The 288,358-nt window shown below is 34.0% G+C and overlaps 12 protein-coding genes and 1 pseudogene across 18 annotated transcripts; 10 read left to right on the forward strand and 3 right to left on the reverse strand.

Annotated features, from left to right (window-relative positions):
* Positions 1 to 1,661: 1,661 nt before the first annotated feature.
* Positions 1,662 to 29,860, forward strand: LOC132548770 (trinucleotide repeat-containing gene 6C protein-like). 5 transcript variants are annotated; one of them, XM_060212660.1, is made up of 17 exons: positions 1,662 to 1,774; positions 15,465 to 15,530; positions 15,758 to 15,817; positions 16,178 to 16,216; positions 16,464 to 16,538; positions 17,026 to 17,068; positions 17,625 to 17,708; positions 18,187 to 18,292; positions 18,532 to 18,657; positions 18,801 to 21,196; positions 21,453 to 21,725; positions 22,379 to 22,531; positions 22,983 to 23,072; positions 23,393 to 23,450; positions 24,620 to 26,290; positions 26,552 to 26,616; positions 27,092 to 29,860. In XM_060212660.1, the coding sequence occupies exons 8-17, from the start codon at positions 18,283 to 18,285 to the stop codon at positions 27,611 to 27,613; spliced, it is 5,364 nt and encodes a 1,787-aa protein (XP_060068643.1). In that variant the 5' UTR covers positions 1,662 to 1,774; positions 15,465 to 15,530; positions 15,758 to 15,817; positions 16,178 to 16,216; positions 16,464 to 16,538; positions 17,026 to 17,068; positions 17,625 to 17,708; positions 18,187 to 18,282; the 3' UTR covers positions 27,614 to 29,860. The 5 variants fall into 5 exon arrangements, with proteins under 5 accessions (XP_060068643.1, XP_060068642.1, XP_060068644.1 ...); XM_060212659.1 differs by lacking the exon at positions 1,662 to 1,774 and adding an exon at positions 13,724 to 13,957; XM_060212661.1 differs by lacking the exon at positions 1,662 to 1,774 and adding an exon at positions 13,724 to 13,957 and having other exon boundaries at positions 21,453 to 21,557.
* Positions 29,861 to 30,795: 935 nt separating this feature from the next.
* LOC132548761 (enoyl-CoA delta isomerase 1, mitochondrial-like) lies at positions 30,796 to 36,722 on the forward strand. Its single transcript, XM_060212645.1, has 8 exons — positions 30,796 to 30,824; positions 31,240 to 31,362; positions 32,178 to 32,302; positions 32,541 to 32,687; positions 32,980 to 33,075; positions 34,624 to 34,643; positions 34,948 to 35,126; positions 35,643 to 36,722. The coding sequence occupies exons 1-8, from the start codon at positions 30,803 to 30,805 to the stop codon at positions 35,816 to 35,818; spliced, it is 888 nt and encodes a 295-aa protein (XP_060068628.1). The 5' UTR covers positions 30,796 to 30,802; the 3' UTR covers positions 35,819 to 36,722.
* A 4,446-nt stretch (positions 36,723 to 41,168) lies between these two features.
* Positions 41,169 to 42,705, forward strand: LOC132548782 (oxidized purine nucleoside triphosphate hydrolase-like). Its single transcript, XM_060212677.1, has 3 exons — positions 41,169 to 41,320; positions 41,705 to 41,850; positions 42,430 to 42,705. Exons 1-3 carry the CDS (start codon positions 41,169 to 41,171, stop codon positions 42,618 to 42,620), a joined length of 489 nt encoding a protein of 162 aa, XP_060068660.1. The 3' UTR covers positions 42,621 to 42,705.
* A 133-nt stretch (positions 42,706 to 42,838) lies between these two features.
* LOC132548741 (TNF receptor-associated factor 3-like) lies at positions 42,839 to 53,435 on the reverse strand (annotated as a pseudogene).
* A 7,511-nt stretch (positions 53,436 to 60,946) lies between these two features.
* On the forward strand, positions 60,947 to 82,465 carry LOC132548742 (DNA repair and recombination protein RAD54B-like). The gene is made up of 27 exons (XM_060212624.1): positions 60,947 to 60,997; positions 61,617 to 61,764; positions 62,280 to 62,371; positions 63,191 to 63,321; positions 63,618 to 63,682; positions 64,453 to 64,474; positions 64,830 to 64,884; positions 65,804 to 65,891; positions 66,253 to 66,343; positions 66,684 to 66,763; positions 67,134 to 67,223; positions 67,915 to 68,069; positions 69,128 to 69,175; positions 69,527 to 69,608; positions 70,039 to 70,119; positions 71,497 to 71,646; positions 73,450 to 73,561; positions 73,890 to 74,069; positions 74,636 to 74,844; positions 75,873 to 76,040; positions 76,676 to 76,802; positions 78,192 to 78,298; positions 78,576 to 78,641; positions 80,100 to 80,216; positions 80,547 to 80,705; positions 81,743 to 81,820; positions 82,325 to 82,465. Exons 2-27 carry the CDS (start codon positions 61,666 to 61,668, stop codon positions 82,388 to 82,390), a joined length of 2,718 nt encoding a protein of 905 aa, XP_060068607.1. The 5' UTR covers positions 60,947 to 60,997; positions 61,617 to 61,665; the 3' UTR covers positions 82,391 to 82,465.
* A 6,796-nt stretch (positions 82,466 to 89,261) lies between these two features.
* On the reverse strand, positions 89,262 to 93,965 carry LOC132548743 (fucolectin-1-like). Its single transcript, XM_060212625.1, has 6 exons — positions 93,939 to 93,965; positions 92,506 to 92,604; positions 92,195 to 92,282; positions 91,866 to 92,003; positions 90,728 to 90,970; positions 89,262 to 89,467 (listed from the first exon to the last, which is right to left on the reverse strand). Exons 1-6 carry the CDS (start codon positions 93,963 to 93,965, stop codon positions 89,262 to 89,264), a joined length of 801 nt encoding a protein of 266 aa, XP_060068608.1.
* Positions 93,966 to 97,715: 3,750 nt separating this feature from the next.
* LOC132548767 (uncharacterized) lies at positions 97,716 to 105,986 on the forward strand. The gene is made up of 3 exons (XM_060212655.1): positions 97,716 to 97,741; positions 100,737 to 101,055; positions 101,926 to 105,986. Exons 2-3 carry the CDS (start codon positions 100,828 to 100,830, stop codon positions 102,934 to 102,936), a joined length of 1,239 nt encoding a protein of 412 aa, XP_060068638.1. The 5' UTR covers positions 97,716 to 97,741; positions 100,737 to 100,827; the 3' UTR covers positions 102,937 to 105,986.
* A 1,763-nt stretch (positions 105,987 to 107,749) lies between these two features.
* Positions 107,750 to 110,305, reverse strand: LOC132548763 (protein FAM241B-like). 2 transcript variants are annotated; one of them, XM_060212648.1, is made up of 3 exons: positions 110,253 to 110,305; positions 109,919 to 110,038; positions 107,750 to 109,437 (listed from the first exon to the last, which is right to left on the reverse strand). In XM_060212648.1, exons 2-3 carry the CDS (start codon positions 110,018 to 110,020, stop codon positions 109,123 to 109,125), a joined length of 417 nt encoding a protein of 138 aa, XP_060068631.1. In that variant the 5' UTR covers positions 110,021 to 110,038; positions 110,253 to 110,305; the 3' UTR covers positions 107,750 to 109,122. The 2 variants fall into 2 exon arrangements, with proteins under 2 accessions (XP_060068631.1, XP_060068632.1); XM_060212649.1 differs by having other exon boundaries at positions 110,183 to 110,266.
* A 30-nt stretch (positions 110,306 to 110,335) lies between these two features.
* On the forward strand, positions 110,336 to 130,862 carry LOC132548788 (annexin A7-like). 2 transcript variants are annotated; one of them, XM_060212682.1, is made up of 16 exons: positions 110,336 to 110,401; positions 112,641 to 112,800; positions 113,270 to 113,299; positions 113,922 to 114,180; positions 115,097 to 115,210; positions 122,048 to 122,143; positions 123,024 to 123,157; positions 124,422 to 124,575; positions 124,907 to 125,001; positions 125,985 to 126,098; positions 127,000 to 127,090; positions 127,377 to 127,456; positions 128,035 to 128,247; positions 128,364 to 128,439; positions 129,227 to 129,339; positions 129,799 to 130,862. In XM_060212682.1, the coding sequence occupies exons 2-16, from the start codon at positions 112,645 to 112,647 to the stop codon at positions 129,919 to 129,921; spliced, it is 1,848 nt and encodes a 615-aa protein (XP_060068665.1). In that variant the 5' UTR covers positions 110,336 to 110,401; positions 112,641 to 112,644; the 3' UTR covers positions 129,922 to 130,862. The 2 variants fall into 2 exon arrangements, with proteins under 2 accessions (XP_060068665.1, XP_060068666.1); XM_060212683.1 differs by lacking the exon at positions 122,048 to 122,143.
* An 11,737-nt stretch (positions 130,863 to 142,599) lies between these two features.
* LOC132548744 (melatonin receptor type 1B-A-like) lies at positions 142,600 to 150,369 on the forward strand. The gene is made up of 3 exons (XM_060212626.1): positions 142,600 to 142,665; positions 147,094 to 147,412; positions 148,227 to 150,369. The coding sequence occupies exons 1-3, from the start codon at positions 142,600 to 142,602 to the stop codon at positions 149,003 to 149,005; spliced, it is 1,164 nt and encodes a 387-aa protein (XP_060068609.1). The 3' UTR covers positions 149,006 to 150,369.
* Positions 150,370 to 176,590: 26,221 nt separating this feature from the next.
* LOC132548785 (uncharacterized) lies at positions 176,591 to 179,261 on the forward strand. The gene is made up of 4 exons (XM_060212679.1): positions 176,591 to 176,951; positions 177,271 to 177,909; positions 178,473 to 178,796; positions 179,182 to 179,261. The coding sequence occupies exons 1-4, from the start codon at positions 176,591 to 176,593 to the stop codon at positions 179,259 to 179,261; spliced, it is 1,404 nt and encodes a 467-aa protein (XP_060068662.1).
* A 6,307-nt stretch (positions 179,262 to 185,568) lies between these two features.
* LOC132548769 (glutamyl aminopeptidase-like) lies at positions 185,569 to 207,334 on the forward strand. The gene is made up of 19 exons (XM_060212657.1): positions 185,569 to 186,597; positions 190,343 to 190,484; positions 190,954 to 191,091; positions 192,458 to 192,578; positions 192,942 to 193,096; positions 194,210 to 194,323; positions 194,786 to 194,920; positions 196,095 to 196,160; positions 197,333 to 197,398; positions 198,970 to 199,145; positions 200,923 to 201,005; positions 202,191 to 202,336; positions 202,718 to 202,921; positions 203,528 to 203,601; positions 204,065 to 204,169; positions 204,358 to 204,528; positions 205,107 to 205,247; positions 205,796 to 205,877; positions 206,643 to 207,334. Exons 1-19 carry the CDS (start codon positions 185,948 to 185,950, stop codon positions 206,790 to 206,792), a joined length of 2,919 nt encoding a protein of 972 aa, XP_060068640.1. The 5' UTR covers positions 185,569 to 185,947; the 3' UTR covers positions 206,793 to 207,334.
* Positions 207,335 to 223,933: 16,599 nt separating this feature from the next.
* Positions 223,934 to 229,692, forward strand: LOC132548745 (diencephalon/mesencephalon homeobox protein 1-like). The gene is made up of 6 exons (XM_060212627.1): positions 223,934 to 223,939; positions 226,453 to 226,639; positions 227,546 to 227,724; positions 228,231 to 228,426; positions 228,632 to 228,736; positions 229,340 to 229,692. The coding sequence occupies exons 1-6, from the start codon at positions 223,934 to 223,936 to the stop codon at positions 229,690 to 229,692; spliced, it is 1,026 nt and encodes a 341-aa protein (XP_060068610.1).
* Positions 229,693 to 288,358: the final 58,666 nt, after the last annotated feature.

Raw genomic sequence — 288,358 nt, forward strand, 5'->3', positions numbered from 1 at the left:
TCGCGCAAAACGCAAAACATTATTTTTCTATGGCTCAACTGTCCACGCCTTGATGACTTTTGTTTGAGAACACGTGAACGAAGATGATAACAACTGTTGTCATAGCAACCGAAAGTATGATCGACCCTAGATATTAATCATAATAGCGCAATGCAACGAAGAATGTGCGGTGTCTATTCCTCTCACTGGAGCACTCAATGGTTTTGCTGAGCAAGCTGAAAAAATAAGAAAAATGTTGTGAGGAAAGAGAGAATAAACATCCGACATTTGGTTGCCTCTTACGATCAGAAAATGGGGATAACGTGTAAAATTCGGAATTTCACATTGATGAAGACATTACAATGCAGTAGATGTTGAACATTCGTTTTTGTTTCCCCAATGTTGCTTACGGCAAGGTCATATACATACGACATCCATAAAGTAAACCCACATCGGGTATGTGTCCTAGCAAAATTTTATTTCAAATTCCATCCAGTCAGAGTTCTAGAATGTTAAACGATATATCAAGGGAAACAACACACGTGGAACACGTTTGATAGGTAGGACAGAAAATGTTGCACGATACGGCAATCCTATTTTGATTTCGGCTTTTTTCCCCACGAAGACGCAGGCGAAACTCACGTAACCAGTTTAAGATGTTTACACCATTATCCCTATCAGTTTATCTCTTAATTCCACGAAGTCGATTCGTATATCGGGCGGTCCAAAGTATTTGGTATGCACAGTGCGTAGTTTTGTTTGCATATACAAATAAGACGGCGATTATCCACTTCAGAGGCAACGTTGTTTGTTATTCTAGCTATTGAAGAAAATACACACATTTTTGACACAGAAATCTTCATCAATACAAATTCACGTACGTTTGTTTTAATTTGGTGTAAGCCAGATTGGTATGCTAAATATTAGTACTAGTCTAACATGGGAAAGTAAAAAAGGAGAGCTGTAAAAGAAAAAATAAAGAAATGAATGAATTAAGCTATTTTTTATCATACACTGTTAATTCTATTTTGTTTTATGATAACTAGGCCTCATAGGCTTAAACATGGCACAGTATTCCGCGGTAGCGGTAGTACGTGTAGTTTACAGTATGGTAAAATAACTCCCATTTACACCCACCAAGGATATAATTGTAGAGGAAAGCTCCATCTAAAACTCGCATGTCAATATTGTTCCAAGCATTTGAAACCCAATCTGGCTTTATATATAAAAAGGGGACGTACCAGATTTGTGGTCATAAATCACATAGGGCGACTGCAGCGGCCAAAGTATAAAAATGATATTTTATTGGAAATATTTTAAGATATTTTGGTCTTTCTTCTTTGCTTTCTTTATCTTGATTATCATCACCATCACCTTCCTACATTTCCATTTAGTGGAGTTTTCATTATGATTATTATTAAAAAATAGCCAATGCAAGAATGTTAAATAGATGGGTGACAGAAACCAACAAATTTCATATACACATGACACGTATACTTTAATTTTTGATGTCGGTGGTTCTTAACTCTTTGTGGTCTTTTGTGTGGTATAAGGGAGATAATCAATACAAAGAAATGCTATTTACCTCAATCCTACATACACCACGCCTGAAGGGTCGTGTGTTAATATGGTAAGGTAGCCATATTTTTACCAAGAGACTGCAGAGACCGAAGACGTCTGCAGTGTGACCACCTGTTTTATGGCAAGTTGGCGTGACGCAGTAAACCTGTATTGGTTCAACAATCATGTAGATCATCAACTGGAGCCACTCTGAAGCGACGCTATAGAAATATAGGTAAGATTGCGAGGTGTTTTCCTTTGTAGACACAAAAAATTCTGTTATGTTGACGGTGCAACGAGTGCAGCTGTTCCCAGCCGTGAGCCGGGGACCCGATTACATAGCGTGAATGCACTCGGGTGGTTGTTGATACGCATAAATGAAGCCTGTAGATTAAGTGAAGACGAGACACTGGACCATGTTATGCATGGCATCGATGTTGACACATGATTTCCATGTCGGGACTTCATAATCAGACCTGAATTACCGCCAAGTTTCCAGTAAACAATATATTTTTCTGTTGCGATAAAAAAAAAAAAGGTGGGGCCCAAAAGAGGGAAATTGTACTTTCCTATTGTATGACTTTAAATGCATTATCATTGCTAAGGTTTGCATTGCCTGCTTTCAGTAGAAGGTATTGTTTGCAGTTTTAAAAAACCAACACGTTACATTTGATCAAATCATGGTGTTTAAATTGTGTTCTTTTTCTCTTTTCATGCATTAGATATTTAAAAGGACCTCATTATGTTACAGATCCCCCTACTAACTAACATGCCGCCCAAAGTGGAACTGCTTTTGATTATAGATTTTAAATTCTGAAGACATTTACCAATTTTTCAGATATTGTGTGCCAAATTTTTGAGTAATTTCTTTTGATTCACACAAATTATGAAAAGAAAATCTTAATCTTAGTAAGTCAGATGTTGTTGCCAATGATAAGTCATTATGAATTGTCTGATCAATTCAAAGGGCAATAGTGCGTTGTAGAAGAACCACCCCAGAAGTTATAAATGTTTGTTAAAGAAATGACCATCTGAAATTATAATGTAAATGAAATGAATAAAGGAAGAGCATCAAGTTGTTGCATTTGATTTTTGTCTTTTTTTTTTTATTAATGTTTGATCTAACAGTGATGCCTGCAGATAACTACAGTTGTAACTATGTGGCGATGATCAGAATACATCTACCACATAATTTTTTGCTGTATTCAACAATGACAAAAACAGCTGTAACTCTAATCCTACTTTTTTTGTATTTGAATATTACAAAAGAATTATTGATGTTTAGATAAATGATTGTGTCTGTTATAAGTTTTTACAAACATTCATAAAATTGCTGTTATATTGTTGAAGTTTTGAACTGTATATCTATTAGGAGCAAATATTTTGGCTTATGTCATCAAACTTAATTTGTTTTACATCAACATTGAGTAAGTCACAGTTTCACATACACACTGTCGAAGTCTCAGTGCAGGATGTATTATCTACAGAGGAAGAAATGGTGTTTTGATGAGGTGGACTTATTCCATTGCTTCCTTACATAATCTGTATAGTAAGGTTCTTCAATTTTAGATATTATGTTCAATCATATATGTTTCAATATATTGGATATCAGAAGCTACAAAGACCAAGGCTAACATATCTTTGTGAACCATAGGGATGGGTACAGTAACCTGTGACCGTAACATTCAGTGTTATAGGCACAAGGCATGAGAAATCTCCCTAACACATATGGTAATCATTCAGTTATGCTTTAGTCTGTGGCATTTACAGTGCAGCTATGTAGGAGTTTTGACACATCAATCAACTGAAAATTCCTTGGATCCAATATGTATATAATTGATGTGGTCAAGAAAAGGTTCACATTATTTTGCATAAAAATTCACTACAAATATTTTGTTTTTAAACCATGTTCCTAAATACTGTGGAAATCACCTTCGTTGTCATCACAGAACAACAAACTACCAATATCCAGCAAGCAATTAATTTATTAGAGATCAACCGATTGCAAGGAGCAAGAGTGAAAGAATGTAGTTTATGCAAAGGAATATGAAAGCTCCAGTATCTCATATAGACCTTAAAACAGCTTGAGAATTGAATAGTTGATAAACCATGAAGCGATGTTATGAAGATGATTATTTATTCACATCAAGTATTCATCTTCTGAAGTAGACTATAATAAACATCAAACCGAATGCCTGATAGACTGTGAAGCGACAGTGAAAAAATCATGAAATTTTCAGCTCTCTGTGAAAAGGTTATAAGATCAATGAAAGATCAATGCTAGAATGGTAAGTTTTGCTGGGTCTTACTGATACACACTGACATGGTTGGGTTGGTTGTTTATGCCTGTAATCCACATAATCAATTTATACAATGGATCTTTGGTCAGGTAGTTACATAAGATAAAGTAGTATCCTCATCAGTCATGCTCTGCTGATAAAGAATATACTTCAATCAGTCAAGATTTATTTTAGTTTTATTTCCTTTTTAAGGACAGAACTATATGATTAAAATTGAAAGAGATAAAACTGTCCTGGGAAAAAAGAAATAAACTTGATTTAATTGGATCAGCACGATGTTAACATGAGTGTCACATATACATTGTCTACTATTTTGTTTAAGTTTGTGATTACTGGAAAAATTTCAAACAGATTATTGATGTAGTAAGGTGAACATTAGGATATGGTTTAAGTACAGCAGGATACACTGGTGCATTGTGTATTCAATTGCACCAGAGATTTGTCTCTAATTACACTTGGGTCAATAAGTAATTATGATAATGCAGGAAAACATATTGTTTTTCTGGGAAGTTGTCACCTGTTGGAAATTGGAAATATTGTTTCTAGATTTTGTATGATCACATTGAGAAAAAAAAAGGTCTAAGTATTCTGGCCATGTTTATGATTTCAGTTCATTTTGCCTCGATACAGACACAAACGTAAAGTGGAGGCAAAGGGAAAACCCTATGTAATTACTCGATGTAAAGTTTAAATAATATGTTGTTTTGATATGTAATTGATGGATAGAACAATTTGATACAATAAAACAAGTCTGAGCTGTGTTAGGAGAAATACACTGTTATTGACCAACAAGGAACTGCACCACCATTTACACCGTCTGAAATCTTAAAGGTGATTTATGGCATCATAGATCAATGTTTCACTATGTAAGATATCAATAGCTTTGAAAATAGACTGATGTTTACATACTGTGGGTCTATAATCATACATGGTATATATACAATATTGTGTTTAAATAGACACATTGATATGCCACAAGACTTGGTAGACTGATCGAAGGGACATTTGATAATGCATATCACAGACTATCTTTGAATTGATACCTTGTATAACTGTAGACTCTAGACAGGTACTTAAGAGAGTCAAATGCTCCGAAGAGTAGTGGCCAATGAAGGCAGAATTCAACCTATTTTCTGTGACCAGAGATGAAGATTGGATTAATTAAACAAATTTTGTAATTTTGGGATCCATTTCTCCAAAAAACTGCCAATGCACAAAATTATTCTTGAGTGGTATGGATTAACGACAACAGTAACTGTGCTCTTTAAAGTTTACATTCTAGATTGGGTTATTAATTATTGGAAGCAGATAATTACATATACAGTGTATGTGAATCTGATCATCTCTCATGGATCAAAATTTTAAAAAAGCTGTGCTCCAGAACAAGATCGCTACAATGGTCAGGTCAAGGTTAAAGAGTAATGAAATAGTTTTCTTAAACTTCTTCATCAACTGAAGGTGATAACAAATGATGAATGCTGGAATTGTGTCTGGGATTTACTCCATGCTTATCGATCCAAATTTTGAAAAAGGCATTAAGGGTTCTATGTCATTGTTTAAACCACAATGCCTAGCTACCTGGTGCTGCACAGGTGCAGAAGAAGATAAACATAGCTTATTGTACAGATACTAATGGTAGAATTTAAAGACATCAGCTTTTATGCACTTCATCCAGCATTAAAAATTTAATAGGCAGATTGTGAACATTTAGACCAGAGATTACTGTTTAAGTGTTTCCCAGGCTCTCTGGAGGGCAAGTAATTTAAGTGAAAAGGGGCTCTGTGTAGCATTCAGAATTATCATCAAAGGGGTCCCTCAAACATATATGACAAGGGCACACAACTAGGCCTTAGCACATTAATGATTATTTGTAGACTCAATTGTTGAGATGGTTTTGCATAATTTTGTTACTTGCAGGATTAAAGACTGCTCTATCAGTCAAGAAGCCTGGTGGGGTTCCCAACCCTGTTACAGTGACTGCCCTCGTTTATTGCAAGTCAAGCAGTAACTTAGTTTGCAGGTCAGCCTGTTATCATCCTGCATATCCAGCATTGAGCAATATTGGAAAGAATGCATACACTCATGTATATTGTTGTGACACATGGATGGCATCATGCGGGCGTCAAAAATCTTGTATACATATTGTGTCACAAATGCTTCAGCTAGACTATGCTAGGAAGGTGCTATCTGGGCATTTTTTTTATTGAACTGATACCAAAGCACAATGGTATTAAATATGTATACTAGTCAGTGAGCTGAGTGTAGAGATCAAGGGAAGTACTTCTAGTCTTGTTTTCATATACTTCCAATATCTACCTATGTAGGACAACTTGGTGACACTGGGCTGTGTATTATGATGTTAAGATTCAATTACCAATTAAATTTGCAATTCTTGTTGTAATGTAGGTTATCAATTCTCATATAAAATCTGCAGATATTGAATGTAATTTTCCATCATGGAAATGACATTATTTATTTGTAAAATGGTGAAGGGAGACTAAAACTAATAAGTAAAATTTGAATGCAAGTCTGCTGCTGTTATAGTAAGCTATGAAATAGCTAGCATTTGATGTGATATCCTATCATTAATGCAATCCTTCTTTTTCATATTTTGCATATGCAGCCTTTGTTCTTGGGGATAACATTGTGGAATTGTAACTCTTGATGTGATATTTTTATTGTTTTGTGATCTTGAAGTTTAAAAGCAAATTGTAATGTGTGGGTAATGTCAGAGGTGGATACCAAATCTTATTGGTTCTTGTAAATATTTTGACTAATAGCTGTATAAAATGTGGTGGTTTCCTTCATAAGTCTTCTTTACCACTACAAGTAAATTTTGCAATGCACAGACCATGCAATATTTACTTGTGTCTACACAAATTTGACATGTGACCCAAAGCAAGATCACTTCTCAAAATTTAAAGTGGCATTCTTTCTAAAATGTGAAAAGTTAGAAAATATACCAGTTTATCCACTAAGCTAGTTTGTGAAGCTGATGTCTCCAAACTTTTTAGAAAGTCTAGTTTTCAACAATGAATTGGAAAATGTTCCATGTAGTTGGTACATTAATTAATTTGAATGTAAGTGAATGATATTTCATTGTATTAATTACTAATGGACTATAGTCAGAGCTCTGATGTATTTTCTGTGACTGTATATTGATGGGCTTTGTTGTTAATACCCTTACACCCTATGCTTTTATCTCCTGTTTGCCATGATTGATTGTCACCAGAGCCAGACTTAGCACTCAGGAGCCCAACAGAGGACCTTGGTTGTTGAAAGCTTAAGGCTAATGTTTAGTAGCACAGTGGGGACTGAATAACATATTTATACTGCATAACATGAAATATGTTGATCTTCTTTAATACCTTGATGTTGTTTTATATGGGGGAAAACAAGGCTGAAAGCAATATTGAAACAATGCGTGTTTTTGATAAGTATATATATCTGCTTTTAGTTATGAAGGTCCCTTCAAGGGATTTAAAAATAACTCCAATGCTAAAAACAAAATACCCCAAAAAGCCTGATTTTATTCCTCTGATCATATGAAGCTTTGATGTTTATTGACAATGTGTTTATGAAAATCTTCTGCATTATTGAAAAGTTTAACTTATTGGTGGGAAAATATACCTTCATATTAGTACAACAATGGAAGAAATAAAGATGTATGGCTAAGACACCACACTTTTCATTAACCTATAGCTATGCAGACCAGCCACACTATTCATTTCAAATGCAAGTAAATTATATAATTTCTCAAGTTTCAATTGCTTATTTCTGTGATTAATTAGATCTTATAAAGTTTACATTATATTTGTAAATGCAAGTGTTTTGTATGAATCTCTGCAATATTTTATGATCAGGGAAAGTATACTCTTTACTCATTTTAATTAAAATAACTCTGCATATGCCTGACGCTGTGTCCTGTAAAAATCTAAATTTAACTTTTCTGGAATGGTAACTTTTGAAAACGTATAAATATACAAATATTCCTATACGATGCTGACTAAGTTAATTTATATGTTTACCTGTAATAGTCTATTTCTGCTGATATGTACATATATACATCATACACATCTTGTTTACTATTAAAAGTGTTAACTATCATATACACTTGTTACTGAAGTTTAGGTAAGTACTGATTGTAAGAGTTCCTGACCACATACTTGTGAGGTAAATGTACTCATTCAGTTATTATAGACCGATGTATGGAGCATGTTTTGTTTTTCTACAAGTAGCCTACATAAATTTGGAAAATGTTGTGATATCTTTTAAGATACGTAGTGCTGCCTATTACTTTCAAATGAAGGTACAAAAATTCAAAATCAGAGAAATTTAAGATTTGTTTCCTCGATTCTCAAGCAGTCTGCGTTGTTTTATAATCATTATATTGGGACAATAACACACTTTCACTTAGGAGACAGATGCATGTAATATCTTGGACAACTATAAGTATCATATATAATTTTTATCATGTTTCTGAGGTAACTAAGGTAGACAGGATTATTTGAAATCCTTTGTTTCATGATTTTGAAAAAAGGGTTCAGGGGTTGGGGGTGGTATTGGTAATGAATATATGTATGCATACAAATATTATATCATGAAATCTGATTTGACAATATTAAAAGTTGAGGATTATACACATATGTACCCTCGCACACATATAACTATGTATTGTGACTGACTATAGAGGACCTGTTTTATAACTTGGTCAGTCTTATCCAGGTACAAAGCTTATGTATTAACATAGATAACACGGGTAGAGAAGAAGATAGGGCAGTATTGGGCTTGTGATAAATTGATTTTGTTTTACACATCGTTCAAGTTTTGATAGTTTGTTGATGGCAGAATTCATTTCTGAACAAGATCCAGGTAATAACTGTCTTCAAAATTCCGAAACATTCAAACAGAAACCTCTGAACTTAAACATGGGGAGAAAATGTTCTTTAAACATATTACTATACACACTCTTATTTTCATTAATCTTGGTGATTGTAGCACACACACTCTAAGCATTGTTTGGGAAACATTTTTATTTAGATATGAAACGTTGTAAACAATTACGGTTTGAAATAAAAATGTTAAGTATTAGCAGTATTACTTACTGACTGCAGTATATTGTGGCAGAGATTAAAAACAAGGGAATAAATAAGCAATTTTTTTAACTGAAGATGAATCTAATTATCTTCTTGTCCAAATGCAAAGTTGGGTTGTACGTTAAGTATAGAGGCAGGTAAGCTAGTTAGGTTAGAAACGGTACTTGTTTCTAATTAGTTTCAGTTATTATTGAAGAGAGTGCAGAATAATCTATTTAGCCACACTGTCTAGAAATGATATTACTGTTTAAGTATGGGTCGGGAAATACTTGAAATGTATCGTATGAAGAAATAATCTGCACGAAATCTAACATTGGTTGAAGAATAAGTATTGATAATATTTTCAAATATTTTGTAAGAAAGGGAAAAAATCATATCTTGTTTCAGACTATACATTAGAAAATAAGTCAGTGGTAAGCTCAATAAACTAAAACAGGGCCAAACTGTAAAATCTGGATGAAAAGTATCTGATATGCCAAGAGAGATCATTAAATGTGATAGAATAGGAGTATACACAATATCTAACAAAACATTTGTATTGGAATTTGTACAATGGTTTGGACTCTTCTGATCTGTGCCAGTTATAAACTTCTTATAACAAAACTCCCAATTTCTCCACATTAACTTTTCACTTGTTCCAGCTATAGATGTTATTACTTATTAACTCACCAAGGCTATGATGTAGTCACAATTAATTCACCATGGCTATGATGTAGTCACAATTTTTGCCTGGATAAGCAGTTCTCTCTTTTGCAAAATAACAATATCCTATGAAAGTTGCTGCACCTAATATGTTGTACCATAAAAAGTTTACATAGTATAATAATTAAAATTCATAAGGACTTTGAATGGAAATATGGCATATATAGTAGATAAAATTAATATTTGATAGTACATATATTTTGATAAATTTTCATGCAGAGAGCCAATTAAACTTTTTTGAAGTATCAGGTTCAGATGCTACAGCATGACGTCATTTATCCAATATGTTTGCATTGTGAAATATTCACAGGGGTTGTGCTATAAATACTTAATGCTAGTATTTTTAAATGCTTTTATAGCTGTAAGTTTTGTAGACAGTACATGCTTGAATAGCTATGCAAGTTCAACTCATAGTCTAGTACCGGTACACCTACTTTGCATACATATTATATATATATATATAACTATGAAGTAAATAGTCCTAATACATTGTGTATGCTTAACTATCAGAACTGGTTTAGGTCTAGTTATGTGTTATGCAAGGTCTTTTCTATGTTGTGTAAGCTTTACAAATAAAATCTATAATAGATAAAGTCTCTCTCATCTCTATCAATTGTAAGCTTTACAGACCAATTTGCCATGGTCAGTGAAGTGACAGTCAAATTGTTGGTGTTAGCACGGCTCTATTATTGATCAGTACATTTGAATTGTGTTTCACACAACCATGTATAAACACTGGTACCATCAGAATTGTGACACGTTAGCACCACAGCAGGTGATCACACCTTGACAAATTTTATAGCAGAAATAAAGAAAATCAGAATTGAGTTGTTAGTTTGAGGAATACAGTGCAAAATTATGCATGGCATACAAGATATGACACTGATGTTCAGCTGGTAAAGCATTTTGTCCCTCAGAAGTCCTTGTCTTTGATTTACCACTGATAATGGCAATGCTCAGGTGTTTTTTTTCTTAAATATCTGCCTGGCTAAATGTGTTTGTTTGTTTGCTGGTTCATGACATCATCAAAGTGTAACTGGTAAAGCTGTCTTCCTGTGTTCACATTCCACTTCCTTCCTCCTCAGACCTTGCTGGGTGGAGAACTAGTAATAACTATTTATGTCACAGCACAAAGGGACGCGCACCAACCCACGCATTTTCAGTTAATGTCGCTGAAGTCTTTTTTTATACATCTATCATGAATATTAAAGAAATCCTAGTCCAGTCATACTAAGCACTACATGAACTGGAGATACCTATGTACAATCTAAATATGAAAATTAGGCCCTTACACATTCACTGTATCTCTCGTAGTATTCTACAGTACATTATACAATACACTGCATTAACCAAGTTTTGGTCATATTTTCTTCTAGGTGATCAGTAATACTTACCCTTCATACATGCAGTTGAAGATTAACTTTCTACATTGCAGAATACAACCATAGTTTGTAAACACTCTCTATTGTCAACATGTTAATTAGTATTCACTTTAATAGAATTTTTAAGGAGAAAACTGTGGACTTAACTTGAAGCAGAAAAATGTTGATTTTACCATGATAACTAAGTAACCAGAAAATAAGTTGGGTATATACATTAAGTAGTTCCAAGAGTACTCCTTCAATGTAAAGGAAGAGATTTTAACCTTATTTGATATGAAGGATTCTTAGATCGTGTGAACATATCCATGTATAAAGGTGAAATATTAAACCCCAGGGTAACGGGTGGGTACCCATATAGCAACAAATAAGATTTGATATAAACTTCCTGTTCAGTTTCATGGGTCTCTTCTATTATGTTTTGTACAGACTGAGGAGTGGTATATCTGTGGGGTACTCAGTTTACTATATGGTATTAGATGGTATATACATTCAGAGGTAAACAACCATACAGTATATGTACCTGTGGTAGTTATGTATTAGGTAAGTGGCTAAAATAGCTGTGTGGTTTTAGTTTGTGAATATACTCCATAGCCGTCTCACCATGTCTGGCCATATGCCAGCCGTCTGGCTATGCTTCATTCAGGGCAACTTGTAACCACAATATGTACATTACAGCATATAACATAGTCCACAGTTAAGTAATATGTACAGTCTATTCTCATATCGTAAGTTTGTATTAGTAGTTCAAACTAGTGACCCATGCCAAATGTAAAAAGCATGGAATGTGTGATGGATGCCAAATCGCAGGTGTGATAATGTGTATAATGTTGCAGTATTTAGAAATACAGTACAACTGTTAACCCTTACGTACTTTGATTATACTGCAGTGTCTCTGTGATGTGCTTTATATTTGTCTGCATCTTTCCGCAATGATTCATTGGCTGGTAAATATTTTGTGTTAGTGACCATCAACATTGAGGTACATTTGTACTATTTGGTTTATAGTTTTTTTTGTCCACAATGGTTTTTGATAGGTCATATAATTGATGAAGTATCCACCGAGGACAGGACCACATATATATACGTATATTATAGCTGCCTCTTTCAATCACACATTGGGAATGCAGGATGCAGCTGCTCTTTTTCCTCTCTGAATTAGTAATTTACAACTCGTACAGTAGTACTGGTATTCAACTTGCCTTAGTCAGTTGCTATAAAAGATTTATTCATTCTTCACATATCTTATCCAAATGTGTGTAAAAAGGTTGCTGTCTTTTCAGTTATATCGGTTGTTGATACAGAAGAAGTAGTAGTATGACAGTGTATATGATCTAACATGTCAAGTCTGTGAGCTGTGAAACACATCCTCTTTCGTTTTCTGGTAAACCAATGACTTAATTCAGTTACTGCCAGCTTCAAAATGTCAGTAAATGCTATTTCTTCCAAGACCACAGCTTATGCTTGATGACCTTAATTTCTTAATGTTTTCTCAACTCCTGGATCATGAAACTAACTTATCTGTCCAGTGATGCAAGTCAACTGTCAGAATGAAATAAAACATCACCTTGGTATTTAATAATAAAGCAGGTCTTAAATAAGTACCTCTGATTAAATTCCTGGCAGTGGGAAGATATTTGCCGTCAACTCATCATCCAACCATATCCATGTTACAATCTGTTATTTGTACTGAAAGTATTTTTATAATAATGAAGTGATGACTTGGCCACCTTTTGGTAGATAACACTTCTTCATGAGTGTTTAGTAACATTTATTCCCCTACCTGGGCTTATTGAATCTATTTCAACTGGTTCAAGTATTTTTATAATAATGAAGTGATGACTTGGCCACCTTTTGGTAGATAACACTTCTTCATGAGTGTTTAGTAACATTTATTCCCCTACCTGGGCTTATTGAATCTATTTCAACTGGTTCACTTAACTTAAATTCAGAAGAATTGTGGAAAGTTATACCTACAGATTTGCGCTATGCCAGTTTATATTATTATTTTACAAAACAAAATGGAATTTGAACATTTCAACAAATATTATTACCTTAATCAGGTATAATTCAAAAATATGACTTTATTCAGAAATTAAATCAAATACTAAATAACAAAATCATCAAAATAAATAATTTTCAATAATTATACAAAAATTAAGGTACCAATATAAAAATAATAATATTGACAGCAATTTGTGCAGATCTCTTGTGTAAATTTTTTCCCCCTTTCCTTTTGGTAATAGCGATTTGCATTTTTTAACACATAAATTGACAACATTGTCGGTTCACAATCCAATTCAGTAATCGGGCCACAGAAGGTTCATTTTTAAGGCTTTTAAAAGAAGACTGAAAAATCTAACGCTTACGAGAAAAAAAATCGATATCATGAATATTTACAGACGTCTCTTGTTCTTTTAAAATAGCCGTTGTCGTCTCTACATGCTGCGGTAGGCCATCAGAAAATAAATTTAAAGCAAGTCATTTCTTAGTTTGCATTTCGTTCATGATTAATAATAAAACAAATGATAACAGTATCCATCGCGGAACCTGTCTACTGACTACGCCACAAACCCACTGCGAAGAAAAATATTGGTAAAGTGCGTCGAGCACTTGCTCTGTCTGCATTGCTTAGTTTTCAACATATACAAATCATGTGACCACGCGCCTGCGCATTAAACGTGTGTTAACCAACCAGCTCTGTAATGAGCCTGCTGCCTAACTCGGCCTGTGAACAGGCCTTTTAGAACTGAAAACGACGAAAAGTTTATTATCTTGGCAACAAATATGCCTCATCTCCGGTGCTATGTACATACTCAATTTCGTGTCCATTAGGCCGTATATTCCGTAAGCGGTTACTGTGATATGTGCAATCTTTCTCGGGTTCAAACCATCGCCCAGGGAAGTCGCCATTGAAATTTTCATTCCGAACACATTCAAGGTAGGTTTGCGATGTTTGACGATATTGCTAGTTCTTTTAAGACCGACTATGATATCTTTTAATTGCAATATTATATCATTTCGGTGTATATTATGTTTGAAAATGAGCAGACTGAATATTCAATCATATTTGGACATGGGGAGAGCTTTTCAGCTGGTGAAATCGGTCAAGGTTCAATCGCGTAGCTTCGGTGTTTATTGGCGTGTCATCACAGTCTTCTATTTCGGCGTGTTTCGTGCAATCCAAGCTTCAATATTATATGCACCTATGTAACATATAGGTTTCGTGACAATGCATACTCTCATTGCAAGTATGTTTTATTTGTTTTCCAACAAAACAAGTAGACAAATACTAATATTTTGGCAGCCATTTTGCCTGAACGGAGCAATGGCTGCCGGCAACATTAAAAATTCAAGATGGTGGCTATATCATCAGTCTGGGCGAGAAATTATCATGTGTTTCGATCACCGCCAACACGTTCAATTTGTTTTATCAACAAATTTAATTAATTAATTTCTTTGCTATATTGTACTACAATTAAAATGTTTTGATAAGACATTTAATGATAAAGGCCCCTTTTCATTATGAGCTGTGACCGTCTGCATTCTTCGGCTTGTTAGAAGGGCCGTTTATGAATAAGATGCAACACACGAATTTAACACAGCCGAGTGTGCATCCTGGTTTTTAAATATATTAATATAAGCCTAGATATTCTCCATAAAAGCTCTGTTATAAAAGTAAGACACGGAAAATGTGTTCTGGATATTCTGTTAGCTGATACATGCACCTAAAATTCACATCTTAGCCAGTAAACCATAAACGATAGTTTTCTATCTGAGGGTTATGAAGTAAAAGTAACAACTTTGGTGATGTGAAATATTCAATACTAGAACAAAGATTCAGCATATTGACAAACTTCTGCTATCCATATTCGGAAAATGTCCTGGAATTTCTGTTATAGACCTTGTTTGCTGATTCGTGTACATTAAATTCACATCTGAGCCAGTAAATCGTAAACGATAGTTTTAAGTCTGAGGGTAATGAAGTAAAAGTTTTGAGATGTGAGCTAAAGCTTAGCCACCTTCTGAGCAAATGCAGAACCGTGAAGTTTTCAAACCAAACAACTGATGCCACATGCTGTTAAATGCTTTCAAAGCAATGTTTGCAGAAATAATGGCCCTTACTGTTCATAATAAAGCCATCTTAAAACCAGATGTAGTAATTGCAACATATAGGTAGTTAACTTTTTATATAGTGTTAGTAGCAATGTCAAACATCTTTCCATCCAATAATTTCTTATATTGAAAATTGCAATTTTCTGTCGTCCCTTTAGTAAGCATTGCTAAAACAAAGGTGATAAAGTATGAATTTTGTGTGTCAATTTATAAATGTTTGCAACTAAGTAGGCAACAGTCAAATTATTTGTACCATGATTTGTCTTGCAATCTTGGATATGATCGACGTGCACAAATTTTTTATACTTGAAATGTTTCTTTTGTTTTTTCAGCTGTCATCCAAAGATCTTAACATTCATCTTGCCTTAATCTTTCATCTTGACTACCTGTACTCTAAGGTAAATTAATTGACCATTCAAATTGAATCAAATATATGGATTGGTATCACGAACTAATGAAAATGAGTAGATCAATGTATAATAATATCCTTAGGTGAAGACATCTTTTCATAATGTACAACAGAATGGTGAATATGCTAATTTTTTGCAATGCAAGAACAACTGATAACCACTGCTTTTATTTAAAGAGAATGTTTGTATAAATACTTCTGTTTTTTCTCTTGCAGAGTGAAACCTGATTGCCAAATTGTGTAAGATATTATCACTGCCTATTACCATAATCTCAGGTAATTGTTCAGGATTTCAAACCATTTTTATTCTTAATTGATTAATAAAAAATCATTTTATGAAATTGAATTTTTTTCCTGCATCAGTAGAGATAGCTTATGTTATAAACAAAAAACTACAATGAAATCTGTTATCACTAATAGTCTATTGAGACATTTTCCACTCTTGCAAGTCTTGCTACCCATGTCCATTTACACAAAATTTTGCTCTATATGTTGCCAAGATAAAAATGCAGTTGTTTGCATCAAGAATAAGTCAAGGTTTGCAAATGAAGAAATTGTGTTTTGTTTAAATCCAGAAACAAATTAATTTAGTGACATTCTCAATTCTCTTCATCATGAAACTCATTTTGCTTTCAGATTCATATCAAAACCAGAAGCTCGTACTATATATATGAGGTAAGTCTAGATGATGGTCTGTTCTTCAAAAATGAAATCTATGTTAATAAGACACTTTAAATGTGCAAGGGGATGTTTTTCAACAATTGGTTCTTAGATTTTCAATTTTAGATATGGTAGAAATTTTGTATCCTATGTAATTTGGGTAAAATCTACTCTAGAAATTGAGTTTAGGTATTCTATCGGCATTGAATTGTCAAGGGATTTTTTTTGTGTTTATCTATTAAATATTTGATTTCTTTTCCAGATTAGTTGCTGCCTGTGGTTGTGTAACATATCTGTTAAATATTTATTACTCGTTCAGCATTTTTATATCAAATAGGTGAGTCTTCATTATATTTCAGATGTGAAAATTCTAGACATAAATAAATATTGCATAAATTTCATTTTCAGATTATGCTTCACTGATATATTGATGCAAGAATATTTTCTGGTATCATTGGTTGGAACGACCAGAGGAAATAAATGGCTGTTGTAGTTCAATGCTTTCAGCATGGTTTATGTAAACCTTCATTTTTGGGGGAGATATGGTAGTTCTCAGTGGAACTTGCTGGGAAAAAATCCAAATATGATAGAGGTGCTTACTGGGTTGAAAATATTTCCAGTTTAGATAACTTTCTTCACAGCAATATATTATTCAATGCTTTTGGCATGGTTTATGTAAACTTCCAATTTGGGGGGAATATTGTAGACATGATAGTTCTGAATGTAACTTGCTTAAAAAAACAAACATGAAGAGGTGCTTACTGCATTGAAAATATTTCCAGTTTAATTAACATTCTTCACAGCAGTTTGTGCTTGTTTTACAGGATATTTTATGGACAAACTAACCTGCTGGGTTCAATGAGAAAGGTAGGTCATTTAACTTGTTTGGAGGGGAATGATATTGAAGTGATATTATATAGAATACTTTAAAAAACTTTCCTTAATTCACTATGATTGAAAAGAACTTGCCCTTGTATGAAAGTTCAAAAATTTCTCATCCATTCTTTCAAGGTTGCCATCCCAATGAAATTAGGGTATGTTGTAGTATTTTCTTAATGTATTAGGAAGTTTTTGGAGCATATCTTTTCTGATTTCACTTGCATTGTCAAAATACTTACTCTGTAGGTCCATTATAGTAATGCACTGTCACAAATCAAAATATTAAAACTGATAGTGATGACCTTTAATCTCACTTTTAATAGTATATGTTTCTTGAGTAGATTGTGTCCAATTTCATGCAATTGTGCAACAAAATGAGAGCACCACAAACCACTCAAACCGCGACCTTAAAACGGGATCATGAAAGTCAATCACAAGCCAAATTGGTTCAGCTGAGTCTGATCATTAACTATGATTTTTGATTTCTTAAAGTTATGGTCAACTAGAGTTTATTATTAATGTTGAGGATGTGATTTCATTGTAGATCAAGGAAACCACATTGGAGAACAAGTGTAGATCCAATAGGACACAGATCCTTCAAAAGTTGGATTTATTTCCATTGATAAAGGTAGGTCTTTTTTTCTCATTAACAAACAATTGATTTGTGAAAGAGCCTTATTATCTCACTTCAGGAAGAATTGATCACTTGGGAAGAAAATTTTAAGGAGTAATCTTAAATTTATGGAATTGGGCCATGTTATGAAATAAGTCCAGTTAAAAATTGGGTATATTTGATCCCACAGGATCCCCTAAAAAAGTGCTGCAACATCTCCATTGGTGTCAATGTTTTTTTAAATAATTTCAGCATTATTGTGCTGAGTGGGGATGGCAAAACATGGATCTACACAATATGTAGACAGTATACAAAATGCCACAAATATATATTGTAATTACTTATATTAGCTTACAGGGCACAACACAGTCTGAACTTAACTCTTTGAATAGCCCTCCCCCAGAAGATTTTAGGCTTTGCATCAAGCAATAATATTTATCACATTTAGTGGTACTGATTGGTGACAGAGCTGATTGTAATTGTTCAATTTCAGTTCCTCAGAACCGGCAGAAGTGCTGAAGCTAGAGGTAGTCTTTGCCTCTGATCAACGAATTGATTGATATCAGAAAAGTGCCAAATTCTCGGGGAGATGCAAGAAGGTAGAACAACTGATATTTTACTGATTCATCTTGTAATAATAACTTCATAATTGATATTGAATGTGTAGTATGATTGTTCTTTTCCTGTTGTTTGATAAGTATTTTCTGATATTGACAGCAATGTCCTGTAATAAGTTGAAACTTTGTGAACAAAATTAGTCCTGGTGTGTAAATGTGATGAGTCATGGTTCAATTGTACTAGATTCTGGAATTATAACTTAAGGTATTTCCAATTTCAGTGAGTAAACCTCATGGGGCTCAGTGGAATGCTGGAGGAAGTTGGGGAACGGGATCAAATGCAGATGACGGAGGCTGGAGCCAGGGTCCTCCAGCTTCAGGTAGTGGCTGGACTGGGACAGTTGCTGGTAGGTGAATTTGTCATTAAATTCCAGATGTTGCATAAGTGTAGATCGAGTTTCTTTAAATCTTGGCAATTAATATATAGCAGTTTACTTGTGATTACATTAGAAGATGAGATGTTTCAATTTGTTTCCTGAATTTATTGAAGGTACAGCTGCTGCAAATGGAACTGTACATGATACTTCAAATTGGGGAAATGCTCCGGATTTAGGTTCAGTCACGGATTGGCAGCAACCTCCCAAACCAAATATAATTGTAGACAGAAACGACAAGGAGGCCTGGCCATCTATTGGAGGTGATAATTCTGAGAGTACTTCTGAAAATGGTGATGACAATGCCTCTGTGAAATCGGGATCTGTGATATCTGTTTCGAGTAATCAAGGCCAGACACATGACAAAACTTCAGGTCAAAGTGCCATTCATAGTCAAAGTGCCTCCAGTTTATGGAGCACACCCAACTTCAATGGAATGGATTCCAGCACCTGGAGTGGTGGAATAGGTATACCCAATTCCTCAGCTGCCAACATCAGCTCTGTGAGCTGCAACAGTTCCATGAGCTGGACAAGCCCACTCTCCACAAGTCTTTCTTCGAATAACCAAGGATTTAATGTGCAAAGCACAAGTAGTAGTGACTTCTCAAACCAAATGAATCTGAAAAGTGTCCCTAGCTCCACTGCTGCATCCCGTACAACTGCAAGTGGATGGGGTGTTGGTGGTGCCGCCCCTGGGTCCCTCCCCCAGGCAGTTAGTCAAAATCAAGGAGGGAATAGGCCACAAAATACAGTGCAAATACAGCAATCATCAACACCTCGTACCATAGTTGGTGGTGGTAATGGTGGTAATGGCAACTTTATGCAAGGACAGATGGGCAGTGGTGCTCTTCAACCGAATGGACCTCAGACATCTGCCTCTGCTACTGTGTCTCAACCAGGGCAAAAAAACAATTCTGTTATGTCGGTGCAGCAGCAACCACAGCAGCAGGGTAGTTCTAATAATAGTGCATTTCAAAGTATTCATGGCATGTCTGCATCATCAGTATTTTCATCGAAGTCTCAAGCAGAATTGGCATGGGGTTCCATTGGATCTGGACCCCAGTCTCAAGGAAGTGCTAATAATGCTGGTGGCGATGCAGCTAATGCAGGCAAGGGCAGTGGCAATAATGGACAACTCAAGTCAAGCGAATCTGCTGCTGGTGGATGGGGAGCCCCACCTGCTGAAGGAGATGCCAAACTTCCAGATAGCTGGTCTGGAAATCCAAGCTCCAGTGGTGACTGGGGAAATTCCGTACCCTCCAGTGGTAGTCAGTGGGACTCAACTCCTACTACCAAACAAGGGCCTCCGCAACAATGGCCTGGAGCAACTCAAGGTGCGGGGCAAAATCCAGATCCACCCAGATCTCAGCCTACCTCTTGGGCCGAGGCAGCTGGGAAAGGCCTTACTACCAATCCCTCCAATGCTTCATCAAATCCAAGTGCTTCTAATGAAAATGTAACGGTGCAGACACAGCCATCTCAAGATAATAATCCTCTTGACATTGAGTTTCAACGTGCAATAGATAGCCATGATGGATGGGGTCAGCGTCCTGTTCGCCAAGATACAGCATGGGACATGAGTCAAGCACCCAAGACTCAAAGGAAACCTCCTCCCACTGCAACTGAAAAGAACCCTAACAGCAATATGTGGAACAACAACAGTGGAACGGCAATATGGGAAGCCAGCAAAGATAACGCACCTGCCTGGAATGGCCCTCCTGGTGGTGGTCCACCTGCTGGAGGGCCTCCTGGCGGTGGGCCTCCTGGCAGTGGCCCTCCTGGTGGTGCTCCCCCTGGTGCTATTCCTCGCCCGAATCCTCAAACTGCGCAATGGGATGCAAGTAGATCTGATCCAAAATCTTGGACAGGCCCACCGAAACCTAGGGACCCCAGTAACTGGGGAGGACCTTCAAAGCCAGAGAAACCTGTAGGAGGGCAGTGGGGAGGCCCTGGTAGTAATGAAGCTAGTCAGCAAGCATCTGGTCAGTGGGGCAACAAAGTCGAAGTTGGATCATGGGGAAATGCTGGTGAGCCCCCTGGAACAATATCAACCTGGGGTGAGACCACTAAAGGAAGGAGAGAAGTGGATGATGGCACTTCGCTGTGGAACAGTTCTGCCGGACACATGCAAAAGCCCCCTAGCAACTGGAATGCTCCTCCAAATCAACAAAATACTCCAAACACACCAAACTCTCAAAATAATCCAAACATGATGCCCATGCCTAGTATGCCATCAGGAATGCCTACAGGTATGCCAGGTGGGATGCCTGGGGCAATGCCCGGTGGAATGCCAGGAGGTATGCCGGGAAGTATGCCAGGTGGTATGCCATCAGGTATGCCTACAGGAATGCCAGGAGGAATGCCAGCAGGAATGCAAGGTCGTCCTGATGAATGGAACCGCGGAAGCAAACCACCACCTCCACAGCCTGGGCAAGCTTCTGGCTGGGGAGACCCACCACCAAATATGAAGGCAGATGAAAGTGGACGCTGGGTAGGGAACCAACAGCAGCAGGTGAGCCGAATTGTTCATTTAAGTGTCCAACTATTAGGCTTTAGTCAAAGGAAGGAAAAGCTGTGCAATGGTATTGTATTAAAAACCTATCTCTATATAAATCTTCTTACCAGACTAATAATATATTTGGATTTATAGCTGATGATCAATTTTCATCAGCACTTTGTACTTGTATCAGAATGATTTACATATCTTGTTACTTGAGCCCTATATATACAGCAGATAGCAGGCATTTCAATTGGCTTGTCTTCTGCAGGCTCGAGCTGGTGGTTGGGGCGAAACAAGTCAGTGGAACCCCAAGCAATCAACCTCGTCCTCATCCTCCAGCTGGGGAGAAGAATGGAACCCCAATGAACGAAAGGTAAGAATTGGCAATCCCAAACCATCCTCCACCTCCCTCTCCAGCTGGGTGGGGCCGGACGGGGCTGACATGTATTGGAACAACCCACCTGACCCATCCGGCTCTAGTTCAAAATCCTTCAACTGGGGCGAGAAAGACATGATCTGGAACCAGTCTGATAATAGGAAGGTAAGTAATTAGTTTGTGGGCAGGGTTAAAAACGAAGTTGAGGCTAGGCCAGCCTGCAGCTCACCTCACCCCATTCCCGAGCCCAGCACCTCTAACTTGCACAGCTTGATTAATGCCATCTACCTAATTTATATTAACATCAGTTAAGTTGTTTATTGTTTCATTAATGTTTTGTTTCACAGTTAAAACTTTTCCCTTTATTGGAACTGGGCATCATCTAGGAATGCTGTTTTTGGATTGAAAATTGTGTTGTAATTTTCTGCAGTTTTAATACTGAATATTTTTTTTTTTTTTTCAAATTAAAGAGAGAAAAAATTACTGAGATGAGTGGGAATATTGTTTCTTTTTTAACTGAATAACTCCGATATTTTCATTGATAATGGTCCACCCTTTCATCTCAATCTCAAAAATATTTGTAAGTGAGGGATTTTTATTGCCTAAGTCTAAAGTCTGTGGAGCAATTACTTGGAAATACAGGTAAGGCAAGTGCTATTGAATTGCAAATATCATATCATGTATTGTTGATTGATCTCCTGTCCAGTGGATGCCATGAGGGAAGATGAGCTGACACTTTGTCATTGAACGGTGAATTCTTCATATGGCTTTACAGTTTTTAAACTGTATTTGATGAAGATTTTTCTTTATTTCCACAGGATGATATGATGTGGAACGAGGATGGTTCTAGCAATTTTGATGATGCCGATATGGGGACCTGGAATGACACTACTCAGGAAAACAACTCTTCTTGGAGTAGTGCTTCAGGTTGGAAGTTTGGGAGGAGGAATCTTGTAAAGGTAATAAACTCAGTAAGGACAATTTTATTACATTTTTACCCCAAAACACCTTTCTACATTCTTCCATCACCAGCATCAGAATATTTAATGGTGACAGGTCTGTTGTAATCTCAAAATATTGAGACATCAAGGATACAAAAAGAAAGATAAGTCTTCATTAGACATCTCGATAGTATTTGTTATTTTGTCACATGTTTTGACTGGTAAATTGTTGAGTTAATGAGGAATTATGAATCATTGTGCTTGGAAAGCACTTCTGAAAAATTGAAATATAAATGTTCTGAAAATAGAAGTAAACTAATCTGTGATTGATGTGATCATGATGTATCTTAATTTTGGCTATTGCTTTAATTGAAATGAAATATCTGTCTTGAAACAATGTGTTCCTCTTTCTGAGGGATTGTCCTATTATGGGAATAAATTATCCACCGATATACATTTTTACAATTGTTTACCACTTCAGGGTGGTGCTACGAGCCGATTCCCAGGAGGTGGGAACCAGCCGCAGATGCGCAGCAGATTGCTGCAACAGTTAATGGAAATGGGTTTTCAGGTAAACATGATTAAACATCGTAAAGTTTAGAAAAGACATGTAAATGTAATTGTACCTTTGGTAAAACAGTAATATTAAATGTAAATTGCTGATTTTTGCTTCACACATGCTGAAATTAATAAAATGAATATGATTGTCATATGGTATTTATTTGCTGATTTAATAAGTTAGACATGGAAATTCATATTTTTAAGAACATTGAAATATTGATAGTTAACAACTCTCTTTTTCTGTATTAAAGTTATAGGTAAACAAAAAACTGGCTGAAGCGGAATGTACATGCAATTGATAATATTCTTATTTAAACATTATACTTGCAGAAGGATGAAGCCCAACATGCATTGATCAACAACAACATGAGTTTGAATCATGCACTTGGTAATTTAAAGTTTCTTTAATTTTAAGCTAACCATCACCAGATGATGGGCTATTCAAGTCGTCCTATGTCTGTGGTTTGTCGTCTGTCTGTTCGTCAAGAACTTTTGTTAATCGCTCTTTCTCAAGAAGTAATATATGGATCTTCCTCAAATTGCAAATATAGGTTCCCCTTGGTTGCTAGTTGTGCTCCTTTGATTTTGGTTCTGATCAGAAAAACAAAAAGGCTGACGGGCAGCCATCTTGGATTTTACCAGGTAAAGATTGATATCCCTATTCCTTAAGTGCTGAAAAATTTCATACGTATGCCTCTTGGTCTCTAGTTGTGCACATGTAATTTTGGAGCTGATCCAGATAAACATAATGGCTTCCAGGTTGATTTAGCAGATAAAGATTATTATTGCTACATCTGCAAATGTATGGTAAATGTCTTATCATTAAGAGCAAAAACAGAAAAGAAGGGAAAAGATCGAACTTTCAGGGAGCAAATAAAGATCTAACAATGGTGGGCTCCAAGATACCTCTTGGATCTCTTGTTGTTAAAGTTAGTTGTGTTTAAATGTTGTTTAATGTGGAGAACTGTTAAATAAGTGGATCTTGTATGTCAGGTGTTTTTTTTAATTAATGATATAGATATTCAAATTGGCTCTGTAAGTGGTAGTCCTAATAAACTTTACTGTTGGAAACACTAGTCTCCGACCATCATTTCTTGAAAGGTGAAGAGTGCACCCAGACCTAAACTTCATCTAAGAATTGTATTTTCACCAAGAAATAGTTGGTTTCTTTCAGCGTCAGTTTTATAAACTACTGAAAGTTGTCAGTGTCAGAAAAAATATATTTTGCTTCAAGACTTCAATCCAAATACTTGGTCTTCTAGATTTAGCTACTTCCTTAACATTTAGATTTTAGATACCTCATATGAGTTAATACTTCAAGGATCCAAGGTTGAGGTCACTGTTACTATTTATAGAAAATCACAATTAATGACATCACCTTCAGTGACTCACTTTAAACGTATTTGATTAAACTGATACAAAGGACACACTTAAGGAAGTGTAAAATTTATTGAATAATGGTGCAAACTTGTAGGTAATTTAGATGTACATATCTTAATTGCTTTCTTTTTTCCAATTTCTTTATATATTTATGATTTATTCATTTTTTCATTGTAGCTGATCTCTACAAACAAAAAGGTGCTAATGTTGTGAAAAGAGACGATATGGATGTTTTCCATCCAGATGGTGCAAAGCCCAAACTGCCTGGGATGGACATAGGTGCAACAGATCATAATGACATATCAGATACTCAGTCGGAAAGCAATCCATTTGTGCCTAATATTAATTCCATGCAAAATACTCCTTTTCCAAATGCTCAATCTCAAATACCAAATCAGTTCATTGCCAATTCTATGAAGGGACCTAGTCTGACACAATCTAGTCAAAATATGAATCCCAGTATTATAATGCCACAGCAACAAAGACACATTCAAGAAAAGTTCAAAGTCCAGCAGCAAACAATGAGTGCTCCCCCTCCAATGCCCCCTCCAACTCAGGGTATGGTAGCACGTGGGTCCATTCCCCCTCCAAATCAAGCTGCTGTCCAACAACAGATGGCACAACAACAAATCCTCCAGCAGCTACACTTGGCTGTGAAGGCTGGACTCATCAGTCCCCAGCTGCTGAATCAACAGCTGCCACCCCCATTGCTGATCATGCTGCAGCAGCTGTTGCAACATCAACAAAGTCTACAGTCACATATCACCATGCAACAGCTTTTACAGCAGAACAAGATGGGCCAGAATCTAAACCCTATGGTACAACGACAACAACTAGACTCGATCAACACAAAAATCAATGCCATCAAACAGCAAATTCTCCATTTGCAACGCCAAATTTCAGAGGCACAAAAAATGCTTATGAAGCCTTCTCAACAGCAACAGACCCCAACTGCTTTGCCTCAGAATACGCCTGCTGGTACTCTTTCACAACAGGAAGCTGATCCTATTAATACGCTGCCAACTGATCTTAATAACCTTGCCATTTCTACAAGTCAGCCACAGCCGCAATCCAAACTTAGTCAGTGGAGACGTTCTACATCTGAAAAAGATGGTAATCCTGTTAGCTCCTCTGAAAATGTCCCTTCAACATCTACTATTACTTCTACTCAACCCACCGAAAATGGTGCTCTCAACAAAGCTGTGGGCTCGAAGCCCAATATACATCAATCTCAATCCACCCCAAACCTTCGTTACGGAGACCTAGGACTTGCCAACCTTGGAGGAGATCCCACGTGGTCAAATATGCCAACTGTCTCATCCTCCTCTGAGAATTGGCCAAGTGCCATAGGTCCTTCTACCAGTTCCATCACCACTAGTAGTCAGATGCCTACTGGTAAGGATTCCGCTGCATTAGAAACTGGGAAGGACTTTCCAAAAACAACCTCTGCTAGCTCAACGTTGAACCTCAATGACTCCATTCCAGAGTTTGTACCAGGGAAGCCATGGCAGGGCATTTCTAAAAGCGTTGAAGATGATCCACATATCACACCTGGAAGCTATTCCCGCTCCTACAGTCTCAGTACTCCTAAAGAGGATGACCTGTCCTCTCTCACTAAAACCAGTCCAAGCACATCTGAGTCTCCTTCATGGTCTACAAAAAATCCACAGCAGATTGGTAGATCCTGGAGTGGTGTAGATAATGTCATTCCAACCTCTTTCTCAAATGAGGTCTGGGGCGTTCCTCTGCCAAAGAATGCCTCTCGCCCTCCTCCAGGACTGATCCAACAGAACAAATCAGGAGGAAACTGGAGTGGAGTCAACCGCCAGCATTCCTGGGCCGGTTCAGGTGAATATCAAGCATTCTATTTTTAAAAAGTAAGCTGTATAGCATACTCTGAATTAAAACCAAACAAATAGTTCATGCTCTGTAGTGGTAATTTAATGTGACTCAGTCTTGACAAAGAATGTTCTTGGCTTTGCATGCAAGATAAAACAGTTCTTCTTAACAGTAAAATAGCATTTAAAAAGATGCATCACTTTTTATGTGATTTTGATGTTAGCAAGGTTCAATTTTTCAATGGCAATTTGTGTTGATTCTGTTTTACAGGAAGTACTGGCAATTGGATGGGAGTGCCTTCCAATTGCTTGCTTTTGCGGAACTTGACTCCACAGGTAATAGTTTAAGAGATCATGGAAATAGTTTCAAGTAACACATTGGAATACCTTTGTATGACAATTGAGGGAAATTATATTGATGCTTTTCTCTACTGACTGAAATGAAGTGATAGTGGGAAAGATTGTTTGGTACCGTATTACAGTACTGATTTTAATGAGGAACAGCAGATGTTGAATTTCAAGAAATCATGACAAATATCTTGCCTGTTATGTAAAACTCTTGCATCTTAAACACCATAATGTTTCATCTTAAAGAGGTAGCCACTGAATCACTGAATTATTGCTCATTTTGTGAAAAATTGTAATAATTGATATTTGAGGATCATTGAATTGTAAACTTTTTTTTTAAAGTGTAGAGGGTATTTAGAAATTGTTGTCTTTTTAGTTGAAACCTGACTTGAGTGCCATGTTAATTTCTGGTATTAAAGATCATGAAAATTATTTTAATGGTTCTTTTATTTCTTTTTTGTAGATTGATGGATCAACACTGCGCACTCTTTGCTTACAGCATGGACCTTTGATCTGGTTTTATTTAATTCTGAATCAAGGACAAGCACTTGTACGATACAACACAAAGGAGGAAGCAATCAAAGCTCAAAAGTCCCTTAACACTTGCGTTCTTTCTAACACAACCATAGTAGCGGAATTTGTATCGGAAGCAGAAGCAGCACGATTTGCTGAGAATGCCATGTCAACTTCTCAACCTAGTCAGTGGTCTCAACAACAGCAACAGCAACAACAACCGTCACAGCAGTACAGGTCTACTGTTGGAGGAGGGGGAATGGGCAGGTCTGTTTCTACCAGTGGTGTGGGGGATCTTGGCTCCTGGAACACCACACCATCAGTAGTCCCAATGGCTCCAGGGATCCATAACAGTAATAGTATGTGGGGGGCAGGGGCTGGGTCAGGGTCAGGACAGGGTAGTGGGGGGTTATGGGGTATGGAAGACCACAGTGCTAGTTTGCTTGGTAATATGTTAGGGGAGTCCATGTAAACTGTTTTTGTTTTCTTTTATATTATTAAATGTGGTTTCCCTCCCATGTCGTGTGTGATCTCCAATTCATGCGGGTTAGTCAGAGGTGGGAGCAGTATTCCAATAGTGTTATTATTATTGATTCATTATTATTAATATTATTGTAGTTGTTAGATAAGCATCAAATGTGTTCTCGAGTTGTTGGGTTCTATGGTGAGACTGCCAGACACCAGAGTTGATGCAAATACTTTGGTGCTTGCTGCTTCAAAGAAGTAAAGCCCATTTTTATTTTTTCATACTTCTGATGAAGTATTTTTAAGTCTTTCAGAATTCCCTTGTTCTTGTCAGGTAGTCTGGATAGTTTCTCACCAAAATCTGGCAACTCTTCTGATGAAGGTTAAGTCATCTGCACAAAATAACCTCAGATTTCATGTTTGTAAGAGTCTTTTATTTATGTCCGTCACTCATGACTTCTTTAATTGCCATTTTGTAATGCAAAGATATGAATGCAACCAGATGTATGTAAAATGTACTGTATTTAAACAAAGAAAAAAAAGCAAAAAAAAATATAAAATATCTATCAAATGGGTATGTGTGAATTTATTTTTATGATGTTTGGATTGATGAACCTGTTGTTGTATTGCAGGTTATTTTACTGTGATATTGAAAATGAATATATATCAATCAGTTTAATTTATGTTATAATACTATGTAGTTGTAGAAAATGTTGATGAATGTTCAGCCGAGTGTGTGTGTCGACACACGGTGATTATTATTGACTATATATGATATGAATATTCCATGTAATGTGATTGTACAGTCCACTGCCAAGTCTGTCTGAAGGTGGACTGGCGTTCTCTTTTTGTCTTCTAAACTGAATTGTTGAAATGTCATTCCTTAATTAATAATCTATATTGGCCAAACATTTCATTATTATGATAATGATACAATAATGATGACAATTTGTTGCTATATAATTTATATGTAGCCATATTTTTGTTCATGTCTTTGAAGGTTTTTTTGGGTTGTGTGACTGTGCTTGCTCAAGAGCGTGTGCTGTTTTTTCCCCCCATAATATCTATATTCAATCATTCTATTGTGCGACAGAATGTTGTGATTTTGCAAACAAGTACAGGGTGTCCTGTAATTTGTTCCCTCTTAGTGCTACTACAGGTGATACTGTGTAAACCAGAGTTTATATACATTTCTCACCCACCAAATTTTTAGCCCACTCTTTATCAAGAAAAATACTGATACACAAATGTTACTGATCATGTTTTGTAAGTTATATGATGAATCCATGAAAAGTGTTCGTTTTATATTATATGTTCACAAATAGTGTATGACTGTTTTTGTTTAATTCGTAAAATGTGTCTTATTTCAAGTGAATTGTTTTGAATGTCTCGCTTGCTTACTGAAACAATCAGAAGACCAACTACTGCTGTATTGTCTGAACACAGCCGCCCAAACATCCTGACTTCCATGTTTTGTATAATTATGAATAGCATAATGGTGAACACGATGAGCGCATTTTGTTGGTAGATTGTATGTTGTTCTCTTTTTTAATATATAGATACCTACCTATGGCATTGTATCAAAATGATCTGGTTCTATGCCCCATGTTTGGGTGATGGGATTCATGCTAATGTAGTAGTGCCAGTCTTTAGAATTCTCAAATTGCAGAGTCAGCAGCATTTTATTTTTTGTACATTGTGATAAATTGAAGTAGTTGACCTCAGATGGACTAATAAGATTATAATGGCAAAAGTTTCTGTTCATAGCGTATTGTGATTCCATTATGGTGATGTCAAAGCCTGTTATGACCCCCAAAATAGTAATGTACCAGGCCTGACTCGCCGAGTGATGCTATAATTACGTTTAAGTATGTTATTAACCATTGGAGACAATGATATTGGTAACTCTACCATTATGTATGTACCTGTTAATTCCATTTGTATTTAAGGTAAAGAGAGGAAAGTTATATATATTAAAAAAAATCATAAAAAAATATAAAGATGTATGTATGTAAAGTACTTACAAGAACTCTGCTTTTATATGACCAAATGTTTGACATAGATGATGGTATTAAGTGGATAAGGAGAAGCCTGGAGAACTAGATTGCCAAAGCTCTGGTTGATATCCTAGGATAGATTGATCGGCAGGCAGCTTTTTTATCCTCAAAGTGATAGAAAAATTACATTTTGACATGACATGTATATTGTGCTCGTAGCATGCTTTGAAATGTATTAATAAAACTTTACCATGTGATTGAGTTGTAAGAGTGATATGTTCTTCAGTGTGTTGAAAATGTAGACAAGTTTCGCAACAAGATGTAGTACACTTCACATGCTGAAGTGATTCTACAACGATCTTGTTTAAAGCTGAAGACTAACTGAAATTATTCCAAGTGCTTTCAGTTTTGTGGCCCAAATAAAGAGGTTACAAAAATTAAGGTGAAAAAAATGGACCTTGGTGTTTAATGACAATTTTAGGAAATTCAGTATGCAAGTCCCAGAGAAGACTACCATATTCATGTATACAATATAATAACCTTACAGAGGTTTGTGAATTACAGATAATGAAATGACTGACAATGATACTGGCATCTGATTTAGCCTGTCTTCAGGTATGTCCTAAAGTTGACATACAGTGGTGGGGTTTTAACCTGTGACCTTTGGCATAATCACTGGCTTACCAATGACGAGAATTTATGAACAATCAGTCTTGATGGAAGTATGCCATACCTTCGACGACTTGTAATGAAATTTTTATATCAAATCGTAAAGTACATAATAAACAAATGTCTGTAAAACAGGTCACGATCGCAGGAATAGGACATTCTACACGTGAAATAAAGCTGAATTAGCAGGAATCATATATAAGTAGTTTTTCGCCATTTTGAAATGAGGTACTGATATTAATTGCAGACCCCTAAAACTAAACGAAAGTACGGGTGACATGATGACAGTCCTTTATGTGACCTTGTTTTATGAAGCAGCGAGTTACAGTACTAGTACAGTGAAGAAGACTGAAAGGCCTACTTCATTTTCGTATTAAGTAAAAGTTAATGATATACAGCTACAGAAAAAAATATATGAACAAACAAATAAGAATTTGATTCATTGTGTTAAATTGTCTATCATAACGCAATATATCGACACATGGAAATAACACGGTTGCTTCCCTTTGCCGGTACAATTCGGGGAAAACATGGCGACTTTGTGGACGAGCGGTAGGTATAAAGACATAACATGAAGCTTAATGACAACATCAAAATTATTTAAAAGTGGTTAATATACTACACGTGCCATAAATAAACTATGAATATGTAAATGCACGTCTTAAATTCATTATAAGTGTCATGTAAGATGATAACGAAAATCGTAAACAAAATTGTTTTGAATTTGCTTTGCTGAGGTCAAAGTCCAATGCTATGCCAGAGTTAAAGATGTACAACCCTTGACAATTTACAAATCTTTTTTGTTTTATTTGATGCCGGTGATTAATCGAAGTGGTTGGACAGGCAAGAGTTTGCTCGAGATTCTCATACTGATTGATGCAGTAGGCTTACTAGTCCTTCCTTGCTTCCCAGTGTATGTTAACATAACTAATACACGATGTGTGTTTCTTTCGTTTGCTGTATACAGGAATGCAGGTATGCAGAGCCTTACCGCGACTCTGCGCTATACCCACCATACAGAGGGGGAGAACAGTCCGGCTCATGTCTACAGAGACAGATGCTCTACAGATAGATGTTGACAGCAAAACAGGTAAGAAAAATTAAAGTTAGTATTCATTAGAAATATTGAGTGATTATATGACCATTTTGAATACACACCCCTTATCAGCCTGAGGGTCCTGATGTCAGTCAGAGGGCCAAAGCTTGAGGACAGATATCAGGATTCGAGGCTTGATTAGGAATGTGATATCAAAAATTGTGATTTAATAGCCATTTATCATACTTTTTTTTTTTAGAATTAACAAACCATACAAAGACAATTTTTGAGATAAAGCATTTAATCAACAGCAATAAGACACTATTTACTGATATTTATAGATAGCCATGCTAAGCTGTTTATGCTCGCAGACAAAAGCTGCAGGTGTATCACTAATAAGGAAAACCAGTACAGAAAAGGCACCATTTGAGTTGGATTGAATTTTTTTTCAGAACTAAAATAAAATTCTTTCAGACCAGAAATATTTATGTTTAAATGAGACAATGATAAGCGAAAGTGGCAGAATATAAAAAATTGAGATGGGGTGTGATATCACTTCAAGGGATGTGGTATCACCCAAGCTGATGTCAATCTGTGGAAATTTCAGACTTATCACACATACAAAAATGGTGTTATCAGGAGTAAACTTATGAGAAAAACATATATCGAAATTTGCTTTGTCATTTAAAAGTAGCCATGTTGTCAAAATTGTGATGAGAGACCTAAAATACATTGTTTTCCAGCAATAAGCCAATGCCAGGTAATAAGCCTGCCCATATCTATTATTATTATTGTAGTTTGAATGACATTTTGTACATCACATGTGTACTGTTATTTCATATCAGCCTCTTTTAAACTTTTTTTTTCAGGGGTGGCTACTATGAAAATGTGCCGTCCACCTGTCAATAGTCTCAATCTAGAGTATCTCACAAGTATGAATATAGCACTTGAGAAACTGGAGAATGAAAAGTGTAAAGGACTCATTTTGACTTCAGTATGTAATAGAAGTTCATTGCAGATAATTTCATCCCTTAGAATTTAAAAATTAACTTTTATATGTAAATTTGTATTCTGGAACTAAGACAATATGTTATAAGAATAATTTCCTGGATTGTAATTTATTGACTGTTTACAATATTGAAATTTGTTATTCAGAAGATTTGTAAATCTAATATCCAGGAATCACTTTTGTGATTTCCATTAACCTTAATTTATCTCATTTACTTTTATAGGCTGTACCTAAGATTTTCTGTGCTGGATTGGACATTCTTGAAATGTATCAACCCGATGTGGAAAGATTGCAAGTGTTTTGGAGATCATTACAAGATGTTTGGCTTAGATTGTATGGCTCCAAAATGGCAACCATAGCAGCTATTAATGTGAGTGAAGCATTTCTGCATCTTGTTGGTTTAGCGACATAATCTAACTCGAATTTTTCATTGGTAGCCAGGGATTGCTTCCTAGAACACAGCGTAGTGATCTGCATGACTATTCAGGTTTTCTTAATATTCTCCTGTAACCTTTTTTATTTCACAAAGTAGAATCCAGTACATGTTGTCATCAGGGCCTAGTAGTATGACTTGACAGCATCAGACGACAAAACATTTTCCCAAAATCCTTTTTAAATACAAGATAATTCAAGTTATCTGAATTATTTATGTTTTTCTGCAGGGTCACAGTCCTGCAGGAGGCTGCCTACTCGCCACATGTTGTGATTACCGGATAATGGCTCCTAACTACACCATTGGACTCAATGAAACTCAGCTGGTAAGTCCTTCTGTAACCCTAGTAAGATATTAGCCGCAATATACCACTCGGCTATGGAGAACTTCTCTTTAGCTCGGTTAGTTGAGCGCCAGACTAGTAAGCAAGGGGTCCCAAGTTTTATTCCTAGCGGAGGCATTGAAATAGATAATGACCTGTGTTACACTACTATTTCCTAATTATCCCCTGTGAAACGTGTTTGCAGGGGATATTAATTTGGGCACTTTGCGTGCATCCATTTTCCAGACTATAACTTCAAAACAGTTCAACTCGCCTTCCCAAAACTTGTTGTATATATTAAGTTAGTTGCGCCTTTCGCTATTTACAACATTTTATTTTTTATATATTTTTTTGTGTTACCATGGAAAAGCACAAAATTTGTGTTAACATTCCTTTCCAGGCTACAACTGTAAAACTATTCCACTCAACTTCACAAAACTTTCTGTATATATTAAGTTAATGCCCTAGTTGTGCCTTTTGCTATTGACGACATGTCATTTTTTGTCAATTTTTTTCTGTTACCTTGGAAACACAGGGTTCTCGATCTGCCATATTTCGGCCCCATTCCCAATGCAAAATAGTATCTTTTTTTCCCAATTCAAAGTAAGACACCATTATTTTTCCCAATTCTAAGGGCCCTGGGCCCGGGCCCCAGTCCCAAAATGGGGTGTGAGAGCCCTGAAACATACTAAAAAAATACAAAATAAATATTAATTTTCCTTTCCGGGCTACAACTTCGAAACCATTCCGCTCCACTCCACAAAATTTTGTGTATAAATTAGTTTAGTGCCCTAGTTAAATTTTTTTTTATGTTACCATGTAAACAGGTAACCCTCATCACAAATTTCAGTTTTTCTGGACCAATGCTTTAAAATCGTTCAAGATAATTACTCAAAACTTTTATTGAGCTAGTCTTATCTTTTGTTATGGAGAAGCTGTCCATTGAAGTACTTTTTCTGTTACCATGGAAACAGATAAGCCAAATCAAAAAGTTCATTTTTCAGACAAGTTCTCTCTAACTGTTAAAGGTACTCAAAACTTAGTACAGACTTGAGCTAGTTCTCTAGTAGAAATTCTCAATTTTAATACTTTGTATGGCCGCGGGGGATAATGTCAGGTTTTGTGTTATCTTGTCTTAAATTTAAGTCAAACTTTTTATCATTTTACATTATTTCATGATCTCATTCTTTTTCTAAGGTCTAGAAATCACAATACTTACTTCTTCTGTATTCCTGCTGTCATTTTAAATACAAAGCAAGGACAGGGACACATGCAATTCTTCTACAAATTTGCTGAATTATATGGACATGTTTTGCTTGTGAACTCTGGTATCTCAAGGCTTTTCATGCAAATATCTTTCCAGCCCAAGGACTTGAGGTTTTTTCAGAGGTACCAACTCTAGACTTAATGAATAATTTGGTAAGAAGTGATTCCCACGAACTGACTATGGATAGGAATGATGTAAAGATCTTGTAATTGTAGGGACTTCTTATCAGTATATGGTGTATCGTAATAAGTTATACTTTATTTTGTTTGGTTTTTTTTTTTCAGGGTATTGTCGCCCCATTTTGGTGAGTTTTCATCATATACCTTCAAAACAGTGCATTATGTGTTTCCATGGTGCTAGGTCAAAAGAGAGACAACAAATAAAAAGCAACACATACAAGTTATTTGACCCACCAGAATGTAACACCCTAAATTCCTGGAATACATGTTCAGAAGTTTCTAAGCAATACATTATGTTCAATGTCACACAAAATTAATTCTACTGTAGAATCTCACCATAGCATGGATGAATAACATTGATTTTTTGTCTTGTCATGAACGTGATAAAAATATCTGAAAAATGTTGCTGATTAACATTATTTATTATAGGTTCAAGGATACAATGTATGGGGTCATAGGTAACAGGGAAACGGAGTATGCCCTCACATTAGGTGTCATGTACAGCACGGAGGAAGCCCTTGGCATCAAACTTATTGACAAGGTTGTACCACAGGATGAGGTTTACACCGCAGCTCAGGAGAAAATGAAGCAGTATCTGAAAATTCCAGGTCAGCATATCATTTGAAGATATTTCATATTTACTTGTATTATCCTAGCAGTGGTTATGTTTTATAAAGTTGATAAATCTAATATGCATTGATAAATAGAGGCTCTTACAGGAGTGTCAATGTAAGACAGAGTTAATTAAACAAATTCAATAATTAGATCCATTACAACCCTTTAGGCAAATGATATATCAAATAATCTAACGAGATTGATAAATTCCACATGATATTAGCACAAGTTGAAGATCGGAGAAAGAAGTGAAAACTCTCAAATAATTTAACTTACTTGATGCAGAAGGTATATTTTTCACTATAGAGACAATCATTTGACGCCATCAAGTCGTGACTTGTTAACAGCATCATAATATTGTCATTACACCTGTGTTTTATATTTCTGACATAGTCATGTGACAAGATACAACAAGCCAGTTATGTGATAAATAATGGATTAACCATGTTTCCAACTAATTAATAAGTATATTTACCCTGATAAAACTGTAAAAAAAATTTAATTTTCAGAGGTAGCCCGTCAGCTCAGCAAGGACATGATGCGGAGAGAGACAGTTGAAAAGCTAAGACTTAAACGTGAAGAAGACGTTGCTAACTTTAAGAACTTTGCAATCAGAGATTCAGTGCAGAAGTCTTTGGGAATGTACTTAGAAATGCTCAAAAAGAAAAGTCAACAGAAAAAGTAGAAAATACAGATACACGTCAAAAGGACATTCTGTATCAGATTGTCATAAATGTGTATGTAATATTGTCATAAATGTGTATGTAATATAACATATATCCAGGTTGTTACGCCCATGATTAATGGGTTAAAAAGACTTAAAAGTTGGTTTGCTGCAGGTAAAATCTTTCCATTTTCTTTATTGGTCAAGTTGTGTTAAGTGTGGAGTTGGTCTCTTCGTTGGTCAGACATTGCTGACTAACTTTAGAAAACATGTGAACAAACCAGTGGGCATGTTTGTTATTTATTGGTTGTAGAATCTATGGTAACCATACTTCTTATAGAATGTACAACATTATTTGACATTGAGTTAGTTTTATGTTGTTATGTGGTTTTGCCTCTCAAGCTGAAGCTGCCAGGAGGTATACAGGGATTAAAAGAATAACTGTTCTTTGAGTAAAGAAAAAGTGACATTGAATTCAACAAATGTCACATCATGTCACTTAGTTTCGGGGCTAGTGACCAGGCCACTGTATCCAGTTTTGAGATCCATGGTGTGATTTCCTTTCTTATATTTTGCATCAGTTTATTTCAAACCAGTTTTGTCAGTAACAATGACGAGACCCAGGAATGATATCACTGATGTTTGTCATTTAACGTTAAACATATCTACGCGTGTAGTTCATTTTAACATCATTTCATAACTTTTTATCCTTACTGGCCAAATTGCACTGGATTGATATGAACCATTACATTATTTCTTGGGGGAAAAAAAACAGACTATTGATTTTGTATAAGAAAACTATATAATAAGTCGATGGTGTCATTTAATAAGTCTTATATAATACAAGCATTTATGTAGAGTGGATGTGATACACAATGTATATGAAATAAGTTATTGATGAATAAAATCATATTTTGTACATAGACTAAGGCAAATTACTTTTGTGTTGATATAGCAAATAAGAATACATATACACTTTCATATATTACTTTCCATATGCCAATTATGCAGAATGAGCTTAGGGACTGCAACAAACGTTGGTTGTGATGAAAGTGTTTTTGTATATTCAGGTTGATTTTGTTGTACAATTTTTTTTTAATTAAATGTTATGTCCAAAAAAAATATGCATCGTATGTAACATGAATGTTCAAAATTTTTATATATTTAAAAGTACTGTTTGTTGTATGATTAGAAGAAACCACATACACAGGAGATTTTTTCTGAATTGGGTTATACAGGCGACGAAGGACCCTAATATAATTTAAGGTTACATATAAAACTCCTGAATGGATATATTGCCTTGATATAACTTTCATTTCAGGAGACTTATGATAAGATATCAAGGCAAGTGCTGACTACCATTTAGAATATGAAAAGGAGCATTATTTAATTCAAACCATTTTTTTTTACTTAATAACACCTTAATGAGTAGCTGTAAGGATGCTTTCAAAAACTGAATAGGAAGCCATCTCAAATTAAATATCAGCTAGGTCAAAACTTTGATTACCAGAAACCATTAACTGGACCACTTTCATGTCTATAAAACAAATTTCATCTATATCAGAAATTTTTTCTACTTTTGTGATTTTTGGATCAAAAGTAAAAGTGTACATTAAAAATCGGGGATGTTTTATCCACTTACTGCTTCAGAAGTAGTTAATAGCTGAAATTTTTTATGAAAATGAGTCTGGCGACCAGATACAAAAGTAATTCAAATAAAATATCACTGGAATCATATTTGGCTTAACGGTTCCTCGGATAAAGCCCAGCATTGTTTGCAAAAAGAAATAACCTTGACCTAGATTAAAGATCACAGGGATCATATTTTGTTGACACCTTTAAAACATCTGATGATTGAGAAAACTGTCCAGAATCTTTTTATTTCGCTAGTATGAAGCCCAAAACAGTAATCAAAAAAAAATTATGATGTTTCGAAGTTTAAGGTACTACCAAAAAATCTTTGATACATCGATACTTTGAATCAGCCGTGGTGGCTATTTTGACATTTTCATGTCCATGGCTTCAGATGATGACACGATATTTCTACCTGAACAAACACATCAAAAATTTTTTTATAAAAATTTAGAAATGTTAAAACAACTTCTTATTAACAAAATAGCTTAGAATAATTCTGTTTGGCTTAAAGGTTTCTGGTATGAAGCTTGAAAAAAATTTCCTAAAAAAAGACCTTACTGAACAAAGTTTGCATAAAAAATGACCTCAATCCATAATCAAGGTCATGGGGTTGAAATATGCTGAAACCTTTTAACAGTTTCTGATTAACCAAAAGGCCTAGGTTCTTTATATTTGGTTGGTAGATTTCTGGGATAAAACCAAACATCATTTTCCAAAGAATTTAATTACCAAGCTGGTATTTGGCTTTTGAAAAAGCATTGGAGACAAGATGACCTATGCAGGCCTATTTGGGATCTTGTTTTACAGTAAATGATTTGTACATGTAATAAGACATTAATAAAAGCACCTCGTAATATTAAATTTATTGCATACAATCTACACGCCACTAATGGAGCAAGTATAATGAGTATATAGAGTGTAGTCATAGCTCATAACACAAACATAGTGAAGAAAAGATCGACTTCACTATAAATCTAACTAATAATAAATAAAAGTAAGGTTTAATGGAAATGATAAACTGGATATCTTTGACGCATTATTTTCGGACACTCCAAGATTAATTTCACGCTAGCTATGCTATGTCGATGAACTACCACCAAACAAATATATAAATGAATTGAAATGTGTTCATACTATTAGATTTATTCAAAGAAAACTGACCGGTGAAACAATAGTATTTTCTTTAAAAATGATAAAATAAAAATACATCCATGTTTCAAAAATGGTGGATATCTGTGTTTATGTGTGCGCCTTTTCTAAGGTTTCTAATGCAAGCATTTATTGTTTGACCCTTTTTCTCACATGAGTTATACTTCTTGGTAAACTTCTTTTTATGTCATTTGACCCAAAGGGTCATGATGACCTATCACCATCGTGCTTCGTCCATCACCGTCCGCCATGCGTAAACTTTTGGCATTTTATACTTCTTCTCAAGTTCCACCCCTGAGATTCAGCTCAAAGTTGCATGAAATGATCCTGAGATGGTCCTGTGTTGTTATTTTTCTGGTATGTCTGAAATCCAAGATGGCCACCATCTTGAAAAATATACTTTTAACTTCTAAAATTCCATTGGTGCCAATGAGCTAAAAACTGGTAGGAATGTTAAGGAAAGGTAGCCAACAAAGTGTTATTTTTCAACCTTGTCAAAACTTTGATAGGGAGATTTAGATCCAACTTTACTGTCAAAAAATAGACAATACTTGTTACAGTTCCCTACAGCTCACCAAAACTACCATCTGCATAATGGAAAACAGCTTTTTAGTAAGATTTCATTGAAAGCAGTAAAAATAACCCTTCTCCCTGCTGAAAGTTTTTGTTGACAGATGACCATCAAGACCTGTGGGCCTCTTGTTTATAACTATTTAAATCAAGTTGACTTTTCATCTCTCAGTCTCCAAGATAAAATCATGTTTTGCAATATTTTTCTGTATGATCTGTGCATGTTTGGACTTTCATAGCCCAAACAATTGTGAGAAGTCATTGCCTTTTAGCCAGGGTCAACAGATGACAACAAACATGGGAATATCCATTGATGGATTGGTCATCTCATCATTTCTGGGAGGATGTTTGATATGTAGTAATGTGTAATAAGAAAAATGCACAAATTTGCCTTAGATTAAAATAATAATAACAGACTTTATTTCAGGAGGATTTATGAACCTGTTAAGTCATGGCTAATCTTTTACAGGGTGTTCTTCATAGTTAAACATGTTATATGTAAAAATGCATGATTGTTCACAACATAATTATAGGATTATTATACATTTATCACAGATACATGATTAAAAATATCACAGAACGCACAAAAGTTCATAAAATTAGGTTTATCATTAAAAGACAACTTTTTTTTTCTGTTTTACATACATACTAATAGAGTAAAGTTTAAAAATTGACATAGTTACAGGCTAATACAGCATAGAGTGTAACATTACTGGTAGTATTTTTACTAAAGACCTGCCTTGTAATGAACATTTTCAGCCAAAGTAAAATCACTGGAGAGATATTATGGTGCCATACCATTTTATACATTTTTTGAATTGGCATCTATTTCCAAATTTGATTTTTCTCAAATTAATCTGGCAGCACACTTCTGAGCTTTTGACAGTTTGTCCTGAGAAGCTTTTGTACTTCCAGACGGGACTGTATTATTGTAAAATTTCAAGTGGTATTCAATTGGTAAAAAATTGGCGAATATTTTATGGTGAATGGTTTGAATCACATTTTTTATTCTTTCTGGAAGTGTGATATGTTACAGCAACCAAATTATCCGAGTACAAGGTCATAAAGGTTAATAGTTCATATACGGCTCGACGAAATGGCCGTTCCGAAATACATAACGGTCCGGAACCGCTGTCGAGACGATACCAGTGTGAACGTTAAAAAGTGTTTGTGTATTTATCCTAATTTAGACTTTTTATCATGAAAATCTTAAGTATCAAAACTGGGTACATATAAACATGTACTAGTACTGTATGAGAGCTGAAACTCCGCCGATAACAGAGATGTGGTGTGAGAATGGGGTTATACAAATGACCATTGTATAGGACAAAAAAACTAAATAAATTATTAACAAACTAAACCATTGAGTCTGGTGTAAAGGATCGAAGCACAAAAACATGAATTCCATAAAGTACTTATCTATGGACTGTGGGTAGGGAATTCGTCGGATGTTGTGCTAGAATTTAATTCAATTAAACTTTGGCGATTCAGGGGGAACTACTCTCATGAAGTTGCCGCTCTTTTGTCAGTGAAAACCACAAAGGTAGGTAAAACGTGGTCTTTGTTATTGTTAAATACTTCGACGATTTGGTAACGTTTTGGATAATAAAGCCAGTTTTACTCCACGCCATGTTTTACTCAAAGTTGAGTAAATATCAGAAGGAGTTTTTTATTGTTTGAACGCAAAAGTCATGAAAACGTGCTCAGTGGCCTGTAAGTCCAGTTATAGACGGAAATATCTATCTCTAAAATGATAATTTAATGCCAATGTTCACATACGTAATACTGTTATTCATATTAACATTTTCATCGGTCCGGAAAAGCCCGACTGAACTACTTCTGGTGATACCGGGTGGTACCAGACTGCTCTTGTTTACGTTTATAAACATTTGACAGGTCAAGCTAACAATGCTTATGAAGATGGTGTATTTTTTGTGTACTGCACAACGTTGCTACACACCGAGGCCACGTACATTTTCAATACTTTGTGGATTATTTTCAGATTTCCAAAAGAAAAATGACCTCAAATAAGTTGCTGACGCTGGTACTGCTCCGACAAGCACCGAGGATCCTCCTTGGAATGAAGAAGAGAGGATTTGGTGTTGGGCGATGGAATGGATTTGGCGGGAAAGTGGAGCCAGGGGAAACTATCGAAGCTGCCGCTAGAAGGTGAATATCAATGAGGGAGAAGAGGCTTACATTATATGTATGTAATCTATTAAATTAAAAAGATCAGTCTGCGTTGTTATGTAATTGTTTATGGTGCCTGTTGCAGCTTACATCGGTGTACATCTAGCTGTACATAATCGTGTTATAGTCGACTGTTACCGTATTTGTTGTTTACAGCTGAAAATGAAGTGTTTGTTTTCCTTTAGCTTAAGTGTTATTTACGAATGAAGTGGGGAGGAATAGAGACAGCTTCCTTACTTATATTACTAAATATTTATCTATCTTCCCGACTGATGAAGTGGCAGGATTGTGAAAATGGTAGAAACTATTGACTTTTCGTACAGAACTGCTGGGGAAACTTGGTGTTTTAACATTCTATTTCAGGGAACTACTTGAAGAATCGTGTATAGTCTGCGATGATTTGAAGGAAGTAGGACTTCTGAAGTTTGAATTTCTAGGTGAACCACAGATTTTAGAAGTACATGTGTTTACTTCTAATAATTTTAAAGGGGAACCAAAAGAAACAGAAGGTGAGAAAGAAATTCTTGATGTATTTTGGAAAAGATTTTGACAGTCTAAATTTTGTATTCTGTTGATTGAGATCGCCGGGTTGTCTCTCGGTCCTCCGATTATATTGCTCGAGTATAGTTGTAACGGTTCTGCACATTAAAATGATCCGATAAACGGAATTTATTTAATTGAACGAATTTTGGGGGTGGTGACATTCTCTTTACTTGCTTGGCAGATTTTGAAATTGTTTAAAAATTCTCGGACACCATTTATGAGAATTCAAAAGGACAAAAGAGCTGCATGATGCAGATTTGGCATAAAGTGTTGTTAATTTATATCGAATGATATTTTATTATCTTTGTACAGTACTGTGCTGGTAATGATTCCACGTCTCGTTACGAATATATACGAGCGATGAAAATTACCTGTATTTTTAAATGCTCTTGTTGTTTACTTCTTAAGTAAATGTCTTTAGAGAAGATCGATAAATTAAATTTGATCATGCGAGGCGTGAAAATCGTCATGTTTTCTCATATCCATGTTTTCATTCATTACATCCCCCCATCTTGTACTGTATTAAGACATATTTATTTTGACAGAGATGCGTCCGCAATGGTTTGAAGAAAAGTCCCTCCCATTTGATCAGATGTGGCCGGATGATGTGCTTTGGTTTCCGTTGTTGTTAAGTGGTAAAAGGTTCTCTGGATATTTCGTGTTTGAAGGACTTGACAAAATTATAAAATACGACCTCGAAGAAACGAAAAACATCAAAGACAGTGTTATAAGCTGATAGAATAGTCATTTGTCATGCTTAAAATATGTCAATAAATTGAACAATATACAATGTCTCCACATCATCCTCAAAATTCACTATCTCTGCAGGTCATTAGTGATCATAACCCATGGAATTTTGAGGATATCTCATCGTACGTTCTTCATTTATTTAAAGGATATCATGGATCTTAGTTAAGGTTTTGTTTTGTTAGCCAACTCTCATCCGATGGTGAGCTATTGAAATCGCCCTACGTCCGTTGTCCGTGATCCGTACGGCTGTCGGTCAGTCCGACCTTCGTCACTCTGTAAAAGAAAATTGTTATCGTTATTTCTTGAGATGTAATAAGTGAATCTCACTCAAATTTCAAAGATGTAGCTTTCTTTGGTCCCGACTTGTGCCCGTTTGATTCTGAAACCGATTAGAAAAACTGAACAACTGAAAGGCGGCCATCTTGTATTTTGACTCCGAAAGTTTTTAATCGCTATTTTTTTTTTAAACAACTGTTTAGGTCCTTCTCAAATCTCATTTGTAGGTTCCTCTAGGTGCTTAGTTGTGTCCGTTTGATTTTGGGACTAATTGGAAAAACAAAATGGCCGTCAGATCGCCATTTTGGATTTTGACTTTGAAAGATTGTTATCGCTATTTCTTGAGAATTTCGACATAGATCTTTCTCAAATTTTATGTGCAAGTTCCTCCTTTTTCCTAGTTTAGTCCGTTTGGTTTTGGAACTGGTCGAAAAAACTAAATGGCCGACAGGGGACCATTTTGTATTTGGCAGTTAAAGATTACTATCGCTATTTCTGCAAAGAAATTTTAAAATTTCTTATCATTAAGAGCAAAAACACAGAAGACAAGAGAAAAGAAGGAGAAAGATCCAACCTTCAAAGAACAAATAAAGATCTAACAATGGTGGGCGCCAAGATCCCTCTGGGTTCTCTTATTTACATCCTCTTCATTTCATGTTGAACTTTGATAGAGCTGATTTATCGAGTTTAACAGGTATGCTAGAAATGACTGTTTATTTGTCATCATGGTCATGTATACAATTGTTATGAATGTTGTTGTTAGTACTGAAATTTAATTTTGATGTGACTGTTTTTTAAACTGAATCACATGATGAATTTAGTTGGTTTGTCATATTCAGTGAAATTTGTCCTGTTTTTAGACATGAAGTTATCATTCATGGCTATTTCCGTGTGTGCGACTGGGTCATTCGTTATTAATTCCACGCTAGGTAGTCACGGAATACTTTTTTTTAAAACATTTTTATTTTGTTTTTGTAAATGGAGATGTTTTACCATATTGACTGGGTCCAGAATTGAAGTGATGATTTATACAATGTTGTTCTGTTTTGTTATCTAATGCGCATTTATATTGCACTGATGTTTAAAATGAATTTCGGGGACATGATATAGGGTTGTAGTCCTGTGCTTTCCTCCTGACTTCATATTACATCACGTGCAAGCGATACACACATAAATGACATATTTTTTAATACTAGAAACAAAAGTAAATCATAATTATTTTGAAAATGCATTTCTGTTTGTTTGTTTTTTTCATTTTCTTCGGATTGGTAATGTTAATAGAATAGAAGTTATTATTATACAACCTGTATAAGATTAAAGTGTGACACAGTCACCTACATCAGACAAATGACCAGGTCGGAGCATTAACGTACATTGTGTACGAGATGGTACGGAATCGACTAACTTTTTCGGCTGTCCAATCATCCCATGTACACTAAGTTCGAAAATTGTGTGACGAGATGGTAAACAGATAATAGACCAAAAAAGACACCAGATGGTAAAAATGTACTGTGGTCAATTCAGTTAGAAACTGAAATGAGGAGTATTTTTTGCCTTAATTGCTAAATATTCCAACTACTGCTACTACCAATACTGTTACTATTACTACTACTACTACCACCACTACCAATACTGCTACTAACACTCCTACTATTACGAACACTACTACTACTATTATTACTGCGGTTATATCCTATATGTCTTTATAATCATATAGCTGTTAAGGTCCATGGGCCTCTTGTTTGATAGTCCATGAGATTAAATGCTAAAAAAAATTGTCTTCCTCTACTCATAAAAAAAGACTTTGGGTCATGATATTTGACCAGAAGCAATGTTGTATTGAAGGATTATCAAGTTTGCTCAGATGAATGACCTTGACCAAGGTCACAGGGGTCTGATTATAGATTCTTCCAAATTGTAAAATGCATTGCACTAGTATATGGTGTGGGTAACATTTTTGGTTACACTACAACATGTTAGTTGCGGGTGTTGCTAGTTGTGTTATCCAAATAAAGAGGGGCTAGATAACTGTAAAGTTAACTTTCACATCTCTCCTTTATATTTAGCATTATATAAAAGAGTGAACAGTGGGACAGGGCCAAGTAGGGAAAATTCTTTAAAATCCTACTCCGGAATGATTGCACGGAATATGCTTAATTTTGGTTTGAAGCATTCTTGGTTGAAGGTGATCAATTTAGTATAAACGGTTTGCCACGACCCAATGGGGTGAGATAGAGGCGGTGTCTAATAGGGAAAATAGAGAAAATACTACAGAAAAAAATTGAGAATATCAACATGTCAGTCCTGCTTCTATTATAGGAAAGAATGAATTTTGCCTAAATCTGGCTGCTACTGACGGAGGGTTGGGAGCCAATGGGAAAGTAGATATGCTGTTTTCAGCTTGGATATTAAGATTTTCCGATTTTCCATTAGTTTGGATGAAGCAATCTCAGCCAAGCAAAGGCAGATGAGCAATACAGACCCTCCTTTTTTCCATGAAATTTTCATGTTTTGGATTTAACTTTTTTTATTTTCTCATTGTATACGACATATAAACAATAATTCAGCATTTTTAAGTGACTGCTGCCGTTAAGCTTGACAATGATTCATTACACTTGTCTACTACTAGTCTTTAGTCCATAATTTGATCTTTTTCATTCTGAGCATTGTCGGATAGCATTAAGAAGATTGCAATCTATGTTTGATTTGAAAGCCTTTTATACTGGGACCAACATAGGGTCAACTTGTACACATACCGCTGCAAACTTATCTTGGCAAGGTTAGGGAAATTACCTGTTAACGGGTTTAAAACATTCTTCAATATGCATTATATGTATTAATGATATTAGAAATGTTAAATATAAGATTCACCAAGCGTAAGTAAGCTTCTTGTAATTCTTTTCCACATTTTAAGATTAAAATGAAAACAAATCTGTCGTAGATTGACAATGAATCACTGCACATATTATATACACCTTCATTTACGATGCTTAGTCAAAGTAATCGTATTGCAATTAATTTATAATTGTATTATATATATATACATAATGGGCTTTAACCTCTTGAAACACAAAAGAAGAGATTAATACTACTAGTTCAAACGTACAGACGAGGCCAAGGTCGTCATTATGACCTCCTTTCCTATCCCGAATAATGATTATAATTGTAAATGGTGACCGAAAACCGATGTCATTGGAAACACTTGGTTTGGTTCAGATTTCGGTGATAACCCGTAAGATATCGACTTCCTTTATATAGATATACATACAGGATTTGAAGTGTCACTTTTTTGATACGCTGTAAATGTAAAATGTATTTTACGGAGTGTCAATAATCCGAAACTAATTTTTTTTTGCCTTTGATACGCTACTAGAAGCGATATATATAATAATATGAATTTATATTGAATTAATGAACATATGGTATTATAGGAAACATTACACAAGCGCTAGACTTAATGTATCACGCACAGACATAGATTCTATCAATGAAAAGTACTTCCAGCACTGCATTGTCCAAGCACTAAACTGGTTTGACGGTCTCCTCTTTATCGTTCCGAAGGATGCAAAAAACCAATCAAACTATTTTCATGACTTGTAAAAATGCGCTATTTGTTTAACGTACAGATAAATCATTTACACAGGACAGAGACACCAGTTAAGAAGCTAACAATTAATTGCACCTAGCATATTTTGCAGGAATGGTCTAAAACACGTTGTTAATGTAATGCAACATATTCCCTTTCCTTACCATGTTCATTGAAAAAAACACACGAAATTTTTTTTATATATATATTTGTACACATATATCATATTTGTGAAGAAATTTTGAATGTAAACAGTCAACAATGTGCTAATGGACACCAACGGGGATTCCGTGTAAGGAGTTCCCAACTGATAACCCATTCTTTATACTAAGTTTCTTTCACAGCTGGATTATGAATTATAAATCTGCACCTTATAGTCTGGCTTCATCGAATGGTCCTTTTTTTATCCCATTATTTTCTACTATTATTTTGAAAGGTGTCTTTCGTACTGTCTTCTCCCACTTTCTGCTTGGAAATTGTCTTTTTTTTTTATTAAAGATGACAAAAGATTCCTTTTGATATTTAAATCATTTATTTGAAGTAAACGTGAACAAATATATTTCAATGTAGGTGAATTCTATGTTATACATTAGAGATGAGTGTTGGTTATATTTTGATACATCAGATACTTGTATACTAAATACATGTATACATCTCTGGTTACAAATGTATTTATCTATAAATCTTAGCACTAACCGTCTCATTTATGTCTCTTTTCAAAATTATATTATTACATAACGGTCCTTGTTCGAATGTGTCGCCCCATTTGTAAAACAAAACATGTATCCACATGTACTTGGAAGACATCGAACAACTAAAACCACTACATACAGAAAGAAATATATAAGAATGTCGATGACTTTGTTAGAAAACTGTTAGGGGAAGGTGTTTTATAAGTATCTTATTATGCAGCTTGCCTTGGGAAAAGACAAATGATTTTATTTTTATATCAAAGTTACTGCAGTATACCTATTTCGAGCCAATTGGTATTCGTACCTGATAACTTACAAATGCCTATTTCGAGCTTCTAGGTATTATATATTATTAAATGTTAATCCATTAAATATTGTTCTATTTAAAAGTCTGATTTTAATTGATTACTGTACATGCACACATTCAAACCGAAGTTGGATTGTACAAGTGTGGTCATTTGTGACACATTCCAATATCAACACTCGTGCTACACAAATTAATCTGACATCTTAAGTCTGTACACGTTAACGAAATTATTCTTTCAGCTAATGGTAATCCTGTTCAATGAATGCTTTAACGAACGTGATATGCTTACTGCTGCAAGGATAAGGTTTTCGAAATGTACATTGGTTGTTTTAACACCTCATTTACGAGTAAGCAATAACAAATGATAATGATAATCATTAGGAAAAGTAAGATGTCTAACTACCATTTCGGAAAGCTGAGTGTAGGATAAGTGTTTGTTGCAGGAAGACAATCAAGTCTTTAGGTAGTTGTGAAACACAAGGATATATATTATCGTCTGCAAAGATGGATTCGATATTGTAGCTATTCCAGGTCAATTCGCGATGTTTCTTTATCGGAATAAAATCTGGACGCTGACAGTAGATTCTGTCCTGCTTCATTAGCACTTCGTTAGCACTTGTCGCCAAGACATTACACGTGTTGTGTGATACAGCGGTGGGATTTGTCACGATTGATGATGTCCGAACATACATCCAGGCTGATAGTCAACTCGTCCGCAAGCAAAGCATGTCTGAAAGAAATGGAACATTTGAATTCCAGAATGAACCTTAAGTTTGAATAACACATTTTGCGACAATTCTACAGTTCAGTTCTACGATCTTTCCGTTGAATTTTAAGAATTGTGAAAAATAGAAATCTGAAAGTTTTCCTTTCGGAAACAGCCAAAGATAGAGTAAATGTAGTTGTTCATACTGGGTGTAATCTGATGGCCTGATTAAAAAGAACATTTTCTGCTTAGTAGATTCTATACAGAAATTTATGAAATAATCTGACAGTTTCTTTAAATCTTATTCTTAATCTGAAAATTTATTCGAAAATCAAATCATTTAAATTAAGAAATAGACTTACCCCCTATTATAAACCGGAATTGGAAGGTTAAAAGTAACATGAAACAGAGAAACAATAATTTCATTACATGACATTCGAAATGATGTATGTATAATTGCAGCTTTGTAAACTTAAACTTCAGTAAATACTTGATAATTAGGTTCTATTTAAAGCATTGTTTTGTTGGAGCTTTTGATTTCAAGCATTGGTGATTTACACTGACAAGTTTTTGAAGTTTAATCAACGTTTCGCATTGAAAAGAACATGTTGAGACACTTACCCCCTGTTTGGTCAGCGCAGCAAGAACGATGAAAAGGTAAAAAAGATGACATTTAAATCATGTTCGTATCTGAATGACACGAATTACTCCGAAGGGTAAAAGTATGTTTATCTTTGAAATTGCCGTAGTAATTACACGTGTGCTATAATACAAAATAAATTGAAATTTCAGCATCATTACTTTGAGAACACTTTTAAACAGAAATGTAATTGACATGAAACTCTATTATTTTTCAACCAAATCCGATTTATCTGTTTACTGTACTTACAAACACCTATCCATAGGTATGCAGTCGGTGATATAAGTGGCATGACATCCAAGGTCAACAAAAGGCAAGAGAAAAAAAGCGAAAAATTATGTACTATAACATTTAAAATGACCATTTAAAATTTCCAAAACAAAATTATTGTGTGAAGTAAAAAGGGGGAAAAGTTTAGATTACTTTAATGAAATACATTTTGTACAAATATATTCCGTGACAAAATGAAGCGAGATATATTGTTAAACAATGTACTTAACATAATTAACAGAATATAAGAGCAATTGTGTGCAATTATAAAAACAGCGTTATTGATGTTATAATGCATATCTTTACACTTCAGTGTATTCACGTAGAAATTGGAAAATTCCCCTTTACTGACAAACTAATTAAACTAATTAAACGAATTGTATATGCCAACCACAAATTATCATACACAAAAGTTTTTTTTATGACAAATAGAAGAAAAAATCCATACAGCATTGAATTAAAGAATCCAAAAATTATAATAACAACGTGTAGTTTGCATCAAATAAACTTAAATCATTGTGCATTTCTATAACTGTAATTTGCTATTTTAAAGACGTGTTTTCATTACATAGTGTCAGTAGTAGTCATAATAGGAAACAAGAAAGCCAGCATAACATAATAATTCGAACTCAACACGTGTGTCCAGTCAAAAGCTATGTAAAAGATGACTAAACGTAAAAAAAAACCCAAAGCACGAGGCGATAGTGATTTTCTTCAAGTTATCCAAAGTATGATTTGAATTATGGATCGACAAGGCGTATGAGAAACATCGTCGAAGGGTTCGACAAATAGTGTTCTCCCATCTTTACGTCCATGGATCCAGGTGATTTAGCAATATTTTAATAGCAAAAATGTTATAGACTAGTGTTCAAAACCCGAGGAAACCTGTAGGGAAAAAGGCTCGTACAATGTGGACTTTAAGGTATAGATATACTGTTTACAGTGTTAACACTACGACTATTGTGCCTATGAATATCGTATCTTGGATGAGCGGAAATCCAGAAGTTTATACTTACATCCATCTGCAAAGGGAACAAAAACAAAAATAAGTTGATTTTGAAAAAGCAACATAAATTTACAAATGATGTTAATGCAATAAAATGTAAGACAAAAATACAGAGGAACATTATCTTTTAATTATTGATTATCTTATTAGTTTGCACTTTCATCGTCACTAATGTAGAAAGTTATATAGTCAATTTGTTAAAATTTCAAAAAGTAATGGAATGTGTAGGACTTTTGTTTCAAATACTTTAATACTTACGATCTGTCGAAATCGGGTGCAGAATGGAAAAGAAAAAAATGAACAGTAATAATAAAAACGTACACACATATATATATGTTCAGATGTCAAATTATGAGAAACAGAAACTTATTCACAAATTACGCAGATAATTAATCATTAAGGAGTATTATTTTCCCAAAGAAATGAATGTTCAAACTCGAAAACGATGAAATTATGGCAAAAGATAAATGAATGGAAGTTGACATGACTATCTGGTACCATTCTTTAAATTCAAGGTTAATATAGCCAGAGCTTCCGAAAGTGTAAGCGTCTTTTGTATCAAAATTATCCGCCATGTAAAAGTGTTATAAAATCCAATGTTAAAAATTTAATCATTCCAACACACTATGAGTCAACATTAAAAGCTGAAATACCTGCTAAAGATGAAGCATACCATACATAGTTAAAAAGGCATTGTTTGATAAACACAATCAATGGGATTAATTGCACATTTCGATACTATAAAGATAGAATACGGACAACTAAACTCCGACCTATAGTACATTGGTATTACTTGGTTATACCTTTGCGTTAGGTATTCAGTATTTTCGACTAGAGTTTGTGATGTTTACCTGTATCGAAGTTTACATTACCTACATGAATCGGCGTTCGCCGAGAAATAAATGGCTTTAGGCAAAGTAAAGTACATGTAGTGACGATAATTTGACAATAATGCGTTGTAAATACTAACCCACTTCTCCAATGCGGCCCTATCAGATAGCACACTTCCCTTGATAATTCTTATTACAAATATTTAAGCCTTGCAAATATTTACACTTGAGACGTGATATAATCAATTTCCATTCTGACATTTAACCTGTATAGGCACTTGAGCGACCAGAAACAGGTAGTTTGTTGTGGACCATAGACTGATCTAACGTTATGCCCGGAGTAAAGTCTGTAAACAACGTTGTATTTGATTGAAGATATCGTTTCATGTCAGAAAGAAGTGAGCAGTAATTTATATCTATAATAATTGTGGGTGCATTTGCTAAATGCTGAATTGCACATTACAGTTTATATAATTTATCTGTCACTAAATCTTTACGTTAGTACAAAATTTATGTATCAGTTGCTTTCATAAGCTTTAGGTGAGGTACTTATGTTCAAAGGCGGATACTACCTTAGTCCCGTTAAAGAAAATTTATTTGACAACTGAAATTAAAAAAGTAAACTTTCGTTTCCTGAATAGGAGTTATATATTACAAGTCTTAAAACATCCAGATTAAGCGGCTTAATACTCTTTACATTACACTTACATATGTACATGGTCCACAACTGTCGTATACATTATTGGTAGTAAAAACGACGACTTATCAGTCTCAATCCTCACGATATTTGATAGAAGTAGTGATATTATGTAAATATTTTTTGTAAATGTATGCACTAGGAATCACAGATGTTTTGTTCTGTATTTTAATATATGGTTAAAATATTTTGTATCGACTTGGCACTCTGATGTGTATTTCAGACACTTGTTCAGAACTCTTGTCATGCTTGCTATATTGTATGACTGAACAGGAAAGTTTTAGCTTGATCCTATATGGAAATGAAAGGTTTAGTTATTGAATTGGAATATGAAAATGAAATTGAAAATAAATACACACGTACTTAATCACCTGTACACATTCAATACGGCTCATTTACCACAAAATAGAACAAGAATAATATTGAAATGTGTACCAATAACAATATACAATGGATGCTTTCTATTTCTTTTCAGATGTCTTCTTTAAGCTAATAGAACATTTTCAATATTCTCTTATATATTTCTTTCAGTGATAAATGGAAATAAATATACCGGGACAACTATCGGAATATATATGTTTGAACAAACTTACCGGCTATGTTGACGAAATGAAAGGCATTATCAGGAAGCAGGGAGATATGAAAAAAAAATAAAATAAATTGTATATTATTTGTTACACTTTTTTCACTAGTTTAGATACGTAGCAAGTCTGTTAAAGGTTTTAAAAATTAAAATTATTTTTAGATACTTTCCCAACATATTTGTTATGGCTTCATTTCTTTATAAAAATGTGATCAAATCGTTTAAGTTTAAACAATGAAGGCGCCCAGAACAGCTATCTATATTGCCCCATGTAAGGTACAGCGCTGTAAAGGCATTAATTCAATTTTAGCTAAAATTTCAAATATTTGAAACTACTTAAAACTTACCCCTGCATGCCATCGACATGCCTTTTCGTTGTTTGTCATTGCGTTGTATAGTTTTTTACACCTGAGGCACGAGAACACCGCGTGGCCAGTCCGTGATGGATGAGGAGGAGGACTTGAACCGTCGTCGCTCTGAGCTTGGTTGTTCCCAACCTCGGTCAAAAAAACATCACGTGTCTTGTTATTGGATAGACTTTCTAGGGACCCATGAAATTTATTTTTTCCATTCTTAAGAAATCTTGTATGTTCTAGGACTGTTTTCCTGTCTTCAACTTCACGGCGAATGTTCAACTTTGTTAGATGTGATCGATGTCTTTTCACGTCGTTGGCATGGTTACGCTGTTCCCTTATCACCTGCTGTTTGAGTTTCTTTTCGAGGCACTTTACTCTACTTTGATGAGTAAATAGGTTTAGATATACCATCACCAAACCGCACGCTTCACACTCTACTTCACGGAAATCACATTCTTCAACGTGTTTCATGATATCGCATCGCCTTATCTTTTTCTTACATCCTTTCGAAATGTTTGGACAGGTCATGGCCGTGTTTGGACAATCGTCTCCCATATGGTCAGGTAGGCTAGAAAGAGGGAACGTTTTCCCACAATTATTGTGGCAACGGATTTGCAAATTTAAGAGTTCCAATCTGAAGTCCATGGACGGTTGTGACGTTTGTTTGGTCAAAGGGTCACTACACACTGGGCATCGCTTTGCCATGTCACTCCGAAGTCTTTTCTTCACACAAGAACTACAGAAGATGTGACCACACGTATTTTCAACTGGGTCCAGGAAAACTTTATGGCATAATTTACAAACATATTTTTCGTCTACAGCATCAACGAACTGGCGAGGGTCTAGCCCCATGTTGAAGTATATCAATCTGAAAAGCAATATTAAAAAGACTGTTAGTAATGTGGAAACACTTATGGAAAGATCTTCTGTTGATCTCCTTCCACAAAATATATAAAAATATTTGTAGTTGTAAGCAGACTATGACAATATCTTTCTACGAACATCATAAATGGGTGACAGAAAAATGAGGAAAATATAGTGTCACAGAAAATATAAACATGTGTTTCTTTTTCTAGATATGGACATAGTATCATATGGTTTATCAAAGCCTGCTTGTTTCAAATCGTATATACATCGTGTGTGTAATTTGTGGTATTTGAAATGTACATTTCTTTCTCTTGGTAATATCACTGAAATTGACAGATACCTACGCATTTTAATGCTTTTTATGCAAGATTAAAGTCGTTTACCTTGATCATACTCAGAGTTTTGATAGGGTAACAAAATAAAGCCTGCATGCAACTAAATCTTAACACTCATTACAAGAATCCCGATATTGATGTCAACCATTTCTAAGATGTTTTAGTAACTTAATTTAATATTCTCCCTTGGATACAATGTCTTCATTACTTTTCCCCAACTGTATCATACTAACCAGTACTGAAATGTGTTATTTTCTTGTCTATTGTACATTTTCTGTCGATAAAACACGTCAAAGGATTGGCAAAAAGATACACACATGCATAGCACATTTCAATACACGCAGTGCCGACAAATAAATTTTCAAATAGCAGTGACCAACACTGAAATGCCAGTCAACGTGACACAGAGTCCAAAAATGTTTTGAAATGTTTTACATCGACAATCGTTTTTATGCTGTGCATAGGACACTCTATTTTGCGACTAACTTTGCCACCAGGAGCTTAGAAACGCATATTTTTCGTGGTTGTAGTGAGTTGATATTCGTAATGATGACAAAAATAACAACAAAATACCAACTTGACAACAGAATCTGAATTTAAAGTCAAATTCAATAAAACATGAACAAATGAAAAGTTTATGTAAAAACCCCCGGAGTAGAACGAAGACCAAATGTGTCGGAATGGTAAGCGTAGTCTACTACCATGACGATACGCACCATGTAAGTCTTAGTCAGTCCAAGAAAGCAATGTCACGTCTCCAAATTTTAACAATGTCAACAACAATGAAACCGCCTGGTATACTTACAAGCATACAATGTTATGAAATATAATTACAAAGGTTACAATGACATCTTCTTATCGATCTTAGCCGTTATCCTATACCTGTCTGTTTCTCTATGTAACCAATATCGGGTCATAATACTTCGTGAGTTGATTGTAAGTAAATGAAGTAAAAGTAATGACATAGATACAATGTATATACAATGGCAAGACTCGGATTTCACACACAAAGCCACGCGAACAAAAGACAACCCGTGTCTATTGTACCTAAATCGTCGCCGTAACTTATATGTATAATTCAGCAAATTTTACAAACACAATAGTTTACGTTGTTATATACAGAATATGAACTATTTGGTATGTTCGTTGTGGTTATGAAAGGATAATGACAAATGCAATTTAATTAGCTGTAAAATTAGGTATGTAAGATATAAAATCATAATGCACCTTTCATTGTGTGAAATATTACTGCTCAATTGTACGTTGAAATTTCAGTGTGGCAACTTGATTTCGAGTAATTAAATAAAAAAAGAGTCTTTTTGACAGTTCCAGAACCTTGGCACAAATCTTCTGGTCTATATTAATGTTTTATGTATATACTATGTTATATGTGGGCCAAATACTTTTGTTACTTACCGTTTCGTTTTAATATATCTTGCACGCGCTCCATCAATACTTTTATCCATACAATGTATTGATGAATATACTATGAAACTGTGTTGTTAGCTACATAAAGGTTATTCCGCAGTGACTCTTATTTATGATCTAAGTCGATTTAGTGAGAAGACACGAAGGGAAAATTCGATGAAAATCTGGATCAGATTGTAAGAAGATATTGATGGATTTTATCGGCAATGTCTATATCAGCGTAAAAGTATTGAATGACAATATTTACCTCAATAATGGTACAGTTTGTGTCCGTGTACATTGCGGTATCTCGACCTAATTGGACGTGATATCATATCCCTTGGTTTGTAAAGGAAACGGCTCGCCGTGTTGATGGATGTTCAGCCTTCAGTGATTGATTTTTCATGGGGTTTAAATCTGTTGATAACCTATATCGTACACGGATTGTCTCGTAGGTGTTCGTTTACGTATGTGATAGGATTTTAGTTGTCGAAAGACGGTTTTATGTATATGTATAAGGTTAAAGTACCATTATTTGTTATCTAACTTCAAGATACACAACATAGGTTTTTAGCAACGTTTGTGTTCACAAACTATATCTACAGTGACATAACATTGATATTCTAATGGTTATTAAATAATTTACAGACACAACGTAAAACAATCACATGGAGGATAAAAGAAATCGAATGAAACAAATAAACATCAATAGGAACCAAGGTGATACCAAAACAGCAGGATGGTAGATGAACACTGAATCAATGCCTACTACAATAGATAGTGCCCTATACATGAACGGTATTACAACGAGATACCTAGTACAAGGGTATGGTGAATGAAATTGAGAACTTCCTGAACGAAATCATAAAATATGTTTATAAATACGTCTTTGGTTGAAAGAAGCACACTACAAAGGAAGTATGAAATAGTTATTATGAAATTTTCGATTTTTTTTTTTGTGGAAGTACTTTATATACATGTACGTGTAGTTGAAACAGTTTCAACCTCCCTCATTATGAAATATTACAGAAAATGATTTGTTCTTGTTTTAGTTAGTAAATAGTTTATATACCTCAAATCCTGTTATGAAAATTTTTATTTTTTATCCATGTATATCAATAGTGTTCTACTTTTAATTATATGAGATAGACATTCTTTATGTCCTTCTATTGGAGAAAATAAAGAATGTCCGTCTGTCTGACTGACTGACTGTCCGTTCTTCTTTTATCCATAATTGGAATATTTTACATTAATTTGATATCAACACAAAATCGCTAATGAACTAGTTACAGTGAAAAATTCAACAATAAGGAAAGAAGTCGGTAAACTCCGATTATTATTGACTCTCTGTATACATTGACATATTATCATAGAAATTCAATAAATATTGGCAACACGTTTGATCTGGCATTGTTAAAATTTACTCATAGGAGATAACTTATATCAAAAGTATTAAAAGCTTGTAAGTTACCTTTCACAGCAATGATTGTTCAAGCCGGTAAATCCTTGATCGAACACACCTTGTCGTGTAACTATAAATACTGATCTCACCTGCCAAACGACACCGGTAAATATAAGGTAGATAGTCACCTTTCACAGTTAAATCACAGGTAAATCATAGGTAGGGAACGAACCGTCCTAAATCCTTTATGTATATATAACATTTACGGAAGAAATCTGGAAAAGATATCACACAATGTCAACAGCTTTCAATGTAAGATATGTGGTATGGCTGTCAGAACTATCAACGGGACGAAATAACGGTGGTTTGTCACTTGCGTGCTAACCATACAGGCTTTAAATCTCACTGTTCGATCTGGCGTTCGACCATACCAGCTTTGTATTACTGAATGTTTTATATGATTGTAGAGAGGGAATGTACGTGAACAAGTACAAACTGATGTTATACATATTAAAATCCTTGGGTATTAGCGTCGGTGAATGGGTGTACAGTTAAATCGTCCGTGTCGGCTTTAACATAGAAGTATTTCATACAAACGGCATGTATAAAACAGAAGAAATTCTAGATGTGTTGTCTTTGTGTTCAACATTCCACATACTTTTTTTTTACCTTTTTTGTGAATGTTAACGCGGAAGTTGATAAAGGTCAGACGTCGTTACATTAGGTGTCAGTACTATATTTGTAAGGGGTATAACGTTTTCATAATAAATAATTTGAAGATTGTGCTCACAGGTGTCTCTCAAAGACATAATTATAGTGTCATCACACCGTAATGACCTGACTTATCAATGGTACTAGAATGGCACACTACCGGTTGGGTAGTTACCTGGTCTTTCATTAGTTGTCCCTCATTTGCGCTGCACTCAACACCACACAAACACTGAGGGGAAAACCTAATGTATTGTCATGAGAAATGTTCAGGAAGAAGAGATGACATGCACAGTAGAAGACAAGTACGATGCTGATAATATATTACCAGCAGGATAGACTAAATGTGCGATTGAAATAGCGACTAGCATCAATAAAATTATAGGGTTTTTTTTATATATAAAATCATGTGTTCCATTGCAGCATTTGGAATTCTAATTGCTTCGACACTTGTATATATGTTTCTTTCCTCTATACGTACTTGTTTTATAGTCTGGATCTTGAGTGATCGTCAAAGCAATTATGTGTGTTCTGTCTCCTGACCGAGACAACCCAAGTTCTTTAGAATTCACTGCCTTGAATGGGTGGATGCCTGTTGTATTTCAGTGAGATAGCACTATAGGATGATTTTCTGGTTACACTATTGAAAGCATTTTCATAATTATTTGTTGCCAAAATTTCAAACAGGAAACCCAACACTCCAAACTGAACGAAACCACTGATAGATATTATAGGTAGTCGTGTTTCTAGTATCACAACTTTTACACAAGAACTCAGCTGTCAGCCATTTCTGAAGACAATTTTAGAACAAGTTATTCTCCGTGTTTACACTTTCAATTTTCACAACCAATTTCCTTCACATGCGGTAGGGTTGCTTACTTGACATAAATCATTTTCGCTTTCTCTGTGACACTTAAATTGGAAATTCTAAGGTTTCTTTCATTCTTTTAATCATTTCAATACAATAAAGTGTTTCTCTCTGCCATGGTACGGGCATATATTGTTCCACCCACGGTTCTCTTGTTTAATGTAATTTTTATGGTTTTTTTTCCACAAATGTATACGTTGTGTGTGTGTGTGTGTGTTTGTGAGGGTGTGTGTGTGTATGTGTGTGTGTGTGTGAGTGTGTGTTTGTGTGTGTGCGAGGGTGCGTGCATGTGTGTGTGTGGGGGGGAATAATTATCTAGTATTATCCTTTTTTTCTATATGAATTACATTGGAATCACATACGGGTATCATGTCAGTTTTCCTACAATTTTATAAAAAAAATCAATTGTGTTATCAGTGTTAACATTTCTATTACGCTGTCAGTTTCAACGAAACTGAGTACGCACTTGATAAATATTGTAGTTTATTATAGCCACGCTAACTGGGTGATGAGACGGCCTTGAGGCCAACTGAGTGCAAAGCTATAGGACTGCCTGCATATTGACCTCGTCTCGAGACAAACTCCATCCAATATTACTTTTCTTAAAAACTTGTCTGGGGCAATATCGCAATCATTTCACACATATCTTCAATAAATGTATTCAAATGTGAAGTACACTCATTTACTGTAAATCAGTAGATCTCCGGCGATGTCGGGTTGAATGATTGATTTGTAGATTGTTTCCAATGTCGATCTACTTGCATTGCCAACAGGTAGGTTCACCGAGTCCAAACCGAGGTGTAAATATTACATAAACGGGGGCGTTTCGTTACATTCATTACTGATCTCGTAATAGAACGTGTTTCGCCAAATAGGAAAACTACTTTACCTGGGGTTACAACTTAACTCAATCTGAATCGAACAAAACAGCCGAAACACAATATTTATATATTTATATGAATAACAGGAAATTAAAGCGTTATGGCTGACGGAAACTCTAACAAAATAAAACAGCAACAACAGTTCTGTTTAACAAATTAATAACAAATCCATGTGTCTTAGAGCTGCAACGACCTAAAAAAAATGACCTCAAAATTTTTAAAATTTGACTGTCTTTACCATGTCTTTTTTTATACGAAAATTGTAATGCGGCTTCAGAAATTACCAAAGTTTATCTTAGAGTGTAAAGATATTTTTGAAAAACACAAAACGGTTACAGATTAAGTATAACTTGGAGTTAGTGTCATTATTTTAGATTCTGTTTTTGTGCTATCAGCGTGGAAATATATAAAAGTAATATGACTAAATTATGATATAACCCTACTATGATATTTTCTAGGAGATATTGTCCGCTGACACATCAAAGCGCCAGCAAATGGCAACATTAGTTTTCTCATCCCAGAGGGCACAATTAATTGTATTCAAGACATCTACCTGATGGGGTCGGAAACGTATCACACATTGTGGGTATGATTAAGAATTTAACATGAATATTCAATGTAGCATAAACATTCAGAAGCGAAGGATTTACAACAGCTGAATATTTCCCACTCGTTGATGCATTATTTATGCGAATTAAACACGAATGGGTGATATTTTTAGTGTAGGGTTGGGGCGGTTGGGGCGATATTGTGCTTCGTTATGATTTCCATGGCACCTACACAGGGGAAATATGTTCGGAGTCTAGGAGAGTGTTTAAATAAACTTCGTCGTCCGTCATTTTACCGCAAACAATTAACACTTTTTGGCTTCCAAAAATCCTCTTTACAGCAGAAACCGAGTGATACAAGAAATGTGAATTATATTTTATTTATCCCAGTGGCATGAGAGGTTGGGCAAAACTGAGTCAGACTGAAAAAATCTTCTCAAGATCCAGATACAATATAATCAAATACCAAGGTTATCCCCGATTCTCCAAAACATATCCTTGTCCCAGTTAATTTGACAAAGGATTTCAAAATCGATAAAATTATACACATAATCATTTATGACTGAAGTCCATGAACCCCAAAATTGCATAAATTGGAGAGTCACACAGTAAAATCCTGGAATATTCTATCTAGATCCAGGGTCTTTATTAATGTCAGTGCCGGAAGGGAAGATGTTTTACCCTAATTGTGAATCCATTGCCTTGCAGGCCGACCCCCTGTCTCACATTTCGGCCTTGGTAAGACAGGTTAAGTTGACAAGGCTATAATTTATTGAAAAAAGAGAGTAGTGGCTGTTTAATCTCAATTAGAAGTAATTAAAATTTGTTAGAATTGGTGGTATGTACACATTGACACTGGCTGAACTCCATGGGCAGATGCATGAGTCCAAGTGGAATAAAATGCCTGAAAATTCCAAAATCTCCTTCGCAAGATCAAGATTTGGTAGAACCAAATTTTATTCTATATTTGGATCGAATGATTTATAATTTGCTTTGACAAAATTATATAAAAAAAATCATAACCTCACGGTCTCACATTTCTCCTTAGGAGTGGGTAAAGTTTAGTGATGAAAATAACAAATGCCTGAAGAACTCGCGCGCGGCCGTTATCTTTTTCCCCTTTAACGTCTTTTAACCGAGAGGCCCACCTAGCGGGACAAGGAAAGACAACTATGGTTGGAAATGGATCACCTTCTGCATACAAAATGGCGGCAAATGTGAAACACGACAGACACGCAGATCGCAAATGACACTATAAGTTTAAAATGTCAACTGTTTAATGCAAATTATTTTTTTCTTGGAAGATATGTAGAAGTAGGAATAACTTCAAGGCTTTAGGACGGCGCATTTTCCCATTTAATTTTGTCAAGTGTCCGAAATATGGGTAGCCACTCCAAGGTATCTATTTTCGGTCATCTATTTTCACTGTATATTCTTGATTGGTGACATCTAATTTGAGGATGCATACACTCCACAACATGTCACCTCTTAACGACGATGGCACACACGCATGTACTGGCCGAGACAAACACTAAAGTAGTCTGATATTTAGCAGGGACATCTCTATATTTAGCTACAGTGGTCCTGACTATGTTACGATAAAATTATGTGCGTTGTATGGCCAGGTAGGAGAAAGCACGAAATCAATGTAAGCACTAATGTTTAAATAGCCTATAGCCTACCCCATGTATATCATTTATAACTCGGTCACTGCAGTTAATACAGTTGAGCTTTTAAGAGCTGTCTTCCCTGCATCACATTTTAAATCCTTCTCTCTATCAACATAGTTTTACTATATTGTCACATCAGAAAGAAAATTAACTAAAAACTCCTCTATACATATTCATGTACAAATAATACATATAACATATAGTCGTCAATCAGATTATTTTGAAGAAGAGAACTGATGATGACTTTAGATTCTGAACGTGTAGATATGTTTGAATATTGTGTTCATTTACTACAGTGTTTTACAAAGCAATAAGTATTTTGCAATTTGCAGTGTTTTTCTTTCCAGTTGTAAAACTGCTCATTTGGTTTGGGCTAAGCCACTGAGGCATTGCAGTATGAGGAGATCTGGGGCTCCGAGTCAAGGAGGTGTGGCCAAACGTCCAAGGTTTTCAGCTCCGTTCAAGACCCCAGTCCAGGACAGTCATCATCAGCAGGTAAGTAGAAGTTCTCATCAGTACTTAAAATTTGCATCCTTCTTATGGTCAGTCCTGAATTAATAATCTGTAGAATCTGAAAATCAGATATGATATTCTTGACTGACAGCGGGTAAAATTTAAAAAGTATTACGATAAAGCAATAGCTTCTTCTGAAATCAACTTTCTATTTACATGGTATATGTAGCATATTTGGTAGCTTAATTAAATCACCAGTGTTGGCATGAGGAATTGAACCATTTTAAAAGCTGAGAACTATATGCAGACTAATCATCTGCGGAAAAGCTGTAACAGCAGATGTTAAGTTTGTTGAATTAATAGACATGCTGACAATAAAATACTGTATTTCCTAATTACTGGTTACTTTCATATAGCATTTTGTGCTATGTTATGTAGAGGTACCATGTACATTAGAAAGATAATTGTTCCAGTCTTTACAGACAGCTAAGACTAACTTATTAACAGAATATGTGTGGCATTCAACTTTAAAGATCATATATATTGTCTTTTCACAGGCTACATCAGTTTCCCAAATAAAACAAGACATAACCACCAAAGTCGTTCAACCAGAAACAGATGTGAAAAATGTGGTAACGCATTCAGAAGTGTTAGTATTTTGTTTGCTATTGTGGAACCTGTTTTAGAATTATATTACATTCAGATAAACAATATACTTATGTAGCAGTTAGATTTACCCTGCTACTGGCAGTGCCGTTGAATACGCCTGCCACATATATATTTTCTGTATTCAACAGAGACAAAAAGAAAGCTGTATTTTAGCATGTGTGTTAATTTGACAGAATTACTCTCTGAATTTACTTAAATATCACTCTTAGAATTATAAATAGTTGTTGAAATAAGTGATTTTATATGTTGTAATGAACAAGTTGATTTATGAAAATTCATAAAATGGCTGATATATTAGATGAAGTTTGGAACTACCGGGTATGTTTCCGTGAGAAGCAATTATGTTGACGTATGGTATCAGCCAAAATTCAGCATAACGTCAATGTCAGGTAAACACAGATTGAATACCAAAACTGTTTAAGTTTCAATAGTCTGATTATCAATCAAAGTTGAAGGATAAATAGAATACATGGTCAGTGTCTTAAAATATAAGCTCTGGCTCACCAGAGGCTCGCCACTTTTGTCTTTCTTCACCTCGCCAAAATACAACTTGTATTTTAAGACATTGACAATGTATTCTCTATAAATGTTTCAGGCTGTTTAATCTGACCCTTTGTTACATAACGTCATGGAGACTTAATTTTATGTAAAACTCATGTACATATATGACATGTTTTGTTAAGATAATTGATGAAAGTTGAATTAAATATTGACCCCAGATTCATATCTTAGCTGTAGTATTCACATCAATTATAAGTATTCAAAAGTCTCATTTTACTTGTTTCTTGCCTTGTAACAGAACACAGCAGACAGAACCACAACAAGAAGTCAACAAAGTCTCTAAACATCATTTTAAATTACCATTACATGTGCGTTCATCAGCGGTGGACAATCGCCTTCCACAGGAAACTAACAAAAATGGAGCACAAGGTAATGGTATGCGAGAAATTTCTTTAAGAAAAGTTGTAAAACAATTTCCTTTTGACTGACAAGTTGAAATGCAGTAGTTTGACAAGTATCTGTCTGTTTGTCCAATGTGTGAAGTATGTACAGAATCATACATGTTAAATCACAGTTCGAGATCTCCATAACAGTTGAATGCATGATAAAAAGTGTCAGTTGAATCCTGTTATTTGTCTTAATTAGGAAATAAAGAGACTGATAAATTTTCATGGCTACCATGATACCATGATTTACCTATCTACATAATGTTTACATGATTTCAGAGACAGCTACTGAAGGACAGACCAGATACCTGAATGTCATGTGGTGTAAGAGATCAAACAAGAAGGTATGCTTGTCGTTTGTCGAAGATGTTGTATGCTCTACCAAGTATTTGATTATTTATGACCTTGCATAGAATATATGGGTGCCCCGCAGTAAAAGGGTTGTTTGTCTGTTGTTTAGCTAAGGCATAATAGTTCAAGTTCTGTGTAGGCAATTGCACTCAAACTTTTACTCAGTGCATTTGTTGGAGTGATTTTTTGGTCTTGAAGTCAAAAGTTACTATAGATAGCATATTGTTATTTTGTTGCTTTTCATGTTCATGTTCAGAGGTCAAATGCTAAAGTCACCATTTCTATAAATATAGAAAGGAATATACAGGAAAAAATATTTGTCATAAATATGACAGCAAATTAAATTTGGAGTGGACCAACTACAGGTCAGGATCATTTGGTCAAAGGTCAAGGTCAAACTTGACATATTTTATAGCAATATTTAGGTTAAAGGTTGAGATTGAATTTGAAATATTTTACAAGCGAGTATTTTGATATGACAAAATGAAGCATTATTAGTTGAAATATGAGAAATTGCCAGACTAGAGGTCAAAGTCAACAGGTTAAAGGTGAAGGTCAAATTTTAAAATTTCCATGGATATATCACTATAAAATTTTTGTGTCTATAAAGCAGTAAACAAACATTTATGATCAGTGTAATACTTAGGTTTAGATTCTGACACCATGCAGGACCTTCCTGATGTGTGTGAATTCTCAGCTATTTACTCCAAAACATATTTTGTATATTGAATTATTGATCTTCTATAAATTATTTTTTTAACAGCACAAAAAATGGGAAGGAGATGGTGAGTGTTTTAAAGATTTGTTTGGACACAGGTTTCAATATCTGATTGTATGTATGACTTTAAACACTGACTGAATATTGATAACGTATTTCAAATTAACTCTAAAATGCAGATGTGAAAGCATAGTTACCTTGAAAAAAAGTAATTTAAATAGTTTTGATAATTATCTCTGACAAACTTAGGGACAGCTTTTTACATATTAGCACAAGCTATATGCTAGCCATAAATCTTAACATTTGAAAAAATTAGAATATCTTTTCTTTAGAATGGATCTATGAAGTACAAAGCTGTCCTGATGTGTTTTATCTATATTGGTTTATATATGGTTTTACTATTGTGGTTGTCTGTTTTTCAGCAATACTTATAACAAAGGGAAGATCAGTGACACTGCTTGATATGGATGGAAAAGAGTAAGACTGTTTTAAAGTTTTAATATTGACCATGTTTTATTTCTGTCAAAGACTATTTGATAAATATTTAACAGTAATACAACAGATCTATCATTTGTTCCCCGAAAACTTGTGTATTATGTTTATACACTACATTGTTTCTGTTGAAGAAGTTTTGCTACCAGTATCATAGAGTACCTTGGAAAACCAATGTAGTCGAGCAAGGTTAAGGGTCTCACCTACCCCATCACAGGGTTTCCCACTGGGTACTCTGGCTTCCTCCAACAGTGAGACCCATCACACACTTTAATATGGGCCAACAAGCATGATTAGTAGATAAGTTGGAAAACTTTTTTCACAATTGTTCTAAGATAAATAATGGTTAATATTTATTTATTAAGAGCTATTCCTGTGAAATATCTTCTTGACCCCATGACTCCAAAAAAGATCATGTCAATCTGTGGTTCTGTTTCAAGCCAATTACTTCTAAGCAAAATTAAATTTGACACATGACACCCCACCAGAAAAACACATGAGTCCAGGGGTTGTAAAGCTGTTTCAATGGAATAGCCATTACCAAATCTAAAGTCGTCGGTGTTTTACTGGAATATAGCCTTAATAATGTGTAATGTTTATAGCCTGCTTCATTTCAATAATTAAGAGTAGAAAATCATCTCAAATAGTTGTTACTAATGAATTAGTGAAAGCAATACATGTTTCAACTTCTTCTTAGTCATCAGCAATCTTAAAGGTGTTTGTGACAATAGGATATTTATTGATAATTTAAATTTCGTCTGTTCAGTCTTTGATGATTGAGTCAATTATTGTACAAAATATATATAAAAATATATATATTAAAGAAAGATTTACATCTGGTCACATTTGAAATTAATTCTCATTTTGTTTTCTTAAATATTACCATATGTAATTCATTTTCAAGAATTGGTAAATCTTCCGGCTACAAATCTACAGAGTTAGAAACACTGAAGGATGATGAAACCTTAGTTGTTGGCGGTAAAGAAATCCAGGTACTGAATTTATTCTAATGCCTTTAATATACATGTTTTTATTTAAATTATATTAACAAATTAGTGGCTTGATGATGTTGTTGAAAGAATTTCAACTTGAACATACGTTTTGAATATAGAAATTGATTGCTGATCAATCATATTTTCTCATTTTTTGTGTCCAATATATTGTAATCCTCATAGTATTTGATGCCAGACTTTGACATGATCAACAAAGAATTATTTGTTTATAAAATATTTTTTCTCATCTGTGCTTCTTTGAAAAAAATGTTTGAATGAAACTTGATAGTAAATGATTTATGAAATTTAGAGAAAGCAAATCATGGATTGGTAGTACAATAAGTTGTCTCCCTTCTCACAGGTGATGTCTGTGATGACGCAACAACAGTTTAAGTCAGGGAAATGCTTCTCTGCTTCATCACTAACACAATCAGCTCCCAGTCCTTCATTGTGTAAGTCATTAGAGTCAGGTATTGCAACCACTTCCTATCAAAAATTATTTGCCCTATTCAATTTTCTTTTCAATGATAACAAACCTAAATAGATACAGAAAAAAAGATGTATATTTTATTTAAATGATAATGAATGATTGAGGCATGCAGTGTTTTTATTTACATTATTCTTTTTGAGTACAAAACAACAATTCGTTTCACTGAAAATGTGGATAGTTGTTACACATACAATGTATATGCATGTGTTATCACCTCTGTTACTATTTATTATCAATATTTTTTTACGAATTAGAATATACAGTAGGTAATTTCAGAACTTTCCTTTTGTTTCTGTTTACAGTACAAAGTGGGACCATCAATAAAGCATTTGTTAGCCCACAGACACAGGGCCACTCTACACAGACTGCTGTCAAACCTACGGTAAACCTTTGTCTGAAGACATTTCCCTCATTTGATAACCAGTATACAAAACTGAAATGTAGATATTAATTAATTAGTTCTGAATGACTTCATGCACAACAAAACAAACACATACTTCCAATTTTGTTACCCTTTTTTGTAATTACATGTACAGCCAATCTTGAAACAAGAAAATATCCTTATTGTAATTTTACGTTCCTGGTCCTGATAATGATAACATAGCAGGCAGAAACATGTAGACAAGTAAACAGAACAAACACCCTTATAGAGCTCAGATTAAATTGTTTCTTTATCATAATTTTATGTTTTTATTCTAAAGGTCAATAAATAGAATCAGGAATACTGAGATTGGGATATGTTTGTGTTTTAGGCCTCCACCACACAGTACCAAGTACAGCCTAGACACAGCATAGATCAGCCTGGTGCTCTGGTGATGCCAAGACCAGGCAAACAACACCAGGTAATCATTTGTCATAAGTAACACTGGAGATGTTTTGTTTGTGTTATTTCTGTTTTTAGAGAGAGTATTACCTATAAAAGTAATCAAAGCTTATTTTTGCTGTTTTAGATTAAAAATCCTTAGTTTTTAAAATTTTTATGCCCCCTCTCACATGATGCATTGAAGCCTGTTCCCCAGTCCATCCACATATCATGCATGTTGGTGTGTCTAAAATATGAAATTGATTTTTCTCTGGAACTGTGCATTATTAATCTTGAAACTTGGCAGATGTGCTTTCTGCTGTATTACTTGTAGGTCACTGTGACCTATATTTTTGACTTGGTTTGGATAAACTTCACTTTAGTAAGCTATAGCAGTAGGGTTTAACTGAGCTTTCTTCTCTGTTTTTCTGAATCTGTTCATTACACTCACCAACCCAATTGTCTAGTAGTACTTCCTGCTATAAATGTGTTTTCAGTATCGATATTTCTTTGGTTACCATGGGAACAGATAGTCTTATCATGTTCTGGTAGGATTTAGCATTCAGGTCTGGCTTAGACTTTAATTTTTGCCACAGTGCTTGTATGATATGGTGGTATGGTGCTAACAATGACTTGATCTCTGATCATGGTGGAATATTTTGACAAATGTTTATGATGTAATTTAACATGGATTTTGTTTTGATTGAAATCATCCACTGCCATTTTTTCAGTGGTTTACAAACAAGAACTCCCTGCCCATTGTTGATGTGGTTGTCGACCCACACATAGCGTCCCATCTTCGTCCACACCAGAGAGAGGGAGTGATCTTCCTTTACGAGTGCATCATGGGATTCAGAGATTTTGGCGGCCAAGGGGCCATTCTTGCGTAAGTACTAATGTAAGAAAATAAGTTTTAATCAATTTTGTTATGTTACAATGGACTCAGAAACTTCAAGTATATTGGAACATTTCTTGCAGGTTGGTTATGTATTTAGAGTAGTTTTTTTTTTATCACAATCAGTTTAAAAATTAGGCATGGCATTTTGATGACTTCACTGTCACCTTCAGACAAATGACTACTTTTATGTGACCACCATCTTTCCACCTTAGCATACTTTAGATAATACTAAGCCAGAAAGTCCTGTCATTTTATTATCATCTTGTACAATGAATACCTCACTGCAAATACCTTCACACTGGTTATTTGTGTGATGAAGATGACTGTGAAAAAATTGAAATTCCGCATATATATTTTTCTGATTGGTTGTGATACATATGTACAAGAACATTTATTCATAAGAAAAACTGGATTACAAAAGTTTGTTATATGTAATGTTCATTTCTCAGTTATATTCATGTAAAGAGGAATAAAAAAAAAACCAAACAAACCTGAACAACATTGCTGGCAATTAATATCATGAACAATGTTCAGCACATGTTTTATTTAGATCTGTTCTTGATTGCATTCACCTGATAAAGGATATTCTTCAAATTGTTGTTCACCCATTAGGACAAACACATGTTTGGATACAGCAGTCGTTCACCTTACTTGTATTAAGACTGGTACAATCAACAGTGTGATTGATATGCAAGATTTATCATTATTGACAGACAAGCTGTGTAACATGTGTAAAGAATGTTGCTAGAGAAAATCAAAAGTTGAAAGTTTGTTTAACATGTTTTTATACATAAAATGCTGTTCTTTGTTAGAATATGCATCTTTCTTGAAAATGCCAAGAGTACCAGTCATGAATATGTTCATTAAATTTAGCTGGGTCCCTGAAAAAGGCAGTTTCTGAATATTCATTATCACTTTAGCCCAATGAAAAGCCCATCATCTTGTAATAAGCCCACCTCCTGATTTTGAGTTAGAATTGGTATGTTGGCCCATGGACTTATTGCAGATGGATCTATAATATTAATCACCTTAATTTGTCCTTTCAGAGATGACATGGGCCTCGGGAAAACTCTGCAGTGTATTGCTCTAATATGGTTTGTAAGATTTGTAAGATAGACTAAACACTTTTGATATTTGAATTAAAGGAATAAACATCAATTTGACAGAAATAATGAATGTTTACCTATTTTTTGTTTGACAAGCAATCATGTATAGCATTGAAATATGAAATATTGCATTTTGATAATGTTTTGATTGTGTAATATGATGATTACAGGACTAAGCTAAACTAAACACATTTTGCTATTAAATAATAAACACCAATTTGACAGAAACAATTTTTCGTTCGACAAGCAATCATGTATAGCTTATAAATATGAAATATTGCATTTTGATGATAACATTTTGATTAATTGTGTAAGATGATAATTGTATATTTTTTACAGGACTCTCCTCAAGCAGGGACCATATGGTGGCCGACCCGTAATGAAGAAGGCTCTCATCATTACCCCAGGCAGTTTAGTCAAGGTAATGTATAGTAATGCTAACCAAACAAAAAATTCTACACATCTATTTCTGAATGTTCTGTTAGGGTTGATTACAACCCCCACATAGAGCAATCCAATGCATCACACAACCACTAATAGACTTAAAGATTTTATTCATCGCTGCCATAGCTTTCTGACATGCATTTTTACTTTATAGCGTAGTCATCAGTCATGGTTGAAGGGTCAGAGGTCACACTTGATCCAATCGGGGGGAAAAGAAAACCTTTTCAGTAGACAAAATGTAGTACCAATTGTGTTTCAAAATTCATATTAGACCTTGTGACTGGATAGCATATCTAGAAGTATTGACATAGTTTTACACCATTCCAGACTGAAAAGATGAATTCAATTGAACCATGTCACAGAGTATAATATATTATAAATTGGATGTTGTGAAATTTGAGTTGCAGAACTGGCAGAAGGAAATAAAGAAATGGTTAGGCAATGAACGCTTGTCAGTGTATGCTGTCAGTACAGATCAACGTGTTGAGGTACAATATCCAATGTATAATCATTAAAAAAAGTTCAAGAAAAACTTTTGATATCATCACATATCTACTCTACGTGTATCTTGAGGTCACCAGAGTGAAGCTCAGTGACCTTTTCTGATCTCATGATCTGTCTGTGTCTATCATTGGTCATTGGTCGTCATCTGTTAACATTTTCACATTTTTACTTTCTTTTTGAAAACCTTAAAAATGATTTCAATAAATTTTGCAGAAAGTTTTCACAGCCAATGACAAACTAAAATTGTAAATTGCATGATTCAAGTTTCCAGAGGTCAGGAGGGCAGGACCAAAAGGAGAAAAACTTATTTATGTTTAAAAATCTTTCTTCTTCAGACTAAGATACTGTAGGAGACATCCCATGGTTGGAAAGGTCTCGAGGTGCTTTGTCAAAATCGTAAATTTCTTAACCCCTTGGGTTCCGTTTTCCTTCAGGTAGAGAGTAAATTTTGCTATAGTTTATACATTGTTGTAGGAAATTAACAAATTGGGTATAATTTTTATTTTTTTAATTTTTCAGTGAGAAATGAACATTCTTTGATAACAATTTGATATTATGCAGCTCCCAACCCCATAGGGCCTGAAGGGACAGGGCTCAAAATGAGAAATATTTTTTCTTGATTAGAATTATTCTCATCACATAGCAGATCCCAAATCCTGGGGTTTGAACGATGGAGTTCAAAAGGAGAAAATTCCTATATTTGAACAGAAAAATCTTCCCTTGACTAGAGATATTGTACAATCCAAAACTCCATGGATGGAAAGTGTTCCCAAGTTTTTTGTCAAAATTGTAAATTTATACCCAATAGGCTCCCCTTTTTATTTTAGAGAGGGAGTAAATTTTACCATTATTTATATAGAAAAACAGCTTTTTGGGTGAAGTTTTAATTAGTTAAAGTAAGAAATTATTTAGTCCTGTTTAGAATTGTTAATAACAGATAACAATTTGGTAGTATGAAATAAAAAAGAAAAAAAATAGTTGTGGATTTTCAACCCTAGGTCCTGAAATGTAAGACTCATTTGCTTTTAAATTCAAATACATTTTATTTCAGAAATCTTCCTCTGCAGAGATCCATTAAGAAAAATGTAACTTTCAGAAAGGATAGTATAAATTTGATTATGGTTTCTATCTAAGAAAAAATGCTTTTGGGTATACATATATTACAATAATTCTTAACTACATTAAGGAAACAAATTTATCAGAAACTTTGCTATGCATTGACAGTATATATACATGCAATTATAATTTTTCTCTGTTAAGGTTATAATCCCAATGTTAGGTGATGATAACAACTGTGATTATAGCAGGTGACTGTTAAGGCCTATGAGTATTTAATATACTATGAAACTTTCTTACAACAGGATTTCATGAATACTGCTATATATCCTGTCCTCATCATATCATATGAAATGTTTGTGCGAGCGTATGAGATGATCCAGAAACTCCGGTTTGATCTCATCATCTGTGATGAAGGACACAGACTGAAAAACACAGCAATCAAAACAACATCTGTGAGTTCTTTATTTGTCAATTTTTACAGAAAATCTCATAATGGGTCTCAACATTTACCCTGTTTGTCTGTAACCCTTTTTTAACATTTGTGATAGGCCATCTTTCTGTGATATTTTGTATCCAACAATTTTACCAATGTCTGAAAGGTTAATTTTATATGTCCTTCAGAACAAAAATGCAGTGAAATGCTGTAGCAAGCTTTGTGAAATTTATTCATATGAGCCCAGAACACTATTTCCAAAATTTTAAGGAGACACATTACTAAGTCATTTACCAGGTAGTGGTTTCTCAAAATTTGGGCAAGTCTCACACAAAAAGCATGAGTCAAGGACTCACATATCTGAGTCTCATAAATCACTTGATATCATAAACATTTGTAATTTTGAGGGATTTACATTTTTTCTTATGTTTTTCCCCATAAAAATTAGATACTGTAAACATACTTACTTTAGCAAGTACCTACGTAATCTTATTTTAGCATTTTTCATGATGAAAGTAATGCACTAAAACATGGCTACTTCTGCCTTTAATGCCTTAATTCATTCTTGTACTAATGCGCCAGAAGGACTGGAGATAGTTCTAAAATTGCATTATGCTGAGTACATCTACAGTGCCTTGAAAGTAGAATTGATAGAATAGATAATCGTTTGCCTCATGACTTTATTGAAAAAAAAATACCTTTGAAGATTTTAACCATCATATAACAGTTTATAAAACCTGCCATAATGCACACCTCAAGTAAGGGGACACCCTCCTATAACGGACAGATTGTCAAGGTCCCAATTTACATTACCATATAACACTAGTATTGTCCATTTCAAATAAGCGGACACCTCTCTTATCTGGACAACAGGCACCCGTGTGGGCCCCAACATACATAATTTCTTTAAAAAAGACCTTGATTTGAAGTCAGTTATTGTATAATCAATAAATTTACACTAGCAGTTGCCTGTCCCTACTTCTATTGAGAACAGCACTGATATTATCACCGTGACACGTGTTAGAGACTTGTTAGAGCAACAAGCTCTTCAGGTTTAAACCGAGTCATTACGGACTCGAGGCTGCTGATCAGATGGTTGTAAAACCTGTGGACAAACTTATATCACGACATGAGTCCTGCATTGTGTGTAAGGAAGCATGGAAGCAACAACATGACAGTTTTCATACTTAACAGTTGCTGGACATTTGTAATTAACTTTTGTAGCTCTTTTTAATAAGTGTTTTAATGGCATTTACGCAGAATTATAAATCAGTATTTTATGTTAGAGGGCCAAGAGACTTTTTCAGATCTTTTGATAAATTATTTTTATGAATTTGAAATATTTCATCATAAAAACATGTAATTCATATGTTCTTTATCATTTATGAAATAGATATTTTGATAATTTATCAAGTGTTTAAGTCATGTGCATTGTAAGCATGTTTATTCAATGATTGGAGTGATTTTACACAGGGCATATGAAAGTTTTGACAGTTGGTAATTGTCCTTAATTCAGTGAACTCCTCTATATAACAGATAGTTTATCTGGTCAGGTCTGGTAACTGTCTGCTGAACACAGGTTTTACTGTATATTAAATATTTATTTTACAAATGATTTCTTGGGGAAAAAAGATGTAAGTGTACCAAAAGTTGTTTTTTTTCCCATTTTTTTCCAAGAATGATGCAATAAAGGACTTGATGAAAAGTAAAAATATTTATTAAATTTCATGAAACTTTGAGTGTGCTTTTGTTAACTGCCTGAAACAATGACTAAGAACAAGAGTGTATTGCCAGGTCTAAATTTTGACCCTTTGGTTTACAGCTGATCATGTCACTACCCACCAGAAAGAGAGTGGTACTGACAGGAACACCAATACAGAATGATCTTCAAGAGTTTTACTCCATCGTAGAGTTCTGTAATCCAGGAATACTAGGTATGGACATAAGCATTGCAAAATGACTTACAGAATCTGCACATACGAGAAATTTGTACCTAAGGGATCTAAATCTTGAATATTGAATTTCATAACTTTTTATAATCAAAGAGAATAGTTTTGAATTGTACAGAAAGTGACTTAAGGTTTTGCATTTCATAATGTTTTGTACCATAATGCACTGTGACTTGAATATGTATTATTAAATAAAATCATTGCAATCTATGCTAAATTGCTTACCTTTTGTATCAGTTAAGTTATTAGAATATGTCAATCATTGTATATGTATTGGGATTTTCATTAAATATGAAATTTCTTTACATCTCAGGATCAAGCTCTGCTTTCAAGAATATTTATGAGAATCCGATTGTAGCCTCACGTCAACCTGGAGCAAGTCAGGAGGTACTAGACATTGGGGAGGAACGTGCCTCAGAACTGTCTCGTCTCATCAAACTTTTCCTGCTACGGCGCACACAGGAAATCAATAACAAATATCTACCGCCAAAAAGTAAGTCTTGTCTATCACAATCAACAAGGCTATCCTTACCTGACACTGTCAATGGTTTTGTTAATATCTGTTAATATTGTTTATTGTCATCAGGTAAGCAATGTTTATATAAATAGAGCTTGATGATGAAGCTTGTCATACAATTATCATTCTGTAAATATGAGTTTGTACTTAATTAGTACTGGAAGGTACTGTACCAGGTCGTTTGAGACAGCAAAGGGGCCAAGTGATAGCACATTTGGTTAGAACGTTGGCCTACATAACCCTTGGCAATTTGTGTTTATCAACAACAGGCTTTTAGCTAAGGTGAATGACTTTATACTTGATGGCAACTGTTATGTTGCAAAATGTTTGTTTGGTCACAGGGTCTGCAAACAACCACTGAAGAATAAAATAACATTACCTACACATGTATATGAATATCTTTAATCCTTTGATTTGTTAGTGTGTTTTAACAGGCTTTTAGTGGAATGAGATACATCGAATGTTGTGCCAAAATGTTTGTTTGATATTTGGTGGAAAACATTTTTAGATAGATACATCACAAATTATGATTTTGTTATCAGGTGAAGTGGTGGTTTTCTGTAGCCCATCAGACCTACAGATGCAGCTGTATCGAGTTCTGTTGAGTTGCCGGCTAATTAGGGCATGTCTGACTGGACAGATGGAGGGAGCGCCACACTTGATTTGTATAGGAGCCTTAAAACAGCTTTGTAATCACCCATTACTCCTCCACAGCAAAGCCAAGAATGCACATCAAAACAGCCTAGATGAGGTTGGTACCTGGTCCTTTGAGACATCTCTCAATTACTAAGTATTTCTTAGAAGTTGTTCTATTGAAATGCATCATTGAAGAAAAATCAATTGTCAAAGCAAATTATATATATCTCTGGTTAATCCTCCCGGTTTAAACTCTTTTTTAAATAGTGAAATTTCCAAAATTAAGCAAATTATATATATATTTGCAAACTCTTTTTTAAATACTGAAATTTCCAAAATCTAAGCAAATTATATATATGTCTTTTAGTTGTATTTCTTTTGTGTTTCCAAAATATATATATATCTGGTATATCTCTGATAATGTGAAATTTAATGGATATTTTTTTAAATAGTGAAATTTCCAAAATCTAAGCAAATTATATATATCTTGTAAATGGTTATCATCAGCTTTTTTTATGTAACAAATTATATATATCTTGTAGTTTAAACTCTTTTTTAAATAGTGAAATTTCCAAAATCTAAGCAAATTATATATCCCTCTCTACCCAGAAGAAATTTCCAAAATCTAAGCAAATTATATATAGAGGAGGATCCTTTGGAAGATCTTTTTTAAATAGAAATTTCCAAAATCTGCAAATTATATATATGCTGGCAGGGCTTTAAACTCTCCAAAAGCAAATTATATATAGAAAGTGGTTCTCTTTTTTAAATAGTGAAATTTCCAAAATCTAAGCAAATTATATATATCTCTGGTTAATCCTCCCGGTTTAAACTCTTTTTTAAATAGTGAAATTTCCAAAATCTAAGCAAATTATATATATCTCTGGTTAATCCTCCCGGTTTAAACTCTTTTTTAAATAGTGAAATTTCCAAAATTATAGAATTTACAGATATTTGCAAACTTTGCAATACTGTACTACATTGTCTTTTAGTTGTATTTCTTTTGTGTTAGTCCAATATATTTATCTGGTATATCTCTGATAATGGTTAATGGATATTTGTTGTAGAAATTTTTGTATAAGAAATTATTTGATTTGTAAATGGTTATCATCAGCTTATGTAACAATAAATTTGTATTTTAAGGAATCGTCAGTGTACGAAGGATTATTCCCTCTCTACCCAGAAGGATTGCTAGAGGAGGAGCATTTGGAGAGATTCTCTGGGAAGCTGCAAGTGCTGGCAGGGCTCTTAGCAGACCTCCATAAGCAGTGTCCAACAGAGAAGGTGGTTCTTGTGTCCAACCATACAAAGGTATTTGCCCAAGTTTTCAAAGAGTCATTTCCCCTCAGCTATGAGACACCAGCACTTCCCAATTTAATTCTAGTTGAATTCTGTCAGTACAGGGAAAAATCTCTATTTCCTTTAACATGTTGAGTTTGGTCAATAGTATAAGGCCCTGTTAGGTTCAGAAATTCAGATTATCTAAAAGAGTGATTAGAATAAAGAGGATAAAAACTGCTAACCGCATGATGTTGATTTAGCTTAGACTGTAGGTATTGATTTGAAAACTGGATTGTCTATATCCATAGTTGTTGCTAAATAGGGTTCTAGGATCAAGGTCAAAGTCACTTTTAGAAATGTGTGGTCAGCATCCTAGCAGCATCATACTTTAAGGAATTTGGGAAAAAATAACTTTACACACTTATGAATATGTTATTTTGGACAAGTTGGAGTTTTGGGGTAAAGGTCAAGGTCATCATTACTGTTTTTAGGAATTATTTGTCTTCATTCTAGCAATGTTATCCCTTCAGCACTTCTGATCAAACTTCACACACTTACCCATTTTCTGCCAACTTTATTGCACATTATTTATTTCGGAAAATGATGGAATTTGTTTCACTTGCCAAACCATGTTGTAATACTGTAATATGCTTGCTTCCTGGCAGACTTTAGACGTGCTGCAGAAGTTTTGCGACCAGAAAAGGTATGGCTTTCTTAGACTTGATGGCCAGACACCTACAAACCGACGTCAGGAACTTGTCACAAAGTTTAACAACAAATTTTCTAAAGAATGTAAGATTAGCAAATCTCCTGAATCATTGATGGTAAAATATTGTTTGAGAATTTATGGTCTTTTTACTTTTAAACAGGTATAATCTTGAAAATATCAACTATTCAAAATACTACCTGTTACATATGTGCGGTTAAATTATTTTGTAAGTAATATCAAGGAAACCGAATGTATTCTGTGAAGTCTGTACCCATTGAAGTTAATACTCAGTGAACTGACTCTGAAAATGTACAATACTAGTGTAGGTGTGAGCTGGGGTCAAAATACCAGAATGGTGAAATGAAACCCCCTCGACCCCCATCTCCATGGTAAAGTAAAGCCACTTTATATTTTGTATTCAATTGATGTTTCTGCACTTAATTTCTTATCACTTTGACTAATTAAGTTCTTCCAAACATAATAAAACTGAAAAATAACAATGGTTGGGGAAATTTAGGGTTGGCTGGGCCATTTCACTATTTTTACTTATTTACTTATTTTACTAATACTAATAATGGCCATGTCACTTCATCTGAAGTGAACCCATCCCCCCACCCCCTGCCCCAGACATATTTTTTTTTTATTATTTATGAGTTTATATGATTGAATCAGGGTGAATTGCAAAAACTTGCTGAAAAAAAGTTAATTAGTAAGAAAATAGCTTAATGCTTCACTTTACCATGGCCATGGTGAAGTGAACCCCCCCACCCCCCCACCTCCCACATGCCCCACCCAAAATTTCCCCATCATGTTTTTTGCTTTATTATGTGAGGAACATAATGAAGTAAACCGATGAAAAATTAAGTGAAGAAACAGCAATTGAAAACAAAATATATAGTTACTTCACTTTACCATGGGGAGGAGGTACATGTGTCACCAATGAACTGCGGTTCACTCTAACATGGGCTTCACTTTATCATACTACAGAGGTACATTCATAATAGAGTAGAGCCACCATAATTCATTTCCACTTTTTCAGTTGCCCACAGCTATCAAATTAAGATTGAGGGTCCAAATTTCATGAAATTTTCTTAACTTAGGCATGTCCTGGCCTTAGTTTCATGAACCTTCCTTAACTTAAGGAATTTTCCTTAACTAAAAATTTTCCACAGGAAAGCATTACATAAGTTCAGGTAATTTCCGTAAATTAGAATTTTGTCCTTAACTAAAGTAATGCTTTTCTATGTGAGTGATGATTCACAAAACTGGGACCTGTTAAAAAATTTGAACAGCTCCCTTGAATTAGGTAAGCCTTAAAGAATTTCTCAGAAGTTAAGAATGTTATCTCACTGTCTCATAATTCAGCTAGTTTTTGTAGGAACAAAAGTGGTTGGAATGTTGAAGCTGAACTAGAAATAACATTGAGGATACAATGAACGTAAGATTCTGATACTGATCATAATATTCAACAGTTGTATTCCTGTTGAGTTCCAAGGCTGGAGGTGTGGGTCTGAACCTGATAGGAGCCTCCAGATTGGTGCTGTATGATATTGACTGGAACCCTGCCAATGATCTACAGGTTTGTATCCTTCAGTATTTGTTGCTTGATTTTGTTATATGACCATTACTTCTCAATGTAAATGAGATTCTTTCATTCAGTCCACAAAAGTGTGTAACTTATAATTAAGGTAAGAAACATATGACTTGATATTCAAATAACTAAGGATGTTTCATATGTATTTTGCTCTGTTAATGCATTTGTTAACTCTTCATTCAGTTACAAAATATATGTTTTTCTGACTCATATATTCTCCTTGATATTAAAAATGCTGTACAAAGTTATTGTGTTTTTGCAGGCTATGGCACGAGTGTGGCGTGATGGACAGACAAAACAGGTTTATATCTACAGATTACTAACCACTGTAAGTCTCTACACAGCAATGAGCATAGCACCAACAATTCTCCAAATAAGAACATATTTTGGTATACATTTTTTTATGTAATGTACCCAGTGTGATTTTCATGAAAAGTATATATATTGTCAATGTACATGTTGGTTCATGGTGATCAAAAAACAACTGCCACTTACAGCATGCCAGTTTCTAGTCCATAGCTGTTGGTAGCTTTCGAAAGGGTGTTAATTTTAAGATACAGTTGAAACTTGCCTTGAAATCGCTCAAGTTGATATTCCGTTTGAGTCAAAATGATTTTCAAGTCCTGATTTCTTCCTTCTTTGTAATTTTAGTTTGGATGATTTAGAGTTTCATAGAGTAGAAATGATTTTTCAGTCCCTTTAATTATAAAACGAGGAGAATAGTCATTCGTTGCCTGGAAATTAATTTTTGTTAATACATCATTGGCACATCTTCTAAAGAAATCAGTCGATACGTACACAGTCAAAAGTCAGCTGTGCGTAACGATATTGATTTACCAGTTTAATTATCCAGTTAAATGTTGGCTTCTTAACTAGTGTCGCCTTCCTGTAGCAGTGACTTACCTGTACATTAAACATTTATACAAGACATAAAAACAGTTCACTTGGTTGCCAGCATCTTTAGGAACATTAAAAAAATCAAAACAAAACCAATCCAAGTAAACCAGTATGTACTTTTTGACAAAATCTAACAATTTCGAGAGAAACAAATTTTTGTGCTTGTGAACTAGACTATGATCAGGGACTTTGATTTGGTGCTTGGAAAATGCAGTGCTGAAAGTATTTCTCATTGATAGAGTCATTATTTTATAATGAATTGTGAAGTTTTCTATAAATGGAAAAAGCTTGCCAGTGTCGCCTTTTTCATATGTTTATTCATTCATAATAAATTCATATTAATATGATCTGCTTCATACATCTTTTCTAGTAGCATGTAAAAAGTAAATTTTATTTTTATTTTATTGACATTCCATAAAATATGTTATCTTTATTACGTGTGCAGGATGGAATGAAGTGAGTACAAATGTACACATAATTGATTGATATTGTTATTACATGATTTGGTATTTGAATTAATAAACAGTATGATGAGAAAATGTTTATATTTATTTACTGCCATTTCAAATAATGAAGCAAATTACACTGTAAGTGCCATGCAGTGCCATGCTATCACATTTTGTTCAACCGTAATCAATGTCTAGAAATTGATAATTTTAACCTTATTTGGACACTTTGAGTTGAAAGTTGGATAAGTTTAAATACTTTCCATGGTCCCCTGAGAAGTTTTGACTAGATTTGAAGAAATACTTGAGTTGAAAGTTGGATAAGTTTAAATACTTTCCATGGTCCCCTGAGAAGTTTTGACTGTAGATTTGAAGAAATACTTTTTTCAAGAGAAGTACACATTAATTCCTAGTTGATTCCAATCAATTTGAATACATGTCAGGGCTCCATTGAGGAAAAGATCTACCAGCGACAGATCACCAAGCAGGGCCTCAGTGGAGCAGTCATGGAATCTAAGGCAGGAAAAAATGATGTGCAATTCTCTAGGGAGGACCTTAAGGTAAAACATCTCTGGTAGAAACTGTAACACTGAAGACAGGATGTTAAAAAATGGGATTCTTAAAAGTTTGATTTATTGTTCTGTTCTTGTTTATTTTTTGCTCACTTGTAATTGGATATATTCTTAAGTGACGTTAAAAAGTTAATGGGTTCTGTCATGAAATGTATATCTTTTAGTCCTTAGAATATCGGTATAAATTTGCAATACCAAGTACTCATAATGCATGAACTGAGATGATTGTGATAGTTTGCAGAAAGTTTGAAAATTATTCAGTTAATGATATTAAAGTGTAAAGTATTATCTCACATTTATATAATGCTTCCTGTGTAGGATTTATTTTCTCTGAATGTCAATACGCTGTGTGACACGCATGAACTTCTATGCTGTGACTGTCAGGGAGGCATAGACACAGTAGGGGGTTCGTCATCCTCAGGTACAGCTCTCTCGAGTGTCAGACCTTGTCAGTTAGGGTCTGGCAGCAACCAAAAGGTAAGAGATACCCTAAAGAATGCCATGTAGTTGGTTTTCCTCAAGTAAAGCTCCCTCTAGTATCAGACCTTGTCAGTTAGGATCTGGCAGCAACAAAAATGAAAGGAATACTCTATAGATTAATCAATGAAGTTGTTTTTCAGTGAAAATTATTTTAACAAATTTTGAACAATTTTTGTAAAATATTATTTGAAACTATCATAAACATTAATAGAAATTGATGAATCATATTTAAAATTTTTAAGTGTTTTTGTCTACCTGGTATATGAATTGGCAAAAATACATTATGTTAATTACAGCTATTCACCATTTCACAATTATTTATCAATAGAAAGCACTGCGTTGTTTATTCAGTTGGAAACTTTTAGAATATAAATATATGAAGTCATCTAACAGTTCAATAAAATTATTGGCATAGACATGCTTTGATTATTGAAAGTTCCTGGTTTGGTAGGCATACAAACCAGTATAAACTAAAGTCGGATATTACCATTGATATGTTGTAATGTTTTAAAGCGTAATTGCTGATAATTTAAGGAATTCTGTTCTCTTTTATATCATAACTTCAGTGTATCTTAAATATTGTACTGTGCTTATCCTACATTCAGACTACATATTTAACACATCACAATCTTAACTATGGGAAGGAGTTGATGATAGAAGCATGATAAAATAGGCGCAGTTATCAATCAACAGTTTATTTTCACTTGTCTTTTTGCAACTTTATTGCAATGTAAATTTCAAGTATTTCCAGAAATTTGATGTGTCCCATAAAAACTCTGTGAGTACAAGACTAGGGACTCGCATGTACATTAATATCGCTGATTGGTTGGCATTTTTAATGTAAACAGAAAAAATAAATGTAGTCTTTTGTTGCCAGATAAATACAGCCGATATTTCGAAAAGTAAAGTGAACAATCAATTTCTTAAAATTCATCATTTGCACAGTTTTAATCACTTGAAATACAACTGTGTCCCTATTTATATGAATACAGATAATTGTATTCGCAATTATTTGGCTTAACGTTTTACATCAGGCTGCTAAGCGGAACCTTGGAATGGAGGAGTTGATGGACTGGAAACATGTACGAGGGAACAGTGGCCAAACCAATCCTGTGAGTATGTAGTGACCTGGTATGTGTCTGAAAATTCATTGTATGGAAGGGAAACAATGAAGTAGTTGCTTTTTTATTTAAAGATATTTTGTTATTTAAACTGACTTTGGGTTTTAATGAAAGATATTAAGGAAAATGTTCTTTTAAGATAGAATATTTAAGTAATAAGAATTAAAAATTTGACAGTAATCTTATGTCAAATTAAGAGAACATTTCAATTACTAGAAATTTAAAGTTTTTGATTGAAATATAATATATATTATAAATATAATCCAAATGACCGCTGACAGCTAACACAGTGAATACTTCCTTATCTTGTAGTGGAGCAAATTTTGTGAAGAGTATTAGGGTAATAACATAATGAAGGTTTTTTACTTCCACACAGAACTATAAGGTATTCAACATAATTCAAATATATACGACTAACACATTTTTGTTGTGAAATATAACAGTCTGTTGCTGATTAATTTTGTCTAAATGAAAAAAAAATCTTCTTTTTTCCAGGAATGGTTCCTAGATGGCGTTACAGGGGATGTTTCTTTCATATTTTGGCATGAGACCAAGTCATAATGCCGTTTCTGTTGATATGTGGACCATTACCCGAGTCTTTCAGTGTCTACAAATATATATTTAATACATTCTTCAATGTGGTACAATGTAATATTGTTGATCATTTTGTCAATAAACACATGTACAAAGAGAAAAGGTCTTGTATTGACTTTATATAAGGGTTATATCGTCATTAACCAAAGGGATATAGGGATGATGCATCGCTGATTTCATGTATTACATGTAGCTGGGTGAAGTTGTTATGCAATGTGACCAATGTACATACAATCTGCACGTGCTGTGAGTGATATTTGAGTAACAAGTGAGTGAGAGTGAGCAAATGACACATGCATGCACATTTTTTTGTCATTCAGTTGTTCCATTTTACATATTGTCGTCATGATGTTAATACATGTTTATGGTCAGTCTTGTGCTAAACAATACATCTGTACTGCTGATTCCTGTCAGATTGTCTGTGTATTTGATAAATGTATGGAAGAACTTGTATGCAAACCCATTGGCTACAAAATGGCACCCACGTAGGGACAATACACGCATATGATTGTAAGACAGGAATGTGGGATTATACAACACCAGATTAGACCCTGTGTCCATGACCTTTTCCACATTTACGCCTTTTGGTACATGTGGTAACTAGAGGTTATGCCATGCACACTGTGCATAAACCAAGTGCTGGTAGGGGATTCCCCAGGAATATGTATGGGAACACACATGTATGCTCTTCAGCTTGGTCTGGCAGAAAATTGCTTTGTAACAGTTTCCGGCTACCTCGCTGATACACCATAGGCCTTTCAGTCCGTGTGGACTTCGTGTTATGTCAAATAACCATTCGTGATAGCAGTATTAGGTAACCCAAGACAAAGACTCCAGCAATCTCCATTTGTCTGGAGTAGTGTGTTATAAAGTATTTACATTTGCGACTTTTCCTCAATAACTAAAATGCCCCAGGGTCATGGTATTAGGCCAGTAGCATGCTGCGATGAATGACCTTAACTTATTTCCAAGGTTACAGGGTCAAATATGGTAAAATCTTTAAATGACTTTTTCTCAATAACAAGATGACCCAGGGCCATGATATTGGGTCAGTAGCATGCTGAGATGAAGTTTTTTTAATTAAATGATGACCTATTTCCAAGGTCACGGGTCAAATATGTTAAAATACCATTTGTATTTATTCCAGTAAAAAGTACACAGGTGTCCTTGCCATGTGTGTGTAAGTGGCTTTGTAGGATAGTGTTTATTCTGTGTATGGCATGGTGTGCCATCTTCACCTGGCTGCTTGACCTTCAGTGTTATATTTTCTTATATTTGATGTGTTACTGTTACTTGTGTGGTCTGACTTGTAGATCAAATAAACATCGAATTGAGTGTATTACAGAAGTTTTCTATTTCGGATCCACTATCTATATTGGTAAGGAAGCATGTTTTGTTTACAAGCAGAAAAGGTTTCTCTTTGAGGAGAATTTACATGTTATACACAATTTGTTATTGATGTTGAATTTCATTGTAAAGCACTGTTTGATAATTTTACCAAATTTGATGGCAACACATGGCCAACTTGTGTTACATATTTGACCTAGAACCTGTGTTTTAACATCCAAACTTTGTCCTTTTCTTTCAATGACCCAAAATCCACAGGAAGAATGTTCTTAGTTTATTCACCAACAGGTAGACTTCTATGTCAATTTTGTCATAAAAATTCTGTCAAGGTCACTGATCTAGCTGGAGATTTCTCTATATTCTATCCAGTTATGAAATGAGTTTAAAGGTCATACCACATCTGAGATCTTGGTTGAACAAGATCAGTGTTTGATAAACACATTCAGATTTTCAGTTTTCATCTCTTATATTAGGGATGTCATTTCCAGGGTTTGCACTTTGTCACTGAATTTTTTGAAGGGACCTCTTAACCTATAAGAGAACAGGCCCAAGAAAAGATAGGTTCCTAGGTTGAAGCCAGAAAACGTTTGCTAAAAGAAATGACCTTGACACTTATTCAAGATCACAGGGGTCCAATGTGTGAAAACATACTACTTCATGTGACTAACCAAATGGCGCAGAAGCATGGTGTTTGGCTGATAGGTTTCCAGGATGAAGCCTGAAGCGAAAACAGATGACCTTGACTCTTATTAAAGGTCACAGGGGTCAAATTTGTTAAATCATATCAACAATTTCTGACTAACCAAAACTTGCAGAAGCCTGATATTTGGCTGAAGTGTTCCTAGGATGAAGCCCGACAAAGTTTGTGAAAAGAAATGACCTTGATCCTCAATCAAGGTCACATGGATCAATCTTTCTTGAAGGCCCAAGAAGCATGATATTTTGAGGAAATGTGTTTCTAGGTCAAAGCCCAACAAATTTCGGAAAAAACATTTACTTAAACTACAGGCCTACCTCAACTGTCACGATTTAGAAATGAGTCTTTGAAGCTCTTTGTTTTGAAATTGGTAAAACTCGATTGGACTTTTAATGCCAAAGGTGTATATGTAAATGTATTTGTGATATTATCACCGATTCTATTTTTGATGAACATTGAATACCAGTTGAGCGATGCAGGCCCGTTGTGCCTCTTGTTCTCATTAGGAATAGAGATACCCAGGTAGAGATTTTTAAAAAAGCCTTGATACATTGTTCGGAGATATTTCGACGCAAGACACGATTGCGCAATATGTCTTCAACTGCAGTCAGAAGCCGAGCAAATTGGTAACATTGTTTGGTTGCCGACTTGAATTCCCTTACTCTTGGCTATCGTGAATGATTCACTGGATCATTCAGATAAAAATCAATCAACTGCTGCCTCACAGCTCGGCACAGTGCTATCGTTTGTGATAGTGATTTGCAGGAAGCAGACTGGAGTTCAGAAAAATGCCTTTGATGAAAAGCATAATAATCTTGAGGAGCAACTCTAGTCAAAAGTCAATAACCAAGTTAGAACAGATGTTGAACAAACTGAAGTCCTCCAGCGGTCATGGTGATAGGTAAGGTCAGGGCCGTGGTTACACCAAGGGTAGAGGCTGAAGGAATTCAGGTCAAATGTCGGGTTCAGATTAATCTAGAACGAGTACCGGCTTCTCGGTTGGCCAAACAATGGCCGATGGTTCCAACCTGGAAGAAAGTCGAAAACTGCCTGAGTGGCTAAATGTAGTTATTGACACCGACTCTCTAAACTGAGGAGCAATTGCTACGTGTTCCTCAAGTGCTTGGGAACAGGAAATAAGCATTCTCCTGAAGTCCTTATTCCGCAAATATCATCTTAATGAGGGAAAACGATGGCTCTTTTATGTTTTGCGTTGGCTGTCGAATGCTCAACTCGAGAACTTGCAAAGATGCACACATGCTTCCACAGTTTGATGATACTGTGGACACCTTAATTAGGTCAAGGTTTCAATAAACTAGAATCATGTTCTGGTTACTGGCAGATAGAGATTTTAGAGTCGGACTGAGAGAACACTGTGCTTTCGGTTGGAAACCTAGGTTTCTATGAAACAAACCGCATTGGTTTTGGTCTGACCTGTCTTCCACTGACTTTTCAACATCTTATGGAGAAATGTATGGGTGATATGTATCTTAGGGAATGCTTGAATTTCTCGATGACATCCTCATACTTTGCAAAACTTTTGATTAGCACATCGCTAGGCTTGACACCGTGTTTGCGAGACTGGTTCAACTCAATATGAAGCTCAAACCTTCTAAATCTCGAGTTAATCTTCTTATTATACGGTATAATATATACATATAACTAGAACTTAAAATTGTATGTGGAAAAAGAATTGAGATCGACTGACTGATAAATGAACGTGTGGATAGTCCAGGGTGATAACTACTCCCTTACGATCTCCAATAGAGGGAACGATATATCAATGTATAAATTCAATTTGTCTTCGCTTTCTTCACATCGGAAATGTCTACCTCTTCAGTCACATAATGATTGTTAATATCTGAAAGCATTTCGCAGCATCTTTACTGATGATTATTGGATGCATTGAAACATGTTTTTGATCGTTTTACAATCATATTATTACAATCCTAGTATTGATCAGGTCATAAAAGGTAGCGTTAATAAGACTCAAATGTGTTTAAAAGAATCAAGAAAATTTATTTTGAATAGCTGAAAACCTTACCACATACAAGTATTATCAATTTTTAAAAAATCCTTGTAAGGATTATACAAAGTACTTTAAACAGTCCATTAAAACATCGATAAAAATAAGACTGCATCATTCAAATGTTGAGATATTCTAACCTGAATTGAAACAAAAAACGGTCTAAGTCAATGTAAACAGCAATGGAAGTGAAGAGTACTATTCCAATAATTTGATTTATTTGGTTTTTTTTTTAATATTGGACGGTTGTAAAAGAAAAGAAAATATGTGTTACTTGATCCATGACGTGGCACAAATCGCAGTTGTTGTAATTTTCTGATACACTTCATTAGCAGTGCGTTCCTATCTGCAATACTTACCTCACAAATAATACATTAAAGCAACTCTAATGAGTTGGATTTCTAGAATTATAAATAATTAATAACAACGAACATGAATTATTGAGACAGCAAACTATTAGAAGGAGATTTGTCAAATGTTTTATCTCCGTCACACTAGTGTGGTTGTAGTTACAAATCAATCGTGTAAGCGAGGAATTTAGTATTTAAAACATCACAATAGATGCAAATTATTCCACTATTACAATCCGGCTTACTCAGGTTCACCAATGTTGTTTTATAAACGCTTTGGTCTTGTCTGTTGTTACCGTATAACCGAGAACCTGATGAGGGTAAAGATATTGGATAAAGTATTACTTTCATTTATATAAGGACTGTAGGTTAAAAAGGACGCTTTCCCCGTAGTTTTGTAGCTGTTTTAGCCCATCGTCATCAGATGCGTTGTCCGATCGTCTGTAACCAATATTACCACAATTTCTTGAGAAGTGCTAGATTGATCTTTCTGAAATTTTACTTGTGGGTTCCCCATTGTCCCTAGTTGTGCCCTTTGTAGTTTGGGTCGGATAAAAAAACAATATGGCCAACAGATGATATTACTATACCTTGAAGAGTGTTTTATGGATTTTTAAAAAAATAAAATTTCACGTGCAGGTTCCTCTTTGTCCCTAATTGTGACCGTTTGATTTTGGGACTGATCAGAAAAACAAATTGGCCGACAGTGGGCCATTTTGAATTTTACCTAGTAAAGTGTGTTATTGCTATTTCTTGAGAATGACTACGGATCTTTCTCAAATTCAGTTCTTTGTTATGCCCGTTTCGATTTTTGGACCGAAAAACAAAATGGCCGATAGGTGACTATCTTGAATTTGGCAGTTGAATATTATCGGTATTTCTGTAAAAGAATGTTAAAACTTTGTTCTATCAAGAGCAAAACAAGAGGAAAGAAGGGAAAATATCCCAACTTATAAAGAACAAATAAAGATCAAACAATCATGGGCGCCAATATCCCTTTCGTTTTTTTTAAAAATATCTAAATCAAGGGTGAAGAATTTTATTTTCTATTTCTGAAAAAAGACTATTCTAGTTCATTTCCAAGCATCAAAACAGAAGGAAACATATTGTTAACATGTCGCATATGTAGGCTCCTTATCAATTTCAGATCAGAAGAGGAGAGTCTTCCATAAGTAAAATACCGACAGATCATGTTCTTCATTGATTACATGTAGGTACATTTATGTATTCATGAAACACATCATGCTTAGGAAATACATGATGCCATATGAACATATTGATAACAATATGCCGGACGAGAAAACGAACGTGACGTATTCAAAAAATATGATAGAAAGCGGGAAATCAAAACGGACTTGGATTTGTTGGTTAACCCTGTAGGTAAACACAGGCTAATAATGAGAGCCCCAAAAACAGAGAAAGACGGTCCATACAAGATTGTAACCAGTTCTGGTTCCTGTGCTCTGTATCACATAGGAAAATGCACTTGATACGACTTCAGAAACATGTAAATCAGAAAGTAGTGCACCAAGTTATAATCTGCATCAAAATACATTATGTGCCAAATAAAAATGTAAGTCTGTGGACTGTCATGCTACAAGCTGTACAGTGAAACAACATATCGAGCTAAACGATAAATACAACAATAAATTTCCTGTTAAAGTTCTACTTTTAATTAACTTAAACTTGACGAGGGACATTGTCTGGTGATGAACATTTCGGAGTCTCAGGTGACTTATCATACTTCTCCGGAAACATGTTTGTTGGCATACTCAAGATTTATCGGATTACATCAAAATAATGTTGGCAATTATTCCAACTGATAAATAAATACATTTCCAAATTTATTTTAGATTTTTTTTTATCTGACGGTGATCACTGTTGATAAATATTTTTGTGTGAAACCAGGAAGTTCTTGTTCAGTAAAAAAGTGCTATTATTATCATTATAGGAATTTACTCCACTATTAAAGTCATATTGCACATACGTTCTCTGTGGTAATATACAGTCATTGACTCCACATATGATTAATACAGGGAGAAAAGTGATAATGAACGTGGCCTAAGACTGAAGTATATATCATTTTTCAGTAATATGATAGTAATGTTTGCAAGGAAGAAAATCTCATTTTGCCACAGCAGTTTGTCGTCCATATATTCCATACTTTTTGCGCCGAGCGATTTTATTTTAGTTTGATTGGACAGAATAAAATGTCTACGCCACAGATATTCCTTGAGGCTCAGTTTAGATCTGCACGAACAGACTTTTGGCTGGTTCTCGAATTTGTTGTATAAACAGGAAACGGCCATTTCGGTGCAGATGAAAAATCACAAGTACTTTGCCCACCAGACAAGAACAATGAGTAATGTAATTAATTATGTTTTGCTGAAACGTTACATAGATATGGGAACATCTAGTTCATCGGAAACCGTACACCTCGATTTCACAGGGATTCAGAATCTCGCGATCTCGCGCGACTCTCACAAACCGGCCATTCACTGGTGTCTCACAGAAGAATGTTTTCATCTGATTCTTGAAGGCCGGTCCTGGATAATACATACACAAAATTCGTGGTCCAGTGGCTGTTTCTGCCACAGTGATGTTCAGGCGTGTGTTACGCTCATCTAAAAATGACAATGAAAGAAAGTTATTACGTAAATAGAACCAGTGTGACAATGTTTAAAAGTGTTAACGATTTCATCTGAAACTATTTTCATTTTATACTTTTTACATTCCGGGATTCATTTCATTATTCTTTCCAAGTCTTTACGTCTAGCAAAGATAGACAAAGACGGAAAGAAGACGGAAAGGGGTATCCGGTATCATGAAACTATCTAGGATATTCCGCACAAGTCAGGATTTAATGGGATGTTTTAGAAGAAAACTATACAAAATCACCTACTTATGTTCTTTGGAAATTGTACTTCTCAATTTACCATTGAAACAAACTTATGTTGTTTAACTCTTGATACATCTAACTAGATCATTCTATAAACGCTCGCGCGACCCTGATTGCGCCATATGTAATGTTATAATCCGAAAATATTGAAATATTTGTGTACATTATAAAATCAAGAGAAAACAAGCCTAATGAAGTAATAAAATTGTAACCCCAGCAAAAATTCCGGATTTCCCGAGGCGCTTTATTTAGACGGTTTAGCTGGGAGTATTCCCATCAATTGTCCAAACTTACCACAGGAGAGATATTTTGATGCTAACAATAGTTTTAAAGCCATTATAATGAATTATTAAATATTATTTGATATGTAGGCATCCGTCTTGTCTGCCGACTTGTTTCCAGGCGTAGTTTCGGTCACACCTCAGCATTCTGGACGACCCGTGAAATACATTTACACATGTAACCTTATCCTACATGTTCTAAAGGTGCCCATATCACCATTTTCAACCAAGTTCCATCGATTTTGAATTTCAATTATATCTGTTTGTACGTCTGATATTTGTGCAATTCTAGGCACTCAACATAATGAAGTAAGAGGGTACGTATTCAGAATACCCTCGATTCTCCATTGTATACGCTCACTATCGCTCTCTGCATCGCTGGAATATTTCATGACAGTAATTATCATTTGATGTACATCAAACGAATCTCGAGGTGCCATAATGTTATGTTGTATGGACTTTGAATTTGGGTACCGCTCCTTTGTAATCTTCAAATGGGCGTGCCAGTCTGTGATTGGTCAATTTAAAAAAAGATATTATCCTGAAACCGCTTTAGACCAATCAAATGACTCCACTTGTGCATTCAGTTTTGTCATGAAATGTTCCAGGGATGCAAAGAGCAACAGTAAGCGTAACTTGGCGCTGAGTATTGTTGATGTCAAAACAGAACATACGAAGAAAATGTAAGATGAAATTCCACCTACCACAACATCTTTCCCTGCTTAAGAAAGAGACAGACGACACAAGATATTGTGATCCTAGATCGACTTGCCAGAAGGGGGAAAAATCACCCACACCAGTATGAGCGCATGACCTGAATGTTGGATCGTTTTGGTTGGGATATCGAACACCATCTACTGCACGTTCCGGACCAAATTTACTCGGGTCTCGCCAGTGATAAGATGACTGAACTGACATTTTCCTGGCAGCTAAGTTTCCGATTGCACCTGTGTTTATAAAGCAAATATTACATTAACAACCCAAACACATACGTTTTGTATTGGTTTTATCAGTAGGTGTTTGTCAGAAACCGGAACCTGATAGAAAAAGTGATTAATACGAGATTACATAATTTGTTAAACATTCGCAGGAAAATAGATAAATTTTACTCTCACTTTATTCGAGCATGAATCATGATGAACTGGTGTAAATGATAATAGTAGTATTAGTCTCAGTCGTAATAAATTCAACTTGATGTCATGAAAACAATTTCACCATTCCACCCATCTTAACTGGACATGCAGGTATAACGGAACTTCAATGTTCATATATACATGTATATAATCATCGGTATCGATCTTATTTTCAACTAATTCATTCTTTAATCATGTTTTAAATAATTGTTCGTTATTTACTCTATGAGACTGTTTAAAGTCTAATCGATTATATCCTTGATTTTACTGTTACGACATATGGCAGCAAAGCAATATGAAACGCCTACTGCATTCAAACTTTAGTTCAAAATGATGGTTTCACGTGATTACATTTTAGGACTGTTCATGATTATCCGTGTTTTACGAAACAAAATTATCTTTATCAAATTGCGCTGATTGTCGGAATTTTTTTAAAAGTAATGATTTTATCATTTGCTTGTTAATAAAACTTTTCAAAAGTCTCGTAGATATAAACTTTATTTATTTGATTTGACAACAATTGCGAAACAAGCTATCAGCTTATTTTAATCACTATTTTAGGCCCGACTGAACCGCGCAGGGGGCCTTCCTGTGGGAGGAAACCGGAGTACCGAGGAAAAACCACGTGGTCGGGCATGCGACCCTTTTCACGTCCGTTCCGGGAATCGAACTGTTTCACACGGACTATTTATTTAACCAAAATACATACTTCTGATACTCTGAGTGGCACCGATGAAGCAGAAGACGCTTACTCTTGAGGAACGTCTGGCCCTTATCTTTGGCCCAGTTTCATCTTTTTTAGTTTGAATTACGATATTGTTAATGGGTATATATGTTACTCTGAAGGCTGAAGACAAACCATGAAATTCAAAATTCAAGGAATCATGTATCATTGTACCTTTTGGAATCCAACCTAAGGCTTAAACCTTTAAAAAGAACGTACCCAAGAAACTGTGAGATATCTTATACACCCTAAATTTTTTGTTCATTCATTACATTGTCGCGTGTGGAAAGTATAAGGTATATAAGCACTCAAACCTGCTTGCTCGTAGTAACTCATTCCGGCGACATTTGTTACCGCTATCAAATCATGAATCTTTCCGGGATATCCGTAACAGGTAACATTCTTGAAGAAGACGGAGTCACAATTGAAATCCTCCAGACACGCAAACAAGCACTGGCGGACTAGGATGTCAGTTTTCGCCCACAAAATCCCTGTTACAGGCAGTCGGTTACCGTATCTTTCGTCGATAAGAAAATATGCGCTTTTGATATCTGAAGTTATATAAACCAGGGGATTTTATAAAACAACCACAGAATATACATATCATGTTGAACTTGTGCATTACCTCACTGACCCCATCCTCCATCCATGGTACTCCATTTTTATCCCGCAACAAGGCTCCTCTCGCGCTTCCGTCAAGGCAAACAAGAATGATCAGTTTAGGCTGAAATAATAAATTACGTTAAAAAACAGCCCAGCTCATATCCATAAATCCACAACTCAGTTCTTGTAATTTTGTACGAGTGAAAACGTCATAAATTGATACATTCCATCTGAGACGAACGCCATCCATCAGTTATCACCAGATTGAAAATTAATCGACCTGCTTACCCTCCCCTATCGACCTTCTTACCTCCCCTATCGACCAGCTTACCCTCCCCTATCGACCTTCTTACCTCCCCTATCGACCTTCTTACCTCCCCTATCGACCAGCTTACCCTCCCCTATCGACCTTCTTACCTCCCCTATCGACCAGCTTATCCTCCTCTATCGACCTTCTTACCTCCCTTTATCGACCAGCTTACCCTCTCCTATCAACCTTCTTACCTCCAATATCGACCAGCTTACCCTCCCCTATCGACCTTCTTACCTCCCCTATCGACCAGCTTATCCTCCCCTATCGTTCTTCTTACCTCCCCTATCTACCAGCTTATCCTCCCCTATCGACCTTCTGACCTCCCCTATCGACCTTCTTACCTCCCCTATCGACCAGCTTACCCTCCCCTATCGACCTTCTTGCCTCTCCATCGACCTTCTGACCTCCCCTATCGACCTTATTACCTCCCCTATCGACCTTTTTACCTCCCCTATCGACCAGCGTACCCTCCCCTATCGACCTTCCTACCTCCCCTATCGACCTCCTTACCTCCCCTATCAACCTTCTCACCGTCCCCAACGACCTGCTTACCCTCCCATATCAATCTATCAGATCGATCAATAAGGAAGGGTAGCTCTCTGCAAAATCTGCTACATCATATTCTTTATACATTACGCAAATGCCACTACTCCGCACGTATTGCTTATTGAAAAAAATGATACCGGCACATTATAAAGACCCTTGGACTTTCGGTTATTGTGAAGAAGTTGCTTAAATTTTTCAACAAATTTTGACTCCTGACTCAAGTTGAATACACTTGGTAGTCCTACATCCCTAATATCAGCACACTGTGCCTTTTGGTTATTTGAGTATTTGAGAAGAAGTTGTTTAAGGATTTTAACATATTTGACCCCGTGACATTGAAAGCGGGTCAAGATGATTTATATTAACAAAGTTTGTAGCCCTTTATCCCATCATGTCACAGGCCTAATATCAGTATCCTGGGCTTTTTTGTTTTTTAAGAAAAGATAGTTTTAAAAAAATTGACATATTTAACCCCTGTGACCTTGAAAGTACGTCAAGGTCATTAATGGATATTAACAATATCACCACCCAATATCACCACCCTGGGCCATTTGGTGATTTAGAAGAAAATATTTGAATAATTTAAAATATTTTACCCCTGTGAGTTGAAGTAGGTCATTCATATTAATAAACTTGGTAGCCATTCAGTCCTTTGTGCTACATGCCCAATATCAGTACCCTGAGCCTTCTGATTATGGAGAAGAAATTTGAATGGAAAACTTACGAACGGCGCACGACGACGGACGAAACACGATGGCTATATAGGTCATCCTGGCCCTCCTGGAAAGATAACCTTAATACGATATAGCATTTCCAGTTATGTAAATTTCTTTTTTCCTGTCGACTGTTTCTTTTGGTGCCTTAACATGTTTCTATACGTCCTGTTGAGTCGTCATTGAATGTTTTTTCTGATACACAGCGAACAAGTCTAGTCAAAGATATGGATGGTCTCTAACTTATTGCCAAGTGTATAGTTGTGTCTGTTTCAATGGTGATCACCTTAGAATTTTTAATTTGAATATATAAACATCATATATATCATGAAATTGAACGCCATCGTACTCCATTGTGGGAGAACGGATTTAAGGGCACCTAAATACAAAGTACATTTTGATTTATCAGAATCGATTTGTCTGTGGTACTCATCGATAATGTATTGACACCGGGATGCAACTCAACTCAGTGATTTCCATTCGTGCATATCTGAACTGTTTCTTATGGGTTTATACTGATTTATACATACATGGTTAACACATTCATCCTTGAAATCTATCTGTCATTTTGTATTTTAACAGGAGGCCCACAGGGCCTGTATCGCACACCTGACAAAATGCATTCCTCTTCACCTAAGCATGCTTCAGGTCATATTTGGTCATAATCCACTCATTCTTGCAGAGGGAGAAGAATTTTAAAGAATTTTATCTACTACTCCTATTGGGTCCCATTCCTTAGGGGTGAGATCCGCCGTTTATACAAATAATTATCTTCTAACAATAATGTTTTAGACCAAATTTGGGCAAAATATATTCATTCCTACAGTAGGAGTAGGATTTTAAAGAATTTATGCTATTTGACCCTGCCCCTCCTACCCCTCCCATCCCAGAGGGACAATACCCAACGATTTTACAAAATTGATGACTCTTCCCTCACCAATCCTTCAGACCAATCCAGGCATTCTTACAGGACGTGTAGGATTTTAAAGAATTTGCACTATTTCCCCTTTTGTACCCCGTCCCTCCTGCCCCTGGGCCAGAGACCCATCTTTTATATACAAGAAAGACTTCCCATCACCCAATTATGCTTCAGACAAATTGTTGACAAAAATACAATCACTCCTAGAGGAAGAGTAGGATTTTATTTGGAAAAATATAATGTGTTATTTCTTCTGTTTGGTCCCGCCCCTCTCGTCCCAGGTAGCCGAGACCCTAAAGTAGGAGTAGGATTTAAAATTTCCCCCATTTTTTTTTTTTTTTATATACAAAATTGATTCCTTTTCACACAAGGATTTTTCTGACCAAATTCGGTCAACACCCTGTAAGTCGTTTATGACTAGTAGTGATAAAAAAAGTTTACGGACTGACGGATGGACGGACGCCGGACGCCACGGTATAACATACGCTCACTTGGCCCTTCGAGCGGGGTCAGCCAAAAACTAAACCAAATCGAATGCTTTCTTGTTTGTTTGTTTGTTTTTCATTTCCGTTTTTAGACATTGTTTGATTAAGAAGATAAAGACTTAATCTAGACTATTAGGGGTCGAGACTTAGAGTGAGGAAGTGGGGATCTCTCTTTCTTTCCTCCCTCCCTCCCCCTCCCTACCTACCTATATATATTATTTTCATATTTATACCGAGAAAATGAGAAGTTTCTCGGAAAATATATGGTATCGCAATGAAATGCTTGGTTATCGAAGAAATATTATATAGATCCAGTAGAAGTATTGGTGAGATATAGCTAGGATATAGGGGTATTAGGTATGTCCGAGGCGTTTATAGCGCAGTTTCATAATCAGATGCTTGTTACTATCTATTTAATCATAAAATATTATGTCAAAAATAAATCACAACAAATATTTAATTATACAAAGTTGTTTAACTTACCTGATCCCAAACTGTGCCACACAAAGAAAACCAATATCCCACATATTTCGATAGCTTTTCCAAAATGATACTTATTCATTGTACAGTGAACGAAACAAAAGTCAATGCCGGGATTTGAAAACTTTTAACGCTGTCTGAAAAAACCGATAATGGTAGTTTTCTCTCATATATTACACCCGCAGTCAATTATTTACAGAATATTGAAATCACTGTCAAGAAGACCAATACAAGGGAAGAATTCATTGAGCACGTCGATGTCTCACCACAGTTGTCTATAGTGAAGCCATTCGGTAAACTTCGGCTGATATCGTGATACGGAATCAGTCGAGATGTCACGGGCGCAATTTGTGCTTTTACAAGGGTGATGAAGCTCCTAACGGACGCTTTAAATTTTGTCAAAACATGAAAACGGTAGCATGACATCCCGTCCGGTCATATCATGTAATGAGGACGGGCTAGTTTTCATTCATTCTTGTCCACAACTGTTAAGAAATCCTTGATATTCCACCTGTTACTGTCATTTCCGCTCTCTACACCCCATGAACAATGAAGGCACAAGTAAAGTAATTTGATTAGTCTAGAGTATGTTTCAGGTGGGAAAAAATGACCAATCACAAACTGATACGCTCCTTTGAAAACTACAAAGGAGCGACACCCAACATCAGAGCCAGTACTTAAGATTCGATTGATGTACATCAAATGATAAAACTAGCCTTCTCGTCTTATTCATGAGTGTCTTACATATGGAACCTCCAATTTTGACATGAAATCTTCTAATGGTGCAGAGAGCAATAGTGAGCGTATCACATGGTTTTGTTTTTGGGGTGTAACTCCCAAGACGGAAAAACTGAGCCTATGCTTTTGATCTTATATGAGCATCAGGTCCTACGGTATCAAATACATTACATTTGAGTGTTAGATGACCTTAACCGCACGGCTTGTCAGTTGATGACAGCATGTCTCGTACGTTGTAGAATTTCCACTTTTACTCCACTTTCTAAACATTTACCGTCATGTTTTCTCTTATGCCGTCGATCACTGGCGTTAGACACTAGGATTATCATATGTAAGTAATATTTCAAGAACCAAAGGGGAAAAAAATAAATTTCAATTTTTCTTAAAAAGTCTATTTCACCCTTTTAAAAATAAAAAAAATCTTACCTTATGAATGAATTAACGATAGTTTACGTTTGAGTGCTGCGTTTAAATTTTCACTCCATCTAAAATGTAAATCGATGATATAAAGAGCATACGCAGTCCCTGATATAAACAAATAAGAAACTGCAATGAAATAACTCAAAGTCTATACTTGGTTTATACTAAGGTCAATCTCGTTCATCAAACATTCATTATAAAGATAAAACATTTATTTTTAAGGTAATTAATGTATCACAAGAAATTCAATATTAAAACACATAACTCAATTTTCACGCGGTTTTCGACATTTTCTTATTTAGATTATAACGTCTTTCTTATTTAAATCTTATAGAACACTAGGTTTTTCCTTCTCGGGAGTTACACCCCTTGTCACTATAACATCTATATATGGACCGTTACTGTATATCATATTGTCATATTGTGCTAATGTATCCGCACGCATGATGCAGTCTAAAGTTATGGTGATGGTATTAAAATTTAATACCAAACTTAAACGCCGATTATAACCATCAATTATTACCTAAACCCGGGCTTGAATTTGCATTAATCAGTTTGTTATTTGCATTCCGCAACCGACCTGACCGGAATTTAGAATAACAATCTGTGTCGCCCGCGTGTTTTAAGAAGTCACGCACGGAACGGTAAGTTACATTTAAAAACTGGTCTGTTATAGCAAATTACCTGGACTAAGTGACTTTATAAGCATTGGACAACTGTCCACTGACCTTCGATATTCTTGATACTCTTGGAATTTGGAACTACGAGAGCTAGCAACGATGATTTACCCTTGGGGCATTAGTTTCGGACCCCTTATGAATCATTGCTCGCTAGCTAAGGTATGCCGATACCCCAAAACACCCAAAATTTCACCAGAACATTAAAAAACAACCCCAAAACACCCATAAAAACCCTGTAATCTACCTAAACAACACCCAGACGACTGCAAAACAATTATATGAACGAAGTGATAATGCAATATTGATACAAATAAAAGGAAATTGCATAACCTATTACATATATAGTTAGGATGTATATATATTACCTTTTTATAGTATAGTTTATAATATAGAAAGGAAAAAACATATGGTTCACCATTCTCATTTAAAATGGAAATAATTTTATTGTAATAAAACAAACAAACATTCTTGATCAACGGCAATCTATAAGAGACAACCTGTAATGGTTATCTCCCCACTATAATAATCTGGTCACCGTAATTGAGATTATCTCTTTTTCTCTATGTGATGTAATATTTGGTTTTTGGGTAGACTTTTAGTGTTGGGAGTGGTAGTTAGGTGATAGAGGTAGTTTGCAAATGTTTTGAGGAAGGTTTTTGGTGTATTGGATTAATTTTGAGGTGTTTAGGGTGTTTCAATCACCTGAAATGACCCGACATATGCATTGGACATGTGACTGCCATTCCTATGCTGATGAAATCACAGAGATGCTTGAGTGAGCTTACAGTGACCCAGAAGTAAAATTGGTTTAATTAACAGCATGCAAGCATCGTTGATATTTTTTTTGTTATGTTTAAATATTAATGCATGATAAAAAGCAAATTTTTTAATTCATCTTCAAAATTACTTAAAATGACATTTTTATTTCAGTAAAATTTCTCTTCCTAAGTAATTAATAAAAACCTTTTGTTGTATTTACTTGTTTCAACATAAATAAACCTTAAAGCTGACATTGCAACTTAAAAAGAATTCATTTTGAGATAAAAAAGAAAGTTGTTTCCCAAATGATTTGGAGATGCCCACTATGATAACCACATCTTCCAGTCAGGGTATCTTAGAAAGTAGTAAATGTTTTATACTAAGCCTTGCTTGAAAACAAGGATAGACATCCAAAACAATTCTTACAGATTTCACTGGCATGAAGCTCAAAATATACTACCAATGTATGTGTCAAATAGCTTCAAACATACATTGTGTAGTTGTTATGTCAAGTTAATTATTTGGAATGTAAGGCAAAAAGTGCCTTATGACCTTGTTTGGCTGAAGTTTACAAAGGACCAATAGACAGTGCAATACCATGGTACATGTTGTCAAAATTTGCCAAATTTTTGACAGGTGTATAAAAAGTGCATAATTGCCATTTAACAAATTTCTAATGAAATCTAAAAATTTTATTATTTCTCCTCTTTTAGTAATGAGCAATTCTAGGGTCTTTCTCATTCTTTAAATAAATACAAATATTTCATTAGATATTACTTAACCAAGAGAAAACATGTATGGTATGATTTTCCATACATCACAATCTTACACTGATCTGCAGTTCTGTAGCTATACTGCATTGACCCAATTTGAAAATTGAATCAGTAAATTACTCAATGTGTTTGTTACTTATCCAATTAACCAAGCCTTTCATGCTTGTTAAGTCAGGTATCTGTGTGAATTTGTCTACGTAAGGTAATTAATTATGTTAGGGTCACGATGATTGTGGTTTCCTAATTATCAATGGATCAAACCACAACTGTTTCATCACGGTAACCAGTAATCAAGTAATCTTTCAGTAGAAAACTTTTAATCTGACACCCAAAAAAGTACCTGCGCACTATACCCGAGTGCGCATTATACCCGCAAATTTACGGTAATGGTTTGTCGGATCATACAACTCAAATTATGAATTCTTTGACAAGTTTTTAATTTTGGTTTACCATCACCACACTGTTAGATATTCAGATTGCAGTACGTCCATGGTCCTTCTGTCCATGTTCTTGTTATTGCTATTTCTTAAGTACTGGATGGATCTTTCTCAAATTTCATGTTTAGATCTCTTTATGATCCCTTGTTGTGCTCTTTTAATTTTGGAACAGATCTGAGTAACAATATGACTGACAGGTGGCTATCTTTTATTTGGCAGTTAGATATTACTATTGCTTTTTCTTTTTTCAAATTTCATTTAGTTAAAATCAAAAACAGGAAAGGATAGAAAAGAAGGGAAAATATTAAACTTTTAAAGAACAAATAAAGATCAAACGATAATGGATTAAAGATCCCTACTTGAATCTCATGTTCTTCTTTGCTGGAATTGGTAGATTCAGCGTTGTAAATGATTTTTCATCTGATATATATTTAGCCCTTTTAAATAAAATATGCTAGAACTGATGTTTTACATGGAACATTATTACCAATGTTAAGAAATGTACTATGATTCTGTGATATTTGTAAATTGTTGTATCCACTTAGCTTGATATATTTTGATTTTTTTTAACCATTTACAATAAGAGATATTACAGCAAGACAATTTTAGATATAAGTACATTTTTTCAGGACAGAGATTAGACCAGGTATTGATAGACGTACAAAGACCTACAAGACGTACAAAGACATCGTATTCTTGAAATAAGGTTGTGACAAAAGTTTGAAAAAACCATTGAAGTCATTTTGTTAGAAAACATGGTGCATATTAGCATGGGCCAAGTTTATTAAACAGGACTGCAGGACCATTTCATTTTACATCCAATGCTTAATTCTGGCACCAATTTGGAACTAGGTATTTCTAAGGAAGGGAAATCTGTAAAAATTTGTTCAAAACACTCTGTTGAAAATACGGACATCATTCTTCTTTGGTATATATTGATCTACGATTGCATTTCATAATTTTATTTGTAACATAATTCCTTTTTGTCAGTTTCAGAAACATTGAGGGAGGAACTTATACTGCGGGTGGAGTAATTTCTTCAATTGATTACTTGTGGCTGTTTTGAAATGATGTCTACAGCATGGTTACATTTGTACAATGGGAACTTGGAACAAATAAACTCCTGATGTCAGTGTACTGGAATCAGTTGCTTTTCACCAGACATTGGAAGCAAAGTTGTGTTATAAGCTCTTGGAAAGCAAACAGAATGACAGTTTTGCTGAAAACTTTCAGAAGGGACCTTCTTCAATATAGACAGCATAACGTTATGCAGATAGCTGCAGCATCCAAAATTAGATTTGATGAGATTGTAAGTTATCACATTGCTCTTTGGAAAGAAGTGTGGGAAACATGTTTTTTTAGTATTGGTTCTTCTGGTTCTTGTGTGGGCAATACCTTTCAAACTGTGAAAGATACTTAATGAAAGTTGTGGTACACCTGTATTACCAAAAATCAGTGTGCAGGGCAGTGTAGATCACTGTGACCTTGACCTTTTTTTCATTTTGAAATTTTTACAGCAGTTCGTGTTACTTATATTCCGTTCAAACATGTAAAAATATTGTTGACTCTGATATGATAGGATTTTGTTAAAATTTGGGCTTAAAATCAGTGGAGGTAGGGGACTCCATTTTGTTTAAATGATATGCCTGATCCCCCTTTTGCCATAGATGTTGGCCCCAGGACCCAATAAGGAAAAAAGAGGAATCAGTTTTTAATCTTTTCTTTGTTGAATGAAAGTATTTTCAACAAATGGCGAGTCTGGCCTCACAGATGTGTATAACCATTTTTTTAAAACCCCATTTTCTTCTGTAGAAATGACAGAGTTATCCTTACATTTATTTTGAATGATACTTAAATGAAGCAGACTTTTGTATGAATTGCTGGGCTGAGATCTCTGGGTGCAGGGTTAGAGGGGTGGGACCCAATGGAGAAAATGTATATAATCTATTCACAAAAGTGTTATGCTTTTCTTTTAGCTTGCCTAAATCAATTTTGGCCAAACAGAACCAGGTCAGCAATACAGGCCCTCTGAGTCTCTTGCTGGGTTTTGTCTGATGCATATAAATTAATTAGAATTCCATAACTTTTAATGGGTTCATAAATCAATGTCATATTAATTATGAGTAATGATGTTGTTCTGTCCCGTCTTTTCTACCAATTGCTTTTGGTCCTTTTTCAGATTGAAAGTCGAAAACTCCAAAAGGCTCTAAATCAAGAATGCTTGGAACACATTTCTTGTCCTAACGTATTGGAGCTGGTACGGATTTGCAAAGATCTTGATTGCACGCTTACAAATATTCATCTACTAACGAGTATTATTGAAAAGAATTATAACAAGTCATGGAGCAATACTTTATCCAATGTCCACACTCTTAAAGAGCATGGATACTCTGTTCCTCAGATGATTCAGCATCACCAGTTATTTTCTTTGATGAATAAAAGACTACATACCATGTTAGATGTGACAAAAAATGAACAAACTATGTTCATGCTTCCAGTTGAATTACATAATTATGACCAATGGATATGGAGGTACTTACTTCATGCAAAATACACCATGGTGGAGAAACCAAAGTATCCTGGCTATATTTGGAGGCGATCTCTCTCAAGCAAGGAAAATGTCTTCAGGTTTTTCAAACATGAAGGGATTACCTTTCCAAAGGATTTTACTAGATATCCTGAAAAATGGATTACTTATGAAAGCTTGAATGCACTTCTTGCACATGCTTCGCAGTATGGATTGAAAGTTCATGAACTGGATTTGAAAGAAATTAATGATTTTGGCCTTTCTAAAAAAGTGTTTCACGGTTCTCAAACAATTCTTCACAGTTTGTTCTATGAATATTTACAACAACAGAAATTAGATGAAGATGTGAAAGGCCTTATTCTGCTGCATGAAAAGGATGTCATCGAAAATTTGAAAATTTTGGAGAAGCATGGGTTCAAAATGGAAGATAGTGCATCTTGTCCTTTAGTATTGTGCCACTCTCCAGAGGTATTGCTGGTGTATTTAAAAAGTCTTCTGGAACGAAAAGAATTTGAGTCCATTTTAGAGTCGGGTAGGAATAAGAAAAAAACTCTTCAATATGTACAATATCTAATAGAAAGGAATCATAGATTTAGCACGCAGGTTGTCAAGACTGAATCACATGCTGCTCTATGTTATGAGTTGAACATGCCTTCTGCATAAGAGATCCATCATCAGCAGATTTGTATTCTACAGTTGCCTTAAGCTGTTTGTGAAAAGAAACCATGCCATTTTAGTCTACAATGTGTCATGTTATTTAAATAGCCCCACATCAGTGGTCCATCATCTGTTTGTCGTCCTTCCATAAACAATCCTTGTTATCAATTTTTCTTGAGAAGAACATTTCTCAGGTATCATATGTTGGTTGCCCTTGCAATCTAAGTCTGACCATTGGGACAAAATTGTCGACTGGGGTGGTTGTCTTTCACAATTTATGTTTGTTATTGCTGTATCCTGAGAAGTGGTGGGAGGATACTTCTAAAACCTGCAAACAGGCAGCCATCTTTTAGTTTCACCTTTGAAGATTGTTATCACTATTTCTTTAGATACACCTGAAGGATATTTCTTAAACTTGATGTGTAGGTCCATATTGGTTCTCCTTGCTCTCTAGTTGTGCTTGTCCACCTTTGAGTGTGATGAGGAAAACAAAATGGCTTATAGGCGGCCATTTTGTAAATTGACATTTTCTACTTATTATTGCTATTTCTGGACAAATGCTTAAAATGTTATGGATGTTTCTCAAACTTGACACCATGCCATACAATTCTTCTGCTTATTTTTGGACTGACCTAGACATCCAGCATGGATTTTTACAATATCTTTAGAATTACTGGATTATCTTTCCTGAATTACATATATATATAGCTGTGCCATTTTTATTTTAGTACTGATAAGGAAAACGAGATGGCTGACTGGGGAGCATCTTGGATATCACAGTTAATGATTACCTCAAAGGAATATTCAAATTTCATATAAATTCATATACGTATGGGTTAAAACAGGAGGAAAAAAGAGGAAAGAAGGGAAAAGATCCAAATTTAAAAGAACTAACAAAGGCACCAGGATCCCACTGGGATGTGATGCAAGAAATAAATTTTATAGCAGCACATTTATTTTGGTTAAACTCTTAATAAGAAAGAGGGATGGAACTTAGTAGACATATGGGGATATATGAGTATAGTTAACCTTTAATTTGCAAGTTCTATGGTCAGTGTACAGTAAAATGTACTTTTAAAGTAATAAATATACTGAGAGGAAAAAGAAACGCAATTAGGAATTTCCAGGTCAACTACGGGAAATAGAAAAAAGTGTTTTAGATTGTAGTTATGGTGTAACTTGAAGATAGTTGACCACTCTGTCATCTACGAGAATTTCATTCGTGTACGTTAAGTAAACCTTTCAAATGTGACGTTGATTCAAGAGTACCCCACTCAAAATGAAGTGCGTTCTGGACCCATCAATATCGTGTGTGCCCCCCGCGAGCTGCAGTAATTGCACGATTCCATTCCTCATCCAGCGCCAACGCCAACTGAGCATTGATTGGAGGATTCGGCCTACGTCTTATCCTTCTGTCCAACTCGTCCCATAAATGTTCAATTAGGGAGAGGTCAGGGCTGCATGGGGGTCAGTCTAGGATGGGGACATTGTTTGCTGCGAGATAACCATGGCAAACCCTTGCTACATGCGGCCGGGCGTTGTCCTGCTGAAACATCAGTTGACGCTGCTTTACTAGAGGAACAACATGTGGTGCTAGGACTTGATTTCTATAGCGGATGGTCGTGAGATTTCCCTGAATAACGACCAGAGAAGTCTTGATACCATGTGCAATCCCTCCCCGTACCATGACCGATCGTCCTCCAAAGCGGTCATTCTCTATCAAGCAAGCATCTGCATAGCGCTTGTGGGTACGTCTATAGACATGACGTCTGCCATCTGGCAGGTAAAGCGAAAACCTGGACTCATCTGAGAACAGGACACGGAATATGTGTTCAGCCATTGCATTCGTCTGGCACGTCGCCGCGCATTAAACTGTGGTCCAATATATGGCCGCCACGGTCTTAGACTGAAGACACGCAGTCGAGTATGCACTGTCTTTGGATCAATTGGAACATGATGATGCCCATTTGTGTTCCTTGCTGTTTCCGTGGCTGTCAGAAAGCGATTGCGTAGGTGCGAAAGTCGCACTTCCTTATCCTGCTGAGGCATCGTCACACAAGGGTGACCGCTTCGGGGACGGTCTGCAACCCTTCCGGTGTCATGTAGTCTTTGGATGAGACGGCAAATGTTTGATGGATGGACTCCAAATTGATTAGTGACCTGATTTTGCAGAGTACCTTGCATAAGAGGTGCAATGGCATGACCCCAGTCAACTTCGGACAGTCGTGGCTTTTTTACAGTGAACTGTTCATGCTTAAAATGTGTGAAATCAAGACTGATATGTCTGAAGATTTGCACACAGAGATTTTGAACCAATCCTTTATACTGGGTTCGAGATATCGTGCTTTAGTTTCTTATTCTTTTGTACAAGCTGCGTGCGCAGTTTAGTTATGCATCAGTGATTTTAATATGGTACCATAGGGAACTAACTCAAATGCACACATTTGTCAAGTTTCAAGGGTGTATGTCAAAGATTTAATTTACAATATTAACTTTCTGCTAATTGCGTTTCTTTTTCCTCTCAGTATATATTCTTACAAGAATTCCATACCACTTTCTAAGAGCAGTGCTTACATATATGGTCTTCTGTGCAGGGAAGTTTATACAACATACAATCAATTAGGTGGGTTTTCTTTTCTAGGTATAAATATAAACTTTATTTATTTTACAACAATTGCGAAACAAGTTATGTCAACTTATACTAATCACTCTTGTTGGCCTGGATGTAAGCGTGCGAGGGGTCTTATTGTGGGAGGAAACCGGAGTACCTGGGGAAAACCCACGTGGTCGGGCAGGTGACCACTTACCTTTTCACATCAGTTCCGGGAATCGAACCCAGGTCGGCTAGGTGAAAGGCGAGTGCATTACCACTGCGTCACCTGACCAACCTAGGTAAGGTACATACAATCATTTGTTGGTAATTTTCCTGGGCAGCAATAGATGTGGATGTCGGCTTATTCAGTAGTTCTTTCTTCTGAATTTCAATTTGTAAAGAAGTTCTATATGGCAAAAATACTAGTAATTTGGTATTAATGTATAATATAACGGTATGATTGGTATGAATGTATTTGTTTTGACTTTGGTCATTAATATAATTAAATATCAGCTGTCTTGTGTTGTTTTTCATCCTTAATGACTTGCTTTGTGTTTTATCATTGATCTTATATCTAAAACAAAGGTTAACATTTTTCAAATCTAGACATGTTGGCTACTGCAAAATCATTAATTTTAGTATGGGGATTTTTGTATTGTCGATGTTGTGGGTACTCTATCCATGAATGGTTAAAATCAGTTTAAGTAGCTCCATTGAGCTATAGTTTTCCACACGTGAAAATATAATGATTCTACATTGATATATCTTGAGACCACTAGATTATGGTTGGTTTGCTCAGCTACTGTCATATAAAGATGCTGTTAGTGGATGATGGGGGACCATTAGGGATGCTTTTAAACCCATATATCACCAATCATCCAAAATCTTCACACATCAGTCACGTGAATCAGTCCATGTTGCCAAACATTTTAAAAGGTGACTGCAGAGAGCAGTAAGGTTTCAGCTTGCACATATATGGCACTGAATAATTTATACATTGGTGAAAATAAATTTGTAGATTGTCCAACTTTTCAATTGAAACAATTTCTTGAAAAATTCAATTGAAGCAACTAGGTGCAATTGTTTGGCCACGACATACCTACTTCTAGGATGGAATGCCATATAATTCCTCATAGCATATTTATGACCTTAAGATGTTTCATTCCTCAGATGTGTTAAAAACATGCAAGAATCTTCTTTCCAGGTTCTATTAGATTAACCAGTGGTATTGCTATTTGGCCTGTGAAATACAGATGTACCTCAGACATGGAGTGCTAATACTTCCTCATATTAATGATCTTGACCTACTGATATCATGCATCATCCGTCGTTGTGCACCGTCTTCCATTTGCATTCTGGAAACTTTTTCTTTAAAACATTACTGCTAAACACCTTGGCAGGTTGCAACCAAATTTTGTCTGAAATATCATTGAGAGCGAAGGATCATTTCTTAAATTCAGAAATTTGATTTGACCCATAGGGACTTGAGGGCAAGGCCCAGGCCCAAGAGGGGCAAGGCCCAGGCCCAAGTGGGGCAGACATTAGTTTGCTCCTACTCTTGATTAATGCCAGGGTGGATTTCTACCAAGTTTGTCCTGAAACATTATAATGGAGTGGCAATGATATCAAACATGCATGAACTGATCCTGAGATTGTCCTGAACAAATCTTATTTTTTCACTTTGGTCCAAAATCCAACCTAACTCATCTACTACAAATAGTCATAACTACTTCTGAAGTTAAGTAGCTATTTTGTAACATGATTGTGCAATTCCATTTATAAGTTTCTGATACTTTCAAGGAATGTTCAAAATTTGAATTCATCTTACTTATCTTTCACCATCAGCAAATTCTTTGATTTGACCATCCATGTGTCAATTTTCAGATGACCCTGTTGTCATGTTAATTTCCTGGATCTTAGTATTATGAAGTTCATGAATGTCAATTTTTTGAAGAACTGTATCTGAAAATCTTTGGTTTCAGAAGACCTCCATATATGGTAATGATATTTGTCCTAGAATGAAGTGCTATAATATTTCTATAAATTGAAGGCTTTGACCTTGTTTTCAAGGTCATAAAGCAGAAATAGTCCTTACATGATCAACTCCAGCTCTAGTTTAGATGCATGATCTTACAATACTCAGGAAAAAACACTGGTCAACAAGGTGAGTTGAAAACAGAGGGAACTATTCTGGTATCTTTGCAGCAAACAACTGAAAACATTGAATGGTATTTTAAAATAATTTATTTCTGTGATATACATTAAGTAACAAAGAATCTCTCTGTAAATCAAGACCAGAATTATATTCACATCTGCATCAGTGATCATTTCTTGGGGATGAATCTGGGTACCATTTTGAATTTTTTTTTTCAACTACCTGAATTTTACTGTAGTCTGTCAGTTGGAAAATGCAGTAAATTTATTTTTCTTTGAAATTCAGAAGATTTTCTTAGAGTTTTGCCTCATTATAGTTAAACCCTCCCCCAGTTTTTGGCTTAAATAGAAAGGCAATAAAATTCACTAGGTACATGCATATACATAATTTACATTGGTAAGGAATTGTTCACTTTATATATGTTCTGTAGAAGTTGTGAATACAAATTAATTGCCTCAGCTAGTGGGTATTTCCCTGTAGTCAAGGGATAGAGTGTCCAACTAGAGACTGAGAAGAACCTAGTTTGAGCCTTTTGGACAGCAGGTCTGTCTTTTAGTTACTCCATCCTTCAGAAAAGTGAATGCTTTCTAGGGGATGAAGAACCTGGGATGTATTCATTGTTGGGGGTAAAGACTTGTGAATTAGAAGGAGCAGTGTAGAAGATAGTCAAAAGTACAGATCACCTTATAATTACTAGCCTCAGATATTAAGTGGAAACATATTCTGCCTTGATTTGGGACAAGATTGGTGATTCAATGAAATCAATTGCAATACATATAGAGTAGTAATACATGTACAATATATCTGAATCAGAATTAAAAAATACTACACAATTTTAGACACACACGAATTTAAGAAAAAGTCTTTGTATTTGAACACACAATTACATCATAACCAATTAATAGCACTAAGATGTTTGACAAACTTGGATGTTTACTTCTGAAGTGTTGAATATTAATAAATACAAGCCAAGTCATCTATTTGCAAAACACTTACTTGCCAAATCTAGTGGGTAAGTATCAAACATCTTACTAGCACCATTTGGTTTATGTAGAAAAAGAACCTTAAAAAAAAGAAAGAAAATTCTTTACATGAATTATAATTATCATTAAAAAATGTAATGAATAATTAAGATCCCTACAGATAGATTAAAGTTTTATTTAGTCACTTATTCATTACATCAAAGGTACCTTGAATTTTCTATTTGAGTGATCACATTAATTCTCTATAAATTTAGCAGTATATTATGAAATAAGTAGAACACAACAGTTCATGAATATTTCACCACTAATCAATGACTAGTCAGTCTGATTAAACTGTAAAAAATGTGGTATGTTTGTAGCATTACAGAACATTGCCAATCATTTCTTATTTGGTGTAATATTATGTTTAAAGTTGAGGTATGCTCAGTTGACACCCCTTCTTCTTCGAATCACATTTATATTCACCCAAGACGATGCCCACCCCCACCCCAGTTATCTCCCCTTGGTTGTCCTTGGCCACCATGTGCGTTTTGATGTCCAACATTTTGCTGACTCCAGTTAACAACAAAAAAGAGAACAGCTGCAAATATAATTCCAGGGAGTCCAAACACCATCAGAGCTATGAGGCAGCCTACTGTTACAATTGGCTGTACTGTGTATTGTCCAAGATTCCAGCATGGGATTCCTAATCCCAGTAACTTCTGATTAGCCATTTCAAATATTGAAACCTGCTGCCCATATTGCTGTGGTCCAGCTTCATCGTGTCGCACAAATCCCTTAAAAAGAGAAAAGAAAACATACAGATTCTCAGATGTAAAATTTGTTGTAAAGTACTGATTAAATGCTGTATTAATTGAGCAATATAATTGATGGTAACATGAGCTCATGTTTCCTTTTTAAGGACATCAATGGTATTGACAGATATGTTTAGTTCAGCTAAAAAACAACAAATCCGTTTGGTTTGGTGAAACATTTAGAAATATATATAATATCTCGTAGAGTAAATATCACCAACCTTATTTATGATTCTTCTCTGCCTCTGGAACAATTTAATGTTTATTAATTTTAACACTCGAATAAAGTTCCTTGCGAGTATTTTTTACTCCTTGATTCTGTTTATTAATGCAAATGAAAGTATACTTTTATATACCAAGTTATTGGGACTTTTGTCCATAGGAAGTATAAATATTTTTCGTTGCATTCCTACGTCAGTTGCAAAGATACACATAACATGTATGACATATATATAATACAGACCTGTCTTTGACGAGGTTGCTGAGAACTTGAACTACTCCTTCCTGTAGATGCCCTGGGATCATTGTCAGGGACAATATCCCCATTACTCAAAATCTTGACCATTAGCGTTCTCTATGTCATCTGTAAATACAGAAGAATTATGGATCAAATACTGAAGTGACGTGGCCAATGAAATTTTAAAAATGACATGAAAAAGGTAATTATGGCAAAGCAATCTAGTCTAAGCTCCAATAGAAAACGTATCATTCCACATAAATCGTATACCTTTTGTTAACATATATTGAAAAGTGGATTCCATTACAACTTCGTGGTTTTATTTTTATCTACACGTTACCTAAATTAAAAACAGATCTGAGTCTTGATCATCACGCCGGAAGTTTACTTTCCTTGTAGCTTTTGTGACTTCAAACACAAAAGAGCTCTGATCGAAGAATTTCGTTTTCCTGATAAACAGATAAACAGGTTTCAAAAGCACTAGCACAGGTAAAACAAATGAAGACCAGATGTTGATGTAATTGTTACTTTTTGTTGATGGAGTATTTATATCGAATTTAAGCTTAACGTTCTTAGAGTTGGCATGCCTATTGTACTGTACGGTGTCAGCGGGGCGTGTCTTTTAGTTTTAAAAGTGCACTGGTTGGGACGCTGAAGCTGTGTGTGTCCGTGTTCCCTATTCAACAAGTTAGTTGGGGGCATAAACGTGCACATTTTATTACACATATAACATGACGCTACTCAAAATGGTACACTTTTCTCAGATATTTGACATAGACTTTTTATCATGCAATACAAAATAATATTAACTATTCTAAACAAAAAATAAGGTATTTATGAATTTTTATGGCATTTTTTTACCTGCCCATGTCTTCATTGTTGCTTATCGTCTTCATTTAAAATTTCAAAATGACGTACTTATAAAAAAAATACCGGGAAATCATGCTATGCGACAACACAAATATTCTTTCATGATTTTAAAGATTGAAAAGTATTGCTGAAATTAACATTTTTGATGGTGACAGAGATTGATGAGAGAGTAAACTTTTATAAATTGAGGAAAAATATTCAAGATTATGTTGCTTATTTCTGTTAAATAAACAGAATAAAAGAGGTGTTCCATTTTGGGTACCCCTACCTGTTGAACCTAGCATGCCTTGCTGCGTTCTAATTATAGGCTCGTGCACTACTGCCATGTAACCAAAACATGAAATGAAAGCTGGAGTCATCTGTTTGTAAAATACCAAGAAAAAATACATGATTCAAGCATGCTGTTGAAAATTATTACAATTTTATTCAAAAAGTATTCCAATTTGGGTAATGTCATGTTAACTCAGCCCCTGGTAGTAGATAACTACTATTTATACATGAGCAGTGTAGAAGTCTGTAACATTGTGGTTTCAATCATTATGAGGTTCAGTCAACAGTATATCGGTATGGATAATAATTTTGGGCATAAATTGAGACTGACTTCAATTCATTCTGATTAAATTTCTTGAATTAAGTGTATAAATAAAAAAATGTCTGTCAGAATTTTAATTTGTTCACATCAATCTGAGTTTCAGTCATCAACACTTGAAACTAAGATAGGGACATTTATTATTGAAACAATAGAGAAAGTACTGACAACAAAACATAATTCAAACTCAGATTTAATGAAACTGACAATCTGAACAAAAGAAAGACATACAATGAGACCCTTGTAAGAATAAAATCAGGTGTTTTGGAAGGGTAGAATAAGTAGGTACATCATGATAGGGTCCTCTTCAGTTCAATGCCTCTATAGTTAATTTGTGCATTTTCCATTGTGAGTAAAAAAAAATATCAGTAAAATTATACTCTGTCATTACTTTTTCCAGATAAGTACTATCCACACATGTACAGTCTTCTTGGTCCCTAAAAGTAGCATCTGTTTTAAGACTGATCATTAAAACTATGTAAAATAGGTAGCCATCTTGGATTTTGACTGTCACACTTTCAATTATTGTGATGACTATCTTGCTTTAATTTGTACTTCCATGTTTTCCTGACGTTACCATAGTTATGAGTGATTCTTTTGTCAAGTGTCAACACAAATCTAGATGGCTTAGTCTGTGGAGTGTAGGCCTATGTAACCTCAGGTGAGGACCTGAGGTACATGGTTCAACACTGTCTTCCCATGGTGGTTAGTTTTTCTCAGGAAGCTGAGAAATGAACCAGTCTGCGCTGTCATGGTTGTGTCCTTTGGCAAGAGAAAATGGCTATGATAAGCCCAGCAAAAAACATATGATTGAGACGTAGGATGGAAGTAGATAAAAAAAAGAAGTAAAATATCGCAAGTTGTAAAGAGTTAATAAATATCATACTATGGTGGGTATCAAGATTCCCTTTAGATCTCTTGTTACAGATGTGTTAACTTTATCTACATAACACTGTCCTTTAGTGTTACTACTTATCAGCTTGGAACACAAAAGTCACTTCCCTTAGTACAGTTTCTAATTTATGGTACAATTTCTTCAAATTGTTTAAAAAACAATTTTTGGAATTTTTGAAAGTTTTGAAAAATTGATATGTGAAGATGATGATGATTTTCAAGTGAATATCATAATAGTCTTGTATATGGTTTTTATGATACATGTGCTTGAATGTTAGAATGGTTGATGTTGTCTATGTTGTAAATATTTTATTTATTGAAAATATCTGAAAAAATTAGGATAAAGAAAATATTTGATATTTTCACATTTTCTAGAAAAATGGGTAAACACAAAAAACACAAGTATCATGGACACAGCAGCAGCAGCAGCAGCTCATCTTCTTCATCGTCTTCTGACAGCTCAGACAATGAGTACAAACATCTCCCCAAACATGAGAGGAAGATGAGGAAGAAAATGAAAAAACAGATGAAAAAGGTGTGCAATATTAAGCAAGATTTTAATTTATCAGAATTACTATTTCATTTCAATCAGTTATTCAAACTATGGGTATTTTTGATGTCCTCAATTTCACTGGGTGATTGTTTTTCCATTTTGTATTTATAATTTGCTGTCTGCTAAATTCTGTGCTACGTGCTAAGTGCTACGACCTTTGGCACAGCAAAGAAAATATTTGGCTATTAAAAAGTGATAGCATACTTGGAAGAAAAACTAATTGTAAATATTGTTTGTTTCTTTGTTTTTTTCCCTTTCCAAATTTTAGATGATTAAATTTTTGTTTCTTTAATGCTTGATTTGAAAATTCAGAAATTTTGATTCGTACTTCTCTGCAATTTATACTTCGAAGAAAAACAAAGTAAGTTGTATATAAATGTTTTTCAAGTATGATAATAGATAAATGAATACAAACAAAGAAGTTTATTAATATTGTTTGTTTTTTTATCAGGGTATTCTGCCAAAAGGAACCATTCTGCCAGTGAGTATAAACAAATTGCAAACACTGTCATTTTTTCATGTATTACAATGTCCAATGAATTTATCTCTATAATAAATACCTGCAAATACCTGTTTATAAAGGCCACAGGCATAAATACCTGCATATAAAGGTCACATACAGATTGATGTCTTTGTCTTTGTTCAAATAAATACCAAATGTGTACTGTAAATATCTGTTCATTAAGGTCTTTTATGTAAAGTAATAACCTGTGTATAGTAGTCAAATGTGTATAATTACCTGTTTATATAATCCACATGTGTCACATGTCTTTGAAGGTCACATAATGCGAAAGAAATAACTTTTCACTTGGTCACTTATGAAATGAAAAGTCATTACAAGTATAATGGATTTATGTGGATGATAATTACCTGTTTAGAACGTCAACCTGTGTCACCGGTCTGTGAAGGTCAATTATTAGAAAAAAAGTCATTACCTGTGTAAATTGGATATATAGATATGATAATTACCTGTGTAGAAAGCCCAGCTGGTTCACATGTCTGTGAAGGTCACTTAATGTAAAAGTAGCTTTTGAGATTACTAAGGCAAATTTAAGTCAATGCCTACCTATAATGGATATCATTCTCCTTTTTCCCTGTCTTAGGGTGCACCTGGTTATCATGCTGGTGCCCATGGTCATCATGCTGGTGCCCATGGTCATCATCCACAGCCAGGTTACCCTGCACAACCAGGCTACCCAGCTCAACCTGGTTATGGTGCCCCAGGATATGGTGCCCCAGGAATGGCTCCAGGAGTGGTTCCCCCTCCTGCCCAGGGAAATTACAGCGCGGGTGGGTTTGCAGTACCAGGAGCTAACTACCCACCAGCCCCAAACCCAGCTTATCCTGGAGGATATCCACAAGGTATTATATATTAATTTTCTCAGGTAAAAGAACAAAGTATTCCAATTATGCCAGGCTAATTAAACATCAATATTTACATATTTAAAGTTTTACTTTCAAATGATTCATGTACATGTACATTCTATGTCAATCAATTTCATCAATAATTTTATTTTGTTTCATGCATGATTTTTCAACCACTTTTATTATTTCATTTGAAAAAAAAAAGAAACTGTTCTCAAATAAGATTTTTCTTTTGCATATCATTTTTAACTGATTAGATATTAGAAATTTTTATAGAAATATTAAGCAAGTAGACAATTATATGTGTGATACAAATTTTTAATGAAATAAATAGGTAGGTGATATAAGGATTATTCTGTTTATTGTAAACATATAAAAATATAGAATTCAAATATCAGCTAAGATTTACATTTGTACAAAATTTATACTTAGTAAGTAAAATTTGTAAATAACCAATAACCTTGCTGAATTGCATTGAAATCCAATAAACTATTAAAAGTTGAGTGGCAGAATTAATGTTTCTTTTGTAATACATTAAAAGGTAGGGAAAATTCTAGAGAAATACAAGTGAAGAAACCAACAAATCAGATAAATTTATTCATTTTTCAAAGTGGTGAAATCAACGCCACTAACAGAAGATAAGAGCAATTGAGAAAATATCGTATACATTTGTATATTAAAATTTACTGTGTAAATTTACATGTTTTGTCGTATGATAGGTGATAGTTAAGGACTACTCTCATGTCTATAAACTTCCTTTTTAGTAAGTTAAGTCAGTTGTTTATTTCAATTTTTTGTGGAAAATATTTCTTACTCGTTTTCATTTATTACTCGATCATTTCTCAGTCTAAAGAAGAATAGTATTAACAAAACATTGTAATGGACATCTACAATTTTGTTGTTTTGACAACAGGAAATGTTCCTCCACCTGCTGGATACACTCAGCCTACTGGTTACCCTGCACAACCAGCTGGTTACCCAGCACAACCAGGATATCCAGCCCAGCCACCTCCTGGGGGATACCCAAGTAAGTAACGTCCTTGACTCCCAGAAAACTGTAGTTAGATTGAATAATTATGATATTTTCACGTCATATTTCAGTATTTTTGTTATTTATTTCTGTCTCTCATTTGCCGTTAAAAATGTAGTAAAAAGTAAATATCAGTATAAAAATGATGAAATATGATGTGCAAATGTTAGCATTATCCAGACTGAATTATTTAGCTTACTGTGTAGTGTGCTATGCTCCAATTATGAAAAATTAAGGAAACACCCAAGTTGTCTTGCTTTGTCTGGAAATCTCATGAAAAAGTCAAAGTTGAAATAAAATGTTTGATTATTTTTCACATCACTAAACATACATTTCAGTAATTCTGAAACATTACAATACTTACTTGTTAAAAATAATAAAAACTAAATAATGTATTATCAACATCAAAATACATACACAGTGGAAACTTGGAGAGTCTAGATTCTCTGTACAGTATGATTGACTCATTTGGCTTGAGACAACGTTTGTCATTTTCTCTTGTTAAAACATCAGTTTTTTAACACCCTCCATTTCATTTTCTGAAGCAGGGAGAAAGACATTAACTAATTAAATGTAGTCATTATTCACAAATCGATAACAGTGTGATAGAAAAAAGACTTACTTTTATTTTATCTTGTAGCTTTAACAGTAGCATGAGTGTTGATATTCTAACACATTTAAATTTTGAAATTACATTTTTTTTCTAAACATTCTAGTACTTGATCCCAAGTTTTTTTCCCTTCTTCTCCTTTTTCCTCTCATTTTATTTCTTGAAAAAATATTTAAACAAAAAATTTCCTGACAGACGTTTATTTCTGTTTCATTACAGATTACCCTCAGGGCCCGCCCCGCCCATACTAATGCCCAGACTGAGTAGGGAAAGCTAGCTTGGGTGATCCTTAACATAGAAATGCAGAGGGGTTTCATCGCATGCTGGCCATCAACTGCTTGTAGATAACACTGGACTGTTCATGTAGATTAGATATGGTTTTCAAGTGCTGTGGTCATGCTACAAGCAGATGAGCTGTTCACACTAAACCATGATAATGTAGAATGTTTTTAGAAATTTTAGAAATCTAAGAACTATGATAATGTTGAATGATTAGGGGAGTTGTAGAAATTTGGGAATTTTTTGTCCCAGTCATTGAAATCATGCCTACTTGTATGATTTTTTCCACATACTTTATTACACTGACAAACTGTAAAAATCATATTTTAAATCTGTGCCTTAAATAAGTTAATTTTGTATATTTTGAATAATTTTGCATACTTAATGTAGATTGTGTACAAACATTCCTTCACCAGTGATACTAGAACAGCTGATCTAGCTATGTATATACACAACTAATTTGACTTTGACATATCAGGTTTTATCTATCTGTTATTAGTGATATATAATTGCAAACACCACAGTTAAGCATAAGCATTTTCATTTCTGAATCTTCAGATGACAATATATGTATATATGTATACTGATAAATTTGAAGAACAGATAGCGTTGTATTATATATATATATATAATTATGAGTTTCCATTCATTAGAGGTTTATGAAACAGATCCTAAGAATTTTTCACTCTGTCAATCCGTCGGCAGGGAAAATAAAAATTTGTGTAAAAGTTTCTTAATCTGATATGATATAGAAACAAATGCAAGATTCTGTTTATCACATAACTTTGAAATACTTTTCCAAACATTTGTCAAAACAGCATTTTTTAGACTGAAACTTATATAGATTGGCCATATTCACATTTTATATCTCCTTTTTTGGTGATATCACCATACATATACTGCTAGGAAGTTATGACATCACAATTTTAGAAACAATAGGAAACATCAGCTGATCAAAGCTCTGCTAGGCCAATTACTCATCGTGTAAGAACCTGAAAAAAACCCAGTAACAACAGGAAATTTCAGTCATAAATGTATATATTCAGAGTGTATACCTATATTGTTGTATTGCTAGTCAAATTCACAGAAGAGCTAACGGAAATAGCATCCTCCATGTTATTTTTCAATTATTTCAGTAAACTTTCTATGAATTGTGATTTAAGAAGCTCAATTTGTGATATAAATTTTTGAAGGGAATCCCAAACTTTGATTTCAGTTTATATAGTAATGATGAAATCATTTAATGGCTGTTACGTTGTACTTGTATATAGAAACATTTATATTGGTGTAAGATAAGAAATTAAATACACCATTATTCATTGTTCCTTATTTCAAGTGCAATTTTTTCAAAATTTTATATTTTGCTGTTAAGGATATGAATTATATATATTGAAGAATTTTTTATTTATTTTTTTTCAAAAAAGAAAAATTATTTTTGATATGCATGGACAAGATATTGGAATAAATAAGAAATTGATGCATTTTTGGACACATAGTGTTTCATTATGTCATAAGTACATGTAGAACAGCACAGTATTTATTTTGAATGGATAATACAGGTTGGTTGACAAAATATATCATTAATTGTATATTTGTTACAAATTAATAAAAACTAATTTATCATCCTTTTTATCTATGCATGCTTAATATATGTATCATTGTAGCTCTATTTGGCTTCATTAAAAAAAATTCACCCATTAATAAATGCCAGTTTTATTCATAAAACTTTCATAATTCATAATTCCTTAAAACAGCATATAATGTACTTACATTTGTACATACACGGAAAATGACATGAGTAAATTGTTGTTGTATGTAAGCGAGGGTAATTGTCTAGCTGTGTCCTCTCAGCTGGACTGGAAAGTTTTAATTTAACACATGTGAAACCATATCTAACAAGTTAATCAGGGGTTTGATCCTTAGCATGTTTAACAGGAAGAGTGAAATTCACATGATACCTGCATTGTTTGTCTGAAGAAAGTGTGATAATAACCACAACATGACATTAACAGTTAATACGTTTTTTAGGCATCTAAACACCAAATGGTTACTTGAAACATTCTGTACGTAATCCAACAAAAGAATATGTATTTAAATTTAAAATAATCTGTTGATACATTAAAAGTATCTTTCATTTATTGTGAAAATTATATTATTTTCATAATGATATTACACAAATTCTGGTATGCCTATGGCAATTCAAATATTTCCAAGTTATTTTCAAATTTTGACTGATTAATGATCCAGCGTCATATAAGTTTATATTTGAAAACAAGTCAAAATGTTTGATAATTAATCTGGTTTTACAGAGAAATAGAGCGTCCCTTAAATACTTGCTGTATTAGGACTATTGCCTCAGTGATGTCTGGTTTCTCCATATGCCTTGGTGTATGTGATATGTTGCATACAAAACATCTGTGATATTTACCAACTTTTCTACTTTTGACTTAACTAACATATTAGCTAAGGTTGTTATTTAAGTGGCTGTAATAAGTTTCTTTTACACTTCAACATACCAAGCTACTGTGTAGCTACATATATGTACACTACGTAATTTTCCCAATTGAAAGTCCAGACACCAATGTAGGAGAGAGACTTATCAATAAGCCTTATGTTACAGCTTATATATTATCAGTACAAGTACTGTGTACTTGGCTTAATTTACCGCACGCATATTTTGCCATTTGTCGTCGAAGCCAGATTATATTGTATCTGATTTTAGCAATGTTATATTTTCGCTTTTGAAGATCACAAAATGAAAGTATATGCATGTACTTTGTGATACCTGGTATGTTTCTTTCTCAATTAAAGTTTGTCTGTTCAATATTTACCAATTGTTATATCTAATAAAAAAATTCTATGTTTTCTGGTATTTCGCTATGTCTGGTTTTATTTAGATTTTAGATTTGAAAAGAAACTTATTTTTGTTACTTCTCTAGAAAATTGATATATTTGATTTTAAAAAAATGTTTGATTGCAATTATGAAATGACTTTAAATAGTTGTTAGTGTATTACTATAAATTGGTGTTGAAACCATTGAAATTGTTGACTTAAATTCAACTGTTAAAGTTTGATATGTGTAGTTGCATTTTATTTTCATTAGAATCAACATACCATTGAAAAGTCTTGCAGGATAATAAAGTACCTTTCTACATTGAAGGGAAAAAAATAACATGTTTAAAGTATTTTTTCACAAGTAATTGTCTCTTTATAATACTTCCTTACTGTTGGAAAGTCTTTATTTTTCAATTGTGCTTATCATAAATATATTTCAATTTCATTTAATTATTGAATGTTTCAAATTTGCATAATGAGAGTTTGGCATGTTGTATGACAAGAAGTTGAAGCCAAAACTGAGTCAAAATTAGAGGGTACATTCATGCATGATACTCCATAAAATTTTGTATGCAGATTGAAATAAATATGGATATAAATCTATAAAAATTTTAATTTAAATTCATTTTCCCCCAAAGGAAAACTTTCACACTTTGGACTTTTTGGCTTGAATATTTAAATTCTGGTTTCTGAAAATACTTTTCATCATTTAAATTTTTCCAATATTTTTTTCTCAATATTTCTCCTTTATTGAATTGATCTGTGCTGTAACAGCATATATTGAATACCTGTCTTTGTAGAAATAAAATACATATTCACTATGGGGATTGAGACCCAATATCCGGCAAAGTGTAGTAAGTCAAAGTGTCAATGGTGAATATTCATAGTATACTTTCACAGAAAGCATTGTAAAAGGAGTGAAAACAACAAAGAGGACTCCATTCTTTTATGAATAAACTTTATCTTGAAAAGAATAGATAAATTCTATCTTATAAAGAACAGATAAATTTGATCCTAAAAGAACAGATCAGTTTTATCTGAAAACACATAAATTTTATCTATTTTATCCTGTAAAGAACACATTAATTCTATCCTAAGAAAGACAGATGAATTTTATCCTATAAAAAAGAGATAAAGTATATTATGAAAAGAACAGATAAAGTATATTCTAAATAGAATAGATAAAATTTCATCGTATGAAGAATAGATCAATTTTGTCCCAAAACCAAAAAAACCAAGTAACCAGTACATGGTATATTTGAAATATTGAAAAAAAGGAGTAAACCTGTATATAGGAAAGATTGATTTCTTTACATTGTTACTACGATGTAGATCTGCTGATAAAATGAAATAAAAATTTATATAAAAATCCATTTGTTTTGGTTGTCTATGATAATCACGGGTTTGAAGAGTCAATTTTAGAGTATTGCTTTTCTGATAAGATTTTAATTGCTATATTCTCAGTTTGACTGACTATTGGAGGACTCAGGATTTTATTCCTAAAATTAGAATAGTATATATACTAACAGTAGAATATAACCATCCTGTCTGTTCCAGGAATAATTTGAGTTATTCCATACAGTAAGTATGTGTAGCATTAGACAAAATAGGATGAAAATCATTTCAGATTGTGATTTGATTTCAACCATCTCTCTTTTTTTCCAGTTTATCGTGAAGAACGAAACAGCTGTATGAATCAGTTTAATTTGTTATTTGGCCTTTCTGTTTTAATTAACTTTGATCCCTTCACTAAGAATGTCGGGAAGGGAAATAGAGGATGACTTCTTTTTGTCAGAATTCTGTTGGCTTTGTTCTTTATTCATTGATTTGATCAAACGTTACACACTGACAAGATACAATTTTGTCTCAGCTGACATTGAATTTCAGGGTTCAAAGATCAAGGTCAAGGTCAGCTTTAATATTTTTGTAAATTCATTCATTGTGGAATTTGATTAAATTTTGTACACCTATAAAAGACCATTACATCTTGGACAACTTCAAATTTCATGGTTAAGGTCAAGGTCAGCGTTACTCTTTGTAGAAATTTCATGTCAGCACTCTTAACCAAGCAGCATCATTTCTTGGGTGATTTTGATCAAACTTAACACTCCCATTAAAAGACCATTATATCTCTGACAACTTCAATTTTCAGGGTAAAGTTCAAGACTTTACATATATTAGAGATTTCGTGTCAGCACTTTTGAAGCATCATTCCTTGAAGAATTTGATCAAACTTCACATACTCGCCCATTTTCTCCCAGCACTCATTGTTGAATTGTGAAGGAAATTGTTTAACTTGTCTTGCCGTGTAAATTTTGAAGTGTACTTTGAACTTTGTGTGTTTTTAGTACAGTTTTTGAGACTGCAGTTGGTACATACTGCTGGTGGATTTTAAGTCCCCAAGGTTTGTTGTAAAATGCATGGATCGTTTTTAATCATTTAAATGATGGCATATTTCAAAATACACACATGGACTTGACATTTTTTTGAAACCATTCATTATTGAGAATCGTTAAATTTATTGAAATTTCAGGTTAGTGCAGCACACCATCTAATATTTGACATTTTGTTGGGTCATTTAAATTGCTTGCATGCTCTAGAAATATGAACATCTATACAATGTAGCTTTACTCATAATTTGGTTCTCCTGTATCACATTCTAAAATTTCTAAAAGTGTGTCTTTTGTACAATCTTCCTTGATGTTTCCTACTTTGAAGTTTGTCTCACCGCAGTAAAACAGGACTGAATTACTACAAGATGGTTAAGCCATTATCCAGGCTTCTCTCAACCAGTCGATTTATCTCTGTCCATTAGGATAATCTATTTGTTAAATCAAGATTAAGTATACTTACAGGACTGTGTTTTTCCCAGACATTTTTAATTTGAACAAAATTTGATACAGTATGCATTTTAACAGTTTTGACATCAAAACGTTTGTTAGTTGTCCTGATTGTAACCCAGTTTGGACCAATTTTTGTTTCCAAAATCATTCTGGTAGCCTCTTGTAAGAGGCACATTTAGTAGCATTTAACATGATGGAAATTGTTGATATTAAAAACAATATCCTGCAGTTAGTTTTGTTCTGTTGATATTCTTTGTTAATTTCAGGTGGGGGTGCTAGTTATCCTGCTCAGCCAGCTGCCGGTTACCCTGGGCAACCACCTGCTGCTGGTTACCAAGGGCAACAGCCAGCAGCTTTCCAAGGTATAATAATGTTAGAAAACAACATGAGAGTTCCTCACATTGTACACACATGTGCTTGCACAAGATGACAAGAGAACTCATGTTGCACAAATATGTGTCTGCTCAAGACACAAGAGGCCTCAGGTTGTACACATATGTTCAAGCACAACAGGTCTCACTTTGTACACAAATATCCCATCACAAGAGGTCTCGCTTTGTATGCATATATGCCAGCACAAGAGGTCTCGCTTTGTACACAAATATGCCAGCACAAGAGGCCTTGCCTTGTACACAAATATCCCAGCTTAAGAGGTCTTGCTTTGTACACAAATATGCCAGCACAACAGGTCTCGCCTTGTACACAAATATGCCAGCACAAGAGGTCTCACTTTGTACACAAATATGCCAGCACAAGAGGTCTTGCCTTGTACACGTGTACCAGCATAAAAGGTCAAATTTTTAGATTTTCATTGCGATCATCCAAAGTCAGGATTTTACCAATAATGTCATCAGTTAGTTAATCATTATGTTATGTATTTCATATGAAAATTTAAATGCTTTAATTATGTGAAAGACAATTCTACATTTTAGATGATAAATTCACACCATGATTTGTTATCACACCACCACATTCTGTACTGAATTAGATTATATATGTAATTGATCAATGTTTAAAGGTCAAAAGGTCAAACTGGACTTAATCTAAATTAAAAGCTTACATTGTTCAAAGATGTAGATTTAGTTAAAATTATATTTTTGATGGTTACAATTGTCCTAAACTGGATGATAAGTGGCAGTAAGAATAAAAATCTTTACCTGGAACTCTCTGTATTCCATAGCATTAGGACTAAAGCAATTTTATTATTCATGAACATGCCAATGTTTTTAAACATTTTCCCAGGAGCTGGTGGGGCAGGGTATCCACAGCAGCCAGCTGGCTACCAAGGAGGAGGGGCTCCATCCTACCCCCAACAGGGACCAGGAGGAATGGCACCACAGCACCAGCCTCCGCAGCAGCCTGCTTATGCAGGAGCGGTATGTGTCGCTGGTTCTTGTATAAAGACCATGTCAAATAATAATCAAAACATCTTCCATTGTATTTCACATTCAAAACTGCAAAATTTTATTTTGTTTCAACAGTAAGATATTTTTGTTCAGCCATGGAACCATAATTGATGCGTCAATGAACACCTGGCCTTATTGTGGGGTTAATACAGTATAAAACAGCACATTGTTATTAACATTGACAATTTCATTTTAGAAGCAGTTTCCTTTATTAGCTGATAGATTGAGTTTCGCTTGAAGTTTATTTATAGAATTTAAGGAAAATAAGATAAAACACTCAACACACAATTACTACTCAGATTTATAAACCAAAAATTTATTTAATCTCTACATGTATTGAAGTAGAGCTTAGGGGAAAATGTTGTATTTCTTATAAATGGTGGAGGTTTTGATACTGAAATACACTACATACAGTGCCTGAGACATGGTGCAGATTGAGATTAATAGGAATTACTTTCATTCATTCACACATTTTTTTTTATCCCAAACTAAGTTTTTTTTTTTTTTTTAAATTGAATGAGACAGAACACAGGGGTTAATGATCAATGAGTTACCAATCAAAAGTTAAAATAGGAATTGATTATGTAAATGTAACAAGGTCATAGGTTAATTTAAAAGGTCAAATGGGGTTGAAACAGGTCAGATATTACAGACCAAAACAAGCAGTGAATCATATTAGAGATTTAAATATAAATACAGTTTGGTTTATATCTTATAAATAACATAATTTAGTAAACAACATACATAATGATATGTGTTTTGTGCTTGATGTATATTTTAATAGATTTTGATACATTAGGAATTGTATCTTAATTTATTGCACATTAGGTTAGGGTATCTTCCTATCTTGATTTTGACATTTCTTTTGATCACGTAGGATTTTCCTCAGTCGCCTGCTAAGCTTCATCACTGGCAAGTCCGAGAATGATGAAACAGCTGTATGATATGCAGTTTCATTCATTCTTTGGCTCTACTGTATCTAATTCTATATCTGTATTGATAGGTGAAATTTTCTTGTCTACCTTTTGTGTAAGTAATCTTTGAGGTCAGGCTTTGGTTCTCAGTTGTTGGAACATCAGACCAGTAAAAACCTCTGATGAAGATATGAGGTGTGTGGTGTCTCAGTTAGCTAGAGGTCACATACCTTCCTGTGCTGTCATGGTGATGTGAAAGATCTTTTACTGTACCTTAAAACTGGGAATTAAATCTGTTATGTCTACATTTCTATTTGTAGGGCGTTCCTGGGGCTACAGCTGGAATGGGCGCTATGAACATAGGTGGCGGTGCTGGGGGTAAAGGGGAGGTAAGCCGTCCTACTGTTCGGCCAGCTAACCCATTCTCTGCAGAGCAGGATGCAGAAGTTTTACGCAAAGCTATGAAAGGATTTGGTATGTACAGTATTGTCAGGATATTTCAATTCATGAGAATCTTAAACAATTTTTGAAAACTTTTAAAAAATAATCTCTTTCTTACAACTATTTTACTTCAGATCTTAAAATTCATTTAAATCTGGTTGAAATATATTTCAGTGAAATTTTATTTCACATTATTAGATTCATTACCACTAAAATTATTTCATTGAGAATATTTGTTGATCCAAAATTCATTCTTTAAAATGTTAATGTAGATAATTAAAATGTAAATAATTTTCAAATCATAAGGATTTTGAAGTTACATGTTTTAGTTAGGACTTTTTGACTTTGATTTTTGTTTATTAAGGGACGGATGAAAAAGCCATCATCAATGTGATCAGTGCACGATCAAACAGTCAACGCCAGCAGATTCTAGCCATGTTCAAAACAATGTATGGCAAGGTATTGTACACCAAAATAGCTACTTTTATAAAAAGACATCATCATCAGCAGTGGAGACGGCGACAGCAGTTCAAATTGCCCTTTTGCCATGCCCTCATTTATCTTTTGTTGGTCTTAAAACAATTGTTACACTTTCTCAAATTTTTGGTGTTGAGGATATCTTTGACCCTTATTTACATTTCTTTAACTTCTAAGACTAATCAAAAGAAAACAATGGTCACCAGATGGGCTTCTTCAATATTAACCATTCAATGTATTTCTTATATTGGTGTTTTTCAAAAAGTTCATATACATAGAGAGTGTTCTCCAGCTCTACCTGTGTTCCTGGGTGTGTGTACTTAATTATGAAACAGATTAGGAGAATAAAATGGTTCAAAGTCAACCATCTGGCATTCTGACATCTGTTTCTGTTGTTGCTGCTTCTCAGTATACATATACTGTAATATCACTAATTCTTGTGGAGGATTTATTTTCATTGATATTTTTTGATACTTTTAATCCACAAATTCATATGTCCATGAACAGTTGAGATCAGTATAAGTTGATTCATTCAGCTATATCTATTAAAAAAAAAACCTGATTTATTTAACAGTATGGTTTTACTTTAGATGATGATAGTTTAAAATAATTTTGAACTGATGAGAAGAACAAGGGATGTTATGTTATGTGAAAAGATTGTACATATAACCAATGAGCCGTCATGGAGTTTTGTATGTTATACAGGATGTTTAACCTCTTGATTGTAAGTCTCCATGTGATCTTCATTGGTATTGGTCTGTATTATCAACCGTAACACTCCAAGGAAAGTGTTAGTTGAAATTTTCATACTCTGATGTTTGAAATTATTTTTAGAAATATTCTGAAATATTCTTTAGTGAATAGTGGTGATTCTAAGTCATGAAATTTTATCATCTGCTAATCTATAGGTATGCATGATATTGGTTGTTGAGAAATCTTCTTTAGAATAATTCGTCTTTTGCCAGGACCTGATTGCTGACCTGAAGTCAGAACTGAGCGGAGATCTGGAGGAACTTATCATGGCCATGTTCAAACCTACCACTTACTTTGATGCCTGGTCCCTGCATAAAGCAATGTCTGTGAGTTTTACTAGCATGGGGACCTGACGACCTCAGAATCTTACGAATCTTTCAGGAAACACATTTTTAAGTTTAAAAGTGTATTATAACAATGTACTATACATTGTCACTTATGGTATTTTGGGTACCTTTTGAAAACAGGCTTGCTGACAGGAGGACACTTCATTCGTCATAATCTCTGTTTAATTCATATATGTACCAGTGTTTGAAAAAAATTTATTTTGGTAATGTGATGCCAATCTGTCGTAAAAAGATGATTTTGAATGTCATCCGGAGACAGATGCAAGGGCTTTGGATTCTGTCTCTGGTGCTGTCTATAATTTTGTCAAAATTGCATGAAACTTTTAAATCATTTCATTTTCATACCTTTAGTTTCAACTGAATTGCCTCCCTTTTTAGGTTATACATCAAAAAGGCAGTAGGATATGATGCGACTTTGTGTCAGATATGGTGTAAGGTACAAGACAAGACAGCTCAGTCAATTAATAGATAGCGAGTGCTTGATTTCAGATTTCTCAGTCTGTGAGTTATAAATATTGGTCTTGGTCATTTGGGACCAAGAGCTAACAACATTAGTATTGTAAAACCATTCATTTTTGAAGGGGAGTTACTTTTGTTGAATTCTTGGATATCTAAATCCACATGTTGATTTGTCTAGGAAATGATAAACAATTAGAAGTTGACATCGATTACAGATCTAGTTGTTTTTGGGAGCGAAATTTATTCACAAAATCAAGTGCGAAATTAATGAAAATATACATTTTAGGAAAACCATAAAATTTTAGCCCATTGAAAATATATGATGTTATGGTATCCATGTTTACTTCCGGCATGGAAGAAGGACAATATTTCAATTCATTTCATTGATCTGTTGTTTTTTTGTTTTGTTTTTTTGTTTTAGGGTGTTGGCACTAAAGAAGCTGTTCTAATTGAAATTCTCTGTACAAGAACTAATTCTGAAATTAAGGAGATTGTCCAATGTTACAAAACATGTAAGCAGTGGAAAGACCAATTTCTAAACATAGAAAACAGAATTTCTAGATTCAATGCTTCCAGAGACAAAAACATACATCTATTGTCATATCAAGATTTGAAATGTCTTGTTTTCTTCAATATTAATGCCAGAAAGTCACAAGTGCATTCTGTATAAAAATCTAAAAACTTATAAAAAATCTTTATTTTTAATTTCTTTATTTAACTGCTAGGTTTCGATTCAAAATACATGTACTAAGATGTTATTGTTGATATTTAATGCCTTATCTATTTGGCTTTCTATAGATTTCGGCAGATCTTTAGAACAGGATATAAGTTCAGAGACAAGTGGACATTTTAAGCGACTTCTGATATCGTGTTGTCAGGTGAGTATATTAAAACTTTGATCCTAACAATTTTTACTGGCATAAAGCACTGATTATTTTTGTAACTGTGTTAATCAAAGTTTCTTTATGTACTGTGATTTATATTGAGGATGTGCTTGATCATCATTTCATTTTGAATTTAGTGAAGCGCTTGTTACAAATTAGTAGTGCTAAATCTATAATTGATGAAATGAAGCTATCATTTTCATGGTAAACAATGTAAAAATAAATTGTACAGTATGCTAACATTTGCATATGGCATTCATTTAAGTTTTTGTTTTTTTTTTTTTTGTTTTTTTTTTTTTTTTTTTTTTTTCTACTGAACAATTTCAAATTTGGTAACGGCATTTTGACATCATAATGGTGATGATTTAGAAAAGGGTGTAACATCAAATGAAAATTCACAAAAGATGGTTTTTGCTTTTTTCTTTTGTTTGGTTTATTAAAATCATTTTCATTTTATGAGATTATCTCTCCTTAAAAGTTACATTGTAGCTATTTCCTCGTTGAAAATTAATACTTACATCTAATATGAATAATCTATTTTGTATATCTTTTATTTTGTATTTTTCCATCAGGGTAATAGGAATGAGTTGACTCCTGAACAACAGCAGCGTCTAGCTTACCAGGGATTGGAAGGGGTAGTGGACAGTGCCCTTGCGCAACAGGATGCCCAAAAATTGTACCAAGCTGGTGAGAACATGATTGGCACTGATGAATCGGCATTCCTTACAGTCATGGCAGTGAGGAACCATTACCAGCTGCGAGCCACCTTTCAGGAATACCAAAGGGTAAACATTATTATTGTGGTCTGTGTGAAACATCAAATTTCAGATTTGTTTTAGTTTATTTATTATTATTTATAATGTTGCAGAAAATTTGTAATCGGATATTTTTTTCACTCCAGGTCGCAGGAAAGGACATTCTGAAATCTGTGAAGAGTGAATTCTCGGGAGATGTTGAAGATGGCTTTAAAGCCCTTGGTATGTGTTGAATGGTTTTAACACAGAGGATTATAGTCTTACTTACATAGTATATATATCTTATCTGTTAGAGTTAAGGCTATATGCTTCCTGTCTCATCATACATCCGATTTATGTTTTAGTGAAAGCTATATTATACCTTACTCATCATACCTTACTCATCATACCTGTGATTTGTGGTAGAGTTAAGGCAATATCCTACCTTACTCATCATACCTGTGATTTGTGGTAGAGTTAAGGCAATATCCTACCTTACTCATCATACCTGTGACTTGTGGTAGAGTTAAGGCAATATCCTACCTTACTCATCATACCTGTGACTTGTGGTAGAGTTAAGGCAATATCCTACCTTACTCATCATACCTGTGATTTGTGGTAGAGTTAAGGCAGTTTATGTTAGAGTTAAGGCAATGTCCTACTTTACTCATCATACCTGTGATTTTTGGTAGAGTTAAGGCAGTTTATGATAGAGTTAAGGCAATATCCTACCTTACTCATCATACCTGTGATTTGATAAAATCATGAATTTGAACAGATTATTAGAAACTGGTTTGTTATGTCTTTATACACAAAGACTTTGTGCATAGCACTTCAAACAAAATTATATTTTCATATATCTGCCTGTAGGCAGTTTTTAGTGATTATTTCTTTCTTTCAGAATTTTGAAAATCCATATGTGCCTAACTGATTGTGAGGCATTTTCTCTTTACAGGCTATGGGTAAACTTTTACATTATTGTAACAATTGTTGAAAAACACTCACCTCAGATTATGTTTTATGTTCTTAGTAATGTCTGCTATGAATCGGCCAAAATACTTTGCTGACCTGTTGTACAAGTCAATGGCTGGACTTGGCACAAAGGATTCTACTCTTATCAGGATCATTGTGTCAAGATCTGAGGTAAGTATATCAGTATCTCTCCCTGTTACAAATTATACCATAACCTGTTAAAATAGACACATGCTTTGTCAACATTCATACAGTGCAACTTGGCTGCAAGAGCTTACTTTGGCTATCCTATATGATTTGAAGGTTAAAGGTCAAGGTCAGTCTTTCTATGAATAGAACTTTTTTTTTTATGCAACAAAGAACTTGTCTCCTTGTATTTTTATTATTACTGACAGTGATGGCAGTGCAACCATTTCTTCAGAGGTCTTATTTTCATTTATTTGCCACATAAGCTCTTAAGTTCAAGATCCAAGTCACTGCTTCTGAATATAGAATAAAAAGTTACCACTTTCAAGTACAGGGGTACATAATGACATTTCAGATTGCATCTTAAAATATGTTTTGCATTCAATTTATATTTTTTATTTAAAAAAACCCCAGAAATTTGATGGAATCTATTCTTATTTGCAGATTGACCTACAGGACATTAAAGAGGAGTATCTGGTCCACCATCAGAAATCTCTCCGCTCCGCTGTAGCTGGAGACACTAGAGGAGACTACGAAAAACTGCTTCTTGGTTTAATTGGCAATTAAATTTCTAAAATGTGTAAAAGTCGGTTGTATTGTTACAATGTTCATGATTAAATTAGCAACTTTTTCAGTTTAGAAATAGAATCTGTTTACCGCAATGTAATTGATATTTACAATAGTAGATATTTCTGGCATTAGAGGGTACCATATAGTGTTGTTGATAAGAATGTGAAAAAATTTGATAGAGATCAAAATGTTATTCACGTATATTCGTATAAATTTTTTACAGTGAGGTGAAAGTGTTAGTTTTAGACACTGTGTTTTATATGTTGTGGGATAAAGTTTCAGTGTTGAGAATGAAAAAATGATTAATAGATATTAAAAGACATAAAAAAAAAATAGTCTCATAATTGTTTAATGAAAATTATGAAACAACGTCAAGTTAAGATTTCTAGCTGTTTCAGTACTTAATTTGTAATGTTCATCAAGGTCAAGGTTGAGGTGTATGTATATATCTGTAATACATTTCTGTCTGTGGAACCGGTATGTATTCTTGTATATCATTGAGTTTTAATCCGCTGGCTTACCCAATTCCCCGGAAAGATGTTTAAACTGGGAAGAATCAACTGCATTACAAAACCTTTTTAATCAGCACCTTTAATAATCAAGAAACTTCTGTAAACCAGACCTCTTTGCATCGTTTGATGTTTTTTCTGAGAAATTTTGTGCACATTTCTCATTTACAATCAGCAGACAGCTAGGATCATTCTTTGTTAATGGTTCTTCAATTAAATGACATGAATGATTTTGTTTTCCTGTTGTGAGCAAACATAATATTTGGAAAAACATGCATTTTGAAGGCCAAACTTGTATGAATTATGAACCTGTCTATTTTGAACACAAATATATTCTGCTATATATAGACAGGTTTCATAAATTGCATTTATATGAGCTTCAAAAAATTGTTGAATTTGGAATGTTAATATTAAATGCATTCAAAAATACTTACAGTGGCTTTGAAGTTTTATTTTTTTCATTTTTATTATTTGCATTTCATAATAAATATGTATTTTAAAAAATATTTCAAATTAAAGAAAATGGAGTCAGTTTTTTGTTTTATTAATTAGTCAATGTATTTAAAAAAATAAACAAACTAAGATTTGATCTTACATGCTTGACTTGTTTTCAAATACTATTTTCATGAAAAACGTTTTTTTGAACCAACAGTAATATCTAATGTTTGGTTTCTTTAATGAGAATACAGTGAAAATCTAATTTAAGGAATTTAACATTGGGGATCATAAAAATGATATTAAAATGTATTGTTCTACATGTTTACTATTATACTGTAAGGAGATATTATTCATGATCTTTTTGACCTTAAAATTCTACCTGTTTAATATACTTGTGAAGTTTTCAGTCTTGTTTTTTTTTCTTCAATCAGCAGTATCTGACACTAAACTCTGAATATGTTGAAGCTTTCGCTGCAGTTTAAATTTTGTCGCAATTAAAAGAGAAATGTAATAAGCCCTACCTGAGTGACTGACCATCCTGTTTTTCTTGTTAGGCAAATATGAAATATGGAATGAAGTTTGTAATTAAAGCTGAAGTATACATAATTATGTATTTCAAGGCACATTTATCAATCGGAGAAGATGAATATCTGTCTTATCAAGGTGGAAAAAATATCCCTTTGTATTCCCATATATAAAATAAATAAATCAGATTGAAAAATGTCAGTTTTATGTACATAATCCAAGCATTTTGCTTTCAATTATAAAACAACTGATTGATTACAAGTGCCTATACTTAAATATATGATTGTTTTTCATGTAGATTAAAATAATCCCCCCCTCCTCAAAAAAAAAAAAACAAACAAATAAACGTCCATCTCTCATATGAAGGACCTATTAACGTTTTCCATTTGACAATGTGTTGTTTCAGATATAATGGTCAAAATTTGGTGTGAATAAGCTTTTAACATATCATACCATGCTTACTATAATTCCTGCCATTTGTGCTTGTTAAATTTATGATTATACTCACAATGCTGTTGTTATACATTTATATGTAAGAATTTAGATTGTGATTTGATATCTCTGTCCTGCCATTTTCTTGTGTGCATTTATCTAAATGTTAATACTTGTGCTTTTCAACGTTACAGAATCACCTGCTGTTGAAAGTTTTCTTAAAAATAAATTTTGACTTTTACTCTCTAAAATGTTGTTTCATGGTTGTGATTGACATATTAGCAAGTACTCCAAATATGTATAAAGTCTCAATTTCATTCAAGTAAACAATAGCTTGTTTGTTAAGTTATTCTTGTGGAAACGTTGTAGTGATTTTATTAACTTCATAGTGTGATGAATTTGTTAAAATGATCTGGCAGGCAACAATGAACTGTAGACCTGACAAAGACAAATATAACTATGATAATGTTGCTTTTAATCCCCTTTTTTATCCCAGGAATTGCTTCGTATTTAGCACGACATTATCAGATGGTAGGCCCTTTGTCTAAGGCCTATCCCCTTTATCCCTCTGTGGTCCATCCTTTGTCTGTCCACCCATCTGTATCATGAAGGAAACGCCCCACCACCCGCCCCAACCCCACCCCCCATCCCCCTATTTTTATCTCATTCAGAATGTGCTCTTGGTAAGAATAATTTGTACTGTGTAGTTGATCTCGCCCTAAAACAATACACTTCTTTACAAGAAGTACAATTTCATTTGTAGGTGTCCCTTGGTCCCTAGATGTGCCCGCTTGATTTTGGGACTGATCATAAAACAAATGGCTGATTGGCGACCATCTTGGATTTTGACAATGAAAGTATATTATCGCTATTTCTTAAAAAGTAGTGAATGGATCTTACTCATATTTCATATGTGAATTCCCATTAGTCTGTAGCTGTTCTCATTTTATTTTGTGACTGATCTGATCAAATGTATTGGGCCACTATCTTTGATTTTGACAAATGGAGTTTGTTATCACTATTTCTTTTTAAAAAATGACGGATCTTTCTCAATTTTTTAATAGATACGTTCCAGTTTGTCCCTGGTTGTGATTGATTGATTTTGGCATTGATAAGAAAACCAAAATGCCGATAGGTGACCATCTTGAATTCCGACAACGAAAGTTTGTTATTGTTGTTTCTTGAGAAGAACTGGATAAATTTTCTCAAATATCGTATTTAGGTTCCACATGGTCCCAAGCTATGTTCTTCTGATTTTGGAACTGATCAGAAAAACAAAATGACCGACAGCTGACCATTTAGATTTTACAGTTAAAATATTTCCTTTTCATAAAGAGGAATTTTGGAATTTCATATAGATATTAGCAAAATCAGAGGAATGAAGAGAAAGATGGGAATAAAGAATGGTAGGCACCAAGGTCCCTCTAAGATCTCGTGTTTGTATTTCAGATCAGGACATAGTGTATGATTGCCAGTAGATGTGTAAGATACCAGGAAGAGGTACAAATGGGGCATCTTATCCATGACAAGGTATTATACTCAATACTCAAAGGTAGGTATTTATTGATATCCTCGGCCCCGATGAAAAAGTACTATCGCTTAAAAAATTTGATTTCATCTTTTAAATTATTTCAATCCGTTTTTTGATACTTCATACAGCTCTGTATTGTACAGAAGTAGATATCGTCACTCGGAAAAAATGCGCAGGTCATTTCTAACGTTATCAATACAATGTAATGATCCGCGAGTGTGTGATCAAATTATTTCAGTCTTTGTCTACGGTTATGTCGAGTCATATCTTTGACTTGCACCTGAAACATGGTTAAACGTTTGATATATAGAACCTTTCCTTGCTTATAAGATTATACAACCTTTAATGGCCAAGGGTTCTGTTATACATATACCTTATCCGCACCTTTTGAAGTTCTACATAACAGTGCTAAAATGAAGCGAGCATGTTTTCAGACTGTCAGTACTTTGATTAAATCCTACGTGCTCATTTCACCGCTCACTATCATGTTTCCTCTGAAAATTACAGTATTCCCTTTCCATACCTGATTTGCTGGTCGATGACTATCCTTGTTTTCAAGGCATTGTCAATCTTTCAGCTGCAGTAACAATAGAGTCTTAATCATCAATATTGTTGATGCTGATTGAGCTCCGACTTTGGTGTACACACAGAATGAAAATAGATCTGCAACGTGACAATAAAAAGTGAAGCAAATTACGACAAATTATCTCAGCTTTTAAAGATATCAAAGACGTCCGTATTGTGGTCGGTTGTGAAGTCTTGTTTTCAGCAAAGGGCAGCTTGCTTCACTTAATCAATACAACGTCTAGTTAAAATTTCTGTGCGTTAAGAGCTCTTTTGTGTTTTAATATGCAGTGTTGGCATATTAGTTTGTTTTTAACAATATTTCGTCAAATATTGAGCTTTATGATTCTTATAGTAAAAAAAATTTTAAGCCCGATGAACTTATGCCATAACGCGGCGTCCATACTCCGTCTTCCATCGTCCGTCGTCCGTCGACTTTTTAAAGATTTAATATCGCTTGCTATTATAAACGACTGAACAGATGTTTACCAAATTTTGGTCAGAAGCATCCTTGCGAAAGAGGAGTCAAGTTTCTTAAAAATGTGAGTCTCAGACCTGAGGTCTCAGGAACAGGGCTCAGAAGGGGAATTTCGCAAGTCCTTCAAAACTCTATTTCTCCTGTAGGAATGGCTGTATATTGCCTAAGTTTTGGGCTGAAGCATCCTTGGGTTTAATGAAGTCAGTTTGTACAAACAGTGGATCTTTCCATATGAGAGTTCGGGCCGGGCCGAATAAGGGGAATAGAGAAATTATTTAAGATATAACTCCTTCTGTAGGAATGATTGGGTTTTGCCGTAATTTGATCTGAAACAACCGTGGGTGAAGAGGATTGATTTGATAAAAGTGGTAAGTCTCAGCCCCCTGTTGTGGGAGGGGGTAGGATCAAATAAGGGAAATGAAACAAATTCATTAAAATCTTACTCTTCCTGTGAGAATGATGAGATTTTGACCAAAGTTGATGTGAACTTATACTTGGGCGAAGGGGAATCTGTTCTGAAGCATCCTAGGGTGAAACTAAAACAATTTTGTGTAATTTGTACATTTAGGCCTTCTGGGGTGAGAGGGGCGGGGTCTAATAGGAGAAATATAGCAAATTCTCTAAAATCCCTCTTTTTTTTAGGAATGTCTGGATTCTCTCCAAATTAGTTGTGATGCATGCTTAATGGGCGTATAAACAATTGGTCTCAGCCCTCATGGGGTTGGAGGGCGGAAATCACGGGCTAGTAAGATCGTGGTAACACCTTGAAATTAAGATGTGAAGTAAGTTGAGGAAATGTCATTTGAATTAGACATATTTTTCACACAGATCACAGATTTAAAATGCTAGGTGTCAAACAAATATACTAGGTAACGATCTTCAGTTTAAAAGAAAAAATCGGGAATGTGAACTGGTGAAAAGTAAAACAGATTTAACATAATGTTATGAAATGTTTAAACATGATAATTACATCGATGAAACAACTTAATGCTTGGAATTACGTGGAGAATTGGCGAATTCTCACAACCCGACAGATTGTCGGAGTGGAGGAACACCTTGTTGTTACCATCTATATCGCACCATTGATGGCAATTATATATGTATGACGGCCATAGAGATGGTTATAATTGTCTACTTCGGGTTAGAATAGATACATGTAATTGTATGTTGACGGTTAATTAGCAAGTATTTAAAACAAATGTTTGTGAATGCGTCGTCCTGCAACGATATTAACACATAATTATGTACATAATTATGAGTTCAACGGTGCAAGAGATGGCAACAGTAGTATATTCAGTGACGTATAGACAATATATAGGTTCTATCATCTCGAGTTTGTTTGTTCGCCAGGTTTATCGCCCACGTACTGACCGGTGGCTACCTTACCGAAGAACAGGTCGGATGCCTACTAACTCGATCACTCAGTAGGCACTGCATCGGGTATTTCAACCTCAGGTGTGTGGTTCAATTCCTATTCGAGGAAATGGAAAGTCCTTTGCGGACCGGACACACTCCAGCATTTTCTAGTGTGTATGTTCTGGCCTTTCTCGCATGTCTTTATTTTACTTTTTATTGATATAATTCGGTCCCTTCAGCATTCTGAGTTGACCTGTCTAACGTTTCAATTCTTATTCTTTACGTTTCTGTTGAAGTGAATACATTTTGTTTTTATTAGTAAAAAGTACCTGTAAAAGCATCACACTTTAATCAACATTTGTCTTTAAACTTTGGATTTGTACTTCTGCCGATATATAAATCCAGATTGTAGAGTCTTCAGACGGGATATAATAACGTTCGTAATTTATCTTTTGACGAATACAATAAGACTAAGAAAGGATCTCTTTACTACACACAATAAAACTGAGAATTCGTGAATTAGCTAAGTACAGCAAGGATGGGAATTAATCTATAAAATAAGTGCAATAAGGCTTAGAATTTATCTATAGACGACGCGCAATAAGGCTCGGAATTCACTTATAAACTACGCACAGTAATGCTTAGAAATTATCTATAAACTACGCGCAATAAGGCTTAGAATTTATCTGTTAACTGCATGCAAAACGGATTACGTTTAATATATTAACAAAGTACAATAAGGCTGAGAATTCCTTTATTGACTAAATGCAATAAGGGTGGGAAATCATATATTAACTTAATGAAATAAGGCTGATAATTTATCAATTAACGATACAGTAAAGCTGATGTTTCATCAATTAAGGTAATGCAATAAGGTGGAGAATTCTTTTACCAATTTTTTAAAACTCTTATAAATGTCCGTACCTTTTTGTATTCCGTACAATTTATTTAAAAAAAAAACCCGTCTGGTATGCCACAGTTTAAAGATATATTTAAAACAATGTAAATATTGTTCTTTTGCTCTGTTCAAATATTTTCGGTTACAGATGATATTTAAAGTTATAAAATTCAAAGTTGGAGTTGTCTTCTTGATTCCTTCTTGGTAAAGATGAAGACAGGAAACTTTTTAATCTTGAAAGTCATTTGAAAATAAGCTTAACGATGCTAAATACAACCATCTTTTCAATCAGCGTATAGAGTTGTTGGGAATGTCAAATAAATGACCGAATAAATAAATAGGTAAATAAATACATAAATAAATAGGTAAATAAATACATAAATAAATAGGTAAATAAATACATAAATAAATAGTTAAATAAATACATAAATAAATAAATAAAAATCCACGTTCAGGTTTACAGCTTTCTGTGAAAACAGATGACTTGTGGTATACCTGAGGTTGTAAACCTCACCACGTTAAAAAATTAGCGACATGACTTGATGTTATCTTCTCCTTTATCTATTTGTTTATTCGTTGACCTGGTCTTGGAATAAAGACACTTACTTTATCCGTTTGCAGTGTATTTTATAAAAAAAATATGTATTTTGTGTTTATTTCATTTCGAGTTTGTCAACTTTAACATCAAAAGTAGAGATAATATTAACGTTATCCCAAGTTATCTGCATTTTTTAAATATATACTAACACGAAAAAGAAACGCCGGGTCACTAAATATACTACAAATGATTTATTGCTTGGCCTAGAATAATGACACTCGGTCAGGTTGATGTGTTGTTCGCGGTCACTAGGTACACGTGTTTAAAATCACACAATACCTGACCTCCGCGCTCCGTGCGAGGCACGTGCTAAAATACAAGAATCCCGTGCAGGGGAAGGTCATTGAGTTCGCCAATGGAAATTTTCAGTCTATTTGATACTGTTCAAGTATTCGGATTGATTTTTCAAAGTTTGATTCGAATTAAGCAATTTACATCCATGCCACGATTGACGGAAGTCCAGCGGGGACAGGCTATAGGAATGCTTTTGCAGGGTCAGGGCCAACTTCAGGTTGCTGCACATTTTGGTGTGCATATTCGGACAATTCAACGTCTTGTCCAACGTGTGCGAGTGACGGGGAGGGTCATCGACCGACCGCGAAGTGGACGTCCGCGCGTCACGACGCCACATCAGGATCGGTTTATAAGACTTTCTCACTTACGTAATCGCCATCTCACAGCTACCGAAACTGCAAACAACACTATAGGCAGTCATAACCGCCATATTCATCCTGATACGGTTCGAAACCGATAACGCGTCAATGGCCTAAGAGCCCGACGTCCCTATGGTCTGCCCCTAACTCCTGCGCTTCGCCAACGCCGATTGGCTTGGTTACAAGCACACTCGCCCAGAAATTTTCCTACGAGGCAATGGAGACGGGTATTCTTCACTGACGAATCCCGGTTCACTCTCTACCGTTCGGACGGGCGACGTCGTGTATATCGACGTCGAGGGGAACGTTACACCGACGCGTGCGTCGCTGAGCGGGATAGGTTTGGCGGTGGTTCAGTATGTGTTTGGGGCGGTATCTCCTGTAGGTTTAAATCACCCCTGATCGTGATTGACGGTTATTTAACCGGCGTAAGGTATAGAGACGAAATCCTTCGCCCAGTTGCCGTGCCATGTGTGCAAGCACGGAACCTGATATTCCAGCAAGACAATGCCCGGCCCCATGTCGCTAGAGTTTGTCAGCAATTTCTTACCAACAATAACGTATTTCCAATCGATTGGCCAGCATTCAGTCCAGATTTGTCTCCAATTGAGCATTTGTGGGAGACGTCCAAATGCCCCCACTAATCTGGTCCAGCTCACACGTGCCTTGCATGAAGAATGGAATAACATCCCCATTGCAAGGGTTAACACCCTGATGAATTCCATGCATAGAAGAATCAGGGCTGCGACAGCTGCGCATGGAGGACACACAAGATACTGAAATGTCCGGCCGTGTTGCGCAATACAAGTAGGGTCATCGCTAAAAGGGGGATATTTTTGGCATAATTAGCATTAATAATCGATAGAACCTTCAACAAATGGTTCCAAACAGATGAAATTGTATACAAAAATGAATGAAATAATGTAACATTAAATTATATCATTTAAAAGAATCTTTTTAGGTTACACGACGTTTCTTTTTCGCTTTAGTATATATTAGAATATATCATTTTGGATATATCAAATAATAAATTACTGAAAAAACAACAACTTTTTAGATATTGAAAACACAGTAAGAAAAACGGTCTGCAAAACAATTAATAGAGATCAGTGTATTTTGATAGTCGATAACATAGCATATCCATCTCATAGTTACAAACACGATTTCAGAATATTTTTAGCACTTGAATTGGAAGATATATATATATGCGAGGTTCAGACGAGCCGTACATCATTTTACACGTGATCTAGATAATTCGTTTGTATTGATCCTGGTTGTCTGTCTATAATTCACCATTGGTTGGTACCTGTCTTCTGAGGTAGACGTCACCAGTATATAACCCCGGTCATGTTCTGATCAGTCACCCACAGACTGGTTAGCAGTATTCATAATGGAACCTCTAACAACCTGTCACAGAAATGTGAGTAGAATTTGTTGTTTAAATTGCGAAATATCTTCCGATAGTTAGGTAAACTTCCATGTCTATATTCCATATTGTACTGTAAAACTACAGGAGACATTTTGTTTGTTTGTCAACGATTTTGTTTTGAACTGCTAAACATTTTTTTACAAAGCAGTATCATTTAATTCTTTTAAACATTATCCTCTGTTTTAAAGTAACACAGAACATTTAGCTTGCTGTATTAACGTCTGGGTTAATTAACTAACAAAATTGAACAGAAATCAAGAAATGATAAATGTTTTATATCCAAGTACTTTTCTCCTGTTTGTTTATTTTGTTCAGCTTTTTATTATTATCATTTTTTGTTTTATTTTTTTTATTTCTTTTAATTATTTATAATCTTTTATTTTTATAATGATTTCTATTTTTCGTTTTTTGTTTTTGTTTTTCTTTGTTTTTTGTTTTTGTTTTTTGTTTTTCTTTTTAAGGACCTAAGGCTAAGGCATAAAAAAGGCCTAAAACGCTTTGCGCAGAAATGATACTGTCTGAAACTAGTCGTTAGCAAACCAGTCAATATTCTGCCCAAAGTACCATGAACATTTTACAGAACTGCAATATCATAGGATATATTTCCACTATGATATCGTCTTGGAAATCTTAATCACAATCAACGGTCTTACTTACAGTATATCTAGAGTAGTCTTATATACTTTATCAAAAAATATTTGATAAAATTAAATGGATTGTAAATAGGAACCATTACCAGTCGGGGCATGATTGTTAAAATATCAATTAAATGGTCCCGATTCCTAAACATCACAAATTAATCTTCATATATCATTCTACAAAAGTATTAGGGCAAACAACCTTCTACAAATGTAATACGCTAAGCAGCTTTTACAAAAGTATTAGGGCAAACAACCTTCTACAAATGTAATAGGACTGATAACCTTCTAAAAGAAAAAATAGCCTTCTACAAATGTATACGGTTATATCTTGGTTAAGGTAGAGAGGGTAGTTCCGTCACGGTTATATCTTGGTTAAGGTAGAGAGGGTAGTTCCGTCACGGTTATATCTTGGTTAAGGTAGAGAGGGTAGTTCAATCACGGTTATATCTTGGTTAAGGTAGAGAGGGTAGTTCCATCACGGTTATATCATGGTTCAGGTGGAGAGAGTAGTGCAATCACGGTTATATCTTGGTTAATGAAGAGAGAGCAGTTACGTCACGGTCATATCATGGCTAAGGTGGAGAGAGCAGTTCCGTCACGGTTATATCTTGGTTTAGGTAGAGATAGTAGTTCCGTCACGGTTATATCTTGGTTAAGGTAGAGATAGTAGTTCCGTCGCGGTTATATCTTGGTTAAGGTAGAGAGGGTAGTTCCGTCACGGTTATATCATGGTTAAGGTGGAGAGAGTAGTGCAATCACGGTTATATCTTGGTTAATGAAGAGAGAGCAGTTACGTCACGGTCATATCTTGGTTTAGGTAGAGATAGTAGTTCCGTCACGGTTATATCTTGGTTAAGGTAGAGATAGTAGTTCCGTCACGGTTATATCTTGGTTTAAGTAGAGAGGGTAGTTCCGTCACGGTTATATCATGGTAAATGTAGAGAGGGTAGTTCCGTCACGGTTATATCTTGGTTAAGGTAGAAATAGTAGTTCCGTCACGGTTATATCATGGCTAAGGTGGAGAGAGCAGTTCCGTCACGGTTATATCTTGGTAAATGTAGAGATAGTAGTTCCGTCACGGTTATATTTTGGCTAAGGTGGAGAGAGCAGTTCCGTCACGGTTATATCTTGGTAAATGTAGAGAGAGTAGTTCCGTCACGGTTATATCATGGCTAAGGTGGAGAGAGCAGTTCCGTCACGGTTATATCTTGGTTTAGGTAGAGATAGTAGTTCCGTCACGGTTTTATCATGGCTAAGGTGGAGAGAGCAGTTCCGTCACGGTTATATCTTGGTTTAGGTAGAGAGAGTAGTTCCGTCACGGTTATATCTTGGTTTAGGTAGAGAGAGTAGTTCCGTCACGGTTATATCTTGGTTAAGATAGAAATAGTAGTTCCGTCACGGTTATATCATGGCTAAGGTGGAGAGAGCAGTTCCGTCACAGTTATATCTTGGTTTAGGTAGAGATAGTAGTTCCGTCACGGTTATATCTTGGCAAATGTAGAGATAGTAGTTCCGTCACGGTTATATCTTGGTTTTATTGCTGTCCGGTTATGGTATAGTTATGGTTTAGCTAGAGACTTATGCATAGAAGACACAAAGAAGAATGAGTTTACCTAAAAAACATTTATTTACACATAATACAAATTGGGCTGAGGAGCTATAACAGCTGTGGCACTTCAGTTAGACCCGGTGAACTGAATAACAGATAGTAGAGCAGGGAAAGCTGCTGGTCGAGTCCACTGTACTGAAGGGAGCAAGCTTGAAAAACAGAATTCTTGGGGGACTTAAAATTACATAATGAAGTAAGATGCCCAAATTGAAGCTGTGCCACAGCTAAAATATCCCCAATCTAGGTTATATCTTGGTTTAGTTGCTGTCCGGTTATGGTATATTTTGGTTTAGCTAGAGACTTATAAGTGTAATTTACCTTAAGACTACATTTTTTCCTGAATCGTACTAGTTACCAGCAGTATATACCTTAATTTATCAGTTGATTGAACTAGCTAGCATCCAATTTTACACCAAATTACAGGAAATCTTTTTGTGCCAAGCAAATTAAGCTTCTATTCATCGTGAGTCAATGTATTGAAAAAAGTGTGAACGGAGCACGTTGAGCGCTGTATAATCTTTTCCTCAACAGTTTAAAGCTGCTGAATAAAATACAAGACTAGAGGACGGTAATCACCCTCGTTTGGAATTTGAACACCTGTACGCAATTGATTTTAAACTGCAGTTACTGTAAGACCATTAATTTTGTTGAGGGATTTGTTTTTTTTCCAATTTCATAGCACGAATTTATGCGCCCACGACAGGATATAAAAAAGATGAAAATTTACACGGATTACAATTCTTTCGTGAGCAAGATTTATCCACGAAATCAAGTACCAATGAAAAAGCAAGAAAAGTTAGCCCCACGAAGATATATGATTTCGCAATATATTTTAATGATTTATGTTACTAGTACTGTTTAAATACTAGCACAATAAACATGACGTCACCGCTAGGCGTGAACTGTTCCATAGTTCGCCTTTGTACGGATAGTTTTCTCTGTTGATTTCTTTCATCCTATTTAACGCGATTTTATTTCAATCTGCAAAAATAGCGATATATATTCCCTCTCAAAATGTCAAGCTTTGCAGTAATTCGCTCCTCTAAAGGACTGATTGATGGTTTCACACAAAATACTCATGTATGCATATACCAAAGATACTATGACCGTAATCTTATAAGTGGTAATCTTACGTTAGGGTAATCTTATGTTAACCATAATCTTATGTTAGGGTAATCTTATATTAGCGGTAATCTTATGTTAGGGTAATCTTATGTTAACAATAATCTTATGTTAGAGTTATCTTATGTTAACAATTATCTTATGTTAGGGTAATCTTATGTTAACAATTATCTTACGTTAGGGTAATCTTATGTTAACAATAATCTTATGTTAGGGTAATCTTATGTTAGGGTTATCTTAAGTTAGGGTAATCCTATGTTAGTGGTAATGCTGTGTTAGGGTAATCTTATGTTAACAATAATCTTACGTTAGGGTAATCTTATGTTAACAATTATCTTACGTTAGGGTAATCTTATGTTAACAATAATCTTACGTTAGGGTAATCTTATGTTAACAATAATCTTATGTTAGGGTAATCTTATGTTAACAATAATCTTACGTTAGGGTAATCTTATGTTAACAATAATCTTATGTTAGAGTTATCTTATGTTAACAATAATCTTATGTTAGCGGTAATCCTATGTTAGTGGTAATGCTGTGTTAGGGTAATCTTATATTAGCGGTAATCTTATGTTAGGGTAATCTTATGTTAACAATAATCTTATGTTAGGGTAATCTTATGTAAGTGGTAATGTTGTGTTAGGGCAATCTCATGTTAACAATAATCTTATGTTAGGGTAATCTTATGTTAACAATTATCTTATGTTAGGGTAATCTTATGTTAACAATAATCTTATGTTAGCGGTAATCTTATGTTAGGGTAATCTTATGTTAACAATGATCTTATGTTAGCGGTAATCTTATGTTAGCGGTAATCTTATGTTAGCGGTAATCTTATGTTAGGGTAATCTTATGTTTACAATGATCTTATGTTAGCGGTAATCTTATGTTAGGGTAATCTTATGTTAACAATGATCTTATGTTAGCGGTAATCTTATGTTAGGGTAATCTTATGTAAGTGGTAATGTTGTGTTAGGGCAATCTCATGTTAACAATAATCTTATGTTAGGGTAATCTTATGTTAGGGTTATCTTAAGTTAGGGTAATCCTATGTTAGGGTAATCTTATATTAGCGGTAATCTTATGTTAGGGTAATCTTAAGTTAGGGTAATCCTATGTTAGTGGTAATGCTGTGTTAGGGTAATCTTATGTAAGTGGTAATGTTGTGTTAGGGCAATCTCATGTTAACAATTATCTTATGTTAGGGTAATCTTATGTTAACAATAATATTATATTAGGGTAATCTTATGTTAACAATGATCTTATGTTAGCGGTAATCTTATGTTAGGGTAATCTTATGTTAACAATAATCTTATATTAGCGGTAATCGGTAATCTTATGTTAACTATAATCTTATGTTAGGGTAATCTTATGTTAACAATGATCTTATGTTAGCGGTAATCTTATGTTAACAATGATCTTATGTTAGCGGTAATCTTATGGTAGGGTAATCTTATGTTAACAATAATCTTATATTAGCGGTAATCTTATGTTAGGGTAATCTTATGTTAAAATTATCTTATGTTAGGGTAATCTTATGTTAACAATAATCTTATATTAGCGGTAATCTTATGTTAACAATGATCTTATGTTAGCGGTAATCTTATGGTAGGGTAATCTTATGTTAACAATGATCTTATGTTAGGGTAATCTTATGTTAACAATAATCTTATATTAGCGGTAATCTTATGTTAACAATAATCTTATATTAGCGGTAATCTTATGTTAGGTTAATCTTATGTTAAAATTATCTTATGTTAGGGTAATCTTATGTTAACAATAATCTTATGTTAGCGGTAATCTTATGTTAACAATAATCTTATGTTAGCGGTAATCTTATGTAGGTAATCTTATGTTAATGATCTTATGTTAGGGTAATCTTATGTTAACAATAATATTATATTAGGGTAATCTTATGTTAACAATGATCTTATGTTAGCGGTAATCTTATGTTAACAATGATCTTATGTTAGCGGTTATCTTATGGTAGGGTAATCTTATGTTAACAATAATCTTATATTAGCCGTAATCTTATGTTAACAATGATCTTATGTTAGTGGTAATCTTATGTTAGCGGTAATCTTATGTTAGCGGTAATCTTATGGTAGGGTAATCTTATGTTAACAATAATCTTATATTAGCGGTAATCTTATGTTAACAATAATCTTATATTAGCGGTAATCTTATGTTAGGGTAATCTTATATTAGCGGTAATCTTATGTTAGGGTAATCTTATGTTAGCGGTAATCTTATGTTAGCGGTAATCTTATGTTAGCGGTAATCTTATGTTAACAATAATCTTATGTTAGGGTAATCTTATGTTAGGGTAATCTTATGTTAACAATAATCTTATGTTTAACAATAATCTTATGTTAGGGTAATCTTATATTAGCGGTAATCTTATGTTAGCGGTAATCTTATGTTAGGGTAATCTTATGTTAGTGGTAATGCTGTGTTAGGGTAATCTTATGTTAGCGGTAATCTTATGTTAGCGGTAATCTTATGTTAGCGGTAATCTTATGTTAGCGGTAATCTTATGTTAGCGGTAATCTTATGTTAGCGGTAATCTTATGTTAACAATAATCTTATGTTAGGGTAATCTTATGTTAGCGGTAATCTTATGTTAGCGGTAATCTTATGTTAGCGGTAATCTTATGTTAACAATAATCTTATGTTAGGGTAATCTTATATTAGCGGTAATCTTATGTTAACAATAATCTTATGTTAGGGTAATCTTATATTAGCGGTAATCTTATGTTAGCGGTAATCTTATGTTAGTGGTAATGTTGTGTTAGAGTTATCTAATTTAGTAGTATTCTTATTTCGGGGTAATCCTAGTTTACCACTATCCGCGCTGAAAGTATTGGACTTAGATAAGAATGTTCTAATTTTGATTTTCCCAATGCTGCTGAAAATGTTTATTCCAAAAATCTCTTAAATTTGACTGCGTCAAATTGATTACGTTCACCGTAATTCATAAAACAGATTGACAGAAATATAGACAGTTTTTGTGTGTGAGTCCGTACAATTCCTTTGTAATCTATTTATGTCATTCATTAGTTATAAAACCTTCCTTTCATGAATTTGTGAAAATCAATAACACTAATCTATTAAATGTCATTCTGATAATATAGATATATTTTTATCAATAAAACCATTCCATTTCTTTGTCATTTTATTTTGTAAGGAGAACGATCTATTTCTTTGGAGTTCATAAAATCTGACTATATATTTCAAATCTGATGAATATGAACACCAGCTATTGATCAAGGTACGAAGTTTGTAAGAATCAGATATTGTCAAGGTAACCTAGTATTAGTGTGGTGGTGATTATATCAGTCAGATTAAAAGGTGTAGTCAGTTTGTTTACTCCGGGGTCTTTTTGTTTATTTGATACCAATATTTTTATCTAATTCAATTCACTCAAATTTCAAAGGAGGGCGACTCGTAGCCATAACGATAGATGATAGAGATCAAAATTGTATTAAATACCAAAGACTAAACTATCCTTCACTTTACGTAGGCTTAGGACACCATACAAGGCAATACGAATTCAGACATGTTATATAAAACATTTTGACGACTAACATTGTGGTTGCATAGCAATCATTTCCTTACAGTTTGTTTTAAAGCTCATGAGTCTTATAATGATAAGTCTAGTTGTGTATTTTTTGATAACGTATATGTGATGGATGTCATCATGTCCAAAGTCAAGGGGTTTATAACTGATGTATTACAGTTTTTGTACACCGACCTTGCTTTCAACGTTTATAACGTTAAGTGACAATTTCAGATTTATTGAATAAGTGAAATATTGATAAATTCAAAGAAAACGTGTATTTAAAGTTTACAGACCAGTCTTTTTTTTATTGATTTATGATAAACATGTCAATATGAACATCGAATTATTTTAAATGATAGCATTGGGGTAATATATATATATCATTTAATTAGTTTAGATGATAATATTTGTGTGATATAAATTACTTAATAAATTATTATAGATGATTGGGGTTATATATATATATTACTTAATTAGTTTAAATGGTAGTATTTGTGTGATATATATTACTTAATGTTATTTGGCTATTTATCTTATTCTGAATTGGCATTTTAATGTGTTATGAATTAATCTTAATAAGTTTTTAGACAAAGGTAACAAAACGTGCTTCGTAGCACGGAAGATCAGCGAAGAAATTCATGGATATGATCACAATGGAAGTTAATGTTGATGAAATTTACTAATGTCTGAAAGCAACAAAATAACTTATATCGAATCTATAAATTCCCAAAAAACATTTACGTTAATATATACTATCTAACGATATGTAGAAATTCAGTTTTATGTCATTCAACTAAAGCACTGTTTTTTCTGGTTTTATTAAGGTCACTTGGAATAGGAGTTTGGTCAATGCGACGAAAACTCCGTGGCCAAACTCCAGTCTTGAGAACGTTTGCAACAGAACGGAAACGGAAGTCGAAATCCTTTTTCTGCAACCGCTTCTTGAATCGCATTTCTCACTGGCGATTCTTTACATTTTGATTATGTCCTTGCTGTTGACGGTGGGAACATTCGGAAACATCTTGATCATTTTGGTCAGTACTTTTAACAAAGCTTTCAACAAAATAGGCAAAGCGTTCATGGTGAATCTTGCTATGGCGGACTTGTGTGTTGCAGGATTAGCAGATCCGATGTGTATACTTGGTACGTATTGAGACATTTTCGCACGATTTCTTAGATAAGAGCAAATATCAATAACTTCATATTTATAAGAATGCAGAAGTATTGTTTCTGAAGTTCGTTATTATTGTTTCGTTTTGTTTTTCTAGATTTCCTTTCGTAAATTTGACGATACGGAAAATTATGTAATACACAAAATCTGCTTTTTCATTACAAACGATAAGAAAACATGTACTGCATATTGATGAGGCACAAGATAAGTTAATTTCAGCTTCTTAAATTTTGGGGACAAGCTAAACTTTTTTATCATACAATTACGAATCTCCACATTAAAGAAACTCTCCAACTTAAAACAATTTCAATTTTAAAATCATGACGAACCAAATTTTTCACATATATATGGGATACAAAAAGAGTTATTAAATAAGTTTAACATTGATGAGATTTCAGCAAGACTTTGCATTAGAATACACGAATATAAAATTGGACCAATGGTATGGAGAGTTAACCCTATTCTTCATACTGTTAGGGATACAAACCGTTGGGTTTATTTTATCTACTCTTATTTATTTCTATTTGTTTATTTTTGGATACATTTTTCAGGGGTTCATTCAGTCACCATTTTTGATAATTAAGTTTTAAATATATGATATCCACTATCAACTAAGTAAAATGATCAATTTTAACCTAAAATTATAAAGCATGAAACAATAAATTCACAATGAAGACTTCACATGTCATTTATAGGATATCTGTGTTCTCAAGTCACTCATCTTTTGAGTTTCTGTCCACGTAGGCGTGATATCATGTCGTATGTTGCCACAATGTTATTTTGCAGGAGTGGTAAAAGGGCAGGCGTTTTTTGATGACAAGTTAGAGCTGTGCCACTTCATTGCCAGTATGTGCCTAACTGCCTGTTTCTGTGCCTTTCTGAGCCTTACCATGCTGACGATCAACCGATGTTTCTACGTCTGCCACAACAATGTATACCAGAAACTCTACACACGTGTTACGACTGCCATCATGTGCATCTCCTGCTGGGTTGTTGCTTTCCTTTTTGAATTTCCCAATTTCGTTGGCTGGGGGGCTCACACTTTTGACGAGAAAAACCATCAGTGCATTTGGGATAGAACAGCTTCAGCGTCCTACTCTCTTTTCGTATCAGTCTGTCTGATTGGTTCGCCATTGGTCATCATGGGCATCTGCAACATTCGAATCTTTTTCGAGATTTGGAAGAAAAAGAAAAACATATATAAGCTCGATAGTGATGGGAATTTCCCGTCTTTGAAAGCATGGAATGAGACAATTCGCACTTCTAAGACCCTCCTCGTTATCTTCACCCTGTTTCTGCTGTGCTGGACGCCCTATGCCATTGTCATTGCGATTGATATTGAGGATCGACTATCGATGGAAGTTCACCTCTTCGTAACGATGGTAGCACACACACATTCCAGTTTGAACTGTGTCGTCTATATCGTAAGCAATCAGAGATTCCGAAGATCTGTTATTGGGTTTCTCGGCTGCAGCTGCAAGCATATCAAAAGACCAGTCTCAAATTCTTCTGAGTCCATGTACCGAAAAACCATCGGCACGGTTGTTAGCTCCATATCAACATAGGTCATTGAGGTCACAGACTGACCAATTTCCCACACGTTCTCGGTTTCTCTTATACTGGTCAGTACAATGCCCCATTACTTTACCAAAGATAGCATTGAAGAAATAAGTTCTCCTGATATTTATATATATAGGACGTTGATTTCGTTTTGTTTCCATATCTGAAAAAAGACAGTAACATCGTGAATGAAAAACGGCATGACAGAAAATCCTCGAGTGATTTCGATTTGTCGAATTTTGATCAAGTATCCGCAGATACTGTAAACATTCCTGTGTTAGCGTCTATCTTATTTTAGCGCCGAAAGTATTGCACTAGAATCTGACCTCGCTAAAAGGAATTTTTTCTGAATATTGTTCGTATAGCAATTATTGTGGATAAGCTAAAATGACCAAAATTGATAATGCGCCAAAATTTGATTTTGCCATTTCCAACTTTTGGAAAAAAAAATGTCAGATATCCATGTGTGATCATCCTTAGTTTGGTGTATCAATTTTGTGAATATAATTCTATAAATATACTGCAAGTCCATTAGATTAAATTTTTCTGAAGCCTGGAATCATGATAAACACCTGTGACTAGGGTAACTGTTAAAACCAATGTAAGGTTTCAACTTCATAGGTTGGATACCTTCACAGCAGATGTACAACCCTAACTTTACATATTTGCACATCCTTACACACACGCACTCTTGCACATATGTATATGTTTTAAGTAGAACATAGACAACGGAAGCACTAGTGGACAAAATTGTTTTAGTAATGTTGATTTTAATCATTGTGATGATATATCGGTGTGCTCTGTGTAATGGAAGAATTTGAATTCACAAAATATTTGTTAAAACAAAAATCAAGGAATCAGTTTATATGGGACCAATGTCGAGCTCTGATAGAGTGTGCTAATCTGCGGAAGAATATGTTTCCAATAGCGAGCAAGATGTTGTCAACTGAGAGAAAAATCTTAACAAAAGGTTTCGAAAGATTCAGGTTGGTAAGAAATCCTTGTTCTCATTTGAGATCGTGAAATCACGTACTTGTATTGACCAGTATTAATATGATGAGTGTCGTCAATGAAGCAGAATGAAGCAGAAGATGCTTACTCTTCCGAAGCACCTGGTCTTATTCTTGTACTTTTTCAAGAGTTTCCGTGTAAATTTTTCTTTTGCAGGACTAATGGTTTCTGAAGATCAAAAATAAAATAAAAACGAGAAATGTTTAGCTTTTTCATAGTGAAAAAAGACACTTTCTGATATTCTTCTCAGCATTGAATTAGGTGAACTCAAAATGAAAGAGACTTACTGTAGGATACTATTTGCGTCAGTGACGAAAATCGTACTTGCTATCTAAATCCAGATACACCGGACATTGTCCTCGACCATTGTATATCCTGATATAAAAGAATCGATTTGTATACAGGATATTGGCGATAAATACGAATGTACTATGAAAGTAATAGCACAATGGCTTAATGGAAACTTCATTATGTGGTTGTGTATTTAGTGCGTGTTGACTAATCTATAACGGATGATCTCAAATCTTCTTATTGTTTTACCAGATGTCATATTCCATATTGAATTTCATACTTAGAAATGTGTCGATACAATCATATACTGGTTTGCCGATTTGTTTTAGTGCTCCTTCCATCATCTGGTTAACATTTAAAAAATATTACCGAAAAACATATAAACAACACTACCTACATTAAGTATGGTTATATCAATAATATTTGTGTTTTATTTCGTTTCTTTGTTTTTATTGATACTAAGTCCATAATTTTCTCTCTGAAATGTTATCTTTCATTACCAACGGTGAGGTGAGTACCATTCATATATGAAATTTAGAGTCAAAGAAATAATAATGACTTAAAAACAAATAATAATTGATAAAAAAAGACCGGTGAAAGTATATGAGTTCGTAGTATTTTTTGAAATTCATATCGAAATTACAACATGCATAAGAAGAATATTAACAGATAGTATTCGATAACATCTTTGTGGTGTTTGTAACTGTTATAATGACACAATTTCAAAGACAATACTAGATTGAATTTATTGTGGTTTGTTATTGTTGTTCGATATAATTCTTTATTCATTGATGCCTTTATCTTACTGATGTTGTATTATTGAGTTGATTCACATTTTTGTTATTCTTTGTCTACGTTGGTTGTAGTATTGATATCTATATCGCTTAGCTGATTTACATTTCAAACTGTATATATATTAACCTATCATCAATATCGTTGTTCTAAATTCGGTGACCGGACCCCTAGCTTTGAAATGGATACCAATCATAAACCCAATAGAAATGCCTGTTCCAACGCAAATAATGCTCTCTGTTTCTTTTATTTTTTTTAGATTTGACCTAGTCATGTACAATATATTACAACAGTTATAGGGTTATTTTTATAACCTCCCGACACATCTGGTCCATGCTTGTTGCACAGCCAACTTCATTATATCATTATAAATATATATGTTGTTTGTATTTTTTGAAATATTATGAGTTCAAATAACCTTTAAACCGTACATCTTTTTTATTTACAGAATAACAGTTTTTCCATATTAAAAGATATCGTAGATAATAAGAACCAATGCAGTTGCAAGGAAAGTAAAAGCAATGTCCTATTTTTATATACAAATGAACATAATTAACAGTATTGAAGAGGGCGTTTTCGATGGTAATGATCAGTACATTGACTTCCATTGTTCTGTTATTTGTTTTGGTGCCATTATGGTACAGGGTGTTCATTAAAAGGGCCGGTTTCCAAAACGGCCCCTTCTCTGATTCAAATTTCCTGTTGGTGGTGCATTGCCCATGCCGTTGTAGTCACAAATCTATAAAGTGTAAAGATTTAGGTCACTTGGTTTGTTTTTTATGGCTCCTCAAAGTTGTACCTTTCAGAAGCTGTCTAAGTGTTGATAAAATGTGCATGTTATGTAAAATATTAATGAAAATCTAATCAAATGATAGTCACCGTAAAGAATACATTCATGGCATGATTGTGACAAAAAATCATGTTTCCATCGCGCCATTTGGCTGTTTTATGGAAGAAACAATCTCAAAAATGCCATTTTCGATGATAACATTTTAGACACAAAAACTGTGTTTTTTTAGAGAATACACCCTTTTATGGGCGTTGGATGCAAACCAATTTTTATCCTATTAAATAGTACGTAATATGCTATGGATGAGAGGAAAAATCATCAAAATGTAAGTGGTGGAACATTTTCAATGTTGTAATGGTCGAGGGTTTTCCAGTGTCCTGTAATACCAAGGTAGTACAAGATACTGGAGATGTGCGCACACATTCCCATCGTTCTCTCTCCAACTGGGCACTGGCAGTAGTAGTATTTTATTGGGGCCTCAATATCGGGTGAAACGGTGAACCGTATCCAAACGTTATATTTCGTTTGGCTTTTGTGTCGAGAATGTATTTGACATCGGAGAAGGTCTGGGTAGAGCTGGTAAAGCCACACCTCATAGTCTCCGTCATCACTTAAATGTTCGGCGATGTAACCAGGAGCCAGAGGTATCTGATACGTTCCACACGTAATGGTTCTCAAGTAATCAAGATCGAGACGGGGAAACAGTACGGAAGATGCATCCATCTTGACAAACTCGGACCTTGCCCGTCTAGACAGATCCGGATCTATCTTGACTCTCTGAGCTAAACCATTCGGTGTTGTCAAACGGTCCTTCATACGTTTAGCCATTAGCCTATCTTTGGCATCTCTCTCTGGAGATCTCTGGTAGATCGGTCCTCTAATACCATTCAGGCAGGCTGTGACGGTTCGAAGCAAAGCCTCAATGACATTGATAAAGCTGTTAGACACCAATTGCGTTCGGAAGAACGTCCAGTGTTTCAGACGACCATGATAGGATTCCACAATCCACCTCGATTTGGTGATAGTTCTGTCAAGATTTGCTTGGACGTCAGAATGTTGACTTTGACCGGGTTTCAGGTATGACGGCATGCTAGCATTGAGGCCAGAGGCTTCGAGAACTGGTAGGACATCTCTAAAACCTCGGTCAACGACAACGTTGTCGTCTGGTTGTAGCCAAGTAACTAGCTTGTCCATGACTTTTTTTGTAATTGTAGCATCATTTTCGCTGCCAGTGAATGGTCCTACGGTGTCCAGAATGTAGCCATCTGGTAAGGCGATATTCATGAATTTGACATAGTTTCTCTTCTTCTGGCCACAGTAGGACATTCTCTGGAGCTTGTGGTCGGAGCTTTTCTGGATATAAATATAGGTGCCATCTAATATGGCAGTGGCTTTATCTCCAAAAAATGCTTCTGAAAAGACAGTATTGTGCCCGAGCAATTGTTCTTTTGTCAAGTGATCCGGACCTAGAAATTGTAGGACTATCGATGTGTCTAATGCTTGTACTATGGAGTGGAAAGTTTTGGACACACTTGACTTGGAAATTCCAAAAAGAGAAGAACACTGACTCCAGGAAATGTCGGTTTTCAGTTTTACCCAGAACAGTAATAGAGCATCGTGTGTAGTCTTGGTATATATACCAGATGAAAGATATGAGGAACAGTGCGAGTGGATTTCGAGGAACAGATCTTTGGACCAACCTGTCCAGGCCATGCATGCCGAGTCATCAAGAGAAGAAAAGCTTATTGTAAACGCAGACTGGTTCTGTGAAAGGACGTGCGACACCTCTAGGAGGTCATTAATGATTTCGGACGATTTTGATGGTAACTGAGATTCCAAGAAACCTCTACCATCAAGGACAACCTCTGTAGACGGATCTAAGTCGTTACCAATAAGGTGAATGGAGCAGACGCGGGATGAGGTGGGACACCACAGTTTGTGTGAATAAATCAGGTGATGTCTTGCACGTTTTGGTAAGACTGATAATTTTGTTCCATTTTTTTGAAAAGTAACAAGACAGAGACAGCATTTTTTGTGTGAAGATGATCCATTCAAAAGATCATGAAGGGTCAGCAACGGCAGGATATGGGACGGGGAGTCGTCTTCTTCCTCTATTTCCTGGTTCTGCTCGGGTTCAGGTTCAGGCTGATTTTTGTTCCGAAGATACTTCACGTAGCACTTCTGGCAAATAAATGCTTGTTCCTTTGCTGACATCAATCCTTGTTGCACCAGCGTATCTAGGAGCCATTTATATTGTGGACTATTTACATTGCGTGCACTTCTGTTCTTATTGCCACTACGTTTCTTGAAGTATGCTTGACACTCTTCTCCAACACATTTACCCTCCATCTTGAAATAATAACGATTGGTTTATGAAGCGTCGATAAAGTAACAAAATAGTAAGCTACCGATGATTGCTGTAAACAGCTAATACTTAATAGTTTGGTATAATTATGCGAAAATGTGTGATAAATAACGAACAACTAATTACACAAAATAACAAGACAATATAATAAATCACATTCAATACCTCCAAGAAGTATTTCATATGGATAATCTATCTATTCGATGTGGCGTGGTCGGCAGGCACAAAGAAAGTGAGACAAGTCAGGGTCCCAACCCTGACAGAGCCACAACGCTTTGGAGATGGGACAATAAAACAAGGAAATTGAGACAAGAATAGCTAGCGTCGAGTGAATGATTTCGTAAACGTATAGACAAAGACAAGAAGATACAGATAAATGTACAAGCCACACGATCAGAAAATTCAGAAGAGGACAGCTTGAGATAGAACAGTATTCATGTATCAGGGTGTCCTCAGTGTAAATCTTTATATCGATACTATTTATTTAGTCGTTACACATCATAAAACTGTCATGAAAATATCCGCTCTGATATTCAATATAAAAGTTTGTATATAATAAGCTATATAATAGGGTTTCAGACAAGGTTGTTACTCATTTCCCCTTTTCTTTCAATTTACAACCACATTCAGGCGGCGATATGAGAACGTTCCACCACATGGAATTAGCTGATTTTTGGTACACATATGAAACAAGTAAAGCTCTAACGGATTTTTTGATGGAAATTTGCATCCAAAACTATATAACTGGAGAAAATTGCAAATTTATGGCATTTTTCTTCATTATTGTGTCTCTGCAAGTGCATTTCATTCGAGAATATTTTATGAACAAACACGATGTTTTGGAAATATTTATCAAAATAAATTTATACTATGTTGCGAATTACAATTTCGAGATAACTTTCTTTCATTTACGAACTTATGTCTTTGATGCTGAAATAGACAACTTTATAAAAATACATTTTCACTGAAATTATGAAATCTGGGTGTCGGAAAGGTGTAAAATTATTTTTCGGAAAAGAAAAAAACAGTAGTTGAGCTAGATAAGAAATTATACGGGGCAGGCTCCTATGGAGAATTAACTGGAAACAGGCCCTTTTAAATCCATAATAATTTCACATTATTCATGTTGTAGCATCTTATCTTAATACAGATACTGTAACTTTTTTTTCAATTTTTCATGGAAGCAAAAATGTTCCTATTCCATGTACGTTATTAAATGGAAAACATTTTTATGATTAGCTTGTGACTATGTTCTTCCATCTTCGAAAATAGCGAAATGATAACCTCCCAAAATCATAACCTTCACAGTATGTCTATATGAAAACATGATTAATTGAAATCATAATTGCGTATAATGAATAAAGTGTTGTTCAGTGTTTCAGTTTGTGCTTTGTTTTAATATAGCTAACTGGCTTCTAATTCATGAATAAGATTTTTACTGATTGTGCATATGACGACAAAATTACACCCATGGTACTTCAATTCACGACAACTATGACAAATTGTCATTTGCTGCATAGGCTCAAATTGACTCTGACTGTTCAAGGGACGATAACCCCAGCAAACAAATAAAGTACATCTTGTTATATCATTACAGGCACATCAATATTCTTTATAGTAAAATTATACAGATCACTGATGCAACATCAGAATTAAACAATTTTTCAGGTCATTCCATTCATTTTCTATTAGATTAGTATCTCTTGGTTTGGCTGCAGAGTGTATAATTTTTTTTGTTCTAAATTACATGTACATAGTTCTTTTGCAATTTAAAGATAGAAAGGATTGGAACGATAGTAACGTTTGATATATTCAGATCTTATATCACTATACAATGGACATGTTAGAATGAAATGGTAATCGTTGTCATTGTTATTATGACATACAGGGCAATTACGAAGTCGGCGAGGAATTAATGACATCTTGGGAGACCCAAAAACCTAACAATTCTTCCCTAGATTGGGATGCTTACTGTTTTTTTGCGATGCATTAAAGTTACCGTTTAAGTGTAGAAGCAAGCCAAGGTAACAAAAACTATCTATATTTTCCAGCAATTGACAATTAAAGTACAAATTTCAGACCTGTGATAATTTTTTTGACTAAATTAAGATATATGAACATCCAGGACCACGTTTCCGTGTAGTTACGAAGTTTGTCCTGCATTGACTATAAACCATGTATACTTCTAGAAAATGAAACCATGTCAATTGGTACAATAATAAATAAGTCTTGTAATTCAAGCGGCCGTACACAGGCCTGTAAGAATTCACAATCGTTAACAAATAAGCTTTTTGGTAATCCACAAAACAACAATGAAACTTTTATTCTGATATAATTAATAAATTAATTCATGATTGAAATGATACATCTAATGATAGTTTAAACAACTGATAATCATCAGTACAACATTCTTGATTAGACCACAACAAATTTTTACACGGTCACATTCCTGTTACTGCCAGTTCCGACGTGGTATAGCTGTCTTGCCGGCGGGTCACTATTCTTGTATTTACAGCACCAATTTCCTTTCTTGACGTGTTCTCTGAAAGAAGATAAAGACATATTGGACTTTCTTTACAGTTTTTGTTATAAATGACTTTTACAACTTTGCAATGCCGATTACATTTTATCATTACACATCGCCTCAGAAATGTTTCCATCCCGCGTATCCCTGTTTGAATTTCGCGCGCTTTAGAATGCCTCCTAGAAATGAAGTTCATTGGAAATATTATATCTTTTGCTAAATTTTGTGAAAATCTGAAGATTTTGCTTCGCTCGATTGAAATGATCTTTACCATATTTTGAGCTGAACTACAGAACGCGCGTGCTGTGCTATGTCTGTGATGTCATGCGATATCTAAATGAAGGACATACGGAAGAAAGGACGAATAAAAACTGTTTACAGAAGACATGCTCAATTCCATGATTATTATACCACTCCTAAATATTGGAATGGTCCTCATTTAGACACATGTTTCTGACACTGAAAGAAGGAATACTTCTAAAATAGTACCTGGGTCATCAGGTGGGATCTGTGTAGTATTACTTCTTCCTCTTCTGTGACATTTGTACAATATAAGGATGAAGACGACGACAACGATGACGAACACAGCTATTAAAATAATAGCTAATATCTTCCAGATTTGATCTGTTGGTAAGGAAATATATCTATTCAGTAAGAATATTTAAATGAAGTACTATGTCACATACCATTTTATCCTGCAAATAGCACTGTCATTGCCGGAATACATCTGCCACATATTATAAATTTATTTAACACTGTTGAAATAAGTGATTTTATAATGAATAAGTTTATTACCGAAAATTAAAAAATGAAAGAAAAAAAAAACAAAAACAAAAAAACAGATAAAAAACGCGGCCATATCCGTTGAAGTTTGGAACTAACTTTCTGCGTTGAGCAAGTATTTTGGTGTACATCACTGAGCAAAATTCAACGTCAACGTCAGGTAAACAAAATTTAAGCTGTATTGTGAGCCTTTGGCGGACCACTTTTGTCTTTCTTTTCCAAGCCAAAATGTAACTTATGTTTTCAGACAGTGACCATGTATTTTCTATGCACGTGCAGTAAATCAATAAATGGCGAGAGTTTGTACCAAATACCTATATCAACTTGAAAACAAGTGAAAAGAACATATGATACAACATTATTGTCAGCAAAGGTAGGTTCTCATCAGGTATGCTGAAATATTGTACACATAAACGAACATTATAACACATTATAAAGATTCGAGTAAACAGTTTTTTATTACACTGTTTCAAAAGCTTAATTTTATACATTGTATTTTCTTTTATGACGACAACGCAATACATATGGCGCAATGACGATATGACGTCAAAACCGTGGGAACAATTAGCCAGTCCCAGTTCTAATAGGTCATATTACACACGAGTAATACCAAATATATATGTATTACAGCTTTAACAGTGTAGCTATGTTATATATATATTAGTATTGCTTTCAATTTGTATAAGCTTCCTTCATTTAATTTATTGTTGCTGTACGTTCCATTAACATTAAGTTGATATCATGTTTAAGTGTTGGAGGAATGCCGAGTTCTTGCGGCCAGTACCTGGTGACTGCCAGGTGACTTGTGATTCGAACCCACGACCTACAAGTGGAGAATTAGTGTTAAAGACGGTCAGACGCCTTATCAACTCGTCTACCGTGGACCACTAAGTATTATTCATGATGAATCTTACCACTGATTTGCCTCTCTGCTGGGACTATCGTGGGACATCCTTCGGTTGTTTGTGTTATTGTCGACGATGTAGAAATAGGTGATGTAGTAGGCGATTCATCACCGCCTGGAGACGGGAGTTCTGTAATCAAAAAAATTGTAAATTGTTCCAGCAAACAAACAAGAAATCTTACAATATACTATCATGCATTCAGAAATGGCGCGTTATTTTATGAGTTGCCCTGACTATAAAGGATGCTGCAGGCTTTAGTGGCTTTTTTCTACTGGTATTGTTTCGGGAATGACAGTGTCAAGATATACAAAATATGTGCTATAGTCGTCGGTAGACTATTACCATTAAGCAAATATGAGGAGTTTTCATTTTGTGACTTCAATCTTTAATGTACTAATTAATAAGCTAAAACATTAGTTTATGTTTACAGAAAACTTTTACAAATGTCATAAATGGTTCGAGTCACAGTTCATGTTTACAGAACATATGTATAAATGTAATGTATTGTCTGATACATGTACATACCTAAAATTGAAACCAACAAATAGACATGAAATCATAATATTGCCGTTATAAGTTATCTCGTGTGATAGAGAAGGCTATATAATAGAAATAAATACAACGGAAATGCGAAGACTATTTTATTAATCTGAAACTGCACCACACTGAAAATAAGGGGAAAAGGGCAGGAAAAAACACTTTATTTGTCCTATTGCAATGTGACCTCTCTATCCAGCTTCCCTTCCCTTAAATGGTCACTTTTGTCTGTTACGGAGTTACTTAATTATCAAGTGAAGAGCTTTCTTATCTGAAATAATTGTGGTGGTCGTGTAACGCAGTGATAACAGGATGCCAACAGTAAGCCTTTTATTTCGCCATTTTCAATTCATAATGTAACGTCATTACCAAGAGCATGACATCACGATCGATTTCTGACTGGCGCACCCAATGAAAAGCGCTCTTAGGTATATAATATTGGGCGGTCGTGTTTCACAGTGATAACGTCGCCTTTCAACTAACCAACATGGTCTCGATTTACCGATCGAACGTGAAAAAGTCAAGCATTTCATTTCACCATTTTTGATTCAGAACGCAACGTCATTGCGGATATCATGACATCATAATTGATCTCTGACTAACTGAGCCAATGATATGATTGGTATATAATACAAGCAACATATACTAAAATATTACGTGGGCGAGTTCGCTAGATACCACGCCGATAAAACTTGATAAGCCATTATTGTAAGATGACTAACGTTTATAGATTTAAGAAAACATTTCTAAGATCAAATAGGCAGATACACTTCTGTTAATTCAGGTGGGGTTGCTTGAAGAATCACTTTCACGGCAACCCTATAATATAGAATACAATGATTTAGAGAAATATATACTAAACATGACAAAGCTGTTTAAATAAGGCTATTTAATCGGTTCAACGTGATATGATTGCTGTCACATATTCAATTAAAGGACAATCACTTCGTGTCGTGAAAGGCAATATCATTTTGTGTCTTTTGTACAATATTGGATATTACAGGTGTTAGACACTGCTGGTGGACTTTTAGTCCTCAAGGTTTGCCGTAATCTGCACGGTTCAGAATAACCACGTGGAAGTCTGCAAAAATTATCGGATATATGATACTATCTACTTTTATTGAATTATTGGGTTAGTGTATCTCCCACTCTACATTTGACATTTCGTTCGATCACTTCGATTTTACTTTTACAGTCACTTCCAAGGTTTCAAGATTTAGGTCCTTAGCACTGACGAAAAGACGAAGGATAGACAAGCTGTATAATGCAGTTTATTTCATTGTTTGGCTCTACCCTCTCTATCGCTAACTTGGTATGTTTCACTTGTGTGTATTTTGAATCCGCATGCAGATTAATTTGTGTTGATTTTCTGATTAGATAGTACATTCATGTCATATGACACTTTATCAGTCGTTGAAATGTATCTATTACTCACACAGGGATTTTCATTGCACTATTTTTAACACAGAAATCATGAAATTTTGAAAGTGACCAATACCTATATTTAAATATAATTTTAAAACCACGATTTTGATCAGTTGTTATAATTACATACAGGATATTTCATAATATTTCTCCGTATTTTATACGGCTATACCTTGGTAAGTGTTTATCATATAAGAATGAGGTAAATTACAAAATTTGATACCATTTTGAAAATACCGGAAATGATGAAATTATGACATCATCTGTGAAATCATCACTTGTCGGACATTTTCTTGATTAAAAAAATCATGTATGACATCTTACAATCAAACAACCTTCAAGAAGAGATATGCAGACCAAGAAGAAATATCTAGACCAAGAAGAGATATTAAGACCAAGAGGAGATATTAAGACAAAGAAGAAATATTCAGACTAAGAAGAGATATTCACACCAAGAAGAATACTTCACATATTCATATTCGTCAAAGCTGTTGAAATATAGAAAATCAGTTTTAGGGATTTAGGATGAGGAAATTTTCAAAATATTGGCAAGTAGGTTTGAACATAGGGCGAAGACACATCAATAACCAATATCAGTATTGCTTTACAAAAACGATAGAATCTTAGAGAAAATATATATTTACCTTTACATAGATAATTGCACATACTGTCAGCATTTGTTCCATGACAGACATCCGAATTACATATTTCACATCTTCCTGTATCGACGTTACAATAATTTCTTCCAACACGACAGCGGTCATATTTACCACAAGGAAAAACCATATTGAGTTCAAGAAGCTCCTTCTGTAAATCCCTATTATAAGCCGATAACAAATTCACTGCAGGCAATCTTCTGACTTTCGCCTTCTCTTTTCTTTTTAAAACTTCCGATGCAGAAAGTTTTACTTGTGGTATCACAGAATTTTTTGTTATGTTGTAGAGTTTTTGTGACGTTTCATTTTCGGTGTCGATGGTTTTCCAAGTCACAACGAGAGAGTGTCCTTGGTCGGTGGTATTCTCTTCTATCTTTGAAATGCCACTTGAATTTTGTGTAGTTTCAGAACTTTGCTTATGTCTATCATTTAATATTGGAGTTGACTCATTTTCCGTCCCTAGCGTTTCGGCTGATGTCAAAAATAGTAAGATAATTATAAAAACCGATACCTGACATTGTTCCTTATTCGACATTGTGAATCGGCCAAATGAAACAGTCTGGTATAACGAAGGTTCTGTGATGTAGATATCAATGTTCCCCTTCATTTATGATTCAATAGACATCCTCTCTATTTACATAACCCGTTTACCCAGTGTTAGATAGTGAGTTTGTGATACAAATGTGTAAATCTAATCAGTTACTTCCATATTTACAGGGGGAATACCTATCGTGAATATTTTAGCATGTCACGTACAATATATTACAACAGGGTTATTTTTATAACCTCACGACACCTCTAGTCCTTTCCTGTGGTACAGACAGCTTCATTATATCATTTCACATTGTTATCACAGACTCACTATCTAACACTGGTAAACGAGTTATATAAATAGAGAGGATGCAAACTGCGCTTTGATATCTACATCACAGAACCTTCGTTATGCCAGACTGTTTCATTTGGCCGATTCACAATGTCGAATAAGGAACAATGCCAGGTATCGGTTTTTATGATTATCTTACTATTTTTGATATCAGCCGAAACGCTAGGGACGGAAAATGAGTCAACTCCAATATTAAATGATAGACATAAGCAAAGTTCTGAAACTACACAAAATTCAAGTGGCATTTCAAAAATAGAAGAGAATACCACCGACCAAGGACACTCTCTCGTTGTGACTTGGAAAACCATCGACACCGAAAATGAAACGTCACAAAAACTCTACAACATAACAAACATTTCTGTGATACCACAAGTAAAACTTTCTGCATCGGAAGTTTTAAAAAGAAAAAAGAAGGCGAAAGTCAGAAGATTGCCTGCAGTGAATTTGTTATCGGCTTATAATAGGGATTTACAGAAGGAGCTTCTTGAACTCAATATGTTTTTTCCTTGTGGTAAATATGACCGCTGTCGTGTTGGAAGAAATTATTGTAACGTCGATACAGGAAGATGTGAAATATGTAATTCGGATGTCTGTCATGGAACAAATGCTGACAGTATGTGCAATTACCAATGTAAAGGTAAATATATATTTTCTCTAAGATTCTATCGTTTTTGTAAAGCAATACTGATATTGGTTATTGATGTGTCTTCGCCCTATGTTCAAACCTTCTTGGCAAATTGTGAAAATTTCCTTATCCTAAATCCTAAAAACTGATTTTCTGTATTTCAACAGCTTTGACGAATATGAATATGTGAGGTATTCTTCTTGGTCTTAATATCTTTTCTTGGTCTTAATATCTTTTCTTGGTCTTAATATCTTTTCTTGGTCTTAATATCTTTTCTTGGTCTTAATATCTCTTCTTGGTCTGCATATCTCTTCTTGAAGGTTGTTTGATTGTAAGATGTCATACATGATTTTTTAATCAAGAAAATGTCCGACAAGTGATGATTTCACAGATGATGTCATAATTTCATCATTTCCGATACTTTCAAAATGGTATTAAATTTTGTAGTTTACCTCATTCTTGTATGATAAACACTTACCAAGGTATAGCCGTATAAAATACGGAGAAATATTATGAAATATCCTGTATGTAATTATAACAACTGATCAAATCGTGGTTTTAAAGTTATATTTAAATATAGGTATTGGTCACTTTCAAAATTTCATGATTTCTGTGTTGAAAATAGTGCAATGAAAATCCCTGTGTGAGTAATAGATACATTTCAACGACTGATAAAGTGTCATATGACATGAATGTACTATCTAATCAGAAAATCAACACAAATTAATCTGCATGCGGATTCAAAATACACACAAGTGAAACATACCAAGTTAGCGATAGAGAGGGTAGAGCCAAACAATGAAATAAACTGCATTATACAGCTTGTTCGTCCTTCGTCTTTTCGTCAGTGCTAAGGACCTAAATCTTGAAACCTTGGAAGTGACTGTAAAAGTAAAATCGAAGTGATCGAACGAAATGTCAAATGTAGAGTGGGAGATACACTAACCCAATAATTCAATAAAAGTAGATAGTATCATATATCCGATAATTTTTGAAGACTTCCACGTGGTTATTCTGAACCGTGCAGATTACGGCAAACCTTGAGGACTAAAAGTCCACCAGCAGTGTCTAACACCTGTAGTATCCAATATTGTACAAAAGACACAAAATGATATTGCCTTTCACGACACGAAGTGATTGTCCTTTAATTGAATGTGTGACAGCAATCATATCACGTCGAACCGATTAAATAGCCTTATTTAAACAGCTTTGTCATGTTTAGTATATATTTCTCTACATCATTGTATTCTATATTATAGGGTTGATGTGAAAGTGATACTTCAACCAATCCCACTTGAATTAGCTTATTTTACAACAATGATTAATCAAGTTCCATCTACGTGGTATCTAGTTAACTCACCTATGTACTATTTTGGCATACGTTGCTTGTTTGATATACCTAATATCGTTTGTCATTGGCTACGTTACGGAAATGCAGACAATGTTGGATGGTTGAAAGGCGACGTTATCACTGTAACACAACCATCCAATATAATATACCAAGGAATGCTTTTTATTGGGTGAGCCAGTCAGAAATCGATTGTGATGTTATGCTCTTGGCAATGACGTTACATTATGGATTGAAAATGGCGAAAAAATGGCCGCCTGCTGGCATCCTGTTATCACTGCGTAACAAGACCACCACACTTAATATGGATAAAAAGCTTGTAAATTGATAATAAAATAACTTTGTCATTCCTGTAACAGTACCAGTAGAAAAAGCCACTAAAGCCTGCAGCATCCTTTATATTCAGAACAACTTATAAAATAACGCCCCATTTCTAAATGCATGATAGTATATTCTAAGATTTCTTGTTTGTTTGCTGGAACATCTTACGATTTTTTTAAATTACAGAATTCCCGTCTCCAGGCGGTGATGAATCGTCTACTACGTCACCTTTTTCTGCATCGTCGACAATAACACAAACAACCGAAGGATGTCCCACGATAGTCCAACCAGAGAGGCAAATCAGTGGTAAGATTCATCATGAATAATACTTAGTGGTCCACGGTAGACGAGTTGATAAGGCGTCTGACCGCCTTTAACACTAGTTCTCCACCTGTAGGTCGGGGATTTGAATCACCAGTTACCTGGCAGTCACCAGGTACTGGCCGCAAGAACTCGGCATTCCTCCGCCACTAAAACCTGATACCAACTTAAATGACCTTGGCTGTTAATAGGACGTAAAGTAACAATCAATTAGATGAAGGAAGCTTATACCAATTGAAAGCAATACTAATATTTATTTTTAGCATAGCTACACTGTTAAAACTGTAATTCATATATGTTTGTTATTATTCGTGTGTATATGACCTATTGGAACTAAGATTGGCTGATTTTCCCCACGGTTGCGATGTTGACGTCACATCGTCATTGCGTCATATGCGTGGGGATGTCGTCATAAAAGAAAATACAATGTATAAAGATTAGCCTTTGTAACAATGTAACAAAAAACTGTTTTTACGAATTTTTATTAAAATATCAAAGTTTCATTGTGATCAAAATTCGCTTCATGAAACTAGTCATAGAAGAATGCAATTTGCTGTTTACAGTAAGAATATTAGGTTGTGTGTTTTTATGTTCGTTTATGTGTACAGTATTTCAGTATACCCGATGAGAAACTACGTTAGCTTACATTGATGTTGTATCATATTTTCTTTTTCACTTGTAGACATTTAAAATCAATATAGGTATTTGGTTCAAACTATACCTTTACGTCACAAAATATTTTTTGCGTATCATGATAATGCTTCTGAAACCTAGAATACTTTATTATTTAAATCAAACTGAAATTGTAATATTACTATTTAATCAATCTTTTTAATGTTAAAAAAACGTACAGTTTTATGAATCCGTATCACAAACCAAATTCAAACTTTTCACTCTCACCATTGTTATTTATCAATTTACTGGATGTACATAAAAATACATGGTCAGTGTCTTAAAATATCAACTGCATTTTGGCTCGGGAAAGAAAGACAAATACGGCGAGCTTGTCTTTCTTCACACCTCGCCAAAATACCGCTTATAGTTTAAGACGCCGGCCATGTATTCTATTTATCCTGCAGCATTGATTAAAAATCAGGCCTTTAAAACTTCAACACTTTTGTTGTTCAATCTTTATTTACCTGACATTGAATTATGCTTGGTGATGTACACCAAAATACTTGCTTCATGAAGAAATTTAGTTCAAAATTTTCAACGGATATGACCGCGATTATTTTTATTCATTATAAAATCACTTATTTCCACAGTGTTAAATTAATATATATTGAACATTATTTTCAAGTAAATTCATAACGTAATTCTGTCGAATTACCGCATGTGCTAAAATACAGCCGAATACAGAAGAAAAAAAAATCTGGCAGATGTATTCAGACAATGACAGAGTTATTTGCAGGATAAAATGATATGTACTATAGTACTTTATTTAAATATTCATACTGAGTAGATATATTTCCTTACCAACAGATGAAATCTGGAAGATAGCTATTATTTCAATAGCTGGGTTCGTCATCGTTGTCTTCATCCTTATATTGTACAAATGTCACAGAAGAGGAAGAAGTAATACTACACAGATCACACCTGATGACCCAGGTACTATTTTAGAAGTATTTTCCTTTCTGCGCCAGAAACATATGTCTAAATGAGGTTATCAAATAAGCATGGAATTGAGCATGTCTTATGTCTAAACACAGTTTTTATTCGTCCTTTCTTCCGTTAGTCCTTCTTCGCCTTCATTAAGATATCGTATGACATCACAGACATAACACAGCACGCGTGTTCTGTAGTTCAGCTCAAAATATGGTAAAGATGATTCAAATCCCTCGAAGCAAATTCTTAAGATTTTCACAAAATTTGGCAAAAATTATAATATTTCCTGTGGACTTCATTTCTAGGAGGCATTCTAAAACGTGCGAAATTCAAGCTTTAGTGTGCGATGAACACATGACGCAGGGATATAAAAAAGATAACAAATTACCACGTGGGCGGGAAACATTTCTGAAGCGATGTGTAACGATATAATGTAATCGGCATTGCGAAGTTGTAAAATCAATAATAACAAAAACTGTGAATTAAGTCCAATATGTTTTATCTTCTTTCAGAAAACACTTTTAGGAAGAAAACCGATGATGTAAATTCCAGACCAACGAACTACGAAGAGAGACATGTCACGACGGAAATGTCAGTAATGGCAAAGGATGTGAATATCACAATTAATAAATAAAGTGTTAGAATATGTTGAGTTCTGATAAGATGAGTATATTCTAGATATCTGAAATCTCCAGAAGCTTAAACAATTATACACAATACATAGCCATTCAACAACACAACAAAAAAGCACACAACCCAATAAACATTACACAATCTGGTGATGTAAGGTTGTGATATAAAACTTCTTAGTTTTGAACTGAGGAGGGGCACCTCTGTCTTGGCATGAGTAAATTCTAGATATCTGAAATCTCCAGAAACTTAAACAATTATATTCCCTCCCGCCCCAATTCCATTTCTCACCCTATAAAAATATTACTTTTACTCAAACCTCGGGAAACCAAATGTATATAATAGTAGATATAGGTTAGATAAAACAATTTCTTTCTCTCTGTTTTTACCTAAATATAACCAGTTAGAAGTAACACATTACTCCTTCTAAACAGATAGCATGTAACACAACCCAACCATTCTACCCATGTTGTGACATTTAAAAAGTCATCAAGTAAATTAGTTGATATGAGTGGAAAGGTTTCAAGAAGGGGGGGGGGGGGAAACCAAAAAAGCCCAAGTATTATAATTACACTTACACCGATCTAACCACTGACCATTGTCCGGCGGATGGGACATTAAACGGTGGCCCGTGTGAGGTCTGTGCACTCACGTACGCTGAAGATCCCTCTATGGCTTACATAAAATAGTAGGCATGGTAACGCCGGTCAATGGATTTAGGGTTAGTGTTAAATTTGACAATTATTTTAAGATATTTGACGGACTTGAAAATTACCCTAACAGAAACCAAACCTAAGTAGACCCCCAATCCTTTCTTTTAGCTTCTGGACATGTTGCAACTGCTATAGTAAGGATAAGGCAATATTAGACCCCGAAGCCGTCTTCTGAAATTAGCATAGTCAAACGTTCACCGCTACAGACGGTTCCGTCCCTTTAAGGGCAGGTCGCCCCTCACGTCGTCGGTAAGACGGTACTCGGACACAGGAGGATTCGCGGAGACGGAAAACCTGTCAACCAACCAACAAGCCCTTTTTGCTTAGTTCATCACTGTCTTCACTAGCCGATGGTCGCCTCCTCCATTTAGATCCGAATTAGGAATATTTCACTCTTTGTTGCAATCTAATTAATTGCGTCATACTTCGGTTATTTATAGACACAGTAACTGGAAATAGAAGGGAATTCCCAACACAGGCTATTTATATGTCTGGAAAAGTCTTCTTGATTATGGAGGAAAACAATGATTAACAGAAACTTGTATTCTACTGATTTGTATGTATAGGACTTTCTATGGGTTATAATAACTAACTCTAAGGTCCTAATAATTAGTCAGGTGGTTATAAAAAACGTCTAGTATGTTTGCTGTTTGTGTTGGTATCTTGTGCAAGGACCTGTTTTGATGCGTTGTCTACACTCTTTATCTAAAACCTGTTAAACCTGTTTATTGAATTACTAAATTATATTTGTGCCTGTTTATCGGACTTTTGCATTTAGAATTAAAATCGTTTTACATTATAGAATTCTCAACATGTGACCTTGAGGAAGGTTAAGAAAGACACAGTATATTGGTGAAACAACACCCATATTATTTCTTCGGAGTTGGCTGGTGAGACGCGGGCACTGGTAACAATATATTGTGATACAGTCTATAAAATCTTCGTATTGATACGGAGTAGCTGTATATATTTTGATACACCCTATACACCCAAAGTCAGTTAAAAGTACCATATGCCCACGAAGAAAAATAAAAAAGATTTTTCGACTTCATTGTATAATGTTTTTTCACGATTATTTTATGAAAGAACAGCTTTTCATGGATTTGTATTCCAAAAATTATCCACACCACTCTTAGCATTAAAAAGTTGTACAATATCCAAGAACGGTACCAATAAGTTGCAAATGTATAGATTAATACGTACGTTATTTGATAAGGTTGACTTTCCTATTTGAATTTTAAGAGGTAATTGCAAGTGATTGTCCTTCCAAAGGTATTTTTGGGAAAACTCAGATTTCATATTACATTACAAAGTAACCCTGTTGAGGATTTCACAAGATGATTTGACTATTAATTACATGAAAATTATAGGCAAATATACGAATTTGAATCACAAGCTGTTCTTCATAAAACATGTAAAAACTTTTCAGCGTGGAATGCATAAACATCACTTTAAGACCTTTTTTCGAAGTTTAAACTTAAAATGCAAAGGAGAAAGAAATTAAGTAACAATTTTTGGTGTAAACAATATTTCTTGATTTATAATTGCTACGTTACCTCTTCTCTGAGGCAAAATGTAACGTATATATTGCAAACTAACCAACAACACTATAATCAAATAAACATAATTAAAACAACTTAATTTCAGTCAAGCGTGAAGAAAATCGATGTTTAGCGTTATAAACCAATCTTGTGTCCAATATTGAGCAAAATGGATCACTATTAAGAGATGGTAACGTATGTATGCTTAAGTTTTAAACATATTTTATTGCGAAAAAAAAAAAAAAAAAAAAAACCAGGACAAATGGATTGGGCATAAGTTATATCAACATTATCAACACCCTCTCCAATCAATATACATATAAATGTTAAGACAATGGCACACAAGAACAAAATAATGATGTATCATATACATGTAACAATTAATATATCATTATAATTTTATACGAAGCTGGTTTCTAATCTTAAAATGTGAATCTATTCTGGACCTTATGTAGATCTGCATTAGATTAAAGATATTTTCATTAAGTTTTAACGGTAATTGTCTATTCCCATAAAGTAGTAGTTCTATGTCAATGTGATGATTAATATTTAATACAGAGCAAATACATTTTTGACTAAGTAGCCACCATAGAACTTGGAATAAAAAGTGCCAATCACCGATCTGTAGCTCATAACGTCATTAACCATTATCGAAAACAAAGTTAAGTACTTGACGTCCAAAACGGCGATCAGCATAAATAACATAAGTATGTAAAGTCCAGAAAAAATTCAATGGGTAAGCACAGCAAACCAACATCATAACTTTCGTTTGTAACTGAGAATCAAACACAAAAAACAATATGTACATATAAACAAAAGCAAATCTCAATCAAGGTGAAAAATGATTGCTTAGGGCTCAGAGACATGATACGTCGATCGTGATGAAGCTGTAAGTACGTCGGGGGAAAATAGATGTCTAAAAAAACAACAACAACAACAAAAAAAAACGTTATCTATGTGCGTATTAAAGAATAAACTAGAAATCAACTATGCTATCAAAGCGCTGATTATAATCAATGGAACAAAAAAGTAACTAAACAAGAAAGTTTTGTAAAACATATATACACCCCCTCCCCCTTTCACCCAGTCATCTATACTCGGACTCCAATTTTATAAATTACTGGATTTCACACGGTGACCAATAACACTTTGACCTGAAAGTCTATAAGGGACCTACTGCCAATGCACAACCTGTCAAAAAACAAAACGAGTCATTTACGAACAACTGACCGAAAAAAGCACGTCATCAAATAGCATATTTAACCCATATAAGACATCTCAAAACTAATAGCGGGCACTTGACAAGGACCAATTTGATGAATAATTCATTGATTTGATCTAGCCAATATTCGAGTTAAATAGCCTGAACATACAAAAGTGATAGATCAAACCAGTTCCAAAATGGATCCTTTTATACACCAAGTACGTAAAAGATACGTGTAATATTTCCTGTACAAGTCCAGTGATCTACAATAACACTGGTAAAGTGAACAGTAGCACAATACACGTCATACTTAAAATTGAAGTGAAAAACATCATAGCCCCTTATTTTATGATTATTTGCAGCCGTAACATATTGTACATGCATAAATGAAAACGAGGCAAAAATGGAATACATTTAGATTGGTACACATCATGTTACTCATACGATACACATGTATGTACCATAACACTCTATTATTGATTAATACACTCTATTAGCTTCTACTATAATACCCTGCTTTTTGTATTTCCGGGGATATATATATATATACAAGGTTAAACATTAACATGAAATGACATATATATGAGTATGATTGAACAAACAAGATGTCACACCGTTCTTCGCACGTGTATGCTTTACCGTATGTATCGGTAACGTAAATATCTTCTGATAGTTCAAAGGTCACGAACGTCTACAGGATTGCTCAATGAACTAAAATTTTATCTTGAAAACAGAGGGTCTTCCATCAATGTATATACACACTGAAATATCATTTGTGTGTCTCATAATAGAGGTACTCTATTCCATACGTAACGTAGGTATCGATGTGTTTTCATATCTTCACACATTTAGGTGAAAACATGGTTTGGAACCACACTTGACATACAGTATAGATATTTCTTTTTTTCACAGATTGATGAAATATAAATCGCGTATTTTGACGTATATTTTTATCTATTTGTACTGCGTTGTTTTGTAAAGGGTGGATGTTTTAGTCGAAGTAACGTAAGTATCTGCCGTTACAGGTGCAAATGGCCAGAAATATCACATACAGCTAACAGGAACAATTTGATATCTTTATTCTGTTTATGGCATGGACCTCTATAAAATAGAAGCAGTACGCATATCACCAACTCAAAACAATGGTTCCAGCAATGATTTAAACTGAAAAAACATTGACTGGCGTCAGTAACGTATGTATCGTTCTGGAAGATGAAAATGATTTTTTTCGATCGGCGGAACTAAATAATGTTCATATAACCATCGTGCAGTCTACAGAATCAATTAACCATGATATTGACACTCGTTATCATCACTAATTTTGTCAATAAATTTAAGATTGTAAGAGGAACACCATGCTGCTTCTTATTACTGACTTTGGGTGTATAAAGACATTCGTATTAAAACACAGTAGCTGTATATATTGTGATACACTCTATAAAGACATTCGTATTAATACACAGTAGCTGTATATATTGTGATATACTCTATAAAGACATTCGTATTAAAACACAGTAGCTGTATATATTGTGATACACTCTATAAAGACATTCGTATTAAAACACAGTAGCTGTATATATTGTGATATACTCTATAAAGACATTCGTATTAAAACACAGTAGCTGTATATATTGTGATACACTCTATAAAGACATTCGTATTAATACACAGTAGCTGTATATATTGTGATACACTCTATAAAGAAATTCGTATTAATATAGCTGTATATATTGTGATACACTCTATAAAGAAATATTAATATAGCTGTATATATTGTGATACACTCTATAAAGAAATTCGTATTAATACACAGTAGCTGTATATATTGTGATACACTCTATAAAGACATTCGTATTAAAACACATTAGCTGTATATATTGTGATACACTCTATAAAGAAATTCGTATTAATATAGCTGTATATATTGTGATACACTCTATAAAGAAATTCGTATTAATACACAGTAGCTGTATATATTGTGATACACTCTATAAAGACATTCGTATTAAACACAGTAGATGTATATATTGTGATACACTATATAAAGACATTCGTATTAATACAAAGTAGATGAACATAGTGTGATACACTCTTTTAAGACATTCGTATTTATACACAGTAGCTGTATACATTGTGATACACTCTATAAAGAAATTCGTATAAAGACGAAGTATACCCTATTTCCTGACACACTTATCATATACTTGTTCTCTGAATACAAATTCTTACAGTTACCTGTATATGAAATGCGTATGTTATTTTAAGCTATATGTATGTATGTATGTATGTATGTATGTGTATGTATGTATGTATGTATGTATGTATGTATGTATGTATGTATGCGTGTGTCTGTGGTGTGTGTACTAATGTACATGTGTCGATATGTGGTTGATAAAATCATGTACATGTATTTTATTCGGCTCATTGTTTATTAAATACAAAACGAAAAATGCTACTTGACAAATTTCAAGTGTAATTGATTCATGCTGTCAGATTTCGACGTACAACGCTTAAAAATGTTTCACTGAAATAGTTACAGTTCTTGTGCTGTACGAACGGCGTTATCAGACATCTTTACAAACACAAATACATATACATCATTAATCAGTAAACGTTAACCAATTGGTTGTGTTTTAAATTTTACAATCACATGACGGTGAGAATCGCACACAATATTTTGAATCAGAGCTAAAAATAGCTTCACTTGGTATAGTCTGTTTCAGAAAATTGCCTGTATTTACCTGTCGTTACAAACTTTATTCAGAACGTAATTAAATCTGAGATAAAAACAAGTCTAGGCGCTTTTTTGTATCATGTGCATATCCTTTTAAACGTCTTTACTGTTCATAAATAAATTCGTACATTATGATAAAAACTTCAGTTTTGAAATAAGCTTATTTGAAAAAGGTATACGATGTACCCCAGTCAGGTGAGCTCAACCCGGTACTGTGACGTCACAAAACTCACATGACCGACCTTATTTTTACTTGTATATAGCTGTATAAACAAATAGCAATTTTTAAATTTATGTGCTGACTTTGTACGGAAATAGAGGTAAGTTTTACATGTCTCTAAGTAGTGTTATATCATTAGTATATGTATAACGTTTATATGTCACGGGTATATTTCGCACATATGATCAGGTATACACAGGTATTGCACTTTGCATGTTTATATAGTAGGTGTTGTATGGGATAACAGTGTTGTATCAAATAATAATGTATGTTGTTATCGAAATTCTGAAACCGTGTTCGCGTAATGGTATATTACAATAAGCAATTTCATGAATATATAATGTATTGTACATAATTGTGTACCTATAAATGTTTACCTGAAGTTTCCTGTTATTTCTGTGACTAGAGTCAATATTTTTGTACGACACCAAATGAATTATACTTACTATAAAAAAAATCGCCACAAAGCGGAAGTTTTTATTTTTCTTTAATCTTTTCCGCAAGCATTACCGAAAACGCTAACTTTGTCATAAACCTAGTTATCTTCACGCGATAATCTGTTTGATGACTGTCTCCATTTTTGTATTTGTTTGTTTGTCTGGTTTATTGCGCCTCTGGTGGTCTCCTTGTAGTAGTTTGTGTCTACCCCACTGGACAGAATGCGGGAGGTCCGCAATATGTTATCTAAAGCGAGTTGGGGAAAAAACCAGCACGACACACTACGTAATCGCAGCTCCACGAAAACATGTACATGTCACGAACTGAAAACCTCAAAACGTAGACTAAAACTGGTCAATGATCTAATCGAACCGAAAACCTCGAATCGCAGACTAAAAGTGGCCAATGCTCTATCGACCATGCTATCGCACCCCCAGTGTTTTTTCATCACCAAATAAGGACATTATAAACATTAGTAGCACATACTTAGCATTCACCTCCCAGCAAAATCAAGATTTATCGGTCAACGTGTCTAAGCTTGTCCCTCTAGCGACAAGACAGATTTAAAACGGATTGCAAACAACCGCTTTCTCTTTAAGTGATATCCCTTAAGGAAGAGTTCTAAAGTACTTGTGGATTATAGATATATCACAATATCTTAAACTTAAATGTATCATTACATGTTACATATACACCGGTATGTATAAAGTTGATCATACAGTTGCAATTAAAAATTGTTTTCGGACCAAACGCATGGAACTCTGTGCTTCATGCCTTTTTTTTCTACCCTCCCCCCTCCCCACTTCTTCCCGGAAGGTAATTGCATGGACCTCAAATATTGGTTGTAGGTTGGTATATAAATATACCATTAAATTTGTTTGAATAACACGCAGTAGTATAATATAGGGATATTTTTCCCAATAACTGATTAAAATTACTTGTCAAACGTTTAAGTAACGCCCACCAGACAATGAAATCTGTTTGGCAGATAACATACAAATGTTTCTGATCAACTGGTGTAGACGATAATTCCATCTCCTTAAAAATATCTACAAACATAGCTCGACCTTTAGGTAAATAAATGATAACTTATATGTACAAAGGTGAATTAGTTCGCCTGGCCTGTCTCAGCTATCCGCCAATCCCCCATTCCAAACACCATCATAAAAGGGGATTATCAAGTGAAAAATCGTCTATCAAAAATGGCGGTCACAGCTGTAGGCTCTTTTCGACGTGACTCCGTTCGGAACATCTCGGCTATTTCTAGTCTTTTTAATATCTGAAAGATTCCGCGTATATGTTCCGAATGAGATATATAAATTTAAAATAAACGTGACGAATATACTGGACAACAGTTATAGCAAGTCAAAGAGGTGTAATGCGTGTATAAAACGTCAAAACTTGGATATGATTTGATATAGTGTCAAGAACGTGTATTTTAATGGTTCTATTGAAACACCGAGCGGCTTTTGCCGCAATTCCGAGGAACAAATCTTCCAGAAAACGTAAAATTCATCGGCCTGTCCGAATGAGGGAACTCTCTAGTGACGGTGCATCTTATGGAGGAATTTTACACCACAAAATAACCAGAAAAAGAGCATACCCTCTTACACCCACAAGAACGCTTCTGTCACGTGATCAGTATATAAATGGACACGAGGATGTTATCTGCAATAATAAACCACTCGACCTTTCCCGCGAAATTGTAGGCGGAGAAGGTTGTGTGAAAAAAAGTGATGGTTTATATGTCCACTGTGGAAATGGACATCAGAACGTATGTACAAAGAAATCCCACAGCGCGAGACGGAAAAGGCGTACCTCTTCTTTTGATTTCAGGGCTTCTCCTAAAATTGGAAGGAGAAATAGACGACATAGTAGTAGTGAATTATACTGCATTGATAATTGTTTTAAGCTTCCACACCTTCCTAAGTTTCCACGCCGGTCAAGGTACTACAATATATTTAGCTTAGGGATACTATTTTTATGTATTTTACATCTAGTGACTTGTTTGAAATTGTTTTGATTCACGAAAGCAAAAAATGCGTGGTACAATAATATTGTTTGTCAAGATACGTTGTACAATATGTTCCCGATCGTTACTTTCTTTTTTAAGAAATGGAGATCTAACGATTTTTTTTAGCATAACATGATTCTAAGTACAAAGAGGTCATCAATGTGTTATGTAATTTAATGAAAATCAATATGTTAGCGGTTTATGCAACAATGGAAGACAATAGAAAAGTCATGCTACTCAGGTGATGTCTAGTGCAAACGATCGATAAGAAACATTACGCAGTCAATGACTGATCACTTTTACAAATAAGACATGTGATCACTTAGACACTTTACTTAGACAATTCGTTTTACAAATAAGACATGTGATCCCTTAGACACTTTACTTAGACAATTAGTTTTACAAATAAGACATGTGATCCCTTAGACACTTTACTTAGACAATTAGTTTTACAAATAAGTCATGTGATCACTTAGACAATTAGTTTTAAAAATGACGAATAAGACAGGTCATCACTAAGACGTCTTACTTAGATAATAAGTTTTACAAATAAGACATGTGATCCCTTAGACACTTTACTTAGACAATTCGTTTTACAAATAAGACATGTGATCACTAAAACACCTTACTGACACAATGTATTATTCAAACACGCGTTATATATTCTGACGATAGAACTTTAAGTTATTTTGAAAGATTTTCATGAAGACAGATTGTTTCTAAGACAAATCATCAAGGCAGGAAGTATCTGATGCAGGTTAGCACTAAATTACAAGAATGTGTTTATACGTACGGTCGATAAGACACATGATTATTTATGATAGTTTGGCAGTTGTCTTTAAGCATACACCATGATCGGAATTTGAAGGTCATTTCTATGTATTTCTTATTCCTATTTCAGACCAGCCGAACCAATGAAACGCGCCGAAGCTGGTGCTACTCCGGGACAAGTCCCATCCTATGGATCAGGGTTTCAAACTCCCAGCTATATGCACAATCCATTACGATCCTACCAACAGAAGTCCGTCGTTGAGGCTTACGTCCTTCATTTCACCTTAGGATTATTGGGCGCCCATCATTTTTACCTAAACAGACCCGGATGGGGAATCCTTTATTTCTTTACCTTTGGATTATTAGGGGCTGGTTACGTAATAGATTTGTTCCGTATACCATCTCTAGTGAAGAACGCCAACGAACGAATTCAGGACCCAAGTAAGGACGGAAGACTTCGTGTCGATGATGCCTATGTCCTCTGGTTTCCCTTTGGACTTCTAGGTAAGTATCCATGACAACGTTTATGGGTATATATAACACGGGGGCTTGCTGTAAGTTTGCATGTGGCCCCTTCGTGAAATACGACCAATCCCTTTCTCTTTCAGTATCCATTGGTTAACCAATTAGTTTTGTTTAAGAAAAAAATCAGGAAAGTTCAAGAAAATTCATACTACAAGATTTTTTTTTTCAGTTTTTGATTTCTTTGTCAAAATATCTCTTTTTGTTAGTTTATTTTAGAAATCCTGCTTTATGTATTTTTGAAAATTTAATTTCCTTTATTGAATTCGTATTATCTATTCATTTTCTTCTCTTTATAAAGGATTTCATCATTTCTACCTGAGGAACTATTCACTCGGAATATTTTACTTTTTTTCGCTGGGTATATTTGGAATTGGCTGGATCATCGATATTTGTTTAATACCAAAGTATGTTAAGGAAGGCAACGCCACTACATTTGACCATGGGGAAAGGTCAACTTGTAAGGCAATGATTTTCGCTATTTCTCCTCTTGGAGTCTTCGGGGTTCAACATTTCTACTTAAAACGATATCTTTTCGGATTTTGTTATTTCTTTACCTTTGGTCTTTTGGGAATTGGTTATATCGTCGACTGGTTCCGAATGCCAACTCTCGTGAAACGTTACAACGAGAAACGGAAGTCAACCGACATCAGAGCAAAACGTTATGTTGACGATGCATATCTTCTATGGTTTCCGTTTGGTATTCTCGGATTTCATCATTTCTACTTAAACCGTCCAGTATGGGGATTTCTTTATCTTTTTACCTTCGGACTCCTCGGCATTGGTTGGGTCATAGACATGTGCAGAATCCCAGGTCTTGTGAAGGATTTCAACAAGATCAGCGAGGAACGTCAAAGTATCAGAACGATTCACGGGCCGCATGGGGCGCCAATTCTAATAGGAGCTGGCCAACAAGGCCCGTATGTCGAGACTAATGTGGGTAAGTCTGATTTTCATTACAAATAATTTTTAAGCACAGTATTATATAAACTACCTCATTTGCTTCATTATACCACTACAGACAACTTTGTCTCTTGAAATTCATAAGAATCGTCAGCTCTACTTTTGTTGTTGTTTTGTGTGTGTTTTTCTTACTTTCGTTCTTTCTTTTATTGTTTTGTGTTTGTTTGTTTTTCGTTTAGTTTAGTTTTGTTTGTTTGTTTGTTTGTTATTTGTTTGGTTTTTTTTTTGGGTGGGGGGTCCGAAATGTAGATGTACACACGTTCGACCGATATTCTATCGTATATATATATTTTAAAATCACAAACTTGTTATATTTTCTCTTTATTCTGAAATCAATTTTGATCTCGACGTAATAATTAGTTTTATTGTCAAAAAATGAATTTGCATGAAATACATTCATTGTACAAGTGTGTTTCGAATTATTGAGAGTTTAAAGGAAGAATATTCTAGAAGTCTAAAAGAGTATGTGTATCCTATATCCTATATATGCAAAAGTGTCTTTGTTACGTGTCTAATAAAATTGTATTATTCTCTTGTCAGGACCAACCACAGTGAGACTTAATCTTGAGGATCCTACAGCAGCGCCCTCTGGTGGAGCAGTTGCGTCCCCTGGATACTACGCTGCAGGCGGCTACCAGAGCGCTGCAACATACTCCGCACAACAGGGATACCCTCCACAGCAAGGATATCCCTCGCAACAAGGGTATTCCCAACAGCAGGGATATCCCCAACAGCAAGGGTATCCCCAGCAACAAGGGTATCCCCAGCAACAAGGGTATCCCCAGCAACAAGGGTATCCTCAGCAACAAGGATTTCATCAGCAGCCAGTATACACGCCATCACAACAGCCACGAATTTCAACAGGTACATTCTTATATGTCAAGATTTTTCTTCTAGTTTTTGATACACGTGTTTCATGTCTTTAAAACATCGTCATTAGAAAGCGAAACCAAATATATACAAAACCATCGTTATAAATTGGTAGGCATAAGTATTTCAACCTTACCAATTCGAATCACAACTTGTGCAGTGGTGTTGTTTTTGACAAGTCCGAAAACCCGTTAATGAAATATTCGTTTCTGTCCTTTCATGAAAAAATCTAATGGTTATTTTCCTGTTCATGTCTTCATTTAATTTGCTTTCAGCTCTTACAGTATTTTCCCATCGTCATACTAAATGATGATGACCGTTTTTTATTTTATATGGATATCTGTAAATTTATGTTTATCTTTATGTTATTTCTTTTCAGATTATGGTGCTCCCTTGGAAAACCCTCCTCCATACACTGAGACCAATAGTGAAGCTCCACCATTGCCGAAAAAGGATTGAAGAACTTGACATGAAGCTTGTTTTAGACATGCTCTACCAAGAGTTATCGTTCTTCTTTTGGTGATATCAATATTTTCATCCACGACCTAGGTTCTCAACTTCACAAAGATCATCTGACTGTGATATTTAAACGTTGTGTAATTTCCTAATTTACGTCTATATATATATATATAGAGAGAGAGAGAGAGAGAGAGAGAAACAAGGTTGAGTTATTAAACTACGTTTTATAATATCGTGAATTTTTTTGACATGTCTGTTATGTAATTTCCAGTGTGAAATATACATATAAGTTTGACAAATCTTGACACCAATAAGAAAGAGATAGCTATGTATTCATAAGTACCTACGAATTAATATAATACCAATAATATCATATATTTTATACCGCTTTCGTTTCTTGTGTTTGTCAGAGAAAGAATTCCATATGTAGTGATGAAAAAGTAGTTCACTATGTGAGTTTAGCTTTCGCCTTTTATATGCAGCGCTTTGGTTCGCCTTCCCGCACGTGTAGAACTGCTCGACCACGTCGGTTCTCTCTGGGTGTTTTCTACCTCATTAAGCCCCCTCCGAGTCTTCTTCACCTGGTGAACATCAATTCATTATCGCTGGATTAATTAAGTGAATAATAATTTTAAAAAGATGGTCAAGAACAGTTATCGTTAATAAGGTGATGTTTGAATAATGACTTAAACACCTCTATAAATGTCCCTTGCGTACATAAATACACGGTGCGTCCTAATAACGGTAGATTAAACATTGTATGACATTCTTACGATGTAACCTTACCAAAGTCAGTTGTGTATTATCAACTCATGAACTGCCAACGGCATAGTTATACCGTAAGTAATGTAAAAGTTTGAGGTTTCCTTCTCTTTTAAGACGAAAATTGTACGTGATAAATATAAGCACTGAACTGCTTTTAGTTTGCATTCACGGGTATATGACTGCCAACTGAAAACAGTTTGATATTTAAATATCTTGAAAGATGGTAGTATGACAACTGACGATCTTAACTGTTAAATCTTTGAAAATGAGTATACTATGTCTGAAAAAAGCACCAGTGATTCAGACAGAAGCTGAAAAAATTAAGTAATATGAAACACGCCAAGAAAACAATGAATTGATCATCTTTGTTCACTGTATTATTTTGATTGTACAAAAGACACCCAAGTATAAGGCACCTCTTCATGCAAATTTAGAGTTAGATATAGCAGAGCCAAACAATGAATTAAAATACATCATACAGCTGTTGCTAAGGGTCTGAAGTGAGCCTTGGAGGCGACTGATGAAGATCCATAGTGATCAAAAGGAAAGCGGAATTATGTACTGGGACGTGACTATATTATGTAATAACTATATGTGTGATTGTTGTAGCTGTAATATGTATATTTTTGTTATTATCAAAAATTAAAGTTTAAAGTTCGAAATGTTTCGCTTTTCTTGTTTATTTGTTTATTTTTAAGATACGACAAAATATATAAGATTTAATCTATTCGTGATAATAATTAAAATCAATAAATATGTTTTATTCTATAATAGATTTCTATCTCTCTGATGTTTTGTTTACTTTAAGTCAATTAAGGATTGAAGATAATTGTGATATATACACATGTAACAAAGTATCCATTATCTTCTGTGACAAGGGAACTGTCTACTATTCTTGACCACATCACAATTTTTCAAATCTACATATTTTCAGTACTCTAAAAAACATTATAGTTAAAATGTGAACAAAATAGAGATATGTCTTTACTTCGCATGATATAAAAACATCTTCGTTTGTTATAGAAAAGCTATAAATATATATATATATATGATATATATATAAATGTGGAACTATTAAATGAATTCGAAAATAAACGGTCAGAATCTCCACTATATAACTACGGGCGGAGTTAGGCATACCACGACCTACATATCACGTCGTCCCCAGACTTATCTCTGAGTGTCCTGTAGTTCACGTCACTTCCTTAGGATGAAATAGATCTTAAATGTTATCTGATTCTGTTTATGTTAAAAAGTCTCAAAATTAAAGAAAATATCGTCTAGTACAAATATTATAGATATAAAATACAATACTGACGTCATAGCTAGGATAACGTGACGTAGATTGATTAGGAAGACAGAGCAAAGCGTTGTTAAAACAAATCCTTCCCCAGTAACGCTTGATAAGCATTTATCTTAAGAGATCCATCACGAAAATTGGGTCATTAATTCTGTTTAATAATAATAAGCAAATTTGTTGAAGACGAATAATACTTTACAGAACGAAAGATTTTGAATTTGTGATACATGGCGCCATAACAGCATAATTGATACAGTATCTTCAGTTACATCAATAAGCCAAATGTTTCATTTAGGGACTGGTTAATGTCCTAAAAGTATTTTCATGGAAAAAATGCTAAGTTACTCCATTGAAGTAAGCTGGGAATTCCCATTCTCTTCTGTTCCTATTTCCTGACCTTTGGTATTGGGGTCAAAACACAGTACATATTCATGTATTACACAAACACGTAAAATGAATTATTTATCACTGCTTGCTATCGGTAATGCATACGTGGATCAAAGGTGATGTTTATTTAACAGAATCATGTGATCTAGATGGTAAACGTCATTTCGTCTGTACATATTGTTGTTTTTCATGCATTGTTTTCAGAGTATGGCAGTGCAATGAGTCAACAAATCAGAGCGCAATGTATATCATTGATAAAATGATCAATTATCTATATGTACATTTCATTGATCCATTTGTTTGTGTTATCATCCATGACACCGTGTCTGTTAACTAGTTCAATGTAATGTACACGAATATGCTTTGTGTCGCTCTCCTAATTTTGAAGAAGAAGCAATCAAACAGCTGTAGCTTACTGATAAAGACAAATTAAGTTACATAGAAAGAGAAGTGGTACTATGAAATTATTTATATTTGTGGGGGATTTATCATCGCTGATTTCGCGAGCACCCACGAATTTATATGTCAACGTACTGTTGATATTAGTATAAGTACATTTCTTGAGCTATATTTACCCACGAAATCAAATGTTCACGAGATAGAGGGGTTTTTTTTCAACTACGAAAATTGAGTCCAAAGAAAATATAAAATTTCACAGTGATATTCAAAGGCCTTGTTGATATACAAGTTTTTTTTTCTTGAAAAAATTATCAATTTACTTTATATTTCACATAAATATGTTTTTTTATGAACAGAACAGGTGATCGGCAATATTTCATTCTACCTCTAAAAATATTTCGTCATTTTCCCCATGAAAGCATTTGCAAGCATGCTATACATGCCAACCCAAGGCCGTATTGTGTAGCCTATCTAGTGTGTGGACCAGATGGGCCTAATACATCATCTGCTCAGCATTTTATTCGTGTTACATGACAGATGTGCATAACGTGAAAGTAATGATATAAACATTTAGAAAGAATATGTGTACATATACCTCAATGGTCACACACCTCTTACATATCATACACAATCAGATTAATGTAGATGATTTATCGCCTCTGTAAAACCTACCAGCCTTCGTTACACATGACCCATACTGACCCCGCCTTAACGAGCTTGTGAAAAACATGTTTAATACAATAACGATGTAAAGATAAAAGATCATCTATTTCTAAAATCAATGCTGTTTGGCCTTACGTCTTGATACCGTTATTTTTCTTCAAACAATTCTGTCTCCTTTGTTGATTAGTGATTAGTAATGTTTTCTCACCTAGAGCGAAACACTACTAGTGAAGACATAGCTCTCCTTCATAGAACATAAGGGACATGAATATGTTATTTTAAAATCACTATTGGTCGTTGTAAAGTCATGAACACTTCGTGTTTCCGTGCAAAGGTAAACATACATGTACAACCACATAACAATTTGTCGGCTAAAGGCATGTACTGTTATTTGTGTATGTAATTTATATGTGGAGTATATTATTTTGTAGCCTTTAAACCCACTGTCTGGTATCTTATACACATCATCTTCATCTACAATCTACTTTCTTTCATTTCTAACGATTGTTTAAAATATTATAAAGTTTACACATATAGTAGATTTGAATGACTTCTATTTACCTGGACACTCGACAAAACTGACATCATAAAACGATTCCGAAAAGTTAGGGACATACAACCAAACAACTTAAATGCTGATAACGTCATTTGTCAACGTCAGAGCACTGTAGATTTGAAGGAGTAAGTCATTGTTATTTTCGTTTATGTGACAGAAGAGTTACAACAACAAATATGAAAAAACACAAAAACACAAACAAACTCACAAACAAACAAAAATGATAAAACAAATAACTGTTTCTTCACTCTCTAATCATTGTGTATCCCGAATAGTATGCACTTTTACGGACTTGCTGTTGAATATATTTTCCTCTGCTTTTGGAGGAGGTTGCTCTTATATATGACCTGTACGTAATTAACACTACCTTATTCTGATAAAGTATTTCGGGGGTCATTCAGGCCTTTGTACATACTTGTGCTATGCATGAAATAAATATGTTTTTTAATGAATGATTGAAATAATATATATATAGGTATATTATGAAAATTATTGATTGTAATGATATCATTGTTATTTTATCAGATCTATTTTGTTATTAATCTATTTCTGTTACCTTATTTGTAACTTAGTCTTTTATAACGTAATACAGATTGAACATATCAATTCACTGTTCTTGATTGCTTCTTGTGATCATGCATACATTGCACACATTTACGAAAGTGACGAACTCAATTATAACATCCACAAACAACGACCGACACCTGGGAAGAATTACCAGACAAAAACGTGCCAACCATGTGTAACCCAAATGTCCACTTTACTTTATTGTGTATGAGCATCGTAGGAAAAAATACATTTTGAAGAATATATATGGGACACACAAAAATAAGTAATGTGCGCTAATAGACAACCTGTTGATCAAACTTGGAAAAGCATCGTAAACAGATTTTTAAAAATTAAAATATTGACATTTTATAATGGCGACGAAATATACAACAAAATAAAATACAGTAGAGTAATTCATGACGGAGTGGTTCCATACTGAGGATAACCAATGTTTAAAAGCGCACGAAGCAAAGTAAATAATGGCTTACTTCAAAATAGACTCTCTGTAGCAGTATTTTTGATATCTCTTAGGATTCACTTAAATACTGAATCACAAATCTATTTTGATGAAGTGTTCCATCGAATTCAGTCTTTCACAGTGCATAACGTTGGCAAAATCTACATATAGATATAATAGATTTGCGCTGATATTTACTTTCTATATAAATAATCTTATTGCTTAATTGACGTTGTCTGTTCTGTGTTCAAACAAAGTTGCAATATCAGAGCATTAAGAGACCAAACCAATAGTAGCTTTGCTCAAGTCAGTGACTGTTGATATGAAAAGTAATTAAATCTACTCTCTATCTTTCATGGATTTGGCTTGGCTTCCTACAAACATAAGGTAAGTAGATAAATGTATAATTCTATTGATTTTACCTTTAAATTACCATACAATGAAATAATATTACAATATATGCTAATTAGGTACTTGTGAGACGAAGACTTATTTTTCGTCTTCGCAACAACGTATGTACACACACATATATACATGTATATGTATTAAGTATGATAGCTTACAGTCAGTTTCGGAATTCTTTTGATTATTGTATCAGAAATATGAGTGAAAACCGACGGCTTCCGAAACATAGACAAATTACACCTGTCTCAAGGAGCAAACAACACAAGTCTATGTCATGATTTTATGTATATTACTCCAGTGTGACTATGTAGCACAGAAGTAGTTCAACATCCCCTAGAGTGTAGAATATAAGGGAGAATACTACAGACATTCGTATATTTTAACAAAAGTATTGTTAGCATAGTAAAACTATGATGAAAATACCACTTAACAAATAAATCAAAACGTTTATTAATTGAAAGCAAATGACCTAGTCTGTCGATTCTGACTGTTTACCTTTTTGCATAAATGTAAAACATGTTGTCAATTTATTATAACATTAGAAATACAAAAATCTTTTGTGTGATGCACTGGAAGACAATGATTATGCATTTAGATGTATACATTACTTAAAATGTTGACCGTACCATACAGACACTGGCTACTTCGAGAGGAGGACAGTGACTGTAAACAATAGTTACTGCTGTCCTGTAAATCAACCATCACATCTCCGGTTCTTATCTGTCAAGGTGTGCGCCGAGGAGCAAGTTATCATCAGAGAGGCACTTCTCGTCTCCGTAACAAGCACTCACAGTACTGTAATTATACAGTATTACTGAAGGGCTAAGTGGGGAGGTTATCCTACTTTAATCCAGTCGTCTCCATGGAGTGGGCTTCAGTCGATAGCCATTGAGTGGACAAGGGCTACCTCCGCTAACATATGGGAGAATTAATGTATACAACTGTTATTTATATCAGAAAATGGACAGACCATAGCGATTAGTAATGTAAACAGATATTGTTCTCATCTCTCGTCTAGTTTGTGTGGACACCTACCTCACTCTACCAGATTTCTGGATTTATCCTGTCTGGCAGGAGTATTCGACAAGGCAAAAATATTAATATTCATTAAGTGGTTTTGAAGATATTGAATTTCATTTCATACTACGATTGTCTACCTCTTTTGAAATTATCTTACCTTTCACGATTGAATTTTACAAAAACGCATGGGGATGCAAAAGTTTCGAGCAATGGACGATGGAGAGGATGAGGGAACAAGCAAAGTCAGTGTTAATAAGCGTCTTCTATACTTTTTGTTAGGTTTATTGATAGTGGTGCCAATTACTGTTGGGGTACTTGTGTGGTACCTAGCACCACCGAGGTCATGTGACAATTTACCTAATGTAGAAGGAGACAGTGCTGCAAACACAGAGCCAGAAGTCACTTCCGCCATCACAACCACGAAAGTGCCAAACTTTGAAAGTGAACCGTGGAAAAATCTTCGCCTCCCTCGGTATATAATACCCGTGCACTATGAAATAACATTATATCCTGATATTTACGACGGGAATGGATGGTTTTACGGAAACGAATCGATTGAAATCCGGATCACTAAAGATACATCGTATATATTGATTCATTTTAATTACATGAACATCACCAAGACAAATCTGAAGGACAATTCCACTGGAGCTACCATACCAATAAAACGAACATTTTCGTACGAAGAAAACCAGTTCTGGGTAATCGAAACGGTATCACCTGTGCTGAGTGGTGCTGTAGTTCGTTTGGAGACTCAGTATGACGGCTCTCTCACCCGGTCCATCGTGGGATTATACAAGAGTCGATATGTGAATTCAATCACTGGAGAAACTAGGTAAGAAAAACATTGAAATACATGGAAATTGTCTAAGATTTGAATTACTTAATTACTTAATAAGTTCATTTACAACTTAACTGGAATAAAATATTGATGTTGGGGCCTACATGTGCTGAAGCAAATCCCAAACTGACTAGTTTAGCATTCTTTCTGTAAATTTGGGATTCCTGGTTTCTCTTGTTTTAACCGCATTTCATTTGCTGTTCATGTGTCCGCTGACTTTAAGAAGGACCGTATTGATCACACACGAGAGAACAACACATTTTAGTACGACAAAGATTATACAAAAGACACACAAGTGAATAGCACCTTTTAATGATTTAGTGTTAGATTCAGTGGAGCCAAACAATGAAAATAAGTTAAAGTGCAGCCGGATATGAATTAAACCGCATCATTGAGCTATTTCGTAATCCATGTGCACTAGCAGCTACTTAAACATATGTAGCCGTCAGGGCTGATCACCTTTGACATTAATAAAAACCATTATTTTGAATTTAAAAAACCGTTCAGTAAGTCAACAACACATTACTCCGCCGACGGGGTTTTCTCATTTATCTTGTCAGTTTTGAAAACCGCATTGACATCAGTGATATCATATTGTGACGTAAACACATAAATTCTCAATAAAGCAAAGTTACATTCCATGAAAGTTGAATGCACCTACAGACTTTGATGCATCGTGAAATATATGGAAGAACATTATGAATCCGTCTAGTTTGATTAAACGTATTTGATCTAGCATTTGCTTTCTACATATGTTATGTGTTTTTTGTACAATCTTTGAGATAGTAGGTGGTAGACACTGCTGGTGACTTTAAAGTCCCCGAGGTTTGCCGTAACCCCAAGTTTTAATTCATTCAAATGGTGGCACGGTTCAGAATATACACATGTACTTGATGTTGTTCTAAAATTATATGAGATATGAAAATTACGAAATCTATTTAATTCTGGTGATGGATTATGGATTATGACTTCAAAAATTAGGCCCTTAGCATCACTGACGAGTCCTAGAAGGTAGAAACAAGTGTATGATGTAACATCACTGACGAGTCCTAGAAGGTAGAAACAGCTGTATGATGTAACATCACTGACGAGTCCTAGAAGGTAGAAACAAGTGTATGCTGCAGTGTGATTCATTGTTTGACTTTACTATTTCTAATTCTGAAATATCAAACGGTGCTATTCATTTGTGTGTCTTTTGTACAACTTTTGATATGTTTATAGGATATAAATAACTAGTCTTGCACGATCTATGGAGTCAAGATATCAATCAAAGAAAAAAACAATTAGAAATTTAAATCCTGAGATGAATGAGCTAACAAGCCGTGGAATAATAACAAAAGTATTTATATCCAGACAGAGGACGTCAGTGCATCTGCATGAACAAACATTCTTGATTAAACTGTAAACTCGTTAGAGCATCATTGTGAACATCACATTTGACTGCAATATGGGTATAATTATTTTGTAGTTTCATCATACTTTAAAACTAAATATATGTTAATATTCACGAGTCGCTTGTCTAGTACAATATGAGAAAAATAATCAGACACATGATGTGCATTTAAATGTAAAGCATTTACACTTAAATGCACATCGTGTTTTTGATTATTATTCTCATATATTGAACCGGACACTGAACTGTAGTTTTTTCATTATATTTATATATATATGTACAATGTATGTGATATCTTTAGGGGTGTTTTAAACATCCCTACTAACATGATAAAAAATGTAACATACAACTTACAGTTAGTCCTTAATCTGGTCTCCATTTTGTATGTTCCAGTATATTTATTTAATTTTGACGTCTCTCGATCTTGTTCCCGTGTTCATGAATTTATGAAATGTTTAATAATTTCCATCAGATATCGGTGAAATTTTATGTATTGATTTATTTTTCAAGATTCTAGATTTTGTTTTCAATTTTTTTTTCTCTCTAATTGGCGATAACTCCATTGAATATCACGTGACAATTTATAAAATTATACTACTAACACTAGTCTAATTTGTGTGTTTAATATTTTCTTTATCATACTTTTTACAATTTATTCAAAGCGAGGGAAAATGATAGTTGTTACATAATAAAAAATGTAATATAATTTCGTTTTAGTATGAGTTTGTAAAGCATGAAAGCGCGCATTGACCAAACGGAATATCAAACGGCGAAGAACGCATTAATAATTGTGCTGATGACGTTTTTCATGGATGATGAGGATACTTTTGTGTACCATTGTTACAGTTCATTTATACGTGTACATACTATAACGGATATACATTAAAAATATTCCGGGAGCAAAATTAATTAAAAATTAGAACTGGCAAAAGACAAAGACGTGGAATATTATATGATGTTAATGCTTGTGTTTACACTTAACAACATTTCAACCTTGACCTCCAAGTTTGTATAACAATACCACCAGAATAAATGAGAACGTTTGTATTAATAACTTCTGTCTGTTCTATGTAAATACAGCTTGATAGATGTAACTATTTTCTATGTGTATATATACAAGTAGTATAAATGTTTATTACGAAATGTCGTGGCAGAGAGGCGTAGTATAAATAAAATAGTATGAATCTGAATAATATCGTTTATATTTTGATATTACAGAATTAGTTATTAATAGGTCACCAACTATAAACAATTACACCTCTCCTTATAAACCATTGTCATTATGGTCGTTCAGACACGCCCCATTCTACATCAGATATAAACCGGAAGTTGTCTAAGTGTTTTAGACAGACACACAAATTATACAAATAGAGAGAGTGGAAATATTGAACTACTTATACTTCAAAAAAGGAAAATGATAGCCGTGCCATTTTTTTTTTCGGTTAAATCTCGAAAAAAAGACGCAGCTTATTTTCTTTAATAGTAAGCTAATGTAGGTTTTAGTAAAGAACAACTACAGGTTTATTTTCAGGATAGGCTTATTTTTAATTTTGAGGGTAGTTGTATACTTATCGTCATTTTGAAAAAGTGAATTCTGTATTTTTTTTTAACGCAGAGTTATCTGCTCTTGCGTACAGGAAGTGACTGTTACGTCATTATTTTGCATGAGAAAGTTACTTCGTTTTCTCACGACGTTACTCTCACAAATAAATGACGTATCAATCTGAAAAGGGCAGATAAATGTACATGAGTGCATATCACAAGTTCTGCAAGAATGGATCTCTTGATGAATATTACTAAGAATAAATCACATGATTGAGGTCTTGATTTAATTTGGTTTCTCACTGTTATTTTTACTAAAATAAAGAAATTTTCATTTTCAGGCAGTGGAAGGTTAAAAATTGTAGCAGTCTACTAAATCTGTGCTGCTAAAAATACAATAATGCCATATTTTGATTTATTCAATAATTATTATATCGTCTTTTTCTTTATCAATTTCTATACTGGTAGTTTTATAGAGTCTAATCTGAGTAGAATGTGATATATTATAAATTGTTGCATGGCATTTTTTTGTTATCCAATCAAGTTTTCAGTTTTTATGACACACAGACACGTTTTATCTTAAGTAATCAGAGTTCACAGTTAATATTAGCTAAAAGGGTAGGATTTTGATGTGTTCTACCTTTCAGATATTTTTATTGAAAAATGTGGTTATCAGATATTTTGGAGCTAGTGTACTTCCCCGGCTAGGTTCTGATATTTCTTTAGATCGGTACAAAGACTCCTAGCTTCCATTTTCGACATGTCTTGTGTTTTAATGACACGTTGGTCAATACTATCCGACAGATACCTTGCAACATCCAAATTTGAGCCAGTTGATGCTCGGCGCGCATTCCCGTCCTTCGACGAGCCGAATGTCAAAGCCCAATACACCGTTCACCTCGTTCATCAGCCTGGGTACACAGCATTGTCTAACATGCCGGAAGTGGTAGGTATGCCGGAAGAAACAATGTCATGCGCAAAGGATGAACACATAATATAAAGTTTAGAATAAAATTATAGTTTATTTTCAGTAGTAAAGAGTTTCCAAGAGATAAATGAATATGAAAACTTAATACGGATTAAATATTTCTTTAATTGCTCATTTAGAAATAGAAAAGAAAGACCTCTCTGATGAATCACGGAAGAAAATTAAAACTTTTATATTGGCGTTTTTAGAATGATTAATATATTTTTTTCCCTTCAAAATTTTAATCATATTTTATTTTGACACGATGGTGGAAGACTTGCTTTTTAGGTGTTTGCTCCGTTTTGAATATTAAATCTGTCCAAAACCACTAGACAATCTTATCAAATATTGAATTGTCCTACCCCTCTTTCGTCTTAAAATCTTAGGTAATTATAACTATGATATTAATTTTGTCTCTGCTCTTATTTCTTGTTTGTTTTGATGGCAGGTAACAGTGCCTTGGTCCGAGGATTCTAGCTTGATGATAACGTCATTCCAGAGATCAGTTGATATGAGTACCTATCTTGTCTGCTTCATCGTCTGTGATTTCCGATATCTAGAGTCAAGGACCAAATCAGACATTCCTGTACGTATACTCTTCATAAACAGACATTCCCCACATAATTGGCTTGGTGCCCAATTCGCCAATGAAATAGTTTTGAATATGTCACCAATTGTATATACTCTCGAGCGTTTTCATTGGCTGCGCCAGTCAGAAATCGATTGTGATGTCATAATATGGACAATGACGTTGCGTCGTGAATAAGGAATGGCACAACAAAATGACTGAGTCTCCACATTTTTGCTTTACAACCTATCGAACTGTAATATGTGATATAAATACCTTTAATTTGTTTCATTGCATACATGGGATGAACTTTGACTCGTTTAATGTCCTATATGTACTTGTATCTAACACTTCATCGTATACCCGATATTCTTGATCTGAGGCCTTGTCAACATACCGTAAAGTAACATGAAAACTATACATGTAATCCTAGTCAGATAAAAGTGACTGAGTAAGTAGGTGTACATGTTAACTTACCTGCACCCTTTGTTGAAAAAGTAGTAGAGTTTTCGCATTTCAGTCTTTGCTTTTAAAGCGACGTCAGGTTAAAAAGATTTTTAAAACTGATTAAAATATATATATATATATATATATTTATATATCAAGTGTATCATTTTATGAACAATGACAGTTGGTTTTCGATACCCATAAAGAGGTTATTCAATAATTTCAAAAATCCATATCTGTTGATCATCTGTCTGGATATGTAAATTTTGCGTCAAAGATGATAACGATTGTGCCCAAAACACCTTCACCTGTAAACTAAAATGGCTCATCTCCTAAATCGGTTGGCGATTAATGTTATTTATTTCGCAATTCCAAATTGACTTAGAGTTATCAAATTACATTCGCCACACCCATACAAAATCCGTTGCTGAAAACCGGGATGTTACTGATAACGTCACTTATACTGTCGCTGTCATTTCTCCTCGCCATCACGTGTTCGTGTTTACCAAAACTATCGCGTGACGTTATCAGCGCTAAATTTGATAGGGGGTTGTCATTTTTCATTTAACAATACTCATATGATGACATTGAGCAAAAATGAAAAGTTTGAGATTTGGTTTATACATATTGTCACATAGAAAAAATAAATACAGATTTTAACGAGAGTAAGCATCCACGAAGTAATGTTAAATAATTCACCTCGAAAACATGGTTTTTCTGTGGCACTTAATTCTGTTGATATGGACTACTCACTTACTTCTCTAGTACTGTAAAAATAATGTCAGTGTTTTTTTTATTCTGAATCCTTTTTTGACATCTGAATTCATGGATGAAGAGTACAAACGAAAATAAAAAACCGACCAAAAATTACTGATAACAGAGTATCTCGTTAAAGATCCATCAGCTTTCTGTAGGTTCTACGTCAATCATTATTCAGGTGAGGACGTTCGCTACCCCAGACAGAGTTAACCAGACCAAGTTCTCTCTTGACCTCGCTGTTCATTCGATGGACTTATATGAAGAGCTTTTCAATGTGTCTTATCCTCTACCAAAACAAGGTCAGTTTGGTATTTTAAAAAACTAGCATATATACTGTTATTTAAATCAGAATGTCAACTTTTACGCCGTGAAATTAAGTAAGATATTTTAAAGCTTAAAGTGCAAAATAAAAAGATAAAATACAACCAGATAAAGTGTAATGAAACAAACGTGATGAGCATGTGTTTGTTTATTTGTTTGTTTGTTCTCGCTAAGGGTATTTGAAGCACGTATCTATTGATGATTGGGCCTTTCAATGGCACTTTTATAGTGATACCACACTGAAATGCCATAGCATATACACCCTAGTAAAACACTCCAAGTCATCGCTCCGATACTCGATTGATGCTGACTAACAATATTATTTAAGGCATTTCTTGTAGATTTGATAGCGATCCCTGACTTTGTGTCAGGCGCGATGGAACACTGGGGCCTGATTACATTCCGCGAAACTAATATGCTCTTTGACCCTGAAGAGGCATCGTCAGCCAATCAGCAACGAGTTGCAGTTGTAGTCGCTCACGAGATTGCCCACCAGGTATATTAAGTTATTTACTGTATATCTATAGTTCTGTATTAGCTGTCACGCTGCACGCGCTCAAAGTGATAACCTGGTTTATACGTACTATTCAGCAAGAAGTAGCTAAGTCGAAATGAATATTGATGATCATGTTTCGTTTAAAAAGTCCTAATTCGGGAAATGTTATGGTTATCCAAGGCTATGTTATACATATTATCCAGTAAGATGATATAACAACACTAACAAAAAAAAAAAAATGCACATAGGAATTATAATCTGTCAACAGTTCAATATATTAACGATGCAATCAATTCTTTAATCCTTTCTTCAAAAGCACTAATTATTATAATGTTATATCGACAATAAAGCTATTTATTATAATGTTATATCGACAATAAAGCTATTAATTATAATGTTATATCGACAATAAAGCTATTTATTATAATGTTATATCGACAATAAAGCTATTTATTATAATATTATATCGACAATAAAGCTATTTATTATAATGTTGTATCGACAATAAAGCTATTAATTATAATGTTATATCGACAATAAAGCTATTTATTATAATGTTATATCGACAATAAAGCTATTTATTATAATGTTGTATCGACAATAAAGCTATTTATTATAATGTTGTATCGACAATAAAGCTATTTATTATAATGTTGTATCGACAATAAAGCTATTTATTATAATATTATATCGACAATAAAGCTATTTATTATAATGTTATATCGACAATAAAGCTATTTATTATAATGTTATATCGACAATAAAGCTATATATTATAATGTTAAAGCGGCAATAGATATACTTATATTATAGGAAGTTTATTAACATCACCATCACAAAGACACCATATTTGTATAATTATTGGCCGTAAAATACAGTGACTCATTTTTTTGAATAATTTTTTGAAATCATACATTATTATAACATTAGAAATTTCGTTTCGTTCTTCATGTGATTATCGTTGGAATGCTACTTCCTTAACTCTAAAGTTAAAACAAAAAATATAACAGATGTAAAACTACTTTCAGTTTCCAAGTAAAATACCTTAGCGTTCGTAAAGGGTTTCTTGATATGGTATGTGTAGTAAGCGAAATGTGTTGTTATTTTTCCCAGTGGTTTGGAAACATCGTAACTATGGATTGGTGGGATGATCTCTGGCTCAATGAAGGTTTCGCCAGTTTCATGGAATATCTTGGCGCTGCCTCCTTCAAACCATCCTGGGACATGGTATGGCATTTTAGGAGTTTCTTGGAAGTAGAGGATCTACATATTTGTCCGATATCAGTGTGCATCAATGTGCATCAGTGTGCACATATCAATAACAAACTTATGTATGGAAGACAGACAAAGAGATTGAAGTATCTATCGATAACAAAAATGATTTTACGGTCATTGAAGTTTATATTCATATTTTAAAAAAACATAGATGTTAAAGTTTGTTTTTATTTTTTTTAAATGTAAGGTTATAGCATTCTTGTAAGTTATCACTGGACGTGGAAAGAGTTGATGTATGATAACTTGTCAACATGATGTTCAATGACGTCATGGTATTATTATGTGACGTAGGATGGATCCACAATTATGTATTCGTATGGAAAAGACAATGGAGTGCCCTGTAGTTTCATAATACAGAATATTAATTAACAAGTGCCCTTTATTGTTGTATCTATTCTTTATCTTCCTGTGTAGATGGAACAGTTTGTGACAGAAGATGCACAGCCAGTAATGCTCACAGACTCCGGAATGTCTTCTCATCCAATTATCGTGGAAGTTACAAGTCCCAACCAAATTAACGAAGTATTTGATAGTATTTCTTATAGCAAGGTATGGAAATTAAAAAAAAAAAAGATATATAAACCATCGACATTGATTTCACATTACAATGTATCATTTAAATGTTGTGATATTATGTAATATTTTCATCATTATTCTGTAGTCGCCCAACTTCCCCTATAGGCTTCAGAATACATAGGATTTCAGCCTGTTTTATGTTTTAAATGTTTACATCCACAGCTTTATTGTCATACCCTCTCTTCGCCTCCGTTAATAGAATGAAATTAGCGTGTAAGTGTTAAATATCCGCGTGCACACTACTCATATGTTCGTATCAGACAAAATTTTAATAATAATCTCCGAATTTTTCTACTAATAATCATATGTTTGAAATTGGTTGTATTTAGATAAATAAAAAAAACCTTCCGCTAACGGAAAATGATATACCGTATGGTGCTTCGAGCTGCCGATAGTAGAATCAACGGAAATTTTATCAGAGCTTCATTGCGAGAGAGATGCATATGAGTTCTGAAGCTAAAACCAAACAGACTGATACATTATATCATTATAAGTTTTTTTCATTGATAAAAGCTCTAAGGCATTGAAAAGTGCAAAGTGTAACTAATACTAGTGTTGTCCGATTTAGGAGAGACTGATCTACACTTAAAACATAAATCTCTCTCTCTCTCTCTCTGTCTTTCTCTCTCTGTCTCTCTCTGTCTCTCTCTCTCTCTCTCTCTCTCTCTCTCTCTCTCTCTCTCTCTCTCTCTCTGTCTCTCTCTCTCTCTCTCTCTCTCTCTCTCTCTGTCTATCTCTCTCTCTCTCTCTCTCTGTATCTCTCTCTCTCTCTCTCTGTCTCTCTCTCTCCGTATCTCTCGCTCTGTCTCTGTCTCTATCTCTCTCTCTGTCTTTCTCTCTCTCTTTCTCTCTCTCTCTCTCTGTATCTCTGTCTCTCTCTGTCTCTCTGTCTCTCTCTCTGTATCTCTCTCTCTCTGTCTCTCTCTGTCTCTCTCTCTCTCCATGTAATTTTGTATTTAAATATGTCGTTTTGTCTTGTCATTATGTATTTTGTTAAACTTTATCGGAAAAGGACTTAATATACCTGGGAAAACTCGTGCCCAATCCCATTGAAATTGTTCAATAAAATATATTTGAAAAAAAAATCTATAACGAATGTATCTGAATCAGAAGCTCCAGTGGTATTTTTCTCGTTTTGTATTTTCAGGGGGCGAGTGTCATTCGCATGCTGGAATCAGTCATGGGGAAAGACAAATTCTTTGAGGGTGTTGGAGTAAGTATACAGTTAAACAAAGCTGTCGTTTATGGTAGATGATATAGAGAATGTCAGTGTCTTTAAATATAAGCCGTATTTAGGCAAGGTTGAAGAAAGACAAAAGTGGCGAGCCGTTCCTAGTCAAAGTAAAACATATTCTAAGACACTAACCACGCATTCTACTTATCCTGCACCACTTACTGAAAATTCAGACTATCGAAACAATCTTTGTTTATCTGACGTTGACATTACCCGGAATTTTCGTCTGATGCCGCGCGTTAAAAGAATTGCTTAGCGCGGAAATATAGTTCTACATTTCAATAGATACAAAGCGCAGCTTTATGATTTTTTGTAAATAAACTTGTTTGATTTACCAAAAATAATCGTTTATTTAAACAGTCATCTATCTTTCTAAATGAAATATTTTAGTAAATCAAAAAGTAATTTTATTGAATTCATGCACTTGCTAAAATACAGCTCTTTTCTCTCACTGCCAACATATATGTGGCAAGTGTATTCCGACAATGCTAGCACCAGTTGCACGATAAATGCCGAGCTATCTTCCTACAATGGCGGTCATGTCCTCCCAGAAAAAATCACCATTTAATGGAAGGAAGCTAGAAGACTATTTGGGTGATAAAGAAAGAAAGCGACTTTATTGTACTTTGTTTATTGAGAATGTATAAAATTTCAACCGGTTGACCAGTTAGAATTAAGTTGTTATTGTTTTCTCTATGTTATGCGTCGCCAATAGATGACGTGCTGGTCTGAGATATGCACGTGCAAATTCATACCGCGTGTTACCTGTATACGTATCATTCAGGCGACACGGGTAGCAGCAGACAGACGTATTCCCTTCCCTCCTAAATTGTGTGGATTCATCATTGATATCATTTTAAATTAGTTATACGGGAAATAATTTGTAAATAATATTCACTTTTGATCAGTTAATCTATGTTTTTTTTCTTTGTTGTTCATGAATTGTGTTCTTATTTAAAGATAATTAGTTTAATTTAATCAGTCACAGTGTCTCTGTTGTAGTGAAAGATATTTTTTGTGTTTGTTTTTTTAAGACAATATGAGTATTCTACATTACCATATGTTATAGAATAGTTAGACTAGATTGTTTATCCTGGAACCGATTTCAATGTTTATCCCACAAGTGTTGAGCAGTTCATTGTGTTTTACAGAAATACCTGAAGAAGTTCGTGTGGGGTAATGCCAAAACTGATGATCTCTGGGCTGCGTTGGGTATGGTAGGTAGTCTTATATTAACGGGTATTACGTCAAATGTCATTTATGACGACACAATTCATCATAACAGTGTCATCTGTGACGACACGATTCATCATAACAGTGTCATTTGTGACGACACAATTCATCATAACAGTGTCATCTGTGACGACACAATTCATCATAACAGTGTCATCTGTGACGACACGATTCATCATAACAGTGTCATCTGTGATGACACGATTCATCATGACAGTGTCATATGTGACGACACGATTCATCATGACAGTGTCATCTGTGACGACACGATTCATCATGACAGTGTCATATAAGACGACACGATTCATCATGACAGTGTCATCTGTGATGACACGATTCATCATGACAGTGTCATATGTGATGACTAGAGAAAGCTTGACTATTGTCAACTCTGATGATAGGATGTAACATGATAACTGTCGTCTGGGATGACAGGAGACACAACGATTTCATAGTTGTTACTTTGATCATTTTTTCTTCCATATTTCATATCTACTTTATGATATGTCATTTTCGTTTAACAAACAATATTAAGTACTACCCTCTGTTGAAATCCAGATTTCGTTTAGGACACGCTCGGTACTGTAAACGGGTAAATATTCGCCCGGGTTTTCGTTCCTCTCATTTAAAACGATTTATTTACTCAAAGTGTTCATTTCGCTCTAAAATAGATAAAAATTGTTTCAGCTTTCACATTAATTTTCAGTCCGCGTTTTTTCCCATTTATTTTTCGTCCGATTGACAACTGCAACGAAAGTTTCCCTCAAGACGCTGAACAAATTTAATGGACTATGAAAGCATATGTAATGCTTTATTTCTCATCGTCCAATATATAATGTTCAAACAAATACAATGTTTAGACCCTGAACAAGGTACGCAAATATTACATACGAAAACCTTTTGTATGGTGATAATTCTTTAGATATAAAATCAAAAGAAGTTATTTGTAAGCATGTTCAGACCTATATTTTGTTGATAGTGAAAGATTTGCCTAAATGCAGGTCAATATATAGTGTCATCAGCTTAGTTGTCAACTTCTAATAACTTCTTTCTATGCTTCCGCAGGGAGAGCATATAGTCGCCGCTTTGTCTGTCCTACTTGTTCGTTCGTCCGTCCGTCATAATTTTATTTGGAGTATAATAAGATATTATTATATGTATCAACATAAGACTTCACAGGTGGATAGATCTTGATGGGGAGAAGTGCAGTGTACAAGAACCATAACTCTTTTTTGCATTAATATAGGAGTTATTGCCCTTTGTTATTTTCTATACTTAAATTTTGTTTCATGCGGGGAGCATAACCCGTTTCTGACGGCCCTTGTTGATTTCTGTTCCTTCTTATACACAAAAACTTTGTAAAACACACGATGTATTGGTCATTGTAAGGTCATTGCTACGCTTTGTATTTGTATACTTGTATTATGAAGAGGACATTGATAAGTTATAATAACTTGCGTCCGATCCTTTTGTTTATTATTTTACAATAAAATTGGTTTAAAGTCAAATAAACATATGTATTATCATCACTTATTGTTAGATTTCTTGTTGTCAGGCCGACGAAGCAGCCGGGCTATCAGTAAAGGCAGTTATGGACACATGGACACGACAGATGGGTTTACCATATGTCGACGTGACCTTCAGCTTCACCGAGAACAAGGTCACAGCTGTCCAGAAACGTTTCCTTGCCGACAGCTCTATGCAGTATAATGCTACGGAATCTCCTTACATGTAAGTTTTTCTTTACATCGTAGTAAACTTACTTCGTTTTAATTCTTCATTTCACAGAATTCTTATTTATCAAACACGTAATGGTATATTATATATAAGCCCAGATTCAATGAAATAAAGCATCAAATTAAGACAAACAATAAAACGTGTTTACAATACACGTATAGATGACATTTGAGATGATGACATAGAATTTAATATTTTAAGCATGACTATAGGAACTGTAAGCACACATATTTAATAAGAATATCACAGGGATAGAAGATACACGTTGTTAATGAAAAGAAATTATACAAACCAGAGCTTTCAATATATTAAAGGTACGTATTGAACTTGGGTGATGCTGGAATTGAGAGTATGACGCCCCGCACTATACATATGAAAAAACCTGTTTCTGTCTTAATATGGCCGGCAGACAGGGATTTAAGATAACTTCTCAAGTAGATAAATTCATTCGGGAATGGTTTATACCTATGTGTCAGTGGATTAAATGTTCCTGCCACTGACGTACGTAGTAGATGGTAAAGAATTGACAAACGTTTTGGCTGTATCATGCTATGTAAACTAAGGTAGAAAATAGTGTGAAGAGATGGGGAACAGATTATAGAAAAAACTATAACACACACACAAAATGGTTACGATGTACTGTAGTCGAAAATGTCACGAAACAGTAAGTTTGTACATGTATAAGTGTAGCATATGTGTATTATGGGATGTTTGGTTATGTTATACTAGATATTACATTCTATGTCAGATTATCTATGCTGTTTGAGCTTTGGGATCTACCAAGTTTCAATCAAAGTCCATCATAACGTTCCGGACAGAGACAGACAGACAGACAGACAAGTTGATTCCTATATACTAACTTGTTTGTTTGCGTGCGGTATCAGAAGCAAATGAAAAAAAAACCAACTGATATATAGCCGAAGTTTGATCTATAACTGTCAACAAACATTTTCACATTCACAAAAAAAAAAAAAAAAAAACCACACGTAAGAAAACGTTATCACATTCAGAAGAGACGCGTAAGGGACGCACATTTGTCCGGAACATCTGATCGCACGTTCAGTTTTTGTGAAAGTTCATCAGCAAACGAGTAAAGCAGGAAAAAGTGGGTCGATAACTAATCCATGTCACAATATAAACGTGTAAGGGTAGATAACTCCAAAGTAATAAATCAGCAATAATACAGTGTAGACAAAATAACACAAGCAATCAGTAACTAATTGTGTGTGTGTGTTTTTTTAATTTATCAAACACATAAATATGTTAGATACACAATTTATAAGCATTTTTAAGATTCATTCGAAAAGTGACACGGTTCAGAATATATTCAACTGTACGTGTTGTTCTTTTGAAATTACCAGATATGTGAAATAGGCTCTTCGCATCACTGACGAGTCCTAAAAGGACGAAACACTCTTATGGAGCATTTTCGTTCATTGTTTGGTTCTTATTTTTCAATCATAAATTCTTATCAAAATGTGCTATTCACTTGTGTGTCTTTTGTAACAGCTTGATATACTTTTTAATATTTTGAATGAAAATCAAGAAGTTGAGCGAATAAGAATTCACGGAAACAATACAATACCAGTTATACCGGCTCAAAAGATGATTAATATAAAATACACTTTTAAATTGCAGATAAAGATCAAAATGAAAACTCTAGGTAATCAACAAACAAGTTTTCAAATAAAGATTTAAAAGAAAACATATGTTTATATCAATACAACAAGAAAAATACCGACATGTCATCCTTACTGCTGTTTTCGTTCAGGTATAAATGGTACATCCACCTTGACCACGTGTCGAATACCGGAAGCGGAAGTCCTGTGTGGATATCTAAGAACGAAGACTCCGGTAAATTATTATATGGCACTATATCAAGTGTCTTCTTCTTCTTTCTTCTTCTTTCTTCTTCTTCTTCTTCTTCTTCTTCTTCTTCTTCTTCCTCTTCTTCTTCTTCTTCTTCTTCTTCTTCTTCTTCTTCTTCTTCTTCTTCTTCTTCTTCTTCTTCTTCTTCTTCTTCTTCTTTCTTCTTTCTTCTTCTTTCTTTCTTCTTCTTCTTCTTCTTCTTCTTCTTCTTCTTCTTCTTCTTCTTCTTCTTCTTCTTCTTCTTCTTCTTCTTCTTCTTCTTCTTCTTCTTCTTCTTTTTCTTCTTATTCTTCTTCTTATTCTTATTTCTTTCTTTCTTTCTTTCTCTCTTTCTTCTTCTTCTTCTTCTTCTTCTTCTTCTTCTTCTTCTTCTTCTTCTTCTTCTTCTTCTTCTTCTTCTTCTTCTTCTTCTTCTTCTTCTTCTTCTTCTTCTTCTTCTTCTTCTTCTTCTTCTTCTTCTTCTTCTTCTTCTTTCTTCTTCTTCTTCTTCTTCTTCTTCTTCTTCTTCTTCTTCCTTGAATTCTTCCTCTTCTTCTTCTTTCTTCTTCTTCTTCTTCTTCTTCTTCTTCTTCTTCTTCTTCTTCTTCTTCTTCTTCTTCTTCTTCTTCTTCTTCTTCTTCAATGTCTTCTTCTTCTTCTTCTTCTTCTTCTTCTTCTTTCTTCTTCTTCTTCTTCTTCTTCTTCTTCTTCTTCTTCTTCTTCTTCTTCTTCTTCTTCTTCTTATATACTTCTTCTTCTTCTTCTTCTTCTTCTTCTTCTTCTTCTTCTTCTTCTTCTTCTTCTTCTTCTTCTTCAACCCTGTTTGAATTATGGGGTCAACAGAGCAATATCAGACAACAAAAAATAATATATATTTATATATCTATATGTTCCACCCTCCAGTACAATGTGATCGACTTATAGACCTTTTCGCTCGTGTAATAATTTGCTTACGAAATCCACTTCAGTGCCATAACCCGTGTTAAATATGTATGTTTGTCATTTCGTTGACATATGAATTCGCGCATTTATAGTATCCACAAATTCCACGAAAATGACGCTCCCACGAATATTACTTATTTTACTGCAAGATAAATGATCACAGGTCAGTTTTTTTTTTATAAAAAAGAAAAGTCTTTTTATCATGAATATTTGACTCGATTTTATCCATGTTACACATGGTTTTCACAGTTGAGTTTGAAATACATGCCAACCCACAGATGAACCAGTCAGTATGGTTCAAATTCAACGTAAACCAGACAGGGTTCTACCGCGTGAATTACCCAACAAACCTGTGGATGAGGTTTGCTACTATGTTGCAGAACGGAGATATCCAGGTGAGAGTTCATTAAAAAAAACAAAAATCCAAATTAATATCGATCAGACATAAATTCGAACCTTGTCGACATTAATTGCTTTCAAAACCTTTTTGTCCCTTAAGAAATGAATTGCTTCTATCTGTAGCTATGTTGTTGGTTGCAAACTTCTGATCTTCATTAGTAACCTATTATTGGAATGGAAAATCTGTGGTTTAGTCTAATGTGTTAATTTACATAATCTAGACATGGAGTCAGTATTCACATTGGAAGTTGACTGTTGTTTGTTGTTATTATTATTGTTGTCGTTGGTATTGTTTTATGTTGTGTACCAAAAATTCCGTCTCTTTTTATGAAAGTGCATATATGACCCTTAAGTGAACTAACGTTGTCGGGTTTCAGGAACTTTCTAACGTTGACAAAGCTGGATTGATAAACGATGCTCTCAATTTTGCACGTGCCGGTCAAGTTTCGTATGACGTTGCACTTAGCATGACGTTGTACCTGGACAAGGAGTTCAACCATCTCCCATGGGAAAGCGCTTACACCGCCTTCGCCTACATCTCCTCCATGTTCCAATATGGCGGATCATTCGGGCCCTGGAGGGTTAGTGTGCATAGAGGAAGAAAGCCCAGTTAATATTTAGAAAAAAACAATGTCTATATAAAGCATTGGATAAGTAATCGGCTATAATGATATATGCATATAATTTAATCATAAGAAACATGATATCACTCCATAACGTAAAACATTGACGTCATTTTGTACCGTCTCGTTTGACTGGCCTATATTTTATTCTAACTGTTAAAAGAATTTCAATTTGTAATTTAATTAAACGGGAATTATTTCATCGTTTTTATTTTAATGCGCAATAACACACACACACACACACACACACACACACACACAAAAGGTATGCACTTCTAGTGAGAAACCACTTTTCGATTATTATTTTTTATTTACCATTCTGACTCAATATTATACAATATTATATGAAATAACGATTAAAGTGAATTCTTAAACAGAAAAGAAATGTTCTATGCAGTAAACATTATTTTATGATAAGATTTTGGGTATTTTTATTTTATTAGATAGTCCACCATTAATGTAAGTAATCAAACTTATCAGACCAATACATGTCTTGGCACTGTTCCTATTCAGCAGTGTTTATTTCATTATTCAAGAATTGTCAAATGTGATTATTTTGAACAGGAATATGTCGTGATGAAATCCAAGCCCGCTTTAGAGCAGCTAGGCTGGGCTGATACTGGCACACACCTTCAAAAGTGAGTCTTACAACAGTCTACTTTGATCAGGGGAGATAACTGCGACCATTTTAACTGAAAGTCAAATACGATATCATGTTCATGAGCAACGGTTTAAAAATTCATTGTCAATATAATTCGATATTCAAGAAATATCTTGAAGAACTTAAAAGTTAATATTACGATAAACAGTAAACGTTGATACTTGATAATTTCATTTTCGCGGAAAAATATTTTCGATTTATTTTCAAATGTCATGTATAAACATTGCATCAAATAATTGAGTTTGTCATCAAACAATATTTAACTTAATACTTCGTTACCAAAAGTGGCATGTTTTGTATTGGTAACTACGAATTCATGCAATATGGAGTGTATATGAAATTCGTATGACTGTCTGTCGTTTGCCTAATTGTTTGCCTGTAAGGACACGAGTCCACCATAATTATATTTTATGAAGAATGTTTACCGTCTACTTTTACAGATTGATGCGAATGAACCTGATCGCCTTGACATGTGGTCACTCTGATTCGGACTGCTTAGATAATGCCACTGTCCTGTTTAGAGCTTGGCTGGACAATGGTCAAGTGTAAGAGAAATTCTCACTCGTAATGAACCCATTTCTATCATATCTTAAATACTTGCATATTGTACCATGAATATACTTTAACCGTTTATGATAAAAGATGAGCAGTTATTAGTTCCAATATGGTATTAATACACCTAGCCTTGCTATAGCATCACTATCTAAATCACCAATGTGTTCATTGTTTTTAGTATCCCGCCAAATCTTCGTCAACTGGTGTACAGATATGGTATGGAGAATGCAGGTACTGATGAAGACTGGAATGCCATGTGGGATAAATACACTACTGAGACTGTTCCCCAAGAAAAAACCAAACTGTTGTATGGTCTGTCTCGGACAAAGAAAGTTTGGCTACTATCGAGGTAAAAAGTGATGACTGACTCCCCAAATTTCCGTGTGGGCAGGTTAATTATTGTGCTATTAACATTCTCTGAAATGTATTTACTTACAACTTTAACCAAGTTAAATATCGTTTGCCTATACTTTATTTTTTCTTTCGTCTTCCCTGCTCTTTGATATTACTTTCAAATACTTACAACAGAAGACTCTTACAGATACACGTTGAAGAAGGTTATCGGAAATTCATGTTCGTGATCAATGGTGTTCTGTTTCTCTGTGCCAAAAAGAGGCTGTGATCTGTGCATGCTTATCACTGGTGGCGATTTGCTGTTTATTCACGTGGAAAATATATATTTTAGTGAACATTACACTTCCGCGTTACATGTTGACAATGGTCTTTATATAAGCACAGAAACATTAACCGGTTTTTACTCCACGAACACATCACCTTGATACCATTGTTTAACTCTGTACATTACGTTAATTAAAACCTTAACTACACAAAATGACAATGTAACATGAAAAATATTTACAGAATTATACAATTCATTTTTCTATATATTGCTTGTATATGCTTCAGTATGTTTTCTTGTTTACACAGGTACCTGGGAATGACGAAGAATGAATCTTTGGTACGGACTCAAGATTTCTTTACCGTCCTTGTATATATTTCCGGAAATCCAGTCGGCCGAAGTTTAGTGTGGAACTGGGTCCGTGAGAACTGGCATTACCTCGTTGACAGGTGCGAATACCTTTATCAAAGCATGATCTGTTAATCAAGCCATTGAAATTTCATTTCTTAATTCTATACACCAAATCAAATGTTGCAAAGTCGAAGTAATATAAATTCACAGTCTAGTAATTTTCAATTGAAAAAAAAATATATATTCACGTATTTCAAGTAAAAATGAAACTATCTCTTAATATTGCATGTAGGCTTTTAGATTTTATTTTTAGATTGCCATACTTATTCCTTCTTAATTAACAATACCTTGTTTATTAGAAGTGAAATAACGAGTCAATATGAATATTCCGTAAACGATAACGAAGGGAAACATTCGTTTCTTCATTTTTTGAATAAGTTGGTTTTTAAGTTGAATATGTTTTTTAATGTTAAAACACCAATTTCACTATGTCCTCAAAGGATATTCAATTTTCATAACGAACAATAAAAACAAAGATAACAGTACCGTGAAGAAGAACGACTGAAAATGAAACACAGACTTTTGACTTTATATTAGGGTTTAAAAACTACCTGTACATGATATTTACATTGTGTTCTATTTGAAGGTTCACGTTGTACTCACGATCACTAGGAAGACTGATACCACGTGTTATACGAACCTTCAATACGGAATTCCAACTCGAAGAGGTCAGTATATGTTTTCCTTATTTATTTATTTATTTATTTATTTATTTAAAACAAACTTCAAGTTTATACTTGTGACCTCTATTATCTCAGTACTGAGGTGCGCGAAGAATCGCCTTGTGGGATGAGACGAGAAAAAAATAAACTTTGGCAACAGGTGACTCCATACCTTTTCAGTTTCGATCCGGTAATCAAATCTCTGTGGTATTTGTGAAAGGAAAAATATGAATTATTAATCTACTTTTTGGATATAATTGTATTTTGTTGTTGACGTGTATTTAGTTAGTAGGGGCTTCAAAATATGTACTTATATTCATTTTAGATTGACTATTACAAAATATGAGTACTTTGTTCTCACGTGTTTCATATACAGTAATTACACTTAGATCGCAGGATTTCGTAAACCTCGAAAACAGTACTTTCTGATTTTTTGTCGTATTTTTTCTGAAATTAGTGCAATTATCATCAAACTTCGATATGTCGAAAAATAAAAAAAAATCATCACCTTCTTGAGTTTTTTAATACTGACCTATAGATATCACAATGCTGTAATGGAACTAAATTTATTTTTGTCTGATCTAATTTCAATCCGTTTACTTGTATTTGCATATCAAAATGGAAAACATACAGGTGTTTGATCTAGATGTATACGTTAAAGCTGTTTTCATTTCCATGTTGATATATTTGCTAAAATAACATTCTCTCGTTTTCTCGATTACACGATTATACCAGTTATTTGCAGTTCTGATTAGCTAGTATTTATTTCAGGTGCTCGACTTCATAAAGAAACACCCGGATGCTGGAGCTGGTGCAAGAACACGTGACCAGGCTTTGGAAACAATCCGCCGAAATATAGCGTGGATGGAACGCTACAAACCAGTCATTACAGAATGGTTGTGTCATCAGGTGAAATGTTGAGAAATAAAACAGAAAGAATATTTGGAATGTAAAATTTTAAGTCTAAAATTGTTAAACACTTTATTTATTTCTCGGTATATGTGACTTGCATTCTTATTTGTCCCAAGACGTGTTGATATCAGAAGGACATAGATACATGTATAAACTTAAAGTATGAAGTGTTTCGACTTACATCAACGAAAAACGAATTACTAAAATGTTTGTTGTAATAAATAGGGTGTTGTTCTGTTGTAAATTCACCTTAAATGTGTTTGAATGTAATGGATATAAAAAAAGATGACACAAAATCGACAGTTTTTTTTAAATGTAAATATATGTAAATATTGAGCCCAGGAATAAAAATGAGGGTAAATGAAATATGTTTTTGTTTGTCGAGGATCGTCAAACGTTGATTGTAGTAGTGAAAGCAAATTCTGATCTGCATGAGTAAAGATAGAACATTTAATTGTAAATGAAACGTTTCTTCTACCGAATTTCCTTGGTATAAAATGTACACATTGTTCATAATATGTGTTTGAGAATTAAAAAGACATATTGAGTGATGTATGTGTCTTATCTTTTTTCAATTAATAAAAAGAATTTTAAAAAATGACAATCTTTTGGTCCGGTTGAACGTGGAGAAAAGTTCGATTTTTTTATGGACTTGATCTATAAGTTATATTTTATTTATTCGACTTTAGATATTACGACATGTTGTTGTCCTCAGTTCAAATGACGATCTCTTTTATGTTAATATAATCAACTTACCAAATTGTGCATGTGATTATTCTATTGAAAATGATTATCATTGATTGTTCATATGCCATAGATTTAATGGTCAAAGATTATAGATTACGAAACCTTCCTTTATTTTTGCCTTAACTTTAGAGAAATTATTATTTGGTCATGTGTCTCCTCTCCACCAGTCCTCTCTAAGTTAATATATTTATACACATGAATTTAACTCTCTGGTCTGTCTTGTGTCTCCTCTCTCACTCTCTCTGTGCTTTTTTTTTCTCTCTCTCTGTGTTTACCCCCCCCCTCTGTCTGTCTCCGTCTGTCTCACTCTCTCTGTTTTTTTCTCTCTCTCTCTCTCTGTGTTTCCCCCCTCTCTGTCTGTCTCCGTCTGTCTCACTCTCTCTGTGTTTTCTCTCTCTGTGTGTCCCCCCTCTCTCTCTAAGACTATGTCATCTTATGCTTCATATATATATATGTAGGATGTGTGTGTATATATTCATAGGAAAGGGCATTAATAATGTTCTTGTAACTTTTGCCAAATCCATTTGCATTTTTTTGCGATGAAATATGTTTAAACAGACCTACTCCAAAAACTTATCCGTAGAAATAGAACACATCCATCACTAGTCGAAACATTCCTAAATTTAGATTGTCATTTGGTGTTTTGTAACAGGTTATTGAATTTGAGATAATTAGCATTTTCATAACACCATATCATGCGTTTAAATTTGTTAGTAAGACATTTATTTAGTTTGATTTCAATAATGGTAGCGTCATCGTCCGAAATACACCTGTCGATTTCAGTAGCACCAGAAAAAAAACATGCACGCATGAATCACTCACAATCACGGGGTCATTGAGAGAAGCACGTGTATCGCCTACTCGGGTAGGTTGGGGTATTACATAAGGTAACAAGTACGTGCAAGTACGTGCTGATGATACCATTAAGTTTATGACGATGTTCGCCCGGGAGATGTACGTTTGTATCACCAACTATAAATACACAAGGATTTTCATCAGGTGCAGTCTATATGGAATTTCAAATTCTTCCCAGAATGGATTTACACAATCGTTAGGTCTATATACTGTATGAAGTAGATATGGCGAGTTACTGAAACTGAAATTTCAATCCAAACTGCCCCAAAAGACGAAATTCTTGGTCAAAACGACGCTGAACAGAAATCAAATTTGAAACATAAACAACACCTCCACAATATGAGTGTTCACGATCTTTCCGAAAAGGATTATAATTAACACTACAAAGTGCTATACTAGTTCTTAGCCAGTGATGCTGTTGTCTAGATGGGATCCTGTGATACATACTTCGTGAAATTCGTCTGAAATGTGTTCAAGGTGAGTCAGCTTATGTTTTAGACATGTTTAAGTGGAAAATGGTTAATTCGACGGAGGACACGTCAGGCCCGTGGTTTACCTGCATGGCCATGCATATCAGTAATCAAAGTTAGAGGAAAAGAATAAAGTTAGTATTTAAAAAAAATAGCTGTGAATACGGTAAAATATATAATGGTCCTAAATGATATACGAAGGATTTCCAACAGACTTTGAAATTCGACATATACAAAATTGAAATTAATCTTGAATACCGATGATGCACTCTAGTGGTTACGGTGAGAACGCGAGTTAAAAATACCGACCGTCACCCTGTGTGCTACACTTTCATTACCCGTAATTAATGACCGTCAGAGTTGAGTAACTGTCGGCAAAAGACATGAGCACGTGCAGATTCAGTGTAACAGTCACAGAAAAGTAAACAAACAGAGGGAAAGAGAAAAAAACGGAGAAAATTTAAAAATAAAAAAAAAAAGGGGGGGGGGAACTGATAATATAGATAACAAGACACTTAGGTGTCATCAGACACAGGAACAAGTTACTACTTTATCACAGACATACAGACATGAAGTTTAACATCATTATCATGTAATGAGAACCGACAGCTTGATGTGATATTAACATTCGTACAAATAACAATATCAAGGAAGATATGATTAATGGTAAATCTATAAACACAGGACAGCAAGAGTTTACATGTTGACATGTCGATAACTTATGTAAAACATACAGAAAATTGATCACTTTTAGGAGATCAAACAACGATACTTATTTGGGTATAACACAATACATGTTACTTGTTGTAGATATCAAAAAATCATACTTGTTTTGAAAACCACACAATAATACATTTTTTGGAATACAAAACAGTAATATTTGTTTGGGCATCAATCTATAAATCATACTTGTGTTAGATTATGTATACAACAATCAGATTTACTAATTAGATAACAACAAATAAACTATTTTTGCATACAAAATAAAATGGTAACATTTGATTGGATGTCAAATAATAATAGCAATTATGATATTTGATATCTATGTTTGATTGGCTGTTAATGATGTTGTGTTACGATACTAACAATGACTGATATTTGTTTGGTCACCAACCTATAGATCGTAATTACTGTTTAGGTGATAAGAGATTTGGTGGTACCAGACAACATACAAGACTTATGTCGGACATCAAGCAGTATCTCATGTTTCTTTAGAAGACTGAATCATAAATGATACTTGATAATGCTATTACCGGGTATGATATCAAACAGATATATATATATATATATATATATATATATATATATATATATATATATATATATATAATACTTGTCAGGAAAATCTGGGGTCACATTGTACTTGTTTCAGATAACAAACGATGTAATTTTCTTGTCGGGTTTGAATGAACTGATGCAATAGCGAACAATTTGTCAAAGTGACACAAATCACCATACCATATGGTAATCGTGTTGGTTTAGAATTAGCCAATAATTATGTGGTAGTAAGATTTCACAAGGTACGTGTTACTGATGTTTTATGATGAATGCGTGTAATAAATACTACTACATGTAATTAGCATTTTTCAGAATATGCAATCATTTAAGATTGTTTGGACATGAAAATATGTTTTCACAATAATTAATAACTTGTTTTGAACATCAAATTAAGTGATATTAGTGTAAAGATATTTTATGTTTTTTTTTATAACAAACAATAAATGATGATTACCTTAAACCAAATGGTTTAGACACCAGATGATTACTTGATAATCGCTTGTTTTGAGATTTTCTCATTCTATATATATTGTTGGACTATCTGTTTAATATTCAAAGTACGATTAACATGTAGTAATTAGACATACGTCTAATAGAATGCGCGTGAGTTTAAGAACCAATAATCAAACAAATTACACGAAGAAAAAACGTTGGCTTCTATCGCTGATGTGAAACGATAAGTACAGGATCAAAGTACTGGTAGTACTGAGAAACAGTTCAGGCATAATTGAGTGTAGATGTTAAATGTCTTTCCGCTGAATCCCGTGACTGTTTGATGAAAATTCCCCCACGGCTGGTCCAGTAGGATTCGATGGACCTAGCCCATTTGGCACGTCCCAGTTCCCTAACAATCTCTTGTCTGGATTTAGTCAAATCTTCGATGACAAAGAGTTATGATGAGAAGTTCTTCAAACTTTTTTTTGTTTCTGAACACAGACGTCTTGATGTTCCAGTTGCTGAAACGACATATAGTTTGAATTTTTCCTGTAAAGCTTGCCGATAATATGAGATCTCGGGATATCTCCGGACGGAGATTAATACTGAGTTTAGTCTTCCAGAAGTCGATAATGGTATGCTCAATGGAGGACTGTTGGTCTCTAGTTAATGGTTATAATGAAAACGGAGGCTGTTCCTCCTGGCGTGCTCGATTTCAGAAGCTAGAAAGTCAACTTGGTTCCCAGGAAAAGAACATTTTGATGTCAGGGAATAAAGTACCTTCACAAATCTCAGTGTCCTGGTCTTGCACCGTCTGCCGAGGCGTGAAAGATGCACGCCATTGTGTTACGAACAATGGATTGGGATGTCTCGCGGAGGTGAGGTTACATGTCTCCTGAAGAGAGGGCGATATGGAGCCAGGAGATTTCTTGTTAATAGGACACGCCGGTGTACTTGGGACCGACATTGTGTAAACAATACACAATATACATATTCTCAAATATTATTACCGGGGTCTATTTAAGTATGACACACAAGGATTTCTAAATGCACATAACCAAGATGGCAAATGGTTTTCAAACATAGGACTGAAGCCGATCAGTTACAACAGGCTTGAAGTCTCTTTTTTAGGTATACACTTAGCAATTTTTTATAATGACTGATAGGTAACATACACAGTTTCTTGGTGTGGCTATGGGGTATAATTTTGTTCATTAGAGTACACTATTATAAAGGTTTTTATCAGCATTTAAAAATAAATCCTCGGTAAAATTGGTCTGGTCATGTTGTAGTGGACAACGTGGGGTTTCATATTTTTCAGCATAATATTTTGCATTGTGTTGGCGATTACTATTTGGGCAGTCTCGAAAGCTAGTTTTTGGTGTGAAGACGTAGATTTGAGCAGTCTTGAATCTGCGTCTTCACACCAAAAATTAGCTTTACAGGAAGTGGAATTTCCTTAGTGTCTACATATGGTCATGTTGTGAAGGCCAACGAAGTTGGAATTTGCTGGAACATAAGTCATTTGTTATCATGACAATGTTGTTAATTTTATGAAAGGTGTTGGGAAATAAATTCCTCCTATAAAGTTGTAGTGTCAGGTTGGAACTAAAAGTATTTTTGCAATTTTAGCGTTAATAGAGTTGGTGACCATGGCAATCACGTCAACAATCAGGGGTATTTTTTGGTTTACACAATTTTTAGTTCTCTACTGTAAATGCAATTGTTGTAAAGTTCATAAAAGATATACATGTAAGGGTGTATTTTTCATAATTAATCTGCTATACTTGCATATCACAAACATGTCCTATAATTTCAGGAAAATACAAATTTGCCGTTTCCTGTTACCAATTATTCCACATGATAGAAAAATGTCGGACAAGAACCCACCATTATTATCACACACAATTGTATAATGCAGCATTCTTGGTGGAGTTGATCAAAAGCAACACAGCTGATGACCATCCTCCCAATACCATGTCAAGACTCTAGAAATATTTCACTACATATTTTCCGTGTTATACACTTTTTTTTTACATTGTACACAGTTTCTTGTTCAGGGTTCATACCAATAATCTTACCTTTCCTTGTTATCTGTTGCCATTTACCCTGAGTATATTAATTTATAGTCATGTGGTGTCTGTTATTCAAACATTGACATAAGCAATGTCGTTGCGAGTCCCTACCGCCATCAAGGAATCACAGGTCAAGTGAATGGCGGCTAGGGGTTAAGTGGCCCACAAAAGTACAGAATTATTCGGAATGTGATACAAGATCTGTGGGCAGTTCTGGGCCTCATCTCCTTACCACGTCCTTAAGCCGACAAGGCTGCAGGATCATCACCACTTACAGGGCTACTAATATCTTCATATATGACCGATCTCATAGGTTAACAATGATTTATAGCGCAAGGGTATGGTAGCCGGATAACAGCCGGACCACTCTACAGCTAACTGAGACGGGACAGGAATTAGCCTCCGTTCTCAACGTAAGTCTTATGGACACTTGTGTTTGTTTCTGAATTCAAATTAATTATCTTGTGGTATCGTTGCTCTCGAATCCTGCCTGGTCATTGCTTTATTCCACAAGCAGCACTCGGTGACGTCTTGCGTGTAGCCGAGTAAAAGCCGATCTAACAGCGAGTTTTCATATAGGGAAACATCATCAGCTGGCTCCAGTTCTCACCTCGCCAGCGAAAATTAGACAAACTACCCCAGCTAATGAGCTTATAGTGAATTGCAACAGAGAATACAATCTGATCATAGACCAGCCTTTCCGATACCGGAAGCTTTGTTAGATTGAGATATGTAAAACAAAATATAGATTTAAAACATTTATACATTTTCATATATATATGTTAAAATCATCGAAATTAATTTCTGATATTGTTTGATTGATATATTGATGGTGATTTTGATATTTCTTCTCTCATGTAAATGAACTTAAATATTGCATCAAAAATCCAATATAAGCTGTACGATCTTGAAAATGGATTCCGTTTATTGTATAGTGCTTTCCTATACAGAGCCAATTTTATATCAATTCGTTACATAAGTAATAGTGTTGAACTATTTAACTTGAATATCTTGTCAAATTTCCGGATGATTTTTAGCCGTTTGAGATTCCATAGGCCATATAATGCTGACAGAGTAATGATTTTGAGCTCCTTTTCCACCTTCAAGTGAAATTGATTTTGTCTTCCATTTCGGCTGCAATAGCATCTCGACTGTGGAGTTACGGACCCTAATCCTACCGCATCGTGTAATCCATTTCAACAAGATTACCGTTCTTGAGTCAAGAGCTCGAACTAATTTGTGGACCTTTCTATAGGGGGTTTTTAACAGACGAATATTTATTGTTCATTTTTACAAATAAGAGCATAGGTAAACGATAAATGAAATAAAAAATGTGTATAACACCAGTGATTTGCATATATCCAATTATAAAATTACTTATATTCTAAGAGGCATTACAAATTTAATCTTTAGTAACAACAATTACTGAGTCTTTGTTGAGTTTGAGCAAATTATATTGAAGAATACATAGATTGTCCAAAGCAAGTTGACTCAATGTTTTTTAACTGGCAATATTTCACATTGTGATTTTCTAATTTTCACCTGAAGATGACACTTTTCTTTTCTACATAGCCTTCGCCGGCAATACTCACCCCTGACGTCATTTGTCAAGAAATCATCATATCATGTATGTGTGTGTAAATTGTTTGGTGTCCCGATAAAAGGACACATCGCCTTAAAAAATTGTGAGAAAGATTGGCCGCTCTGTTATTATCATTTCTCTGCTTATATTTTCAACGATAGATATACAATACATTGACATAAATATGTCTGAAATCATAAATAGGATTAAAAATGCAAGGATCTCGAATATACTTGGACACACAGTTCAATTGTGACTGATCAGAATTAGTTTCAGTCAAGACATTAATTATGCTATAATTATCTTGTCATTTCTCAGAAGAAACAAATCGATGATTAATTTTGCTCATAGGTTTTACAAAAGACACACATTTAGACCAGCTATAAGAGAGACAAATAATGAATCCAACAGCACCATAGAGCTACCCCATCCTTCAAGGACTCGTCATTGATTCTAAGGCACTAGATGTTAAACCTGAGAGGCAATAGAAAAAATCCAAAATGTTAAAAGAAAATTGTCACAATTTGAATGGAGAATTGTACCAGCCCCATGAATTTTGTAACTTTCATATATATGATGCTTTTTAAAGAACGTCAAGTATATGAAATATGTTGGAAGCAAAAACTCACCAAAAGTTCTAGAAAGACAAACAAGATTGTTTGTTGTTTGTTTATTTTTTCTCTCATTATTTGGCATATACTGGTTTTTCTACATGTATTTCGTTTCAAAGGACGATGTTTACATTAAGCGTGTCTCTCATTAAAATTTACCTTCACTGCAGTATTACAACGACAGACTATGCATGCGCAGTTCTCACTGATAACAGTTATTACTCAAATGGATATTCCCGTCCATAGTAGTAATATCTAGTCTCATTTTTATATGAACACACTGAACAATGGAGCAATTTGCTATAACCTCGGGTGATGTTTAACTGAACATGTTCGATATGGACGTTACTCTACAATGAAGCTCCGTTCTCAAATATGCTATGGTTTTACAGGCGGGAACTGATTTCGGTGTGTTATTCATTTACATATTAGTTATAAAGGAGACGATATTAAACTTCTTCAACAAACACTTTAATTCAAATTGTTATAATTTTCTTATATTTTATCGCACTTTGCCCAATAACGATATCAACTAAAATCTAAATTATAATTTGTTTTGTTAGGATATTAGAAATTAAAAATAATTGACTTTTTTGTTTTAAAATTGTTCAACAATGGCACTGTGAAAACCAACTAGAAGGATTTGTTACTAAGATACAGTAAATGCCATCTACGGTGGTTATCATGGTGTCAGCATTGTGGGTATAGAAACAGTGATGGATCGTCTAAATTGTTGTTCCATTTAACGGTTTACAATGAATTTGTCGATAATGAATAGTTTTATATGATCTAAATCAAATGAAGGACAGACCTTTGCAGGTAAACATCAAATGGTATTTTATAATAAGAATATTCTGTACAGTTATGTTAATCAGTAAAAATACCACACAACTGCTTACAACCTTAACTTGCAAAACGCTATCTGTTTTCTCTGTAAACGACTGTTTTTTGAGTAAATAAACCATATTTTAAAGGATTGTATGAAAACGCACACAAAATTTCACCTCTCAATACAAGTTTAGAAATTGATACGAATAAAACAGTATTAAACAGTTGACTCGTCTAACTAGGAATCGCAGTGATGCTTAAACATTGAGTGTTGATAACTAGAAGGCGAATTAGGAAACTGAAAAGGTCCAAAGAAATATCTTATTCAATAAATTTCCTGATGTTTCAATATTGGATGGTATTATTAAAGAACACATGAACTTTCTCACGTATGCTCCTCAGCTGCAACTGACGGACAAACTCGTAACAAAAGCTTTCAAAAGATGCAGTTTGATGAAAATTATGGGATAGTTTTACGGAAGTCATAGTGATATATGGCAAAATTTCATAAGGGGTCACACTCCGGTGATGTTTGCACCAGCTATACTTCGCACAAGACGAATGGTCTAGTTGACGATTTCATCTGCATTCCGTTACAACATGTAGATCAATCTGGTTAAAATACAGATCCTAGATCTCAGCCCTTGCTCTCTGTATAATTAGATTGACATGAAGACATACTTAAGCTCTTGTCCACATGATTAAATGTTCTAATATACAAAGAGGACTATGCAAGCCATTTCGCCAACCTTTATTCACTTTCAAGATTCAGTAAGCACTAATTTGATTGGACGATTTCCAGCTTTTAGTCTTGCTCACAAGTGTGATTTTATCAAAGCTTTTTATTTGACAAAAATTATGAAACAACATTTACCATCTTTTGCCCATTATACGTACCATGTAAGTTCTGATCAGTAGTCCTCGTTGGCCTCCAAGTTTGAACTGTTCAGAATACCTTAATAATGTAAGCGTCGTCAGGAGAACACCAGATGTGTCTTTCGATCGGGAAAACGAACCGCTATCACCTAGACATAGAATGAAAGTGCGGACTTTCTTGCGTTGACCACCAATAAGAATGGCTAATATAGGTTGCTTAAATACTATTCATAAACATTGTTTTGTATACCTAGTTAATAGTGTACATTTATTTTTTCTTATACAATAAAATCAAATATCAAACTGAATTATACTAACAGTTTGTTCGTCCTTCTGGGGCTTGTCAGTGATACTAATGTTCGCAAATCATTTAATCCTAGAAGTTGAGCGTGGCAAATCCAAATTGGTTGAAATATGTTGTGTAGATATAAAACGCCAATTTGGCTGAAATTTAATAGTTCTGTTAAGAGTAACACTGCTTTGGGATTTAGAATAACGATTATATTTATTACTTTGTAAGAAATCAGAAGACAGTATGCTTTCTCAGTAGGTCTGTCGGGAATGCATTCCTTTAAGACAAAATGTTACCTATTTTATTAATCGGTTGTCAAGAAAGACATGCTGAAAGTAAAATCATATTATGTATCATCGGCGATGACTAAAATCCCTTAACTTTTCGTTTCAAACAGAAGGATATAATTAATGAGTGTTTGAACAAACTAAAGGAGATATTTATCTCAATAATAAGTTTAAGATGGCGGATAGGCAGTTCCTCTTGTGTTTGGTAATCCATGAAAGAAAACATTCGGCACCTCTGACACTTGAAGAGGGAAAAACTATAGAACAGTCAATAAGCGGAATGAATGATATTTACTTTTATAATCCGAGCGTATTTCTTGCAAATATTTTGTTAAATTAATATACTTATCTCGAGTCAAGTATTTAATGGACTGCGCATAAACTTGTCATGCGATATTAATCCCGCACTTACCAGGCTTTGCTGCGGGATAGTCCTATTGGAGCGCGGGAAAACATTCCACTCTCACTCGGGAGCAGACGATATCTCAAGAGTACTGACATTAGCATGTTTTGACGTAAAAAAGTTACATCAGAATAACAAAAGATACACCAAACTTGTTGACTATCACGCGACCGCCCGAAGTCTCGTAAGGACTCTCGTATCGCCTTGAGATAACGTAATACCAGTTCCACTTGAGCCTTGATCCGCTTGACGATTCCCTATAAACCTTTTTACGTGGCTCAGACTTCCAATACAGATATTTTACGCGAAGGCGGAGACCGATGGAAAAGTTACCTGTATGTAGGCAAAGATGTACCATAGGTGAGTGATCTTTTTTACTTTTGGGGAAAAATGGAAGACATTTTTATTATTTATGTCGGTGATTGATTTGTTTAATATTAAACGTATTTAAGATTAAATATTGCTGTTGAATTAAGATAAACTCGATTTAAGTCAGATGGACTTAACATGTGTGAAATGGTATTGTTAGGAGAATTTGTGTAATTAAATGTTTTGCATCACTGTTGGGATGAATAAACAGGCCGATATTGATACACTAGTAAATGTGTATCAAATATATGTATAATGATGAGCTCTTTGTTATATGTATAGTGATGAGCTCTTTGTTATATTACAGTGATGAAATCTTTGTTATATGTACAGTGAAGAGCTCAAAGTTAAAGCAAATTAAGTAATAGTCTGTTAGTCTACCACGTTAAAGTTGACGGAATTATTCGTAATAATTAGGTTTAATAGTTCGTATATTTTTCTTTAAAGAACAATTTGACAAATTATGTAATATGTTATCAATTTGAAAATCATGAAATATTTATCGATGATAAATGATACTAGTCTTTTAAAAGAGCAAGTGAGCATTGTATTTGAAAACATGATAATTCTTTTGAAAAAATGTACATTTTTCTTAAATTGTTTGGTAATATTGCTTTGGCATACACTGGTGAAAGCCAGGATAAAGAATCTATATCAAGTCAACACGTTCTCCTTAATTTGTCTCCTCAGTTCTTGGTGAGGTTTTCCCTTTTAATTTGGCATCTGCTCGGTTTTCAAAAGTTCTTCCTTGAATAGTGCCCATAGCTCACATTTAGATTTCTTTTGATTTGTGGCTGGTCGTTTTATACCCGTTATTGTCTTTTTAAATACTATTTAGTTGTTTTCCTCTGTGTCTCTCAACTTCCAGGAGCACCAAGTAAACTGAACACGGTATGGATATATGTTTTAACCTTTCAATGATTACTTTAATACATCATTTGTATGAGATACAATTATTTTACAATTTTATCCTGCTCCCTAACTTCGTCAAATGTATGGTCTATAGAAATCTACAGTACAGCCTAAACTGTTTAGGTCATGCACTCTATGATCATAGTATGATATCATTAACATTTTGGCCAAAGTAAATTGAACTGGTACCTCCTCATTGGCAAATACCCTCCAGATAAACTTGGTGGAGTAGATTGCATTGGTAAGCAGACAGACTGACTACATACAGTACGGTTGGTAGATTCATACAGATGTTGGTAATCTGTATCGTAGTACATGCATTATAAATTTACAGTTGAACATAACTCTTTAACATTTTGATGTTTCAACCATTTTCGTAAATAAGCCAATGTGTTAACCGCATGCATGTTAAGATTTTTTTTTTATAAAAGTAACACTGACATGACTTGAAATAAAATAACTTAAGTGATAACAAAGCGATGATTTTGATTTCAAGGTTATGATGTTCCCATTCCTCAACAGTAACATTACTGTTTCCGCCATTACGGTGTTGACGTATCTGAATTTACATAATCTCCAATGGTTATTCTTGTACGTCGGTGATTCTAGGGTTAAGGTTTGGTAAAATTTACCAAAAGGAGTTCGTAAAGTTATAGTAACAGACATTTAATGACCGTAACCATATATCGAGAAATATTGTAGAACATGTATATAGTTTAAAAAATTGATAGATATCCTGTCTTCTCGGACGATACAATACCATATATTTGTGATTCTCATTAGCCTACTTTTTCTGTGGTTAACATAAGATAAATCCGTATCTTAATTTTCAATATGGACAAAAGACGCAATTAAGACTGTATTTATCACACAATCCGCCTATTATCCACCGAATCGCCTATGTAATTGCTTTGCGTATAAGTCACTACTGTAATAACATCTATTCACCGAAATGTTTTCCATTGGCCGCACTAGTCAGAAGAAGTTGTTCATGATGTCATGACGTGGACGCTGACGTGGCGTCAAGAATTAAAAACTCAACAAATGACTGGTTGCGTTATAATTTGTAATTTTTTTGTGTTATGTGATGAAATGGATGAAAAAAATACTTTTAAGACGTGTTTCATAATATCTCATGTGAAAATTCATTTAAGATCCTATATATATTACACTGAATTCCTATTTTACACAATAATCCATTAGAATGAGATATGTTGTGAACTGCTAAATTGTAGTTTATCGTAAGTTCTAAAACATTTGAATTAAAAAGAAAAACGAGGCCTTATTATCTTACTGGATATATCGCAAACAATACCGTCACACAACAATGTTGTATTTCCGTAAATTTGAAATGAGATATGTATTGTTGAAATAGAAGTTAATATGTAGGTATGAGATAGGACCATCCTTCTCAATTTCTGTAGATTAATCTTAATACATTCAGAATAAGAAAATTTGACAAGTTGTAAAATTTTTACATTTCCGATTGTCTTCATAGAAATCACATTGACCAGATCAGCACCTTTACTATTTTCTTTAATGACACTATCTGTCCTCTCAATGGGTTGACTTCGTCATAGACACTTGTTGATATGTAATGAAACTTGGCATATCGAAAATATGTGGGATCAAAAGATATCCAGATTAGATGTAGGAATACTCGAATTCTTGTAAAAAAAGGAAGAAAAAGGATAAACTTGAGATGTAAGCCGTGAACAATGAAGAAGCTACAATTATAATGTCAGAAACAATCATTTAAAACAAATTCATACTTAATAAAACCTTTCTATTCATTGTAATTTTCTGCCAATTTTGCAAATTTTTGACGAGCAATTGTTGTAATCCATTTGATATGTCTTTTTCATGCAACGCGCTTTACATTGAAGAGTCTACATACTAACAGCTCTTAGTCGACGAAAGCTGGAGTATTATCTCGAAGGTTAAACTTCGAGTAAACATTATGCTAAGTTATGTCAAAACTATTTTTTGGTGTGGGTGGATGAGATTAACCTCAAATTTGAGCAAAATTCTTGGTATGTAAGCAAGCTGTATTCTAAACTGCGTGAAGCGATACCATAATCGTTCTTCTATGTATGAAATAGGTCTTCTTTTTAATATAGCCAGCTGTTTTATTATTTCTTGAAAGGGAGGATATAAGAAAAAGGACGAGAATTGTGATAAAGTCATATTTTCAGATTATTTCAACATTTAACGAGTTGGTTGACATGCTATAATTTGATCAATGATGTACACACAAAATCGATTTAGAGATAAAACATTTTAAATCTAGGTGTTTTCTTTATTATTACCACATAAGTACGTTTGGGAATTTCATTTCCGGTGAAGAATCTATTTATAGATGTATGATCGGTGATCATAAAGATTGTAAAAAAACAAATAAGTGAATAACACCTTTTTATTGAAAGTTTGAGTTAGATAAAGCAGAGCCTAATAATCAGTTTAACGGCATCATTCAGCTTTTTCGTCCCTTAGGACTCGTAAGTAATACTACGGGCCTAATTTTTGAAAACTAGAAGGCAACCAAGTGAAATCAAACATGATCGTGAAGAAATGACAAAATGTAAATGGGGAGGTGCGCCAGCCCCATAATTCAATAAAACCCTATTTTCATAACTTCAGATGAACGGAAGGAACAGGTCTATATTTCTAATGAAATCAAAGTGGCCATAAGATTTATTCTGCAAATTTCAGCATTTAAAAATACTACAAACATGTTTATGTTTATCATAGAAATGAAGAAAGATATCATAAGATAATTCCAGTTTGATTAGCGGACGACATTGCTTTCATGACGCGAACTTATTCAGCACTACAATTTGCTTTCAAAAGTTTCATTTATAGGTAGAATGTGTGCTAATTATCTGAATGCAGACTATAATGGTGTAAAGTTCCTACAGTAACAGACATTTTTACATGAAATCACTGTTAAGAAGTGAACGGCAGTCAGTGCAACAGTTACGGCATAGACTTCAGATAATGTCGAGAGTTTGCCAATGCATCTCTGTTTCTTGGTGAAGAAACAGTTCCTGGAGTAGACATGACTTACTTATACAAAGATCAATTTTGGGTTTTATGCTTCATTAGATATCACTGTGTCTTCCCCTTTTCTACTTTCCTACTATTCATCGCGAATCACCATTGATAAAGTAGTAATCTATGGCATAATTTCTCACTTTGTTTGAAGACTTTATTGTGCTACTTCATTGTAAGATGTGGATTATTTATCGCATAATGCTAAGGATGTAGAATGATGTTTTACTGGTTGTTGATGATATTTACATTTGTTTTAGTGTAGTGATTCTGTAATGTGTTCGGGTTTGCAAATCGATGTTTTATACATTGTTGTCGCTGTGAATAGATAGATATATAGAATAGTATAGAGTTTGTGTGTTGACGGCCTAATATTACAAGAGTAATTGAAAATAGGTAAAGACATTAACAATACAAATACTTATGTGGAGATTCCTGAAAAACGTAAGAAAAATAAGACCATGTGTTCCGCAAGAGTAAGCGTTAGCAGCTTTATCGACAACCTCTACTACGTAAATCTTTGTCAATCGAAGCAAATAACGTTACAAAAGAGTAATACAATAAGGAAACCAACATGCATCGATCATCGGACAAGGAAGTAGAATATTTCGGAATGGGATCATTTTGACGACTGTAAAAATAATTCTAATCAACAGTGCTGTAGGCATTCGACTCGTGTATGGAGACCTGTACAGTAGCATAAGAATGATATGTGGTTAATTATATGCATCCCTGTGACTGTATTATATTCTAGGATTGTACTTTGGTAGAATTTGAACTTGGGTAAAGATTTTGTGCTGGTGTGTTAACATTGTGGTATATGATGTCCATTTGCTGATCCTGTCGTGCGTTGTATTCTGACATGTTTACCTATTAGTACATTTTGCGCTGTACCCAACATGTTGTGAATATGTTTCGCGTGTATAAAATCATGTTTCACATAAAAACGATAGTTCCATCGTCTGCTTTACCTAAATATTAAGCCCTGCATACTAACATTGGTCCCTCGTTCAGCAAACAGATGACGCACGTCTATGCAAGCACTTCTAATGATTCTGTATGTACATTCTATTCGAATTCGATTCAATTAGTTTTTATCACTTAATCTGAAGATGATGACTCAAACAAGTCACTTTTCTTCAAAGGATTAGAATTAACACCTTTCTATATATCAATTACCGCACTAAACATTCGTTTTCCATAAAAAAAGAAGAAAAAAAAACATCAAAGGATTTTAATGACAGAAAATATAAGTCTAAAAGTGTATACGTTCTATCTCTTCTCACAAAATAAATATTTCGATTTTCCGTGTTTGCCATTAGTGTATGATGAGTGTTATCTAATTGGTAAAGCGATATATTCAAATATTTCCGGATATTTACAAAGCATTTACCGACGCCTCTTCCAACTTCATTATTTCAGCTTTGTTATTTACTTATGATTTAAGCGACACTTAAAGCCGTGCTCTTGAATAGTTAATCACGGTTTAATCTTCTGAAATCAATTTCTTTAAGGGCGCAAGGAGCTACCATTTTGACCGCTTGAGAGTGTCTCCGGATTGCGAAAACCTGATACCTAGTTATCACTGTTCAATTAGTTTGCACTTCGGATACTAAACACGGTGAGTAAACACAACATGAACACATCTCGAGAGGAACCCGAAGGTTCTTTCATTAATTTAAATAGAGATATATGCTAAATGTGATTTAAGCCGTTCTTCATGTTAATATGTTGGTGGTATAGATTCTCGAAAAATTAGTGATTTAGCTTGAAAAATCATTTGAAAAGGATTAATCGTATATCTTCAGGTTTGACTGTAACATAATTTGCTTTGTGCGACATGAAGATAGACGTATTTGATGCTCGTTAGTTTTCATTTGAGAGCGTGCCATTACTTACTTGGATTGACCAAGGCTTACGTATCAGATGTCATCGATGAAGCAGAAGAAGCTTATTTTTCCGGAACACTTGGTCTTATTCTTATTGTACTTTTTCAGGAGTCTCCGTGTAAATCTTTCTTTTGTTCATATTTTGTCCTAGTTTTATGGAAGTTGAGTTTGAAATTATGATTATGTCGCCATGAAGGTATTTTCTTTTCCTAAAAAAATGAATAGTTGTTCGTTATTATATTCCTTTAACCAGTATCAGGTTTCAATTTTGATTGATTATCGTTTGAGGTTTTACAAATAAGAAGTGTTTTTGTCTGTCGCATGCATCTAAACTCCAATAAAGAAAGACACATATAGAATATACAAACGTTCTTCACATTCTTTTAAATTAATCCGGAATATAACAAAAAGGACATGTAAAGACTGGCTTTAATTTTTCCTTACTTGTCCTGTAGATTTTCAATATTAGGCACCTTGTTGCTTTCATTCCTAGCTGGTTGACACAGCTGTATGATGCTGCCATATTAATGGTTTGACTTATACGGTAGCATATCTGAATTATTCCATCACTACGTGTCAGTATATAGTGTATCTTTTCCCACTGAGTTCATATTTTCCCAGAAAACAAAATCATTCCAATACCTGTGTCGTCTTAGGAAAAGATATTTAGAACCAGCTTTCAATTATAACTTTACAATACCAATTTACTTAAAACTTAATGTCCAAGTGCAATTGACGTCATATTCTGGCAAGCGGTTTCAAGTCAGTATATAGAATAAATACACCTTTAAGTACTGTTTAATAAACAGGTTTGGTTATTAATGAAAACGCCTGTGTTGCTTTACAAATTATGAAGTTTGAAGTTTCGATTCTTAGCTATCTACAAAATCTGCTATAATTTATGTGTAAATGGAGATCTGAACACTTGCTGTGTTGACGGTATGGTATGGTATTTATCCATATATTTTGATGCTATACTACATGTAGATATGTTTCTGATTGTTGATACCGGGGATACAGCATTTGGTAGTAGTCGTGGTGATGAGGCTTATGGTGTAATATGAAAAATGTATGAAAATCATACTCTCCTTTCACTAAAGCGACTGGGGTTCGAATCTTCGATCGAGCTTGAAAACGGTGATGTCACCTGGTCTACCTTAGTGGCTTTCCCGAAATAATCCGGTTTCCTCCCCTACTAAGACTCTTCGAATAATCTGTTTGAAAAGTTAATTTAAAAATACTGTAGTTATTCAAAATAAGAGGAAACATAAATTAAACGTCTACTATTTTTTAACGTGCTCATTAGTATATAGGAAGTCTTATATTAACTCTATCTTTTGTCAACGTGGTAAGATGTCTTTGGTTGTTGTCTTTCTTGATGCTTAAATTTGAATGTATCTCAATTAAATGAAATTGTGAAATGAAAAAATAACATTTATAGAACAAAATATTAATCTCCCGTATATGGCCTCACGTTTAATTGACTTTAGATCCAAACTTAAATGGCGATCATATTCCCATACTTATCAAGGCTCTGCTACTTAAACACGTACCTACTCTTTACACTATCGGTGTCCGAGCAAACAGTTTATTGGAATTTAGTCTTAAATTTACAATGTTCACGAAATAAAACCGCTTTTTAAACAGATTAAGTGTTCCAAATACCCGTTAAGAAGTTAAATTTAAAACCTGAATTGATTCGAGAGTGTTGATGAATAGCTCCGTACAGATCAAAATGAACTTATAAATAATGACATCCCGATTCTCGTTTTCATGGGGTCCCGATTGGGTATTTAAAGTTGGCTCCATTTCGGCCTATGGGCCTAATTGAAGATTTTTCACTTATTTATCAATTTTATCTTTTTCTTACTTCAACTTTGACACGCATAAAATAATTATAATGACTAATTTCAGTCAAACAATGATTGCCGTTGTTCATACACTTGTAGAACCCCTTTGAGCGCCTCTGAAGGTTAACTATGTTTACTCGTGGAGGATTTTTGAGATGGCAAACACAGTTTCTTTGATCCTATCAAGTGATTGTACTAATTGATTGTAAATATGAAGAGACCCTAGGGTGTCAGAGAAGGTATCTACTGTTTATCTAACACGTCTTTTGTTTATTGACCAATATTAAGCCAAACCTTTCGTACTATTAACAGGAAAAAATCACTCTCATATTAACAGTCTATTTCAAACAGGACACAGGTGTATAGCTGGATCGTACCTGTTTCATAAAGGTAAAACTGTGATAAGAAATCATTTGAAATAATCCAATTTCTAGCCTTACAAAATGCTTCGAATTATCTGTTAGAGAAAAAGATGAAGAATTTATTATTTTTTTTCAATATCTCATAATTTGTTAAACCATTATGGATTTGCTACGTGGACATTTGTTATCATAATGGAAACTTATCTGAAGAAAACAACACTTCCCTGCAAGCGTGTATTATTTTAGATATGCTGTTAGAGTGTTCAGGGATTACTTTGATAATCTTTTACTGTAAAAAATATTTTCATAGAAATTCTTAATTGAGTCTTTATGAAAAACGACATATATATATATATTTTTTTACTTATAAGAAGTTTTTCTTTCTTTTTTTTTGTGCGAATATTTTTTTTATTACAGCGATGGAAATATAATAACATATTCCTTACTAAAGTTACATTAATTTTTTATCATTTTAAACATTTATGCTTTGGTTTCAGACAATGATGATGCAGAATCTATCCGGTGCGACCTACCCGCCTCCCCCACCCACGGGATTTGGATTCGGAGGTACACTACCACCTTCATTTCCTGGAGGATCATTCTTTCACAGTCATATTCCGTCCTCTTTTAATTCTGGATTTCCGTCATCTGTTCAAGCATTCACTCTGGCAGAAAAGCTTGCCGGTAGGTTTATCTATGTATAACATTATCACAATTAGCACACAAACACACACCTGTTTCCTATGCAATCGATTAAAAGAGTTATTAATTAATCTTATATATGTATCATTTCATTATTTATTAAAAATATATCAATAGATTTACATATTTTCATGAAGTAAATAGGTTACAAGAGTTATAACATGACAAATTAATTTTTTTTATTTACGGCATAATGTAAGAGATTAAAATACAGGAAGTGTTTTCTTGGAAAATATAGCACTTCATCCAACTCTATGACGTCATATGATGTTCTTTTAAGCATTTATTATAGTGACAATGGAAGTGTTTTTGGAAGACAAAATAGCATAGTATGATAGTTCCGCTGTTTTAATCTCAGCTATACATAAATATGCTTATAGATACGAGTACGTATCACTCTAGGAATCATCACATAGGGAATTTGAATCAGGCTGACGTAAAAGCATATACCGATCGAATTTGTGACGTCACAATGCTGATGACGAAACAGATTGTAAAATATATTGACAAATTTATTCTCGGCACGGTTGTAGTTTTATAGCATTCATAGGAACATATACCATAGTACACAACCATCATTTCCTGGAAATCAGTTGTTTTTCATTGTTTGAAAGTCTAATTATCGAGCTTTTTGTGACAAAACTCAAACCTGTCGTATAGGATTTTATCAATCTTAGGAAAAGAAACATATTTCGTTTTGAAGTATTTTATTCGTTTGTTTTATTTTCTGATTAAAGAAATATATTGATAAATTTTGGATGGTTTATGCATACTCTGAAAAATGCGTTATGAAATACTTTGAAAATACTTTAAAGTCAATAGAACGTTTTAATAGAGTCTTTCCTTGGGAATATGTATAATCATTTTCATTCCTTCTTCTTCCAACAGCGGATATACTTTTAGAGGCAAGGTACGGCCAACACCGTAAACAGAGAAGAAGCAGGACCGCATTTACGAATCAGCAGCTTGCTGCATTGGAGAAAACATTCTCAAAAACCCATTATCCAGATGTAGTTATGAGAGAACGTTTAGCAATGATGACTAGCCTTCCAGAAGCACGAATACAGGTATGTAATATACAAATATAACATTTTTATAAGGTCGATACTCGGTGATGTCGACAAAGAAAATATTGAACGGAGGGCGAGGTCCGTGGCCAATATTTATGTCATTATGTTTAAATAAAATACCTTGTCGGAAGATATGAATTGATCACTCAATTTTTAAAGTTTTCTCATTTTCTTTTGTCCATACACAAGGTGCTTGCATTTACGATGGTGCTTTAAATACGAGCGAATCCATAAACAAGATCTGGCTATTCTTTGACGCTTCATGCAATCAATGTTTTCAAGTTTTATCCAATTCTACTATTTCTTGTTCTCAATTCCCTCTGTCTAATTGGATGTTTCTTGTCATTGTTTGGATTCCTTGATTGATTAATAAATTGACATGTCAGTTGGAGAGTTCTTTGACACCTTGACCGACAGCTTTGATAAAACCACCACATTAGTCTTTAACTCACACTATAACCCCTGTCAGCATGATATTATATTGAAATGATTATTTCGTAAAGGTCTGGTTCAAGAACCGAAGAGCTAAATTCCGAAAGAAGCAGAAAGTAACGAAAGGGAAAAACCCGACTGATGTGAAACTAACTGCAAAAACAAACGGAACCGGAAGTAAGGAAGAAACAGCAGAGCTTGAAAAACAGGAGGAGATAAATATTACTGAAAACACTAGTGGGACGTCTTTACGAAAAACCAAGACAGGTAAATATACATATCTACATCTGTTGATATACTTAAACAATGAACGGATTAAAATCATAATCAAACAGCTACTCATCATCATCATCATCATCATCATCATCATCATCATCATCATCATCATCATCTCTTAAATTAGCTGTTTGTGTGTTTTCGTTACGGTATGGATATAAATAATGTCTACTTGTATGAATATTTTCTTTCCTAGAACCAGATGATTCTTCGGGAGGAATTGATGTCCCTAGCGACAATAGAACTAATGACGACTCCGACAGAAATGACAGCACACCTGAGTATCTACCTGATAAACAAGGTAATCAATTCAGTTGTATCTGTTTCAATTGACTTCCTAACAGTATTTTTCAATTTATTCACTAGTTCCCTTCTTTATTATTTTCAAAACTTTGCTTTATCTCTAAAATTCCGTATATTTATATATAAACATGACGCTATCATAAAAATAACAATCTTTACAACACCTGAAAAGAAAAGCATTGTTGATTAAATACCAACTGTACTTTCTTTAAAAGTAGGCAAATTTAAGTCTCTTCCATTTAAAAACAATGTTATGATAGATTGTATTTTAAATCAAATGTTCAAATTATTTCTGTTTTCGTTAGAATTCGAGCGAAGCTTCTTTTATTAAAGTTAAACTTCATTCACAACTATATTGTTAGTAACAAGCAACAAGTAAAACCATCTCTTAGAAACAAATTCTTGTTCTGAAGACTGGTACCACAAACTCCTGGAGATTCAACAAAATATCTTTCCGATTAATTGCTTTATACGCATTTTTCTTAAGAAGAAATTATGTTTTTCTTCTAAAGCATTTACTTTGACTTGTGACTAGGTATATCGCAAAAAAAGCAAGTTTGGTATCTTGAAAGTTTAATGGAATACATGTGTATTATTTCAGATATACCATATTGTCGTCCACCCACGGATCTTCCGTCCAGTAACATCCTCCCAAACATCAGCGTCTTTCATTGGCAGAATCAACAGTTGTCTGGAGCAGTTCTTCACAAGCATGCGCAAATGCAACTCCAACAACAAACCGCAAACATGTTCAATATGACGTCACGTTACCCTGGATTCAATCCTGGCTATTCCCTCAATCATCCTGCTTTGTTACCCCCACCGTCAATGAGGTGTGACCGTGGATTAGTCCCATTTGCAGTTAAAGACAGTTCTATGAATACAAGTTTGGAAAACCTTCGGTATAGGTCCAAGCACTATACACACCCCATTGGATATATAGATAGTTTATAAAAACGTGTCCCTCATTGTAGAAATATTCATGAAATATTTACAAAATTAAGAAATAATTTATATTGTGATTAGATATATCTACATTGTATATGTATGTAAAGAAAGTATTCAAAAATATGATTATGCTTTTCAATATGTCGAAATATTCACGACTAATTGGACATGATAAGCCAGAAAAGTTTTATAAAATAAAGGTCAGATACGGACGAAAAATTGTATGGTTGCTTTCCCTGGAAAACTTGAGAAAAAAATAAAGCTTCGTTTGAGAAACGTTCGATGGTTTTTATACATATTTCTGTATGATACTTTTTACCATGTTTTTCTATGACACAGTTTTAATATTTTAATTGAGGACTAAAAAAGTATTTTTTGGGTTAATATTTGCACTGTTACGTATTATCATGTATTTGGTTTTATCTGTGGAGAATCAAGGATGAACGAATCAATAAATAATAGATAAACATCACATAAAGATATAGTTTGTTTTTTGATATCACAATAACATCAATTAACAAACTGTTTCTTGTGAAATAAATGTGCAATTCAAAGTAGTCAATGATAACGTACATTGTGGAGCCACTCACTGATCTCACACTCACCATTCGTAAGAGATATTTGCTCTGTGATAGGACATGGTAATGTATAGGGTCTCCTGCTCGACATCGTTGTTGTGGGTGTCGTCGATCAAGCAGAAGCAGCTTACTATTCCGGAACACCTGGTCTTATCATCCTTGTACTTTTTTCCTGTAGTCTCTTTGTATGTTTTGTCCTAGTTTTATTGAATTTGAGTTAGGATTATGATTAAGTTTCGTTCTTAGAGCAATTCTTCTACGCTACAAAGTAAGATTTGTGTGCATCCCTTCGATCTTGGCGTAGAAGAGTAATTGATAAAAGCTGAGTTTACTTGTTTTGTTGTTGTTGCGAAAACGACCAAGTTTCACTTGAATTTGGATATTGAATTTTCAAAATTTTAAAGACGTGGCTGCTTTCACGAATACTAAATAACTCTTACACAAACGAACAGGAGTTAAGGATTCGACCGAATTATAACTAATACAATTTGTTTAAAACCTAAAGAATATCACGGACAAAAAGTTATTAACACAAAGGAATATAAAGCAGTAATGATATCTTTAGTTTCTGAAGGGAAAAATTGGGAGCAAATGAGCAGTTAAGAACCGCTTTCAGCACAGAACCTTTATAATTTTTCTTTTGGTTTTCCCGTGGTGTATGACAGCTGACAAGTGACAGCGTCAATAAATGTTCTAAATAACGGAAGGGAAGTCACAACAAGCAGTTAGGACAGCACTAATCAAACTAGTAAAAGTGACTGAATAAGGCAAAATGATCGCAGGAGCGTATTATTGTTTTACATGTTTGTCACCTTGTCAAACAATTTTAAAATATTCCTTTTGAAATTTATTTGTGGTGATGTTTATTCTAAAAGAATGTATTGCGTAAACATATAGCTTTTGTGCTTTCGAGCTCAGGACAAAATTATCTGGGCAAGATTGCAACGTTGAAATTTAGAGTATTGCATTCATTGGCGTTAGACGTAAAGACTGAGGACAAAGCATCAAAATATGGCAAAATGGCTCTTTATGGTTTCCAGTGTGATCTCATCGGGAAATATTTCACTTCCTTTTCTATTTGCAGATGAATGTTTTCTATAGTAGTTAGTATGTCCGGTGGTTTCATTGCTACATGACCTAAATAAGTCGAATTTACCAGGATTTACTTCACTGGTATCGATGATAAAACAAATGACGTTTCTCCTTGAACTGATTCACTTGCTTTCGAGTTCTTCCATATTTACACACTTATAATTGAGTTTTTAATTAACATCATCATTATTAAATTGTTGCTATTTTTGTTTTCGATACCACTCAAGCTGAAATGTGTATCGCGGCCAAAATCCCCAAAACAGTCTACTATGATGAAACCATCTGTATGATAGTTGCTCAACTAAGAGCACACCTAGTAGTATTTAGATACCGTAATCGGCATGCAATGTTCAAAATCACTCACTGGCATTATTCAGAATATACACAACTTTGTTGTCCTTCCAGGACAATACCGACACGTCAACATACTCATAATCCAACTAATAATAAACAATAATAAACTCAAATTAAATAAAACTAGGGCAAAATATAAACAAAAGAAAGAATTACACGGAGACTCCTGAAAAATTACGGAGATAATAAGACCAGATGTACTGGAAGAGTAAGCGTCTCCTGCTTCATCGACGACACCAACTAAGTAAACCTTAATCAATCCAAGTAAGTAATGTTACGTTTTCAGTTGAGAACAATGTATACAACTAGAAATTATTTGAAACAATTTAACGGGCTTTTCATCTGCATTGTTCCCAAATGTCAACGCTGTGGTGGTTACTTTATTGAGAGAAAGCCTTTATACAATCTTAACATAACTGACCTCAGTGACGTTGAAAGTAGATCAAGGTCAATCCCCCGCTCCTCCTCCAATACCCGTATGTATCTAATTTCGTTAAGTTCTGATAATATCTATACTTTGACCAATGAATGACCACCATTTACCATAGCATGATTGTCATGGCAGTGAAACCTATAGTGCTGTTCGGCATTCCTTAATACCTTTAAATACCAAATTTGGTCAAACTTGGGAAATATTTCATATTCGATCAATCAGAGCCCACCATTTCCCTTAGAATGGTTCTCATTGATAAAACCTATACAGTGATGTTCAGTATCCCCCATAAGCCCTATATAGCAAATTTGGACAAAATTGGATGATTTCTAAATTTCGACGAATCAGAGGCCAGCACTTGCCTTAGTATGGTTGTCATCGCAACGAACCTATATATTGCAGTTCGGCATCCCCTGGTACCCCTTTATACCAAATTTCGGTCAAAATCTGACAATGTCTAAATTTTGACTAATCAGAGGCCCCTATTGTGTCGCCATGGTAGTAGTTTTGGAAACAACTAATATGTCAATTTGAACATGTGTCAAGGTCATTTTTATTAACAAATTAATTGTCTACCACTTGAGTATAATACTGACCAAATATCATGACCTTAGGCTTTTTAGTTTTTAAGAAGATTTTAAAAGGTTATGTCACAAATTGAAAAATTGAACTTTGACGCCTACCGAAAACCGGAAGTTGACGTATGACTTTATCCAAGCATATTACATAGCTAATATGAGAACCCTTTGCAATTGGGTTATTGAAAAAAATGTTATATTAAACATTTTAACATAATTGACCCCAATGACCTTGAACATAGATCAAGGTCGTTCATATTAACAAACTTCATTTTCCACCACTTGAGTATGATTTTGACCATATATTATGACCTTAGGCCTTTTGGTTTTTGAAAAGAAGTTTGTATTACAAAATCCCACTTTTGAAATTTGATCCCTACTGGAAACCGGAAGTTGTCGTTTATAGAAAAAAAAGTTTCATGAGAAATGTTATTTATATCTAATTCTACATCACATATCCAAAGTTGAATTCAGTACATTAAGCCGTTCATGTGATACTGACACTTAAGCTAAGATCGGACATGACGTCATGGCGGCCATTTTGTTTTTTTAACTTGGTTCCAAATCTCACCAATTACTAAAATAACCACGGGGAAACTTTTTCATACCAATTAATTCAGATGTTTATTAAAGATTTTGGAATAATAAAGATCAAAGGAAATTTTCAAAATTGCGTAAAACGGTAACGAAAAACGTTACGGAAAAAGTGCAGACGTCAAATACTCAGATAATCATTCTGCATTGATTTACGGAAGAATTTTTCAAAAATCTTAGAAATATTTTTTTTTAAATTTATGACCTTTGACCTGACAGCGAACTTTTTTATTCGACATATTTTCTAATAACATGTCTGACAAAAATTAGATAAGGAAATTCTCTACAAATAATATACATTGTACTTGCACAAACTCTCCACAATGAATGGTTTTTAAGTTACAGCAGTTTTAATGTTTTTAAGTGTATGACGTCATCGCGGCCATATTTGATGTTTGACCTATTTGAAAATATTCCTGTAGCACCTTTAGACCTCCATTAAAAACATACTAACAAAACCATAAACTTTTCTTTCACTCGTCTAAAAATAGAGACTCCACAAAATACGGAAGAAGAAAAAGAATACGACTTAGAAACTAAACAAAAACAATCGGTCTTTTCACGTTTGGGTGAAAAGCCCTAATAAAGGAACGAACAGAGCATCATTTTCATCAACCTGCATCTTTTGAAAACACTTTTGAAAATACGAGTTTGTCTGTCAGCTGACGACTTCTTGCACGAAAATGTAAAATCTATCCGACGACTAAGGAAAATCGAATTCGATTGAAGTAAATATCAAAATCTAGATGGGGAGGTGCACTAATTAAATAATTAAATTAATTTCGTGATTCGCTTTATACGCTTTAATATAACGTAAGCTACTTTGGTATTTTGAGAACCCTCCATTATTTAAATGAATCGGAACAAGGCACGAAGAGTTACGACAAATCTTGGGGACTTGATTCACCAGCAGAGTCTACCATCTGAACTCTTAAAGGAACTTAAAAAAAAAAAAAAAAAAAAAAAAAGAAAATAGCAATATGTCAATATAATCATAATTCGAACTCAAATTCAATTTAACTCTACTAAAATATCACCAAAAATAAAAGGCTTGTATGGAGACGCCTGAAAACCAAAAGAATAAGACCTAGTGTTACGGAAGAGTGAGCGTTTAAATTGGTGGTGAAAGTTCCTTTTCACTTATGTGTTTTATTATTTCATCATTGTGTATTTTACTTTATGAAAGCATTTAAAGATGCTCGTCAGTCTATCCTTAACTTTACTACTGCCGGCATATTAAGCACTTTTATTTCCAAATGTTTCCCTTTTTTAATCGATATATCAACATTAATAACATCATTATTACGTCAGAATATTGCAGGACAAATCGTGACAGAGAATGCCTCGGGTCTTGAGAGTAGGGACATTAAAATATACACTGAAAATATCGCTGGGCTATCTTTGTTATGACTCAAGTATAAAAAGTAAGGGGTTATAATCATATGAATGCAACAGAAACATGCTTTATAAAATTGAGGGACTTGTAGTTAGTCTAAAGATGACATTTTAATGAAGTTTTACCATATCTTTGCTTCCTCGTCATTTTTCTAGTCGAAACACTATGTTAATATTCAATAGCATTCCATTCTTTAAACACCATCGTCATTCTGTGAATTTCACTGCCTCATATTTATCAGACTTTCAAGATGTCGACACTTACACGTTAAGTACATTTAAATACGACGAAATCGTCCAAAGTTTACAACTTCATTTGGCCGACTATTATCCGAGACGTAAGCCCTCAGTATGTTGGTAATCGTCTCACCTACTGACCCTCAGCGGTAACTCTCAACCACCAGCTATATTAACATTGTCAAAGATCGAAAAAAATATTCGAATGTTTGCACATGCGTATAGTCCATTGACGCATGCGCTGTCTTCGTCAAGTGTGTCATTTTAAAACATATGTCAGTGTTAATTGCACCTGAATGACATGTTGTTGCCTCTTGTTTTTGCAGACTATTTAATTTGCAATTTGAAGTGTGCAATGTCGTAATTTATCACATAGGAGTGCGCTTGAGTAATATTAAACAAATCCTACGTGACTGTAACAACTGCAAAATAATCGATAAATTCATATCACTGCAGAAACGGCAAGTTTGTTAAATTTCCTGTAGAAGATTTGCAAGCGACAACCACGTGAGCAACACATTTCAATGCATGTTTAGAAATAGACACAGTACAGCCAAGTAATGAATTGATTTCATCATACAGCTGATTCCTTCTTCCAGGACTTGTTGGTGACGCTTGGCGCCTAAAGTGTTGAAATATAGGAGACATCTGAGAAAGATCAGACTTGATCACAATAAATGTCAAAATTTATTTGTGGAGTTGCACTCAATCACCATAAGCATATTTTATCACATTTAATATTGGATTATTTCAACCGAAATGTCAACTAGATGTTTATAAGTAAACTTTGGAGAATAAAGCCCACCAGTATAAAACTAATCAACGTCAGTCTGTTCTTTCAATCCCAAATCAGAAGATTTTACAATAGACACAAGTTAATACATGTAGCTCCTGTCAGTCTTAATTTGAGTTTAGACGCTAGATTTTTTCAAATATAATACAATCCTGAAAAAATAGATCTAATGAAATAAATTAATTATAAATGGAATCAATTATACTACAAAGAGATTGAGAAGATAGTTGAAAGAAGAAAAAATATTTTGTTTCCTTTTTTTTTTATATTGACACAATATTGTAAGACAAAAACAAATATGGAGGTTTAACAACGTTTTTACAAGTATATGAAGGATATGTGTAATTTTTAATAACAATTGTACAGTGAAACCTCACTTTACTGTCATTATCTTTATTTGGGTTTTTCGTTATAATGATGTAATCTGGCGATATATGGAGTGTGTAAGGAATAGGTTTGTTTAGATGATAATATATACCCTAATGGTAAACGAGATGGCAGTAAAACCTATACTGGTAGTTGACTGGGTCAGATTTACCATGCAAGATTGAGGTTGGAATGCAGTTCTCTAAATTTCTATCTACTCCGTAGAAACCTTGTCAATGGTCCTTTATGTTCAAGTAATGAAGATGAGACCAATGAACATTTTTTGCAATTTTTTGCAGTTTTTTGCATTTTTTCTCCAACCTTCGTATACGTTGTTTTGGTCCATTAATCCTATCTCAATTGAAATATTACTATTTGGTAACAATGAACTAACGAATGATAAAAAATTCTCTTATCTTTCATAGTGTACAAAAATTTCTTATCAATTTTAAGAGATTCATTTGTGTATGAACATAATGCAGCAATGTCCCTGCCATCAAAATTAGTCATGGTATAGGTAACTTGTCTTGTTACCTATCCTAACTTTCCTTTTCTTCTAATTTCTCTATTTCGTGCATATACACATAAACAGCAATTATATCCTGCTCGTCAGTTTTAAAGCTTCTATTTAGAAACGGAGATGGATTAATATAAGTTGGAAAGCTTGTTTCCGAGTCCAATTCTAGTTATTGTACTTGTATTGTTAAATGTTTAAGTATATATGTAACAGAGGTCATTTTTTATTTCAATGCCTTCGCTACGAATCGAACCCGGGACCCCTGGCTCACTAGTCTGACGCTCCCGGGTTCGATTCCTAGTGGAGGCATTGAGATGAAAAATAACCTGTTTTACATTGGCGCCATGTAGGGACCCGGGAATAGTACTTAACCATACCTCACCGGCGTCGTTGTGACCCCTGGAAACTCGAGGACGAGTTCTTTCCTGGAGGGGTAAAATACTGCAATATAACCCTAGTACTTCTCTTAAGCCGATTGGGGGTCCTAGTAAGCCAGGGGGGTTCGATTCCTGGTGGAGGCATTGAAATAAATAATGACTTGTGTTACACATGGCGCCCATCTAGGGACCTGGGAATAGTACTTAGCCATGCCCCACCAGCATCGCTGTAACTCCTGGAAACTCGAGGACGAGTTATTTATGTAACCCTGGTAAAATAGAGAGAATTTCTCTTTAGCTCGATTGGTTGAGCGTCAGACTAGTAAGCCAGGGGTCCCGGGTTCAAATCGTAGCGGAGGTGAAAAATGACCTCTGTCACATATATAAGAATGAAATAAAGTCTATATTAGTTAAACAAATGACATTATACCACTTCATTGCTTTTTCCAATTTCCTTCCACGGAACCGACAATAGTTATTAATTTTTCATAATAAATGTAAAATTTGAGTTTAAATTATTTAACTTTATGATTTTTATGAAGCAATCAAAAATATTTACCAACTTTAGTTTTTCGGGGTATCAGAAGTATGAGTTAGAGATTAATGGTTGAGTCGAGGCTCAAACAAACCTACTTCCGACAATATATTACTAGTTAAGTTGTAAATTATAAGTGTAGATGCTATTTTCAATATCACGTGATTATTTAAACACTCATTGACATATACTCTACCCCTCATTGTTTTCAACATCGGTCTGATGACAACACAGAAAGACTTGTAAGTCAATCTTACATGTTGGAACTGCAGCCTTATAAAGGAAATCAATATTCCAATAAGTCATAATTGTTAGGAAATGTAAGGCAGAATAGGTTTATCAGTGTGAACACAAGGTCATAGTCGTGATGTTGTAGTATATACGAAAGTGTATATATATATGATTAAATAAATCTGTTTGTGTGGGAGTGATAACTAAACTTGATTGTTCTACAATGAAGATTTGTTTGAAAGTATACTTTACCAATTCTATATTGCCGTTTTTATTTCAAATGTGTTAGTATATGACTAATTGAATAACGTTAGGAAATTATAGGCGGGCTATGTAACTGTATTTTTCAGATTTAGAAGTTACACGTGACTAAAACTGATTTGGGCTGTTTAATTTGTTTCATAATTTACTGTCTACTTGGTGTTGCTGTATGTAATTATATAGGGGTTAACCATGCTGTTTATTAAAGTTAACAGTCCTATAGGATGTTAATATTGTCGCATTTCCCCCCAATGGCCAATCAATTGTTTAACATCTCGAATGAATATGTTGATAAAGTGGGACGTTTGTACATGTTTCCCTCTGATACCGGGTTTAATTAATGGAGACCTAACAGAGAAACCAAAACTCCATGGCTAAATCAGGTTACACAAGGAATCATTTCAGTAAAAATGAATATAGACAATGTTTTGGTATTTAGTTATCTTTAATAGAGATCACACCAGAAATATACAAACTGTCACTGCTCCATTTTCTGGAAAATACATAAACTCATGGAATAGATTGACCAAGCTAGATGATATTGTTTATATGTATATAATGCACTTCACTAATTACTACCGAAAAAAAGACCAGTCATTCATCGATGTAAAGATCATAAAATGTCAACCGCACACAATATAGAAACAATATACATATTGCCAGAGTTAAAAGTGTCCTACATCAAATAATACTGGCAGTAGTCTGTCTCAGTCATACAGAACGACTCACTAGAGAGTCACAACTGTACAACATATTGTCACAAATATCGTTTTAGCAGCGATATATATTGTTGGCAAGATACTGCATATGGTGATATATTATGGTTCGTGGTTATTTGTTCCATCTATTTTCACGAAAGTCATGAAATTGACTAAAAATAGAAATATTGTTATTGCTGTTATTTTTTTTTAATCTAAAGTCATGTCTACCGACTGGTTTACTGGTGTCTCATGTGTTTTACTACCTGCTTGGTTAGCCATTCCGGAACTATCGGTACGTATTTTCTTCTTTAGTAACAAAGAAAAAAGTACGGAAGGTTCCTGATTGCATGGGCAACAGGTGCATCCAAAGTCAGATTGCCGAGTGACCATGACTTCCTGTACATACGAACCATCTGAAATCACAACCTGATTGAATCTGAGCGCTTCCAGAGGAATCGAACCCAAGACGCTTGCTTAATGATCACGCCTCTTCAAACAGAATCTTAGAAGCATGCCCGGTTAGGTTGGGTGAGCGATGAAACTATATCTGTGAGATACGTTTACAGTGTTAAATCTCTTGGCGTCATCATACATTTGTTATGTCATAATGATCTCACTGAGAAATATTCTTTTTCTCTCTCGTTAGTTTGTCTGTTTATTTGATAACGTGACAGCATTTACTTGACTTGACCAAGCTTTACATGGCGGAAGTCGTCGATGAAGCAGAAGGCACTTACTCATCCGGAACACCTGGTCTTATTCTCCTTGTACTTTTTCAGGTGTCTTCGTGTAAATATTTCATCTGATCATACTTTGCTATTTTGGTATTTTCTTATTTTTGTTTTTAAATGTGCTTCAGTGCTACTAGGTAAAACAGCAATAAATTGACATGTGCAAGTTTATCATCAACGTATTTATATTTATATATTGGACCAAATTTTTGTTTACACAATTAAATAAAATAAAGCATTTTGCTCTTTTGAGTTTCCATGTAGATTATTTCCTTTGAAAATTATCAGTGAAATTACACGAGTAAAGGGACATAAACCGTGAACATACTCCAGTTTTATTTTGCAATCTAAGAGTTATGTCCCTTCCATCGTTAAGTATTGCTTGATATTCACTGTTACAAACATTGTTTTGAAGACGAATAAAAATATCAAGATGTACGTTGACTTTCGCTTGGAAACGCCACTTTATCCTAATTTATCAGCCATTCGAAAGCATTATTAAAAGATGATTTTGTGTGACGTGTTTAATTTCATCAACAATGTTTTTTCTTTACCTATAGTGTTTACATGTCGCAGTTCATTCGATATTCAAGGGTCTTGTTCCCAGTATCACGATTTTCTTGAGAGATGTCGGCAACTGGCATATGGCCCCACAACACTAAGTTTTCAATGATACAGACTGAAAAAGATTAAGATAATATTTCATTGTTGTCACAATGATCGCTTACCGAAATATTCTCCCTTGTCGGATTGAAGTTGAACATGTTTGATGCTCGCTAATATACATTAAGTGTGGTTCCGTTGTTGTATACCTTGTTCTCGGTTGGACACGTGATATCACTTAATAGATTTACGTTGGAGGGTGGTGTCGATGAAGCAGAAGAAACTTGCCCTTTCTGAACACCTGGTCTTATTATTCTGGTACGGTTTGGTCAGGGGTCCGTGTAACTGTTTGCTCCTATTTTGCCCTCGCTCCATCAATTGAATTAAGGATATGGTGTCATGTAGATATTTTCTTACAGCATGCATACTCGCTTTCACACACAAAATAATATACGTACATAATGATGTAACATGCATCATCATCATTTTCATCATCATCATCATCATCATCATCATCATCATCATCATCATCATCATCATCATCATCATCATCATCACCAGCAACATCAGCATCATCACAATTGCATTGATACATTTCTCCTAACTACCTTAAATTGCATTGCACTTAAAGCAGCCATCAATCCTCATCACTGTCGTCATCGTCAACATACACAGATAACAATGCATATCATCATCATCATCATCATCATCATCATCATCATCATCATCATCATCATCATCATCATCACCATCAACATCAGCATCATCACAATTGCATTGATACATTTCTCCTAACTACCTTAAATTGCATTGCACTTAAAGCAGCCATCAATCCTCATCACTGTCGTCATCGTCAACATACACAGATAACAATGCATATCATCATCATCATCATCATCATCATCATCATCATCAATCATCATTATCATCATCATCATCATCATCATCATCATCATCATCATCATCATCATCATCAATCCACTATTTATACTGGTATTTTTTCATTTTCATTTCATAATTATACACATCCATAATGTCAATAGTTGTCACTCATATTATACACACTTACAGGCCTTCACATATATGCGAACACACATCATAAATACATGTACTCACATTTTAGAAAAAGGAGGAGAAATGTATAGCAAAGGCAGGTTTCTAGGTATATCAATATAAAAGTGTGCAAAACAGTGAGCTAATCGGGTAAAACCAGGGTTAAAATGATCATGAAAAAGTATTCAAAATTGCCAACTAGAACCAAAATCATAAATTAGAAGTATTTAATTTAATTTTTAAGGATTATTAGTAATGTTAATATTGATGATAACAAAAACATAAAAAAATGTACTTTTTGGATTATATCATTATAATTCCACAAGAGGTTTTCCATTTTTTTCAACCTTTTTCAAAATATCCTTTAATCAGCTCACTTTTACTGTTATTTACAAATTTTTGAACCACGAAATGATCTTTTACAACATTGATAAGTGCATTTACGGTTTAGTGATTCGCTAAGACATCTAGTTTTTTAGAAATAATGTTTGATAATAATGACAATTTCATTACCCACTTTATTACAATATTGTGTTACTACTAAAAAAGAAACTAATCGTTGTTATAAGCAAACGGAATTAGTAATAATGTAAAATTCTATGATAGATGAAAACACGTGTGTGTGTGGAACCAATTAATGAAACATGTTAAGTTATTTGACCTTAAACATGGTGGTTGGCGTCGAAAAAGCAGAAGACGCTTACTCTGCCGGAACACATGGTCCGTTTATACTTCTTGTACGTTTCCATGAGTCTCCCTGTAAATTTTTCTTTTGTTCATATGTTGTCCTAGTTTAGAATTTGAGTTTGGATTATGATTATGTTGACATGTTGGTATTTCTTGTTGCTTTTATTATCGAGATGTTTTGCGAGACATTTGCGGAATTTGAAACTTAAACTATTGCAAGATATGAAATTTATTTCATTTTTGACTAAGTACACCACCTCATCAGGTTTTTAAAAATAATCTAATTCGACCAATCTGGATTTTCCTTACTCAGATCCTAAGTTTCAAATTTTTAGGTACTTCTGATCCTTTGCGAGTCTTTCAATGACGAAACAGCTGTGCTATACTGTTTCATTCAATATTCGATATTTCACAACCTTTTAAATTCGTAGACTTTTGTGATATACCATTATCCAAACGAACATCAGTTCTGTTTCCGAGGCACCGGCCTTTACTGAAACAGTAGTCCAAAATCTATATATACGGGCGAACATAGGCCACAGTTTAAATTCAGTCGGATTCGTCTTAAAAACATAGACCGAAAGCAAAAGAAGGGCTACTTATGGATGAAACAGCAAAAAATTGTGTTTTTATATTATTCGATGCGTGTTAAATACTTTACAAAAATGAAGAACTTGGTACGAGGGGAAACTAATTTGGGTAAATGTTTCCCTGTATATACAATAAAATGGATTTAAATGATATTTTGGATAACCCCATTCATGTGTTAAAAACTGGTGAAAGAGTTAAAATTCAATCGAGGAAAAAGAATATAAAGGTTATAATGATTTTTAAAAAATGAAACTTATTTTCCTAACAAACTGTATTCATTGCAAAATATCTGCTTCAGTAGAAAAATTGAAGAATGTATTATTTTTCAATATATTATATCAGAGCTGATGATTAATATATGAAATTTATGAAACAGTTGAAAAGCATAGAAAGGCAATTAATATCACAACAGTTACACATTTTTGTATTGTTCAGGTGGTACGTAACTCGTGCAGAAGCGGATAAAGAATATACTTGCTTTATCTCACTGCATGTTGTTAGAGGTGAATAATTGTGAGGTAGCCCCCGCAGAATCGGGGATTCTCTCCGCTATGTCTTCTATACAGTCGACATTGAAAGGGTTGAAATATATCTGCTGTTCCAATACTCTGTATCTCGATCTTTTCGTTTCGTTTCGTTTCTGTTTGTTCTTTCCGTGTTTTATATTTCTCTTGTGTGGTCTCTTTCGACACCCGTGCTTACACAACTTTGGCTGTAAAGAAAATGTTTGACCGCGAAAAAAACCCACAAAATAAAAACTGTCTTTATTCCTGCATTTGCCTTCGGTGTTGTCGATATTCATTGTGTGCACATGACATAATGAGGGAATTTCATAATACTTTTTCAATTTGTATGGATGTTGTGTAGAAGTAAATGATTGATAATCTCTATAAAAACATTTCTAAGGAAAATAAATCTGTTGGTATTTGATATTTAAAAATAAAAAATAAAAAAACAAACAAACAAAAACACCGGACAATGGACAACATAGGAAACATAAAGTTTTCATGTGTTTCCTACTTTTTCCAGTGTGACCACAGTTTTATTATTTATGTATCACCATTGTGTACCTGTGGTTGTCATTCCGTTTGTTTTGTCTCATTTCTTTCATCTTTCGTGTTGTTTCCTTTCAGTCGTCTTGTCGTGACCATAATTATTGGCCAACAAATTAGATTCCTAAAGGTTTAGGTAAGTTTCTACATGTCTATGTTGTCTTTCCTTTTGCTTCGATATCTCCTTATTTCATGTCGTGTTCTTTCCTTTTGTTTGGGTATCCCCAACGTCTCTGTCTGTCTGGCGTCGTCTTTCTTGGATTTGGATAAAATACATTTCTGGGAAATGACATAATGTAATGAAAATTGTACAAAAGACACACAAGTGAATCGCACCTTCCGTTACAAATTATGAATAAAACTTCATCATACAGCTGAATCGTCATTCTAGGTCGCGTCAATGATGCTAAAGGCCTAAAGTCTGTAGCCTAGGAGGCGACGACTGAGGAAAACCCAAAGTGATCGAAAGAAAAATCAAAATATACATTTAGAAGTACACTAGCCCTATACGTCAATATCGCAATCTTCATATATCTGGTAATTTTATAATATTTTTTTCCGGAATCTGTGTAAATCTTTCTTTTGTTCATAGTTTGCCCTAGTTAAATGGAATTTGAGTTTGGATTAGAATTATGTTTACATGTTGGCATTTTCTTGATTTTTTCCTAACTATATGTGTATAATTTATTTCAGACTCTAGAATAAGTATATCTTCAGTAACTTCGGAAAATTCTCCAGCCTCGCGTTCCTCATGATTGTATTACAAAATTTAATGAAAACGTTATGACATATGCTTTTCTTTCTTGCAAATAATGCTTCCCGATAGACACAATATGTCAAAGTTTTTTTTTCCTAAATTAAGGAACATCAACGAAACCTTGATCGAAACTTGTAAACATTAGGCTACAAATTTTTAAATCAAGACGCTACCCTGATTCATTTCCTTGTCAAAGAATCTGAAAGAAATTAATTTAATCTGAGGCCTTATAGCTGGTTTAGGGTGACAAACATAGGTACATGTAAACTAACAACAAATTTCCTCAAATAATACAAAGTTTATGAGATTTTTTTAGAATTGGATCGTGGCTAAGTTTCCTCAAAAATTTTAAATACATTAATATTTCGAGTTGGCATTCGGAGAAAACTTGACATTATATCTAATTCTGAAAAACTCTGTTATAAGGGGAGAAGTTTTGAAATTAAAATGATAAACTATCACGGTAAGATATAAAGGTATTGATGAAGAGATTTGTATTCTTTTAAACTATTAAAGTCACGTGAAATTTATCACCTATTTGTAAAATTTGACACCATTTTGGTCACAAAAGCTTTTCTAAATTTGCAGAAATTAAGCGAACAAAAGCAATCAATGGGATTTAATATATTTGAACAAGAAATAAATTCAACACACCGTTTAACTTTCTTTAACATCCGTTACCCCGGAAACACCTATTTAAATATCGCGTTCTGTCCCGTTACGTGTTAACATTTTGATATACAGATACTACTTTCCCTAAATATTTCTGTCGCGCATTTTAATTTGTAATTCGTCAAAGAACGTAAATTGGAGACGATGATCCCTTTCGAAGTTTGACTGTGATTAATCGCTACAAGTCTTTGATAAGAACAAATCTTCCCTTTACCTGACCAACAAGTATGAGGTCAGATTTTGACGTTGACCTTTGACCTTAACTAATAACACATATCGGTACTCCTGGTTTGATGCCCGCGTCACGTACTGTTAACCCCAGTTCCTGTTAAGCATTTATCATTTGAAATTGACACCTTAATCAATATTCAGTAATTTTTGTACTAGAGCAATTTATTTGTAAAATAGCGTAAGGTGCTCGACCTTGATTATGCGATCTCAAAGTTCAATGCACTACATGCTTTTCATCTTCTCTTAAAATGTATTTTTGCACGTTTTCTCATGATAATTCCATGTTATTTCATTATAGTACGCCCAAAACATATTGTTCATGGCACGCCTGCGTGAGGGCATCCGGTGTGCGGGACGTGCTAGATATCAGGCCAATGTACCCGATAAATATAATGACAGACACATGGTGGTGTGGGTTAGGATAAAACGCCATTGGATGTCGCTAACCTTTAACCTTTAACAAACACTCTCTCTTACCATATCAAAACGTTATATTAAATGGCCGCGATTTGATAGAGAAATTGCATGTCATGCAATATCGATTCGACGAATTAATTGGTTTGAAAGTTGCTATCTCATAGTTACAAAATGAAATTACAAGTGTAAGAATATCGAAAATCGATCAATCTATCGGCATTTCACATTTAAATCAATACCATACATCCATTATATATCATAATAATAAGGAGAAAAACATGAATTAGTCACAGTTTATCAAAATGACTGTAAATTATATGATTTTATCATACGATAATTACTTTTGACGCGAAATCAAACTATGCAATATCCATAGATAATGAACGCATCCAGTGAGAGGGGGTGGGGGCAACGAATGATAGGAGAAAATATTTATTGTCGTTATAATTATCTATGATACAGGGATATGCTAAGGGACATTTCTAGATTTTAGAATAATTTTACTACCCTCAAGTTGTCGACATATTTTCATGTATTGTATGCCATATATATTCTAAAATGTCTATGAAACATTTATGATTGAAATAAAATAAAACAGATATTTAATGCTTTGAAAAAAATCAAATTTCTTATATAATTCAATTTTTGGCTCCTTAAAAACATTTCATTTTAAAATATCTTGACTATGTTGTCTGTTACCAGTTGGCAAAAACGATGGTTAGACCAAGTCGTCTGTTTACACACAGGTCTATAGTCACTAAAGATTGTGCAAAAGGCACATAAGTGAACAGCACCTTTTAAAATAACTTTAGAGGTACAGTAGAGACAAACAATGAATTAGACTGCACTATACAGAAAATATGACAGCTGGTCATTTTGACATTACATGACAAATGTACCATCGATATCGAGATAATGATTGTTGGTGACTTCCTCTAGATTCCAGAAAAATAGCCCGAACACAACCGCTGCTATGTGTTGGTATGCTTTCAGAAACAACCAAACAAACTCGATATCTTGTACTGATTGAACGGCTTGCGAGAGTACAGGAGAAAATTCCGAAAAAAAATATTTTCCACCACTATGAAAGTAAAACACTTATTAAATCTGTCAATTGTCTTATTAATCAATCAAAGAATAAATATGATCACATATTATGAAAATGTATTTAACTTTAATTTGTTGTTACCAAAACGCAAAGTTCTTTATGAAACTGAACTCGCATAAAGACAATAAAGGATTGCATGACATGGCGTCGAGGCCTAATAACAAGACCAATAATAACATCGATAGGAAAATATTTATTGTTCGTGTGATACGAATGTTTTTACATTGAAACAGTCCAAATCATCTCAAATGTAGTTATATCATGTTCGTTAGAATAAAATACGATGTAAAGACCTATTAAAATTACAAAAAGTCTAAGATGACAAATTATAGTCCACTGACGTGAAAGCTTGACAATATATAAATCATTATATCACAATGAAAGCTATATTGAAATTTAAATCTACTCTAAATTGATCGAATATGTTTGTTTAACCCAAAGCCGTAAATTTAAACATAGCAATATATCAGTTAAAGTATATCTTAGCTACTCAAATAGGGCGTTAGCATCATCTCGAAAATCTTTTTCTAATATGGTATCCCTATCGTTAATACAAACATATGACTGAATCCAGGAACATGCTAATATCATACACTTATGTCAAAAACAAATAGAAATATACTTAAACACATAAAATATTATCATATTTCTCGAAAATAAATGAAATTATACATTTTTTCCTAGAAAGACGTCAGCCGAGGTCTTGTATAGCTGTCTTCTACATCTGATGGTTAATGTCAACCTCCCTCTGAAATCAATGTTACTTATAGACAAAGAAAATTAAACATTGTCTCAAATCAAGAAATTCCATCAGTAACCACATATCACATATGTTACACATGCATGTATGCATACACTTAATAGCAGTGTTAGGACTATCTGTATACAATGTTTAGGAGGTCACAAACGACCAGTTACCTGATATTAATAGTAGATTTTGTCCTTTTTCGTTCATAGTTAAAATGTGTTGACACATAGTCATGTAAAAACGTATTATTTGTGATTTCGAATTTGAATTTGTTGAATAAAGATTGAAACTTCACCATTCAAGTGATAATGGCAAGAGTCAAAATGATGGCTTTATTTATTAGGAGCAAATTTAATCTAGAAAAATATATTTTTGCCTCTATACAAAATTTTGTTCCAAACAAATAAAAAATAAAATATTTTTTCATGTATTGTAGGTATTCATTAAATTCAAAGTCTAAATCTATTTAAAGTTAATATATATCTCACCATGCTGTGTTTGGCTTGCTACTCATCATAGAAAGAAGAAAGCCATTAGTGAAATCGGCTTTTAAAATTCGTTTTTTAGTATATTGTCGGGTTCTGAAAGATACAGTCAAGATATTGACAAGATATAGAACTAGACACAGGAAAAGTTGTACTATTTTCCATTGTACTGTAGGAATTATGTTACAATGCAGAGAAACCAGATTTGGTCAGCGGAAGGTTGACAATATGGAAGATTTCTAGCTGAGATATTTCAATAGCTAGCGGCATCTGTAAACATCATTTGGCGGGTTCTTGTACTTAGCGTCTGATATATGTTCAATTATGTATCTTCACCTTTCAATGTCCTGGTATTATAAATGGATAAATATGGTTAGAAGTTTAATCTAATAATCCAGGAGATTTTGGTATCTTTACAAGGCGAACACCTGTTCCGAATCTCTCAATTTCGACTACACAATACAATTCATAGTTAATTTACTACTTCCAGCACAACAATGAACCATTGCATCCTAGAATCATTTGTTCATTTTTCACCAAATAAAGTAACTCGTGATAAATTGTATTTCTTAATTTAAAATTTATATTGAAAGATAGGAGATAAATTCACACCTTGTGACATAAATTGTTGAACAGCTATATTTTCATCTTTCCTAATTCGTGTAAATGGCACAATGGTGGATGGGATGGCCACCTAATACTCCTAAACCCCTGTCATATTTCAAACAGTTGTAAATATCAGATAAGTGGAATCCCTTTAATACCGGACGATAATTTGTCCATTATGCATTGTTAGCACGATTCAAAAATTATTATCAAGAACATCTTCATATTAAGGACAACAGTATCTCGTGTGATAAATGGCACCAACAAATCCTCGAAGTCTTTGTAAATCTACGACGTTTTCACAACTTTTATTTGTTTAGTTAAAGACACCTATTTTGTATGCATGCTTATCAAATTAGGACACGAAGCATTAAGTTTACATCTAATTAATTGAAATTAAAATCATATCCATGTTGTGACCAAGATAAACATATATATGAATAACTAGGTTCGATGGTCGGTCATGTTTAGATAACCAAATTTAGGCCCTTAGCATCACTGACGAGTTGTAAACTGACGAAACAGTTGTATGATGTAGCACCACTGATGAGTCCTCAAAGGACGAAACAGTTATATGATGTAGCACCACTGATGAGTCCTAGAAGGACGAAACATCTGTATAATGTAGCACCACTGATGAGTCCTAGAAGGACGAAACAGTTGTATGATGTAGCACCACTGATGAGTCATAGAAGGACGAAACAGCTGTATGATGTAGCACCACTGATGAGTCCTAGAAGGACGAAACAATTGTATGATGTAGCACCACTGATGAGTCCTAGAAGGACGAAACAGCTGTATAATGTAGCACCACTGATGAGTCCTAGAAGGACGAAACAGTTGTATGATGTAGCACCACTGATGAGTCCTAGAAGGACGAAACAGCTGTATGATGTAGCACCACTGATGAGTCCTAGAAGGACGAAACATCTGTATAATGTAGCATCACTGATGAGTCCTAGAAGTACGAAACAGCTGTATGATGCAGATTTATTCTTTGTTTGGCTCTACATATCTAACTCTAAATTTGTATTAAGTAGTGTTATTTACCCATGAGTCTTTCGTACAATCTTTTTTATTCATTTTTCTATCGCGGTAATGTGTTATGTGTTGCAGTTTGACTGTTAGGGATATCACGGCCCCTGAACAGCTACAAAGGAAGTTCTTATCAAGACAGATATATAGAGCTGTAAATTATACGACATTTTGAAGTAATTTACTGGTCAACTATACAATTCAACATGTCAACCTGACAACACTGAAACCATTTGATACATTACAGTGATATTGTTAAATAAATTTCAAATCTGTCTTAAGTTAATCAGTTCCCAATCCTTCGCGGCTATTTTCAAAGTACTCCCGCGGTGTGCAGCGTAAATTAAATAAGAAAAGCACAAATCATGTGTTAAACGTAAATTCGACGTGAATCATATTAGTTTTCAGTGTCTTATCATAATGGAAGTCGCGAGATTGGGCACCAGTCCCTGAAAACTGAGGGTGACAATGACTTCTTTTTCCCGAAAAGGAAAAAAGAAAAAAGAAATACTCATAATCTAAACAATCATCACTTGAAAATAGTCACCAAACTATCAATGAGCTGTCCACATCAAACCACTGATTTTTGTAAAGAATTTATTGTCACTGAACTCAGTTTAAAGAGAAGACATTTGAAAAAAAAACATTTATTGCAGAGGAATATCCTCAAATTTCCGTCAGAGTTGTATATTACGAATGAAGAAACTTTCAATGTTTTGTATTCAAACAGAAAACCTCAGTCTTGTATAACACCTACTGAAATCTATTCTACTGCAAGTTAACATTTCCTGTTGAAGTTGTCTCCCTTACTCTAGCTACTTTAGTACAGTGGTGGGTCCGTCCGTTCAGTTGCTAATGATACAACAATTAGAATTGTAAAGAAGATTCTTGAAGCTTAACTATCATAATATTACAAGCTTTTCAGTCATCAATCAAATATGAAATGTTGGGTAATTATTACTAAATACAGTGTGTCTACCAAGCTCGACTACTGTTACTTAGACTGTATGGCTCTCTCTTGTAATGGTTTACGCATAGGTTTAGCACTGTCTTATTCTGTTTGCAATTAAGCTTTGTGACAATCCTAGAGAAATTTTTATTGTCAAGATGTTAAATTCTGTTGTACCTTATTACTTACAACGGCAGTAGTTTTAACTATATGGGTATTTGATAAAAAAAACAAAAATTGCCAGTAAACTACATGGTAAAGGGCTAATTAAAAGGTAAGTTGTTGCATGATTTGTTTCTGCTGTACGTCAAATAGCTTAGCTGTATTGAACATATTGAATGATACCACATGTGAATGTTATGTATTGGTGGTGATGCTGGTGATACAGAGAATGGAATTCCACAGAATCACTGCTTTATTTTATTTGGTTGTATAAGAATCTGGCCCCACTTGTATAAAACATCTCAACTTGAGATTTCAAGTCGACATTTTCCTCAGCTAATATCTCTTTGAAAATATCTTGTATGAAAATTCCTCAAGGAATTTCAGGAAATCCTAGCCGATGCCTTCCTCCTGTTCCTTGAGAAAATTTTATACAAGCCGTTTTTGAGGAGATATCAGCTTAGGAAAATCTCGACTTGAGGAAATCTCAAGTTGAGATGTTTTATACAAGTGGGGCCTGGATATTTTATTTACTTTTTACAATGCATATTCTTTGGTATTTTGATACATTTTCTTTGTCGGAGTTAAATAACATACAGATATATGTATGGACAGAAAGTTGTTTAAAGAAATGATATTGCTAACTTGATTCTGTATGATGTTGATGAAGTGTTAAACAGTGATTATGAAACATTGCCGTGACATGAATTTTATTGATTTGAAATTACTTTTTCGAAAATATCTAAAACAGTTGTGATTGATTGATATATTGATATATGTGAGCTTCTATACTACATCTTTTTAGCCATATTACGATTTCTGTTTTAAATTTGCAAGGTCCTGCTTTCTGATATCACTAATGGAAGGTAAAATCCCATAAGACATTTTAAATTATCATTACATTATTAGGAACTCTAAATTCGTTAATGTGTTGTTCAGACGTGCGTTTAAATATATGTAAAGAAAAAAACGTGAACATAAAGCTTGCCAGAAATTGAGAGATACACAGAGTAAGCTACCGTTGATGATGATACAGGTCGTGGGAATCGAGAATATATTGTTTTCTGCAATTATGGCGCGGAAAAATATTTGGCGGCAAATATTTTCGTGAAAGTTAAGCTATCTCTTTAGTGACACAATCTTGTGTCATAAACACACAAATGACATTGTTCATCGCGCGTCTTTGTATATAATTTCAACAAAGTTGATAAAATAAAGCTTTTAAGTAAACTAAACCACACGGGTCATTGAAAGCGCAAGGTCACCTATCTCACGACAACAATGGCTTCCAATATGGCTACCTCGGTAACCCATAGCAACGGATGTTACGGAATGTTCGAATTTCATTGACTTCACGTAGCGAGTGGATGGAGAGAAAGGTGTCCTAAAGGATACGGTATATTGTGTCGATTGTTTTAAGTTGTCAGTGTCCAGTTCGAGGTCAGATTAAGAGATGATAAGAGCTTTAGAAGAATGTCCACCCTCCTGTGTAAATGGGGGTAATATTGAGAATGCTAATCCTTGTTGTTGGGAATGTTTGAGGATGGCTGAAACCCGGATTAATATGATGATAGACACCTACAAGGGTCCATCGTTATTATAATCCTCGGGGATCTACCCCCATCCCTGTAAACGAAATGGATTCTAAACAACAACAATGAAATCCGAGACAAATCAGAACAGCTACATTAGAATCCCTCTTAAGACTGTATCAGTGAGAAAAGGTCTCCGATAACAGCCGGCCTTTTGTCTGCAAGACACCCAATTTGATCTTATATATGGCAAAGGTCAATTTCTTGGCCGTTCAACATCCTAGCAAATTTCGGTTTACCTATCTATGTTAAGTGACATATATAACAATTCGTTTACTACGAAATTGGACACTAAGCTTAAAGACAATAAGTTTGCAAGATACACACTCAGAATTAGATGAAGTAATTATAGTATTCAATTTGATAAACATAAATGATTTCCCGTTTTATTGTGTTTCAACGAGTAAGAAACAACTACATCGTTGTATTTCCTGTTTATTTCAATAATATGGTTATCATATATTCTTAAGCTTCCGATTTCATCACTGAATTTTAACTTTTATGGACAATCATAAACTTTTTGGACATACATATATTATCAAAATAAAACAAATGATTAATATACTTGCTGGCAGAACACAGGTTTCATATATAACAATTGATAGAGAAGGGATATCAGGGTACATGTACGTAAATAAATAGACATACAAAAATATTAACAATATACATGTATTATAAAACGAAAATTTAAGATTGAATGTACTCAGTACTCAGTACTCAGTAGGTCCGGGAAAGAACCAAACAAACCAGTATGATGATATCCCCTTTATATTTTTACAGCGGATTTCTAGAAACTGACATCAGTATCATTGTCATGGAAAATGCTTTTATAGCAGGTTAATAAAAATAATAGCTTGGGTTTTGCATTTAATTATGAGAAAATAAACGAGGGAAATTTACATATTCATGAACAAAAAATGAAATATTTGAGAGGTGATGTTGCGATCCCATATTAACTTATTTATTCTTTTATTTTTTTTATATGTTTATTCATTTAGTTATTTTTTTTCTCTTTTGCACAAAAAATAATATTTCGTATAAGCAAGGGAAACATGCTAGACATTCAGGTTGGTTAGTTCCTGTTTATTCAATAATACGTAAGCCTTTCAACATGTGTTTTTACATGCATAAATTCCAACATAAGACAAAAATAATTGACAAAAATATTTTTTTCTGATAAAAAAAAACTTAATATATTTTTATATTCAAATTTTCAATGAGAATATGATATGAATGAGAAAACATGAGAAATATTCACCTTAAAAATAATTGAAGAAGGCGTTAACTGTATTTAACAAGAATGCTAATTTGGTAATCCAGTGAATAAATGTTAAATTTAAATTGATATGATTTACATGGTATTCCTTCTGTTATTTCACATTTTGATTTATTTATTCATTTATCTATGTTCTTTATTTTGTTTTTTTTTAATCGTGTTGTATGTACACTTGCACGTTTATTCATATCTATAGTCAATTGTGATATCAAAATAAACATCAACCCAGTAACAGGTCAATGCAATTCCTTATTTAAAGAATTTAAATACCAAATAACCAAACATAGTATTACCCTAGCAGCTTTACAGAATTAAAATAATTTTCACTGCTGTTGTTTAATTCTCGGCTTATGGCACTTGAGCTATTGACAACGTATACTTATATAGGCGGTATTGAAACCATAGTTTGCAGGCAAGGCATTCTATATTTAACGATATTGTCATTTTACAGCATGCTCAAACTTAATACAGACAAACACCAGTATTATGTTAATACTAGAGTAACACTGACGAATTATAATAAATCCCATTGCTGAGACTTTAAACTGGATATGGTGTCGTATTTCAACAACAGACAACCTCAGAGGTTGCATATCAACATCAGATCTTGAAATAGACTCCGTGACGTGTAAAGATGTGATAGCAACGAACAAACAGCATGGCACGTGGATGGGAATCAAATATCACGGTAATATCAAGAAGGGAAAAAGAAATTTCAGTTAAATAAGGTTTCCCAAAAGTTTAATATCAAAATTGGTAAAATATGAGACAAAGGAAGAAACGTGATTGGTAAACATGCATGAATAATCATAAGGAATTTGCGACTATAGTGAAATGTATTCCTCTGCTCTCTGAGATCTATGAGATACGGTTATTTTCAATTAAATATCTCGCTAATTCAACTTAATAATAGATTAATGAGAACTATAAGCGAAATATGATTATCAATAAATTGTATTACATTTTTGCATTAGAGTCGACTTTCTGTTTATCACATCACTCATCAAGTGAACACACAACAGGAAGTAATTCGTTTTCATTTCGATTTCACATCAAGTGCTTGTACATTGAAATAGTCTGATGGGATAAAAAAAATGACATTAATTAAATGACCATTAAACTATCTATAGGATAGTTATATTTTGAAATAAGGATTTGAGTCTGTTCCTGGTCGTGTTCATTTGTCTTAAATATTTTTAGGGTGACTGTAAACTTCCAAGTTCATCACTTCTCCTCCTCTGCACTTTCTACATTCCTACCCTCCGCACATATCCCCACGACACACTGGAGCCCCGCCACCTGGCGCTGTTTGCTGCTGCTCAAGTATTGGGTTGTACCGCAGTTGTAGAAATTCGGCAGCCAGGTTAGAAAAACATAGCCCCTGTCAAATCTGAACTGACATGTTTTGAAACATGATGTCATTCTAAATTTGTTTCCATTTCTCACATTTATATAATAAAACGTAGTTTTTGTAAATCTAAAACAAACATGTTATTTTTCTATCTAAAATATAGCCTCTCGGCTAGGAATGCAATATGGTTGGACTATATTAAATGTTCTACCAACACCCCCAACCATACCCACCGCACCCCACCCCCACCTCCTTCTTGACATCAACAATGGCGTTAACCATCGAAAACTAAATTTCACCAAAAAAGATATATATATAATGAAAACTCGTTTTGCTTGCATAACTTCGCAAAACAGTTTCTATACAGATTGAATGTTATCGACGAATGTTATTACTTCAGAAATCCTTTGTTATACTTTGAAATAACAATATTCTTCATAAATAACATTTAAAGTATTCCATAAATTGATTGATACAGAGACTTCAATCTAAAAAAATCAGTAGTCAATCATCCCAGCGCAGTAATCCATATTGAAACTACATAGCTGATTGACCAAGATTTACATAGTGGGTTTCGTTGGTGAAGCAGAAGACGCTTTCTCTTCCGGAACACATAACTTTATTCTCCTTGTTTTTATTTTACACGAGTCTCCGTGTAAATATTTCTTATGTTCAAATTTTGAAACAGTTTTTATGGAATTCGACTTCGGATTAAGATTCTGTTGACATGTTAGAATGTTCTTTGTTCTTTTTGTACAAAACACTTCCTAAAAACTTACAGCGTTATAAGTCTTAATCGTTAAATCCAATTCAAATATTACACATAACTTCAGTCATTTAAATAATATAGTCTTATAATCTCACTGTAACCTAAATCTTATCTGAAGACAAATAATCACAATTCTTCAGGTTAATAATTACTTACATGCTCTACATATCGAATGGAATTACTCCCTCATTGTATCGATCGCAAATGATAAACTATCATAAAATGAAAAGGGTTTTTGATACTAGATTTTATTTCATTATTCTTGTAATTGTATTGTACGTATTATGACAAAAAGAGAAAAAGCTAAATAGGAAAAAGAATTAAACGTCAATTCACATAGTTTCAAAACAGAATATTAATATTTTAAGTGTAATATATAAATGTAATACAAGAACTGCAAGAAAGCAAACAAACTCTGAATAAAGACAAACGTTTATTTTTGAAAGCTCTTCCGATTTCACTAAATACTCTAAACACTGAGAAATAAGTAAACATCATTACACTAAACTGTCAGATTTGGGAGTTTTTTGTTGATTTTTTTCTCTCTTATTACAAACTTCTGTTCCATTGACACAGGACACGTAGGTATTCCTTCCACCAAGAAAAAAATCAAATGTTTACAAAATTCTTCAATTGCGCTAATATTATTCTCGTCTGACGTATATATTAGATTCCATCGTCTCGTTAAAACGTATGTTTCCTAAATGGCCTCCAACACTCAATCCCAAAGCGGTATTACTGGAGATATATTATGTGACAAAACAAGGCTAGTTAGCGTTAAAGATTTCTAATGTTAAACATGTCTTATGTATTTCTTTTAGCTTATCAACACAGAGTAAAACCAGTTGAGACCGACTTATATCAACAAATGCAACATTAGACAGATTTACGGACATATCTATCAAAATAGTTTCGGATTTACACACATGTAAAAAATTTATTATTGCCAGTTGTCACAATAAAGTCGTTTTCTGTGTCTACGCAATCATGAAATTCGCGTAGCATTTCCAGTCAACTTATCTTCTATATATTAAAAGGTACTGGATGTAGGTAGATAACTGTTATCCTAAAACAGCTGAACTCTTCGTTACAATAAGAATGAAACTGTTGTTTATAAAAACGCAAAGTTTATAAGAAAAACTAAAATACCTTTCCAAACTGAAGGAACACCTGCGTTCTCTTGTTTTGAGAGCTTTCTTTTTAGTGGAAGCAGTACAAATAAAGGGTTATGAAATATTCTGAAACATGTTCTTGAAAACTCAAAGAGAATGAGAGAATGATATAATTTCTAGTTGACAATATCTTCGTGGAGTGACATGCTTCTCGAACAGACTAGTGGCATACCTATAGGAACAAACCGTGACTTACTCTCGGATGACATTTTGTTTTATATAATTCCATTTTGTAGATTTATGGTGATGTCGTGCTGCTCTATCTTTTTATATATAATGGACAATTTTCTATCACATTTAATGATAATTTAATTTTCCTTATTTTGAATTTTCTATTTTTGATAGCGACATTCCTGTACCCTCAGCCAATAGTGTATACGTGTAGCAGTAGAATGTCTTCTCCTCATTTTCACGATTTTCGTACAAAATGTCAGCAACTGATTGTGATCAACTCGCAAGACAGGTTTCGAAAGATGACCAATGAAGATGGCTAATAAAGGTTTATGATAGTCATTGAGACAATGCCAACATTTCAACATAAGCATAATCCAAACTCAAATTCAATAAAACTACGGCAAAAGAATGATTTACTCGGACAAGATCTACAACAACGTTACCAAAAGACAAACTAACGAACATCGAACATGTCCAGCTTCATATCGCACAAAGAAATACATTTCACAATGAGATCATTATGATGACCGTAAAACTTGAGATACAAATATGAAGTTGGACGTATTCAATTCTTCTTAGTATGCTTGGTGGCTTCGTTGCTGTTTAGATTGTTTACAAACACGACATTAATTGCTTGGATTGGCTAAGGTTTACAAATTGCGGGCAGTGTTAATGAAGCAGAAAACGATTACTTTTTGGAACATCTGGTCATATTCTTGTATTTTCTTCAGGATTCGTTGTACCAATTTCTATTTTGTTTCTATTTACTCATATTTTAATCAATTTGACTATAAGCTGAGTTTCTGTTGACATGTTGTTGCTTTCTATTTTGTTATTGTGAACCTGTTGAATCACTTTTAGGGGGTTGGACGCCTTGCGAAAAGGTTTCAAATCCAAATATGGATTCCAAACTGGAGAAATTCAGCACGTCAATTTGCACTAGCCATCATGTCAAATTTTAGGCAAGCTAAGTCTGAGACCGTAATTATTTATGAATGCAAACATTTATCGAAGTCGATTTCCACAACAAGACAAGGTTCTCGTAAAAATAATTAAAAAATAAAACATTACTATGCAACATTCTTCAAAGCTTTCCGGATCCAGACAAACAACGGAATAGGGAAACCCAAGTTTTCCATCAGTAACACATAGATGTCATCGCCATCATAAACTGACAATTCATTATGCAATCACTGTATTGTATAAATGTTTTGGAATCATTCTCCTTCTGAAGACAATCCTGAATATATGTAAATCCTATCTTTGTATTTGAACGATTCAATTTTCTATCATTCTCATTCGAAATTTAAATGCATCTGTTATGTCCAGTTATTTACATATCAGACGTCTGAGTTCTAATTACAATGTGTCTGTCATGTAGATTTTATGTGAGTGGCATTTTCGAAAGTTGATGAGTTACATTCTGTTGACTGTCACATTTGACCCCAGACGCATTTTATGTTTAGCAAGACCTTTAATTCGTGAAGACTATTTATATTCGACACGGTTGCTTCTCAATATTGTTTTTATTATTTTCATATCTGTAAATTATTTTGGTATGTATTAAAATCTATCCTTGCTTCGTATTATTCATTTCTTGATGTAAGTCATCTTTGAACTTATTAATGTATAGCTACATATATGTTACCACTGATAAGAAGATTGATGAAATGATGACATAATTGACCCGATGACGTCATATAGTAAATTCGCTGCATATTTACGGTTGACGTAAATGTGGAAAATAACATTGTATCGATTCTTGTATTTAGAGGCTGCGAGGGCTCAGTCAGTAGCACGTAGATATACACAATCCAAGGCGAAGAGATGTGGTTGGTAGTTCGATACTCTCTATACCTTCGGTTTGTATTACTCAGGTAGCTGTGAAATAGACTGATATGTTGAAGTTTTGCCATTTATTTATTTACCACAATTGATCTGGATCATACGCGACGGGCTTCCAATTAGTTGTTCAGTGATTTTTCCAGTATCTATTAGAAGGAAACCCCACCTCAAAATAATAGATAAAGCGAATCAGTTAATATTCAAATACTGATAACAAAAACAACAACAACAAACAAGCAAACAAACTAACAAACGAAAAAAAAAAAAAATCAAAAACGCCGCGTTAGAGAAACTATGTTTTTCCGAAAATGTATCGACGTCTAAATAAGCAGATCTACTTTCAAGGATGAGAAAACACTCTCGTGGGTATGTTCCAGAAGTCTAACTTATTCAAATTAACTGATCTTTGGCGATAATTGACAAAACCTCTAAAACTTTATATTGACGGTTCATTTAGACAAAAAGCTTCCCATCTTCCATTTATATTTTTCGGTCAGTTTTAAGATATTTTCGCAAAAAGAAAAACCTAAAACGGGACTGATAGCATTGAATGACGTCATTGATTCATACAACAATATTCGCAATATACAAGTTTTCGTATTCTTAAATGATTAATATTTAAATGTTGTTGTAGTGATCTTTCTTTCTTTCTTTGTCTCTTTCTTTCTTTCTTTCTTTCTTTCTTTCTTTCTTCTTCTTCTTCTTCTTCTTCTTCTTCTTCTTCTTCTTCTTCTTCTTCTTCTTCTTCTTCTACATAATAAGTTATTACATATATACCAATCACCAACCAATTTTACAAATGAAGCAAAAAAAAAGACAATTTTTAATTTCACAGAAAATGTTTTTTTATCTTGAAATGAAAACTTGGATACAAAACAATTACTGTAACATCATCATTTTAACACTTAAGCATGCACTTGACTATTTAGTGATATTACAGCCGATAATTGCAATCCCTACTCAGTTCTGTCGACCTTAAATTCAAATTCAATATAATTTCTTTCATCAAATATGATATAATCCTTGAAGCATGCCGAAAGCACTCGTGATTATCCAAGGTGTGTATGCAGCTATCATTTTATTGGTGAAGTAGGATCTATAAAATTACACTACGGTCAATTAATGGACGAATTATCACGCCTCTTGCCCATATTGGAAGCTATACGTACGTGAATCTTCATCGGTTTTTGACACAAAGTATCTTTATTTGATTTTCTTTAATTCCCTATTTCACTAGGGTCATGTGTTTGATTGTTTATGTATCAAAGTATTTGGGCATTTAAAAGGATATTATAAAAATGTCGACAGGTAGGGAAAATTGATTGAAAATCAATGAAAAAGTCCCGAGAAGCCCTACATTTTAGTCGTTGACAAATGATTGATAAAGACACGTAGAATAGAGAGGGGATTCCGAATGTCATGACCTGCCGATCATCCTTATTAATAGCTACCAGGTCTATATAGAACTTTAACATAATTGGTTGAAATACGAAAGTGACAACCTGATATGTCGAAGTCCACAGATGGTAGATTTACACTATAAATGCTTTAAATTCCTCTGTTACTGGAATAATTCGGTATGGATATATTGTAAAGAAGTATAGGTTTAATTGTAATCAAGTAAATACTAGTATATTTGTGTTAGGTTGTCTTGTCCACAGGATATGTCAATCAGCTTGACCTTGCTTATTCAAGAATTTTGATTTTACTGAGAAAACAATCATATTCCGAAATATCAAGACTGGAATCGAAATATTTTGGATTATTAAAATGTTTTCAGTACTGCAAAATAGTTTATTTTCATGTATGATGTATTTTGTTGATTTTGTCGGTTCTCTTAGTTCATCTGTCCACGAACTATCTTAAGCAGTATAATTAAATTTATTGGGTCATATCTATTGACAAAATACTGTCGAAATATTATCTATAAAATACTTTTTTTTTGGAAAACTGAGTACCACTAAAATATATGATGTTGCAGTTTTTTTTCTCTCATATTATTTATTGTGAAATTTATTTCATCTTTAGAATTTTATTTTTCAACACTTTAACTACATTATGCTGTTCATTTGAATTAAGGTTACACAGAGAAAAAAGCAAAATAACAAAAAATCCCCCCCCCCCCCAAAAAAAAAAAAAAAAAAAAACCGCTGCCTAATAACATATCAAAAATACTGATTTGTTATTGTATCTTGTCATTAATAAGTGTATATGTCAGACCTGGTTCATTAAGATATGAGTTTATCCTGTGAATCGTCAATTTATATTCGCTGTTAGGGAAAATAATGATATAAAAAAGAACGCATTTTTAAATAATATGAGAGAAACTGCTTTAAAATTCATTTCAAAAATAATTTTTATTTCATATAAAAATGCAATCATATTGATTGAATATGTTTCATAAATGTTTTCACTCTTTAAGGCTTGCTTTCTCAAGAAAAATAAACAGAAGTAAGAGTGCACAAGACACAAAAAAATAATGATAAAAGAGTTTTGTTTGTTTGTTGTTCGAAACTCGCTCTTTATGAAAATTAAGAAAACATATAGCGCACGTATTGCTTGACACTAACGGTAGCATAGACAAAATCAAGGGTTGACTATTTGTCGCTCTGTTCATGCTGATGGTTCAAAGGGTGAGTCTCCATCCCTGACAATTCTACCTGGAGGCTAAACAAACAAAACCAATGGAAAACTTAATGTGTAATTTACGAAATAATTCAATAACACAATATATTACCAACATGTCTGTTCTTTATAAAAAATATATACATGGTACAATGAAACACCCCGAACGGAGTTAGCTTAAGCTTCTATAACACAAAGACCTGTACAATGTTCTATATACAAACAACACACATTTATTCTGAGCATTGTTTCCGGAAATTGACACTGTCATTGACCTTGCAATCAAGTTTCATATCAATACTTTTTTATTCAACTTTGTGAATGGTTAATGAGGCTTGTCCTATAAATTACTGAAGCCATTATACCCCCTTTCCCCTGACCATATAATTTACCCAACGACAACGTGTACAGTTAGAGACTCAGCAGGTAAGCACAAATTGTAAAGTTAGAGTCTAATTATAAATGAATGAATATCTTATCAATAGATGTCTGATTATGATATTTTATAGCACTGATACACAATAAGTTGATGTCTATAACAGTGTACAAAATAGATTTTTCTTTACAATACTATGTTATAAATCAATGTTACAAACACTCCGTGTCATATAAAGGTATGATATACGATTTCTTGAAGGTTATACAAATGATAAATATATAATCGTTTGATCACGCAGAGTCAATAAGTCATCATCACATTTCAAATTGAAACTAGATTGTTAACAAACACGCTGTCTTATTTCAATCATTAGCTGATATTTTTTTCCTAACTCGAACTTTGACGAGTGTTGACAATCGTGTATTTTGTCATAAATTATGTACCAAGCATAGTAGACCTAGGTTAAGGAATAAACATTTACATTTAATTGTGCAGTTTGTTCCTTAAACATTGCATTGAAATATTCGAGAATTTCCTTCAATAAGTATGAGTACATCCCGTTCACCGGTCTTTATTCAGAAATAATGTGATATAAAATGAAATGATTTAGATATTCAAATACATTTACAACGGCCATATTGTTTATTTAAACTGAAGAGTTATGTCCCTTTGATTGGGAACAAGAATAAAACCATTTAAATTATCCCTCCTTAGTTTGCCTTCTAAACAGAGAACAGAAGGACGTTTATTATTATTATTATTTGATGTGTGCAGTAGACAAATATCAAAATATTATTACATATTTGTTTTGCAAAATGATGACTCAATGAACAAATAAACATTGCTTTTTTGGGATCCAGTTAAAACATCTTTCACAGCCTTGTGATTTGTGAGGCTATGTTTATGTTACCCTTTCGCCCAACAATTCACATAAGTTGTAGCTGGATGTTACCCCTCCATATAACCGATTAGGAAAAAGCCCTGTCCAGTTTGAGTTGCAGATTAAAAATAATGAAAGAAAATACCAACATGTCAACATAATCATGATTCAAACTCAAATTCAATAAAACTAGGGCAGTGTATGAATAAAAGAAGAGTTACATGGAGATTCATAAACAAGTACAAGAAAAATAAGACAAAGTTTTCTAGAAGAGTAATTGCCTTTTGCTTCATCTTAGACACCCGCCATGTAAACCTGGGTCAGTCAAAGTAAGTATTGTCACGTTCACAAATAAGAACAAAGTTTACAATAATGGTACAAGCAGGCAAACAAACAAGCATCTATATAGAATATTGGAGTTATATATAAATTGTGTTGGGTTGAATAGTTTATTCCACATTCAAACGATATCATAAATATATATTAACACTATAGAAATTGAGGATATTCTTACAACGTGAGTCATAGATATTACTTAATCAATTATATTTCTTAATCATATTTTACACTTTCAGTGGAAAGGGATGTTAAGCTCAGCTTACTAGTATGTCACAGAATATCACTATTGTCACGCCTGGACAAAAAAGCAGAGGGACTCTTGCATTAATTATGCATCGGAGACGTCTGTACTAGCTAAATGAACCAAGAAAAACAATACTTCTCCTTTATCAAATTAAGTCGTGCCTTTAATGGAAAAATGCACGAAAGACTCTAAATTATTGGAACCTAACTGAAATGAATAAGACGTTAATGACGAAATATTACATCTAAAATAAGTATAACAAACCACATGGTACATATGAATTGAGTCTTAAGGAATTTTGAATAATTTTGCAATTACCTGGAAATCTTGAGGAAAATTTATGATTGTTCAACATAAAAATGTATCCATTTGTCAGCTTATATGCCTTTCTTATATTTGTTTATAGCCAATTAACTTCACCATATAGAATTGTTTTTGCTCATTTATGAGATGCTTTTATGAAATTATATGTCCTTTCCGTTCTGTAGAGTCAAATGTGGCTGAGATATATACTTCTTGGAGTTCTCGTGGTCTCCTTACACAGTATCTGAAGTTCTCGTACCTGCCATCACTTCCATGCTTGTCTTTTTCATTAGATACAATAGCCCACTTTTAAGATACGTTTCCGATGAATGGTGATTTTATTTCTGAATTGTTGTTTTTCTCAAGGTTTATAGATTCTAAACATACTCAAATAATAAAATAGATTACCGTTTGACTTACAAATTACTTTATGGTAAAGTTGTCAACATAGAACGATACATTCTAAATTATTAAACAATTTTGTCAAAAATACAATTTTTGTTTAATCTTCTTAACTAAATGTATGGTATATTTTAATATAACAGTTGCAATAAAAACCCATGAGGGTATAGCAAACGGTTATATAAAAATTGATTGTAATTGATAGAACCTATCTTTCTGACTATTGTGGTCAAATGTTGCTTAGGTCTTCCGCTAGAGATTTAATTCTAAATTTGCTCATAGACTTGTTGATTATTCGACAAATTAGATTTTCGTATCTTTTCATTTTTGACTTACTATTGTTGGTAAATTAAAAAACTTCTCGAGAATTCAGATAGACAATATCAACTTATAACTTCAAACGGCCCGATCTTGACCAATTTCAGGTAGCTCATAAATGAGGAGAGGAATAACTCTTGTAATGTTTTCATAGAAGAGTCAACAATACAAAAGTCATGACCACGAAGGATGGGATCTGGCATCATACGAAATAGGAATAACATTCAAGTTAGGTTGCTCCATATGGCTCAAATGGGTTTGTATTTCAAGGACGTTGTATTTTTTGTACATATGGCATGTTATTTAAGTCTTGGGTTTCTCTTATTTGGCACGAAGAATGTCTAATGGTTCCGTTATTGTTTTTCTTGTTCTCATTTGGTGACGTGACTTACTGACTTGTATTGGCTAAGATTTACATGGCAGATATCGGCGATGAAGCAGGAGGAGGTTACTCTTCTGGAACACCTCGTCTTATTCGCCTTGTACTGAGTTTGGATTATAATTTCGTTGACATGTTGGTATTTTCTTTGTTTTTTTATTAGGACGGTATTGATTTGATTTTTTTTCCAAAATAAAACAATTAATTTACTACCCTTTTTGTAGAAATATAATTGTCTGGGAACTTTGGGACTTTGCTGTAAATATTTGAAGTTCCCCATCGAACGTTACCATAATGATATTTTATTGTATCTATAACCTGCATAATATTATATATAAATTAATTTAAAATTCTGCTACCAATTGATATACATCTACAATCTACATAAAATGCGTTTTTCCTAGACCATCTCTTTTTATTATTCATAGAATTAAATGTTATTTGGGTGTAAGAGAATATATCAATAAATTCAAATCCATCTCTTATTTTTATTAGCATTCTGGCTCACAATTCAATTCTATAATGTTTTCTTATCACTCCAAAGCATAACCTTTCTGCTTTTACATAGATTAACTTACAACAGTTTGCAATAGTTTGTGAATGAAGCATAACAACATATGTAAACGCTATAAATTAATCGTCAGTGTCTTCTTGGAAGTTGTGCCTTTACCAAATGTCCTTGTGTTATTTCGATATAATCATAGCTACACGATCACCTTTATTTCACTATAAACACATTGTATAATTTACAACGTTTGTTTGCTTGCTAAAACCTCCTAATCATGATTTCCTATAGCGTTCACTGATAAATGAACATTTATAAGCGACAACTCTCACCTTTGTTCTCAATCAATCACGTACAGAAAGTTATTGGCTAGAGAAAAATAAGGCTTTTTTGTCAATTATTGCCAATTTATGATACAGAGTTAATGCCCTTGTAACACTTGTCTTATATTGCACCGACTCACATCTCCAGTTCAAATTGGCGGGGTGGTATTTTGTGAGAAATAAGGTCATATCGGTCGTCATTAATAATCCAGTGTTGTGGTGATTTGAGAGTGCTGTTGAGTACGTACGTGGTTTATTCCTTAAACTGGGTTTTGTATTTATAATTTAATGGAAATAAATTTTAAAGTTCCTTGTCTACAACTCAGAACGGTTTTCTTTCTATCAACCTTTTTGAAAAGCGTTGTGACGAAATGCACATCTAGAGCATGCTTGTAGTCTGTGTGCTATTTAGGGAAACACTACAAAGAAGGTTGATAAGCTAACGATTTGAAAGAAATTTATGTTGGTATCAATCTATTATTATGTTTCCACTGCTGATGAAATTTACATACGTTTAAATACCTGATTCTTCTAGCATTAAAAACAAAAACTTATTTTTTTTGTATTTCTAATAAAAAAAGGGAAAATTCATTTTCTGTATACAACACCAATATATTAATTTTCGATTTCATTTTCAAATATTTTATGGACAATGACAAAACAGATGACATTATATAACACATTACATAATATGACACTAAGAGGCAACTTCAATAGAAGAAAATGTAACTATTTTCCCCTCCTTACTATAATAAACCTTTGGTAAAGGTATTCATAAATGCAGACTTGAATGCTTAAAGTTACCTGCTTCAATCAATCATGGAACTTAATTTCCTAAACACAACAGATATAAGCCAAAAAAGTTCTTTGTTACGGTTTTCGTGTATAAATCTCATAAACATAAATATTTTGCTTGTCTATATGTTAGTAATAATCAATGATACATATGTGACAATTATAATGTCATGTTTCAAATTACATCAATTTGAACACCAGAAGTTTTCTTTAATGCAGTCAGTTTTGTAAAGCCTCTTAAATTACCACAAATATTTTAAGTAACTGTTAATTGTTCTTTTTTCTGATAAATCTTACATTTCTTGTGCAATTTAACTCATTCATCCATGTAGACACATTTGAACTCTTCAAATGCAATGGTTGGAATAGTGTACTAAGAAAATTCCGGGGTCAAAAAGCTTAAACTAAATCACCGAGGCTGGCATAATTTTCAATGGTGTCAATTACTTTTTTGTTTGTTTTCTTTTCGTTCTCTTTTTTTTGTTTGTTTGTTCTCTCTCTCTCTCTCTCTCTCTCTCTCTCTCTCTCTCTCTCCCCCTCTCTCTCTCTCTCTCTCTCTCTCTCTCTCTCTCTCTCTCTCTCTCTCTCTCTCTCTCTCTCTATCTTTCTCTCTCTTTACAAACTCTAGCCTTAAACATCTCAGTAGTATCTTTGGAGCTGTCGAAATCCTATCTCATTGAAATGTTTTTCACTCGAGAATCCTACATTGATAATAATGTATATTGAAGCAACCTCGCGCATATTGAAATAGTACGGAACATCAGTGCGTGCTCGTTAAATGCGTCAACTTTTAAAATTTACTTTAGCCACGTAGTTTGAAATTTCGTAAATTTCTTACACTAATGTTCGAGTATTAAGTTCTAGATTTGTCTCCCTTCCATCAAACATAACTATCCATATATGTACTCAATTTTAAATCGACCTGGTGTATATATATGAAGCGTATGAAGTTTATGAAATTCCAGGTTGTGATATCTGTTAGATATGTATTCCTCGTATGGCGTCAAATTATTCCAAAACGTCTTTCTTAATTTTAGATTTCCCAATTTATTTTCATTGTGGGATAATGTATTCTTGAATCTCTAATACACCATCTCAAACACTTGGTTACACAACTGATACACTTTCATCAGGAGAAGAAAACAGTATATTGATTTGTTGAAATGTAGGCTTTAAAGGAAAAGTTATAATTATCAAATGTACCTTTTTACCTCATAGCAAATTCAACTTAATTACACTATACTAATTATGCATAAACTATTAATATATTCTCGCAAAAAATAAAGATGAAAAAAAAAGCTTTTTTTAGCATTAAGAAATTCTTTATTTTTCGTTCAAATTGAGATAGAAATAGGTCAACCAAAGACAAAAGTTTCGATTCATATGTTTAAACGACCAATGAACCCAAGATATACAAAAACTAGGTTGCGTTATACTGAAATAGGTCCTAACAGTTAACTTTCCATTACATCAAGCGTCTCTTTGATGTTGTATATAGTTTCTTGTCTATTTTCCCATGAGAAAGAATTTAAATGATTCCCCGTTTGGTCTATTATGACCTATAAACCTCTTTAACAATAGTTAGAACTTGACATACTAACACAAATTAGGCATGTTATATTCATGTTAGATGCTGAAATCATCGTTAGATGTTAATACGTCAAGAAATGTGTGACACAGCCTCTGGCAAAGTCAGTACTACAAATGGCCTGGTGGGCTTCATCAACTAAACTAGTAACTCTTTTTTGTTTTGTATTTGTTTTTTTTTCCTGCAAATGATACATCTAAAATTTAATTCTATTTTTTATTTACTAAATGTGATAAAGCTTAAAATACCAATGATATGAATATACATACTTTAAAGTGGAATATGTTTGATAGTTTGAACTAAAATTATTGTGTAAGTGTCATTAGGAGTAGTACTTTAACTTGATATCATGTATAATGTGATGGTATAAAGATGATGTAAATGTCTCGCACTGACAACAATGCCTGACCCTATGCTATGATGTCCATGGAGGTTTTATATTTATTTTAGAAATTATTAAATTCTTGTTATTTTCGGTTGCCTCCTCCGACCTTGTCTGAAGTGTTGCCTTCCCTTTTCTGTTGCTTTCTCTTTCTTCTGTGATGTTGACGCAGGTTAATCTTGAAGGATGTCTGACACTAACAAAACATTACTGAAAAATGATAATTTTTTGTGTAAGTTTCAATTTCTGTTGTTTCGTGGATGTTCTTTATCCACGAAATTATTGATAGAAATAACATGAATTTTGAGTACTAGTCAATTTCTTGAAGAGTTTTTATCCATGAAAACCATGAACTGAATCCCAATTATCAATTAGATAAATTGATTCCTTATTGCTCGTCTTTGATTCAAATCCTCAAAATAGGAACCACACATGGCACAGAAGCTTTCTTATTTATTTATTTTGGCGAAGATTTTCATCACTAGCCATGATTTTCGAGTGTTTTAGTGTCGTATCGTTAAACAGCACAAATATACCAACGTGTTTTAAATTTGTAATACGAAATTGAAGACATGAGGGGTTAATATGAGCAGAAGGAAGTCAAGGAGAGGTAATCTCCTTCTTTATCTATGACATCCGTGATGTATATCTTGGTCTATATAAAAAGAAATGAAATATTGTGAAATGAACACGAGGTTGATAACAAAACGAACAGCGTGCACATCTAAGTCGATATCGATGGAAACGATATTCTTTCCAGTTGTCTTCTTCAACATTTCTTTCATCTCATTTACTTTCCAGTAGTGTCTGCTGAAGAAGAAGATAGGATATATGTTTATATTGAAACCATATCTAAAATTGAAACGTGCATATAATGAGATATTATACGAATGTAAGTTTCTGCGGTGAACTACGCTGTAGCGTCTTTTCCTCTGACGCCCTTCAAGCATTGAAACCGCGACGATGTGACCAAGTTGTCGATACAGATTATTGGTTTAATGTCCTGAACTATCTAATGAAAGATTTGTTGGTCTGCTGTGTCCAGGGAAATGTATTACTGTGTTACAACTGTTAAATGGCTATAGAGAATCGAGTTATAATATTTGAAAATGATTTCAAAATTTATCAACACCAAAAAGTTTTATTGGTCGTTAACACATATAGATTAGTTCTTAAAGATATACATAAACTGTCACTTTTGCATTGACAACAATGTGGGCATCATTTCATTATTATCCATGATGATGAGGAAAAATATGATATGCAAATTGCATCAAGTTACAGAGAAGTTTAGTTTGAAAAGTGGCATTTATAACACATATAACGGGTCATAATAAATGTATAAAGATATACAAAAAAAGATAGTGCTAACAGTTTCCCCATTTTGTGTTTATTCCAGCTGTATCATCTAATGTTGCTGCCATCATCCCCACACTAAGCGCCTAGAGAGGTCGGTGTAATGTGGTCGGTATCTGTGGACCTGGCTTTGGGGGATGTTAACCTGCAATTTGGGAATCAATTGCTCAGGCAATAAACGCTAGAACGGGGCTATAATTGCCCTATCAGCCTGCCATAGCATGTTGGAAACGTTATATGGTGATATGTCTCTGTACTGAGATCCGGGCAAACTGCATTGCAGCATAAAGGCAAACCGGCAGCAGGGCGAAGCGCTTCATGTTATTGTGTGGCTGTTTATGTCATATGATCTGATAATCACAAAGCCTGATAGTGTTATATAGGATTTACTGGGATGTCCATAGCCTTACCTCAGCAGTAAAGACCTAATACTGCATAAGCCGCACCATGTGTAGTTAGGATGAAGGAGGGAACGATCAGGAGTGATTGTATTAAATTTGTCAGCACATATACCGGTAGGTCAGATCTAGAAACTCACCAAACCCAAATCACTTATGTAATGACGCCAATATATTATAGGAGAAAAATGTTTTGTTACATATAGCAAAAGGAAGGGAGGAAGGCAGGAATGACTAAGGATGGAAAGAAGGAACGAAAAAAGAAACTAAGAATGGAAAGAAGGTACGAAGAAAAGAACGAAGGAACACAGGACGAAGGAATGAAAGAACAAGGAAATTATACATTAAAATCACTAGTGCATGGAACAAATGAATGAAAAACAGAATTTAAAAAATGAAGTTTGTAACGAAACGTTCCTTTCTAGAGAGTTAACGATACAAGGCTTTCAACCGGTATTGTCAGCGTCCAAATCAAATGTAGCGGACTTCTACTTTACACACGTTTCATCTGTACGGAGCCTGACAAGTTGTGGCTGATGTGATCTATCCCATATTTCTGGCGCACGCCCTATATTCACGACGTTAACTTAGCCACTTAATTTTCGTCTGCCTGTCAATAACTGTCAGAATTTGAATGCACCCAAGTCTTCTCTTACGTGTAGTGGCGTTTCTATTCAAAATTTAAAACAAACGCAAAATGCCATTTGGCCACGTTTTACTAGAAGGAACCCTGTTGCCCGGCAGATATACATTATCCGGCTAGCTATCTTAAGCTGTATAACAAAGCACGCCGTTGGGTTTTAAGGACAGTGAAAATCTTAGGTTTGAAAAATAATAACAGTTCAAAATAAATCTTCACATGATACGGCATAGATGTCACGAAAGACACTTCCTCTAAACACGCTGGGATGATTTACCTGTGTTAATAAGTCCTTGATTTACAAGATTGTATTTGTGAAAAAGTATATTGTTCATTTATACTGCTATAGAAACGGTTTTTTATTCGAAACTAACCACCTGCGTAAATATAACAATATATTTGACTTATTGTTGAATATGTATGTGGATTTTGATTAGTATGAAATCAAGAATGACATTTCAAAACTGATATGAAAATAGATATCAATTGTTGACTTATTTGATGAACAAACTATGGAAATATCAATACAAATAGTATACAAGTGGAAGATATACTACTATTTTCAAATTAGATAATTAATTAATAATTTGTATAAAGTACAGCAACAGTATTTCTGTTAACAATAAAAAGAATAAAGAATATATATCATGTTGGATATTGAAGTGGTTTGAAATACATATATGGTTAATATATACGTTTCTGTGATATAAACCATAGTACATATGAATCTTTTACGTTTCTTTCCTTTCGGTGGCTTGGCATTCTTCTTCTTCATGTTGTTGGTCTTGTTTTCTTGAACTTTTAGTTCTTGATTATTTTTCTTTCCCGATTTGCATTCTTGAAATTGTTGTGAAACTGATCTTTACTGCATCAGTGGAAAGTGATCTATCATTGATTCATGACTTATATTGCTCTTAAGATTATATCACATGAGTTACATGATAATTATTATGATAAATGAAAATAGGATAATTTTATCTACATTAAATGTTGTCATGGCTCCAATAAACGTCTCACTATCATGTTTGGACTCTTTATTGTTAACATAAGGAGAGAACTGATATATAATTTTCTTGTTTTAAATCCATTTTCTTGATGTGATGTTGAAATAGATTTTGATGACGCAAAAACAACATCATTAATAAGGTTGTCATTGCTTTCTGTTGTTTTCAGCATATACTAACGAAAGGAAACAAGTTGATAATGTCTTGACATAATTTTATTTCAAACGTAAATCTGGCTTTGTTACAATGGCTATGTGGTTTTCACCTGATCTTTCTGTTACATTAATAATGTTAAAGTGTCACGAGACAATTTTTTTGTTAATCCAGGAGAGAAAAGTATTTACAAAGGTGTGAAACTGGTGATTGTTTGAACAACTGGGTTTAACTTTAGAAACACCTCACAACGTCATAAAAAACCAAAACACTTGAAATTTCATAACCATGTCAAGCAGGTCTCTAAATTTGTAACACTGACGTCGGATGGGTGTATTTTCTGAATTTCTGTTTAACAAAGTTTAAACCAGTTAAAAACTTACAATCTGACTTTTAGTTTAGTTAAGGTGTTGGTAAATTTAGAAACAACAACATTCTCACAACTAGAATTAGTTACTGGTAACAACGGTGAAGGCTTAATCTGCAATATCATTCCCTCCGTAAGAGCAGCCATCTTGAGCAAACATACAGAAGAGAATCGAAATTCCAAGCATGCCTTCATTTTCTTGATCCAAGATTTGAAGATAAATTATGAGATGTTCATACATTTTCTGCTCAAGATCATGCACATCTGAAAAATAAATTTTTTAACTGCCTGGCTCAGAAAGTGAAAAATGTTGCAGCTTGGGATTGGGAATATTCTAGAAATGCTGTGGACGCCTTGCAGCATTGTATCGACTTTGAATTATTCTACAATGATAGTATTTGTTTCTATAAATAAATATTGACTTCCAATTGGTTCCTGTCGTGTTCGTGATTAAAAGAATTATCAGATATATATGAAAAGTAGTACAAACAATGTTCAACACCTACATGTGTTCGTGGCGTTTGTAAACATTCACAAATCAGAAGGATTATTAAAGGCTTGTGGAACAAACATACCACTGTCAACAGAATTCAATTCCCAAGATCAAGATAGAATTTCCTTAATAATGATCACATGGAATTATAGGAGAGCTGATAATGTATTTCGCACACTTTGAAATGCTAATATTACAGATAATTCACGATATACTATGTAAACACAGGGATGATGTTACCGAGTAGCTGCAAATACCGTCAGATGTTTCTTACCTTTCCGAAACAACGTACAGATACGTGGATTTCAAGCAGTATTTTTTATTATTCAGCTTAAGTTCATCTCCTAGGGAAATGCTTTTAACTGATCAGTGTTTACTAATAATGTGTGCTTTCTATCATCATTAAAAATGACACTGAAAGTATATTGATGTTATTTATAACAAACTAAAACAAAGTCGTTTTTCAACTACATGATGTTTTCAGCGACGTGTCATATAAAACAGCTACTCATTCGGGAAAAGGTGCTCAAAGTATTTCTTTTTTTCTTCATCAAAGTGATAAAGAGGCGTTGATTTCTGTTACACAATACCTAAAAGTTGTACCTTCGAAAATAACTGGTTTCTTTCATAATATCTTATTGATTATAACGATCTTTTTTTTATGTTTGACATAAAACAAATCATATAAGAATAACTTTAAAAACAACGTCCATAACCAGATTATTATTATGCTTTTGTTTCTCTAATATATATTTCCTATTCATCATATAATTTGTTTCTGAATAAAAATTCCACTCATGAAAAGTGTGATTGAGAATAAATATTGAAAAATCAATTCTTTAAATAAATGTTTGTGGAAATATCTTTATTTTGTCAAGTGTAAAATGATAAAAAGAAGAAATGAATTTATATTGCTATGTGGCATTTACAAAAAATGTCGAGGCAGTATAATTGTTTTATGAATAGTATTTTCTATAGAACTAAAATGAATTGTCTCAATCATGATTTTGAGTGGGGAAAAAGATTAAATGCATTGCACAGTAAAAATGAAATGAAATAGTTTACAAGAGTTGTGAGTGTGAGGGAGCATTTCGATTTGCCAGTTATTCAATTGGTGAATGCTATTCTGATGTGTTATAACTTGATATTGATACTGAAATGCACCCGTTATCGTTAATAGTCCTAAACTGTATTCATACATAGCACTATAATTTTTGTATTAAATTGTCTTTAAGGGAAACACCGTGCTGACAGGGCGTTTAATAGTATTTGTCAACCGTATCGCTAAAGGGACAAAATTGGCCGATAATAACAAATGATTGTTACTGATGCTGAAATGTCTGAACCACATCCATCAAAACAAAATGATATTAAAATGGATTAAATGAAGATACTCCGTCAAACTGATATACTAAGTGGACACAAATAACTAGCCCCTGTCTAAATATTATTAATTTGAAAAGGGAAAATTGGTATTTTAAACAAGCTGTGAAACGGTGCTTTGATTTACAACGGAAATAAAAACCAGCTTCACGCTCCGGGATATGGTAGATATAGTGATAGATTTAAAAATAGCCTGTTAATTTTAGGCGTTCACTTTAATTTGCATAGTTTGGTAATGAGGTCTATCAATTACATTATCTCATGTTAGTTTGATATGTTATAGAATAAATTACCTGTAAATTGTTTTGTATTCACATATACACGCATGAAATCAATGTGTTACAACACGTTGCATGTTTTTGCTTAATCTTTCAACTGACAGGTGTGAATACTGAAGTATAGAAATAAACTTTCCTACTCAGAGTTTTATGAAACAAGTAAAAGTTCAAAGATTTTTGCTGAAAACAAGCAAAGAAAATAGAATGAATTGGTTTGGAAGGTTCATCATCAGAACCCCTTGAGGCATATCTTAATGCAGCCAGTTTTTCTGAAGGAGGTTAAAGCGAAACTGTGCTCAAAAGTCAGGATCCAAAATCTATCTTATAGAAGAGAGTTCGCATATATTCTTAATAGGCGTATCAATAAACGAGCAACATGTATCTCCTCAACGTTAAACCGGCAAATGAAATATCACGAGGGCATATTTTTATCATAATTATATTATTATGTTTGTGTTTGTGTGTGTGTGTGGAGGGGGGGGAGAGCTTGAATGAATAGTGTGAAAAATATCAAGATCATCATCAGGTGTAGTACATAAGACGACCTATTTCATACCTCCACACAATGCAAAAAATTGTTCAACCGCTTTGTTCAACATATCTGACAAACGAATTTCAACTCAAATACACAATGGTCGTGTCACAACAATAATTTGAATACCATGTTAAACAGATTTATGATGGTGTAAAATTTGTTACCAAGTAAAATATCTACACCATCTCTTACTTACACTGGTAACAAGAAACATAAAACCGACATCCTGCCTGTCCGGATGTGAGGAGTCCAATACAACCAACTTTAGCTGATGAAAATGGTAGGGATCCCTAAGATGTATCCAACCTTCTGCTCTCATACAAATATCTCACCAATATATCAAACTGTAATTATTCTGTATAGAGCCATGCTTTCATACCTCCAGAAAATGATAGGAGTTTGGAAGTGTAACTGAATATGATCGCGCAATTGTTGTAATGGATAAGACCCTTGGGTTTCAAAGCATTGTTAGCTTTATTTCTGAATGACTGAAAAAGCCTGAAAATTACAAAGCATAGCATAACCACAAGCACACCTACACATACATTCAAATAGTATACAACAAGATGTGTTAGGAAAAAAGAACTTTAATGAGATTATTTAACACAACATGAAGGAAACAAATTGATGCTTTGTTACAACAAATTATATAGATTTGTATGTTAGATGAGCTTGGTAACGTTAGAATAAAATAACCGTGTGTAATTTCGATACTCATTATTCTTTATATTATGAAGCTGAGATCAGGCAAATTTCTTTTTATGTCAATCAATGTTTTAATTGAAATAGTGCTCATGGTGTTTAATCGAATTAAATTTTCATTTTCAATTAAAAAAAGAAACTCTAACAATGAAGCGCTTTCAGGTCTCTATCATGATAACCGCTGTGGTAGTACAAGTTACAGACCGCAATCAGGTCATGGTGGTATGTATATCGAGATTAGGCAACATGCTTTTTTATGCAACGCTTCCGCTTTATTTGTCGTTTGTAACTCACCCGAAGTAGGCATGATAGTTATTTATCACCTACGAGTCACGAAATTGAACTCCCGGTGTCTAATTGGTAATTTCGTCTACTCAATATGTTAATGGTTAGGACAACTATATCGTGCTTTAGTGAACCCGTAGTTCAGCATTACCTACTGTGCATACGTTTTAATTCATCCGAAAGTGGCACAGTTAAGAATATACACATGTATTTGAAGGTTTGATACCATTCAATGTTATTGAATATTGTGAAATGCATTGATTTTCTGAAATTCATTTCGACCAATTTGGATTTTCTTCAATCACCTCTTAGGGGTTTCAATAATGTTGGCCCATAGCATCACTGACGATTCCTAGAAGGAGAAATATTAAAATACTGTTTATATGACTTATGTAAAATGCTGTATATTTACGAAGTTGGTATTTTGCACATTTATCAATTAGTAATCAAATTTAGATTCATTTGCGAATTTATAAATAAATTTCCACAAAAATAAGTCAGGAAAAAATAATCCATTCATCCAAAAATCATGTATATGACAATGTACCAATTGCTGACATTTTTTACATATGAATTATTTCCCTGGGACAGTTCAACAATAATATTGACTTTTAAATTGTCGATTGAAAACAACGAATACTAACGTTAGAATGCTATCGGTGAAGTTATTATAGGTTTGCAGTTTCGAGTGTATTTTTCATGCACTCCAATCCATTCCATACACTCAAGAATCCTTCTATGCAACCTGCCCCTCCCCTTTTGATCCTTTTTTTCAATTAGTTATTCTCTTTCTCCCACCTCCTGTCAGATCGTTCAATTTATTACATTTAAATCAAACTGCAAACGGATATAGCAAATCTGAGCCAAGCGCATTCCCCTTTTCATAAAAGAAAACTTATCACCTCGATGCGAAAAGACTTTCTTTGCCTGACATATAAGTCAGAATGGTAACGATTATTTTTCGTTTCAAATTAATTTAATCTATACTATATTGTTCAATCAATGATTTGTGTATTGCATATTTAAGGAGACTTTAAAATTTCTAACACATCTTAATACACAACTGAAGTGTTATTCAGTATTATGGTTTTCCCATCCTAGTTAATTGGTGTTACAATTCCATCTTGCCTAACTGAGTTGCAAAAGCATATTTTTGTTCAATATAGTATAAAATCGATCAAAAACACAATTTCTTGCAGTCTTTAGTAAACGGTTGAGCAATAAAGATAAGATATTTGAAATGTGTTTCATAGCTCATATTATTGAAATTTATAAGTACTGAAATGGCCTTTGGCTAAAACACTAGAGGAAGTAATCATTTACTTCAAACGATTTAGTTGGTTAAGGAATCGAGAAGAGACGAAAGTGAGCAGAAGAATTAAAACATCAATGAAAGAATAAAATCAAGTGAATTCATTTTTAAAAAAAATAAAAAACTATATAAGAACAATTTGTTACAAATGCTTTGATGGATATTTAGTGCAAAGAAGAGGAAGGTTATTATGATTTGACTGCTTAAATATGTCTCGTTGATATTATTTCAAAACTAACATACTAATGACAAACAAAATAATAACACACCTTTATGTACGCTACAGTTTGTAAATAGTTACCAGAGTTATTTACAGTAAAATTATTCATTTTTTTAAATTTGATTAATATTCAATCAAGATATGTCTATATATATAACATCATGCATAATTTTACATAACTAGGACATTTAAACATTTTCTGACTCATTCTGTGTTATATTTGCACACGTTTTCCCGCTTATATATTTATCATTTTGCATGCTTCATTTGGAAACTGTTATCAAACACCTTCGAGTATTTACAAATGATTTTTTCGAATTTAATTTAAGTGATTACAGTCCAGTGAATCCTTTTAAATGTTTTTCTTTCGTTCCACTTCACCGAGAATCCGATCGTTGGTTTTCTGATTAGTATTTATATCGCTCCAGTTCACTCAAATGTTTGTAATATTTAAAACTTAATGTGCCATTCTGATACATTTACAAAAGTTATGTTCGCATTTAATTAATGGAAATTTCTTCGACATCCATATGATTTCGATTTTGTAAAAGGTTCAAATGTAAACGTGTTTTTAAATAGCAAACTGTTTTTTGACCAAAGTAAGTTCGTGTATATACAACTCAATGCGATTGAGCCCAAACATATATTTATACAGGTATACTAGCAAAAGTGTCGTACAGAAGGAGATTTGATGGCGAATCGGAGCTAATAAAAGTTGAATAATTTAGCAAATGCTGCAAAATGGTTGAAAATGTGACAAAAAAGGATATCTTCAAAATATGATCTTCGTTTTCACATTGGGTTTATGAAGACATTATATGTTGATATGACAGAAAATTACAACTGTTTACAACGTTATCATTTCTTGGAAATCTTCGTAAGTTAAACTTTCGTGTCCTTTCCAAAATATATGTAAATTATATTCGTACTCTCATTGACTATCTCATACTTCGGGGCAAGTCATGGATTTCAATTCTTTTATCTTTTCATATTTTGCTTTTCTTACCCTGTAGGCACTGTTTGTGAAAATTGACATATTCGTATCTTGATGCAGAGCCAAATAGTTTAGACATAGATTTATATTCTGGGTATAAATCATTACTGAAAGTACAGAGAAAATGACGAAGAATGCTAGCTGATTAATGGAAGTTCAGGAAAAAAATATGAGAAAAAACTTAATAGCGAATCAAGATTGGAAAATAATAATTCAAACAATCTATGAAGATAGGAGTGAATTATTTATATGTGTATATACGTATTTAATCAAAAAGTAAAATACTTTCAGACATTTCAGGAAAGTGCAATTGACCAGATGAACTGAAATTGTATTATATTTTCTCGAAGAGTTTTATTGCATTCTTGGTGAGAAAATTGTATACTTCCTTCATTGTTTCATAAAGAATTCAAACACTATTCTCTAAATGCGATATTTGTATGTTTTCCCCCAGAGACAAACAAATTAATAACGGTTTTGATATGTTGAGATTATTTTGCTAATTTTTGTCAAGGAACATTTATAGGCTCTCTAAATCTGTTTACCTGACATTTGCACTACTTTATCCGGAACGATTGGTCTTACAACGCCTAAAAAGCCATGGGATTTATCATATCTTTGTTAACTGCAATTTCTAGATAAATACTAAATCCCACATAATTTAAAAATCAACCATCGTTCTCACCATTTTCACACTAAGCATTCCTTAATTAGAAAAGCAATCTTATTTCTGAAAGCCATATTGAAAACACCGACTTTGCAGTGCCAAATTTATTTATAAAATAACTAATGGAGAAATATCTCTGTAACTAAAAAATCAGGACAACATGTTACAAAGTTGATTTCAATAAGCCATTATGGAGCACGGAACTTGGCTGAGGAATTGAAATGTTACACCCCTGCTACAGTGTACGAAGATAGAAATAAATCCCTTTGTGTGGCCGACAGGGTTAGTATTGTAAACAACTATACCTTGATAAGTGGCCCACAAGTGACCATTTCAATAAAGTTTCTTACAGGTTTTCAAGTTAGTGAAATGGAAGTGATAACAGCCGAGAGATAACGACAATCGGTAGCTTCTAACTTCTGACGCGATCTCCCACATAATGTAAAATATTGGGACCTACATTGAACCAAAAGTAAATAGCGGTACTACTCTTCTCGTGTTTATTGTTATTTTCATGCCCCTTATCTTGTTTTTCAACTGACAACTAACCGATTCCTTAAGAAAATTTGTTTGTGGAATTTCATTACAAAGCATTCACAATCCAATTTGTGCCTCACCGTGTTCCGTCATTATCTGAAAGAAATCTAATCCTGTTAAGTTTCTGGGATTTTCGAAAGATAAGTGAAGTTCAAATTCAGAATTATATAGTTCTTAATAAATAGGCAATGCTGCTGCCTGTTCAAAGGTGTGCTAACTACAGTTATATTTGAATAGATCGCTATATATATTAATTAAAGGATCAAGACATCTAGGACAAAGAACTTTTACTTATGTTTAAGTAACTTGCTGGTAAATCTTATAATGACTATTTCTATGGAAGTTAGTTTTCCATTCAATGTAGTCATTTCCTGTCGACAAAATCAATACAAGAAAACCATTAACGGAGAGAAATTATTAACTGTTTCCAAGTACCCAATGCCGAAATATTTACCAAGAAAATGGCCATATAAGGTTATTTCAATAATGTATCACGTTTTACTTAAATTTGTATATGCTATATATCTATTATATTTGTAAATGAATTAAACTGGTTTAATTTCATATTTCACATTTGGGGAAAATGTCATGTTCCTAAAGAATGCATTTGATATGTAATTTTTAAAAAAAGATAAAAGCAGTTTCCTCCCTTTGTTTCAAAAGCGCACACTGGGGATATCTCTAAACTTTTATTGCTTTATCAGTAGAAGTAACAGTTTCTGAACTGGAGCAGATGATGTACGTGTACTTGGTCACGTGCTTCTGTTCAAATATAGTGATCTTACGTATTGAGCAAGGTATAAACTGATTGAATTCAAATATAGTCATTTCATTACATTTTATACGCCCTTATGGCCTAATGCCAGGCTAATGTGATTAATTTGTGTAGATGTTTAGCCCCGTAACAACAATTTTTCCAGGTGTGCATCCATTGCCTTTTTGCATTCTCTAAAATAATCTGCATTTTTATGTCCCTCCAGAAATGTACTATTCCAGGTGTAAAAGACTATTATTTTTTTTTCAAAATATCAAAACATTCAATTGACACGATATTCTAAAATATATTTTAAGCAAACAAATGGATATTTCACGACGCAGTATTTGAATTTCAGATAAGAACAAATAGATATAAAAATTGTTTCCATTGTTAAAACTTGCTATGATATTACTGACGTATTGGGATAATACTAAGTAGAAACATACACCGTCTAATCATTCCTTTTGCTTTTCAGTTGTGAACCATATGTTTAACATCATAACATCAACTTTTACTGTCAGGAGTTTTGTAGTTTTAGTTCAACTTAAATAATATTACCTCTACCTTGGATAACACAGCGGCAACCGATGCCACGACTGTAACAAATAATAACATGAAAGTGACCGTCATGTCTTTTCCTTGATGCATTGACAGAAAATCTGTGTGTTCTCTATTAATCATCGATTCGATGACACTTCCGACAAGGACTGAAGGTCACTTCACCGTATGAATGGTTCCTAGTCACTGGTTGTATTAGCACCCGAGGGCGTCGTGTGGGTGATCCTTTTATTTGCCCAATTTGTCAATACCACACATAATCGATCTTCAACGTTTCTTGCACAAACCTGTGATGACTTTAGCAGCGGTATTGGTTTGGTGTTACCAGAGCCATCAAAGAAATAAAAAAGACCAATTATACCGATTCCAGATTTAAACACTGGCTTCAATGAGGTACGCAGTGCCAAAAGGATTCATTTTAGAACGTTCATGAAGTGATGTTGGGCTCAGAAAGAAGGGTTTTTGGAAAAAAAAAATGAATGTCGCATGTAGTTACTCTATACTACTTTAACAGTGTTCTATCGTTGCTAAAACGATGTAGTTATTTATTGATATACCTGCAAATGACTGAACTACCGGACGAACGAACGAACAAATGACTGAACGACCGGACGTAAGAATGAGGAGTGCAAAGGTGTAAAAACTCTTAGAATCACAACTGATTGCAAAAATGACAATTAGAGAACTATTCAACAACTGAAGAACATTTCTATCTTGATCTGATTTAATGCTTTGCGTCTTTATCTGAAGTCAGATGTTCTTACAATCATTTATCTGTAATATAACCTCGCAGACAAATACCATAGTGCAGTCATATAGCATAGATAACGCAATTCACGAGATGATTTAGTATATGACGTCCTCATTTCCTTCACTTCTTTGCCAATATCAATATCTTATTCTCTATTCCAGTCAAAAATTCATTTACAAATCGATATATTGCCAAACAACTACATAATAATAATAATAATAATAATAACCTGGAATAAAAGCAGCTGTATGTCAAAATTAATCCAGATTTATATATTTTCTTTTTGTATATTAATTCACAAATGTAATTTAGATTAATTAGAAACATAGACTGTGTTTATCATTGTTTGCTGTGTTACTCATACACCGTTTTTTCGCTACAATCATATGGAAAACTTTGATTCAGATATTCATTTTCAATGATCTCTTAAAAATTCAATTTCATTTTCTGTTTAATACAGAATCGTGATAATCCATTTTGGACTCATTGCCATTTTATATTTATTTCATTTCATTTCTTTTCTGATATTTGCTGAAGAAAGTAATATGATATTTTTGTTCTTTTTTAAGGGTTGTAAATGTGTTTTTTATTTATAGCATGACTTTGCATAAACCAACAAGCAAGTACTCTAATATATGCCTTTTCAGATTTAATATTGTCACTGCATCTTAATCAGACAAGTCCTTTTAGAAGTAGACACGGGATTTCTATTTAAAGGTGTTGAATTGACGACATTTTCTGCATTAATGCATGATGAAGATTGATAAAATTTCACTCTCACAAAAAAGGAAAACGGCAGTAAAATAACGAGCCATCAAATTAAAATGTCAGGAAATGATGTTTTGTCTGATAAAGTTTAGTATTAAACGCACACATTACACCTATTTGACAAACTTGTCTGAATTTTGTAACATATAAATGTAATTGAAGTTTATATAAAAGTGAAGTTTCTGAACATCAAAACAGAATACCATATTTGGCAATAAAAGGGATTTTAGAGACATCAAAACAAAATGTTTTATGCATTTCCACATTAAAAGAAAATTATATTAAATGTGTTAAGATAAAAAGAAAAAAAAATTAATAGGCATGTCAAGACTACATGATATGATAATTATATGTATTCTATAGCATATAGAAAAAAAAGAAAGAAATTTGTATTCAATATTAGCAAGGATCGATAATAATTGTTCAAGATCTGTCTGCGTTCTGGTAAAATCTCCTCTGAGATCTTAATACGTACCTGACATTCATCTGCCATTAAGATGACGCCATATTTACATGATTTTTACGAACAGAACACTACAGCGTCTATGAGAGGCTATTTGGCACCCTTTGCTCTAATAGGCTTAGTGTCAACATCAGAATAGATGGACAAAAATCACTTGGTCATAAGATGTTGCATAGCTTGGATACAGACACAGAAACCTACCCAAGTGTTGATGAATAAAGATACACACTCTTAGGCATGGTTAGGTAGTTCCTCAGCGTACTAGACAGGTTCAGAGTAAACCATCCATCGACAAGTGTACCTGTTAAAGTTTATATCTGAAATGATGGTATGTAGGGCATACAAAACTATTTCGATCAATCCTGCGTAGATATGAACTTTTTTATATTAAAAAACAACTGTCAAAATTACATAATCATATAAATATAAGGATTACTTAGGGTAAACGTCGTGATTATTCTTAAATCTCGAATTACTTAACGGTCTAGTGTGAATATGATACAAAATAAAAGTCAAAGCGATCTGATTGGTGTGCGCGTATTGTCAGCATGTATATTTTTCCTTGTCAGATCAAAAGTGAAATCTACACACTGTTTATACAGGATTTAAAATTTATGTTTATTGTAAAATTTGAAATAAATATTTGAAAAAAAGGATTTGAGATTAAATATACAAAAATATCACATTTGTTGATACTATCCATTGATATTATTAATTATTTCATTCTAATATGTAATTTATATTGCATATCAGAATAGCTGACAACCTGACCTTAACTAAAATTTGCATTATGTGTTTTGTATATTTTGTAAGCGTACTTGTGTTTCTTTGATAACACAGATCTGAAAGCGTAATTTTCACTGTTACCCCTATTCAAGCCGTTAAAGCTTGCCCTCCTGTCCTTGGTCAATCACTAGTATTATGCAATTCATGTAAAGTATGGAATTTGATTCATCATGATCGTCATCATTATCAGAAACGTTTAGTGTTGCCAATTTCTGTAAGTACTTTTTATTTTTTTGGTTGTGTGTGTGTGTTGTGTAATACTACAGTCTAATGCCATCGTGATTTGATGGTAGATCAGCCAACTCCCAGAATGACTATAAAACTTGATACCCAGTGTAGAATAGAGGAAATTATCTTCATTGATATTTAGAACTTGAATGTGTTTTATCTATCACTGAGGAAATGACAAAATCTGTATTCTCAGCACAAAGATGCAGACTTGATAACATAAATATCTGATTTGTGTTGATGTTTTAGATTTTTATTTTTGTCAGAACGAGCGATGTCATGCATTTAATGTCAGTTGTAAATTGAAAAGGTCACACATTTTACGCCTGAACTGTAATATATACGAAGATGATATATAATCATACAAGTGAATATTTGACATTCACTGCCAAACATTCCTTCCACTCTCTCCCCCTCCTCCCCATTATCATCATTTTCATTGCAACAACAGTTTTACTTGGATTGCGAAGGATTTACATGGCAGGTGTCGGCGATGAAGCTGAAGCCGCTTTCCTTCCCGGGACACATGGTCTTATTCTCTTCGTATGTTTTCAATGGTATCCGTGTAGATTTTTCTTGACATTTAATTTATTTTCTTATTTCATGCTTGTTTTTTATCGATTTCTTTGATTCTGACAACTATTTCATGTATAACTAAAGTTTATGTTGCTTTTTACTGTAAGAACAGTAACATCCTGAAAGTTTTACTAAAAAACAAAAATAATTTTTCGGCACAGGTCATTTCAACTTATTTTTTTAAGCTCATACTGAAGCAATGAAACATCCTCACCTTTTTTAATGTATGGATCATTCTTTGTAGAAAGGTCTCGTTTTGCCGTAAGGTATTTAGATGGATCATATTCACAACAACTCTAAAATCATATGAAGTAATTACTGTCACTCAAGTACTTTGTTGAAGGTTTAGTCTCGTGTGAACTGTGATAAACGTTTGACATTTCCGAACTTCTGAACACTTAACTTTTAAGACGAAGGTCATGGTTTTAACAAATCCAGTAAAAATCTTTGTGAGAATTTAAATGTTCGTTTCATTAGGTCAGTATAGGATACTTGATAAGAAGTCTAAGCATTCCAATTATACAGTCATTGGTTAAAAACTTCAAAACGCATTTTGTGTAGCTTGTATAATTACAGAAATCAGAATGATGTTAACGAGGCTCAAATGTACATATTTATATTAAATAGTATTGTTCAAATATACTGGGGTTTAATTCTGCTGTCCTTGAGTTAGTTTTGAATTAAAAAGTTAAATATCAATCCATCACTAGGTAAAATTAACCTACAAATTAACTAATCGTCAAATATTTGACACGAATTTAAGGAAAACCAACATATCATTGTAATATCATTATTACTTAGAACAAAATCTTTGCTTTCTGAATTTTTGTTTTGGGTCGTGACAGATGGGAATTGTCTTGAATAAAAAAAGAAAAGAAAAGAAAAAAATCTGCAATTATTATACTCACGAAATTTTCCTTATTACTTTTACGCCACAAATTTGACAAACATAAATGTGATTTTAATCGATAAACATATTCAATAAACGTCAGACAAGGATTCTTTACAATTCCCATGAAGAGTGTTTTTCTCGAATGAAATTAAGAAAATAAAAGATGACATTTCTAATTGGATGTTATAGCGTGTCATTAGCAAGGACATAATTATCTTCTGTGTTATATATTCTTTGATAACACAAGTAATCTAATAAGATATTTGATTAATTTCTTGATTTCTTGTGAACATCTGGGCATTAAAGGACTATATACAACCGAATTCCTAGCAAGTTTGTCTAATTTTCCTCTTCTGATGAATTATCGTTTGTATTAAATTTACAGTGTGATAAAAAAACAACAAAGAAAGCACAAATATGTCAACAGAATGATAATACAAATTCTATAAGACTAGGTCAAAATATGAACAAAAGAAAGTTAAACTAGATGCTTTCAGAATGTACAGAAACAACACCTTGAGGAAGGTATACATTTGACAAAAAACCTCTTCAGCACACATCGTTATATTTCTTGAAGACATACTTAGCTTCTTCGCATCTGTAATAATAAAGTGTGGATAGCTTAAGGTTTTGTACAAAAAATACATTTTCAGGCGAATAGCTCCGGGGAATAATAGTTAAAAGCAATTATAGAAACTTCACACGTGATAGGCGAAGAAAAATATACAAAATTATTCCTTTTCCTTTTCATTAAATAGAGTGAAATACAATAGAGCCAAACCATGAATTAAACTGGATCATATAGCTGTTTTGTCCTTCTAGAATGCAATACTAGTATGAATTCATAGGAATGAATCATTTGTTCTTAAATGGTGTTCGTACTTAAGAACTGGGAACATTTAAATAAAAATAAAAACAAGCATGTAGTTATATCACAACCAATTGATAATAAGTGAATCTGATTGCAGGCAAGGCATGCTATAAGAATAGCATAAGCGTTGATGAAAAGTGGACTTACGTTCTCGTTTACGAAAATGTATACCATTTACGATTAAGCTTAAGTGTATCTTACAAATCTATCTCTTGAAGTCCTCATATAGCTAATTACAACTTATGCTTAAACGATAGAGGCCATCTGTACCTCGCTAAGGCACTGTGATCTCTTGTATCGTTTTACAAGTGATACACTACGTCAATAAACATAGACGCTGATATGTAAACCACATTTTACTTTTTGATTTACATCAGTATTGTTAGCTTAGAGATAGTCCAAATTATTCTGACATTCTATCGACTTTTGATATCAGTCTGGAGGTTTTTTCTGTATCTACCCATATTTTATATATATAAAAAAAACTAGGTCAGGAACTCAAGCACATGGTTTTAAGATCCCGCGATGTCAAAGGTATTTCCCCAAAAAAGTTATGACGTTTATTATTACAAAAATAATCGAGAGAAAAATAATATTTGTTGTTTCATTTTATCTTAAATGTATTATTTCAAAGTCATAATGTTGTTAACTGGCTCAATCCTTTATACAAATGGCACAAAAGTGAATTTGAAGATGGAGAGCAAAACGGCTATGTTTGCATTATTGTCTGATCGTTTGCGCATCCGCAAGAAGAGGCGAGACTTTAAGCATGTGACTAGAGGAGGCGTGGCTAACAAAACCGTAAACTTAAACAAAGTATGGTCGGAAATTGTAAGTAAGAATAATGAATGTGTTGGTATTTTGTGATATGTTCTGCTTGAAAATATTGTAGATAAAAAACAGACCTTTCGACCCAAGTGTGATATTCTTGTGAAAAGAAGAAGACAAGAAGAGGAAAACAACGAGGAGGAAGAGGAGGAAGGGACGACGACGATTATATACATGTAACACATCGTTGTATCTTTATTCATATTTAGTTCAAGAATGTAAGGAATACATCCCTTTCCCTTCAAAGCTGTAGCACACTTAACCTGAAAAGAACATGAAAGGAAACTATTTTCAACAAATATAGGTCAGCTAAGTAAATACTTTTGTGACATGTATAGGAATGTTGATTGGTGCGTTATGCATCTATCACACCACTAGATACTTCCAAAAATGATACGTGCAAGTTGGATCTCTCAAAACGAAAAGAAGTGAAGAAAATAATAAGATGCCATAATCAACTATTTGCTGGAAACGTTATTGATATATGTTATACAATATTCACTTAGATAAAGTTTTATAACAATGACTTTGGTTAAAATATTTATGTGTAATGTTTCATTAAATTATCATCTTCTCATGGTATCATGACACTGGTTTGGAAGAACTTTAGCTTTGGCATTTGGCGGTTAAGAGATAAGTTATCGCAGTTAAAATTGATAAAATTAATGATACTATTGTATATAGTGTTCATAATTTTGAAATCATGGACTTTTGAAAATTGTAAATTGTTATTGTATTTAAAAGTGCCTTGGAAAACGTCGAGATGAAACAATATAAGTTTCTACTTTGTTTCCAATCGTCTTTCCTTATTCTTTATCTGTTTCTGTATCTCCAATTTGAGCTTCAATAACAGTCTCCTGGTGCGATTATATTTCAATGCAGCGATTCTTGTTTGGTTTGCAGCCTTTCTTAATGTCAAGATATTGTCTTTTTCATTTTTTTCACATCTATACCTCACATCTAGCTTAATATATTAGAAACTTTAACTAATGAAAAAAAGTATTGGCAGTGCAAGAGTTTTATTCTTTCTTCTTTTGTCACTCCATAATGAGGAATCAGGTCAAGATTTAGAACTTTTGCCCTGGCAACTAATCACTAACTGTATCATATTGTAGTATAAAGCATTCATGGAATATCCGATCAGATCAAAGATGTCCTTGAAGAACATGGATTTATTGCAAATCATCTTACATACATCATATCAGTGTGATAGGATGTTGATTATGAAAGTCTTTCTATTGATTGAACATCTTAATCATTATTCATTTCCATAACTCTCTTGCAGATAGTGGAGAAGTTT

This window comes from Ylistrum balloti, unplaced genomic scaffold (assembly GCF_031769215.1).
Source record: "Ylistrum balloti isolate Yb309-2 unplaced genomic scaffold, AGI_CSIRO_Ybal_v1 Utg370026, whole genome shotgun sequence".
NCBI lineage: Eukaryota > Metazoa > Mollusca > Bivalvia > Pectinida > Pectinidae > Ylistrum > Ylistrum balloti.

Coding starts and splice junctions, on each gene's coding strand:
- LOC132548770 (XM_060212660.1), top strand. Junction 21,197..21,452: donor TAGGGAACCAACAGCAGCAG/GTGAGCCGAATT, acceptor TGTCTTCTGCAG/GCTCGAGCTGGTGGTTGGGG. Junction 26,617..27,091: donor TGCGGAACTTGACTCCACAG/GTAATAGTTTAA, acceptor TCTTTTTTGTAG/ATTGATGGATCAACACTGCG.
- LOC132548761 (XM_060212645.1), top strand. CDS start 30,803: ATGGCGACTTTGTGGACGAGCG. Junction 31,363..32,177: donor AGATGTTGACAGCAAAACAG/GTAAGAAAAATT, acceptor TTTTTTTTTCAG/GGGTGGCTACTATGAAAATG. Junction 34,644..34,947: donor GGTATTGTCGCCCCATTTTG/GTGAGTTTTCAT, acceptor TATTTATTATAG/GTTCAAGGATACAATGTATG.
- LOC132548782 (XM_060212677.1), top strand. CDS start 41,169: ATGACCTCAAATAAGTTGCTGACGCTGGTACTGCTCCGACAAGCACCG. Junction 41,321..41,704: donor ATCGAAGCTGCCGCTAGAAG/GTGAATATCAAT, acceptor ATTCTATTTCAG/GGAACTACTTGAAGAATCGT. Junction 41,851..42,429: donor GGAACCAAAAGAAACAGAAG/GTGAGAAAGAAA, acceptor TTATTTTGACAG/AGATGCGTCCGCAATGGTTT.
- LOC132548742 (XM_060212624.1), top strand. CDS start 61,666: ATGAGGAGATCTGGGGCTCCGAGTCAAGGAGGTGTGGCCAAACGTCCA. Junction 74,070..74,635: donor CAAATATCTACCGCCAAAAA/GTAAGTCTTGTC, acceptor TTTTGTTATCAG/GTGAAGTGGTGGTTTTCTGT. Junction 78,299..78,575: donor ACCCTGCCAATGATCTACAG/GTTTGTATCCTT, acceptor GTGTTTTTGCAG/GCTATGGCACGAGTGTGGCG.
- LOC132548743 (XM_060212625.1), bottom strand. CDS start 93,965: ATGAATGACCTACTTCAACTCACAGGG. Junction 92,283..92,505: donor TGGAGGATGGGGTCAGTGAG/GTAATGCACAAG, acceptor GTCTTCTTCAAG/AATGTTACCTGTTACGGATA. Junction 92,004..92,194: donor GAGTTACTACGAGCAAGCAG/GTTTGAGTGCTT, acceptor GTTTGTCTTCAG/CCTTCAGAGTAACATATATA.
- LOC132548767 (XM_060212655.1), top strand. CDS start 100,828: ATGGTTACATTTGTACAATGGGAACTTGGAACAAATAAACTCCTGATG. Junction 101,056..101,925: donor AAATTAGATTTGATGAGATT/GTAAGTTATCAC, acceptor GTCCTTTTTCAG/ATTGAAAGTCGAAAACTCCA.
- LOC132548763 (XM_060212648.1), bottom strand. CDS start 110,020: ATGGTCAAGATTTTGAGTAATGGGGATATTGTCCCTGACAATGATCCC. Junction 109,438..109,918: donor AGCAACCTCGTCAAAGACAG/GTCTGTATTATA, acceptor TCTCTTTTTAAG/GGATTTGTGCGACACGATGA.
- LOC132548788 (XM_060212682.1), top strand. CDS start 112,645: ATGGGTAAACACAAAAAACACAAGTATCATGGACACAGCAGCAGCAGC. Junction 125,002..125,984: donor TCAAAACAATGTATGGCAAG/GTATTGTACACC, acceptor GTCTTTTGCCAG/GACCTGATTGCTGACCTGAA. Junction 128,248..128,363: donor CCTTTCAGGAATACCAAAGG/GTAAACATTATT, acceptor TTTTCACTCCAG/GTCGCAGGAAAGGACATTCT.
- LOC132548744 (XM_060212626.1), top strand. CDS start 142,600: ATGTCAAGCTTTGCAGTAATTCGCTCCTCTAAAGGACTGATTGATGGT. Junction 142,666..147,093: donor GTTTCACACAAAATACTCAT/GTATGCATATAC, acceptor GGTTTTATTAAG/GTCACTTGGAATAGGAGTTT. Junction 147,413..148,226: donor AGATCCGATGTGTATACTTG/GTACGTATTGAG, acceptor GTTATTTTGCAG/GAGTGGTAAAAGGGCAGGCG.
- LOC132548785 (XM_060212679.1), top strand. CDS start 176,591: ATGAAACGCGCCGAAGCTGGTGCTACTCCGGGACAAGTCCCATCCTAT. Junction 176,952..177,270: donor GTTTCCCTTTGGACTTCTAG/GTAAGTATCCAT, acceptor CTCTTTATAAAG/GATTTCATCATTTCTACCTG. Junction 178,797..179,181: donor ACAGCCACGAATTTCAACAG/GTACATTCTTAT, acceptor ATTTCTTTTCAG/ATTATGGTGCTCCCTTGGAA.
- LOC132548769 (XM_060212657.1), top strand. CDS start 185,948: ATGGGGATGCAAAAGTTTCGAGCAATGGACGATGGAGAGGATGAGGGA. Junction 199,146..200,922: donor GCTACGGAATCTCCTTACAT/GTAAGTTTTTCT, acceptor GTTTTCGTTCAG/GTATAAATGGTACATCCACC. Junction 204,529..205,106: donor AAAGTTTGGCTACTATCGAG/GTAAAAAGTGAT, acceptor TTGTTTACACAG/GTACCTGGGAATGACGAAGA.
- LOC132548745 (XM_060212627.1), top strand. Junction 226,640..227,545: donor TCTGGCAGAAAAGCTTGCCG/GTAGGTTTATCT, acceptor TTCTTCCAACAG/CGGATATACTTTTAGAGGCA. Junction 228,737..229,339: donor GTATCTACCTGATAAACAAG/GTAATCAATTCA, acceptor GTATTATTTCAG/ATATACCATATTGTCGTCCA.